The 252927-nt window shown below is 49.9% G+C and overlaps 4 protein-coding genes across 4 annotated transcripts; all 4 read left to right on the top strand.

The window, feature by feature from the left end:
• Positions 1–5052: 5052 nt before the first annotated feature.
• EPN3 (epsin 3) lies at positions 5053–11454 on the top strand. Its single transcript, XM_074160301.1, has 9 exons — positions 5053–5623; positions 6012–6130; positions 7782–7865; positions 8154–8261; positions 8379–8463; positions 9078–9386; positions 10259–10369; positions 10778–10999; positions 11126–11454. Exons 1-9 carry the CDS (start codon positions 5053–5055, stop codon positions 11452–11454), a joined length of 1938 nt encoding a protein of 645 aa, XP_074016402.1.
• Positions 11455–12309: 855 nt separating this feature from the next.
• Positions 12310–23842, top strand: SPATA20 (spermatogenesis associated 20). The gene is made up of 16 exons (XM_074160038.1): positions 12310–12344; positions 13919–14056; positions 14352–14416; positions 14829–14983; positions 15216–15359; positions 15631–15832; positions 15930–16060; positions 16141–16245; positions 16677–16751; positions 16956–17168; positions 17310–17502; positions 18286–18454; positions 18902–19110; positions 19251–19450; positions 19575–19655; positions 23566–23842. Exons 1-16 carry the CDS (start codon positions 12313–12315, stop codon positions 23734–23736), a joined length of 2283 nt encoding a protein of 760 aa, XP_074016139.1. The 5' UTR covers positions 12310–12312; the 3' UTR covers positions 23737–23842.
• Positions 23843–42556: 18714 nt separating this feature from the next.
• CACNA1G (calcium voltage-gated channel subunit alpha1 G) lies at positions 42557–190335 on the top strand. The gene is made up of 40 exons (XM_074159993.1): positions 42557–42798; positions 89510–89621; positions 90130–90263; positions 99870–99967; positions 101979–102138; positions 104292–104583; positions 105112–105204; positions 106844–107654; positions 107744–107788; positions 109182–109546; positions 124491–124642; positions 125565–125750; positions 126882–126996; positions 127717–127872; positions 132196–132264; positions 133165–133191; positions 135034–135127; positions 135721–135905; positions 136056–136502; positions 142099–142199; positions 142891–143014; positions 145936–146004; positions 146880–147064; positions 153176–153302; positions 156623–156748; positions 157362–157451; positions 158061–158274; positions 160700–160750; positions 166606–166757; positions 169184–169293; positions 170345–170478; positions 171668–171738; positions 172017–172095; positions 172173–172294; positions 173259–173603; positions 175909–176049; positions 179384–179518; positions 182576–182765; positions 185525–185694; positions 189377–190335. The coding sequence occupies exons 1-40, from the start codon at positions 42557–42559 to the stop codon at positions 190229–190231; spliced, it is 7374 nt and encodes a 2457-aa protein (XP_074016094.1). The 3' UTR covers positions 190232–190335.
• Positions 190336–201566: 11231 nt separating this feature from the next.
• On the top strand, positions 201567–252302 carry ABCC3 (ATP binding cassette subfamily C member 3). The gene is made up of 31 exons (XM_074160350.1): positions 201567–201596; positions 216338–216514; positions 217373–217498; positions 218389–218526; positions 220264–220389; positions 221192–221253; positions 223006–223137; positions 227131–227349; positions 229675–229852; positions 230388–230549; positions 231642–231734; positions 233096–233299; positions 234535–234681; positions 235086–235173; positions 236194–236260; positions 237344–237470; positions 237818–237994; positions 238858–239025; positions 239792–239975; positions 240867–240972; positions 242107–242260; positions 243675–243882; positions 244056–244366; positions 245097–245296; positions 245404–245530; positions 246295–246396; positions 247405–247551; positions 249231–249389; positions 249764–249930; positions 250890–251084; positions 252194–252302. The coding sequence occupies exons 1-31, from the start codon at positions 201567–201569 to the stop codon at positions 252300–252302; spliced, it is 4590 nt and encodes a 1529-aa protein (XP_074016451.1).
• Positions 252303–252927: the final 625 nt, after the last annotated feature.

Below are 252927 nucleotides of genomic sequence, written 5' to 3'. Positions count from 1 at the left end.
CTCACAGGAAAACTCGTTAATACAAAAACAGGTAGATGGGAGTTTCATGTTAGTCACCCACCGTGGAAGAATGTCCTACCCTGATCTCTCCTTCCCGTCCAAGGGAGGAGCCTGGTTGCCCAGGGCAGGCGGGAGGCATAAGACCTTCTGCAAAGGAGAACAAACCTGAATGCTGTGAATAGTCTAATTTTTTGTTATAAATATCACTAGTGTCTCTTACAGCCTTCGACAAGAGTGTCCTCAAGGGACAAGGTACAAGCAGGGCACAGGAAGGGAAGTGCTGGGCCAGCAAAGTGCAGTGCTCTGCTCTCTGGTCTGGCTGCTGCCGGTTTCTCTGAGCCAGCTGCCTTTTTTCCTTTTTTTTTTTTTTTTTTTTTTTGCTTTTGCATTGATTTGTGGAAGTTACACGACTGGAACTGCAGTGGAATTAGAGCTGACTTCCACCGAACACCTTTAGAAACGTGTACCCCTCGTTTACAGGACGGGTGTGAGCTGAGATGTGGGTCCTGTCACTAGAGCAGAGACCCTTGGGGCTGGTCAGCCCTGTGCTCTGAGGACACCTGGATTCACCAGTCCCTATAATCCCAACTCCCAGCAGCCAGGCAAGGAGAGTGTTCCTTCTCCTCTCCCAAATGTCGTCATTATTTGTATTAGCGTTAATAATTTGTGTTGTGTTTGCTAAATAACTGAGGTGAGCGACCTTCCTGGCCTTGGGAGTTGCATACCAAACCCATCACGTGAGTCGGGGCCTGAAGACACCACCATAACTATTAGAGAAGCTGGGAAAGGGGATTCCATGAAAAAGCTGCAAGCAGAAGGTGACAGCCCGTTTCTAGAGGCTTCTCAATGTCTGGGGGGGTCTGGGTGAGCAGCCAGCTTGTCCCAGGGCTGGGGGAAATGGACTTTAGAGCCTTGCTGGGTCCCACTTCCTACAGCAGGGTTGTGGGCCACCCAGAAAAGCAAACCCCAGGTTTGCACAGCTCCGCCGTGGCTTGTGGAGTGCTGTCCCCATGGAGAGGTTCACTTTGCTTATAAAAAAATCAGTGCCTGAAGAGGGACAGTGAGGGTGAACCAGGAGCATCAGGAACAGAGGAAGGGGAAGGCCTGGATCTTGGGCAGCCGTGATGAATGCCTCCCACCGCCTGAGCTGGGATGTTCTCCAGCTTGACCTGGAGGATGGTTCGGATGCTGGAAGTGCTCTTCTCATGGGCTGCAGCTGGGAGTGGGACGAGATGCTCATTCAGCTTACATGGCCAGAGCCTGTTGGGAAAGCCAAGCTGGTGAGATCTGCAAAGCCTCTGGAGGCACGTGGCCTCCTCGCTGCCTTCTCCCTGCCACCCAGGGCAGGACCTTCAGACCTTCTGCGCTGCGGGGGCCTAGGGCAAGATGAATCTCAGCTCTGCACTGTGTGCAGCGGGACCATCAGCAGGAAGGCACAATCCCCCTCCAGAATGTCTCAGCACCCAGGAGATGCTTTCCATTATGGAAAATGTCAGTGATATTAAAAAGATTATATATATCCATAATACTTGAAGGCCTGTCAGTGATTAAAATGGAAGGCAGGGGCCGGGAGAGAGGGGGTGGCATTGAAACGATCGAGAGACATGACTTATTTTGTCATGTCATCTGATGCCTCCCTCTCCCCCCTAGCCAGGCTCCAGGAGCTGTTCAGAGCAGGGGAAGAATCCGCTCCAAATTTAGATCCTGGAATAAAAAAAAAAAAAAAAGGAAAAAAAAAAGGAAAGAAATTAACGAACCCAAATCAAATTGCAACCGTGGCCTTGGGTACCAGGGAGGGAACTGTGTGATGGGGAGGGTCGGCATCCCTCGGAGCCGCTTCTGAGCCTGGAGAGGCTGATTTCTGTCTAAAAATAATGGAAGAGGGGGGAGAGGGGGGGAAAGGGAAAATAATATAATAAAAAAAAAAAATAAAAAAATAAAGCCCAGCAAGCAGCAGCAAGCAGCGCCTGGCTGGCTGCCAGCGAGGGGCAGTGACTGAGCATTTACAGCATCCCCGCCTCCCGCATGCGGCGGGGCAGGGGCTCGGCGTCGCATCCCCCGCGGCCGGTACCGCACCGCGCTGCACCGGGGACGGGGTGGGGGGGGGGCCACGGGTTAGGGGGGGGGGGGCTGGGGGGGCTGAGCTCCTCTACCGCTGCCCGGGCGGGGAGCCGGGCCGGGGCTCTGTCGGTCCCGAAGGGGTTAAGCCGGGACCTGCCGCCCGGGACCTGCCCAGCCAGCCCGGCAACTCGGCGGCGAGCAGCAGCGGGCGGGCTGCGGCCGCCTCCAGCCCGCTCCCACCGGCACCGGCCGGGGATCTTCCGGCCGCAGGTAAGCGGGGCTACGCGCCCCCCGGCAGCCGGGCTGCGGGGGGAGGAGGAGGAGGAGGAGGAGGAAGAGGAAGGGAGGGGAGGGGAGGAGGAAGGTTCTGGAGGCACGGCGGGCTGCGGCGGGCCGGGGGATGCCGATGCCCGGCGGGCGGCTCGGTACCGCGGCGCATCCCGGGGCCGGCGGGGCCCCCGCGGCGGGTGCGGACCCCCGGGCGGGCTGCGGGAGCCGGCGGCGAGGCCGAGGGCTCCGCCGGGAGCCGTTCCCTGCCGCTGCCTCCATGTCGGCGCTGCTTCTCCCGGCCCTGCACCTGATTAGAGATGGAGCTAGGCTTTAATCCCCCCTCCCGCCCGGCCTCCCCCTTCCTCCCGTCTGGCCCTTCTGCCCTCTCCCGCTTCCCCCATTCCCTCCTCTTTCCCCTCCATCTTATTCTTTCTCTTCAGCCTGCCGCCCCCGCTTCGCCTCCGCAGTCCCCCGCACTGGGCCGCAGGGCGATGGGGACCTGTCCCCGCACCCCGGTGTCCTTCTCCCACCTGGCAGCCTCTTGCTCAAGGTCACTGCAGTAATTCCATATGAGCTGCCGGGTGCTGCTGCCTTATCTCCCGCACAGCTTCTGTTTCACTCCCTTTATATTCCGAAGGGTGGGGGGGGGGAATATATTGTGTTCAATAAACCTCGCTGCTTCTAACGCCGCTGGCAGCGCTCCAGCCAGGGCCATGCTCCCCTCAGCTCTGCCCCAGCCCCTGCTTCCCATCGCTTCCCGGGCCGTCTCATGGAGGGCAAAGTCTAGCTGGGATCGGATCTGTAGCTGGGACGAGCGGTGCCAGAGCCCGTCACACTGGACCTGGCGGTTGTCCTGCCAGGAGACCTGTTGGAGGCAGGAGGGACCATCCTGCCCCAGAGGAGGAGCGCCGGTGTTCACCGGTGTTTGCCGGGCCGGTGGCACCTTTGGAAAATGCGACTTTATCTCCCGCCTGGCTGTTGGTGGAAAGCCAAGCGTGGAGCCAAGTCCTGGAGGACTTTGCTGTGTCGCTGCCCTTGTCCCGAAGGTGTTTCCGCGCCAGGCGGGCAACGGCGTGGCCGTCCGCACCGCGGGCTCTGCCGGCGGGATCCAAAGGCCGTGCCGATGGGCTGCATTGCGAAAGGGAATCCATACAGGGAAGTGTCTCAGGAGAAACTCCGGCCGCCCGTGAGCGTGGCAGTGCCAGGCTCCTCTCTGACTCACGGGGGACGTCGCCGGCAGAGCCGTGGGGCGCCCGGCCGCCGGCCCGCAGGAGCAGGAGGTGCTGGACCAGTCGCACGGGTTGTGCGGGAGCGTGGCGGGTGTTGTGCGTGGCTGGTGGGCACGTCAGCACGGCCACGGTCCAGCTCCAGCGGGAGGGAGCAGTGTCCGGAGCCGGAGAGGGCTGGACACAGCACGGCAACTGCAGTCCAGGGAGGTACCGGCACCCGAGGTGGGTGGTGGGGTGGACACGAGTAATCGCTGTCTGCAGGCACTGCTGCGCGGGGGAGATACTCCTCTGCCCACAAGCCTTATCTTGGACGGGGAAAAAATTGCCAGTGAGTTTTGTTCCAGCCGCAGTGGGAGCTCTGGGAGCTGCTCAGCTCCCTGGCCCTGCCAAGGGCAAAGGCACCTGCAGGCAGCCTCTGCCTCCTGGCTGTGCTGCGCCCTGTGACAAAACGAGGGTAAATGGTGTCTTCCCACCGTGCAGGGAGAAGGTGAAGATCAGGACTACACAGAGCTGGGGGCAGAATGGTGATGGGCTCACATGAAGATGGGTCCAGACTGACCCACGTGATTTTGCATCCCTGTGGGGTGCAGCACATCCCAAGGACGGGCATTGCCCGCCGGGGAGGGACCAGGGCAGCTCCCAGCGCTGGGTCTGGGCGCAGAGAAGGCTTGGGCAGCTCAGGGTTTTTTTCAGAGAGGGGAGGTTGCATTATCCATTCTGCTCGCTGACCTGGCGCTGGAGGTTAGCACCCCGAATTCACAACCCTGCAGCAGCACGTGCTTCCATACCTGCAGCCTCTCACGGAAGCAAAATTATCAAGTTTGCTGGGATAACCCACCCAAGTGGCTGCCAGTGCCGGTAAGTCATGGCAGGCTCTGACTCACAGCAGGGTTTTGGGTTTGCACGACACATCCTCAGCGGCACTGAAAGGCTCAGGGTGACAGCTGGGGCAAGCAAGGCCACATGGAACTGCATCTGAGGGTACAGGGGAGCCCCTGGCTGGTAGGAGAGCTGGGGGGCCCGAAACCAGCTTTGCCGGGACTATGGGGCTGAGGCAGCTGGGATCTGGAGGAGGGAGCTGCCATTTTCAGACGGTTACTTTTAGAAGCAGAAGTGCAGGGTAAAATCTCCTCCAAATGTTGCTGAATCTGGAGCCAAATCTCTCGGCTGCTCTGCGGTGCTGGGTATCGGCTTGCTTTGAGATGTGTTTTCTTTCCCCTTGAGCATCCTGGATCCTATGTGTCTTCAGGTTAGTGGGCAGTGACAGCCTGGCAGGGTGCACCTAACACCCTGACGATGGGTGCTTCCACCTCGAGAAGTGTCCTGGGTGCCAGCTAAGGCGTCTGGGGATGGGATTCAGTGGTTGGGGCGATGCTGAGGTCTCTGTGTCCCCGTTCCCCGCTGCAGGCACCAGTGAGGCTGTGGCTGTGAGTGCTCATCCCTTCTCCACCGTTCCTGCCTGCCGCCGGCGGGTCCCTGGCACTGCACAGCCATGACGACCTCGGCGCTGCGCCGGCAGGTGAAAAACATCGTGCACAACTACTCAGAGGCAGAGATCAAGGTGCGGGAGGCCACCTCCAATGATCCCTGGGGACCGCCCAGCTCCCTGATGTCGGAGATCGCCGACCTCACCTTCAACACGGTGGCTTTTGCCGAGGTCATGGGCATGATCTGGCGGCGGCTGAATGACAGTGGCAAGAACTGGCGTCACGTCTACAAAGCCCTCACCCTCCTGGACTACCTCATCAAAACCGGCTCTGAGAAGGTGACCCACCAATGCCGGGAAAACCTCTACACCATCCAGACGCTGAAGGACTTCCAGTACGTGGACCGGGATGGCAAGGACCAGGGCATCAACATCCGGGAGAAGGTGAAGCAGGTGATGGCGCTGCTGAAGGATGAGGAGAGGCTGAAGCAGGAGCGGGCACACGCGCTGCAGACCAAGGAGCGCATGGCCCTGGAGGGCATGGGCAGTGGCAGCCACCAGGTCACTTACGGCCGCCGCGCATCACCCTACGGCGATGACTATGGCCGGGCACGGGGCTCACCCTCCTCCTTTAACTGTGAGTGCCACTGTTAGGGACCCAGGGGCTTGCTTGGGCTCGCTGTGGGGTGGAAACAGGCATTGCATTTGGTGTGCACCCGCCTGGTGCCCACTGCTCCCCTCTACCTTTTGCGGGGGAGGGTCGAGAAGCCCGGCTCCATCCTGTGCCATAGGCAGAGGTTTGGCTGGTTCATTGGTGAACCCCAACAGTGGTGGGAGCTGGCGGTGTCCCAAGCCTTAAACCCACGGCTCGTTTGTGGTAGGGAGCTCTAATGTGGGGCTACATCCCTTGGGGAAGCCACGCTGCGGCGCATTGGGGTGGGAGCCTGGGGGAGGTTGCTGATGTGCTCCCCAAAATACCCCAGGCCTGATGCCACCCCTTCACCTTTTTCTCTGTTATCTCCCAGCATCATCCTCGTCCCCACGGTTTGCCTCTGACCTGGAGCAAGCAAGACCCCAGACGACGGGTGAGGAGGAGCTGCAGCTGCAGCTGGCGCTGGCCATGAGTCGGGAGGAGGCGGAGAAGGTAGGGGGGCTCTGCCTGCCCCGGGGTGCGTGAGGCTGGGCATCGTCCCGCACCTTGCCTTGTCTGGGCACGGTGGGTCATTTCCCCTGGAGGAGGGAAGATTTGGGGGCTGCCCGAGGCCGGTGCATGCACCTGCAACCGCACCAGGCTGCTCACGCTGTGCCCAGCATCCAAAACCGCCAGCAGGCAGATGGGGGCACGGGCTGTCCCAGCTCCCTGTCCTTGTACCAGCGGGGACAGCACCAGGCTCAGACCCATCCAGCCTCCCAGACCCCAGGGTGGGCTGGGGGGGTCTTCTGGATTCACTGTGACCTCCCCAAACCTAGCTGCCCTCTTCCTCTGAGGGCTTCTGGTCTAAGCTCCTTTCTCCTGCCTTCCTGCAGAGGTTTTAGGAGGTGATGTCTTGCTCAGTGCTGTGGTTTGTCTGGTGGGTGGGGGGCCAGCAGCGTCGCCAGGGCTGTACACTGGGCTGGGGGTTTGGTGGGGCTGGGGGCTCCCTCCCACTGGCCAATCCTTTAAAACCAGGCTAGAAGGAGCACTGGAAAACAGCACCAGGAGCAGCCAGGCGGGGATGCGGACAGCAAGGGAGCTGCTGTCCCTGACCGTGAAGCCTCTCCCAGAGCTGTTCTCTCTCCTATCTGCTGGCCGAGGCCCATTTTCCACCTGGGACAGCTTATTTGCGCACCAGCTGAGATTGCCACCGGCTGGCACGGCCCGTGTGGCACACACGGATACGGCACGCAAAGTCAGAGGGACGTGGTGACCGAGGGGCTGTGTGCCTGGGCCAGCGGGTGTCCCCCAGGGCTAGCACCGAGCATCGCGAGCTCAGTCCTGCTGGGGCAGGGGATGTGCTTCAGAGACAGCGCTTGCCTGTCTTTCCCTGCCTGATGGAGGCTCTTTTGGAGACGGAGCAGAGTGTATATCCCTATTTTTGTCCTGGAATTGGAGTATTTATAGCTTCCACATGCTGCTGTGATGAGCCCTGTGGAACATGCTTTTGCAAGCATTGCCTGTGGGAGTCCATCTGGGCTGTGCATGCGTGTGCACACTCACACACAATTGTACAGGTGTGTGCACACACACACCCTGCCCTGGGGTCCCCATTCCCAGCCCCAGCTGGTCCCACGCTACCAGATGAGCGTCATGGGATGGTGATCAGGGCTGCCACGGTGGTACAGAGACAGCCGCTCCCCAAAATCTGCCTCACGTCTGGATGCTTTTGCCCCACCAGAGTGGGGCTGGGCAAGATTCTTGAACGGAGGCTGGTTGGCATCGCGAACCCTCCTCCCCAGCTGGCTGCCAGGACGAGGAGACACCTATCCATCCCCTCTCTTCCACTGACTGCACTGGAGTCCCTACAAACCTCCTGGGGCAGATGGAGGCTGCCTAATTTAGGGGCATCCCAGCCCAGATGCAGCAGCAGGTGATGGGGCAGGGGAAGGAGCTGTGGCAGTGGCCGCAGAGCAGCCTGAGAGAGAGCATAGGGGCACCAGGCTGGGGGTCTGTAGGCAAAGCCAGCCGGGTGGGTGCAAAGATGCTGGGCAGGCAGGTGAGGGGGCCACAGGAGAGGTGGTGGCGAGGACGGGGACCTCCAAGGAGCCCCGCGTGCTGAGGGCAAGCTGAAATGTCACCCAATTTCCTCTATTGGCAGAAGCCACTTCCTCCAATTTCCAGTACAGACGAAGAAAGGCAATTGCAGCTAGCGCTCGCGCTGAGCAAAGAGGAGCATGAGAAGGTACCTGTGCCCCACAGCCCCGGGCGCTCCTCTCTCCTTGCACTTGGGCTTCTCTCTGGGGCGCTGGAGCCCGAAACGCCGCCTTGCTCCAGTGCCTGCTTTGCTTTCGCTGCTCCGGGGCTGTCTGCTGAGCGCTCTCCCGCTGGGCTCGGCCCCAGAGGAGCCCTCTGCTCGGATGCTGGGACTTTTCGGGGATGCGGTGGCAGCTCCTGCGCTGGGTCTGTCTCCTGGAGAAGGTGCTGGCCACAGGGTTGCTGAGTTCATAGGCCCCGTCCCTTGTCCCCACAGGAGGTGAGGGCTTGGCAAGGGGAGAACTCCCTGATGCAGAGAACCATGGAGGAGCCTGCCCAGGGCAGGGAGGAAGAGGAGGAGGAAGATAAGATGAAGAAAAGCCAGGTACAGCACTGGGGGACAGGATGGCCACATAACCAGCCTTGGGCTCTGGGGTGAACCCATGGCCCCGCAGGTCTGCCCTGAGCTTCCCTCACCTCTTTATTCCCTTTCTGTTCGCAGTCCTCTATCATGGAGCTGGCAGATATATTCGGGCCGGCGCCAGCCCCCTCCAGCCACACGTCTGCCGACCCATGGGATATGCCAGGTGGGGGCAACGCGCGGGCTGCCGAAGCTCGGGACAGTGTCAGAAACCTCTCCCTTGCCTCTGTCCCTCCCCGCTTCCCGGGAGCTCAGCAGTAAGGACCTCTTGCTTCTCCTCCCTCCGCTGCCCAGTCCATTGCACGCCTGGGCAGTGCAGCTGGAAGATGAGGTCCCCCAGGCACATCCCCGCTTCTCAGCATCCCTCTGTGCCCCACACTGTTCCCCTCTCCCACAGCTTCCCTTCTTGGAGAAAAGAAGCCTCAGGGGAGACCTCATCGCTCTCTACAACTACCCGAAAGGAGGCTGTAGTGAGGTGGGGGTTGGTCTCTTCTCCCAAGTCACAGGTGATAGGAGAAGAGGAGGTGGCCTCAAGTTGCACCAGGGGAAGTTTAGGATGGATATTAGGAAAAATTTCTGCACCAAAAGGATTATCAAATATTGGAACAGGCTGCCCAGGGAAGTGGTTGAGTCCCCATCCCTGGAGGTATTTAAAAGACGTGCAGATGTGGTGCTGAGGGACACGGTTTAGTGGTAACTTGGCAGTGCTAGGGTAACAGTTGGACTTGATGGTCTTAAGGGTCTCTTCTAACCAAAACAATTCTATGATTCTTCTTTCAGATATGAAACCCAAAGCAGAGCCAGCAGCCTCTGCCTGGGCCGCCACGGCTGATCCCTGGGTGCCGGTCCCGGCCACCGGTGGGGAGCCCCTCTCCCAGGCGAGTGCCTCGTCCCAGCAAACCTCCGCTGGGCCCTGGGATTTTGCTCCAGCCACCACGGCAGCCTCCGACCCCTGGGGGAAGGCACCCCTGTCTTCTGCCTTCCCTCCTGCGGACCCCTGGGTGACAGCGTCCCCCCCTGCCCAGGTCCCTGGTTCTACACCAGCTGCCGACCCTTGGGCTGCTGTGGCCGAGCAACCTCCCAACGCTGGTAAGAGGCTCCAGTAGCATTTTGGCTTTGCTGGGGACCGCGAGCAGCGTTGGCCATCACTGCCCTCCCGCGATCAGGCATCCCGGGTGCTCCCCCTCTTCCTCCCACAGCCAGCTCTGCAAACACCCCCTCCCTGCTCTCCTGCCCCACAGCCGGACCTCCACTCGCCCCACAGCATCCTGAAGACTTCAAGGAACTAGTAGGCTTTATCTCTGCACAGAATAGGCTGCTTTAATTAACATGCACAGTTATTGGAGCCCTCCCATGGGAGCGGATAGCAGCCGCTGCACCACTCCAGCAGTGGGGTGATGGCGTGTGTGTCCCCCGGGTGATACCTGTTTGTTTGCTTCCCCCAAACCAGCCCTGCCAGCACAGGGCGGTTGCTGCTCGCAGGTGCTGCATTGCAGATGGGGAAGCGGTTGTAGGAGCAGCCGATGTTTGAGAGCTTGGTACCACTCTCGGTTCCTCCTTGGTGCTTCCTCCTGCCCCATGGAGGTCCCTTGTCTTCTGCACTCAGTTTTGGTACCTGGGGAGGAGAGCAGAATCCGGCCTGGGGGCCAGTGCTGGTTGTTGAAGCAGTCCTGCAGACTTGACCCCTCCACCTGTCCCCACTGGGGCTGGGAAAGGGACCTGCCTGCTGCAGGGGGATGGATGGGTCGGCATTGCCCACTCGAGACCAGGCTGCTGATCCGGCTCATCTCAGCCCCCTGGGCTAGTGCATGTTCCCGGCTCCTAGCCCCACATCCCCTTGCCACTCGCCCTCCTCTCTGTCTCCTTGCAGGCAGCCCCCTCTGCCTCCCTCCTGCCCATACATCTCCCCCCTCTCGTCTCCCCGCTTGCTCCCCTCCTTGAGTCTCACCTCTTCCCCCCAGCCCCAGGGGGGGACGCTTTCGACCCGTTTGCAAAGCCACCCGAGCCAGCTGAGCCGCCGGAGCAGGACCCCTCGCAGCCACCCTCCTCCGCCAAGTCCAACAGCCCCGTGGGTAAGAGCCGGGGGGGGGGGGGGGGGTGGAGCGGGCAGGGGACGATTTGGGCAGCTGGGGACGGTGACGTGTCCCTGCCTGTTGTGGTGAGGCAGCTCCAGGGCTGGCCGGGCTGTGCGTGGCTGCTTGCTGGGGTGGCCAAAGCTTGTCCCCACCTGGAACTGTGCGTGCCGTGGGTTTGGGGTGCCCCCCAGCCGAGGGGGCAGCTCCGGTCCTTGCGTGCACCCACATCCCCAACCCTGCCGCCTCCTGCGGTGGCTCGGGGGGAGCTCGGGCACCACAGCATCGAGCTGTGACCTGGGGTGCAATGTGCCATTAGTTGCCCCGTGTGGTGACGGGGAAGGGGGATGCCATCCCCCTCGGTGTCCCCTGGCCGGCTCACATGGCTCATCTCCCCTCCCGCCCCAGAGCTGGACCCCTTCGGCGACCTGTTCCCCAGCGGGAGGCAGGACGGGGCGAAGAGCTTCGACCTCACCAACCTGGCTGACTCCCTGCCCGAATCCGGCAAGGAGAGGAAGGACTGTAAAACTCCCGAGGCTTTCCTCGGCCCCGCCGCCTCCTCCCTGGTCAACCTGGACTCCCTAGTGGCCCCTGCGCCGGCCTCCAAGACACGCAACCCCTTTCTCTCGGGTAGGTGCCATGCTGGGGCGCTGGGCCGGGCAGAGGGGTGTCTGGGGGAGGAAGAGGAGGGCTTGGGGTGGTGGCATGGCTGCCCTGACGCATCCCATCCTCTCTCTCTCTCTCTCTCCGCGGCAGGTCTGAGCACGCCGTCCCCCACCAACCCCTTCAGCCTCGCCGAGCAGCCCAAGCCGACGCTCAACCAGATGCGGACCAGCTCGCCGGTGCCCGGCTTGCCCGCTGGCCACCCCGCCAACTCCATGACCTACAGCGCGTCCCTACCGATGCCCCTCAGCAGCGTCCCCGCCGCCGCCGCCGCCCTCCCCGTCTCTGCCAGTGCCTTCCCGCAGGCCGGCGCCTTCCCTGAAATCCCCGGCAACTTGCCCAACTTGCCACAGCCTTTACTACCGCTCAGCGGCCCCCCAGCCCCACCGGCCGCTCCGGGGGGGCTCAACCCCTTCCTCTGAAGTTTCTGGACATAGACTCTCGCCCCTTCCCCGGCTGTTAGAGACACACACACACCCCCCCCCAGCCTTTCCTCCCACCAAGACCATGGGGGCGGCAAGAGGTTCGCTAGCTGCAAGGGAGCGTGTCCCCCCACCCCACGCCAGCCCCCTCCCCGTGCCCACCGGCTGGGGGGCAGCCAGCATGAGCCCCCCCACGCTTGATGGGGCGAGAGGGGACCCCCTTCCCCTGTGGAGGATGGAACCGTGGCGGGGGACCCTCTGAAGGGCTGCGGTTTGGGGGGGCTCCGGTGCATGGGGTCTCACTGCTGGATGGTTCCCCCCCATCCCGGGGTAGGGGGCTTTGCCCCGGCGCCTGTGGGGCAGCGCTGGGGCTGGGGGAAACTGGGGTTCACCCCCCCACACGCTCCCCATACTGGGGTCCCCGGCTGGTTCGTTGCCCCCCCGGCTGTCACTCCCCACTTCTCCCCGGTCGCCCCCCCCCCCCCACCTCGCCACTCGCCCCCTTCCCGCTCGCTGTCCCCCGAGGGGCTGCCAGCAGGACCCCCCTCTCACCCCCGCCCCCCGCGGGGGCAGCCGCTGCTGGACCCCACTCCGGGACTTGGGGGGGGGGTGTGGGTGGGTGGGATGGGGACGGCGCGGCGGGGCGGGGTGGGGGTGGGGGGGGGCTGCCTGTGAGACAATAAAATCCTCTGACGGACCCGATGCGCGGCTCCGGGACCGGGGAGGGAGGGAGGGACCGGGAGCCGGGTTGGGGGGGGGGGGGCGGGCCGGCCCGGGTGGGACCGCCCCGGTGACGGGGGAGCGGCGGCAGCTCCGCCCCCCCCCTCCCTCCCTCCCCCCGGCTCCGCCGTAGCCGCCATGTTGGCGGCGCCGCTGCGCCGGGCCCGCAGGTACCGGGTGGGGGGGTGTCCGGGACCGGGCGGGGGAGCGCCGGGAGGGGCGGGTCCGCCCCTCCCGGCGCCCCCCGCCCGGTCCCGGTCCCCGCTGCGCTTCCCGAAACCTCTCCTGCATCCCCCCGCGTCCTTCTTGCGTCTCCCTGAATCCTCCCTGCAGTGCCCTGTGCCCCTCCTGCGTCTCCCCTGACACCCCCCCTCCCCGAATCACTGCTAAATCCTTTCTGCGCCCTGACACCCCTCCTGCATTCCCCAACAGCCTCCCTGCATCCCTCTGCATCCTCCCTAAGTCCTCCCGCATCCCTTCTGCATTCCCCTAAATCCTCCCTGTACCCCTCCTGCATCCTCCTTAAATCCTCCCACATCCCTTCTGCATTCCCCTAAATCCTCCCTGTATCCCTGCAGGCCTCCTGTATCCTCCCTAAATCCTCCCTGTACCCTTCCTGTAGCCTCTCTAAATCCTCCCTGCACCCCTGTACCCCTCCTTTATCCTCCCTGAATCCTCCCTGCATCCCTGCACCCCTCCTGTATCCTCCCTAAATCCTCCCTGCACCCCTCCTGTATACTCCCTAAATACTCCCTGCATCCCTGTACCCCTCCTGTATCCTCCCTGCACCCCTCCTGTATCCTCCTTAAATCCTCTCTGCACCCCTGTACCCATCCTGTTTCCTCCCGAAATCCTCCCTGCACCCCTGTACCCCTCCTCTACCCTCCCTAAATTCTCCCTGCATCCCTGTACTCCTCCTCTGTCCTCCCTAAATCCTCCCTGTACTCCTCCTATATCCTCCCTAAATACTCCCTGCACCCCTCCTGTATACTCCCTAAATCCTCTCTGTCCCCCTGTACCCCTCCTGTATCCTCCTCAAATCCTCTCTGCATCCCTGCATCCCTCCTGCATCCTCCCTAAAGCCTCCCTGTACCCCCTGCATGACTTTGCATACTCCCTGCACCCCCTTCCTGCACCCCTCTCGCACCCCCTCCTGCATCCCTGGGTGCCCATCCCTCCCCCCGCCCCCCATCCCTGCATCCCGCCCAGCAGCAGCAGGATCTCTCTGGTCCCCCCCTGTCCCTCGCTCCCCTGGCCACAAAAAGCCTGTGTCACCCTGACTCCGCACCTACCTGTGCACCCACGGGAGGGGGCTTTCCTCTCCATGGACACACAGGTCAAACACTGCTCCCTGACCCGTTGGCTGTTGGGTGGCTGTGCCCCCAAAGGGTGCTGGTGGGGAGGGAGCCCAGGGGGTGGCATTCCCCGGGCCATGAGGAGCTGGAGGAGAACAGCCTCACCTGAGCCTCCAACAAGTGGAGAGGACTTTGTAGGGTCCTGGAGAGGGATGGAGGTGAACCAGACCCCAGTGGAGCCACCCATCCGTGGGGCTGAGAGGGGTTCCCTCTCAGCCGTGGGGTTCTGAGGGGGCATGGGGAGTGAAGAACAGGGAGCAGCACCCCATCCCCAGGGACCTAGCAGCACCCAAGGGAGCTGGGGTGAGGGTGGTGCTGGTCTGGGGTGTCATGGCTCTCTCCATGGGCTGTGGTGAACAAGGCAATGGTGAGCCCTTTTGGCGTCGCAGGTGCGTGTTTCTAACGGGGAGCATGACCATGGCTACGGGGGGGACGACCAGCCCCCCCAGCGTCCCTCGTCACACCAACCGCCTGATTAACGAGAAGTCCCCCTACCTCCTGCAGCACGCCCACAACCCCGTGGATTGGTAAGAGCGACTGGTGCCCTTCTCCTTCCTCTTTTCTCCTTGTGTCCCTGGGGCTGGGGCGGTCGCTACTGTGGACCCGATGGCAGGCGGAGCAGCCCAGCCTCCATGGGGCACAGAGGGGCCTCCTGCGCAGCTCCCCATGGGCTCGGGGTCCATGCTTCTGAGCCAGCCATGTCCCCAGCTGTCCTGACCACTCTCCACCAGGCAGCAGCTCTTCAGGCAGCTTTAGAGGAGCCCGAGTCCCAGCCCCAGCAGCAGTGAGCCTTGAAGGTCCTTTCTTGTCTTCCCTCCACAGGTACCCTTGGGGTCAGGAAGCCTTTGATAAAGCAAAGAAAGAAAACAAGCTGATATTCCTGTCAGGTAACCAGAAACAAGATGTATTTTGTGTTCCCACATAACTGTTCAGTAGATGGCCAGAGAAGCCGGGCTTTGTCCTGAGCTGGTGTGTGAAGAGCTGCATGGGAAGGGTGGACACTGGGCACTAACTCTGCCAGCAAGAGAGGGCTTTAGCAGCTCTTGCTGCAGATGGGCTGCATCCAAGGGCCTTCCTGGCTACCAGAGTTCTTGGCCAGATCATAGTATGATGAGATGGAGAGCACAGGAGGCCCTGCAAGCCTCCGTGCTTGCAGGAGGCCTTTGTTCTCCACGTCTTCTCCAGGCAGGCAGCAGATGTTCCCCATAGCAGGGTGTCCCACCTCTGAGTGACCTCCCCGTAACGCATGTCCTGCTCCCTGCAAAGGGCCTTTCCTCACTCATCTGAGTTTGTTTTCAGTTGGCTACTCCACCTGCCACTGGTGCCATGTGATGGAGGAGGAGTCCTTCAAGAACAAGGAGATCGGAGAGATTATGAACAAGAACTTCGTGTGCATCAAAGTGGATCGCGAGGAGCGGCCAGATGTGGACAAAGTGTACATGACCTTCGTGCAGGTAAGGGAGGCACAGGCAGGGTTCGGGAGGCTCTCTCAAGATGAGGTTCATGGTCATGTTCCTCAGGCAAGAAGAATCAGTGTGTGGGGTGGTCTGAATGGGGCCATGCAGGTCACAGGGGTGGAGAGAAGGACATGTTTGTCCTCAAGTGAGGCACGTCCGTGTGCCAGAGGGGTACAGAACAGAGGGTGCCTCTTGCCTGACTTTGGTGCACCTGTGGTTTGTCTTTCAGGCAACCAGCGGTGGAGGTGGTTGGCCGATGAGCGTCTGGCTGACTCCAGACCTAAAACCCTTTGCCGGGGGGACATACTTCCCTCCTGAAGATGGAGTTCATCGTGTTGGCTTTCGGACTGTGCTGCTCCGAATCGCAGAGCAGGTACAGAGCAGGAATTGCTTAGCAGGGCAGTGCTCAACCAAAGGGACAGCAGGGAAACTGGTCTGGGCTTGATGGGTGAGCAAGTTAAACGATATAGTCATGAGGAACGGTAGCCCGGAGAACATATCAGAGCTTTGGCTGGGTTGGAGATGGATTGGAACTGATCTGGGGAGGGTGGCTGAGAACTGATGGTGTGGTTTGGACTGATGCAACGCAGGAAGCAAAAAGAGACCAAACATGGAAGAACTGACTTTCTCACTCTGCATCTTAGTGGAAGGAGAACAAAGATGCCCTCTTGCAGAACAGCCAGAAGATCCTGGAAGCATTGCTACACGTGTCCGAGATCCACGTTCAGGGCCAGGAGTCAGCCCCACCATCCAAAGAGGTGATGGCCACCTGTCTCCAGCAACTCTCCAACTCCTATGATGAGGACTACGGTGGCTTTTCCAAATCCCCCAAGTTCCCCACCCCAGGTCAGTCTGACCTCTCCTGCTGAGTCCTGCTGTGGGACAGGCACCACCCGGGGGCAGAGCCCACCCCACAGCCTCCCACTTTCTCCCTGTATTTCAGTGAATTTGAACTTCCTCTTCACGTACTGGGCCCTGCACCGAACAACTCCAGAAGGTGCCCGGGCACTGCAGATGGCTCTGCATACCCTCAAGATGATGGCCCATGGGGGCATCCATGACCACATTTGTCAGGTAGGAGGAAAGCCTTGGGGGTAAACCTCTGGCATGCCTGGAAGGCGTGGGTTGGAGACGTGTCCGCTTGGTCTTTGCAGGGATTTCACCGCTACTCCACTGACCAGCACTGGCATGTCCCTCACTTTGAGAAGATGCTGTATGACCAGGGGCAGCTGGCAGCTACGTATAGCAGAGCATTTCAGGTATGGCTTTGGCATCCCTCTGCCTGCTCCCCAAGATGTTGCCCATCCCATGGGCATGGAGCAGTCCCATGCTCCCTTTCATCTACTGGTCTCCTTCATCTGGAGAGGAACGGTGCACAAATTCGTGACAGTTTACCCCAGGGTTTTGAGCATGATAGGGGAAGGAACAGCCTTTTGGATGGTCTTTACCAGAGTCAGCAAACCCATGCTGCTGCCTCTGGCCTTGGTGTAACTCCAGGGTTGCTCTCCAGTGCCCGTAGATTTCTATCAGAGATGTTACTCTGAATCCATCTGATGTTTAAAATCCCTGGATTCCACTGTGTTTCCCTGCCTTTGCCAGCTTTTTAAATTAGAATCACCTATTGTCTCGCTGTGTCTCTGCCTCCCTTCTCCCCATTGTAACACTGATGTCCACCCCATGCCTCCCACAGATCTCTGGTGATGAATTCTTTGCCAATGTTGTCCAAGACATTCTGCTCTACGTCTCACGGGACCTGAGTGACCAGGTAGGTTATTCCCTGAGCTGGGCCAAAGGGAGCTGCTTACCCTGGGAAGTGGCTTGCGGCTGCTTTTCCCGCTTTCCCTTCCCAGCTGAGCTCGGTTTGGACACCGCTGCGGCTCGCTGGCCAGACTGCCAGCCCAGCAGTGGTGGGGAGCTGGCTGAAGGTGCTGTCCTGGTAGCTGGAGGGTCTCTCTTGCTCTTTTCCCAGGCAGGAGGTTTCTACAGTGCAGAAGATGCAGATTCCTACCCAACTACCGCATCCGAAGAGAAGCGAGAGGGAGCTTTCTGTGTGTGGACAGCCGAGGAAATCCGGGCTCTCCTTCCTGACCCTGTCGAGGGAGCCACAGAGGGGACAACCCTGGGAGATGTCTTCATGTACCACTACGGAGTGAAGGAGACCGGCAACGTGAGCCCCATGCAGGTGAGGGAGAGCAAAGACCTGCCAGGTACCGGGAGCATCGCTGGGGGACCCGCACCCCTGGGCGTGGGGGGATGGCAGGGCACCCCCAAAGCATGTGGGGTCCAGCCTGGTGGTGTTTCTAGAGTGGGGCTCTCCTTTCAGGACCCCCACCAGGAGCTGAAGGGCAAGAACGTCCTTATTGTCCGGTACTCCCCGGAGCTGACAGCAGCCCAGTTTGGGCTGGAGCCTGGTCGGCTGGGTGCCCTGCTGTGGGAGGGCCGGCAGAGGCTGTCTGCAGCCCGGGCACAGCGGCCGCGGCCACACTTGGACACCAAGATGCTGGCGGCGTGGAACGGTGAGAGACGGCTCAGCTCTGGGGACACGTGCCTTGACCGGAGCCCTCCGTGGCTACCTGGGGCCAGCAGGTTTATTGGGGCTTGTAGCAATGTGTCCTGCTGGGACTGGACAGGCCCCCATGGAGGCAGTGGGTGGGCTGGGGTCCGGGGATGTTGGAGAACCTGGGGGAACCAGCCCCACACCTGTGAGCCGTGGAGCTGTAGAGCATCAAGATATTGCTCTGGCTTTATTTTCCTCCCGTGTTGCCAGCAGAGAGCAGCAGAACTCTTCTCCTGGCTCAGCCCAGCTCCCCCGGTTTGGAGGGGAGGGAAGGGGACTGAGTTGGGGACTCAGGTGGGGCACAGAGCCCCTTTCCAAGGCTGCATTAGTGGGGGAACCACAGCTCTGTGTCCATCTGTCTGGGTGTCCTGCAGCAGGTAATAACTGCAGTACCCCAGGCACTGTTCCCAGCAGTAAATGCCTGGTTAACTGGGTCTGGAGCTGGTGTGAGCTGGAGTTATACCACGTCCTGCAAACAGGAAGACTCTTAAGCCCTGTTTCTGCCCGCAAGAGAAGGCTTAGCTCTTGCTGGCCTTGCAGCGCTCAGCCCTTCTCTTTGGTGACAGTAAGTGACTTTCTTAGTGGTTTGAACCGAGTGGAAGAGCTGATGACTGAGCCCTGACCTGTCTTGAATGTCAGGGAGGATGAGGTTCAGGGTGAGCATCCTTTAAAGTTAAGACAGTGATACCCTCCCCAGTTCCTTGTGCCCCCCTGAGCCTATCCCCATGTCTGTCCTACACAGGGCTGATGATCTCGGGCTTTGCCCAGGCTGGGGTGGCCCTGGCCGAGCAGGAGTACGTGAGCCGGGCTGCACAGGCAGCTGCCTTCCTGCGGAGACACCTTTTTGATCCTGCCAGTGGGAGGTTGCTGCGGAGCTGCTACCGGGGCAAAGAGAACACAGTGGAGCAGAGGTGAGCAGTGGTACAGAGAATGTCTCCGGACCAACTGGCCACCCCACGGGTGCTACCCAGGCTCCTGGCAGTTCCCATCCTCTCCTCCTCCAGGCAGGACTGTTCTTGGAGGGAGGGAGGCAGTTTGCCTTGCGCAGAACTGCCTCTGGTGCAGTTTGGGATGGATTAGTGCCCCCAACCCAGTGAGGAGGAATTAAGATCAGGTCCTTTCCTATTCCGCATCTTCCAAGCTGGCAGGAGCCTTCCCTTGCCCTACCCCATGGTACAGAAACCCAGAGCTGAGCTGTGTGATGACTTGGCACAGCCACTGCTTATCTTGGACTGAGCTCTGAGGTGGCATCTCCTTGGGTAGCAGAGACCAGTAGGTAGAGCTTTGCTGGGCTGGAGAACGTTTCCCTCCTGGCCAGTGTAGAGACCCTGATGCTCCTTCCCCATCTGCCACTGCAGCGCCGTGCCCATCCAGGGCTTCCTGGAGGATTACGTCTTCGTCATCCAGGCTCTCTTTGACCTGTACGAAGCCTCGCTGGAGCAGGGCTGGCTGGAGTGGGCCCTGCAGCTCCAGCACATGCAAGACAAGCTCTTCTGGGACCCCAAAGGCTTTGCGTATTTCTCCAGTGAGGCTGGTGATGCCTCTTTGCTCCTGCGCCTGAAGAATGGTGAGCAGGGGACGTGGCCGTGCTCTGCATGGGTTATGGCGTGGGGCAGCTTAGGGAGGGCAGGGGTGATATCTGGCTGGAGGACCAAGCCATGGGGTGGTGAGGCATTGGGCTGATGGAGGAGGTGTTGTCCCCCACAGACCAGGACGGAGCAGAGCCTGCCGCCAACTCTGTCACTGTCACAAACCTGCTCCGAGCAGCTTGTTACTCCGGCCGTACGGAGTGGGTGGAAAAAGCCGGGCAGATCTTGGCTGCTTTCTCAGAGAGGCTGCAGAAGATCCCGATAGCCCTACCAGAGATGGCCCGGGCCACTGCTGTCTTCCATCACACCCTCAAACAGGTACGGGCTGGGGCTCGTATGTCCCCTATGGGACCTGCTGCGGGGAGGGGGCCTGGTGGTGGTAGTGGGTGCCATCACAACTCTCTGCTTTCTCCCTCCTGCCACACACGCTCTTCCTGGACAGGTCGTGATCTGTGGTGACCCCCAAGGAGAAGACACCAAAGAGATGCTACGCTGTGTCCACTCCGTCTTCAGCCCGAACAAGGTAGAGATGCCTGTCCTGCCTGCCAGATATCTTCCTGATACCTAATCTAAATCTCCCCTCTTCCAGTTTGAAGCCATTACCCCTTATCCTATTGCTACATGCCCGTGTAAAATCCCTCTCCAGCTTTCTCGTAGGCCCCTTCAGATACTGGAATGGGCTCTAAGGTCTCCCCGGAGCCTTCTCTTCTCCAGGCTGAACAACCGTAACTCTCTCAGCCTGTCTTCATAGCAGAGGTGCTCCAGACCTCAGATCGTTTTTGTGTCCTCCTCTGGACTCTCTCGCAGGTCCATGTCCTTCTTGTGCTGGCAGCCCAGCTCAGGGAGTGGCTGCAGCAGCATCTGCTGTCACTCCTGGCTGTTTATACTGCTCTCAGCCCAAGCTCAGCGTCCCCAGCACTGCTCTCCCGAGGGAAAGCCTTTCGTTCCAGTGTGGATGTGTCATGCCCAGTGCGAATGTGTCATGCTTGGTGTGGATCCAGCTGGTGTCTGGGTCACCTTCTCCCTTCCATCCTTGGGGAGCGGCAAGGTGGTACCTCGCTCTGGCCGTAGGTCTCCCCTCCCGGGAGGGGCTGTACCCCCTGGTACAAAGATTTTCCCAAAATCTTCGTCCCCAGCCGTGCTGTCATGGTGTGCTGGGGTTACCGCCCCGCTCCCCTGTGTCCCTCCTCAGAGATGCGTCACTCGGTGTATCCCATGGAGGGGCCGTGCTGCCGTGGGGACGGAGCTGTTTGCTGCCCATGGAGCTGGCAGGGAAGGGCAGTGTGGCAGCTGGTGCCTGTCACATTCAGAAGGCAGCGTGCCTGCCCCAGGGACGGATGGCTCACACCTTGGCAAGGCTGTGGAGCCGAGGGAAGCAGGGCTGGGCTGCGGGCGAGGAGGCTCAGCGTTTCAGCCTCTGGACCAGATTCATCCCCGGCTGTCGGGGTCCTGGTGCCAGGGACTGGCACATTGAGCCGCAGCATGTGGGGAGCTGGCACTGGGGCCAAAGCACCAGTTTCCCTCTGTGACCCCGGCTGGGGTGAACTGGGGAGGGCTAAGCCACCAGCACGGGATTCCTGCTGTCCTTGCATTAGCTCAGCTCACGGGGGCTTTCATCCCTGACCCTCTGCCTACGTGCCCAGCAGTGTTTAACACTGGTGTTGGAGGACAGTCACAACTGCCCGGGAGCACGGTGGGGGACGCAGCTCCTGGTCCTTCCTCCACCATCTCCCTTCCAGCAACACCCTTGGCCATGCTGATCCCCGTGGTGAGGCTGCTGTTCCCGTGCTCTTCTTCTCCCCCTTTGAAGGATTACAGTGGGTGACCCAGTTTGCAGGGATGGGAAGGGACGTGGTGGCAGTGGGGAGCCCAGCACCGCTGCTAATAACCCGCTCTCTTTCCCTGCAGCTGGTTCAGCTGTCGGTCCCCTGAGTCCATGCGAGTTCTTTGTTGGGGTGGGGGGGGGACAGCCAGCAACTTTGGGGTCTTGAGCAGAGCAAATAACACAGCTCAGTTCCCTCCTGCTAAGCTGGTAACGAGCCTGGCTGGTGGGGATGGTGGCTTCTGCAGGGGCAGATCCGTCTCCCCTGGGCTGTGTCTTTCTTGGAGCATGGAGGAAGAGGAGGGCTGGATGCTCTGGATGGATATTTCCATGGGGGTGCTCGGGAGCTGCCCCAGGACAGTGTCGCCCACCCAGGCTGCATGCAGGGGGGCTGTGCAGGGAGAGGTGCACAGGGGGCTGAAGCGGGATGCTGGCAGCAGGCAGGGCGGGGGTCTGGAGTGGCTGCCCTTGCGCGTGCCTCACGTTGTGATGGTGGGATGGGTCAGGAGCTGTCCCGGTAGCAGCCTGGGGTTGTTTCCTGGGAGAAGGAACATGGCAGGAGGATCTCTGCTGGGAAGGTTCTCTTCCCAGAGGAGTGCAGCCCCGCAGGGTCTTCCCCAGTGCCGCTCGTTCCCAGAGGACAGCCTCATCTGTGGTGGTAGCGATGGCTCCTCGCCTTCCAGAGCTGATGGAGGGAAGGGAGGAGAATCCCACCACTCAGAGGGTCACGCTGCCTTTGGGACCAGCCTGCTGTCTCCCAACAGCCATCCCTCTTCCTGTGCTGCATCGCATGGGGACATGGGTGCTTCTCTTCCCACCCACTTTCAGGCCCCTCCAGCTGCTCCCCAGCTCCCCTTACCCACCCCGAGGTGGGGCAGCCCCGAGTCACCTGCTCCGGGGACGTGGCAGCTTTGGGAATCGGCTTTGCTAAGAAGTTGGGGAAACATCCCTGCCGTGTCCCCTGCCGCCCCCGCTCCCTCGGTGCCAGCAGGGTGCTGGGGGCTAGGCTCGTCTGCAGGAACACAATTAATTAGGTCGTTCCAGTAATTAATTCCTTACAAACCTCACATTGAAATCCTTGCTGTAACGAGATGCCGATGATAAAACGGCATTGAGGTCGCAGGTTTAAATGGACCCCGTGCCCGGAGGAGCCCGTTGCCGCAGGTAGCTGCTGCAGGGATGCGAGTGCTCTGGGGGTGATGCTGGTGGCTGCTCCCCCAGGATTCCTGGTGCCGGGAGGAGAGAGGGTTGGATCTCTGCTCCAGGGCTGGATCCCAGCTCCTGGTATAGATCCCTGCCCTGTTAATGGTCTGTAGGGTAATTATGAAGGATCCCATTATCTCCTCAGCTGCAGAGCGCTAGCCTGCCGCTCGCCTTCATCCTGGCCCTGCAAGAGGACCTTAGGGAGCTTGTGAGAAAAATGAATAATGAATTTCAGATTGGACATGAATTGGTAATTAATCACTCCTGGAATTAATTCCAGACAAAGACGAGGGGGGCTGAGGTTGCGGGGGGGGGAGCAGGAGGCAGGCAGGGAGATGTGCTGAGCTGGAGCTGGGTTAAGGCAGAGGCCGAGCGGGAGATGTGGGGCGATGGGGGACAGGACTGCAGCAGCTGTTATCCAGGGCAAGGGCTAGGGACGTGGTGACCCCCTGGGGACACAGGGGGTGAGGGCAGGGCTGCATGGGCACCCCTGCTGGGTGTCAGTGCTGGGGTTCGGTCCTGGCCCCGGGGCCGGTGGCAGAGGATGCTGTGCGCCGGGCGAGCGGTGCCGTGGTGGGAGATGTGTGTGCTGTGGATGGCAGTGTTTGGTGTTGGCAATAGCGGCGGCGTGAGTGGCATGAACATGTGGCGAGTGTGTCAGTGCTCAGCGGGCACACGTGCGGGGGTGGGGCTGAGACAGGCAAGGGGCAGCCGTGTGCTCCGGCGGTGGGATGCAGGATGCTGCTGCCGTGCCTTGGGCCTGGGAAGGGTCTGCGCCTTGCTCACCCTTCGCATCCGTGTCGGCAGCAGGCTCCCTGCCAGCTCCTGGCCTTTCCCCTGATTAGCCCGCAAGCCCTGAGGCTTTAACAAACATTTTCCCTTTCTGAAAAGCTAATTATCACAGCAGCCCTTGCCCTTGGCTGGTGCTGCCCTGTCAGCCGGGAGAGTCCCTGACCCACGGCTTGCCGGTGTCCTGAGATTTTTTCGGAAGCATTTGTAGGGCAAAAGCTGGGCTGCGGGGTGGGATGGGGTGATGCTGCAGCTGGTGCCGGGGTTGGGGCTGCCCCTGGGCTGGGTGTGTGTCCCCAGGGAACCAGCTGGCTCAGACATTCCCCTCTGGGCCAGTGCGTGCTGGTCCCTGTGCTTCATCCCCGGCTGCCGGGTGTCTGGAGGGGGAAAAGGGAGGCAAAGCTGCCAGGGCAGGTGTGGACCATGGCTCCCTGTGGCACAGAGATGATGGGGACATGGCAGAGGGCTGGCACGGGTCCCCTCGGCTCCCTGTCCCCTCCCATCTTCAGGCGAGCACATGGGGGGACACTGCCAGCGCTTGGCACATCTGCGGGGAGGGAAGGACCAGCTGGCTGGCGCTGGCTGTGCTCTGCAGCTCTCACAGCTCCGTCTCTGGCAGGTGCTGATGCTGGCAGATGGAGACAGCTCTGGGTTCCTCTACCGCCAGTTGCCTTTCCTGGCGTCCCTGGAGAGGAAGGAAGGGAAAGCCACCGCCTATCTCTGCAGCAACTTCGCCTGCTCCCTGCCCGTCACCTCGCCCCAGGAGCTGCGTGGGATGCTCTGCCCGTGAGCCCCTTGCCCCCTCTGCCTGCAGGAAGGCAAGGGGTAGACAGACTGTCATGCCAGGCTGGGAACATGGGAAAGACCCGTAATAAAGCCACCCTGGCACCAACTGCCTCCCGGGTGGTTCTTGGCAGCGCCGTGGGGCTGTGCCTTTCCCTGCTTGCAGCGGATCGGGCTCTGCCTGCACCGTTCCTCTGGCAGCACCTCGGCAGAACCGGCTCTGGTCCCCGGTGCTGGTTTTGGCAGGACACCCACCGAGAACCATCTCCTCCCCCTGCACAAGCGCTCGCCCCTTGCCTCTTCTCGGCGAGGAAAAGGAAAACAAATTAAATATAAATCCCAGCGTTAATGGAGAAGTCAGATGGGAAAACTATTAGGGTTCCTATAGCAACCCGGGGTAACATTTTCAAAAGCACCTGGATGACTTGGGAGTCAAGTGCTTTTGAAAGTGCTACCAGTTACAACAGCCGTGGTATTTTTCCATTACAGAGTAGACTGTAACATACATTAAGTTAATATATAGAGCATGCAAAAAACCTGCTGAGTACCACAACAGATGAAAATGTGCCACAAAACCCAGCCTAAGCACTTCCAAACAGCTAAATATTCCATCCTGGTTCTGGCAAGGGTGCAGAGACCTGGTACAGCCTGAGAAAGGACTTTTCAGTCTTGTTTTTGTTGTAAAAGGCCAGGCAGCCAGTGACCACATCCACGCTAGGATGGGGCTTGTGAGGCTATGTGACCCACGCCTAGGTGAGGAGCTTCTGTGGGGCTGGGGCGGAGGGGGCAGGTGCTGGGGCTGGGAACCATGAGAGCTAGGGGGCTGGCGTGCCTCACAGCTGCCCAGGGCTCTTGAGTATCCCTGTGGGTGAGTGCCCCCATCCAGCCCCGGCTGGAGATCCCCAGTGGGGATGGCAAGAAGGGAGATGTCCCACCTGCCCCTCGGCCAGGGCCATCAGCCCTCCCTGCTGGTCCCTGCCTTTGCTTGCAGAGAGTTTCAATAACAGCACAGGAAATAACCCTTAAAACCACCTTTAGGCCAGCTTTTGAGGAGGTGGGTGTTTGCTCTGAACTATCCCAGCAAAGCTGAGGCTGGACTGAGGGTCTCACCAGCCTCACTGGGGGCTTGGCCGCATCCTGCTGACCCTGGCCATGGGGATGGCGCTGCTGGGTCTCGGTATCTCTGCACACCGAGCAGAGGGCGATAACCCGCCCCGGCAGAAGTGGGACACTCACCAGCCACACAAGTTCCCTTTGCTACAGCATAAACTTTATTCTCCCTTTCACTCCCTCCCACCCCCTCCTCCTCCTCCCTGTTTCCAAACGGGCGAGTACCATGTTTTCAGCATCGCTCTGACACCCCGGGGCTCCCCCGGCATGGCAGCCTGCACCCCAGCCAGCGGGATGCCGTCATCTGGCAGCAAAGCAGCCCCGAGCCGCGCTGCCCGCCGGCTTTCCAGTGGGTTGTGCCAGTATTTGGGGGTAACCAGCCGGGAAAAATGCCTTTGAAGTCAAAGAGGAATTTTGCACCTCATTTTGTGAATGCTTTCTATGCTTGTGGAAGAGGAGGGGTTTTATTTTCTCTCCTCTCTTGGTTTGAAAAGTTGAAGTGTTTCTGGAAATCCAGCTGAAAATTGCTGGTTTGGCAGATAGCTGGCTGCTTTCCTCTGTTTTTTTTTTTTTTTGCGTGTTGTTTTTTTTTTTCTTTTTAAACTTGGCATCTCTGCTGTGGGGATTGATTTGACACCCATCCTCATGAGCGCTCGGAGCGGTTCGGTGCTGTGTCTATGCCAGGAGAGCATCCTTGGAGAGCGGGGCCGGCGCTGAGCACCCGCGGGGATGCCCAGATGTCTCAGGCCCCATGGCTGGCCAGGTCCACGTGTGATAGCTGTCCCTGAGGTGACACGGGGCTGGGGGCCATGTGCTGAGCTTGTTTTGGTGCTCACCAGCCCCCTCGAGGCACAGGCACCGGGTGCCTTTCTCCTGCACCGCCTTGCTTGTCGGTGTGTCTCTGTAAGCAGCCGATGGGCAAAAATGTGCTGTGAACCTCTGTCAGGATGAATCGGGCTCATCTCTCAAAATAAAAAAATAAAAAAGGAAGAAAAGTTCTCTGCCATAAATAACTCATGTTGTGGCACCTCGGTCCTCCTGGCACCTCCACCTCACTGCTGCCCAGGAGCTGGTGGCCCTGTAAGTCACTCTCACCCCCGGAGCCACCCAGCTGCTTCTGCCCTTCAGTTTTACAGCCTTAACAAGGGGTGGTTTTGCTTGAGTTCCGCTGCAGCACCCCCCTCGTTGGTCCCCTGGCCAGGCTGGGTGCTGGGGCACCCATGGGTGCTGCTCCTCGTCGGCAGGCGGTGCCAGAGGAGGGACGTGGCCATGGTAGTTAAACCCTCCTGGCAAATGCTTCCTTCCTCGTTACTTGCCTGTCGCTGACCCACCCATTTCACTGCAAACGCCGTGATTTGCTGCAAGTGTTGGTTTCCAGCCCGTGCTCCCTGGGGCGATTAACGGGACACAGGGCTGGCAGGGTGCTGCCCAGCCGGCCTGGGGTCTCAAGGGGGTGATGGAGTGGGGTCTCGGTACTCAGGGGTCCTGTGCCAGGTCACAACATCCATTTCCCTGACCCCTTCCCACATTCCCTTCCGTGGCAGATGTGTGGGCTGCCGGGGACCCTCCTGGGGCAGCACTGGACCCCCTTTCCCCGTCAGTAGGAAGGCTCAGGGTGGCAGCAGGCAGCACCCTCTGCTCCCTCCACCCCTCTCCAGCTGCAGAGGTGTTAAAAAAAACTGACCCCAAATGCTGCAATTTCCCCTCAAACATTGGGGTTTGTCGTTAGGCTCCTCCAGGGGGTGCAGGGGGGGTTTCTCACCCTGCCCGGGGCTCTGGGCTGGCCTGGAAGCACCAGCAGCAGTGGATGGGGAGAAGCAGGTTTTCCCCTTCTTTTTTTTTTTTTTTTTTTTAAATTACCCCCCCCCCCCACACACACACCTTTCAACATTTCAATTTTGAACTCTTCCACCGGGGTAACTGCAGTGCACCCCGTAGCTCAGCCCACCAAGGCAGCCAGGAGGGCTGACGCCCGTTGTGCCCCTTCGGGGAGTCCAGGGCACACTGAGTGTTGGGGGGGGGAGGCAGCGCCGGCGGCCACCCTTGCTGCTCTAATGAGGCTTTCCCTCTAATTAATATTCCCCAGCAAAGCCGGGCGCTGGTTCTTGGTCTCTGGGCTTTTATCTCCATTGGCATTGATGTGACATCAATGGGAGACGGGGCTTTGAAAGCTGTTTGTTAATTTGCACTGTTGTATCTGTGGGAGAGGGAGGATGGAGGGGGGTGTCCCCAGACCTGGGTACCCCCCCTCCCCCCCAAGACAGGCGTGGAGGGCTGTGTGTGCACGTGGGGGTGCAATTCGGGCATCCCTGTTTTCCAGCCCCTCCAAGAAGGTGCGTTGGGCAAAATAATGAGGTTTCTGCACCCAGTTTCTTCCCGGGTGGGTGCCTGGGAATTCACACCCAATTCACACCCAAACACGCAGCTAATTCACGCGTGAGCACCCACTTAGGTCACGCCTGAGCACCTGATTGCACTTTGCTTGGGTGGCCAATTAGCTAACACCTGAGCACCCAATTAGCCAACACCTGAGCACCCAATCCGCTCATGCCTGAGTGGCTGATTAGCTCCTGCCTGAGGGTTGTTTTGGGCATAAATGGGCAGATTTTGGTAGCTGGGGGCTGTAGTGGTGCTGGTGCAGGAGGAGGTTGGGAAGTGCTGGGCACTGGTCATGGCTGCTCTGAAAGTGATGGAAATGCCACATTGCACCCCAAAATATTAGGGGACCCTATGGCAGTCAGATGCAGGCGAGGGCAGGAGATGTGGGGCTGGAGCCCTACTGGTGCAAGGAGTCCCTCCATACCCATCCTACGCTGTGGAGCCCAGTTACTCCAATATTCACCCAAAGGGAATTTGGAGCTAGGGAGCTGACATGGTGAGTCCCCCGAGTGGCAGCCTCCTCCGCGGGGCGTTTTGGGGAGCTCACTGGGGTCCCCCTGCACCGGGAGGTGGGTGGGGGATATGTGTTGGGTTGCAGTTGCCCTCCTCCTGCATCCCGCCGGAGCATCCGCAGGCAGCAGTGGGAGCTGGTGGGTAAGTCCCCCCTCCCCGCCCCAGCCTTTGCTTTGCACAGATGTTCACGCCATCCAGCTCCAGTAATTCCAATATTCCTGACAAGTGAATTTGCAGCTGAAGGCAGCCAACACTTGCTTAAAATGTGCTTTTTTGTCTTTTTAAACTGACTTCCCATGCAGATCGGTGCCAGAGACTGGGGGGGCAGCATCAGACCGTAGAGAGGGGGCTGTGCAGGGGGGGCGGGCCCTGCTCAGGTCAGCTGCTGCCTCAGTTTCCCCCCCAGTGAAACACTGTCCTGGCCGTTCCTATCCAAACCATCTGCTCCCTGCAACATGGCCCTGGAGCATCTGCCCTGCTCATCCTCTCCCAGAGCTACTGTGTGCTCTGGCTCCTCTTTTGCCAGGCTAAATTGGGGACCCCAAATGCTGTGGTTTGGTGCAGTGCCCCCCAAACTGGGGAATGTGGGAACCCCAGAGACAAGCTAATGACTCTTCCCTTGTAAATGGGTCGGTGTTGGGATGCTGCTGGGTGCAGTCAGCGCAATGGGGAGGTGGGATGGGGATGGGGATGCTGCCTTCCTCCCTCCCAGAGGGAGAAAACACAAGCAGGATACAGCTGAGCTGTTTAACACCTGTTTTTTTACTGGGCAGAGAGGGACAGACATGCTCCAGGGGATATCCCTGGGGATTCACAGTCATTCCCAGGCTGGCTACCATGGCCACGAGCACGTGCCAAGGCATTTTGGGGATCATCATCCCCATGCGACGCTCAGATGCTCCAAACAGGCTGCGGACTGATGCCTTTCAGCAATCTCATCCATTTCTCATGGGACCATCAACCTCGGCCACCACTGGGAAGGATGAGAAGGGATGGCTGGAGGCCCTGCAGAGCCTGTGGGAGGGTGGCGGGAGGCCATCAGTGCTTATTAAGGGTTATGCAATAGACACTTGGCCATTACATGGCTATTAATCCTCCTTTAATATGGTTTTGGTATTTACTGACCACGGTAACTATTGCATTAAATTGAAATTAAATGTGTATTTTGGAGGCTTTACAGAAATGCAGAGGAGGAAGTCCAGGGAGGAGGGTGCAGGTTTGTGGGTGGGTGGGAGGGGGGGTTTCGGGTGCACAGAGGGACTGGGACCCCAGTGGATCCTGAACAGCTTCGTCACCAGCATGGGGATGTCCCCCAGGTGCTATGCCAGGCTGTCAGTTCAGGTGAGGTGCTGGTGGCATCTCTGGTGCCTCCGGCGCTTTGTGAGCTTCTAAATTAGAGGCGAGAGATGCTGCGGGCTCCCGGGGAGCCTCGGCTGCTAATCAAAGGGGAACAGGCTCTGCTTTTCATCTGGGGGTTTATACACAGCTCCAGTGAGAGCTGAGGCTGCTCCTCTCCCCTTGGCCCGATGGATTTGGGCTTAACCCCTTGTGTGCTGCAGCCTGGCAGGGGCATGTAGCGATGCTTCGTGGTATCAGCTAAGGCTGAAACCCACATCAGCGACCCTGGGGCTGGGGGAAAGCAGGAGCTGGGTCGTGATGCTCAGGTTTTGGGGCCAAATCTCCTGCTGGAATAGCAGGATCTGTCCCCAGCCATAGGAGCCAGGCTTCTGACTGTCCCAAGGCCACTTCTCCTGGTGTGTTGGGCTTGATGCCCACTGGCTTGTTTGGGGGCTTTACCCACAGACATGGAACCTGAATGTCCCTGCCTGACCCAGTGCCCTCCTCCCTGTCCCCGACACCCACGAATCTGGGACAGGCAGAGCTGGGCTTGCTGCAATTATCCATGGATTGAAGGCAGCTAATTTAGTTTGAGTTAGGGAGGCTAAATTGGATCGATATGTTGGGGTGAAGCACATAAAAGAGGAATCAATAGGTTTTCAGAAATGCAGAAGATGGGCTGTATAGCTCTGTGGGGTGATGCCCGAGCGGTGCGGGGCCAGGAGAGAGAAGGTGGAGATGTGGGAGCCGGTGGCAGGCGATCCCTGGGGCGATGCACGCCAGCAAAGCAGAACTGCAACTCAGCACAAGGCTTTCATCAGGTTTTTGCAGCTCAGCAGACTGGAGGCTGCCGTGACAGGCGCGAGCTCCGGCTCTGCGGGATTTGAGGCACAGGTTTGACAGCCGGCCCCCGCCCCTGCCGGCACGCTCGCCCCCGCACTTGCCGGGGACGTCACGGCCGCGACAAAACTGGTTTGAAGTTCAACTAGTACTTGGGCAAAAGTTGGCTTGGGCCATCTGCAAAGTGTGCCCCAACCAAGCATCATCGCAATGGGATGCTTGCTGGTGTAAACAGGGGATGTCCCAGTGGCCCCAAGGGTTTCTGAGCCCCCGTGGCCACCAGCACAGGCTCGGTCTCTCTCCCCTGTTGCTGCCTTCTGGCAGGGCAGCGCGGCGGGAGGCAGGGTCCTTTTTCATAGCTGACAGCCAATGAATATTTATAGCAGCATATTAAAAATGTCCACCGCATCCCAAATTAGTCATGGGGCCCTGGATAGAGCCAGGGTGCTGGGCACGGTGGCACTGATGTCACCCCCAGCTCTGTGGTCGGATGGTGGTTGTGTGGCCCCGCAGCTGGGGTGTGATGGAGTGTGGGGTCCCTGACCCCCTGGGGCTGCATGAGCAGCTCTTGGGTCCTGCCTTTGGACCAGACCTTGCTCTCTCATATGATCCCCTCATCCCTCCCAGGAGCCTGCTCGGGATGCTTGGAAGCACCAGCTTTCTACCCCTCTCGGCATCTCTTCCTCACCATCTTGTGCTTTAAAACTCAGGTTTCTGTGGCTGAGGCAAAATTAGGAGGAAATCAGGCTGGAAATGTGCCCCAGGGAGGGAAAGATCTGTGCGTGGCTGTGGCATGGATGGGTTAGCCATGGCCGGTGTGGTGCAGGGGGCCGGTGTCCCCATCCCTGCACTGCTTTGGCAGAGCCTTGCTGTCCCTCCACACATACAGGAGTGGGATGGAGGGACAGCAGGGACTTGGGGTCCTTGGAGGCTTGCAAAGCTGAGAAGTGCAGGCAAAAACCCCTCCAGGAAGGTGCTGTTCTCTCTCCATGCCACCTCCCCATCTGTCTGTCTGTCTGCCCTTTTGCTCTGGTCTTCCTAATCACACACTAATGATAGTCCTGGTTACCGCCACTAACGAAGGGCCACGGCTTTGATCACTGGGAGAGATCTTACACTCGTCTCTGGCTGAGATCCTCGAGGCATTAATGAAGCCCTAAAATCACTTTTATCTCCTGGGGCAGCCAAGGGGAAGGGCTGTGGTGGGGCAGGGGGTCTTGCAGCCCCCCTGGAGGGATACAGCACCCGGACCCCTCCTGAGCTGCATCTCCATGGCAACGCTGAGGGATGTTCCTGTGGGATGCTCCTTCGAGGGATGTTCTTGCAAGGCCACCGAGGGGAACCCCAGCAGCCTGGGGGCTTTGGCACCATACAGAGTCGGGAAGAAAATGCCTGTTTGTGCTGGGAGCATGGCTGTCCATCTGTCTGTCCGCCCACAGCAATATCCCTGCAGATATTGCGCAGAGGCGCTGCTTGATCTCAGACCCGGCAGCATCCACTTAAAGCCCACGTCCGCGTGGCCTCCCCCGCTCCCCAGCCTCGCCGGCAATGACGAGCATCTTTCAGAGCAAACAATTACAGAATTAACCCCACAGTCCTTTCGGCCCCTAATTTTCCAGCCCTGACCATGTCCTTAGCTCATCTCCAGTGAGCCAAGGGATAGGAATCTCCAGCCATTTTCATAGCACGGTAGCAGTGCAGTGTTTGGCCTTGAATATATATATATTTCTCTGTAACATCTGTCTTTCCTCTTCACTGTGGTTTTTATTCCTAGACATATTTGTATTAAAGTAAACACAGCCCAGGAGCTGGGGCTCGGGGGTCCTCGTGATGCATCGGGATCAGCGGGAAGGCCGGGATGTCTGGGGCTGCTTCACATGAAGGCACAGGGGGGTTTGCAGGGAGCCAGGATCCGTCCCACTTCCCCGAGGGTCTCCATCGGGATGTCTCAGGGCAAAAATCAGCCCTGCAGAGGAAACACAGTGCTGTGCCGGTGCTCGCTGGCTGGTAGCTGTGGGACGGCAGTGCCTTTGGTGGGGCTACCCAAAGTTGTCAACCTCATCCCCACAGGCTCTGCACGGGGGAGCTCAGGCTGCTCCCCTTCATTTGTTTCCATTTATCTATAATTTAGAATGGTTTTTAGTTATATTCTAATTGAGTTTCATGTGTCACAGCGTGTCTCAAACAGAAAATATAAATATTTAACAACCTCCACTGGTAATAAAGATTCACATTTGCCTCGTTCTGGTTCCCAGTACATGAATATTCTGCACCACGCTCCACGGGTATTAACTTCATTCAGATTTCTCCCCTGTTATGCAATATAACGGTAATGACAGATAGAAGCCAGATCTTAAAAAAATTATAATCAAAACCAACAACAACAAACCAGTTTGATGTCATTAACTCCCCTCGGTTGGTTAGGGGAGCACTAATATAATAATTTAGAATAATTCTGTGAAGTTCCCTTTCATTGCCGGCTCCTCCGTGCGTGCAAGCGCCCTGTGCCTGCTCCGGCAGCGCTGCGGGTGGGAGCTACCCCAGTCACACCAGTACGAGCGAGAGCAGGGGCATGTGAAGGGCAAGAGCAGCTTGGGGGGTGCAGGAGACGTCTGAGGCTTGGGTCTTGCAGGGCTGGTTTGGGCTGAAATAAAGCTGGGATTGTGTCTCTGCTGTGCTGCGGCTCGGGTGGGGATGCACGTGAGGTTGGACACAAAGTAAAGTGTCACTGGTTGGGGCTGGGACTGGAGCAGGGCTGTCAAAGCCAGGAGCTCGGAAGGTGAAAAGGGGCCAGGGCCATGGTGGGAGGAAGCCTTGGGTGACTTCTGGAGCACGTCGGCTCTGGCACAGCAAAGCAGAGGCAGGGGACAGGTTTCAAGCTTGCCAGTGCCCTGTGCTTTACTGGGCTCTTGGGAGGTCCGTGTGGGGCAACTGCTGGTCCCTGGCCCCCCATCCCTGTGTGGGCTGGGGACTTGGGCCGCTCCTGGGAGAGCTCCTGCGGTTGCTGGAACAGGGGGAGCAACCCCTGTGGGAAAGGCTTGAGCTGCTCGAGGGCTGCCTTGCATCACCAAACCCCGTTGGTACCCCAAGAAAAGGGAGGACAGGGGGACACACTGGGTCAGCACCAGTGTGTGGAGCAAGAGTGCAGCACGGGGCCAGCACCGGGCTCCCCTGACACTATGGGGCTTTGCAGCACCACAGTCCCCTCTCCAGCCCCACATTTGTCCCCCGGGCTCCCTGTGCCCCACTGGCTCTGCCCTTCTCCAACCCTGGCAGCCCTGATCCAACAGATCCAGCACCTCCTGCACACATGAATCTTGTTTCGGCCACGCATGTGCTCATGAGGGCTGGGCAGCCCCAAACCTCTTCCTTTTTGGCCCATTTGAGCAGTGCTCCTCACAGCCCGCAGTGCCACCAGGCTGGTTAAACCCCCATGAGCAAGCTGCTCTTGTTCCCTAGGGATTCATTAAGGTAATTGTGATTCGCACCAGAGAAAGGCCACAGACGGGCTGTGTGATGCAGCTAAACGGTGTTGAACGGGCTAAAGCCATCTCGGGTACCGCCGGCACCTCCCCACCGGCACAGCAACGAGCAGCTGGATCCGGTACAGAGAAGGGGACCACACCGAGCAGCCAGCACGTGGCTCACACCCGGGGCTCGCCGGGGTGGCCGCGCTGCCTGGCCACCTCTCGTGCCATGTCCCTTGCTCGCATCCTGCACATCCACGTGCGCACGCCTCGCTGGGTGCTGGCTCTTGGTGGGGCTGGGCTCGGCAGCGAGCTGTTGCCTGGGTTCCCGTATATTATGAAGATGTTGCAAGCTGCTGAAAATCCAAAGTGCTGTTTTAATTATGTGCTATGAGGAAAGCAGCCTGAGACTTGGAAGGAGGCTAACGACGGGACCGCCAGGATATTTTCAGTGGCAGAAACCCAGAATCTATCCCAATGTATCTTTAAAAGGGGAAAAATGTCAGGTTTGTCTATGAAATAATAACTAATAACCTATAAACAATGACATCACTGTCCACCTCGCTGCTGGGGAAGTGATTTAGAGATGCCTTGCCTATGTGAAACGAGAACATCTGCTCTCTGCTGGAAAGAGGAGGAAGATCTCCTCATCAGCATTAAATTTAAATGAGCCAGTTCTCATTTGCACGGTTCTGCGCCGTTTCAGCTCCTGCAAGAGGGTGATTGGGGTGCTCAGGTTTTGGGGGAGGCTCAGCAAGCTATTTCTCCCTCCCTGGCTTTCTAAAAGTGTGAAAATCAGACTTTTCTATCCAAGAAGGCTCCCCCAGGTGTGGACCGACCCGTCACAGCCCCACAAGCAGCCAGGTGGGATTTGGTCTCCCCCTGCCCCAGCGCTTCATGTTCAGCATCTCCTCCTGGCGGGGCCACCCACCCCCCATCTCTCACAGCAGGGCAAGGATGAAACAGACCCCAGTGTCCCCATGGGTGCGACAGAGAAGCCTGGTGCTCTCAGTGATTTATAAATTGCTTTAGAGCTGAATGAAGCCAGCACAAGCCCATCCCAGCATCTCACAGCGCGTACACCCACACCCCGGCCCGGGCACCGCCATGCTGCAGCACCCGCAGCTGCCCAGCTGCCCTGCTCCCCATCAGCCACCCGCAATGCAAGCTGCCAGCAGGCTTCAGCGTGCTCCACATTATTTTTAATTATATTTTACTTTAAAGGGTCATTAATTACAAAGATTTCCCAGCAGAAGCCCTAGGAAAAAAAAAAAAAAAAAGAGGGAAGAGGGTGGGGGAGGTGGGGGAAAAGGTTTCTTCCACATCAAGGGTGTTGGGGGCAAGCTGGAATATGAATAATGATTGAGAGGGATTAAGTAGCAAAGGACCAAAGTTTGGGATGCAGAAAGGATGCCACTAGCTTGTGGGCAAGCTTGCCCGTGGGCACAGAGCAGCAGCTTGGTGCGATGGAGGGCACAGGCTCTTGCTCCTGACCCAGTGTCCTGCTGGCTTGGCAGCATGTCCCCTCCCTCCGCAGGCCCGAGGTTAAAGCCCTGCTCTCCCTCCCATCCTGATCCCTCTCTTCCCAGTCCCCCCAAATGCTGCTTCTCCATCCTCTTGCCCTCACTGGTATTCATTGCTCCTCGGGAGAGCAGGAGACATTTATGCCACATCAGTCAGTCCCTGCTATTAGTGCTGTGTGCTTGTTTAATATTCATTTATTTTAAAACCATTTGGGTGATTTACTCCCCAGCTGGTGGGGGAAGCTGCATTTTCAGGACAGGGGATAAGGTGTGCAGGGTGCAGTGCTCCCCTGGACCTGCCACCTGGGGCTGGGAGCCAGCGGCTAGCGTTGGCCCCTTTGGGGTGGGGTGGTGATCCCCCTCCCCACAGCAGCATAGCCCTTGCAAGGGGGTTTAATGAATTTGACCTCCACGACGAGGGGCTCATGCTGGAGCCATCACAGCTTGGCCACTGTGTGCTGGGATTGTCGGCTGGAAAAACCTTTATTAGGGCAAATTTTGGTTAACCCTTTTCACATGGACCAAGACCTGGTTTCCTCATGCCTGGTCACCAGCAACATCAGGAGCTGCTGTCCTCTCCATGCCCTCTCCTCCTTCCACATCCACCTTTTCTCAATTAGTGTTTGCAGGTGCCAATCATGGCTCCATCTCCTGCCTTCCCCCACCAGCCCCCAGGGCAGGAGGTTGCCCAAAGGTCCTGCAGCAGCTCTGGGGTGAAGGTATCCTCTGGCTGGAGCTCCTGAGCACTCAGGTAAGGTCCCAGGCAAAATTGTCGCGTTGAGACCTCTTGTTGCTGTTGTGCACCTTGGGCTAGGGCAGGGGAGGTGGAGATGCCCTTGGGTGCCTCTGGCTGTTATGGGTTTAATGGAGACAAGGGTGTTGTTTTTCTCAAGCCTAGAGCACTTGGGAGGGTGATGGGATGGCTTGTGGGTGTGCTGCTATTGTTCGGAAGGTCTATCTTTCCTTGCAAACCTGCATATGCCAAGCAAGGTCTCGGTGCACTGATCCCTGCTAAGGCCAGGGCTGAGCTCCGTAGTCCATCCTCTGCCTGGGGTGAGTGGGTGTTTGGGTGGTTCTGCCCTTCCCTGATGTCTCAGCTCCGTTGGCTTTTTGGCACCTTGTACCCCTTGTTCCTGGGGCCACCCTGAGCTGTGACAATGCCTTCCTGGGTTCATTGGGATGCTGGGAGCGCTCGTAGCAGTGCCGGGGGCCAAGGTGGGTGTGCTCAGGAGCACCACACGATGCTCACTGGCATCCTGGTGCTTGGGGATCCGGGGCTTGGCAACAAGCGTCTCATTTCCCTCTTGTCTCTTCCTGTCAGACAAGATTTGAAGATTCAATTAGAGTGGGAGCTGCTGATAGCGGTGGTGCTGGTGTGCTGCTCGTGCCTCATGCTCGCGCTGCATGGGAAGCAGATGAAAGCTGAAAGCGACACAAAGGGGGTGGGGAGAGGAGGGTATTGGAAAGGGAAGCTTTTTGGCTGGCAAAGAGCCTGGGAGAAAAAGGCAAGAAATGCAGATTTGGAGGGGTTGAGGCATGGTTGGAGGCTCAGGCTCTTCTCCAGCCCTACGAGCAGCAGAGTGGTGCCCCCTCAGGAGAGGGGCTCCCAGTGCAGCACTGGGCTGGGGTGAGGGAAACCTGGTCCAAAGGCCCCCCACGTGTGCTTGGCTGAGTGAGGCTGGGTGTCAGGGCAGGGCTGGCTTGTCTGAAACCTCATCCTGCAGAGCTGGGTCTCCAGGAGTGAGCCGGGAGCAGGGCCGGGTGTTGATGCCTGAGGGGAGAGCAAGGTGAAGCCCCCCGAGTGCATCAGGTGGGGATGCAGAAGCATCTGCACGGGGATCAGGTGCAGAAGCAGAAGGCGGATTTTAGTCAGGGCTTTCTCTTTTTCTGGCCCCCTCCCTCAAAAGCTGTTCTTCATTTTGCACTAATGCTTCAGAGATACGTAGAGATCCTCTTAGCCACTTGCCAAAATGCTGTAGCCCTCGGTTGGGTGCAGGGACAAGGATGGGTTCTGGTCAGAGCAGCAGTAAATGCAAGAGGGTATTGAATGGGGCTGAAGTCCAGTGCGGTGCTGGGTCCTTGTGTCCTGTCCGGGGAAGCTGTCTTTGTGGGACTGATGGACCTTTGTGCCTTTTGAGGGTCAGAGCCAGGATCTGCCACTAAAACACCTGATCAGCCCAACCAGGGTAGTCTTGAAAGGACTATTCCTTCTCCTCTTGATAATTTCTGGAGGTAATAGCAGTTGTTAGAGAAAACGCAATTTTTTTAAAAGATGGGGAGGGGGCATACAGATCTTTATTATAAATTATATTCCTACTATAAATTATGTTCAGCTCTCGCCGAGTCAGAAGGTTCAGCTGCACTGGTGCTACAGCCCCAAGTGGCTCAGCCCTTGCAGACGTAGCAGTTCCCAAAACTCAGGCCATGTTCAGGCACGGATGGATTGTGTACCAAAAAGTCAAGGTGCAAACATTGATCATGCAGGAAAGTGCTGGTCATCAGCAAAAAATAAGCATCCCCCAGACTGAATTATTAATTTCTTTCTGCACACCAAACGGATTGCACTGGTCGCGTGTGTCCCCTCTGCACAGTGGTTGTGCTTCATGCCATAGTATATTTTCCCTCCAACTACTTGTCTGGCTCCTCACTTAATAAAGATTGAGAGAGACAATAAAAACATTCATTAAAGAGGAAAAAAGTAGAAGATGAAGACCTTTTGTAGCCTCTAGCAGTTGGTTTCATTAAGCAATTGCTTCTCCCAAATTCTCCACGGCATCTCCCCGTGCTGGTACCCAGCCCTGGGGCTTGGGGATGCAGCACCGGTTGGGGAAGCCCTGGGATCCTGGGATGCTCGGGGTGAAGGCCACAGCTGTGGCACCGATGGGATAACTGAGGAGGGCAAGAAAACATCCGGGTGATGAAAAAGGGAATTGACAAAATAAGCTCTTGGGAAAAGCAGCTGTTTGGGCAGGGTTATGCAGGGTTAAGCTGTTACCTTGCACTGTGTTGAATGTGGGGCTGGTTTCTTGCTCCTCCCGGGTCGTTGAGTGCTGTCCTAGGAAGCAAATGTGTTAGAATCATTAGTCCAGAGCTCTTTCAGCTGTGGGTATTGAGGAATGGGAGTAGCCTGGTGGGGCTATGCCAAGGCTGGGGGGAGCAGGAGGGGACACCGGCCGGGGAGTGAGGGCTGTATGGTGCTGGGTTTGGTGGGAAGAGGCAGGAGGGGTGGGTAGGGTGGTCTCTGGTGTCTCTCTGTTGTAGCTGTGTCTGCTGAAATACAGTGAATGGTGTTTCTCGGGAGGTTAATTCGGTGATGGGGGCAGCCAGGAGCCCCCTGCATGGCAACGGCTCCAATCCCACAGCACTTGGTGTCCCTTCTGGGGTGGGAGAGCAGGGACAGAGCAGGCTTGCTGCTGTCAGAGCGCTCTTCAGCAACACTTGAGTCTGTAAATTGGTCGTGGGAGGCCTGCTCTGCCCCCAAACTGTGACATCCGAAACGAAATGTGTGTTTTCTCTCTGGTTCCAAGGCATGAGAAGAGCTTTGGATCTTGTTGCGATTTATCACTCAGCCCCAAGCCAGATGCCTATATGGGTTCAATCTATAGCTCCCAGAACTGATAGAAATATTATCCCATCTTATTAAAATCACCCACAGCTACTGCAGCTGTATGTCAACAGCAAAACAAATAGCGACTAGTTCTCATCGGATTGGAGTCTCTCTGTTGAGGCTGTCTTCAATCCGCCTCCTGCTAAAATGGTTACAGATGTAGGCTTTTCCCATTACAGCTCAGTGCAGCTCCTGTACAGCCAACTTCAAATCCCATCACCACGCCGGAGCCGTCTTTGGTGAGCATCGGCTTGGCTAAAGCTTCCCCGCTGACACGAAAGGTTGCTCATGGTGCTTTTCCTAGAAGTACTGCTAAGAAAGAGAGTGCAGGGCTGTGCTCCCCCAAAGTGGTGGGGGGCAGCTCTGTTGTGGGGAGAATGGAGAGGAAGAGAGCTGTGCTGGGATGAAAGCAGGGCTGCTGCCTCCCTCTTCCCTCCTCCTCCTCAGGCGGCACAGGTCCTGTCCCTGATGGGGGTCTGCTGAGTAATTTGGGGTGCATGGCATCTGTTGCCAGAGGTTTAGTCGTGTTTCAGAGCCCCTTTCCCTCTGTCCTCTCCAAAAACACCATAGCCCTAAAATTCCTGCCATCACCCGAGCTATCCCTGGCTCACCCCCATCCCTCTCTCCTGTGCTATCTTTGGTATAATTAGGAGGCCAGGACTGTGCGTGTGAGGTGAATGTGACCTCATTAGTTTCTTATGCTGTATCGAAATTTCTTCTCATTTACATCCCCAATCCCTAAATGTGCAGCTCTGGTCTCCAGGGTTGCTTTCTGCTGTTTTCCATCCCTCTCACCAAGACTGGAGCTGTGCTCCCTCTCCTCGACTCATTGCTTCACTTCCATCCCAAAGCTGAACAATTTCCCCCAATGTGTTTGAGGAAGACAAATTCCTGATCTGCCCTTGGTGGGTGGGAAGGGCTCGCTGGGGAAATGTCTGGGCTGGGGCAGCATTGAGGGGGCTCCTGGTTTAACTCCTCTGCCCACCCGAGGTGAGACAGCAAAGCTCTGGGTGCTCCCTCTGCTCCGCTGCCAGCTGAGACAGGGGATGGCAAATGTCCAGGCTGGGCTGTGGCAGGCTCTGCGCTCTCATTCCTCTGAGATCCACAACCAAGATCGTTCTTCCCTGGCAAAAGCGTCCTTATCTGTGTTTGCTGTAGTACACAGATGCCAAAATCCTGCTAGACTGGTGCTGGCTTGATCCTCCTGACGTTCGGATGCTTCCTTTTAAACTCGGAGGATATGTGACTCTCGAGCCTTTCTTCTTTTCCTGCCCTAGTTGGAGGGGGAGTGCTCTTTGAGATGGGAAGGTTTGCATCGTCCCTCCTGTGTGATGTTGGATCCCTTTATAGAGCAGGTATCTTCTGAAGCAAAATGTTTTCAATTCTCACGGCAAGCATAATTCCTGAAAATGTACGCAATAAACAAAACGAGCCAAATGTAATTAAAATGGAGACAGCATATAATCTGGTAACCCACTTAGAGGCTCAAAGCTTCGGCTTTTAAAAAAAAAAAAATGTTTGCTCCAAATCCATTTAAATAAACAGACCGACACACAAAGGCTCTCTGTACATTATCAGGATACAAAGAGAATCGGATCAAAAGCAGCTGTGGCCAGGCTGTACATATGTAGCGAGGAAATTGCTTGATCTAAGACTGCACCTTGCACATGCAAATGTGTTTGTGGACCTTTCTGTGAATTGCATTTGTTCAACAGCTGAGCTGGTGGGCTCCTGGGCTGTGCTCTGCCCTGGGGTGAGAGGGGGGCAAAGGCTGGTGTCTCCCCCACTGTAGGAGCCTTTTCTGGGGAAGCGAGGGAGCTCCCGGCGTGTTGGCATCTCTGTTTGCTTTGGCAGAAACAAAGAGAGGCCAAAGACCAGCTGAGCTTTGCCCTCCCCGTGGGCATCGCATGCAGAGGAGGGAATTGCTCAGAAATGTTGAAAAGACATGGAAGTCCCCATCCTTAGCACCCGTGTCACAGCGTCTCTGCTCACCTGGTGTCACACGCTCCATGTGCTTTCATGCTGGTGTCCCCCTGTGCTGCAGGAGGGTCTCCTGGCCATGTGCGGTGGGGCTGCGGGGTTTGCATCTCCTCCTCTGCCCGGACACCATCTCTCTCAGTTCTGCAGCAGAGCCCGGCTGGCCTTGAGGTTCTGCCAACAGCCATGTGATTCGTCTCGGGCTGGACAGCACAGGCTGTGAATCCAAGATCGAGTGTGCTCCCAGGCCAGCAGGATTCAGCCCAGAGAAGGCATTTTGGGTCAGACAAGACCATCTTCCTATTGCTCTTTTAGGTGGTTTTGGGCTAGTCGGAGCTCTTGGGAAGGGGATGCTTATATATACACGTATGATGTGGGGGGCTAACAGGGAAAGGTGAGAAAACATTTCTTGCCACTTCAGAAATAGCTAAGTGTTAAGAAACAGGGCCCTGGCTCAGCCTGCGGGGATGTCTGCACTCAAAATGAGTGGTGCCTGCACAAAATCTTTCACTCGGGTCCTGCTGAAAGAAGGTCTCTGGCTTGCGTCGTGGCTCGTCCCCGTGTGTCGTGTCCTTCCCCCCCCCCCCCCCCCCCCCCTCCCGCCGTGAGATGTTTGCGGCGCGGTCCCCGCCGTCGGGGCCGGTTCCCGTCGCGGCCGGGAGTCGCACCGGCAGAGGGAGCTCCGGCCGCGTCCTCCGAGCAGAGGGGACCGGGGGCACTCGCTGCTCTGGGGGTGGCGGATCCCCTCCTCCACCCGTTCCCTCTCTCGGGGCCCGGCTCCCCTGGGAGCTGCTGGCCGCCATCGTGCCCCCGCCCAGCCCGGGGGCGACCTGCGCCGGACGGGGTGGCCCCTCGCGGGGAGCCGCGGGGGGGGCACCTGGCGGTAGCCCACATGCGTCGAGCCCGGCAGCACCGTCTCCGCTCGCAAACGGTGGGGGACATGGCGGGGGGAGGCCGCCCGGGGCCCTGCAGCAGGGCGAGGATCTCGGGCAGGGCTCGCCGGCGCAGCAGCGAGGAGCGGAGCCGCGGCACTCGGGAGGGCGCTGAACCCAGGGGCTACCGGGGGCTGCTGTTGGCGTGCGCCTCGCTCCCGGTACCGGCTCCTGCTGCCATCGCCACCTTGGCCCTGGGCCGCCCCCCTTGCCTGGGGCTCCTGCCCTCCCGCAGGAGGGACCGAGCCAGGGCGGTCTCCCCCCGCCCTATTATCACCTCCCCCTGCCCACTTCCCCCCCACACCCGCCCCTTGCCGTTCACCGGCTTCCCCCTCTCCCGGTGCTGCAGTGGGTCCCACCGGGGTCTGCCTCCGTCTAACGCACCGCTCCCCTACACCCCCGCCTCCAGCGCTCGGCGCTGCAGGTTCCTCCCCGCCTCCATCACCCCCCCAGGGCGGGGGGGGTGACCGGGACCGACCCCCAGCCGGGCAGCGCCGGGCGGGTGCGCCCCGTCCAGCCCCGCCGGGGGACCGTGCCTGCCCGTCCAGCTGTGCTGCCGGGACGGACACCCGCGGCAGCCAATGGGGAGGCGCGGAGGGGCCTGGGGCGAGCCCCCATTGGCGGCGAGGGGAGGAGGAGCCGGGACTTGAAGTTGGAGTGAGGGATCCAGCTGTGCGGAGCGCTCGGCTCGGCGCGGCCGCCCGCGGGAGCATCCTCCGCCGCCCGTCCCCGGGCAGCACCTCCCCCCCACCCCCCCGCCCTGGGCAGATGTTGGGGTGCGGAGGGGGCAGGCAGAGGTGCTAGGGCGGCCCGCCCCCGCGGGTGGGGGGCCAGCACCGGCAGCGGGGGCCGCCCCGCCGCCGCCTCCTCCCTGCCCGCGGCTCGCCCGGCTCGGGCCCCCGGAGGCAACGGCGAGGAGGAGCTACGGAGCCCGCAGACGGCAGGGCAGGGCGAGGGGGGCGGCCCGGCCCCGGCCCCGGCGGGGGGCGAGGCAGCGGCTCGCCCGGCCATGCCACCCCGGCGCTGAAGCCGCCCCGCCGCAGCCCCCAGCCCCCCGGCCCCGCTATGGCCGCGCCCCTCTAGGCGCCCCCCCGGCTCGCCCCGCGTCGCCCCGGCTCCCCCCGGGGCCGCCGGCCGGAGGATGGACGAGGATGGACCGCGAGCGGCCGAGGAGGAGCCGGAACCGGGCAGAGCCAAGACTTTCATCCGCCTTAATGACCTGTCCGGGGCCGGGGGCCGCCCGGGGCCGGGGGACAGGGAGGTGGGCAGCGGCGACTCGGAGGCGGAGGCGCTGCCCTACCCGGCGCTGGCCCCCGTCGTCTTCTTCTACCTGAGCCAGGAGAGCCGGCCGCGGAGCTGGTGCCTCCGGCTGGTCTGTAACCCGTATCCTTTGCAGGTGCCGGCGGCGAGGTAAGCCCCGCGGCCCCCCCCCACCCCTCCCCAACTACCGGAGCGGCGGGCCGGGCGGGGGGCACCTCCCGGCTGGAGCCCACCGGGTGATGGGGACAGAGCCGGGGTTTGGGAGGACCCGTGACGCTCCGTCCCCGGGGTAAAGGGGGGCACCCGGGCGGTGCTCGCCCCCTCCCCGGTGCTCGGCCGGGAAGTTTTGCGGGCTGTTGGGGGGGGCTCGGCGCTCCTCGCCGGGGTGCGGGGCTGCGGCCACCCCACCGCGACTCCCGCGGGCTCCGCCGCGCTGCTCCACGGCTCTTCCTCCCCCAGGGACCGGCCGTTCTCCGGTGTCCCCGCTCCCTCTGGCACACCGAGGGACCCGAACCCCAGTCTGCACCCCTTACAGAACCGTTTTTCCTCCTTGACCCCGTTTCTTGCCCATTTTAGGCTGCTCGGTCCCTTCACAGAGAGTTTTAAGGGGGGTGCAATCTGGGGGAAGGCAGTGGTGCTGGGGGGGGGGGGGGGGTTGATTTGCTGCCCGGCTCCAGGGTCCCTAAATAATTCATGGTGTGCGATGCTGGCCGAAGGGCCCGCTCTCTGCAGTCCCCTTGGGGATGCTCCTTGCTTGGAGGGGTGCAGGCAAGGCAGGGATCGCAGTCCCTGGGGCAGGTATTGGCCAAGGGCTGCAGCTCGCCAGGTCCTGGGGTGAGCTGCGACCCCGCAAAAGCTTCTGGTCTCCTTCCAAACTCCCTGTCTGCTCCAGCACAGGCTCCGTGTCCAAGCCGCTTTAGTCAAGTTTAAGCTTTCAAAAGAAGGGGGGGGGAAGAAATAGAAAAGACAATAGAAAAATTGTTTCTTGCCACGGTTTTAGTGCCTTCAAAGCCTCCCTTGGAGCTGAGTTGCAACCAGCACACGGTTTGTAGCATCGCAAGTGTTTTACCATCCCCGAACTCCAGTTCCATTTATTATTTGCAGAAACAAAAAACCCAAAATGAAATAAAGCGAAGCGATGTGGCTTCCAGCAGGGGCTGGTGCGGGAGAGGCAGCCGCTGCCCGGCTGAATGGGAAGTTGCCGGGTCCGCGCCGCTCTGCCTGTGCAGAAGGCAGGCGAGGACATATGGGCAGCAAACCCACATCTGGAATGGGAGAGGCTGTGTGGTAGCGGGGAGGACATGTTACATGGTATAGAGGGCCAGAATATCCTGTGCGAGTCCTCCTCCGCTCCCGGTATGTGGGAATGGTTAGGAATTACATCTTGGCTGAGGTCGGTGTGCCCGGGAAGAGTGGCGAGGGTCTGCCAGAGTTGTGAATATTGTTTTACTTGAGCTTCAGCAATAATTTATCTGATAAACAGGCTGCCTTCTTTCCTAAAATGTCCCCCAGGAGGGGAAAAACAAGATTTCTCTTCCCAGTCATGAATACTCCCAGCAGTTTCCCCCCAAATCTCTTTCACACCAGCTAAGCAATTCAAAGCGGCGTTTATTTAAGCATCTTAGGAAATCTTGCAACTTTGTGAAGCCTTCTGTGTTGGGAAGAAAGATAAACGACAGGCTGCAAGTCAGTGTGTTCTTCTTTTCTACTATGACTAATATTATTTATGATTGCTGATTTAAATCTCTTTTCAAGTCTCTATTTTTTTTTTTTTCTTTCCTAATGATGTTGTTTTGAAGCAGGTGTTAACACCTGCATGGTTTTAGTTATTGTCAGGAACATCCCCCACCCCAATAATGGCTTGAAATGAATTTTCTCCTCTGTGGCTGCAAATCCAAACAGATTAACTTTTGTCCTTGGAAAATTAGTGGTATTGTGGGCACCTGCAAGCACCGCTGCCAGCAAGGGACGAGTGTTAGGTGCAGCCCTGCAAGCTGGGATTTTCCTTGTTGCTGATTTTTTCACTCCTTACAGACACAGGCTCTTGCAGGGAGCCCTGGAGTCACGGGGGACGATGCTGCAGGTCTCGGAGTCGTGTGTCTGTGTGTGGCTGTTTGTTTTCAGGGTCACTGACCCAGAATTAGGGGAGTTTATTTAAAAACAACACACAAAAAAGTGGTTCAGCCGGCAAATGAGAGGAAGGCAGTGGCCAGCTTGGCGCCCGCGCTGCGTCCCATCGCTCGCTGGGCCATTAAGCAGAGCAGCATCTTGCTTGTCCCTTTGGTTCTCTGCAGCCCAAGTGCTGGGGCTGAGCCCATTGCTTGTTTATATTTATTTATTTATTTATTTTTCCCTGTAGCGTGGTGGGCCAGAAAAGTGGCTCTTCTCAGGCTGTAACCTTCTAGGAGTCATGTCCCGGTGCTAAAAATGTATAATCGCATCGCTGGAAAGTCTGTCTTGCCACCAGCTGCCCTGGAGAGGGGTGCCAGGGCTTGGTCTCACGTGGCTGGCAAATCCTGCCCTGGCCTTGGGGGATTTGGGGCTTCTTCTGGCTTCTGCCAGTCTCTCGGGTGATTTTTACCTTTCTGTGGGTGAGGCTGGCTGCCTGTGCAGAAATGGGATGGGAGGGCTCTGGTTTGAGCTGTGCCCGTGGAGATGCACGGCTTGCCGCCTGGGCGAAGAGGGTTTGCGGTGCGCTAATCTGGCCGATAAACTTTGCTGTTGATGGAGTGTCGGGAGGAGGTGCTGGAGCCGTTCCTGCATCCGCAGCTCCCTCGCCTGCCCCAGGAAGGGCATCTCCTGCCCTCGGGGTGCAGCTGGAGCTCCTGGGATGCTGCTCTCCATCCAGCCTTCTCCGGGCAGCTTGTGTGACTGGCGTAGCTGAGACCAGGATGCGGGGTTAGGAGGAGGGTGATGGTTGATGTGCTGGGCGTCCAGCAAGGACGCAAAGTCCTGTGGAGATGGTTTGTTGGGCTTTTCTACAGTGTTTCCATTCAGAGCATCCTCTGCCTGGGCCAGGCAGATTTCTCCCTTGTTGTCTGGAGCGGGGATGGAGGGACCTCTGCCGCTCTCCTGCTCCTCCTCTCCCTTAGGGCTAGGAAGAGGTTGTGAAGTTTGTCCTGATCTAGAATACTCCAGATCCTGAAATCTGGGGGTTTAACCCTAAAACTGTATCAGCCCTGCCAAGCTGTCCTCCCCCTCCTCTCCATCGTGGCCTTTGAGCGAAAACCCCTCTGGGTGCCGTGAGGGCCGCGGGGGATGAGCCTGGTTTCCCACCCGCATGTTCCCAGCGGCTCTGGGATGAAAGGCTCTGCCCGGGGTGAGAACCGCCTGGGTCAAAAGGGGAAGGAGCAGGGACATGGGTGGGACGTGTTTAATGGTCACGGCACTGGATCCCTGGGCGAGGGGTTGGGAAGGACCGCGGGGACAGGCAGGGTGTCCTGGTGTGCGTGCTGGCAAGGCAGTGAGAGGAGAAGCAACTGTCTCTGGGGGGGGACAAAAGAGGAGGCAAGCTGGTTACTTGACTTTCACTTGTAAAATAAAAGCACCACGAAGGCTGGGAGGATGAAAGGCTGTAGCAGGGTCCGTGCCAGGCTGCTCCCTCTGATCAGAGACGAGAAACAAGGCTATTTGTTGAGAGTTGCGGCGTGATTGAAGAGCGAGGATGGAGAAAGTGGGGAGGATGCTACCGCTTGGTGTTAAGAGCTCTGAATAGGAAAATAACAGTGTAACAGAAAGGGCCTGTGATCTCTATTGTAGTACTGAAATCCGCCTCTTCCCCCGCGCCGTGTCTGCCTGCAGAGCGCTGCTGCCTGGAGAGCAGCACACCGGCAACGGGGGGGGGGGGGGCTGAAAAAAGCTGCTGAAAGGTGCCGTTCTGGGGAGATGCCCCCAAATTGGTTGAAATCCCATCTTTTCCTCCTGGTTTGGAAGGTGAAGGGCAGCTCTGCAAACGCCTTTGCTGGGGAGGGGAGATTTGGGTGGCACTGGGAGGAGTTCTTCTGTCTTGCCTGGCCGCTCTGGTGCAGGGTCCTTGGGATTTGGGTTTCAAAAATGGCTTTTGGAAAGAAACACATCTTGATCCGGTCACGGCAACCAGCCCTGCCTTCGGTCTGCAATAAAACCCAGAGGGCTCTTCCAGCAGCCGCCTCGCACGGCTCCGCTCGCTTCCCATTAGTGGGAGGTGGATGATCAAAGGCTCCGTCCCGGGGAGCTGCCGAATGCCCCCAGATCTCCCTGGAAGTCGGCAGAGCTGCAGATGGCCGTCGGCCTCCAGGAGCGGGCCCGGAGCCCTCGGGGCCTCACGCCAAGGCATAGCTGAGGTCTGCGCTGGGCTGGCTCATGGGACGGCTGGAGCTGCCGTGCCGGAGCTCGGCGCATTGTGGAAGGCAGCGCTGGCCCCGCTGAGGGGGCCGGTCAGCCCTCGCCTGCTGAGTTCACCCCGAGTCCCGTGGGTCTGTGTGTCAGCACTGCTCCGCGTTGGCTTGGCCAGATCCGGCTCTCCTGGAGGGAGATGTCCATGTGTCCACTGCACTGGACAAAGGAGCCTCCCGCGTGGTGGGGACAAGGACTGAACCTGCTGAGCTGTGCTGTGGTTTGGGCTCCCCAACCCCGGTGGCGCCTCCTGAAATGGTCCCTCCTGGGGGGGGTGGGATGAGCAGAACCCCCATCACCCCGGTGGGTGCTTGGGGTCCTCACCCCTTTCTCAGCTGTGCCAGCTCGTGGGGAGAGCTGGGCACTGTATGCATTGCTATTTGAAGTGTTCAACTGTAGCACAGGGTTAAAAATATAATTTTTTTTTTTTATCAAAAGGGTGTGTTTTGAGGGGAGAGCACATGTAGTGTCCTTTAAAATCCAGTGCATCAGTTCCAACATCACCTTCTGGGTTTAACAAAGAAAAGTGCTTCATTTTGAGAGGTTGGACCTGAAAGGAGTCTTGTTTTGATTTAAAAACCTGGCAAAGGAGTCAGAATCTGTTTGCTTCACCTGCGTCTGATCCGTCCCAAGGTACCTGAACTTTTCTCCTGTGACCCGGTTCACCGGCTGGTGCCTCCCACCCCTCCCTGGGCAGAGGGAAATGCTCCTGTTGTGGCCAAGCCTCAGCTGGCTCCGTGCCCCTTCCCCATCTCCTGGAGAGAAATGAGGAATGCGACTTGACCGGATGATGCCAGGCTGGGAGGGGACTCCTGCAGCCCCTCGGTCCCCCTGGCCAGGACGGAGCATCCTGCTGCTCCCCAGGGCAGGTGCTGGCACATCCCTGGGCTCACACCAGCTCCCATGCGAGGATCCAGGAGAGAAGCAGGACCCATTGCCTTTTAGCAAGAGCAGCAGGAGGGTGGGGTGGTTATTTCCCTTCTCCCAGCGGACAAATAACTGCGAAACCTCTTTCCCACTGTTCACAAACCCTTCGGGAGCAAGCTCGGCAGGAGCGGTGGGTGGTATTCACCTCCTGGAGCTGGTCACAGCAGCCAGCATCCCTCCCCAGCAGAGCCAGGAGCCGGTCGATCCTAATCTAGGTGACGCACCGCATCTCACCAGGGATCTCTGGACCCATCCATCGCCCGGCTGTGCCGGCAGCCGGGTGCTTCCTTTGCTCCCCGCTCATGTGTGTGTGTTTTTTAAGGAGATTCTTCTGTGAATTCCCTCTTCCAGGCTGTTGTGTCACATCTGGAAGTTTGTGTAGGAGTTTATCCAAGCGCTGGAGTACAGCGCAGCTTTTTCTCATTTAAAAATCATAGGCTGGCATTTTGAAGCGGGCTGGCGGGGGGGTGGGGAGGGAAGGGGAGAGGGAAGCTGTCTGCCAAAAAGGAGACTGGAGCAGAGGAACCGTAATGACTTCCAGAAGTTTTCTTTCTTTCTTCCTTTCCCTCCCTCTCTCCCGGCGCGCAGACAAAAGGCTCGGCCTCATGCAGTTCATGGTTATGTCATCCCGGCGCGGGGAGCCCCGGCTGGGAGGGGTGGCCCCGTCCTGCCCGGGGACCCTGCTCTCCTCGAGGACAGCTCTGCTTTGGCTCCTCGTAGGAAATCCGGAACAAGGGCTCCCAGGCGGGGTGGCGGGGGCTGCCTCCAGAGACCTGCTTTTCATTTGGGGCCAGGAGCTGAGGCTGGGAGGGGACCGCAGTCTCTTCCCAACCCCTCGTGCCCAGGACTGGGGGGCTCAGCCAGGCGGGCGGTAATTCGGGATGGGGCCAGACCACCCGAGCCGCCTCTCGTCCATGGGGCCAATGTGTCTCCCAGCCGATCCGTGCAGACTCGCTGCTCTCGCCTCCATCGGGTTTCATGCTCTCTCCCCCGTTCAGTAGCACTGGGTGTTGGAGCGGTCTGGAAATGCCCAGGATTTTATGATGCATAGAAAATTTTTTGCTTTCTTCTACCCCCACATCCCCTGCAGATGTTTTGGCGTCGTGCTGAAAAATGCTTCTTTCCCATTTTTACTTTAAACTCTTTCACTTTTTTTTTTTCCGTGCAGAAAAGACCAAGTTTTTGATTGCCCCGAGTTCCCTGCCCAGGTCTCTCTCGGCTCTCCTTTTTATTTTTTCTACTGTTTTGCTGGAAGGGAGCAAAACCTTTGGCCAAAATGAACCTCCCCGATGGCTTTTTCATTTGGATCATGAAATCATTTTCCCTTGGAAGAGCAGCACCAGGGAGCCTTTGCCCCCGGCAGCTTTGCTGGCCGCTGTGGATGGGGAGGAGGGTCCAGGGGCGCAGGGCCGTCTGCGGGGAACCGGGGAAGGAGCATCCGGAGTCAGGTTGGGAGGGCTTTGAAGCTTTGCTGTGGTTTGGAGGGGGTTGAATTTCCTAGTTAATTAGGAGGCCTGAGTGTTTCTGGGTTTGTTACGAGGCCAGATCGTGGCTTTCCCTTCCCCGGTGCCTTGGCTCTCCGCTGAGCGACCTAGATGTGAAATATTCCCTTTGGTTGGTGATGCACGCGGAGGTTTCCCCCAACCTGGGTTTGTTTGGCTTTGGCTTTCGCCAGCCTTGGCCTCTCACCCAGGAATCTGGCTAAGAAACGAGAAGAAAGGGGGGAGAAAAAAAAAAAAAAAAGGAAATTCTCATGGTTTTATATAACAGAGTGAGTAACGACGGATCGTGCTTTGGGATGCTCTCACATCTGCTTCCTACCAAAGCCCCAGCAAAGAGGCTTCGAGCAGATGGAAAAAGCACATATTTCAGCCTGAATATTTGCTGAGAGAAAACTTTCAGGCTCGGTCTCCGCGATGACTGCCATGGCGCTGGTTACTGCCTGACGGGAAAGGGGCTGTTGGGGTGCCAGGAACAGCATCTCGTGCCCGAGGTGTGGCACGGCTGGGCAGGTCCCGGCGTGAGCCCCGACCCGGGGCCGTGCACACGTGTGTGGGACCGGGACGTGCCCGTGACTCAACCCTCAGAAGTTCACCAGTTAGTCACAAGTGGATGGAAATTATCTCTTGGTTTGGCTCCAGTGCCTGAAACGTGGTTTTGGTTGGGATTTTTAACGTGTTTCCTAGGCGGAAGGGACTGGCTGTTGTTTGGGTTTGGTTTTTTTTTTTTTTGTTTTTTTTTTTGTGTCCTCTCTGCTTTCTCTCTCCTTCTGCCGGGATGCGAAACCCCAGGGTGAGGGCAGGAGGGGACAGAAAATGGGAATGAAATGCTAAAGCAGGTGATGGGCAAGAGCTGGGAGCTTGGCACAGACAAGCTTATAATGAAAAGGGGATTTATTTACTGTAATCCATACGCTAGCCCCACACTTACAGGGCTCCTGATGCAAAGCATCTTTATATTTATCTCTAATTTGGGTCTCTTCCAAGAGATTTTCCCCAGTGTATCCACCGAACCAGCCTTGAGATGCTTCCGAACCGCAGGGCTGAAGGCAAACCCGCAGCCGGTGGAGCTGGGCGAGGGGATTCACGGGGATTCACACACCTTGGCAGCCTGACCCCCCCGGAGGGGGTTTATGCCTTCAGGATTTCCTGTGATTCATAACTTAATCAGGTCAGGTTTAGCACTCATTCCTCCTACGGCGTTATTGACTGCCTCTGCGCGCTCCCGAGATGCTGGTGGCCAGAGCAGCCCAAGGCAGAGCCCTCCCCTGCCCAGATGGCAAACAGGACTTGTAAATGATTTGTTAATTCAATTAGAAAGCGCTCGTTAACCCATGGTGAGGCTGAAGCTCCCTTCTGGAGGGCAGGACTCGCCCCCATGCCTGCAACTCCCTCTGCCAAAACATTTATTTGGTGTTAAGCTGCCAGCCACGCTATGCAAATATAGATGTTAATCATGAATAAGGTTCATTTTTAGCTCTGGGTTGAGACTAGACTAGGGAAGAACCCGGCTCCGGGGGGCGGCGGGGAGCGCTGCCTTGGGGGGGGAGGGCACAGCCCCCGGGGCCGGATGGTCCGGATCCTGCAGGCGGGAGCAAATGTCGCGGCTCCCGCTCAGCCCCGGGGTCCGTAGGAATAAAATGTTCCTTCTGCTGTGGGTTGAATAAGGCTTTCAAGTGCATTTGATGGGCTGCGCTTTAACCAGCCTCCGCATCGGCATTAGCTGCTAATAGCATGAAACCCGGGTCTGGGCTGGCGGTCTCCCAGCCTGTGTCAGATGCTGAGTATCTTTAATTTGGGATCCATTGTGCCTAGATAGCCTGGCTGTAGCAATTCTGCCTTAACGGGAGAAAAGAGAAACCCCAGTAAGAATGATAAATAACGGGGCCCTGATGCTCCATTGAATTAATGCTTATTTGGGCAGACAGGGAGGAGAGGAATTAAATTAATATCTGACTTGTAACTGCTACTGTATGTGGTTATTGACTTATCTTGCTTTGGAGGATCATAAATATGTCTTGGGATATACCCCTGAGACCATAATCTGCTCGAGGTCACAGTGCAGGTCTGTCTCTGATGCTCCTTCAGAGACTCATCCTGACTTCTGAGGTCAGAAATCCAAATTCTTCTGACAAAGGACCCAGCCATGTGCGGAGCGGAATGTGTTTGCACTTTACTGTGAGCGTACGGCATAAATCTTGAAGGCCTCTGCCTCCCATAAATCGCTTTATTGTTTGTAATCCTCAGGCCGGCTTGGTGCTGGAGGGCGCGGAGCCCGATTCCACTCGGGGGAGAGGTGTGGGTGAAGCTCCTTGGCTCTGGATTTGGGATGGATCACAGCTGGAGCCTCGTGCTCTCATCAGCTCCCTTTTTCCTTGTGCCTGGGATTTTGTCCTCCTGTTTGGGGGTTGAGGATGGCTCGGTGAGATAAGCTGGGGGGATCTCAGCGTGCTCCTTGATAGCCCTGGCCAGGGGTATCCATGAGCCTGGAGAGAGGAACAAGATCTTCTCTTTTGGTCCTCGATGCTCTGGTTTGGATGACCCGCTGGATGTGATGCTGACCCCAGGCAAGCCATGGCACTCCAATGCATCTGTGGGGCTGGCATGGGATATTTCGTGGCTCAGCATGCCCGGTGCCCAAGTGGGTGGGCTTCTTGATGTCCTAGGTCTGTTGTACCCATGTTTGTGGGGGCACATCGGGCCAGCAGCTTGGGAAACTTGTGTTTTGGGGATGGGATGGGCAGGCTGACCTCTTGTGGTCCCCTCGTGAGGCTGGGACATCCCTGGGTGTCTGAGCTGTGGCAGTCTGTCCTTCCTCTAGCTAAGGCAGATGTTTCCTTCCTACCTCTTGGGCTCAGTTTTGTATAGGGGATAATTCACTGCCTACATGACTCTCCTTATGGCAGTGTGTGTTGGCCCATTCTCCAGCACAGCCCACATTAGTGGAGAAGTCCCCGGGCCAGGTGAACAGTGCTTGGAGCCCTCACCCCTGCTCCTGCCCATCTCCCATTGCTACGGGCCCTGGTGTGTCCCCTTGACCGGATGAAGCATTGCTATGGCGAGGTATTTGGTAGGATGCTCCTGTTTTACCCTGTTTCATCCCTTAGGATGGAGCATGTCCTGTCCCCTCCCACAGTCCCTTTCCCAGGCTCTGCCTCTCCCCTCTGGCCACTGACACGCAGCTCCCGTGGGAGCAATGTCCCCCGCCGTGGGTAAATTGAAGCCTCTTCTTCCTCATAAACCACTCATGCCAGCAACAGAGGGGAGTCCTGCATCTTACCAGGCTGGAAAGCAGCAGAGGAGCCCAAGGCCAGTGCAGGGTACCCGCAGTGAGGGTGGAGGTGCTTCTTCCTTCATCTCAGTCAATGGGCTCTGGCTCCTCCAGCAGCGGATGTTCACATCTCGCAGCTGGCTTTTGGGCTTGGCTTTTTGCTGGGTTTTGTTTTCTCTTTTCTCCTAGCCCCATGGAACTGGGCTGTCTGGCTCCGGGAGCGCAGAGGGTTGGGCAAGTGGCGGTCAAGCTGCAAAGCAAATCTGGTGGTGAATCGGGGGACAAAAGGATGCGCCGAAAGCCCTTTGTTGTGCCGCCTCCTCCTCCCCTCCCCCAAATCCCCTCCTTTCATCTGCTGAATACCTTGATTTTTCCACCTCTGATTTTTTTTTTTTTTTTTTTTTTTTTTACTATTGCCTGGGTTTTGCATCGGGGGCAGGATGGAGGTTGGGGGGGTGTGTGTGTGCGCGCGCGATGAAGCTATTCGAGGAGTTGTGATCTCTGCATTTCATTTTGCAGTTCAGCTGGAAAGATCTCGTTTCCAAATACACCCACACACAGGCACAGCAAGAGAGAAAGCAGGCGAGGGAGCTGCTCAAGGGGGATGGGGAGGGCTGGGGGGCCGGGCAGCGCGGGGCGCTTGGGAGCCTTTTCCCTGTATTTGGTGAATCCTATTTGGAGTGGTCCCCAGCCTTTATCTGGGGACAGCAGATGGTACCCTCTGCCTCAACCCTATATCTAAAGGCCATTCAGGTGTTTGGCTGCACCCATGGGTGCCTGGCTGCTTTAGTCTGGGGGAAAAAGGGGGGTCCCTGAGCGTGGCAGCAGCCCTGAGAGCAGCTGGGGGACTCCAGGGCAGTTGTAGGGTTGCACACTGAGGTGTGTGTGCACCTGCATGCATACCCACCAGGGGCTGAGCAGAGCCCAGGGCACGGCAGCATGGTGGTGAGATCTGCTTTTGCCATGGAAGAAGAGTAGAGGCGCAGAAAGGAGTCACAAAAATCCTTTCCCAGTGCCCTTCAAGCCAAAGTCATCTGGTTTCCAAAGATGGTGCTGGAGTGGCTCTTTGCTCTTTTAGCCTATAACTCCCCATCTGCACCCTCTTCCTCCAGCACCTTCCTTGCTAGCATGGGTCCTGACTCCGTTCTCGGTTTCCAGAGGAGCTGATGGTGGTGTGGATGCATCCCCCTGCGCAGGGAGTGATGGGGTTAGCGGAAAGCAAATAAACCTTAATTCTGGTGGGTATCTGGGAGTGCAGCAGCAGGGTAAAGGCAAGGGGCTGGCTGAGAAGCCGAGTGGATAGGGGCTTGGTGATGGTGGAAAGCTTTGGAGAGACACCTCCAGCCTGCCTGGGCTGCAAGCTGACAGCAAGCTCACCTCTATGGCAGCGTGCCATGGGCTTGTGGGGGCACCTGCCTGAGCCCCCAGGGTCTGGGTCATTCCCCTGGCTTGGGGTTGTGGGGCAGCCTGGGGAGCTGGGTTCACCATGCTGGGATGTGTGTGGGAGCACCCTGTCTTGTAGGGTCCTGCCACGGGTGCCCGTGTGCCCCCCAGCTCCCCTCTGGGCCCCTTGGATGGATGCTGGTAGCTTGTGTCTCGGCTCAGCCCCCGCACACCGAGTCCTCCTGCCGGCCCTCCGGGGTCGGCGCGTGATTTTTTCCATCGCTCCGAAGAGGCTGAGCTCATACAACAATATTCCCCAGGCCAGCACCGCTCCTTTTTGAAGTCCCTTGTTTTGGTATTCCTCAAACTTTGTATCCTCAGGCACGAAACCCAACACCGCTTGGCACCGAAGGCTTTTCTCCAAGGCTGCGGCTTTGGTTATCCCCAGCATCTCCCCGCCTGGTGAAACCACTGCCCCGTCCCTGAGCCGCTGGTGGATGCCATCCCCTCCCAAACTCACCACAAGTCTCAAATGGTGGTAAAATGGGCTTCTCCAGCCACCTCGGCACACCGCAGCGTGCCTCCTGGGCTGGCGGGGAAAAGGAGCCACTGGAGCATGCTCCCGGCAGTGTTTGTCTTAGCCGGGGGCCACGGCCGGAGCCGGGGCTCTGCCAAGCAACGAAAATGCCAGAGCAGTGAGTTTATCCCACGGTGTTTGATTTGTGGTCATGGTGGAAGTCAGGTCAGGAGTAAACGTGGAGGATGCGGCAGAAAAAAACAATTTCGAGACGGTCACAAAAACATCTCGTGGTGCTAGAAGTTGGGATTTTCTTTTTATTTTTCCTCCCCTCACTGCTGGCCGCACTGGCTGCGAGGTGAAGTTTATGGGAGAAATAGCGGTGGTTCCGGGAAATATTTTGCCTAGCTCATATTGTTGAGTTTTATTCTCTTTTTCTGGCAGCAGATGAAGGAAATGAGAACACAAACAGCTTGGCCGGTGGGTTGTTGGTCCAGAAATCAGCCTGACCAGCAAGAGGCTGCTTTGGCAGGGAGAGAAAATACTCGAAAGCGGATGGGGTTTTCATTGTTTTAGTTCTTCTCTCTTTCCGTCCCCACTCCTGGCCGGCTCTTACAATGCTATTAAAGAAGGGGCGAATGCATCTGAAGGCAGAGACTGTTAAGACAAGGATGTGCACTGAAGCTCGTGGTTTCCCGTGTGTTCTTGCTGATTAAAATCTTAAATTCTTTCATTTTTGACAAGATTTGGGGTTTCTGTGCCGAGCCCAGAGAGTCTCTATGGCAACAGCTAAAAGCAACTTTTATCCCTAACCCTTTTTCTTTTTTTCTTGCAGAGGGATGGGTGTACAGTGCTGGGGTACCAATAACTACTTGAAACCCCCCTCTAATATTTGGGGTAATGAGTGCTGGGAGACGGGTGGGACCAGCTAAAGAGAAATCTAGAGTGGCTTTGTGCCTATGAAGCCAAGGGGCTGGGACAAGCTCTGTCCTGGCTGGACCCTCTCCTCTCTGCCAAGAAAGGTATTTTTTGACTGTGAGAGAGAGTGGGGTCATGTCCCTCCCTGCATCACTTCCTGCATCCATCCCACCCCAAGGCTGGGGGTTTCCTGCTCAGGTTTTTCACGTCCGGAGGAGTTTGGAGCCATTCTCGGAGCGCGACTGCGGCGGCGTTTCAAGACGCAATTAAAACCCTAACCTTTCAGGAAAAGTCTTGCACCATGTAATAGAAAGGAAACCAGCTGGGCTAGATTGAAACATAATAGGCTTTGGGAGTAATTTTTAGAATCCTATACTGTAGGTCTTTCTAGAAAGATACTATACAATTTAATAACATGTTATATTCCTATACGTTATATTTAAATCATCCTATAGTATTGTGTAGGAGGAATCTAATTTTTCACTACGGGGTAATATACTTTTCTATAGGTTTTTAGTTGTGGGTTTTTTTGTCCAGTGGAGTTAAATGAAAAATTATATCCTTCCTAGAAAATCTAACAAAATGGTAAGAAAATAATACCTTTAATTTATTTAATAAAGCACATAAGTATTTTCCATAGGGGTTTATATAGTCGCATAAAAACCCACTTTGAGCTTGTTGGGGAAGCGGTTTGCAATTGGATAGAGATGGGTTCCACACAGTCGTGGCTGGGCAGGGTGGGGGCTCTGTAGAGGGCACCGGGGCCCGTCTAAAGGGGGGAAAAAAATAAAAATAAATAAAAGCCAGGACTTTTTTCATCTTTACTTCCCCTCCTGGAATGCAATTAGAGGGAAGATGGAGCGGCAAGTTCAGGGCTGTGGTCTGAGCTGGGGTGTGAAGCGGCACTTGGGAGCTGTTGGGAGTGGGATGAGGCTGGGGCTGGATCCTGTGCTGGGTTCCTGGGGGCTGGTAGTCCAAGTGTCCGGAGGGGCTGGAGAAGGCAGGAAGGAGCTCTCCATGCTCAGAGAAAAGGGCTTTGGAACCAGCAGGCAGGGGCTGTACTGCGTTGTGTGGCTGTTTGCAGCAGGCTGAGGAAGGCAGGAGGAGGAGGGAGGGAAGGGCTGAAAATCTGGCCGAGGAGATGTCAGATGCTGTGCTGGTCCTTAGGGAGTTACTGAGCAGCTCTGTGGTCTTGGTGGTCCTGTGGGAGCCTGCTCTGCTTGGCACCTTGTTCAGGGTCAGACTCGCTCGCATTGTCGGGATGGCTGCAGCCGCATAAAGCACGTGCAGGGGCAAACAGAAAAGCTGTCGTCTCCAGCAAAGTGGGGTGTCTAATCCCAGACCAACCCCAGCCTCGGGATCTGATATTTTTTTAGCTTCAGTTCCCCATGTGGAAGTCCAGGGTAGGGCTATCTGCAGAACCTCGGGGTGGGTGATGCTGTTACATTTATTTTGCGGCACTGCCTTGTCTGTAAGCGCTGAGTCCTTGTGTTTCTGCCTGGTAACGCATGGTTGCGGTCATAGAGTCACCTCCAAAGCAAGGCAAAGGTATATCCTCCCTGCTGTGCCCAAATTTAAGTTGTAGCAGGGTTCAGTGGGCAGATGGTGACCGGTCCATTCCACATCCTCACCTTATGTACCGAGGGTTAGGGTGTCTGTCAAGTGTAACCCCACCAATAAATCCCCATTTCTGGGGTGCTCTGCTCGGGTATGAGTAAGGCACCCCATGGGCTGGGGCACACGGTGGCCTGGGGGGTGATGCTGCTCTCTGTGGGGAAAATGTGGGGTTGGACTCCCTCTTTATCTTAGCTAAGACGTGCCCATCGCTGTGGCTTCAGGGACCTGCCTGGTCCTGGGGACCTGCCTGGCCGGGTTCCCACCAGGCCCCCAGGGAGGTGGTGGCATCCCAGAGAGAGGCGCAGGGGAAGCTGGTGGCCCTGGTCCTTGGAGGTCCCCAGAGGACAAGCGCCTTTTAATAGCCATGGCAACTAATAAGCCCTGTGTGGTGACATCCCCGCTGTCTCCATGGTAACAGGCCGAACATCACATAGCAACATGTGCCTCACGTACCCATGGAAACGGGTCGGGTAGTTTTTTAGCATTGCTGCGTTAAATCTCCACTCTGGGAGGTGGTGGTGGGGCTTATCCCGGGGTGAACCCACCACTGTGCGGTGGGGGAACCTGGGGAGACTGGGGGGGGGGGCTGCAGGACCCCAGGGGCTTCGCGGGAATTGGGCTTGGAACGTGACCCGGGGGTGCAGCCCAATGGGATGTTCCCAGGCTGATGAAGATGGGGAACGTGCATGCTGGCTGGGCTTTTGTTTATTTATTTTTCTTTTTCTCACGAGGGCACCAGGTCTTGGGGAAAAATTATTTGAATTAATCGTCTGATGGGCTGTTTGGTTGCTGAAGGGGGAGAAAAATAAAAGGTGCTCAGGGCTGGGGGGCTGGAAACTACCTCACCACAGGCAAAGTAGCTTCCCAGTAGGATATTTGCAGGCACTTGCAGGATGGTTTTTCTTGCTGTGCCTGGGTCACTTCATCCTCAGTCTCCCAGACTGGGGGTTTCCAAACTGCCAAAATGGGGTGGAGAGGCTGGGAATGTTCCTTGATGGGCAGCATCCAGCAAGGGGGAGGCAGCGGGATGTGCACTGTCTCTCCACGCAGCTCCCCGACATGGCTTGCTCAGCACCTCATTAACTAGCCCTAGCTGTTATGGGTTAATTAGGATTTGTGGCTGTCAGGTGTGAGGGGTCAGCTGGGGCAGCCCCAGCTCTTGTAAAACGTGGTGGACGTCAAGTTGCACACACGTGCTGGGTGCAGCAGTTGCACTGACTCACTTCAGCAAATGCAGCCGTTTCCTAAGTTTATCCACTAACGGGCTGAAAATTTTTAGGAATTCATTTATTTGGAGCTGTTGAAGCATTTCTTGCAAATGCATTTCAGCCCGCCTTCCCCTGTTGTTGCAGACCTACCATTAAAAACACATTGCACAGACACTTAGGAATATCTCTGGTTTCTGTAAACACTCCTGCAAATAAATGTGATTGCTTTGGGAAGGTTTACAGGTTTGGTTGTGGGGTTGTTTTTATTTTTTAAAGGCTGTGAACTGAGGTGGTTAATATTTTTTTGTGAACTTTCAGGCCAACCTTTTCTCTCTTATTTATTTTTCTCCTCCTGGGTGGTGCTGGTTCTGCGGGGGGCTGGGAGATGGGGTTAGGTAACACATTCAGCGGTGTCCAAGTCCCGCTGACTTTCTGGGGGACTTAAACTCTGACTTTGCTCACGTGCTTGTCAGGTGGGACAGGGGGATTTCAAAACGGTTGAGGCTTTTTGGAGTTTCACCTGTGGTTTTACCTGAGGGAAGATAAATGCTGGCCCAAGAGCAGGGCTGGTGCTGCGGGAGAGGTGGCTCCTGCTGGACAGTTTGGGGTCGTGGGTCCGTCCTCGTCAGGTGTGAAATAGGTGCAGTGGTGGATGTGTTTTAAAACCATGGGAAATCTCCGTGCCAAAGCTCTTCTGGCTGTTGGGGCTGGCAACAAAGAGCCACCTCTGCAGTTGTGATGTGCCTGGTTTTGCCTGCCCATCGAGGCACTGGGGCTCTCGGGGCACTGCAGCTGCCTTCCCTCCTTCCCAACTCCATCCCAATGGGAAATCCTTCCCCTCACCACAAAATCTCACTGCACATCTTGCCTGTGCCCTGTGAAAGGCAGTCGCAATGTGATCAGTCCAGAGTGCTTTACTGCCTCACCTCTGCTGCTCGTGTTGGACACTTAATGGTTTAGAGTTCAGGGGGGAAAAAAATAATTGGATACCACAATAAATGGCAAAAGGCAGGAGCGATTTGGTGTCCAGGTATTGCACCAGTATAACCCCACTGGCCTGAGCTGCTGTGGCCAGAGGGGCTGCCAGCGGCTCGAGACTGTGATTTCCAATTCACCTTTTAAGGCGGGACTGGAAATGGTTTGATGTGAGACGTGATGCTGTGTCGGCTGGTTAGCCAGAGTGCTGAGACTGGCCAGACACCGAGCCTGGGGTGTGCCAGTGCTTTGCCTCTCTCTGCTCCTCCTCTACCTATCTGGCAATTTTGGGTGCAAATTGGGGGAGTTTAGTTATCTTTGAGGTTTATTCTACTCATTTTCCAGATTCTGCTGGAACTGATCGGGATTGCTGATGAGGGAGTGGAAAATACCTGATTTAATGTCGGGATTAAAAGGATCTGACTTGTTTGTGTGTCTCTTCTTCCCACTGGCTTTGCACCCTGGAAACCTTCTGTAGACAGCTTGCTGTAGCCCAAGCAAAGAGAAAACCCTAGTGTGGGGAGGTCCTTGTCACAGCCACCTCCCCACTGTCCATCCCCAGCACCGGTTGTCCCTAGGTGGAGAATTAACCTGCAATTTTGGGTGGCTTTATTGGGTGTTCCTACCTCTGCTGGTGAGATCGTTTCTCCTGCATGGAGCTGGTGCCAGAGCCTGGGGTCCCCATGGGTGCCCGCAGCGCCCTGCTCCCCTTCTTTAGCATCAGAGACCTGGGAAAAGCTTTATTTGGGTTTATTTTAGACCCTGGGCAGAGCTGGGGAGCGCAGCTGCCTCTCCCTGTGTGACCTAATGAAGTCAGCTTTCTGTTTCCAATGTAGTTTTGGCACTTGGCTCCTTTCAACCAGCAGTGAGCTGGTAAAACATAAAATAAAATAGGGAATTGGGGTAAAATCTCCAAATATTTGGCTTCCTACCCTGACAAGAGTGTGGTGCTTCTGGGGTGGGAATTAGCCCCAAGCCATGAGCTTTAGCAGGGACCCTTGTGCCAGTACTGGGCAGGAGTTGCCCTCTCTGGCTCCCTGATGTCGACATGGGCTCGTCTGGCCCCGTGAGCACCTTGGGGACCACGTCCTGCCGTGTGCGGGAGGCTCAGTGATAACAGCATCAGCGCTGGCCTCGAAGGAGGGCTGCAGCCAGCTCAGCGAGGTTTAATTAAATCTGAAATCCCGGCCGTTTTCTCTCCTGGGCTTTGTCTTGGGATGCCACGGGTAGAAAATCAGTGGAAGGAAATAATGAGAATTAGAGCAACTTCAAGGGCTGTTGCTTTCCTGGCTAGAGGGGGGCTGGGGGCCAGGCGGGCTGTGCGGGACAGAGCAACGCTTTTCCTTTGGGATGCACCCAACATGGATGGGATAGCTCCTGGGGAAAGGCTGTGCTGTCGCTCCACCTGAGCATCATCGGCATCTGGGATTTGTCTGAACCGGGAGCTCGGAGCTGGCAGTGCCATGTCCAAATCTCCCTTAATGACTGAGCAGCTCCGAGTCTGGCAGCAAACATCCCCTGCAGTAGGTGTCTTTTCTGCCCCCCCCCCCTTTTCTTTAGAGGCACGCTCATTAAGGCTGCGAAGAGCCTGGCTATAAATTAGATACAAATGTACAGTTAACGCCGAGTCTCCCTAAGGCCAGTGTAGGTATTCTGGTATTTAAACTAGCAGAGCCAAGGGTGTAAGGATCCAGCGAAGGGAGGGAAAAAAAAAAGATGGGGGGGGGAGGAAAAGTGGCTCTAATTAAGGTCTGTATTTGAACAGTGAAGACCAATTAATGCTCCTGAATCAATAGGCCTGCATGACTGAACTAATACATCCCCACCGAGGCTTCGTGTGCACGCAGTGCCCGGGATGCTTTTGCCGAGAGCCCACCTGGGGTGAGCTGCCACCGCGGCGGAGATTTTGGCGTTGCCAGAGGTTTTGGGGTTTGCAGCCCTGAAGGATGCTGTGGGCTGAAGCCGGGGGTCAGTTGGCGAGGGCACCGGTGGGCAGCTCCTCCAGCCTCGCAGGAACCTGTGAAAATCCACTTATCCCCCCAAACTGTGATCCCTACCCACTCCGTTTCCACTGCCTAATTTTTCAGGCCAAAGTGGGTTAAACTGGGGTGGGTTTCTTTGCCTGGCAGTGCTGGGGTGGGGTGCAGCTGAGGTGCCGAGCGGCTGCGCTTCCACCCAGGTCCCCATCGGGATGTTCCGGAGCCGTGGGCATCCCTCCCCTCGCCTCTTGGTCCTGCGAGCCTTCCCGGGGCGGTGGCTTAGCAAACATCCAGCATTCCCAGACTCGCATTTTTATTCTCCTTTATTGCTCTTCCAAGAAAACGCGTGTGTGCGTGGGGAGAGGAGATTATCACGTTAGCGTTAAATACCCGGGGGGAAGGTGGGGAGGGGCGGCTACGTTATTTTTTTGCCTGGACTATCTTCCAAGGACGGGCAGCCCGAGCAGCGGCACGTGCTTGTGTAATGTGGCACCCATGGGTGCTGCCGTGCTGGGCACCGCGGTGCGCAGGCAGCCGGTGCCATCCCGGGGAGTCTGAGCTCCCCGACAGACACGAGAGAGCATGGTGGGGAGGAGGGGAAAAAACCCGATTCTTGTTGTTATTATTCCACGAATTTTATATGCTGAGCTGATGCATGTGGCAGATGAGATGATTTGCCTCCAGGCATACAGGAAAAGCGACGCAAGGCAGGATGTTTTTGGCAATCCTGTGTCTTAATCGTGAGATGAAATTTTCCTGGGGTGGGAAGCGGGTGGAGGGGACACGGTTCTTGCACCCCTGGGTCACACCGTCCCTGCACCGTGGCCAGTGCTGCCCACAGAGCCAGGTGAGACTGCAGCGTGCCCCAACACTGCTGCTTTTCATCCCCATCTTTTCAGAAAAAGGGCAGAAAGTTGCTGCTATTTCCACCGTCTCGCTGCGTTTCCAGGTTAGGAATCCAGGACGTTCCCAGGTTTGCTGGAGGAAGGTGGGGGAAAGGCTGCAAAACCTGGCTGCGCTCAGCAGATTATTTCTGGCCGGGTTTGGTGCCACGTTCGATACCTTTCGCTGCCTTGTTCCCACCTCCCACGGCCCCTAGCTGCAGCTGGGCTGGAGGAGGGGGACGGGGACAATGCCGTTGGCAGCTCCCATGGGGCCTGATCCTGCCCGGCTCGGGCAGCGGTGGGGGAGATGAGTGTGTCAGGTCTCTGCAGGGTGTTATGCTGCAGGTGTCTTTCCCATCGTATCTCACCTTGCCCGGCCGGAGCAGCACATGGGACATGAGTTGGTGCCAGTGTCCCCGTGCCAGCTCCCTGTGGGGTGACGCAGATCACGGGGACCCTCCCCTCACCTCTCGCGCTGTCGCTGCCGAGAGCGCGTGGGCAGATGGGATGAATGAGCGGTGCGTTCGGAGATGCTCGCAGCAGGTGCTAACGAGTGTGGCTTGAAATACCTCATCACCGTTAAATACGTGGATTTTATTTTGTTTATAAAAAGGTAGAAAAAAACCTATTTGCTGGCCAGGAGTGTCTGTGGGAGCTTCCTCTTCCTCCTCTCTCACCACCAGCACTGCCCTGTGACCAGCATGAAGGTGAGGATGCTGCAAGGATGTTGCGAGGCTGTTGGGTACCGGGGGAGTGGGACCAGTGCAAGATGCACCCCCCTGTACCTCTCCGAGTGCAGCAGCACAGGCAGGCTGCTGGTGCTGGAGGAATGTCAAGGCTCAAGTGATGATTTAGATCTGCTCCAACTGGCTCCTTGGGAGTCAGGTGTGGCCCTCAGAGGTGCCTGTGGTCTTGGCTTTTCAGCCCCTGTCCTTGGCTGTCTTTTCCCTATGAGCTGGTAAAGACACTCCGTGAACCCAGTGCCAACCCAGCAAGTTTAGAAACGGCACAAGCGGCGGCTTCCTCTCGCCTCCAGCCCCATCCCGAGTCGCGGATGGGGAGCGTGATTTATGTTTTCATGCTTTTCTAGTGATTTCTGGTGTGTTCCCACGACTCCAGCTGCCGGGACAGCCGGGAGAGCAGCTGGCTGGGCGAGCTGGCAGCGCCGGGCGCTCCTCACTCCTCCCGGCTGGCCCACGCCTGCCCAAATACAAGCTGGGGAGAATGCTGAGCTTTCAGGCTGGCACTGGAGGTGTGGCGGGTGGTTTAGCAAACTGACATTTTCTAAAATTACCGAGGCCGGTTCCCTGCCAGGGGAATCGCTCGCGTGGTGCTGGGCTTGAGTAGGGTGCTGCGCGCCCCGCTTTCCCCAGCATCCCTGTGCTACTGGAGAGGTTTTCGGCTTAGCATCCCCCATGGATGGAGGGGCACCGGCGCCGGGCGGGCTGGGGGGACCCGTCGCGCACATGTTTGCAGGGAGCGGAGAATAAACACTGTCACTTCGCATTACCTCCCTGCTTGCCATCCGGCAGGCGCTGGCAACCGCTGCCAGCACCCACCCTGCCTGCAACCTGAGCCCGGGTGGCCACCGCCAAGAGCGGGCACTGGCCAAACCCTGAGCGGCTGTGTCGGCTGCGCTCCATGGAGCAGCCTGGGTTGATTAAGAAATTGTTGCGTAACCTCTAACGAGGCTCCTCTCTGGCTTACAGCCCTGCTTGCCTCTCTAATTAAGCTGGTGCACGGTTCCCCCCGGGTTTGCCTTCCAAGGAGGGCTGCTGCGCAGGTAATGGGGCTGGGGGTGCTGCACACAGCCTCGCCCGCCCCAGTTTTGGGTGTCTTCTTAATATCAGGTTGGGGATGGGGACAAGGTAGGACCTTAAGCACATGCTGGTGTGGTTGGAGACACCCCAGGGCGTCCCGAGCATTGCCGCTGCCTCGGGTGGGTGCAGGATGAGGCTGCCGCTGCCCCGGCATCACCGGCTGTGGGTGCCCGAGCTGCTGCTCACCCGCTGAAAATATGTGGAGTCGCTGAGTGCTGCTGCCTGGAAGGAGGAAAAAGCTAAAGTATTTATCTTGGAGAGAGGAGGGAGCCAGGAAGGGAGGGCAGGGAGGGATCGCAGTCTGCTGGCACTCGGTGGCCGCTGGAGGGGATGGCTCCTTTCTGCAGTGCCCCCGATGGCCGGGCACGTTCCCTTTGGCCCAAGCCTTCTCTTGCTAACATGCACCATTGGCACCGGCCGGCTGAGCCGGGGATGCTGCCGGGAAACCTGAGAGGCTTTGGCTTTGCTAGAAATGGAATGAGGAGAGGGCGGGGGGGGGCAGCCCCCATTGGCAGGGGGCGGTGGATTCTGGCCCCTCTTCCCGGCTTGGGGCCGGGGGAACAAAAGAGGAACCCGTGGTGACATTTCGAGCGTTGCACAACTTGGCACAATTGGCAGCGGGTTGGCTTTCTCCTGCTGTTCCCTCCATGCACGCCCTTCTTCTTCCCTGGCCCCGGCTTTCCTCTTCCTCCCTGAGGGAGCAGCTGATGCTGGAAGCTGCTCCCAGATGCCGGCGCTGGGGAGAATGTGCCTCACGAGTCCCTTTGCCACCCGGGGAGGGGAAGATGTGCGATTGAAACCCCCGACCGGGAGGCTGATGGTCCCACTTTGCCTCTGTGTGTGTCTTGCAGGGCACAGAGGGGTAGTGCTGAGCCCCACAGGGTGCTCACTCCTGCCTGGGAGTAATGGCAGGGAGGGAGGGATATCCCTGGGGTGGTCCCTTTGGGGCTGAGCTGGCTCCGTGATCCCGTTCCTGTGGGGTGGGCATTGGGTGGCTCCATGTCCCCCATCCTGCTGCTGCAGCCCCAAAGGTCCCTGCAGCTCAGCCGGGGGAGCCCCATGAAAGCAGATTTGGGTGGGGGCTGGTTCTGCTGGCTTGTCCCTCTGTCTTGCATCCCTCGGGCAGTCCCACCAGAATGCTTCCCTGCGGGTGAGCAATATCTGGGGTGGGCATCTCAAGGGATCCATCCTTGCACTGGCAGCTCCTGGGGCTTTGGGATTGCAGGGGGCTCAGGAAATCCCAGAGGTCTGTCCTGCCTCAGTTTCCCCATCAGTAGTGTGGGTATTGCAGGGGGGAGCATCATCCCTGACCAATGATGTGAAATGAATGTTAGGAACCAGCAGCTCTCTGGCTTCTCTCCCACCACTCACGACCTTCCTCTTGCTCACGCAGACAATTTTTGTATTTTACTTCTTAAAATACCTATATACATATATAAATACTGTATCTTGGCAGCTGCTGTTCCTCAGCACCTGCTATTTCCCCAGGCGGGTGGGGATTTGGTAACGTAACAGCCTCCCCGGTCCCCGGGGCCTCGTGAACCCGGGTGTTGTTTACGGCAGCGTGTGGCACCGTGCCCGCTTGCTCCTGCCTCTCCTCTGCCAAGCTTCTCCCCAGCGGGACGGGGTCTTCTGTGATCACTTTCCCCTTGTCCCTCCTTGGGGTTTGCTGGGGGGCTGGTGGCTCTTTGGTCGTTGAGTGGTATGAAGAAGCAGGGCAGAGCTGGTCCTGGCTCTGGCCACCTTGGCTGGCCACCCCAGCGCGTCGGTCAGCATGGAGCCGCCACTTTGGACGTTAATGTCTCGCTGGCTTCTAATGATAACCGGGGAGTGGTCTCATGGTCTGCATGGGCGACCTGCTGAGGGCACCGCTCTGGGATTCAGTGACGGTGAGGTAGAGGCGTTGCGTGGGCTTTGCAGCTTGTCCCCACATTGTCCTCGTTCTGCCTTCTGCCACGGGGCCCTCCTCCTGCCAGCACCCATGGAGCTGGGGCAGCCTCTGCGATGGCCACCTTTCCTTTTGCTGCTGTGGTGGGGTCACGGGGCATCGCTGTCTCCCTCCTCTTCCTCTCCATCACCGGTGGGGTGAAAGTCTGGTGGGATGCTGGGCCCTGGCGTGGGCAGCTCCTGCCCTTCGCCCCTCGCTGCCGGGTTCCCAGCATGGCCCTGTGGAGGCAAAGCCCAGCCTGGGGGCGGCTGCAGGGTTTTATAACCCTGAGAATGAATCCCAGCGATGGCCCTGCCTCTCGGGGGAGCGGGGTCACGTCACTGCTCAGGAAACCGCTCCCTGGGAGTGACAGCTAGTTAAAAAGGGAAAGAAACCCGGGGGGGCTGGGAGCAGGGGCACGGGAAGGCACTGCTGGCAGTGGGTGCGCTCCCCGCATCTCGCAGCGGGCACTCGAGGTGCCCCTCGCACAATTCGGGTGCAGGACCACGGTGTTTCAGGAGGGATTTCATCACACGTGGAGCGCAGCAATCCCACTCCTGTGGCTGCGGACTCCTGGGCTTTGTTGTTTGCTTCCACATGGGGAGACTTAGGTTTGAGGGACCCCAAGAAGTGATGAGTTGGGGGGCGAGTGGGTGCCCTGGGCAGGGCACAGCGACCCCCATTTGCTGTTTGCATTAAACTGCCTTCGAGCTCTGCGCCATTGCGTCTCGGTTGCATCGCACCGGCCCGGCCCATGATCTCGCACCTCGTGGCTCAGCTAATTAGGAAGTCATTAGGCTGAGGTGTGATGTTGGGAGGGCAGTGGCAGTCCTGCGAGGGCACCTCTGGCTGGTTGGCACAGGGCAGGCAAGGCTGGACAGGCAGAAATCCTGGGGAGGAGGTGTGGGGGAGAAGGAGGGGTGGATAGGAGAGGACAGCCTCTATGGTGATGGGCTATGTGAGACCCCGACTCCTCCTCTCCCCCCAAATGGACAGGTAAGGCTGTGGTGTAGGGTCTGCAGGGTGCCTCGAAGGAGAAGGCACAGAAGTGCCTGTGCATCACCAGCAGGGATGTCCCCACTTTTGGAGGAGCAGAGCTAGGCAGTGGGACAGCAGCTATGGCCTCAGAGGGGGACACCGAGGTGGCAGCGTAGAGGCAAGGTGCTCTACCCATCCTGGCCAGTCCCCGCTGTGATACTGCACTGCCCATGACCCAAACGAGCCATACCCTCGGCTGTCACCCATCATGGGAACATGTGTGTGGCCCCCAGCGCTTAGCACATCTCCCAGCATGACGTCCCTAGCCTCCATTGCCAGGGTGAGAACTGCCCAAACCCATGGCTGCTGTGCTGAGCCCTTATGGAAGCATCGGCAGCAAACACCTCGCCGGGGTTTCTGGCTCCCGCTGGGGTCCCGGCCGTGCTCGGCTTCTCGCGGGGATGAAGAACCGGGTGAATTATTCATCCTGAATAATTCACCTCGCTAATTTATTAGCTGGATGGACGTCACCGCATTCCTTCCTTGGACTGCCCACCAGCAGATCCCAACCTTCCTAAACTGGAGAGCATTCCTTCCCCTGCCGTTTCCGCTGGTGAGCTCGGGCTCGCTCTGTTTATTTGCAAATACCCATTTGCGTGTGTTATTTGGATCGCTCTGATGGTGCCTGCCTTTGATTTGGACACGTAGCTCACTCCGGGGTTTGCTGACCCCCGACAGGGTGAGATGCGGCTCTGAGAACCAGGGCTTTGCCACGAGCAGCTGCAGGGTTGGTTTTTTTTGTTGTTGTTGTTTAATTCAGAATTTGTTTTCCGCAGCCGATCCCCGATTTTTTTCTCACCGCCGCCGAGAGGATCCCGTGGGAAGTGGGGGAAGAGCAGGCGGAGGGGATGGAGCGAGGATGGTGGTGCACACTGGGCTGTTCGGCTCTCCTTGCCAGCTTTAGGTAGTGGTTGCTGCTCCCCCATTCCCAGTGCCGTGGGATGGGGCAGGAGATGCCAGCATTGCCAGAACCACTCCTGTTTGGAGCGAGTGCTCTGTAAATCTGCCGGTCGGTCCGACTCTGCCGTGTTGGGGTACAAACTGCCCCAGGCTCCCCATGCTCAATGTCTTTTCCAGGGCTTGGGTTCGGGACCATGCTTTCCAGTGCTTGGGGGAATTGATTTGCTCGTGAGCCTTCCCATAGCAAGCCTGAAGTCAGCTGGGGCCCTGTTCCACTCTGTCCTGCTCAGGTAAAAGGTGTTGGCAGCACAGGGGGTCTGGACCCATCCCCTACAGTATTTCAGGCTGCATTGCAGGGCAGAGTCCCCGTTGCAGATCTGGAGGTGACAGGGGCTGCAAACTGGCTGGGGGTCCAGCAGAAGCAATAACCCAAGAGGATGCCACATCCCAAGCCTCAGGCTGTGGTCTGTCCTTAAAAATAAATTCCAAAAGTGTAGGTTTTTCATAGAGAAGAGCAGCCTCCTTTATCCTGTGGGAAGTGCAAGCTGTCCCGTCCCCTCCGAAGGCATTCCGGGCTGGGGAGCATGGAAGGGAAAGCTGCTGGAGGAGGAGAAATCCCCACTCAAGCTGGGAGCAAAGCAGCTGAGCCCTGGGGTGAGGGACTCTCACCTTACCCACAGCCTCATCCCAGTACTGGCTAATTAACTATCATGATTTGGCCTCCACTTTCTTCCAGTCAGTTCCTGCTTATCCTTTATAGCTGGTTAATCAGGCAGGGTCAGAGATGACGGGTCTGAGGGTTGTGTGGGTCCATGCCGGTGGAGGAAGGGCTGGATGGGATGTGATGGGATGGGTGGGTGGTTGTTCAATGGCACCTTTTCTGAGCCAAATCTTCCCACTGCAAGGAAGGGTCTGGAGGGACCCTCTGCCAGAATGGCTCTGGGAGATGTGTCTCTCCTGGCTTTGCGGTGGGAGCCCGTCTCCCCCAAGGCTTTCTCAGGCGGCTCTTGGCCTCGGCCATCACCTCTTGTGTGATGGAGGGGTGCAGGGCAGAGCCCCTTGTCTCTGCCCGGGTTTTAGTGCAGGTGGTTTCCCTGGCCGGGCAGCAGCAGGTTTCCCTGGTGCCGCCGCGCTGGGCTGCAGTGGGTGAGTGGCAGCAGCTCTAATTGTGCCTGGATTCCTCTGAACCACAAGTGAAATCTGCAGAAATATGCAAAGTAAACAGCTTGGGGCCAAAATTCCCAGCGCTTTGGGGAACCTTCCATTAGGAAAAGTTTCTGGGCTGCTAATGAAAAGTCCGCTTCTCCCGTGTGGGGACCCCCTGGACTGGGAGTTGTGGCCACATTGCCACGGGAACTGTGCTGGGAGCCCTGTGGAGCCAGGCTGGCTTCACGCCTTGGAGCAGCTGGAATGAAAGCTCTTCTCAGGGTTGGGTTTTTTTTTTTTATTTTTATTTTATTTCTCTACCATTCACATCCGCCAAGCAGGGAGGTTTTAATCTCTTTCTTGCAGATTGCGAGAACAATTGCCCAGGCCGCTGGAGCGACCTTTGCTGCACAGATAGGGGATGGGAAAACGACAGTGGGAGCCAGCACCCCCCTGCAGCCTGTCCCTGCCCTGGGGGGCTCCCTTTGCCCGCCGCTGTGGGTGCTGGAGGGGGACAGAGGCTGTGGCAAAGGGCTGAGCAGCCCTTGCTCACCCCTCCCTGTGTGTGCTGTCGGGGCTGGGGAAGATGCTGTCCCCTCAGTGTGTCCCCCAGTGTGGGTGTGACCCCCCCCCCGGGTGTGAGCATCTCTCATGCTTTACCCCATCATCCCTGCTCGCTGATCTGGTGCTCGGACCCTGGGTTTCTCCCCATGCCACGCTGACCCCGAGGAGCTCTGCTTGGGGCTGTGACAGTGACATGGAGCCCTGCGAGCATCTGGAGCCCTGATGTCCTGCCTGCACCCACACTGCTGTGTGTCAGCTCCATCCCGGGGGAGCTGAGCAGCTGGCCGGGCACCAGAAGCTCAAGACGTAAATTTTGGTGAGGAATTCTAAGATGTGCACACGAGCGCACCGGGACATGTTTGGGATGCTCTCCACAGGAGAAGCCTGGCTTTCCCAGGAAACATCCCCCCCCCACTGAACCCACTCTCCCACCCACGCGTGACTGATTCCCAGCAACCCCTTTTACTCCGGCTGGGGACGGTCCCGGCGCCTCCCGACCCCGCAGCCCCGTGGGGCAGCTCCGGTTCCCTCGGCCTCTCCCCGCGGGTCAGGCCTTTCTCTGGCTCCCCTCCAAGGTTTCGGATCAGCTCTTGGAAAAGTAAAGCCATAAAGTTTGCCCCAGCTGGAGCACGAGCCCGCAGCGGCTGGCTTGGGAGGCGAGCGCCGGACCCAATGGATATTTATAATGCATCAGCGAGGTTAAAAATAACAGAAATTTAAGCGCAGGAAGTTGTTTCGAGGGATCAGAAACTTCTGCTTTGGCATTTGGATGCCAGGTCTAGTGCTGGCCATCTTTGTCCCTGTGCTGTGGTGCTCTGCAAGTCCCTTTCTCCTGGTGGGCTGGGTCCTGTTTTGTGACTGCAGGGATCATCCCTGTTCCCAGAGGGAGTGGGGGCACCGTGGGCAGCCCTGAAAACCATGTGGTGCCAAGTGGGTGCTGCAGGAGGAGGCAGAATGGGGCTCTGCTCTGGGGTCCTGGTGGTTGTGGTGAGGGACGAGCACACAGTCGTGGCTCCCGTGCATCCCACTCACTTGCTTTTATTGTCGCTGCTGTGATTGTTCCCCTGCCAGGGGTCAGAGGGGTTCCCACAACCCGCTCCCAGCATCTCCGCTGCCGGCGGACACATCTGGAGCCAATGGCCACACTGTTCCTGGCACCTGGAGCCTCTTCAAGGTGTCCCGGAGGGGTTCTGCGGCACCCAGCTCCCCTTGCTCCCTGGGACAGGCAGGCTGTGGGGTGGGAGGAGGATGCTCCCCTGTGCCCAGCTCTTGGGACCCAGCCTGGGCTCTGCTCAGCGTGTTCCTGGCACAGCAGCTTTGTGTGGGGAGAGCCACAGGGGCTGGTTTGCCATCCAAAAACCCAAAGCTGTTTGGTGCCACAGCATCCCCTGTGACCTCTTCTTCCAGCCTGCTACGGCTGAGACACCAAACCTTCCCAAACCCCCGCGCAGGCACGTTTCTTGGCATCGATGTCTTATTTTGGTTCGGCTCAAACCTTTTTCCTGTTGACACAGCGGCGGCTTTGCTCGTGCTTGCTGGGCCTGAGCAGGGGTGACCTTTCCCGTGTTTGCTGTCTGGGCTGGGGATCCGTCCGTGCTTCGGGCTGCAGCTCTGCAGCCCCCAGCGAAGCCGGCGGGCGATGGCGAGCACCTTGCAGAAACGCTTCCCTGCTCCAAGCTGGCACCTGGCAAGTCTGGTGTTGCCTCCCCCTTCTCATTTCTCTCCTCCTGGCTTTTGGCCTCTCTCTTCGGACCCGATTTGTGTCTCATTTCCCCTGATGCGGGGCCGTGCTGAGTGTGTGCGGAGGGGCTGGGCTCCCCCAGCCCAAACTCCCCACAGGGGATATGCTTTTCCTAGTGGAAGGCTGGAGGGAAAGGGCTGATCTATCCCATCTCTGTGTAGCTACCAGCAATATAACCCCTTGTTCTGGGGAAGAAATCCCTTTCTGTAGGGGAGCTCTTCAAGGGTTAACCTTGCAGTCGCATCCTCTGCGGGACAGTGCCTGTCCCCAGCCCTGACCCAGGGGATCGGTCCTGCCCTCCTGGGTGCTGGTGGGGAGGGAGAGCATCCTCCTGCCTGCCTGGGGAGCAGCCTGGGACACCCCCCCGGTTCTGCTGCCGTGGTACACATTTTGGGGAGCGGAGTCAGTGGCTGCACAGCCGCTTTGGCAGCATTTCTAGCTGAGCGAAACAAGGCAGGGATGGAAACTGGAGACGAGCTGGAGGCTCCGTCTGTGACAGCGGTTCCTGCGGGATTCGTGTGGACTCGCCTGTCTGGTTCTGGGTAGCAAAAGCGACGTGTGAAACTCTTTGGGGGCTGTCCCGGAGCATCCCCAGCCCTTGTCTTCCCACTAAGCCCAAGCAGCGCGTGAACCCAAACTTTGCCATTTATTATCTGTGATGAAGTGAACTCGCTAATGTTACTTTTTGGCAAAGTCTTACTGAGAAGTCCTCGAGGGTGAAATGAAACGGGGTCACAGAAGGGTTTAATTCGGTACGTTGTCCTTCAAGGGAAGGAAAAGTCAGACAAGAAGTTTTAAACATTTTATAAAAATATCCACATGTGCTCAGTGCAAAACTCACTGTCTTTACCTAATTTAGAAAATGACTTTATATGGAGAAAGATTTAACACTGCTCCATGGAGGGGAAGAATAATGAATACGTCTGTACCAAATCGCGCTGTCATCCGAAGATCTCCAAGTGCTTTCGAAAGGGTTGGGAAGAAATAATTGTTCTTCTCTTCCCTGGTTTTAGAAACTGAGGCATGGGATGAGAAAGCCGGGAAAGTTGCACTTTTCTGGCTAATTTTAGCTATTTGAAGTCCAGATCTAAGCACCTAAATAAATGACCTGATTTTAATAGACTGCTGGTCAAGTCTCTGGGGTAAAACCTGGAACAAGTCTGGCTCTGTAGGTCTGCAAAGGTGGCCTGGGTCTGGAGAGGAGCCTCCTTCCCTTAATGTGGCATTGCCACCGCGAGCCCTGCTAAGATCTAGGAGCAGGTGATGAAGCTAATGAGAGGGAATTCATCTGAATGTCTTTGAACTTAAGAGAAAAATAAAGAGTGTCTGCTTGGGGCAGTCTCGTTTGAGCCAGGTGAGTTCAGTGCCCTCAGTAGCGCTGGGGGACGGGGGCTGGATCCCTCTGGGTGTTGGAAGCAAAAGAGGATCCAGGCTTTTCAGCCGCATTATCACACCCCAATCTCTGAAATTTATTTAGCAATAAACAGTGCAGGTGGTGAAGGGAAAGAGGAAACAGAGGTAACAGAAGCACCTGCGTTAACCCGAGCAGCCGAGCTGTGTACAGCTCCTGGGATGGGGAATTGGTGCCGGGATGCTTTCGGCAGCGCATGGACCATCTTCCACCGCAGGCGAGGCTGAGGCTGCCGTTCTCTGCTCCCCGTCCTGTGGCTGCCCCGCTCTGCTCCTGCTGCCCAAATAGAAAGCAAAATCCCTTGAAAGGAAAATGCTATCTCGCTTGCTCAGCTGAGCAGTCTGCCGGGTCTCCGGGGTCAATCTCACCAGGAATAAGCGGTGAAATGCTTGCAGAAGTCGCGCTTTGAATTAGGTGAGCTTAGCTGGGATCCCAAAGCTGAATGAGTTGGACCTGGGGACAGACAGGGTCCAGTGGATCATGCTGGGAGGCGGGAGCTGTTTCCAAATTGCCTGCCCAAGCTGGGAAGCTGCTTCCCCTAACCCCACAGCTTGCAGTACAGGGGCAGCGGGGGCCCACAGGGAGATGCTGTGACAGCCCGGCCCTGAGGAGGTGCCGGTAGGACAGTGATGCAAGGACGGGGCAAAATACCCATCTCTGTTTTGCCTGCTTGGACAGACCTGAGCTCACTTGTGCTCCTCTCTGGACAAGAACAAATTACAATTTTAATATTGTGGATATGACACCAACCCCTTCTCTGTGATCAGGGTCTGTCTGCGAAATGAGATGAGTGAGAATGGCAATAAATGTTTTCTGGGACTGAGTGCTGGTCCCAGCCCTGGCACCTGCATCTTCTTCTTTGCATGCCAGAGCTTGCCTTATTTTGGTTTTGTGCCTGGCTTGTCCTCCTACAGAATCACCTCCCTCTGAAGAGGGATGGCAGGGCTGGAAGATGCTCCCAAGACTCCTGCATCCCAAATCTGCATCGCTTTAGGATGGAGCTCACAGGGTGATGGGGCAGGAGTGAAGCATGAATCCGGTTTCTCTGGTCACTCCTGTTTGGTTTTTTTTCACTCTCTCCCCATTTCGGTCAATCAGTGGCATGATCCTTCCTGCTGCAGGACCTTGGGCATTGCCGGGAAGCAGGAGCCATCCCGGTGGAGGCAGCCTGGCCCTCCCAGTTCCCCTTATAGGTGGCTGCTCTTGTGGGAAACCCACCTGCTTTTGCTCTCTTGTCATTTAGAGATGTGACCTCCTCGGGATGTCCAAAATGCACCTCCTGGCCCACTGGCACTCAGGGTGGCAGGGATCACGGCTGCAGCACAGATGGGATGGGAAAGGCCAGATCAGGGGAAAATGAATTAGGACGTGCAGAAGTACCCTTGATCGGGACAGTAACCTCTAATCCGGCTCAGTCCTCCTTATTTACAGTTGCCGAGAGGGAAGGCAGGAGAAAAGCAGCCTGGCAAGATGCACAAAGCTGCTCTCCTTCCCCCCCAGCTGCTTTGCTCTTGCTAATGTATTTGCTGGCAGCGCTCACTGTCCCCGGAGCATTTGAGCACGGTTGGAGCAACTGTTCGCAGCCAAAGGCAGGAGTGTCGGAGCAGGCACAGGGCTGGGAACAGCTGGGGGGGTGACGGGAGTCCCCAGCCCCTCAGCACGGGATGCACGTGGGGAAGTGAAGTGCTGAGCTTTTCCCTGTCCCCTCCTCGGCTGGCAGAGCTGCAGGCAGGGAAACCTTGCAGCCCCTGTAGCAGTGTCCCAGGCTCCCTGCTCCCTCCATAGTGCTGGGCTGAGGGAAGGGGCTGGTGCTGGGGAGGCTCCCCCGAGCTGTCCTGCTTGAAAATACTCACCGAGAGGCCCCAGGGCTGTTTTTCTTTAGCTCTGCACCCAGTAAGAAGAGTGTGGACATCTGAGAGCACTGCCCTGTACGAGGACACAGGGAAGGACAGAGCTCCAAGGGATTTGGTTGCACCTTGCAGTGCTGCAGAGGAGACCAAAATCACCCCAAAGTCTCCTACACCATAAAGTGAGGCATTTTACACCCCCAGTTGCAGGCAAGCTCCTTTCTCCTGAGCATCAAGCGCTCCCGTAGCGTGCCGGACGCGGGCTGCCCGTGCTGTGCTGGGGCAGCAGCACTCCTGCCGGCTGCTGCAGAATATTCTGGCATTTTTAATAAGGGTTGGTGCGGTCACTGCACTTGTTCTGGGCAAAAGCAATGAGAATTTTATGAGGTGTAAATGGATTGTGAGTGCCTGAAAGCATCCGTGTCCCGTTCTGCTCCGTGCATGCACACGCTTCTGCTCCTCCTCTCCTCGGCCAAAGTATCTCGTCTCTTTGCAGACTCGGAGAAAAGATAAATATTAACACCATGAGATGCTCTAATCCGAGTTTTCTTTCCGTGTTGCTGCTGTTGTGGTTAAAACCCCCTTTTTCTGGCTGCAGGATTCATTAGGGTCCAGTCTCTGGGGTTCGGAGGGAAACCGGAGCAGCTGTTAATGAGGGAGCAGTAATATCTAGAGCTCGTTTTGAGGCAATAATGGAATTAAGAAGAAGACAAACACAGATCAGTCCCATGCCTTGATGGCTTTATTTTCGGCCTCTTTCTTGCTTTTCACTTTATTAGTTAGAATTAGAACATCCATTTTGCATTAGAGGGCAGATGATGAAATCACACGGGATCAGAGAGAGTTTCCAGTGATGGGCTGAGGTGGGGAAGTTCGAGCTTTTGGAGAGCTTCCTCTGCAGACAGCAGAAGTGAGAAGTGCAGGGGGAGCAGGAGGGGACGATGAGGCTGTGAGGGAGAGGGAGACAGGACAGTGAAGGGCAGGAGCTGGAGCCTGCAGCCTCTTAAGCGGGGCTTGTAATTTGTTATTAATGGAAAAGAAACTGCAATTTTTATTTTGTGGAAGTTCTTTTGTTCCACATTAATTTTTAAAGTGTGCTTTGCTCCCATTACGGCCTCCTGCCGGAGCACGGGGCTGGCTGGGAGGAGCTGCCCTTTGAAAGGCTTTGGGGGGGCCCGTGTTTGTGTCCGGGCTGGGGGAGCAGCACAGGGGTGTGGGGTGATTCCTGGGGTCTGGCACCCCAACCCCACCGCTCCATTCGCACCCACCCAGCATCACCCAGGCCCTGGGGTGGGGGACATGGAAGGTGCTGCGGTGGGCTGCGTGCCTTCGTTAGGTGCTGGGCCTTGATGAGGGCTTGCCTCCATGCGGAGCTCTTTCTTAATTAACTCCATGTGCGGAGACACGCGGATCCTGGAACGGGAACAAGGCGCCCTTATTCCCCTATAAGCTTGTCCGCACATGGAGTAAATCAATAGCAGCTCATCAGGAGCAGCGCGTTGGCTGGAGATGCCGCCTAAGGATGAGTCACATCCAGAGAGGGGGGCAAAAAAAAAAAAAAAAAAAATCCAGAGCTGGGTCTTAGGAACGGCCATCGTGTTTCTGGTGTGCCAAACCAAAGGGGCTGGCTTCGTACCATGTCCTCTCTCCTGCCTGCTAAGCCTTGCGGGTGAATTTTGCACCTTGAACCCATAATTACGTGCTGGGATGGGGGGTGGCTGAACATCAGGAGACTCTCTGACTTTTAAACGGGTTGTGGGCTGGTGCGTCCACACCGAGAGCTCTGCAGCATGTGGTGCTGGGCTTAGTGCTTCTCCCCAGCCTGCCATTGCTTGCGCTGCTGGTGGTGTTTCTGCGAGGGTTTCCCCATATCCCTATGTGTTTCCAGCGAGGAGGTGATCAAATGGGCTGGGACCAAACAACTCAGGGTATTTTGGGTTGCAAAAGGTTGTCCTTGTTGCTTTCCCCAAGCAAAAGCGAGCGAGGCTCAGGTGATGTGTGGGAGATTGGGAACCTGTTTTTTTTGGTGCATTTTTCATGAAGATTTTTGAGAGATCAGAAGCATTAAGAAATCGTTCGGTTTAAAGCTCCTGAAGTGGCCAAATACCTTGGTTGGGGTTTTCCAGAGCAGTCTGGGGCTGTGCCAGGACACAGTGGTGTGCGGGGCCGGATCTGTCTGTAGGAACAGGGCTCATCTTGCTGCTGGGTCCAGATTTGGTTTAATAAAGGTTTTGGAGAGGAAGGATTTGAGAGGTGGTTAACGGGGGCTGAGTGCCAGAGCGTTTCCCACCTCTGTCCCAGCCCGCCGATCGCTGATGGTGAGGGCCAGGTCATCAGTACTGAAAGCACCGAGTCCCTCGGCAGGGCTCACTGAAGGACACAGAGCCCCAGAGTGACAAGATCCACCCAAATGGGCTCAAACCGACCTCTTTCCCAGCCATCTCAGCAAAGATGAGATTTGGAAGGTATGGGGAAATGGAGCCTCTGTGGCTGCAGAGGTCTCTCCTACCCTGTTTCTTTCTGACACCAAGCAGCTCCCAGGGCAGCAGGGGCCCATCACCCTCTGGCGCTTATTCTGTGGGAATGAATGAATGGAATAAATCCATTTTAAATGCTAGGTTGTGACACCAGTGATGGATGCTGGAAGTTGGAAGTGGCTCAGTCCCTGCTCTCCCTTCATTGAGGTTTGGCTCGGGTGGCATCATGCTGTCGGTGCTGCCGGCACAGGAGCTGTGCAGGTCAGAGAGGACCCCGCTGCCATGCCGGAGTCTCTCCGAGGCATCACAGCTGATGCTCTCTGAGCTTCCTGGCTTTTGTCAGCTGCTCTTGAAGCCTGACGCTAATTAAATGGGGTGTTTTGCCTTTAATAGACTCGCACTTGAGTCATGCTGGGTGGAGGGTGCTGGGCAGATCCCTGCTGGTGGCACTGCGGGGTGGCAGTGCTGGGGTGGGACCCTCTGTGGGTCCTCAGCACCCACCCTTGGGTTGTCTCTGCACCCCTTAGCCCAGTGGGAGCTCTCCTGCATGCTCGCATAGCGCTGTGTCCTGCACCCTGGACAGCTTGTGTACTGATCTGAAAGCTCCCTCATGGGGTTAGCTGCACTTTGGGATCCCCAGAAGGATCTGCAAATGCTGGGGTCTGCACTGCCTCCCTCACCATCGCCTCCTCTTGTACTCACCCAGGGAGGGGAAACCAGGGGGGCTGTGCCATCCCTGCACACAGGTTCCATACAATGCACCTTAAAATTCACCAAAAAGCTGCTTTTTTTTTTTTTTTTTTTTGTGGCCTTTCCTACGCTAGAGGTATTCCATCGAAATTCCATCATGCAAACCCCGCTGTGGACCCTCTGCCTGCTTCTCAGGGTTGTGCATCTTCTCTCTGTGTCTACCTTTGTTTTTTTTGGCAAGCAGCGGGACGTGGCACGTGTAGGGCATCGTATCCCAGCTCAGCACAGGGTTTGGGCTGAAGCGTATGGAGTGTACCCTGCTTTTGAGCTGATCTCACTCCATGTTGGGCTGGGCTGCGTCTGTTTGGAAGTGGGAGGCTGAGAGGTATTTTGAGGTGGCATCTCCTACTGTGTCCATGCAAGTGCCGTAGCAGGGCTCTGCTCCACAGCAGGGCGTGCTGAGCACCCTCCCGACCCTGTCTTCCTGCCTCTTCCTCCCTCCTCCTCCTCTGCCAGCGAGATGCTAATTAATGAGTTCCCAGCTATGGATTTGCGTGCAGGGAGCAATTAGACCAGGCGCTGGGGAGCAAGCCCTGCCCGAGCCCCCCATCCTGCTCCAGCTCCCTGCGATGGCTCTGGCCTGGAGAGAACAGCTCACTGCACCCAGTCCTTCCGCAGAAACCCCGCACCCGTGACGGCTTTTAGTCCCGTTTAGTCACTGCGGTATTTTGACGTGGCGTCAAGATGTTTCGGCTCACGCAGACGAACTTTACTTGTAGACATCTCAAGAACTGAGTCAGGCGCAGCAGCACGGGCAAAGCTCGTGCCTCGAGCATCTCCCGGAGATGTTCTCCACGAGTATCGCCCGCTGCAATCAGGAACCAGCTGCTCCCTCCCTGCATGCCATGGGAAGGAGCAACCTCTGTCATATTGGGGAAAAATCAGTGGGTTTGGAGCCAAGGTGGCCTTGACCTCCATTTCCCCACCTGCAAAATGACCTTCTTAATGTTCATCCCCACTGTGAAAGCTCTGCACTGCTTACACTGAAAAACACTATTTTTCTCTTTTTTTTTTAATTGTAGGCTTTAAAATCTGAAGTGTGTAAGATGGCTCCTGTCTAATTAAGTATTTAACCTGCGACAAAATATTGTATTTTACATTGATGGCTTTTTTTAGAAAGGAAATGTTGGCTCCGTTTCTAAGTGAAACATTCAAGCAGGCCAGTTGGAAAATCGTCATCAGATTCAGACTTTGTAAACATAATTCTTTATTTTTATTTTTTTTTTCCCTCAACTTGAAGCCAGGTCAGAAAACATAAACAAAAAATTTGTGGGTAGTTTGAGTTGCCCCAAAGCTGTATTTCTTCATCAAAGCTTTGCACGGAAATTTATACCCAGCATTAGGTAATGCAAGCTGTTAAGTGGAAAGGGCTCAGTTCTCTGGTGGTTGGGCACGGCTCCCACTGGAGAAGGGTTTACCCCAAAGGAGAATAGTGTTTTGGTTATCCTTTCTATCACAGCAACTCAAACACTGCCCTGAGAAGCTCCTGGGGCGATGGAGGGGAAGGGAGAAGGTGTTGGGGACACAGGGTCTGCGGTCCCCCAACTCTTCTTAACTGGTGTTAAGCTGTTTGCATCCTTCAGAAGCAGCAGTTCCTCCAGCCCTTCTGCCCTGTCTCTGTCCACAGGGTTAAAATGATGCTGGGTTTGTCCTTGGATTTGTCCTCTGGGCTTTCTATGAGGTTTGGCCAGGTTTCCTCAGAGGTTTTGAGCTCGTACCCTTCTGCAATTAAAATACTGGGCTGGCAACAAGAAGAACCTTGCTGCAGCAGATGTGGCTGAGAGCTGGGTGCTTTCAGCTCATCCTAGAGCCAGTGCAGCCAGGAATCATGCTGCATCTGCCCCTTCTCTCCCCTTTTCCTCTGCTGAGCACCAAGCTGCGCATTTGTAGACAAAACCCAGAGTCTGAGCTTCTCTAAGGGCCTTAGAAGGTGTTTGCCTTGGTGTGGTGGACACATTTCCCTGCTTGGTGGAAAAGAGCAGATGGAAGGAGGAGCAGGCACAGGGGCATTTCGCGTTTCTGGAGGTCTTGCTAAGGATTTTGTGGGTCTGGCAGCTGTGGAGTCTGCTGGGCAAAGGCTGTGCCATGCCACAGGGTGGGGTGTTCCGCTCCTGCAGGACGGTTTGCTCCAGCACATCCCTCCTGTCCCACACCCTGATTTCTCAAATCCCACCCATAAGCATCCCTCATCCAGGTGTCTGTGGATAGACGGGAACGGGCTGTGGGAAGGACGGGGTGGGTAGAAGACCGGTCCTGAGTCTTGGATGGGGATGGAGCTGATTTGTTTAGCTCGCTTGCATCCCTGCTCCTCGCTAACAGCTCTTCCCTCCGAGGTTTCCCCTGGCCCAAAGTCAGCAGAGGGAATTCCCTCGCCTCTGCCCGAGCTCCAGCTGCAGCCGGGATTGCTGCGGCGAATGCGAGGACAGGCTGTAATTGCTTCCTCTCCTGGGTTCGCCGGGTTTTGTGGTCCTCACTTGGTTATCGCATCTCGGTGCCATCCCACTGCCCACTTGTTGGGGCGATTAGGGAAGCACTGAATTAATCAGCAGCTGCTGCTGACCCTGCAGAGCCGTCCCGTCTCCCACGCTCCCCCCTGCAGCTGCTGACATCCCCTGCCCTGGATGAATCTTTCATGCACTCGCCTCGTGTATTTTTAATAGCCTGGGATTGGGTTCGAGCTGGTGCTGGCGGCTGGCAGGGCTTGGGGGGCTGCGGGGGCTGCATCCCCCAGAGGGATGCAGCTGAGGGGGCGGAAGGTGGTCCCCATGGGGAGAGTGGTGCGGAGGGAGGCAGAGAGCCCCCATCACCTGTGCCAGGCAGGGTGCTGATGCTTGCAGGGAATGTTTCTTCTCCATGGGGATTATTTCAGCTCCACAGGGACATGCACCGCTTTTCCTGTTTAAGGGGGGTTAACCCAGTGGTGGTGGGTGCAGAGAGCTCATCGAGGCTTCCCAGAGCGTGTCGGGGTTTGTATGGGAAGTGGAGGAGCTGCCAGGACAATTAGCATGGGTTTGTTCTCGCCAGCACGTCCCTGGGATGGAGCAGGGCTATAATCAGCCTGTCGCTTCCCCAGCTTTATTAATACATTGATTTTCTGGGGGGGGGTTGGCTCCGTGCGGCGTGGTGCCTGCCAGCGAAGCCTCTGCGGGGAGAGCGGGGGTTCAAGGTGGTGTGTCTCTGGGCACGGCAATGTCTCATTTTGGAAGCTGTTTGGGCTTCTTCCTCAGGGACCGATGGAGGAGGAGGAGGAGAGACATCCCCTCCATCTGTGCACTGCCCTAGGAAGGGATTTAAATCATAGGCTTGTGAAAAAGAGGAAATGTGCCTGTTTTGCTCAGGCTTTGAAGCCTGCAGGAGCCTCCTGGAGATGCTCCTCTTCCCTGTTTGAGGAAGACTGGCTGTGGGGGCATCTCCTTCCCTGGCCATGGAGGCAGGCGCTGTTGGCCAGTGCCGGGATGGTCTTGCTGCTCCGTGGCCTCCATCCTGGCCAGCTTCTGGGGCTGGGGCAGCAGCAAGGACCCGGCTGCCCTCCTGCAGCTCCCAGGCGAGCGCAGGGAGGAGGCTTTCTGTGCCCAGGGTCAGTACCCTGGTCCCTCACCTGCCCCCTGCTCCAGCAGCAAAAGGTGAGAGATGCTCTCCAATGAAATATATGAATATATAAACATAAAAATATAGATAAAAAATTATATACATATATGTATATATATCTGTGTATGTTTAGGGCAAGTTTTATCCTGATCCACCTTCCCACGTGTCTGGAATCTCTTCCTTTCTACTCTTCTCTCTTGTTCTTTCCCGCTTCGGTGTGAGCCTGCCTGACCGGTGCAGCATCCCTGGCACGGCAGCACCGATGCCACATGTGTGGCCATGCAGAGCCATCTCTTCAATTCCTTCATTTCACCAACTGTTACATAAATCCGCTTTTATACTGAACTTGTGGACGTCACTGAAGCTCTGTCCATACCCATAACATCACTGTTTCCATGGGAACCAGCGTACTTCCAAGGGGGAAAAAGTAGAAGGAGACTAAAAAAAGGACAAAGAAGGAACAAAATAAGACAAATATGTGACATATCCCAACTATGTGTCGGTGTAGGATGTTACAAAGATTTCACTGCAACTTGTTTAGGGAGCCTTGCATAACGGTTTTTGTCTTGAGTAATGCAGCAAGCCGAATCAGGGGTGGTAGAAACTTAATAGTATCCCAAATATCCCGAGTCTCTTCAGCGAGACAGAGGAGTCTCTGGCAACTCTGCACGAGGCGCCTTTCTGTGTGAGCATGAGGGGAAGATGCATCTGTGTGTGTTGGAGGATTTACCTGGGTTTCTGGGGGTTTTCCTCCACCCTGGACCACGGCTGGGGCTGTGCATCACGAGGGGGTGGCACCGCTGGGCGCTGTGGATACGTCCCAGTGAGCAGCCAGCCCTGCTGCTCTTCTGCTCCGCTGAGCTTTAAAGGCAGGCGCTATTAAGGGACGGTTTACAGCAAGCGGGTTTAAAAATATATATATTTGGGAGTTAAGTGTCCAGCCACTATGCTCTTCATAAGGCGTGGTGGGAGAAAAGGTCTTAAATATATTATCGAGCACCAGCAATGGCTTTGGCATATTTAGTGTATTTTAGCTGGTAGCCCCGGGTCCCTCCAGCAGAGGAGGAGGCCATTAGGAAGGATTTTACTGCTCACAACATCTTCACTAATGCCAGGCGTGAGCTGCTGGAAGGGATTGCATCCCTGGGGCTCTGTCATGGGAGGCAATGGCTGGTGTGGAGGCTGGGCTGGGAGCTGGGAGGAGGACGGGGACAGGCACATGTGCGCTGGGGCACGCTCCCACCTCCACAGCCCCACTTGGGTGAGGTGGGTGGGAGGAGAGCCCATCCCTGAGCCACCCAAACGTCAGCAAAAGGTGCTAAAGCGGTGACAGGAGTGGAGGGAGAGGGAGGTTCGGGGGGAGCTGGGACCTCTGCGGGGCTCAGGCTGGGCAAGCGAGGCTTCACGGATGCTTCTCTTTTCTTCCCTTGTGGCGGCGTGGGGCAGCAAGGGTTGGGGTCCCAGCGTTTGGCATCAGCTGGTGAAATAGCTGGTGATCTCTGACCCCATGAGGCTTCCACCCCAACCTGACCTGCTCACCCAGGGGCTGGGGACCATGCACTGACCCTGGCCCTGCCCTTTGCACAAGGCCATTTTTGGGCTGTTTCTTGGGTGTCTGCTCTGTGATGCCAAGACAGGCGTGAGGAGGAAGGAAGGACTGGGATGAGAAGCCAGAATAAATTCAGCCTTAAGTGTTCTTGCTTGACATCTTATTTTATTTTTTTTAAAGCACCCATCCTCACAGATGCTGGTCCCAAGGCCGGGCTGCCAGCAGCCGAGCCCTCCCAGCTCAGGAGTTAATTGCAAGCGATATGTAGGGCTTTTCTTAAAAGCTCCAGCTCCTGAAGTTTGGAGATTATGCAAGACACTCAGCTTGCAGGATTTTTTTTTTTTATCTTCATTTTTTTTCTCTCCTTAAGCAATAAGATTTAAAACCCTTTTGGTTGCTGGGAAAAAACCTTAACGTACAAATCTAAAAGGGTATGGGGAAACAATTCCGAAACAGTAAAGCAAACAAGTACCTTGTCAGGATTTTTTCTTTTGACAAAGCATCTTTTTTTTTTTTTAATCAAGCTTCATCCCCGCTAAATACAGCATCATTCTTTGCTTCATCACCTGGGTGGCTGAGCAGGGCTCCTCCGCGCTGCTGAGCAAATCCTACATCCCCCTTGAGAGGCGGCTGCTTCCGAGGCAGAGGAGAGCATCTCCTGCCCGCAGCCGACAGTGCGGTTCTTAAATCTTTGGGAGAAAAATGAAAAGATGGTTAAGATGATTACTCCCCCAAATCCCCTTTCCCCTCTACTTTTGGGCTTTACAGTCGCCGTTGTGCGTTACGGGGCCTTTGGGGACCGTCGTGTGGCCGTGGCCCCGCGGTACTGGTGAGATGGGAGCAGAGTGCGGCCCTTTCGTGGCAGAGGGAAGCAGCCGCCGGCACATCCCCTTGAAGGGAAAATGAATTTCCAAAAACACCAGCATGAATAATCGCCCTGGTTTGGTTTCCCAGGTTTAATTGTGAAGCTGCATGAATTAAAATAACCTCCCGGGTCTGTCTGTGCTGTGAGGGAAGCGGTTTTGAAGAGCTGCAGAGCGGTGACAAGACAGGGATGCTCCCCACCTGGCTTTTTCCCGGCTCGGAGCCTGTGGATGGGGATGTCAGGGCTACGCCGGGCTGAGCGGGGACGTGCCGCCTCTTGGCAGCATCTGCCAGATGCAGTGACCCGGGCTGGGGCAGGCATGGAAATGGTTTTTGAGTAACGTTTGAATTTTTAAACTCCTTTGCTGCAGCCCCGCTGGAGAAGAGCCTCTTGGCTTTGCTTTCCAGGAATGCCCTGGTGATAGGGCTCGCCTGGCACGAATCCCTGCGGATCATGGGGCGGGAGGCGCACGCTCCATCGCATGCGTGCAATGAGTGGGCCTGGGGCTGTCGTGCCCACAGCAGGTTATCCACCCCGCCAGGAAAAAACAGTTTTGCTGTCGGTGCGGTGCTGCCATGCTGCGGGAAGGGCTGTGAAGCTGCGGCATTTTCCCTGCTTCATCCCGCTCTTGGTGTTCCCCAGAGGGAGAGGAGCTTCCACGCCTGGAAAAGCAGCCGGGGGGGGGGGCAAACCTGTGGGGTAGGGACGGTGCCAGGATCACACCGAGACAGGTCCCGAGCCAGTGCTCGGCTGCGAGCCAGACAAGTGGTTCATGGGGTAAAGATGCTCCAAGAGCACCTCTGGCACGCAGCATCCAAGGGGATGCAAATGCTTCCTGCAAACGCTAAAAGCAAAAGATGGGTGCTGGTTTTGCTTTCGAAGGAACATGGTAGGAAAAATAAACAATCCAACTTAATGTCCAGGGTTGTGATGGGAATCCTATAACCTTTCAACCGGGCATGACATGAAGAGCCTTTTCCTGTTGGCCTGGTGCAGTCGGAGGTGAAGCTGGGAAGGGGTTATTATTTCCATCCGTGAGGCAGATTAATTCTGAGGACTTTTAACTTCCCTTGCAAACAGCCTGAATTAATGTTTTAGGATTTTAGTCCCTGCCTCCTCTCGCCCCCCCAAAGGCCAGACCCTGGAAGTCCCATTATGCTCCTGTCAAAGGGGCTATTTCTGGAATTGATGATATGAATGAAGCCTAAAACTCCGCACTCATTAACGTCTGCAGCTTATCCCAGTGTCACTCCTAAGCTGGTGGGACTCGGTGACACTGCAGGGGAAAGCTGTCATTTCAACCCAATTTTCACATCACATTTGCACAAAAATTTCCAGGCCTCGCCAGCGCTTTCAGCACATTTGTCAAATACCAGCCGCCATCCCGGCGAGTGAAGGGCTTTGCCCGGTGCAAAAGAAATGACTGCGGGTGGTGATGAGGGACCTGACTGTGACCATGGCCCATGTGGCCAAACGATGTCTCCTTGCCCCAGAAAACAGGCAGCAGAGCAGAGTCGAGGTGCCATCTGGCAGGATCCAGCCGGTTTGATGCATTTCTATGGTTAGGGGTTATTGCAGGATACGAGCTTGCAGCTCCCGGTGCTGCAGGGCTGCCCGGGCATTGATCCCACCTTGTCCACAGAGCCCCGCTCCCCATCACACTGGCTGGGCTTTTGGGGGGTCCCACCCCATCTCCTGGTGATGGCAGGATGGCAGCAGGTTGTCTTGGAGCTGCTGCTTTGCTGGAGCACCGGCACTGCTTAGGGAGAGCTGGAGGAGGGGGTCAGGGAAGGAGCTGGAGAGGAGAGAGAGGGATGCAGGGGAGGGGGAATGGCAGAATCTGCTTGGGAATAGCAGAGCACCAAGGGAAGAAATAAATATTATTCCCATAGAAGAGCGTATGTCCCTGTAAAGCATCACCAAACACTGCCCTCCATACCTGGCTCAACCCTTGGCGGGGATGCCCGGCCCCCTCGTCTCTGGGGACGGGCGATGTTGTAGGACAGTGGTGCCTGCTCTCCCCATCCCTGAGCCAAGGAGCACACCGGGAGCAGTGTGTGCGCTCCGGCTTGGCTGAGAGAGCCGGGGCTGCTGATGGACCGAGCATCGTGCTCCCCGTCCTCTTGGCTGCTGCCGCCCTTGAGCAACAGCTTCCCATTTAATTCACTTGCTGGTGAATTTGATCCAAACTTCTGCAACCAAATCATAGCAAGTATAATGCAATATCTTTCTCTTTTGATTATATTAAGCTGGGTAGTGCTGGCTAATTGAATCTGGGGCTCTTGCCTCTTAATTACGAAAGGTCAGGCTCTGCTGAGCATGGGCAGGTAGCACGGGGATCGCTCGGTGTGGGAAGGGGGCTGAGGGCTCTTGCTCTGTGCAAGGGCTGCTGTTCCTAACGAGTGAGTGACTTCTGGATAATTTTCTCTTTTTCTATTTTTTTTTTTTTTTTTGGTGGAATCTGTGAGTGTTTCAGCCGTCTGTCTTGGCCAAGTTAATGGTAAAAATGTGGTCAGCAGGTGACCCTGAAAAGTAGGGACTCTGACACCCATGGGATGGAGCAAATGGGGTGATCACCTTCTGTGTGTGTGTGTGAACCCCATTATTGTTTTTAAACATCAGCCCTACGTTCCCTGCCTGCTCGGCACGAGGAGGGGGCACGATCCGCCCCCCTTGGGCCAGCTCCACTCCCTCTGAATATTTATTTCATGCAAAGCGGGCTGTGGGCTCAGCTCAGCACCGGGGCGAGAGGCCATGGCAGTGCCACTGCTGCCACTCGCCTTTGCTGTCACCTCCTTTCCTTAGCTGCTGGCCGAGGACCAGAGTGGTCCCTGGTGCTTCCCAAAGCCCTGTTGGTTGCCCCTTTGCTGCCCGCGCAACAGCAGAAAGCAGCATTCAATAAAGCACCTTCTGCTTTTGCTAATTGAAGAGTTTCCCTTTGTCAGCCTCTCGGCTCAAAGGAGGGTCGGTACAAAGCCGTAGCCATCAGCACTTTGTGTGCCTCTGAAAATCCCATTAGCAGAAGAAAGAGCTTGAAGTTTCATTCAGCTGGAAAAAAAAAAAAAAAAGGCAAAAAAATAAAATAACCCCCCCAACCTTCTGATCTCTCAGCCGCACATTAACATACTGCCCTTAGCACCGCCAGAGTCCCCATCCCGGGAATATTTAATCAGGGTGAAGCGGTATATTGGACTGAAATGTATTTGCTTGAGGGAGCGATATGCTGATAAGTGGGTCTGCGGTGAAAGCTGGGGAAAAAAAACCTGCCATCAGCAAGTAAAATCCCTTCGCGCTTTCTGGGTCCCCCCCTTCCCCAGGCTGTTTTCCTGCCTGCGGGATGTTTGCTCCCGCAAGGGGAATTAGGGTGGGAGGGCAGGGACCAGCCCTGGGCTGGGGGCATGGACAGAGCTGGGGGGGTAGAATGGGGGGGCCATGTCTATGCAGGCACCCGCGCCAAGGTGGGGAGCACTGGGGCTCTGGGCAGCTGGGTGGTGCAGGCAGGTGGGTGCTGCTGCCTGCCTGCCTGCCTGCACTGGGGGGGACCCTTTGGTGGGTGCAGCCCTGGTGCTGGTCCCCACATCTCCCTCCCAGCTGCGTCTTGTTCCCCATGTGCAGCGGGTTGTGGCATCTCGGGGGGGCTGCGCTCTCCTGGCTACCCTCCGCTTGCAATTAGTCACTGGTGCCGGTGCCAGCATGCTAATGAGCATCGAAGGGCACCCATGGTTTTGCCATCTGTAGCGTGCCGGGGGAGGACCGGGAGGGTGCCTTCGGTGCCATCCCGTGCTGTTCCTCCCATTTCAGCCACTGCTCATCTCTTTGCGTGGGGCTGCAGTGAGTGTGGATCTGCTCATCTGCCTTGGGTGGGTGTTAGGGCTGCTCTAGGTCTTGGAGAAGGAGGAGGTGAGGTCAGAGTGTCTCCAAGCAGATGCACATCGTGGTTGTGTGCCCATCTCTGCTTTCTGAGGAGCTCATGGTGCCCAGACAGCATCCAAGCAGCTACCCGCCATGGCAAAAGCATCACCCAGGTCCCGTGCCCAGCTGAGATGGAGCCCGTGGAGGAGAGCCAGGCCCAGCACGGGGTCTTCACTGCCACGAAAGGTTTTGCATGAAGTGCTGCCTATCTGGGGAAGCATCCATCCGTCTCTGCAGGTTTTGACCCAACAAAGCAGGCTGCTCCCGATCCTCCTCGCTTCCCTGCTGAGCATCTTGCACAGCCCTTGCAGGCGCACCCTCCTCTCCCCTTTGGGATCTTACAGGGATTTTTTTTTTTTAAATTCTTTATATGTTCTCAAGGGCTTTGCATTTCCTCACTGGCAGAGCCGTGGACGCGGCTGGCTCTGAGGAGGGATGCTTTCCAGGCCCCCCAAGCCAGGAAACGCTTGTGGATCCCCCGCAGCTCCTGCCCCCTCCTCCAGCCTGCCCTCCGCGCCTGCCCCCGCAGGACTATATTTGGGCTAAATATTCCAGCCCATAGCCCCAACCTGACAGTTGGAATGTCTATCCCGATATCTTGTAAACATTTCTTCCGATTAAAAGATCCAGATTGCTGGCGACCAAGCCGTGACTCAGCCCCATGTGACTTCCCAGGAATTCGCCCAGGATGGGTGGCAGGAGCTGCCAGCTCCAGCCCCGCGCACCCGGCGGGGAGGCACCTGCTGATTCATCCTCACCACCTTCTTCTCCAGCCTGATAACGCTACAGCACGGGCTCCCAAACACCACCCTCTACCGTGTTGCAGCGAAAGCTCTTGTCTGACAAGGGCCACGCTTATTTTCCTAGAGCCTGGAAGCTGCTGCCTGTGCCCAGGCAGGAGCGTGGCTCCAGCTGCCTGCGGGTCGTGGCAACCGGTGGGGTGTTTTCCATGCTAAGCTGGAAGATAACCCCGGCACCACGTTGCACCGGCTCCTGGATTTCACATCTCTGTGCCCTAGGCAGTCGGGATTTGGCTGGAAATTCCCCCTAGAAGGTTGCAAAAAAAATTGGAACCAGGTTTGAACCATCGCTATGAGGATTTGCTGCGGCAACTTCATTCTGCCCCAAAAGTAACAGCATCCCAAGTCTGTCCTGGCAGCTCAGGTCTTTAAAATTGCTCCAAGAGGCAGCAGTTGGGGCAGGGGATGGACTCTGCTGGCTCTCGCAGTCTTAAGGTTTTTAGGCAGTCAGTTAATGGTTTTGACGGTCTTAATTTGGAGTGGGAATGAAAAGTTCAGGCAGTGACTTCAGGGTAACGCCCCTGGGATAAGCTGTGACATGGTTAATAGAAAATTGTAATGTTGTTAAAGTGCTTTTCCGTAAAATGCCAGAAGAGGAAATTAACAGTGTGGGTTTTTTCTTTTCCTAAAAGTTGATATCGTTCTTTTAATTTAATTTTTTAATCCATTACATCAGCACTCAGCACTCTCACCACACAGCTTTCATTTTATGGCAGTTTTCGCATTAGCCGTAGCCACTGATGTCAGCGTGGGGAGAACACACCATGGGTTTGCTGTGCAGGTATCTAAATGGCAGGCAGGGTCTCCACGCAAAACCAGATAAACTCTAACCTGGAGAAGCTGGCATGTGCCTTGCTTTAAAGACCAGAATAACCTTTCTGATTCAGCGGTGGCTGCTCGCGGATGCTCGTTTGGATCCATTGCTTCCTTGACGGGGTGCCATGCAGGTGGTTCGAGAGGGTGAGCATGCTGGTGATCCTGCTCAACTGCGTGACGCTGGGCATGTTCCACCCCTGCGAGGACATCGCCTGTGACTCGCCGCGCTGCAGGATCCTCCAGGTATGGCTTGGCCACTGCTTTTACCTTAACAACAGCCCCAGGTTGATGGGGAGCGGGAAGGACCAAGCTGCAGCAGAGCTGGCTCCAGCCGTAGTGGAGGTACCCTGGGATGGCTGGGTCCTGCATGCACCAGAACTTAAAAAAAAATGTTGATTTTGGTGCTCAGATGTGAACAAGACGGTGTCATCAGGCAAAGCCCCTGCCAGGCTATGCCAGCTCCAGTGTAGCCAAGCCTTGCTTGGAGTGCTTGGGGAGGGTTAACCATCGAGTTTGCAGTGAAAGCAGAGTCCGAAATATACTTGTCCGAAATATACTTGTTTTATGTCATTGTTGGCCAGACTGAGTTGGGGGGAGGACACAGGCTGCTCCCAGCGCTGCCTCTGCCCAGGGCTTTTAGCTGTTGGTGGTGCAAAAGGAGACTTTGTTGGACTCGGGTCTCTAGTTCCCTTCCCTGGTGCAAGTGTGCAGCGATGCAGGAGCATCCGTCCTCCGTGCTTTTCTTTTGCAGAGCTTCGACGACTTCATCTTTGCCTTCTTTGCTGTGGAAATGATTGTCAAGATGATCGCGCTGGGGATTTTTGGGAAGAAATGCTACTTGGGAGACACATGGAACCGCCTGGACTTCTTCATCGTCATCGCAGGGTAAGTTCTGCATGATGGGTCTGCGATTTCTCCCTGCGCGTCTCTGTTGTCATTTGTGGCACTGCTTGGCAAGCGTCAGATTTGGGGGAGTGGCTGTTTTGCGGTGGTGAAGGCTGGGGACTTGCTGGGCATCGGTGCTGTCAGCGTTATCCATCCTGGCTCCATGGTGGGGATCACTGCCCGGACCGCAGTGGTCCCTCTGGTCCTCTCCATAGCTGGCGGGAGAGCTGACGCTCAGCTCATGGAGGAGGGCAGGGCAACAAAAGCTGTTTGTAGTGGATTTTGGCCAGCCCGCACCCTGGGGCTCCTCGCCGGGTGATGGGCTGGGCTCTTCTCCCTACGGCCCCGCTGGTGGTTTTGGTTTCCATCAGGCAAAGTGGTGGCGAAGCAGGCGGCTGGGACCATGGAGCAGCGTGCCAGGGAGGATAGTTCAGTGAAATGTGCATGATTGCCCTCATTATTATACTTTTTTTTTTTAGTGAGGGAAAGCGACCAAGTTTGCCTTTTTGAGTGTTTTCCTTTCAGAGGCACCTGGTTTGAATTAAAGGCTCTTCCAGCACCCGAGAGTCTCCTGGCGGAGGCTGGAAATCCACATGAAAAGTCCCTGGCCCCCGGCCAGCGAGCTGAGTTTCTTTGACACACGAATCGCTCACCGGCCCTTGCCTCCCCTCCCTGCTCCAAGAGCCCAAAAACCTTTGGGAATACAGTAGTTTTTTCCTCTTTTGATAGATCAAATTTACTGGATTTTCCTGGAAAAGAGCAGGGAACCCTCCCAGCTGGGCTGTTTCCCTGGCGTGGGTTTGGTGTGCCCCAAGAAGGAGCAACACCTTGGTGGGCTTTGCTTATGGTCCATAAGGTCCATGCTGGCCCCCTAAGGTCATGGCAGATATCTCTGCTAGGCAGCTGGGAGAACCAAAGCAGTGGCCCAGTAAAACCAGTAAGGAGGTGCCAGGTGTCCCAGCGTATCCTTGGCCTGGGAAACTCATTTCCATGGGGTGCTGCAGAGGCCAAAAGATGGGTGATGGCTCAGATAAGAGGCAGAGACGGAGGGCAGAAAGGCCAAGAGCTGTAACTGTCCCCTGTAAACCCACCTTCTACAGGAGACCACAAGCTCATGCTTTGCAGCTGCACCAACCTCTGGCTCCTTGGGTTGGGAGAGGGCTCAGAGTTTCCTCCTGAAGTGTCTGACCAGCGTTAAGGGCTTCAGCGATGGGACATTGGACAGGGTGGGACCCTGGGTCTGAGCAGCTCTGGAAGGGTTGTAAACATCAGCAGCACGGCCAAGGGCTGGAGCCTGCTAAAGCCACCCTGCGTATTCTTTATTTCTTATACTAGAATTGTGATAAACAACCAGACCCATGCAAGGCCAGGTATCCCAGCTGAGGAGGCTCGGGGAGGCATGGTGATGGGTGCTGGGCTGCTTCCAGCTCTACTGCCCTGGGGTGCTCCTGCATTCCCCTCCCAGCCCAGGCCTGTTGAGGTTGCAAAGTGTTTGGAGCCAGAGTAGAGTTGTCCTTGATGTGCTTCTATAGAGAACCCACCACAATGGGACCTCAGTCTAGAGGGACATCAGCAGAGACCGTCCTAATTCCTACTGCTAAAATATATGTGCTCTGCTTAAGCATCATCCGATCTCCTGCCCATCTACTGCACCTGGATGGACATTTGGGTGCTTGAGAGCCACCTCCTTCCTGGGCAGAGCACAGAGTGGCACCGACGCCGGCTCTGATGCAGCTGCCTTCCCGCAGCCCCCCCCTGTGCAGAGACATTTATTTGCTGTAGAGGTTTTGCAGCCTCGCAGCTTGACCGCTCCCGTGACTCCTGCCAGGTCGGCTTTGCCTCTTGCTAAATGATGGGTCTTTTCTTCGCGTGCATGAATTGTTCCCATCTGGGCCCCATCAAAACCAATTCAGCTGACAAAGGATCGAAAGGGATTTAAATACGAAGCGGAGCCTCTCCCCCCCCAACCGGTGCCTGCTTCCTCTGCTCCCTTTCTCACCCTTGCGCTCTCCTCCAGCCCTCTCCTGTCCATCTTGGAGCGCTGCATCCTGCTGGGAGCATCGGTGCCGTCCTGGAGGCTCCCTCAGCCGTCCCCGGCAGCACCGAGTGCCGGGGAAGCCAAAGGGGCTGCAGGAAAGGGCCACTTTTGTAGCAGAGGAAAAAAATAAGGGACCCAAGCCCATTACTAGACTCAAGATGTAGGTAGAAAAACACTGTAAGAATAAGAGGAAAAAAAGCATTCCAGGGTCAAATCCCAACCAGACGGAGTGAAATTCCTCCAGTAGCCCCTAAGTGCAGCCCTGTGGTTCCCACAGTGGGCAAATTACCCTGATGAGCATCCAAACCACACTGCTAACAGCAGAGCACAGGAGGAAGGGATGAGCCGAGCTCAATGTGGAGGCATCTTGCATCTGAGCCGGGTGTGTGATGTGGGGAAAGGGACCAGAGCTGAGATGTGCCCCGGGAGGAAGGTGTGCACTGGGGCAATGCTCAAATCCCCTCCGTATTTGCTAGATACTCGATAAAGGGCTTCACATTTTTATGCAGGTCTCACATAAGGGCTTCAGACAGGTTCCCCAGTGAAATAACAGGAGAAGAGACCCCCAAACTAACGTTTTGATGTGGCCCTGGTGACCACAACAAAGCAGCTCTGCTTCTGCCTTCCCAGTTTTTTCCTCCCCATTTTCATGCAAGACACAGGAGGAGGGAAGCAGCAGGACAGCAGGGGCTCCCCAGTGCCCGGCAGGTCCCTGGGATCCTGTTTTCCCTGCCGCTTCCCTGTCTGTGGGCTGTAGAAAGTGATGGGAAGGGGAGAGGAGAAGCAGCAAACCATGTCTGTGGAGCATCAGGTGGGGCAGGCACGTCGTGCTGGGGAGCATGTGGGACGTGCTGTTTGCTCCCACGGGCAGACCTCCCATAGAAACCCTTCCCAACCACCACCTGTCTAGGAGAAGCTTCCAAAAAAACCCTCCCAAACCCTGTGGCATTTCATCCTCCCCATTCCTTGAGAAATTTCAGGACCTGCCAGTGGTTGAAATCATAGTGAAACCATTTTTTTGGTGTGTTTGCCCCAAATCTGCCGCTTGCAGAGGGCTGGGAGAGTCGCTCGGGTGCTGTGCTGGCTCCCACCGCGCTGCCGGCCACTTTCGTGGCATGCCATTAAGTACTTCTCAGCTCTGTTAAACTGTCCAGACCAATCTCATGAGCTCATGGAGAGTAAATGACTTCTTTGTGACAATGTAATGCAATTAGCGCTAATTGTAGAGTGTGTAATGTCTGCAACACATCTCTGTAATTACAGTAAAACTTGCTGGGGATGAGAATAGCGCTGTATTATCAAAACTCAGCTTAGTGAAACATGGCTTTGGCTGTAGGTTATGGAGTTGCATGGGGAAAAGGGAAGGAAAAAAAAGTGATGAATGACATAATTATGTTGTGTTATTTTAAAGAAGAGGATTTGGGGAGTTAACTTTTAAGAGAACACTTGAAGGTTAACGGGCGTCGCAAGCCAGCTCTCAGCCTCTAAAGACGATTCAATACGATTTCGACCTCTCCGAGCGCGTAGACACAGATGTATCAAGGATGAGCGCTTGTTTACATCCAAAAAATATGCAGAGTCATTTACAGTTTAGTGCTGGCCGAGGCTCTGGCTGGTGAACTGGAGCTGTGGATGGAGATGTGCTGATTCGGGGCCCAGCACCTGCTCTGCCTCCCCCTCCTCTGGGCAGGGACCTCTTCTCCCATTAGTCTGCAGGAAGAGGGTGGCCACAGGTTGAGATGCACCTGCTCCTCAGCTGGAGCCATCTCCGTCCCCAGCTGCATTATTGTGGTCCCACCAGTTTGTTTTGATTTTGGCCGGGTGAGGACTTCCCCGAACTTCTGCGTCCCAGTGGATTGAGTTGTGCTTTAAACTGTCCTCATCAAAAAACCCAAAAACAACCAGCAAACCCAAACCAACAATGGTTAATTGTTTTCCCAGGGGTAATTTGGTACGACGAGAACTTAGAGGTTTCCTCTTTGCCCTCTCTAGACACAGGGTCACGCAGGGCTCCGGATCCGTGCCTGTGCTTCTGCTCCTCTCTGAGCAGGGCTGTGTATCATCCCCTGTTTGAGTTGTGCGTGTCTGCTCTTACTCCGGGCTCTGTCAGTTGTTTGGCCAAGTCTGCGGAGCCCTGTTTGTGCTTTGCTCATTGTAATGGTAACGGACCTCTTAAAAGACTTTGTAGGAAAGTTAAATACTTCTGGAATATTTTGCTTACAATTTGATATGAGCCGGGGCTGGAGGTGGTTGGCAGGCTGCTGTCTTCAGGAACACAGACACCGTTTCTTTTTCTCTTTGCTTCCTGAACACTTCTTCTAATGTTTGTTATCATTTTTTCTCCCTCTGCTGAAGGCTGTGTTAAAGAGTTAGCTCCGCTGAAGCCTTCATAAACAACACTTAAGGATGTCTTGCTCCCTCCCGGTTTTGAGTGCTGAATTTCAGGATGAAACATGCTGCAGGAAGCCTTGCTGTATTCTTAGATAACAGGAGTGAAAGAGATGCCACAGTCCCCAGTTCCATCCCTGCTCCATCTAAACCTGGGTGGTTTCTGAAACTCTCTTTAGCTCAGAAATTGGGATGAGGTGATGCTGCCAGACTGGTCTCCGCAGGGAGCCGTGATCCTGTGGCTGCAAGGTTCCTGATGGGTGCTTTGGGTGAAGTTTCCAGCATGTTGCCTTCACCTCAAAGCCCCGTTTGTTTCACAGGCAGGCAGGGCTCCTCTGAAGGGCACTTTGTCTGTATGAAGCTGATCAAGGGCTGTTTCAACTCTATGGTTCAGAGATGGGGAAGAAAGAGCTGACATGGGGCTGCCCACGGGAGTCCCTGCTGTGACTGTGGGCGAAGGCTGTTCTTCCCCCACGTATTAGTCCCTTCATCCCTTAAAAACAAAAAAAGTAGATAAAATAACAGACAGGCAGGGATGAATGTTGCTTTTTCATCCCCTCTGCCTGCCTGTATTAATCCTTCTCGCACTGAGGAGCAGCACCTTGGAGACGTGGCTGCGCGATGCCCTCTGCGCTGCCCAGGCACCCTGAGCGCCGTGGGGTAATTGCCCGTGTAAGTGGCCGATTTGCACACGCAATTACCCAATGTGCAATCACAGCTGCAGCCCCTTTGAGCTGCAGTGAGAGCAGCACCAAACTCTATCCCAGGAGCCTGCCCCTCTCCAGTGCTTTCTGGGATGGATGCAAGTGTCCTGGAAGCCAGGAGCCTCCTGGTTAATCCTGAATTCAGTGCTCTTTGCTCCAAGCAGAAGTGGCAGAACCACATCAAGATGATACTCATGATCACAAACCTCCAGGGGATTCAAAATCTGGGGTCGAGCTTTGCAATTTGGTGCTTTAAATTACTTTTGGGAGGATGAAAAGCAGCCAAGACCTGGGGCTGGTGAAGATGCTCTCTACTCCGTGCTGCCTTACCCCAGCCTTTGCAACCTTCCAAGCAGAGCATCCTGAGAAAGCCACGTCCCTGACTCACAGAAAAACCTGCTGGGTAAAAGAAACCCCTCTGCAGCCTCCCTCGCAGCTGAGCTGACTCAAATCCACCTGTGAAAAGCCTTGTTTTTTGAAGTTTTAGGACTTCTTTTAAAGAGAATTATTTCGTTTCTTTCAGTTCTTCAGCTGAACTTGCTGCTGCTTCAAGAGGCTCATTAGTCAAGTGTCCTGGCTGGGACACACGGTGTGGCTGGATCCAGCAGGCTGCAGAGTTCACGCTCCCTCCAGTACTATTCTTTTTATTCCAGTCAGCTTGATTAAAATGAGTGTTTTTTAAAATTAAGCAACACCCCCGAATGTGGTAGGACTCGCGTGGCTTAAAAATCAAAAGCGGAGCATAGCGAAGGGGAGGCGAGGGCAGGGAGGAAATTTCATTCCAGCTTTCTGAAGATACAGCGCCGCCTAAATAATTTCCCCTTGTCTTTTCCAACACCAAATGGCTTAATATCATCCACTGATTGCTGTGCTGTGGAGATAAAGGGTGCCTGGATGCCCAGTTTTGGAAACCTTTTAACACTGAATAAATCCGAGCCTATCTCTTGCCGGCAGGGAGCGGCGGCTCTGCCTCTGCGGGCAGAGGGGTGGGCAGCTCCTGGGGATGCTGCCCTGCCTGCAGGCACTTGGTCACGTCCCCTGGCTGTGCGGCACCCCCAGCACCCAGCTGTGAAAGGGGCGAGCCCAAGTTTTCCTCAGAAAGCACCTTCAGCACAAATTTGGTGGCTCCGATGGGTTTTCACACCACCTTCTGCTTCCTGAGCAGGAGTGATCCCGGGGATGGGAGCAGAGCCAGGGCTGCAGGCAGGGTGGGTTGGAGACTTGATGCTGCGTAGGTGCGGGAAGGGCTTTGCTGGCATTTCTGTTCTCTTTTAGAGGCTCACTGGGTAAGAGGAGCCCCTTCAGCCCCTCTTGTCCCCTCCAAAGCTCCTGAGCATCACTTCTGCGATCCCTCCCCCGTAGGCAGGGGTGCTGCCTGACACCGTGCTTACGAGATCCTTCCCAAGGCTTTGGGTTTTATATGAAAGAAACCCCTGCGTGCTCTGAGTCTCGCTGTCTCCAGGGAAAACAGGAATGGATTTCAGCTGCCCGGTCCATCCTCAGCCATCCCTTGTGTCTGTCTGTCTGTCTGCCGAGTCCCGGGAGTTTTCCTGCTCGGAGGAGTGGTTGCCAAAGGTTTGCATCAGCTCTCTCTCTGCATCCCACCACCAGCCCGTTGTACGTCTGGCTCTGCAGATGCTCTGCTTTTATTCTTAGAAAGTCCTAAATATTTCCGCTTTCCTTCTGAATAACTCCAGCGATCGGGGGTTGCTGATCACTCTGACGAGTCTCAGCATTTGCTGTGAATCCATCCTATTTAATGCTGAGTATTTCTCTGAGCCTGTTTCTTGGCTGGGTACCCGGGTCCGTGGCAGAGGCGCTGACAGGCATCGCACTTTCCCATTTGAACAGAAATGACATTTGAGTTGAAGCTTCATCGGGGACTTTTTACACTGCAGATTTTCAGTGCGTAAATGTTATATATGCTGGTAAACGCACCTGTCACCTCGCCAGTTGGTGACATCCTGACATTCGCTCTCCCTGAGTGTCTTCCCTTGCCAGGGACGTGGATTGATTCCTCCTGTGCATCCCCTTGCCTTGGGAAGTGACCTTAGAGCTGGGAAGTGGTGGGCTTCTCATTGGACTTGCTCTTTATTAATTGATTTTTATCCACTTTTTCCCCCCCCCCCCAACACTGTGTTCTCTCAAGGCCCTTGAGCTGTTAGTTATCAGCAATGTGTGAATCCTGTAGTCTAGGTCTGGGCTGAGCTTGTGGTGCTGTAACGCTGGTGCTGGTAGCAGTGTCTGGCAGCAGGGATAGGAGAACACCTACCTGCTCTTGGTCTTGGTGTTCCAGTGTTTGCTCAAGCTGGTGGGCTGTTGGTTGGTTGGTTTTTTAAGTTTTTAAAGTTAATTTTAATTGTTTTTTAATATGTTAAATCTAAATGCGTTTTACAACATGCCCTTTGCAGATTACAAGCACACGCAGCTCTGGAAGTGAGTCTAGAGCTGTCATTAATCAGAAAATGATTTGTCTTGGTGCAAATAACCATATGCTGCTCTGAATTTTGCTGGTAACCTCTGTTCTAACAATGGATGAAAGAAAAGCTGTATGTTTGACATGGGCTTTTTACCCGAATCCTGCAAACCGTGTGAAAATCTCATTTTCAAACAGCAAGTGAAACTTGAGAACCGTTAGATGCAGGGAAATTGTTGACCCTCTCCTTACTGCAGCCAAAGCTCACCCGATGCAGTGAGTCCCGTGCACCGAGGAAGGGGCTGGTTTTGTCACTGGGGCCAGGTGGGCTTTTGTGGACACGCTGGCTTCCTCTCTGGTCAGAGGACGAGAACAAACTCACAACATCCACATGTGTCTGTCCAACATTCGTATTCTGGGACTTTCCCATGGCTGTGGGACTCAGCTAAATACAGAGGAATACATTCAGGTTATTTTGGTCTTAGATATGGTTGATCCTCATCACCCTCATTAGAGCCTTTCAAGAGAAATGAGATGAAGTGTCACTGCAACGAGTGTGGAGTTGTGTATTTGGGGGCTAGAAAGAGAAAGTCTTCTCCATTCCAGGTGCTCCTCACCTGCTGATGGCTGGGATGGAGGAGGGTGGGCTTGACTGATCACAGCAAGAGCAGAAACCTCCAGCGTGCTGCAGCCACGGCAAAGCTAACACAGCGCTGATGAATCCTGCAGGATTTCCAGTGGGGAGGGAGGGGGCAGCACTGATGCCTTTGTGCAAGGCGCCGGCAAAGCCTCCTCCAGAAGTGTGGTGTCTAATCAGGTACAATTAATTCAGGCCAGGGCAGGTGTGGAGAAAGGCTGTGATTGGGAAGGAGAGAGCCTGTCTTTGAGATGGGGCTGGAAGAGCTTGGTTTGTTTGGCTTTGCAAAATCAAGGCTGAGAGGAGATGTGATTTGTCCTCTGTAAATACAACGGGTGAGTAAACACCAGGGACAAAGAGCTATAGAAGCTACTTAAAAGACAGTGCTGGCAGAAGAACAAATGGATATGAGCTTGTCCTGAATAAATTCAGGATGGAAGTTAGGCTTCCAACCACCCAACTAGCTTTAAGATGGAACTTGACAATTTTTGGAAGAGATTAATATCCTGTGGTTGCCTGTGGCAGCGGGAGGTGGGCTGTGTGGGAGCTTCGTGGTCCTCTTCCTTGCCTTTGCCTGACTCTCCCTCTTCAAGAATGGTTTTAGACAGAGCTCTTGTGTTTTCCCATGGCTGGAGAGCAAAGTCCTGGTGGTGATGAGACTGATGGCCCTGCTGTGCTTGAGCAAAGGTGCCATGATCAGGGTGGGGCGGTGCTGGGGGACCCCAGGGACTTGCAGCAGTCTAAGTGCAGCCTCAGACTAAGACATGTGAAGGTCGTGCCTCAGTGCCCTGAGCTATGAAATAACCCCATCAGGCACAGTGTAGGAGGTTCCTTGGTCCATGCTTGCCCCATTTGTTATCTACAAGTGTCATCAGTTTTGATTTGTGTGCTTGCCCATCCACCTGAGTCCCACCTGCCAATGATCTCTGCTGGGCAGAGATGGCAGAGCTCAGTGTCCTGTGCTGTGCACCTCCTGTGCCCGCGGAAAGGGCCTGCACCAGGGGATGCTCCTCTGCTTTTTGGGGTTTTGGGGGTGCTCAGCACAGCAAACCCAGATTTGTTAGAGTATCTGTACAATTGTTGTTAAAAACAGGGCTGTGTCTGGGAACTGACCTCCTGGAGTGTGCAGGGACTTTCAGAAGCTTCTGCCTTGGACCTGTACAAAAACAGTAACTAAAGCAGATGAGAGAGAGAGAAGATCTGTGGCTGTGTGAGCTGGTGTATCATGTTCTCACGTGTTGACATTATTCTGATACGCAAACAACCCTTAATTAATTCCTCTGGCAAACTTTCCTGATGGGAGAGATGCAGTAGCAAGTCCCCCTGTGAGTGGTTGGCATATAATGTTTGATTTATAATGTTTGATAATCTAACATTTCTCCAGAAGATCCTTGACGCTGCTCCGCATTCGTGTCTTTCGCAGGATGCTGGAGTACTCCCTGGACCTGCAGAACGTCAGCTTCTCGGCGGTCCGCACCGTCCGCGTCCTGCGGCCACTCAGGGCCATTAATAGGGTCCCCAGTAAGTTGGATTCTTATTCCTCCCAGTCGATGCAAGTTTTGTAACTGTGCCCTAAACATGGAAGAGCGAACACAGATACTTCCCATTGCAGCTGAAGCGTTCAGCCAAGCCTGATAGCATGAGGTCCTCCCACCACTCTCTGGTTTCTAGTGCCTGGCACTCTGCTACCTTTAAGTAATATTCCTTTTGACACCTGTGGGATCAGAGATGAGCCACCAATCAGATACCGAGGACTTTCTTCAGACGCCTTCTTTTCTCATCTGAAGAGGGTCTTAGGAGGCTGCTAAGGTGAAGGGATGAAGGTGATAGGCATGGACTGAGCCAACAGCCTTTGCCAGGCAGCACAGGCAGAGGGGTCTGAGCCACGCCACTCCCACCCTCCCTGTGCTACCCCATCCATTCCTGGAGAAATTGGGGTGAGGAGCCTCCTCTTGGAGCATCTCTTGCTCTACCCCTCAGAGCTGGTCTGTACAGCAAAAATCCCTACCACCTCCAAAGCAAGCCTGGGTGGGATGGAGAAGACTATTCAGTCCTGGTTTATCAGGTCATGAATGAGGATCTCAGACCCCACCTTCAACAGCAAGGGGTGGCATTGCCTGCTCCTGCATGGCAGTGGGTAATGGCAGCCCAGTCCTGAGCTCTGTCCCTCTCAGGCACTGTACAGATCAGGTGGGTTAAGTGTAAGTACAATGAAATGCATCAGAAACGTTGTTTTCCTGGTCCTACAATTCTGGGTATTGAATCCAGCATTGTTTTAGCCAAATTAAATCTGAGTCTGAACTCCCCTATCTGAACTAGCCCAATGCCTTGATGAGAACTAATCACCTTCAGTTCTGTCTGCCGATGCTGGAGGTGCCTGGGCTCTATTTATTTTTCTGGTCCTGACTCTTGAACTTTATCTGGCTTTGCTGCTGCTGTTGCTGCTGTTTCAATCGTTACAGCAGCTTCAGAATCCTGTTTGCAATGTTGTTTTTTTTTTAATCCCCACTGCTGAACTGATGGATGGCTGAATTTATCCGCCGCTGTCTAACTGGGGATGTAATTCGCTTAATGTATTTTGAAATCCCAGGTAATTTATCTTAGCTCCTCTGCAACATGGTTACAATGGGATGGAAACTTAAGGTGGGAAAAGAAAAAAGAGTTTTGCCTGATGATAAATGCAGTAACCACAGAAAGTCATTTCAGTTAATTAGGAGTTGACGCAAGGTGGTTGTTCCCCAGTAGAGAAGTGAAAGAAAAACCCTGATAGAGGAGGTGACAGCATCAGAAAGAGGGGGGGGGGGGGGGGGGGGAAGTCTTCTTGAAATATCAAAGTAAAGGGTGCAACAGTAAAGCTTTCTTTAAATGAAAATCAATATAAGCGAGTGAGAGAATGCAGAAGATGGGGAAGGAAGGAGAGCAAGAGATGAGCAGAATATTACAGAGACGTCAGATGAAATCAATTTTTTTGTGTGTAAATGTCAAGTTGAAGTCACCATCAATTTGTCTTTGTTACAGAACTGGCTGTTCCTGAACTTGTGAGAATTAACTGCCAGAGAGAGTCCTGTATTTGAAGGAAGAGAGGGGATTTAGGGTAGATGAGGGGAATTAGGAAGGGAAGGGAATTTTAATATATAGAGTGGGGAAAGAAATACATCTGAGCAAGGGAGAACACCAGAGCTTGGTCTCAGGGAAGAAAGGAGACACATAATTGCTAGAAAACTTTAGGAGAAGAGAACTTGAGATGGGGAGCAAAGGGAGGGAGAGGAGAAGGGAAGGTAGGTCGTGTGCCCAGGAGGAGGGCATGGATTAAGGGAGTATCCCAGGGGCTTTGGGGAAAAACCAGAGGGGACTTGGGAGCTGCAGGTTTACAAGCCATGTGTGGGTGACAGGGACAGCGGATGGGAAGGCAGCGTCTGTCAGTGGAAGGAGAGGTATGGACAGGAAGGAAAAGGTCAGGAGGATGATAGCTAGAATAAGAAAATTCAGCGTGGACTTTTCCTCTTTGCTGACGTCTTCCTCTTCTCCTCAGGTATGCGCATTCTGGTGACACTTCTTTTGGACACGCTGCCCATGCTGGGGAACGTCCTCCTCCTCTGCTTCTTCGTCTTCTTCATCTTCGGCATCGTGGGAGTCCAGCTGTGGGCAGGTTTGCTCAGGAACCGCTGCTTCCTCCCCGAGAACTTCAGCATGTGAGTCTGCACAGGCAGCAGAAGTGTCTCTCCAGATCAGGCCAGTCTGTCCCTCCAGGAGACAAGGATATCCTCCACTATCCTCCTGGTCTTCTGTAAATGCTCCCTGCTCATAAATGCCACCACAGCTCCTACCCAGGCACGCACGGGCAGAACAGATCGAGCTGTGACAATTTGCCATTTGAGTCCTGCAGGACTGTCCTTAACCCTCAGCTGGCACTTGGGAACCTCTCTGATTGATAAGAGCCTCCAAAAAACCCTGAGCGTTAGAGTTCAGGCTTTCTAAATTCAGCATATCATTAACGTGTGACCTTTTCTGCATTTGTTGAGACATTGAGGTCTGAATCCCTTTCAGCAGCTGATGGTGTTTCTTGGTACGGCATTTGTAGGCCCACCTAAATCCCAGGGAAAGCTGATGGATCTGTCATACTTTTCAGGATGCTAAATCCTTTTCAGTCTCAAAGCACGAGATAGTCCCTGTCCCAAAGTGTTATTTTTCACAGATTCCTGGATTTTAAGGCCAAGGGGACTATTGTGATCAAATGGGGGTTTGTAGCACCCAGTTTCCTGGCCAGCCAGCTTCCCAGGTGTAGGAGTGCTTGAACACTGGTTGAAATATCTGTCTGTTCTGGGAGCTGTCAGCGTCTTTCAGATCAGGATTTCCATATCTGTTCTCCTAATTACCTGCCTTTTTCCACCACCTCCCTCCCTTTGAATACTAGGAGAAGGGCTGGTGACTGCAAGCCCTTGATGGCTGCTCTGCCAAGCTCTGGTGCTCCAGGCTGGTGCTCGGTTATCTGGTTGTCTTCACATGTGGCAACCATACTGCAAACAGTGCCGTGAGCTCAGAACCAGAGGAAGATGCCAACCTTTCGGGCTTCTCACTTGTTATTAGGTGTTATTAGCTGCAAAATAAAAGGCTCCAAAACTCTGTCACCTTTCCACGGATTGCTTCCAAATGTTAACTCAGAGTTGACGTGGCTAGATCCACACCAGGATGGAGAAGTCCTGCAAGCCCAGAGCCTCTCACTTGCACGCAGCAGGATCATAGAATGGTTTAGGTTGGAAGGGACCTTAAAGATCATCTTGTTCCAGCCCCCCTGCCCTGGGCAGGGACTCCTTCCACTAGACCATGTTGCTCAAAGCCCCATCCAACCTGGCCTTGAACACCTCCAAGGACTGTGGCTAGGCTGGATCTCAGATCTGGAGCTGACACAACGCAACTTTTATCCTCTCCCACGCATCTCCTAATCAGCTGTCACCCCTCTTGTAGGTCGTGCCCTCAAAGGACGGTTGGGAGAGTCATTACCAGGGCACGTTCCTGTTAAGTAAACGACAGGAGAGCCAGGGGACTGCTTCACTGCTGAGTAAATCCAATAGAGCCACAGGTTTGGGTGCTGTTTAATTGAGCCAGAATTCCAGGGGTTTAGATAAGCTTTGGAGGGTATTAAAGGCAATTCTGCAGGAATTAACCAGGCTGAACTAGGCTTAAAAATATCTTTGCAAGCTTTAGCGGGAGTCCTGGCAGCATTAAGGAGATAGCTATGTGCAGAGCAAGAAGCCAGTTTCTGGCTGGCCATGGGTTGTTTCATCTCCCTGAAGAGTGTTTTTGCCTGGTTTTCTATAGTAAAGCCACCCTCGGAGGGAATTTAGAGCTTATCTATGGGCTGAACAGGCGCTGTGAAATGCAGATGAAGGCCCTGTCTCTGGTTTTTAGGAAGCTTGGGAGGTCCTTGTACATAGAGTCTCCACAAGCCATTCTCAGCATCTCCAGGAGGACAGGAGATACAGGAGCTTAAACTGACTGATTCTCTTCTTACTGTAGCAAAGACGTCTCAGAGAAGCCCTGCTGGGCTGAATCCTGCTCCTAGTCCCCTAAAGTCAAAGCCAGAGCACTTCCAGATGGAGTCACTCTTAGTAATGTCATCAGAGGGGCTGCTGAGTGGCCAAGTGCACTGCCTCAGTTTCCCAAAACCCAGTTAAGGGATATCATTTCACCCAGTGGGGCTGCAGAAAGTCCAAGGGGATCCCTTTTAAAAAAATAGCTTCAAGATCCAGACTAACAGATGTCAAGTCTTTGCTGTTATAGCTGTTACCTTGCCAGACTGCCTGCAGTCGGTGTGCAAACCCCAGCCCTCTCTGGACTCTTTCAGCCCCTACACGGTGGATTTGGAGCGATATTACCAGACGGAGAACGAGGACGAGAACCCTTTCATCTGCTCCCAGCCCCGGGAGAATGGGATGCGCTACTGCCGAAATATCCCAACGCGGAGGGAGGAGGGTCTCGAGTGCACCCTGGATTATTATTCCTACAATGACACCACCAACACCTCCTGTGTCAACTGGAACCAGTATTACACCAACTGCTCTGCCGGGGAGCACAACCCCTTCAAGGGAGCCATCAACTTCGATAACATCGGCTATGCCTGGATCGCAATATTTCAGGTGAGCCCTGTCTGCAAACTGTTAAAAGGTGGGCAAACAGCTGGTTGTTCCATCCACCGTGTTCCCAGGGGCTGCGTAATCACACTCCTGGGGGCTATTTTGGGCCAACAAGCACTTACACAGTAATGCATGGGTGCTCAAAATGCCAGTGACACAATTTGATGCCTTCTTTGAAGATGCCTTCATCTCATGTGCATGGACAAAACCCCAGTCTCCAAACTCTGTGTGTGCAGTGAGACCATCCTGATGTGGAGCAGAGCCTAGAGAGACTGCTCTTGCCTCTGAAAAGTGCTGTAGTTGTAGTAGGCCTTAGGTCCAGCTGGAAAAGAAGGGCTGGATTCAGCCTGGGCAGCTGGTAATGTGCCTATTGGTATTGGTGGGAGCAGGATTTGGCTTCTCAGTGTCTTGTACTACATCAAGACCAGGTATGAGGTGTCAGAAATGACCCAGCCAGGAGAAACGTTTCTTGTGCATTTAGTGTTGTACCTGAGCCTTGACGGGTTCGTTTTCTCTCCCTATCTCCACCAGGTCATCACACTGGAAGGCTGGGTGGACATCATGTACTTTGTCATGGATGCACACTCCTTCTACAACTTCATCTACTTCATCCTTCTGATCATTGTGAGTGGCCTTAGAGGAACATGGGGGACCTCCTGGAATTTGGAGAGGGCAGAGTAGAGAGTGACCCAGAGGAACAGGGCAGGTAACACAGTGAATATAAAAGCTGAGGTAGAAACCAGCCTGCTGGAAGACACACGGCTTCAATACAGCATTGGATTGCAGCTGCATTTTGCTGCAAGCATGAAGGAAGGAAGGAAGGAAAGATGTGCTTAAGCTATGGTAGATACACTTCTGTTGCTTCTACTGTTTCTCTCCTTGTGTTTCAAGGTCCTCTCTCTTAGTTGCCATCTTGAATTTAAGTTTAAAAGTAGGCAAATTTCCCCTTGTCAGGTTTTGAGCTCTGGAAGGGGAGGAGACTGCCCAGAAATTCCCCCATATCGAAGAACCCAGCTGGCTGGGTCCTTGGTGCAGAGGGGACATTTCAGGAAAACAGTCCCAAACTTCAGAGAGCTCATTAAGAAAGGAGAGAAGAGATTACTGCCCACAGCCCACCCACGCTTCACAGCATCATCTGAGACCACCCACAAAGGAGCCAACAAAGAGTTTCTGTGGGGTGGGCTCCATGATGGGCTTCATCTATGCAAGCAGAATTGTCTACTGTGACTGGCTGAGCTCGTTGTCTAGACTCCCTTTATAGTCAAGAGAGAAAAATAGGTGCTTTAAGGGGGTGATTCATCTCCTCCGAAGGTAGACATCCAAAATAAATTAGATGCATTGCAGACTTGATGTGCCTATTTCTCTCTTGACTCTAAAGGATCATTAGGTGCCTCACTCAGATGTAGCTGAGATAAGTGAGATAAGTCGCTTTCTTGCTGTCTAATTGGACTAAGTTCAGCAAAATAGCTGCACATTGTCCATTAGGCCATTGTGGGGATTTCTGCTCATCTTCAAACCAGGACTCAAACCCTGATGAAAAGGTAGGAGGTCGTTTAGTCCATGATGCTTTTTCTAGTTCATCTATTAGCTTCCCAAAAAAAGAAACAATCCCTTGCTCTCAGCATCCCCGAAATGATGGAGAGGAAGAGCAAGCAGTACTTTTCCAGATGCCGTGTGAGTATCGTTAGCGGCGTGTGATAGTCCGTTAGCACGTCAGTAATTCTCTGTGATCCAGGCTGGGCTCTGCAGAAGGCAGAACCTCATGAAACCCTGGTTGGAAATAAAACCTCCAAGCTGTGGGTACAGACTGCTGATGCCCTTGCGTAACAGTCACCCGCAAATCCCGTTAGCAGGGGAAAGGGATCTGCTCGCAAGCTGCCCACACACTGCCAGAAAAAACGCTCCTATCAGGAAGGCTCAGTGCATTCATCGTAATGCCACTAATTGTGATAATTACAACCGCTGTCTGTGGAGACAGAAAAACACCATCTTAAAAGAGCAAAAGCTTTTTGTCAAAATAATCTTCTCTCATCTTTGATCTCTGACGTCCTCCATGGAGCTCTGGCGTGGGAGTCCCCGGGGCTGGGGCTCAGAGGATGAGTCAGCCCCTCTGTGGTCCCAGCCGGTGGTCCCCGCTGGGTGACGCAGGGGATGGGGCTGGCTGGGGTTTTCCCCCCACTCCTTGAGCCAGGGCATGGGGTGAGGAAGGGCTGTGGGGTGGGCATGGCCACCCTGAGGTGGCTGATGGCTGTTGTCCCTTTAGGTGGGCTCCTTCTTCATGATCAACCTCTGCCTGGTGGTGATAGCAACACAGTTCTCCGAGACGAAGCAGCGCGAGAGCCAGCTGATGAAGGAGCAGCGGGTACGCTACCTGTCCAACGCCAGCACCCTCGCCAGCTTTTCGGAGCCGGGCAGCTGCTATGACGAACTCCTCAAGTACCTGGTTTACATTGCCCGTAAAGGCAGCAAACAGCTTGTGGAGGTCTACCGGGTGGCAGGCGTGAGGATGGGCTTCCTCACCAGCCCTGCGAGCAAGGCAGGGGCTGACCGACACGCCGGGAAGCGCCGGAGCAGGAAGAGGTCCTCAGTACACCACCTCATCCACCACCATCACCACCACCACCACCACTATCACCTGGGCAATGGGAACCTGCGGGCACCCCGTGCCAGCCCAGAGATCAGCGATGTGGAGACCAGCTCGCTCCACAATGGGACCAACCGGCTCATGCTCCCCCCCTCGACGCCGAACCCCCATGGGGCCCCCAGCACCGCTCCCAGCAACACCGAGTCTGTCCACAGCATCTACCACGCCGACTGCCACTTTGAGCCAGTGCGCTGCCGGTCATCCCTCCCGCAGCCGGGCCTTGGCTTGCCCAGCCCAGAGGGGATCCCCAAGAACATCGTGGGCACCAAGGTGTACCCCACAGTGCACCCCAGTACATCCCATGAGATGCTGAAAGAGAAGAACCTGGGGGAGGCGGCGGTGGGTACCGGGAGCAGCACCTTGACGAGCCTCAACATCCCGCCTGGGCCGTACAACACCATGCACAAGCTGCTGGAGACGCAGAGCACGGGTGAGCCTGGGGCTGGACGTTGGTCTTGGGGTGACCTTGCAGAGATACAAGCTATAACCTAATTTCTTTCTCTTTCTGAATCTTTGCAGGGTTCTTTTCAGTCCATGTTACAGAGAAAGGCGATGGCTTTCCAGGTGAGGCCAGCATAAATCTTCTGACCTATCTAATACATCTTACAGCCAAAACCAGGAGAGAGGTTTCAACCTCCCAGACTTCATATTTTCAAGAATCCAAGGGAAATTAATGTTTTCAGTGAAGTCATTTTCTTTCCCATCCCCATCTTCCCTCCAGACCAATTTATTCTGCAATTACAGGGAACACTCCCCAAATCCCTGCACTCCCAAAATCAGCTAGAACTGAGCTCAGTGACACTGAGCAGAGCTGGAGCCCAGCCTGGCCGCTTCCAAATGGCCACATCCCTTCCTCGGTAAAATGTGGTGGTTTGAGGTGACAGCGTTGCCCACCATTTGCTGCAGAGCTTGGGGGTGGTCACCTTCCAGATCTGAGTCCCAGCACATCCCTGAGCACTGCGTAGCTCTGCTCCCTACGGGACATGAGGATCAGGGAGATCAAGTGTCTGCTTGGCACGAGTGCTCGATGGCAATCGCAGATGCTGAGTATTAAAAATCTGTGATTTGCTCAGGAAGCCCATAACGGAGCCAGACACCAAATGCAGCTTTCCTGGATCGGGGGTTTCATACCTTCACTGTGAGATGCTCTTTTGCCCCTCCACATCCTGAGGTTTGGGAGCTTGGGCCAGTCTAGTCCAATCCCTCTCAGCCTCCGAGAAGTACTTCTGGCCAAGCTTTCCCAGACGGTCAATGCCTTTTCCACCCCTTCGCAGTGGCATTGACCTTTCCAGCCAGGAGCTGTGCAGGGAAGAGACTGAGTCCTGCCCCAGAGCTGCACAGAGACTAAATACACAGAGCTGGGCTCTGAGTTGGTTTAGTGCTGGGGTTTTTATTTGCACTGCCGCTGAGCGTGAGTCAGGAGGGTGCTTTGCAGATAGCCTCTCTCCTTGCAGCCAGCTGGTGGGGTTTTGGGGGAATATCCCACTGGTATTGTCACCTGGGAGCCACCTGGCAGCTGGGCGCTGTTGTTGAGGGCAGTGTGTGGAGGGGGAAGCTGATAGTTTCGGAGCATCGGTAAACAGTGGGAGCAGGAAAGGAGGCTGCTGGCAGCAGCACTTCCCATAATTACAGTCCAGAGCCTGCCAGGGCCAGGGGAGCTGATTGCTTTCTCCTGGCCAGAATGGCCAGAGGTATAGTAAGGTGGGCTCGAGGTCCTGGGCTGGCCGCAGTGGACCAGTGGGCAGCAAAGAGGGCTTTGTAACCAGGGAGAAGGTGCTGGGCGAGCCCAGTTATCCTGGTGCTCTTTAACCCCCCAGGAGCCCTTTTCCCCTTAGGAAATGTCTGTCGTGTCAAGGGCAACAGCTTGGTGCTAACAGGGATGGGGGGGTTGCTCCCGTGGTTGCCCACGGCCCCCCTGTCCCGGCTGACAGGCTGCCCTGCCCCGCTGGCCTTTCAGGTCCCTGCCAAAGCTCCTGCAAGATCTCCAGCCCCTGCACCAAGCTGGACGGCGGCTCCTGCAACCCCGAGAGCTGCCCTTACTGCCTCAAGGCGCTGGCGAGTGAGGCCGAGCTGACGGACAACGAGACGGCCGACTCGGACAGCGAGGGGGTCTACGAGTTCACGCAGGACGCCCACTACAGCGACCAGCGGGACCCGCAGCGGGGCAGAGCCCGGGCCAGGAGAGCGAGCCGGGTGCTGGCCTTCTGGCACGTGGTGTGTGAGACCTTCCGGAAAATCGTGGACAGTAAATATTTTGGCCGTGGGATCATGGTGGCCATCCTCATCAACACGCTCAGCATGGGGATCGAGTACCACGAGCAGGTGAGTGCTGTCTTGGCGTAGCGGAGATGCGGGAAGTGTTACAGGTCCGAATTTGGCTGCTGGTGGGATAGTTTGGGGCAAGAGGCATTGGGGTGCTGTAGGAAAGGTCTTGAGACTGATTTTTCTCCTCCAAGCCTGTTTCCAGCTTGCAGGGAGCGATCACCCTGGCTGGGATCGGGCTGCGGCTGCGTGAGCTCCTGCATCCCAGCCCCACCAGGGATGCTCAGCACCGTGCCGAGACCACTGTCACGGCACCACACGTTGTTGGTTTCTGCGGCGTGGGGGCCAAGGAGAGGGAGCAGCCGTTTGCCGCTGGGCTTGTGCCAGCCCAGCAGGGCTAGCAGCGCTGCCGGCGGCTGTGGGCTCCGAGGTCGGTGCAGCTGCAGGCAGGGAAGTCTATTGAATTTGCAGTCCCTGGAGAGGAGGTAACAAATGCCTTTTCCTCCCCGGTGAATGCTCCAGCAACAGCACACTGCGTCCAAAATAGACTCGTCACTGGCTATTCCTCCGCTCGATTATCTGCGTCCTTGCAGACAAGAGGCTGCCTCTGCTCCAGCCTCTCCCGCACTTGTCACCTAGCAGAGCGTTTCCCTATATATAGTCATTAAGAAGAGGAGTTGCCACGTTCCTCTTGAAATGTCTCCGTTAGGATGACAAGAGCTCTGCTTTTAGAGAGGCTTTTGCGAGGTCTGGTCTCGCGTAGGTGTTGTGGCTGCTGCTGGTGGCACTGCCTAGCGTGGTGCCTTTGGTCCTGCCGCAGGCATGGGATGGTTTGGTGCTGCGGTGCACGCTTCATTTGGATTTGGGGGGAAGAGTTTACTAGCAGGGATGCTGACATGCTGCAAAACCTTGTTATATACCCCTCCAATGCTTGAGGGCTCCCAGCGGCCAGCCCAGAATGGTGCTTCTGCCAGGATACCAGACTCTCCCCTTCCAGACAGACACGGCCACCCCTCTCCCAGCGCCAGCCTTTGCTGGGAACTCCCTTGGTCTCGAGTCATGGCTGTTTACTTTTCTCCCTTCCTGGCATGTTCTGTGTTTGCAGTGTCACTCGCAGTTGCATGCCGAGGTGTTTCTCCCACAGCTCCCAGTGGTAGCGGTGGTGGCTTCAGACTGGCTCCAAATTCCCGTGTCCTCCCGTGGCATTAATGCCTCAACGACGGAACGCCGGGGAGACGCGGCTGTGCTAAATGTGTCCCTTCCAGCCAGCGCCTTCTCCCTGACGTCCTAATACAGTCTGGCTGGCTAACCGTTGTTTTCAGTACACATTAAACAGCGACGCGCTCCGAACTCCTGCAGGTTTCACCTTCGTCTGCTGCCCTTGGTGGGAGCTCTGCAGGGAAGCTTGAGTGATTCCACCTTTACTTAATAATATCGGGAAGATCATCTCCTGAGAACCTGGGGGGAGGTGGCTCAGGAAACCGATAAACAGTTATATTCCTCCTTTGGCTCAGAGGTGAAAGCAGATCCACTGTGACTTTGCTGCCACTGTCCAAGAGGCAGATTGTCACAGCTTGTTGCCCGTTATCAGGAGCATCTATGGGAGACGCTGGTGTAGGCTCCCACCGTGCCTCTACCAGGGGGACTGTCCCACCAGGGATGGGTGGCCAAGCAACGTCCCATCATCAAACACCCCGAAAGACAACACAGCCCCTTAATTCTTTGGCTCAGGGAAAATAGGGCAGTGGGGTGCTGGCCTCTGCCCCGGTACCTCCAGCAGGCAGCTGGATGGGAAGAGGCAGGTTTTTGTGGTGGTTTTTGGGTAACAAGGTGAAGGGAGCTGATAAGCGTGGGGGGACTCCAGACACTGTGGGTGGTTGCTTTCTTTGATGGTATTTTGAAGCTACTACTGTTCCAGATTCCTTTCTCCCAGGCATTTGGAGTGAATAGCGGAGCTTGTTTTTATTAGTTCATCTGCTCAAAGTGGTGGCCGAGAGCAGGGAGGTGTTTTTCTGTAAACTCGGGAGGCTTATAGTCTGCAGTTTCATAATCTGACAGTTATGAGAGAGGAATTAGAGGGGAGAAATGCTGGACCAGACCTTTCTGTGGAGATTATAAACACTGAAACATGTGATTTTTTTTTTTCTTTTAGAAGAGCCTTTCCTGAAAGTGCAAGTGATCAGCCGTGCCAAATTTATCTTCATTGGCTGATGTTTGCAAAGACGTGAGGGGGCTTGAAGAGTACTTGACTCCGTGACTTTCTATATTAAGCTCTCTGCTTATTTAATGAATATTTACCTCTTGGGCTTTTCATGAGGCCACCCTGGGCACACCGGGCTATATTAGGATAAATACTTTCAGGACATGTTTTATGGTGCCATGTCAAAAGCCTTGTGTTGTTTACCAGCACCTTGATGGGGGGAGAGGACACACCAGCAGCTACTGTGTGAGAGGAAGGATAGGCTGGTGAGGAGGAAGGCTCTGGGAGGAGGAAGGCTTCTTCCCTCCCATCTGTCCCCATCAGTTCTGGGTGGGATTTAGCAGCTCTGGGACCATCAGAGTATCCTGGATTTCAGAACATGAGTTGGTCAGCTGAGGTCCTCACTGTAGCCAGGGGAGAGAAGTACGCTCCTCTGGAGGCTTTGCATCTCGCCTTGGGACAGGCATCCTAGAGAGACCTGCTTTTCTCCATGGAAGATGCCTAGAAGACTGAAACAGTCTTTCAGTTACTTGCTTAACAGACTTGTCAGCCAGAGAAGGCCAGGTTGGGATATTTAGGATGAAAGTGGTGGTTTGAAGGCACGTCAAACTGAGTGGAAATTTGGAGTGTGTTGAAAACACTGGCCCCCACCTCTTACTGTTTGTTTCCATTCTTCCATCAGTCAACCTGGCCAGACTGAGCACCCATGGCCAGATGTTCGTGTTCCCAGGAGCTCATGTCCTACCTTTGGACCTTCTATCCCAAAGCTCCTCTCCATAGGCCACCTTCCACAGTAAAGTCATTATCAACAAATATTTTACCATTGTACGGCTAGGGGTTCAGAAGCTGGGGCTCCTCCAAGCTCCTTCTGACGTGAGCTTGCTGACTTTCTCGCTCAGCATCAGGTTACTTCCACATGGTTCCTGCACGTGTGTGAGCCGTAGGTACACCTGACCAGGCTTAACTCGGCGTTTTCTGCCCGTCCTCCCCACGAGCCCAGCTCTGACTCTTGCCTTTCTCACCGCTGCCGGGTTCAGCGGCAGGAAAGCAGAGCGGCCGGAGGTGCACAGAGCACTCACCGTGTCACGGCTGCTGGGCAGCAGTGTGAAATTTTCCATCAGGGAAATGACAGCCAGATTGCCGCGGATTATTAATGTGACTGCTAAATAGCTTGTTTTTCTATGGAGATGAAGCAAAATGCAGGTAGAAACTATTAGCTTTGGGTAGAGGAATATAAAGGTGATTTAAAGGTAGACTCTGGGGGATTTTAAATACACTGTTGAACCAATTGACTGATTCGCCTTAGGGAAGCTGAGACTCTGCAGCGCTGCGGGTTCAAACGGCTAGGGCTTTGCAAAAGCTTGTTCTGCCATAGAGCAGGAGTAAAATGTGCTGCTAAACCAGAGGGTTTCTGTGCTGCTTTCCCCCCAGCCCTGGCTGTAAGCCAGACTGTGTTCCATAATGTGCTGCTTTTCTTTTTTTTTTCCTTTTTTTTTTTTTTTTTCCTCTTCTCCAAATCCTTCCTTGGAGTGAAATGCAAAAGCTTTAGTACAAGGCGTGATGTTGGACTCCTCAGCAGGGGAAAGAATTCAGCAAGGGCTTCCTTGAGGAAGGGCTTTGGGGTTTTGTTTTTGTTTTTAAAATCTGGTTCGCATTGAGCTGCCTGGCTGTTCCGATTTTCCTTGTCTGAACTCACATTGTATGAACTATACCCTACATATTCATTTGTTTAAATAGCACTTGAATTTCAGCCGCCGTCTCTGCGGTGTTTTGCCATTGTTAACATAACAAGAAAGAGACTGGAGAGTCCTGCATTGGCCTCTCAAAGCTGCAGTCAGTTCAAATCCATGGCTGGAGCTTGTGGGGACTTGGATCTAGACCGATCCAGAACTCTGGTGTCTCTGAAGGAAGGAAGAAGAAATTGGTTCAGATGTGCAGAGAACCTTTGGTTAATTTTTAACAGCAAATTTGAGAGACGAGAAGGGTGAATGACTTTCTGGGACAGCACCCAAGGAGAAAAACTCATCATCCACGGGAGGCAATTCTTCAAGGAAGGGGTGCTGCTTAACATCCCCTTAGCAGGATGATAACTGGTGGAGTACCCCCAGCTACAGCAAGGTGTTGTAGGAATCCACACAGCAGCAGTACCCCAAACCAAGGTGGGCAAACTCCATCTGAGAAGGCAGGAGCAGCCTAAGCCCATGGTAGTACCTCAAGCTCAATTCCTAGTGCCTCCTGCTGTGGGGGCCCAGAGTGTGCAGGGTACAGATGATGTAAAGTTGTCACCGGTAACATTACGATCTACTAGCTGCTGCGGTATGGAAATATCAACCATCTGTGCCAAAGCGTCAAAGGAAAGCTTGCTGGCAAAATGCATTAAAATGCCTATTTATGTAAACAGTCGAGGCTGGAGAACACAGGAGTCTTCTTAATCAGCGTCAGAGGACGTGAAATTTTCAGGTATCCAGGATGATTGAAAGGGGAGGTGAAGGGTTAGAAAACCTGCCGGCGTGGAGGAACCATTAGGCTCCAGGTTCAAGCACTAATAATAGTCACCCAAATGGTATTTATGTACTTCTGCTCCTGCCTGAATTCAGCGTGCAGGGAAGAAGGTAACGGAAAATTATTAGCTGTCGTGACACCCACTGATTGATTTCTCCACGTGGGAGGAAAATTTCATTGCTCTATGGAGAAGTGGTGTAAGGGAGCTGGGCAGTGGGGATTTGGCAGGCTGATGCTCCTGGTCTTGAGTCTGTGCTGGTGTCTGAAGTCCTGGGCAGGCTGGAGGAGAGCAGGTCTGGATCCATTTGAGCGATGCTTCAAGAAATAAGGATGTCAAAATGAGAAGTGGGCAACACTGTGTCCCCTCCAACCTCCAGAGCTTCACCTCAGGTTGATCCAGGACATCTAAATTTTGGCTTCTTTCATGTGCATGGATTTATGTCAGGCCTCGAGGTCAGGAAGGAAGGAAATTCTTTTTTTGTAAAATATTTTTGCTGTCTCTTGCACCTCCCTTGAATTGTTTCCTGCGAATGCAGGGACTCGGACCGTCCCACATCCAGGCAGCAGCTGGTGCTGCACCGGGGGCTCTCTGCATCACACACTGGTGCAAACTGGTGCTGTACCCCCTTAGTGCTGCACCCCGGCTGCTTTACTCCAACCGTGGCCTTAACAGGGTAGCCCGACTTGTCTTTGTGGCGAAGTTTCTGATTTGATGCTTCCCTGTATGAACCTGATTCATAAGGCTTTGATTGAGTAGGACACTTATGCATGTGTGCACATCCCTTAAATCAGCGAGACAGCCTTTCCCCAGGCAACCTCCGTCTGCCCCGGGCTCTTCCCAGGAGCTCGCGAGGTCCCGTCCTCCCGCACCGTCTTCTCTTCCTAGAGATATCTCCGCTGCCACTTTGGTGCGTATCCCATGTCTCTATTTAACTCCATTACACATCTCTCCAGCCCTGTGCCAGCTACTCTTAGCCAAGCGATCAAAGCTTTGGCAGCGCAGCGAGGCTTTCCCTCCCTCGGTGTCTGCTGGCTTTGCCCAACGCAGGGCTTGTATCTAGCGTCAACTTAATTTTTCAGCGCTACAGCTGCATAGGGCACTCCCACGGTAGGAAAATGAGGTGCCCTATAGATTTGCACGCGCTGTATTCAATTAGCTCCTGCTTAAGCAGAAATTACTCTTATTAACGGTTTGTTGTTGGAGACTGAAGGAGTCAACGCTAATGGAAGTCATCAGAGCTGTTAATCACTGGGATCACTGACTTCAAAACCAGCTCTCTGTTTGTTATTGGGGTAATTCTTTTTATGGACCTCGGGGGTTCTTCCGCTTGTCGGTGATTTGAAGGGTTTATGAGGTCTTGTAGGAACTCCTGTGTTTTAATTGACTCGCTCACAAAGCTCTTCCAGAGTGCCATGCAAAATACAGGGGTGCCACGGCCCTTATAGTCATTTAAAAAATGGGCTATGCCTCTAAAGCAGGCTTTATCCTGATTCTGGAGACTGAATGACTTGAAAATTAAATGAGATTTCATGCAACTGGAAAGTGTATGGGGTTTTTTGTATCAGATAATTCAGTTCTCTGCGTGCTTTAGGGATGAGCCTATGTGGATTCCTTGACATCTACTAAAGTTTTCTTCAGCTCCCTGGATGGGAAGCCATAAGTGTCAATCCTTTCCTGTTAATTTAGCTCAGAGGCTGGAAATACTCCGTCTGCCTTAGATCCTATCATTACAGTTGTTGTTTCAGCTGCCATCCGTACCCTCATGTTATCTCTGCTCAGGCAGTGTTGAGAAGAGACTCCGGCTCAGTGAAATGGGAAAATGATGTGTGCTTTCAAAACTTGCTTCATCCCGGCGCGGATGAAAAATCGCTGCTCTCTGCAGATAGCCGGGCATTTTTCTCTACTCCTTCTTTGATTATTGTGGTTGTTCCCCTTGGGTGGGAGCCAGCAAAAGCAGCTAGAGCTTCTGGAGCATCCTCAGCTCAGAAGTCTGTAAGCACTCCTGATTGCTGATTATTGGTGGTTTCCCAGGGATCAGTCCATTTTTTCCCCCGATTCTCCTGGTAGAGGTTGGTCCTGATGCTGCTTATGCCCATGACTCTGTCCTGCTGCCACCGATGTCCTTGCAGAGCCCCTTCCCAACCAGCTCAGCCCCCAACGGGAGCGGGGACAGGAGCTGAGTGCCTTTTCCCTCGTCTCTGCTGGATTTCAGCTCTTTGTTATAATTGGTTTTTTGCTGATGTTAGGAAACGACCAGCTTTTCCCCCGTGGACGTCTGTCAGCATTAGAGATAGTGTTACCAGCCTCAGAAACCCAGGTTCAGCAGAACTGTGCGGGAGCCATACAGAGACAGCCTTTTTCTTTCTCTTTTTTTATTTCCTCCCTCCCCCTGGTACCTTCTCAAGTACTAATGGGGAGATAAGTTTCAAACTTGGTTTAGATTAACTAGAAATAGAGGGCTTTAAATCTCAAGTACTTACAAGGTGTGACCAAGTGGAAATGCAGCTTTTGTTCAGCTTAAGCTCCTTCGAAACCTGGGCAGAGGGATGAGCCAGTTCATGTTTTTCTTGCATTTTCTGGGATAATATTCATCCAGAAATCTCAAGCTGAGACAGATAAGGAGTTCAGGCGAGAATATCTGCTGTGTCTCCTGAAAGCGGTAAAGAGAGCGCAGCCCCAGGGCATAGAGGAGGAGAACATGGTCTGCAGGTCCTGTTTATGGTCCTGGGCAGGGATGGTACATGGCAGATCCTTCAGGGTTGGTTGATGATGTTCTCCATGATATTTGGGGCTTCAGGGTGGACAGGAGGCAGGCCCCGTACACCAGGGGGAAGCAGGGAATTCAGTTGTTGGCCATGATTTCTCATGGCCGTGGTTGCTCAACAAGGATGTAGTAGAGAGGAAGGTCTTGCACTAGAAGGTGCCAGGTCCATGGGACACAGCTCCTCCCTCCCACAAGTGTGGGGTGGGAAGGGACATTTGTTAACTGGAATGGGGAGGAACAGGTGGAAGGTGAGGAGATTAGTGGTGGGAGGGGAGTCCCTCCTGTGCAGACAGCTCTGATTTCTCTGAAATGAAAGCTGCTTTCCTCCCTTTCTTACAGCATTACTTGCCGTGGCATGAAATATTCAGCCCGTAACAAAATCCTCCTTTCCCATGCGGTGATGGGATGAAACAGGACTTGTTCGCTTGTCTGTCAAAGTCGTTTCCTTTTAATAAATGCCTGTAAACCCTGAACTTCCCAGCAGTCCTCCTCCAGCCCACTGAGCAGCAAACCCTTTCCGTGTCTTCAGCCGCAGGAAGCAGAGCAGAGCAAAAACCGCTGCAATCCTGCTACTTTCCGAATCGTTTTCTTTAACCAATTTGGCAAAGGATGAGTAGAGAAAGCCTATCGGACTATCGGGCTCCGATTAAGCAGGGCTCAGGTTCGCGCTGCTGGACCCAGGACGATAGCTGAAGCCCGATGCCTTTTAAGGAGCCCCAAAGACAATGAATGTCATCGCTGAAAATATGCGTGGATTGAGTTTCTATTTATAAAGTAGCAAGCAGCTCTGGAGCTCAGAGGAGCTGTATTTACCGAAGGGATCCAAAGTGGTTTTTCAGATGGCCGTGGGTCAGTGGGTGCACCGAGGCAGGGGAATGATGTGGGTGCGATGAGGGCAGGGCACAGAGAAGCCTCGTTGGTTAACTGAGGACACAGCCTTGAGTTATAAATGATGGGGAATCGGGCATGGGAGAGGGCAAAAAAGGGCACCCCATTTTGTTAATTAATAGCTGCTTCCGTTCATCACAATTTCTTGCGTTTTGCCCCAGGACTCGTGGTCTGGCTCCTGTTTCGAGGCGGACCCGGTGCGAGTCTGCACCCACGCAAAGGGTGGAGAGGATCTTAGTGGAACGGTGTCAGGTTGAAAATTGTGTCTTTGTGTGACCCGTTTGATTTTTTTTCTTATGTATATATATTAAAAATCTGCAAGTGATGAGTCAGTAAAATGTTGTTGGTGTTTCCTGTGAAATAGCTGAGGTCGGTATTTTCTTTCTGTGTTATTTTTCCTTAGTTGCCATGGTAATGATTTCAGAAGGTTTTATTCTGCAGCCGTTTGAATGGGTTAGAAGTTTTCATGGTCTTCTGGATCCGCTTGCAGAAGCAGAGCCCTCGGGATCAGGAGGGATCTGTCTCCTGGTCGGTCACCCCATCCCTCCCTCTGTGCTGTGGCGAGACAGAGTGTTTTTTCTATTTTGTTTTATTGTTAGCAAGATAGAGAGGAAAGACCCTGGGGTGCTTCTGCTCTTTTGTGCTGCCATCCCCAGGGGCAGGGGCTGGGCAAGATCAGGCTGGGCCGCAGCCTGGAGCTCGCTGCCTGGGCAAGGGGGAAATGGGGATTGGAGAGATCCACACCAGACACGCCTACAGCACTGGGTGCAGGATGACGATGATGATGATGAAGAGCCTGTGCCATGCCTGTGCCTTATATGGGTCATGGCTGGAGGAAGGCAGGAGTAGAAGCCTTGTAAGCTCTCTGCACCATCTGCCAGGGCACTTGGTTGCATTTCATCACACAGCAGGGGCTTGTCTTTTAGGAATTGGGGAACACAGCCCCTGTGGCTTCTGCTTTTAATGACCCCAGCCTCTGTCGTCACCCCACTCACTGCCTGCAGCCTCGCTTGCTCAGCAGACACCTTGGAGCCCTGTGCATAGGAAGGAGTAGTTTGTGCCACCGTCTTGTGCCTAGATGGAAGCACAGCATGTCCCTTCTGCCACTGGAAACCTCACTCAAGAGCTTCTACTCAATTTTTAAAAATAAAAAAAAAACCTCAAAGGAATGCATTACAGCCTATTCCTGAGCGCTGAAAAAGGGCAAGGCGCTGGTCCAGCTCTGACATCCCCCTTGAGGCAAGACTTGGTACCTGGAGACACCTCCCCTTGTCTCCTCCTGCCCCCCATGGCAGTGCCCTGCTTGGTGCCAGGCAGTCCTGCCTGACACCTCCGGGCAGGCTGCAGGGAACGTCCCCTCCTCGCCGCCACAAAGTGTACCCTGCCAGGCAGGGCTGGCGTCGGGGCGGGCGCCCGTGGCTCGTCGCCTTCCCGTGCAGCGTGGTGTTTGTGAGAGATGCTGCGCTGTCTGCTCCTATTTCATGTGCTGCCAGAGCTTGTCAATGTGCTGTTTGGTACATCAACAAATCGACACTACACAAACAGAGAGCTAACAGGGAATGATTTATCCAGGACATCACGTCTGTGTGTCCAGCAAGGCGAAGTGTCCTGGAAACGAAATTCAGTATTTACCGAGGACTCATCAGAAGAGCTGGTGTTACGTGCCACAGCTGAATCGCGCTTGTATCTCGCTCTTTCTGGGTGTTGCTCATTTAATCATAGGATGCTTTCCTTTTAATTAGTCACTGCTGCTACTGATGAGAGAATTAGCAGACTCGTCTCTTAATGGAGAAGCTGAGGCAGATGTGCAGTAACCGGGATGGTGGGCAGGAGGCTTTGTGCTGCAAAGAAACCCCGGGGTCTGCACCTCGGGCTCTGCTTCCCTGCAAAATGCCCTTTCCGGGGGATTCCTGCAGGGATTTTATCACATATATCATTTAGTCAAAGGAAGGATGCTTCCTCCACTGGCTGCTGTGTTGCGGCCCTCAGAGGGGAAAGCTACTCGATTTTACTGGTTCTCTCCTCCATGCCCGGCAGGGACCCGTGGAGCTGGTTGTGTGCCAGGAGTCAGTGACTCTCCCAGGTACATGATGTCTAGAGCTGGTCAATATTGTTTTGATTAGCCAGTTATTGTCAGAAAATGGCAGTTTATCAAACTTGAAGCTGTTTGTGGGAGGGGAGCAGTTTCAGTGAACTGGCTTTGGAAAAAAAAAAGATTTATTGAAATACATTGTCTGAGATATTTGAAACGTCCATTTGAACAGTTGAGGAACAAAAAGTTCCATGTTCTCCTTCAAGCTGACTTTTATTTATGTTTTTTAATTTCAGTTGATTTACGGTACAGAGCAAATGGATAAGGGAATAGGGACTGAAATGGAGGGGAGAGCTTTCAAAACTGTGGGCACGAAGTGTTTCAGTTTGCCAATTCTGAAATTCTGCATTCCTGTTTGGGATGGGATGACAATTTCAATTCCCATGGGAGAGAAAAGCCACTTTCCTGCTGTATTGTAATGATGTCTAAGAAAAGATGTCTCAGACATGTTTGTGATTTCTCTAGAACAGAAGCATCTTATAAACAGCCTCATTATGTATATGCTTCCATGGCTGCATGGAAATCCCGTAGCTGGCATTCTCAGAAGTGTTTGAATCCCCACCGCCTGGCTGTGATCCCCTTGGGCAGGATCACCATCTCAGCCCACCTCTATTTTTATAAATAATTCCCGGCAGTGCTCATCATGGGGGTCCGGGTGGGTGCCCCTTTGACCGGCTGCAGCAACACATCCCTTGAAAGCGATGTGGAGCTGTTGCAGGGGGCTCATGAGCTTCCCTGGGGACCCCCCTGAGCAGGAGCGAGGGGCTCAGGGGAGAGTGCTCCACAGCTGGCTGCAAAAATCCTCTGAGTAATTTGCATTGCCCCGTCTCAATTGTTTAGGGATGTGTTGTTTCCCGAAGCAAAATAACTCCTTGATTTCAGCGGGTCTGGTTGGGGTGTGCTTCCAGCAGATGTTTGCCTTGCCCTCCCCTGGCAGAGCTCCAGGCTGCCTTGGAGACCCTCCTCTTCTCCTGGCTGGGTGAAAGGGAAGATTTCCCTTCCTCTTTCAACCCTTTTTGGCCATTAATCTTAGATTTTTGGATATTAGTTCTCCGCTCTGGTTCAGGAGATCCCACTCTTCATTTTTGTTATGGGCGCCCAATGTCTCAGATATTAAAAACCGTTTCCTGTAAGGGAAGCAGAAAAGTGTGCAGAGCAGGGGGGGGGGTGTCCAGGTGGCTTTTTGGGGGTGAAGCAGGGGGAGATGAATGGATCCAGTGCTGCTGCCGGTGCTGAGCATCACCACAGCCCTCCCACGCTGGTGCCAGGGGTATTTGGGGATCTCATGAGTTGGGTGGGTTGTGAGGGATATTTCATGGGCTGGGGGCAGATCACGGCCCTTCCAGTGGGTGCTGGGGGTCCTGGGAGACTTGCAGCGTAAATGCTGCTCCCCCCATGGCTCCCCACATCACCCAGCTGTGCCCTGCCAGCGCCTCCCATCCGGACTTATACATCCCAATTACATCCCTAACCAGAAGGTGCACGCAAAGTGCAAAGTTTCATTAATCCATGCTGTTAACACGACATCCCTGCTGGGCCTGGTTGGGTTTTCCACGTCAGCCCCCGCAGGGAAGGGATGTCACGGCTGCGGGAGGTGCTGGACGCTGCTCGCGCATCAAGGGACTTAACCAGGTTGTGCCTGCGGGGCCAGTTGGATTTGGCAGCACGGTCGGAGAGGGGAAACAGAGGGTGGAAATCAGCCTTCAGGGCCTGGGTTAGTGGTGCTGATGGACGAGAAGGAAAGCTTCCAGGAACACGGTTCCTTTCCAGCAGTATTGCTGCAATAATGATAACAGCACAGCCTGCCTCGGCACCGGGGCACTCATGAATGAGTTGGCTTTTTTTTTTTTTTTGTGACTAATGTAGACTTTTAGTTATTTGAAATTGTCCTGAGGTGCAGCTTGACATATAAGTTCTCGGCCTATTTATTACTCTGTGTCTGAGTGTTCCCATAGGTATATGATTTTAAACCAGGGCTGCGTTTAATATCGGGAGCTGGAACATTTGTATTTTAGCTCTAGATCAGTGAGGAGGCAATTTGGGCTGTGTTTGGCAAACTCTAGCCAAGGGATCTGTTCCTCAGCAAGGATGTTTGAGATGTAGGAAGTGTTCAATACCTCCTTTTTTTCCTTTTTTTATCACTTTTTCTTGTTGATGTTGCTGTTTGGCCCTTTGCTATCTTGGGAGTGTTGCTTTGTCATCACAAGCTTCCACCGGTATCAGCACAAGTCCCCAGGGATTACGCTACCACACTGAGATAACATCAGACCAGTTTGGATCCCCATCTTACCATTGCGCTGCGTTGGAGGAACTTGAGCTGAAAGAGCTTGGCCAGCCATGCCCGGAGACTTCAACCCTGGGAGAGTTGAATGTCTGCATGGAAATCTGTTTATTTGCCAGCGTACGTCTGTGAAGCCTCAAGTTGCTGTAGTTTCCTGGGGCTCTGAAACACAGTTGATCAAGTGTTGACCCTGCCCTGAGGTGTCCTGTCTCCCGGCTCCCATGAAGTCGAGGTTGGGTTACCTCATGTCAGACCCTACAGCTTGTGCTGTAACACGTTCCGTGGCATGGCAGCTCCTGGTCTGTTGTAGGAAGTTTTTGATGAGCCATGAAGGTGTTTTGTGTAAGTGGTGGGAGCAATCAACAGCACACATTGCGCGTTGGCTTCTGCTTGTGGTGTAGCTTTTGTGAACCTGCACATCTGGCCGTAACCCACCACAGTTGTCCCGGTTTGAAGTAAAACCGAACCAATTTTCTGTTCTGTAACTTTACATCCTAGCTAGGCCTCCTCTAACTCTCTGAAATTAACGGCATATTGTGGAGAAAACTGCTCATTCTCAGAGTGATAAGACCAATGTTTGTGCTCCATGCCAAGGGATGGTGAGCAGGGAGGCCCTTGCTTATACTTATTGCTATAACAACCAAGGGCAGCCAATTTCGTTATTTGCCCCTTAGAGGGTCGGAAACGGAAAAAACGTAGAGGGGTCACATCGGTGGGGAGGAGTGGACAGGACAGGTGACCCAAACCTGACCAACTGGGGTATTCCATCCCATCTGCCCCATGCTCAGTATAAAAGCTGAGGGATCAAAGGGTCAGCCCCCTTCCTGCGATGGCCGACATCCAGAGAGGACTCTGTCTGTTCATCTGCCTTTGATCCCGATCCGTGTGTTCCTGACTCCAGAGCTGGAATCCAGTTCCCATTCGTCACTGAGTCCAGTCTGGGACTTCCCCAGTGCCTGCCGGTGACGTGACTGTCATCCTGGGAACTTGATACGGTTTTGTATATATTGTATCTATTTCATTATTTTTCTTCTTTATTTTTATTTTAATATTAATTTTTCATTAAAGTAGTTTAGTTCATTCTAAACTTCTGAATCTCCTTATCTCTTTCTGCTCCTCTCTCCTCTTTTAGGGGGGGGAAGGGGGGGGAAGGGCCATCTGCCGGTCCGGTTTTGGTAAATTCATCCGAAACCACAACAACAGTGTTCAGGCATCTAAAGCCACCAGTGGTTACACGTGGGGATTTAGGAAAGTATCCGAGTTGAGTGCCAAACTATCCCTAAGATGAATCCAACACCCGGTGTGTGTAAGGTGTTTAGTGAGCTGCGCCAGCCCACTGCTCCATGGGGCATCTCCGCGTTGCTGTCACATCCCCATGGCCATCTGCCAGCAGGACATCGCCTCTTGATTTTAATGAAGCCTTTAAGTAGAAACACACAGTTGTGGCCGTGTGTTTGGGTTAAATGGGGAGAAGGGATCTAGTAGTGCAGATTCCGCTCCTGTCTTTGCCACTGACTGATCCTAAACAGACTACACCACCGGTTTTTGTCTTCTGCCATATGTTTTCCAATAATGCCCGCCCACCTGCTGGGGAAAGCGCAGCGCTGGGTGTCTGCAGGCATTGTTGGGAACCCTCTGTGAAATATGCTAGAAAAACATGAAAGGTATTAATTTAGGTCTAAGATTACTGGAAGTCTGTTTGTTGAGTTTTTTTTTCATACCTCTATTTTTAGATTGCTAGTCTGGAATTCCAGGATCGGGCCCCTCCTCAGTAGCAGTATTTGGCGCTTCCTGATAATGAGGGGTTTTTGAGCCATTCCAGTTATAGCACCTCAAATCTCTGCATTCGAAAATTTTAGCTTAAATCTTTCGATGAGATACTAAAGAAAAAGACAGGCCATAAAAGGATATTTATGTGAGAAAACGGTACGACTTTCCCTTCTGTGTAAGGAGGATTGGTTTGGAGGATGTGAAAGCATTAAGGCTGGGTACACGCCGCTAAAACCTCCTGTGGTCGTCCTAAAGCTGTGATTAATGTGAAGTCCATGTCTGGATTTACCTGCTCAATTTACAACGGGTGTATAAACCTTAAATACTCTGATAGTATTTTTCTTCTCCCTCCTGGGCTGTAAGCGGGCTCTTGCCGTTTTCTTGCTCTACCATTAGCATCGGTATTCCTATGCTCGCGATATTGGGGCTCGTTGTATTTCCAGGTGTAATTTTGGATATGGAGCACTGTTGCTTACTCTGTCCCTTTCCTCCTTTTCTTTCCCCAGCCAGAGGAGCTTACTAATGCCCTGGAGATTAGCAACATAGTCTTCACAAGCCTCTTTGCCCTGGAGATGCTGTTGAAAGTCCTCGTTTATGGTCCTTTCGGCTACATTAAGAATCCATACAACATCTTTGATGGGATCATCGTGGTGATTAGGTACAAACCTAGAGCTTTCTTTTATGCATGTTTCCCCTCATTTAGCTGTTTAATTAAACAGAAAGTAATGGAGAGTGGGCATAAATACCTTCCTATGACACTTTATACTTGTCTGCTGTAAATTAATGCGCTCAGACAGGATTGCTAATACATATCTTGGGGTTATTTTATGATCATTTTAGACAGAGGCCCAAGCAGAAAGCTATCAGTCCCAATGTCCTGGGAACGTCTAGGATCCAAATGCTACAACCAGTACCCGATTAAGTAGCTGCCTGCTTTTTTGACATGTGCAAAGGCTGTAATTGCCCCTGTAGCTGCAGCCACTGATTTGCAGGCCTGTTTTTGACACTCTAGTGGGGCTCTGCTCTTTGCAAGCCTGGATGGAGTCCAGCTCAGCAGGGGCATTGGCAGTGCATCTCTGCCCTCTTCCATCCCTCTTATCTCTGAATTTCATAGAATCACAGAATGGTTAAAGTTGGAAGGGACCTTAAAGATCATCTAGTTCCATCCCCCTGCCATGGCCAGGGACACCTCTCACCAGACCAGGTTGCTCAAAGCCCCATCCAGCCTGGACTTGAACACCTCCAGGGATGGGGCAGCCACAGCTTCGCTGAGACACTTTTCCAGTGTCTCACCACACTCAGCGTAAATAATTTCTTCCTAATATCTAATCTAAATTTACTCCCTTTCAGTTTGAAACCATTACTCCTCATCCTGTTGCTGCACTCCCTGATAAAGAGTCCCTTCCTGCCCATCTTTCCTTTAGGTTTCCTTTAGGTACTGGAAGGGGGGCTATAAGGTGTCCCCGGAGCCTTTCTTTTCCAGGCTGAACAAAATATCACTCTCCCTTTCTTCTTTTCCTCTGTGCCTTTGTGTTAGGCTTTGTCTTCTCGTCCTACAATGACCTTTTTTTCTCCCTCAGTGTGTGGGAGATAGTGGGCCAGCAAGGCGGGGGGCTCTCGGTCCTGCGGACCTTTCGGCTCATGCGAGTTTTGAAGCTGGTCCGCTTCATGCCAGCCCTCCAGCGCCAGCTCGTAGTCCTCATGAAGACTATGGACAATGTGGCCACGTTCTGCATGTTGCTGATGCTCTTCATCTTCATCTTTAGGTGAGCGCTTCCGATTCCCAGTCCTGAGGTTGCTCTGGGTTTTTTGATGGTATCCCATGGTGAGTTGAGGAGATGTATGAGTCTACACCAGCGCATGGCTGAGCTGAACAGTCCTAGAAACAGTATCGCCGGCCAGCACTGGCGATGGCTTGCTGCCCTGACTAAATTCTCTTAACTCTGGCCAAACGAGACATCTGTCTTTGCAAGATGATTTACAAGGAAAATCTTTCAGCTGGATGATTCGTTGACATCGCCCCAAGACAGCGGTCCCATTACTTACCGATTAGCAGAAAGCCTGGTGCTAAAAATACAGCCAAGGCGAGGGCGATGATCCTAAAATAAAGTCAGCCATGGTGGTGCTTGTGCTCTTGCATGGCCTCTTCTTCTGAGAAGTGGAAATGTTAGAAACAGGCTTGGTGTAGCCCAAATTTTTGGATTTTAGGCTAGATTTTGAGAAGAGTCTTTCTCCTTGTAACAGCCAGCAGTGCAGGCACTGGGAAGGCTGAAGAAATCCAGTCTCTTCCATGGAATAATGCCCCTTCTCCCAGTAAGACATTTCACTCCAAAACCACCATTTGCCACCGTGGTGCTCAGCAGAACTGTAAATAATTTGATTATTCAGGTTACTGGCCCAAAGTAGGGGAAAACAGATAATTCTTTTAGTATCAATCTAAAATGAAAGTTATTCTGTTTTCTTGTCAAAATTGAAAAAGCTGTTTTGGGTCCCCTGATATGTCTCACTCAGGCATTTCACAGAAACCCTTTTTGTCTTCCTAATTCAATTTAAGCGTATTTTGCTGAAAATGTGTCATTGCAAAACAGAAAGTCAAAACATTTTGTTTAGAAAATGTTGAAACACAATGTTTTGACTTAAGAAAAACAAAGCAGAAGGAAAAAGAAGGAGCAGGCATACTTTTTGGTTGGAACTCTTTGACAGATTTGACCCAAATTCACAACTGGTTTGCATGATCTCAAGGCGTATTTTTCAGTGAACAAATGATTCATCTTTTTAAAAAAAAAAAAAGAATAAGAATTGCTTAGGTGAAATGAGGAGACAGTCAGCCTTGTGATATGATTACTGGTTTATGCTGTGGTCATCTTGTTGAGCCCCTGCTTTCCTTCCCATTGCAGCATCCTGGGGATGCATCTCTTTGGCTGTAAGTTTGCTTCGGAGCGAGATGGCGACACGCTGCCCGACAGGAAGAACTTTGACTCCTTGCTCTGGGCCATCGTCACTGTTTTCCAGGTACAAAATGGAAAACGCCACAACCCATGTGTGTTTTGGGGCTGCAAGGGCTGGCGTTGTTTTCCGAAGCATCTGACAGAAATTAGTGAAGCTCCTTGCCATGGAAGGGACAAGACCCAAAACCACAAGTGAGGGAAGACAGGAGGTTTCAGACCATTTTCAAGAATAAAGGAGAAAGCTAACGAGGAGGGGCTGCTGAGGCAGGAGGCTCTTGCATTTGCTGGGTGGGTGAAAGTAAGTGCAGAGGGTGGAGATAGGAGGAAATTGGGACCATTTGCAGTGATATTTTGACAAAGAACAGAATCCGGTTTAAGACTATAATTGATATGTGCAGTTTTTTGTTCTTGCAGCTCTGAGCTCTGTAACCGTGGGATTTGTGAAGGACTTTTAGCTGTTCTGGCCGACAAATGGAGAGGTCCAGCCCATGCGATGCTGCGCTCCCTTTCAGCTGAACGTGTCCCTTGGTGTGGGTGGGAGCAGGACAGTTTGGGCAGGATCCTTACTGGTAGTGTGGGAGTCACTGTCACTTTGGTCCTGTCTCTTCTCTGGCTCAGGAGGTGGCTTGGGCCAGATTTATCCTCCTGTGGTTATAGCTACGGTGGATACCCAAAAATTGTGGTGCTTGTCTGGCACATCCAGAGCACAGATACCCAGCCAGGCTCCAGACAACAGCATGCCATCCTCCAGTACCTCCATTATCCTGATACCCTTTCTCTGCAGATTTTGACCCAGGAAGACTGGAACAAGGTCCTTTACAATGGCATGGCATCGACCTCCTCCTGGGCTGCTCTCTACTTCATCGCTCTCATGACGTTTGGGAATTACGTTCTCTTTAACCTGCTGGTGGCCATCCTCGTAGAGGGTTTCCAGACAGAGGTAATGTCCTCACGCTCATACCTTTGCTTTCTTCTAAAGTTACAGGGCCTCCAGATCCTGGAATTTGATTTCTGAGGTGGACAGCAATACGTTTACAAGAGTGGTACATGGAAAAAGTGGGGGAAAATATTAGATCTTTTTTCTATATTTTTTTATTTTAATTTCTTCTTTTTCTTAGCCATGGTGCAACTTAATACAGCAAGCTCTTTAAGTGAAGGGCTTAAATGAAAAGCATTGTTAGCATTAATGCAGGAGTGGGAATTCAGCGGTGAGTCAGGCACTGCGGATGGGATCGCTGCTGTGACAGTGTCTTTGAAACGGTTCTCGCCGTGTTTGTCAGCCAGATTAAAAGCCCCTCCTGAAAACTTACGCAGGCTGGTAAGAGATTAGTGACACGATTATCTTTTTTGATGGTATGCGTTCATGGAGCTCTTCCAGTTTCCAGCCCTGAAATGCTTTGCACATTTTAAAGTACATGATTTCTGGTCTCTGCCAGCTGCTTCCTCAGGCTGGGAACCTCCATGAGACATCCCAGATTGCTGGAGGCTTTCATGAAAAGATAGGGGGACACTTAGGTTTAAATTGAACCTTTTTTTCATCCCTACTGCCCTCCCAACTGTCCAACTTGGAGCGAGTGAGCGTGTCACCTAGTCCCCAGAGTGGGGGACCTGCGATACCCACCCACTCTCTGCACAAGTTGTCCGATTGTCCAAGAACATCAGTAAGGGGAGGGGACCTTTACACCCTGCCCAGGGGGTTGGAGAGGTAAATACACCCTAAAGGTGCTCACTGGGATCTGCTTGTATAGGCTGTGCTTTTACATGCTATCTCTGATTTTTATAAGGGTTCTGGGGTGACTAAATATTATTTAAGTTTTGTCGCTTGTGTATCATAATATCCTCCCACCCTATGAATAGCTATGCACAGGCCTGGTTTATTATTATTATTATTATTATTATTATTTTGGGAGCACAGTTTAGAATTAAATTAATGGAGTCATACCAGGAGATAGCAAGAAGAAATACCTTCTAGGTTTTTGTATCGTCTCTCTCCATGTTGGTGCTTTTCTTTTTTAATTGTTATTGTTGTAGCTGTTTCTGTCTGTAAATCCCCCCCACGCCATTCAGCTGAAGGGAAGGTCACTGCCAGGTTCTCCCGCATAGCACAATGCTCCCTTGCCCGAGCGAGAAGAGGTAAAAAGCTCCTTGTCTGCTTGTGACGACGGCTTCAACACCGAACCTTTGTCTGTTCAGTCTGGCACATTGATTCTCTGAAGGTTGCCGAAGTGGGAGATCACGGGCTGCACCCGCTTCTTAGAGAAAAGGATGCAGCCTCTGGATGCAGCAGCCCCTTTTCCCACCCCTGGTCCTCGAGGGAGGCTGACACCTCTGCTCCTTGGCTCAGCCTGGTTTTTCACGCTAGAGCATCCCCGTGCTCGCCCGCCAGCATGTTCCCGCTCCTGCGCTCCCAGCTGCCACCCGTCTGGTTCCCTGGGCAGCAATTTATCCCCCGCTCGCTTTGCGGCCAGCTGGTTCCATAGCATAACTCCCTGTAAATTCATGCCCTGGCTGAACGTGCTGTAATTTTATTCCAAGAACCATGTCCTTGAGGGTACGTCTTCCCTGGAGTCCAGGGGAACTGCCTGCAGCATCCCATCAAATTTGCTTTCAGCTGGGTTTTTGCAGCAGGGCTGCCCCATCGCCTGCCCCTGCTTCTGCTCTGCCGGGGCAGCACCAGGCTGGTCCGAGCCAGCTCTAGGGTTTATGTTTAAGCTGCAAATGTGCTTTAAGTGTAAATCAGGGAGTGACTCCTGATTCGGGAAAGCACTGAGACAGCCTGAATCCAGTGATGCTCATGCCGGTATCGAGAGGCGAGTGCAGGGACTGGGATCCAGCGCAGCCTCCAAAGATCAAACCCTTTCTGGCTAGCTCTGCCCACCTGCAGGAATTCCAATGAACTCACACCAGATTTCTGTAATTTGTGACCCTAATTATGGTGCTATTTTATATCTCAGGCTTTGATGATGGCAATTTAACAATAATCTTCTTTCCACGTCCTTGTTATTCTGATTTCTCCATGCTCCTCCAGTAAATTGCAATGGGATCAAGAGATCCCTCGGCTGAACCCAAGTTTTCTGCAGCAGACAGGGAGCAAATGTCTGCTGGAGGTCAGGAGCCAGGTCTGGCCCTGCTGGTTTATGTTTATTCAGCTTTGCAAACAGATCTTGTCCTGGTTTTTGCTAGCCAGCACACAAAGGATCCTCTCCTAAGCAGAATTAATAGAGAGATCATCTCTCGCTGTAACCAAACCCCCGCGTCCCCCTCCTGTGATTGCACTTGACCCTTCTTCTGAGTTGGGTTGGGTGGTTTTTTTTTTTTTTTTTCCGTTCTCCTTCAGATTTCTGGGTTGAAACACAATCCCAGGACTGCTGCCTTTATCTCCCTGGTCCTTGAGTGCCTTTCCTCAATCTGCAAGCACCTCGTTAATTTTAGTGCATGGCTTTGCAGCCCCAGTTGCTAGGCAGCAGATGTATATAAGCAGTTGAGAAACAAAAAGGACCTGTTCCAAACTTTAAATACGGAGCAATATATTTTGCAGGGTTGAGGGGTTGGATTTTTTTTTCCGCTCCTTTCTTTTTATTTGGTAACCTGCTTCTCTCTTGCAAGAGGCATATGCAGGACTTTATGCAACGTGGTTATTTTTGACTGCACGTTCTCTGATTTAACTGGAGCCTGGTGGTGGTGCGGGGAAGGTGAGCAGGGGACTCCGTTTGAACGAGCTGCTAATTTGAAATTGCTGCCTGACCTCGCGGATCCCTGCCCTGGGGACTTCTCTCTGAAGCAAGCAGTGACTCCTCTTATCAAGCATAAAGCTCCTCTCCCGAGGGAATTCCTGATAATATTATCTCCAAAGCGTATTCTTCCATTGGTAATCCTCCTGGTTTTGTGGCTCCTTGTCCCCAGCCATCCTTGCTTGTGGGTTTGTTCCACACCCTCCTTTGTGTCCCTCTCCATACCCGGTACCCCAGGACCCTCCTACGGCACCTCCATCCTTTCCTCTGCAGGAAGAGGATGAGGAGCTTTCCTCTACTCTTTGGATGTAGCATCCTCAGAGAAGTATGAACTTTGACTTCTGTGCTTCAGCCAGAGGGAACGGTCCATTCTCCCACAGTAGGGATTTTGGATGGTGTTACTCTTGCATCCCTTACCTTTTGCATTCCTATTGGTTTCAGTGGGATTTTCCTTGTGAAGGAGAAGCGTTTCCATGTTTTTCTCTTGCGATGACTTTTCCATGTCTCTCTCTGTTTACAACCAAAGACTTTAAGTGTCCATTACATCACTAGCAAGACATTGTTGACCCATCCAGATCCCAAAGCTGATCAGTCATTCTTAAACTCTTCATCCTAGCCTGGAGTGGGATGAGTTTTGCATCCCATGTAGCAACTGGAGGAAAGCTCAGTTGCCCTGTTGGCAAGAAACTAAGCTGGTGGGACAACCTGTGCCCTCCTGCCACGGGTTGTAACCTCCCACAGCCCCACAGGACAGGACAGAGCATGGCCAGGCTGCCAAAATGTGCCAAGAAGCGTTGGAAAAGCCACCCCTGAGGAAGGGGAAACACAGCAGTCAGAACTAAGAGGTCGAAAATGATGTGTGCATGCCAAATGGGTAGGGACTGGTGCTGTGAAGAGATGCTAGGGCTGCTGGTGTGGCAAAACCCCCTCAGGATGGGGCTGTGTCCCACTGCCCACAGAGCCCTCCTGCCTTTGGGCACCCCTCTGGTTTAAACTGGTGTCTCCACTGATGGGGGCAAGGAGGGATCTGAACTCATGGCAGGTTCTGGTGGCTTTCCTTAAATTCGATGTTTCACCTGGCTGTAAGAGGACTGATATTGTGTTAATCAAACATTCATTAAAAGCTTCCATTGCTGCTTAATGAAGGCGTAATAAATAAAGATCCTATTATGCAGCTGCAAAAAAAAATAAAAATCATGTTTTCAATAATTAGCTGGTGTTTCATTAGCACAATTATCACTTAGGAGATGAAGCAAGCTCTGTTTGAAACACTTAATTTAAAGGTAAGGCTGGTCCCTTCGAAGGGCTTGGCTCCATCTGAGATCTTCCACCCCCTCCCTGTGCCGAGCGGAGTCGGTGCCCCAGCCTGGCTCTCCTTGGTGGCCACACGCTCCCCTTCTCCCCTCCCCTCTCCTTCCCTGCCTTTTCTCCTGTCTTTTTTTGATTCCACATTCAGTCCTGCTGTTGAAACTGTGAAAATTGAACCCCTCCTTCCCCTTCCTCCCCCCTCCTTCCCCCCGTTTCTCCTTCAGGAGATCTCCAAGCGAGAAGACGCGAGTGGGCAGTTAAGCTGTATTCAGCTGCCTGTCGACTCGTCGGGGGTACGTACACAGCACGTCCCACCGCCCGCCGTGGTTGTCTCTCTCGTGGTGCCTGGTCACACACCGTGGTGCTGTTCTCATTGTAGTAGCTGTCATTCTTTTGGGGGTTGTTTGGATGTTTTGGGGTTTGTTTCTTTTTTTTTTCCTTTCTTTTCTGTCGTCCTCATTGTCGAGTCAGCCTTGATTTTAAGTCCCTTCCTTCTCTGGGGCAGCCCAGGTAAATTAAGGTGGGTGCTTCGGGGCGGCTGATGTGGCTCCAGCCCTGGCTCTCGCTGATGCCTGCTCTGGGGAAGGCTCCCTGTGGGGCTGTTACAGCCCTTCCACGTTGCAGTCACATCCTGGGGACCTCCCTGGGGATGCAGATGGTGATGGTGACTGCTGGGGGCACGTCTGCCACATGCTCCCTCCATCACGCAGGCGGAGGAGGGTACCTGGGAGCTAAGGGACCTGGAATCAAGCCTGTTTGTGGACACATGTTGGGGGAGCCCTGTGCTCAGCAGGACAGGATAGGATGGTGGCAGCTGTGCCATGGCGTGTCCCAGAAAGGCTGGCTGGGATGCTGGGACCGCCGGTGAGATGTCACGTTACTGCACGGGTCAGGATGTGAAATAGTCCCACTCAGGTCTGAGGATGCTGTGGATCTCTGAAGTGCAGCACGCTCCAAACCTTACTCTTCTGCCAACCTCGTCTTTCTCTTCACCATTCCTTTCCCTTTCTGTCCTTTCTGAGAAGTCTGGCTTTTCCTTCAGCACAAAAGTCCTTTCCCATTGTATCCCAGTGTGTCGGTCCCCTTCAGCACAGGCTGGTTTAGCCATTGCACAGTCTGGTCCTTCTTGACATACCCTCGTTTCCCAAAAGGATTTTAACTCCCTGTTCTCTCATAACCCCTTTTCTATCCAGAAAGGCAAACTGGGAGTGCAAGAACAGGTAATGGGCAGCCGCCCTGGCTGCGAGATGCTTGCCTGCACCGCACTGAGTCTGGCACGTGGTGTTTCAGAGGGGATGCTTCCTGCCCTCCAGATGTGGGGTTTGGTGCTGGGGAGGGGGGTGGGAAGCCCCACGTAGCTCTGCTTTTCCATCTCGGCACACATCTCATTGTGCACCCTAAAACTTTCCTTTGGGTTGTTAAACAGCACTCCAGGAATACAAATCACACAAAATTTTTCCCGTTATTTATTCCTTTTTAATAACCCATTAGGGAGAATGAGTAATTCCTGGCAGGCCCACCAACGGGCTGAGCCCGGAGCCTCCGTGGGGACCCTACCTGGAGCCAGCTGGAGTCTCTGTTGATACAGAGACATGGCATTGACTCAGTGAAGTTCAGGTCAGCCTGACTTTACTGCTGCCCCTTGCAAGGTGCATCCCTGACCTTCTCAGTTTGCATCCTACAGGATGAGCTTCCCTGAATAGCACAGAAGTCCTGGATCCTCAGGAGGGAAAGTTTTGAGCCAATGCTTCACATCACATGCTCTATTGCTTTAAAAATGTGTCTGAGAGCGTACAGTCTGCCTGGAAGAAAAGCCCTTAACTGTTTAGTGACCCTATGGGGGGAGTATTAGGTCTCATCCCTCTGGGGTTTTGCTTAACAAAGAGGCGCAGGGCACTGGGCCATGTGTCAGATGCCATCTCTTCCTCCCATCCCATGTTGGGGCCCCTCTGGGTTTTTACAAACAACAGGTACCCGAGCACCAAACCTCCGCAGTACTGGCCAGGGCTCCCGGGGATGCAGCTTAGCCTTGGTGGGGGTTTTCTGGGGCTCCTGGTCTCTCCCAGCTGAAGTGAGGATCTGCTTGGCTTCTTTCATCCCAGCATCCTCCCTCCCTTCCCACCTCTCCTCCCTCCCGATGTACATTGTGACGGGGCTTGGTGTCCTTTGCCAGAGCAGTGGTTTCAGCTGTGAATCCTCCCCTTTTGGATGGGCATCATTCTGGCAAGCACCACTGCCCGTCGGGTGTATCCCGACTATACCACACCCTAAGCGCCTTTCTGCAGTGCCAATGGACAGAATCAGTGGGGTGCACAGGGACGTCCCCAATCGGCTCCGTGCCGCAAGACCGAGCTAGAACCCGGGCACCACGCTGCGAGCAATGGTAAACCTCTTCTCTCTCCTTCTGAGGATGGGCCCATGTCAAAGCGGGCAGCTCTCGCTCAATCCCTGGTGTTCTAAATGATACAATGGAATTTAAATCCCCGAAACTACTTCTGTTGTGTGTTGCAGCTGGGAGGGGAACAGCCACCCAGGGCAGTCGCTGTCAGGTTCTGCCATCTGGATACTCTTCTGCGCTGGTGGGTCATCCATCAACATGTGCCCATTAGCTGTGTTGGAAAGTCAGGGTCCCTCTTGCCCCTTCTGAACCCAGGATTGAAGCATCATTAGAAAGAACCACACACAGAGAGTTTTAAGTTTAAGAGAGATTAGTAGGTCCAATTTTTGTCCCAAAATTGCTCATCAGATATCAGTCCTTCCTTAATATCTGCCCAGTATGCAATTCCAGCAGCAAAAATTAAGCAATGGTTTGGTTTTTTTCCTGATCCCTTTCTGGGACTGCGTTTGGAGCCAGAAGCAGTCTGTCTTCCTGGTAGGAGGTTAATTAGTCTGTGGTATAAATATGTGCATGCGTCATTTTGTGAAAGGTGATGTTGCATCGTGGTACGAAATTCAGTGGATCCGTAGGTGTGGTGTTGGAGATGGGAATCCGTTTTTTCAGAGGGGTGTCCGTGCACCATGACCCATAGCCCTTCTTGTTGAAGCCTTCTGTTTTGCTCCAGGGTGATGCTTCCAAGTCCGATTCTGAAGGGGATCTCTTCCCCCGCAGCCTGGAAGAGGAGGGAGGACTTAAGAAAAACTTGTCGAATCCAGCCTGTGAGTAACAATGCCGGGGGGACAAGCCCTTCTGCAGAAACCTCGCTTTGCTGTGAAAACAATGTGTCCCGAAGGAAAAAGCCCTCCTAGAGAGAGAATGATGTAGTCCAAGCTGTGGCATGCTTGACGTTGCAGCAAGCTTGCGGCATGGGGTGGGATCCTCGGATGCAGACAGAGATGATGGTATTTGGGCCATAATCTCCCCCCCAAGCCAGGTCTGGGATTTTGGGGTGTCTCTGCAGGGGCACAAGTGGAGGAGCCACAGGGAAGGAGGGTGGAGGGAGCCCAGTATGGACAAGGAGGTTCCCAGGGCTGGAGCTGGTTGGTGTTGGTTGGAAGGTTGAGGGCAGCTGATGACAGTCTCCATCTGCTCTCCTCTCCCATTGGCACCTGATCCCATTCCTGATTTACATCTCCCTGCTCCCCTGCCAGGCTGAAAGATGAGCTCTTAGCTCTCCAGAAGGGCTTGTTGGCCCCCATCCTCCTGATGGTTGGAGGAGAGCCGTCCCTGAGCAGCTGCTTTGCCTGCCTGGGAGCAGGTTGTAGATGTGCCCCTCGAGGTGTGACACCAAAACCTCACTTTTCCCTTCCAGTGATGGCCCTGAGCGACCACCCGGAGCTGAAGAAGAGCCTTACCCCGCCGCTCATCATACACACCGCTGCCACACCGATGCCCATGCCCAAGAGCGCCATGTTTGGAGATGCAGCACAGGGCTATGAGTCCCGCCGGGCCAGTGGCGTCTCCATGGACCCTGCTGCCTACGAGCTCAAGTCCCCGGTACTCACATCACCTCCTCCCGCGGATGCTCAGAGAGTGTCCATTGGGCTTACAGGACTGTCTGTCCATCCATCCGCCCCAGCTGGTGCAGCAGCAGCCCAGCGTGGGGCTGGTGGCACGGGGCTGATGCTCTCCCTGTCCTTCCCACAGCCCAGCACCCGCAGCTCCCCACACAGCCCCTGGAGTGCCGGCAGCAGCTGGAACAGCCGCCGATCGAGCTGGAACAGCATCGGCCGGGCCCCCAGCCTCAAGCGTCGGGGGCAGAGCAGTGAGCGCAGGTCCCTCCTCTCCGGAGAGGGGAAGGAGAGCTCGGAGGAAGGGGAGAGCTCAGATGAGGAGCACTCCAGCCGGGCCGGCAGCTTCAACGGCTCTTTGCCTCATCGCATGGAGTCGCTGGAAACAAAAGGCTCCTTTGACCTCCAGGATACTCTGCAGGTGCCTTCCCTGTACCGAACCAGCAGCATGCACAGCAGCCGGACTTCCACCTCCGAGCACCAGGACTGCAACGGGAAGACCTCTCCAGGTCTGCTTCTGCACCAGCTCCACCTGGATGACCCCCGACAGGACTGTGATGACTGCGATGATGAAGGCAACATGGTAAGGAAATGCTAAGCACTCATTTGGGGCTTTTTCCCTTGTCAAAGCGATGCTTGTGCCTGTTCCAGGAGAGCACGAGTGGGTGAGAAGCAATGGCCTATTGCAGGGACTAGTGTCACTATCACCACCAGACCAGACTGAGAATCACCCAGAAGAGCACCAGAAGGTCCCTGGGCTGTGGAAGCCACCAGAAATGGGGTTGGCATCATATTAAGTATTTCAGAGAAGTTCATGCTAGAGAGATCAGGGCAAAACTCCTCAGGTTCCATTAAAAGGTGCAGAACAAAGGCTGTATCTTGGAAATATAAGCTTTTCTGGTTTTATTTTCTTTTCTTTAAAAAAAACGACAAACAGGTAACTTTCTCTGCTCTCCAACCATTATTAAGATTTTTGCCCCTACATACAGCAGCAGACAATTTCTGTTGACGTCAACAGGCAAGGAAAGGGCAGGGTTTGGGCCCCCATTCCCATGACAGCATTAGTCCTGTAGAGCAGTGGTAATTTCAAAGGCTTTGCATTAATTTCCATATGAAGAGGCATTAGTCCAATAAGCATCTCTCTTTCACTGGCCTGAAAAGCACCACGTAGAAAATATTAGCTAAAAGGGCTGCAAGTTCAGGGAAAGGATGAGGGTCCCTGGCTCTTTTTCCACGTGGATGTTTCGTATCTTAAGGGAATAAAAGGAATTTGGTTGCTTTTCAAGATTTTTTTTCACGGCTGGCAGAAAGCTTGAGCTGGTGGCAGGACACTGTGGGGACTGTCCCATCGGGATGTTCCCAGGACAATTTGCGGGGGGGGCGGGTTGGGGTGTTTTCTGTTCAGGTTACATCTTTGTTTCACTTTACCTTGGTCTCAGGCTTAAAAATCTGATGGTCTGATGTGTCATCCCCAGGGGGTAACTCTCTTTCTGTTGGTGAAGTGGATGGGTTTTGGGTAGAGCCACGTGATGGTAACCAGATCAGCACTGGGAACACGAAAGCTGCAGCTTGTGGACGTGATTTTACTGTATTTCACTGAGTTTGTTGAGTGAAAGTGGAATTTGGAGTATGTGAAGGGATGCGAGAGGCAGCGGTGACTCCAGAGAAGGAAGAGAAGGAGAAAGAGAGTTAGTGCTGGCAGAATGGAGCCACTCAGCTGTGAATCGCCTTTAAAAAAAGCCATTATCCCATTACATCTCCAGCATGGATCCTCAGCCTGGGATTTTTACTGAATGTCTTAACCTGTTTTTTAACCTCCATAAAATAAATTGAATTTTTAAGAAAAGGAGCAGTAATTATTTTTGGGAAAAACACTATTAAAAGTGATCAAGCAACCATGCTCTTTATTGCTAGCTAGGGATTTTTTTTCTGTACTTCAACATCTGCTGCTTTTTCCAGCTCACCTGGTCCAAGCATCTCGCAGGTCCCTTCCTCTCCCCCCACAAGATCAGAAGCCAGTGGTTCCTCTTGCGCTGGACATCATGTGATGGGACGCGTCCCTCCTCTCCCATCCCACCCAGCCCTCATAGCCCCAGCCAGCTCTGACAATAGGCTGTTGAATAAGATGCATGTTTTTAATCTTTATTGCAGTGTCTGCTTTTAGCGTAAACCAAAAGTCATCTTCTGTGTGTCGAGGTCTGGCCACATAGGGTTAGACCAAAGGTGCCTCAATCCTCTCCCACGGAGTGGTCAGAAGCAAATGCCTGGGGAAAGAATAGGTTAAATAGGGCAAATAAATTGTGCCCCAGCCTGTGGCAGAGCCACAACTGGGACATCCACAGCTGGCTGGTGCCTTTCCCTGTGCTCCGAAATAAGTCTTCACTGCAAATCACTAGACCAGATGGATTGGAAAATGTTGCTTAGATTAGTGAAATGAGCTCCCAGGTTGCAGAGCTTCCCTTTGTGGTTCCCTCCTGACGTTCGGGGGGATGCTTTGCCCCTAAATTAGCCTTGACAAAGTCAGAAAAAAAGTAATTATTTTTTTTAAATGGAAAAAATAAAATTCAAAACTCCCCCGCCAACAAAAGAAGAAAAGAATTCAACTGTTACTGAGATCAAAGTATTCCTAAATATGCCCTTCTGCAACAAAGCTTCACATCTCTCCTTGCTGGCTGGTTTTGATTGCCTCTGCGCAGAAATGAAAGGAAGTGCAAAGGCTTCGTTTGGATCTCCCAGGCTCCCATTATATTAGTGCCGCTCCACTGCCTTCAATGAGTTTATTCTGAATTTACATCCCTCCGAGGGGCCAGAATCAGGCCCCTGGTAGCTCTTCTCCCCAGAAGTATAAAATCAGGGGACTGAAAACTGTTCTTCATTGCATGAATGCAGACAAGGAGGAACTTCACGGGGAGAGCGATCTGCTGCCTGGTTGGGCTCACGTGGCTGTGACCGAGATCAGGGATGTGCTGCGAGGTCTCTGTTGTTCACATCTGCTAGATTTTGGAGGCTTTTCGACCCAAATTGCTGAGTGCTCAGAGCAGAAAGTGAGGGAAATATTGAATCTGCAACCAAATGTCTCCCCTCCTCTCAAGGGACAAAACCCTCATTGCGATTGCAGCTCCTTTCTCTGTTGCCTATTGCACTTCTGTTCTGTGGTGTGCCGTCCAGCCGCTCCCCAAACCCTCTCAGCCTGCCCCCGCTGCATATTTAAATTAAATAATCAGGTCCCAAGTGTCTCTGTGCAGCTTCCAGCTTGCCTGGAGGTACGTTGCCGCTCATAGAGCGTTTTTCAGCTTTTCCCCCCATCCTTATAATAAATCTTTTATAAATCTAAGCCTCTCCCTTACTCTGAGAAGTGCATCAGTTGTCTTTTAATGCCAACTGCCTTTCATCCTACCCTCAGAACTACATTGATATCTGAAAGTCCTAAAAAAGCAGCTCTTTCTCAGCAGCTCTCCTTGCTGTGGGATTGGAGTGAAGGAAGCACCAGCATCACACCGTGTCCTGGCCCCTGCTCGTGTCCCAGTGGGGTCAGTTTGGGTGGTCGTACCCAGGCAGATTTTGTTTAAGTCACTGGTGACTGAATTAAAGTAGAGTTTTCTTCTCTCCTTCTCCCCCCGCCCCGCATCTTTATTCATCCTGCCCAGGTGTGTTTTATGAACAAATAGATATGATTTAAACCACATAATTGATATATCGCTTTGAACATAATGCAGGCTTAAGCTGCAATCAGCCTGATTGTAAGCAGTTGATGCGTGTCTGGACCTCGTGGAGAAAGCATTTTGATGGGACTTAGGCTGGAAATGCTCGGGTTTTATTTCACAAATATCTTACATTTGGCTCAAATTAACTGAACTGCGCTCTTCCACTGGTGGAAATCTGGAGTAATTCCTTTGACTTTAGGTTTCTGCGGGTGTACTTGGCCCCGTACAGAGCAGCCGGGCTGCAGCCCTGGCTGAGCCGGCCCCGGCCGAGCCCCGGTGCTCACCCTTACTCTAACAGGCTGAATAGAGAGACATGACGGAAGATCACTTTTTGCCTTTGTTATCTGATTTAGCCCATGAACTGCAAGCTGCAACAATTAGCCAAACCCCAAAATATCTTTGGCATTAAAATTGGACAAAAGGAATATAAAGAAGCATTCTGTGCTGCTGACGCATTACCATTCACTACAAATCCCCATGATAAATACCAGAACTGCTTTGAATAATAGATACTTCTGGAAACCTTCCAGCTCACAAAATGAACTGGACCGAGTCACAACTATTACTCCATGTCCAGAGGCTGGGGTAGCAGTCGCTGTTGTCACCGCAATTTTGAGCAGACGCCTGATTTTTATCCATTTATTTACCTTTGTTAAATCTATGGATAATTAAACTAACTAGGCTGCTCGAAGGGATAACACAACCCCAAGGATGCATGCTCTATTAAATCCAGTTTAGAGAGAAGGGAACAGTTCTGACTCCTTGTCTGGAGTTGGAAAAGGGATGTGAAAGCAGCCAAGACGTGGCCAAAACCTACTGGTGTGTCATGGTGTGGTCTGTGTTTGCGTAGAAGGAAAGGGGTAGAAAGATCTAGCTTTTTTTTTGTTGTTATTCAAACTTTTCTTGTTATTTTCACAAGGTGGTTTTCATTTTGTGAAGGGTTCAGGTTGTCACCAAGTGCTTTCATTAAAACGGACACTACACTAGCTATTACCCATCGCTAATGAGACCCCTGGCTGAGTGCGTATAGGAACAGAAAGCACTTCCTCCATTCCACTCAATTACCCTAACAAATCCCATTTTTACAGTCCAGAATACCTCCAATTGCTAACAGTTTGACACAAAATGAATCCCCCCCTTCCTGTTCCTAGGGTGAAATAAATACAAGTGCCTCAGCCCCAGGGTTTGGGCACTCCTGGGGTGTGAGCAGAGATTCTCTCACCTCTGCATCCTCACGGCTCTGAACACCTGCAGAAGAAAGCTTCAAAGAGCTCAGGCAGCCATGTGTGTGCCCACCCGAGCACAGGTGGTAGCAGAGAAATAAGGGTAATGGAAGAGCAAGGATTTGGTTTTATTTGTCTGTAAATGCGAAGCACTGCGGTGACATTGCACACACTGGTGTCTGTGGATTTAGCTTCGGGTGCTTCAATTTGAAAGGGCTGGGAAACCCCCAGCATGGTGGGCAAGATGTTCTTCTGGCTTCTGCTGGTTGTTGGTGCTCAAGATGCCAGCACTGCAATGCCAATTGGATTAAAGATCCTGACCTACCCTTGGAGACCTACAGGCAAGGAGGCAACAAGACTAATCCAGAGGCTGTTGCAGCCAGGATGAGGCTTCCCCTTAGTGTCCACTTTTTCATGTCTTTAGTTGACCTGTTGGCCAAGGCTTTTACAATCTGCCCTCCTGGCCTTAAACGACCTTGCAGACGGTCTGAAACATAAGTATGCCTGGCTGAGGATGCACTGGGGTTTCAAGTAGGAATTAATTTGCGGGAGTCGGATGGCCTGTGTTCATGCAGAAGGTCAGGCTGGCCACGATGTTCCCTTCTGGCTTTATAATCTCCCATCTAATCTACTCATGCTGAATGAGAGGCAGATGCTCGCCATTGTGTTCCTGGACTAAAACTCAGGTCCCTAGATGATTTCTTCAACTTTCCAATGGTGCATAGACATAGGGCTTGGCCCAGCAAGCAGCAGGAATCCCCCCCTCTGCTCCATTTATAACCTCTGACATAAGCATTGTATATTCTTTAAAAAAACCCAAGCACCTAAAAACCAACAGAAATACCCCAAAAATCTTAGAAGATTCAGGCAAGCATCTGAGGAGTATCTGGAGGGATTGAGGCTGATCAGAGACAGGTTATCAGTCCTCTGGGGAAAGGATTTTATTTGCTATGTTTGTTCTCTTGGCTAATTATGTGCCAGATGCGGTTACCGTGCGGAGGAAGAAGGAAGACCAAACCCTGGAAGCTCGCAGGGCTGGCACAGCCCTTGCCTAGCTGCCCGAGCTCCTTCCCCTGCCCAGCGCAGTTGGTTTTTTTTGGGACATTATTTTATTTCAGCTTTAGTGAGCACTTAGAGATATGTGTACAGTGAAAAATTGCCTTGAGACCTTTACTTGGAATTTTTTGGGGCCTATTGTTTTAACAGTTTTCTCTGTGTTTTCCTCCCGGTCTGCTGTACATTTTCCTCCTAGAGCAAAAGGGACCGCATGAAGGCATGGGTACGGGCACGTCTCCCCGCCTGCTGCAAAGAGAGAGACTCCTGGTCCATCTACGTCTTTGCCCCTCACTCGAGGTAAGGCACCTGCCCGTGAGCAGTGGCTGCGTGCTGGGCACGGTTGCCCTCGTTACGATGGCTCCACCATGCTCTCCTGGGTGTTCCTCTGGACACGCACCCACGCTCACTGAGGGTTTCCTGTGTTTGAGCTGGTGGGCCCTGGACAGCATTCGAGTTCATTCATACAAAGATTAGAGAGATTTTCAGAAACAGACTTTGGGAAATGTAATACGGTATTATAAATCCTGGGTCAGTGTACAGCCATCTGTCACAGTAAATAGCTTCTGTCCCTTTGTTCCATGTGCGCTCAACCCTTACGGGCTTGCTGGGAGTATTTCTTCCTTTATTTAAGCTAAACCTGAGCACTACGGACCAGGTAGGGGGTTGGATCCAAATCTGGCCGCATGTCCGAGTTGTGGAAGCAGCTGCTCCACTTCAAGTGACCCTAAGTCCCCTATGAATGTTACCGGGGCTTGAAATTCTGTAGCCCAATTCTGTAACTCGGATCCTTTTATATTCATACCCCGATCTGCCTCCAGCGTGCGACTCTGCCAGGGAGGGGATTGAGAGATTGTAGCTCATCTGCTTTGCAAACGGAGAGCTCGATTTCCCTGCCATGCGTCAAGCTGCTGCGTTTCTCCCCAAACAGTAGAGCATTAATAGCTAGTCCATGTCTCCTCTTTTATTTTTTTTTCTTCTTTCTTGGCAGATTTCGCCTGATGTGCAATAAAATCATCACACACAAGATGTTTGATCATATCGTCTTGGTGATCATTTTCCTGAACTGCATTACCATTGCCATGGAACGACCCAAAATCGAGCCTCACAGTGCTGTGAGTTTCCAAGGTTAACGTTTTCCTGTGCTCCTCTTGGAGCCAGTGCTTGGGGTTTGGACCCTGCTGCTGCACACTTGGTCTCACTTTCTTGCTCTTTTATGAATGGGAAGCTGCCAACACCCCTTGTGTATCCTTTGAATTAGGTATAGCAACTCTCCTGGTCCCTACCTAGCCTCCTTTCAAAGTACAAGAGCAGAGCTCATGGCCTGCACTATATCGAATATCCCATTTCTGCAAGTACGATCAAGGTTTTAACACATGACATAAGCATGACATCTGTCTCGGTTTCCTTCTCTGATAAACCTTCAAACACTTTTCCTCTCTCGACACAATGTTCGTTTCTTCCATCTGTTCTCCACGGGCACGTATGTGTGGTGCGAAGGGAATGGGGGAAACTGTTCATTTCATACTCTTCCCTCCCCTTTGTGTATCAGCTTTGTTGTGACACAAGAAAAACTGAATTGATACATGCACTGTAATGTCATTTCCCCAAACCATTTTGTTTTAAAAGACTACGTAAGGATTTCTCAAACCAGACCCTCACAGCCCCAACATCCATCAATTGGAGGGGCAGAATCACCCTATTGCTCTTTTATTTTATCATAGATTGTGGCTGAGAGATTTGTTGGGCTCTTGCTGATGTAGTGCAAAAGACTGCTCATATCGCAATCGTATAGAATCCTGTTTTGTTGATGTAGGCGTGTCAGGCTGTTCATTTTTGTGGATCTTCAATGTAAGACCTTAAAACTGGAGTCTTGGATGCTCTGTGCCTATTTCAAGCTTTTCCTAGTAGTCCTCCTTACCAAAATAGTTTGCCCAGCAGTCCCTCCCCTAAATCCATTCTTTTTCTTTTGGCTATCATGCAGTCGTGGTGCACCAACTTAGAGCTGCGAGAAGAGAGCAGGACTCCCTGCCAGCCAATCTAGGAGGAGGAAATCACCCTGCTGTTCCCCAAAATGGGGCACCCTGAGAACGTCCCTTGCAATCCTAAATGCTTCTTTGGAGCCCCTTGCTGTGTCCTCTGAGGGTAACCATTCACCAAGGCTGGCTCCAAAGGGAACTGTGCTTGCATAGAGATGAAGGGAATGGGGTGACACAAGTGAGTCTGAGTCCACAGCAAAAATCTATAGCAGGAAAAACCAGTACTTCACATATGAGAGGAGGAGGATGAGCTGTGGTGTCCCCAGGCATTGGAATAGTGCAGAGAGGAAAAGGGAGAGGGACTGGTGTGAGGTTCACCAGCATCAGGTTATAACCAAGGGAACCAAAATGAGCCATTCAGGGTTGGAGCTGAGCCGGACCATGGTCTGGGAACATCAGGGAGGGGAAGGGGGATGCTGAACGGTGGAGCAGGAAGCAGGGGAGCCAGGAGGAGTGCGTGGGCCCTGCCTGCGCTGATGGAGCTCTCATCTGGAAACCAAGAGAGTTAGTTTAGCTTGAGTTGTTTAAAATAATTGTACTTTGCTTCCCCAAGCTGTGGATTTTCTAGCTGCTTCAAGTGAGTTTGCTTTCCCTGTCCCAGTTTCAGCTGGCTTATCGGAACAGGGGATGCTGTTGCTAGCCAACACGCGCTCCCCATCGCAGAGTGCACGACATGGGCTGGGGAGATTATCCTGCAAAATAGCCACACGCTTGCCAGAGAGGAATGTAATATCCTCAGTCTCTCCTCCACGCTATTGCTGTTTTATCTCCAGCTCCACAAGCAGGTCCCTACTCTCTTTCTCCTGCCTACTGCCTACCCCTCCGCAGCAGTCCTTTGTGTGGCAGTCAGCTAACGGCCAGAGATGTTTCCTATCACAGCTCAGGCAATCACAGTGCAGGTCTAGGACCTAATTAATTATGGACCCAGTATGGAAACAAGCTACTCTGTGGTTCCTGAGTCACTTTCAGTAAATCATGATCTGGCAAGCGAGAGAGTTGCCAAGGTGTTTTGTCTTGTTTAAATTGCATCTCATTTTGAGGAAGAGATCTGCATCTCTTACAGGACTGCTCTGTAGGGAGAGGCAGAAATAAATCCAAAATTGTTATTAGCAGAACAGGGGCTGGTTCAACTGTATGCACACATGCATACATGCATACGCATCATCTTTCCTCCAGCCTCCCCCTTCTGCTGTCCATTTCTCAGTACAGGCAATCAGAGATTGTTCGGGGATTAGGGAAAAGTGTAATTTATTTAATGATCATCATTAAAAAGAAAGGTTTCTGCTAACTACAGATAGGGAACGAGTCCATGGTCTCATCTGTAATCACTAGCTGCTATTGCAGAGCGGTGGCAGGGAGGACTGCATGGTCTGGTGGATAGCGCAGGGGACTGAGAGATGAGACTATTGGGCTTCACGCCCAGGACTAGCCTGTGGCTTTGGGCAAGTGCATCAACCTTTTGGGGGCAGGTCTCAGCTGGCATAAACCCCTAGAGCTTTGCTGGCTTCGGTGGAGCTGTGACAACTCATGCCAGCTGCGCGTCGGCGTCCCGTGGGTCCTGCTTGCCTTGCAGCACAGCCACTCTAATATTGACTTAATTTCTAGGAGAATTGGGAGCTCAGTGATATTTGCAGTGTGCGGTGATGTCTGCAGGTGAGGGGCAGGTAGAGATTTGTTGGGCAAGTTCCAAGGGGGGGGAGATATCCCCCTGTTTCTGCTTGGGGGGGATTTGGGGGCAAATGTGGGGATTTGGGGGCAGGTGCCGGCTCTGCCGCTGTCCATGGTGCTGACCCAGCCCCGGGCACTGGCAGTGCTGAACCGTGCAGAGGGTTATTGTCTAAATATTTGGATTTTCCCCTCTCTCTGAGCAAACAGTCCGAGACTTGTTTCAGTACAGAAGCTGGAGAACAGTTAGCAACTGCCCAAATATGCACAGGGAGATGTACAGCTGTGGAGGGCAGGCTATAAAATCTTGTCTCTCATTTTCTTTTTTATAGGAACGGATTTTCCTAACACTCTCCAACTACATCTTTACAGTTATCTTCCTGACTGAGATGACAGTTAAGGTAAATGAAGCTAGAGGATAAGTGTGCCTGTATTATATTAGTGAAATTTTATTATAGTGGACTCACAAACCCCCTAGGTCTACTAGCTACGAGCGAGGTGTATATTTTCCTCTTCTGAATCATATTCAAATACCCATCACATGCCTTATTCTGAGCACGTTTTACATCAGAACAATTTCACTGAAGTTGCTCTTGATTTACACCATTATATGAGCAATGGGATGCTTCAATTCAGCAATCCTTCCCTATTCAGCAAAGCTCTTGAGCACACGCTTAACTTCAGCCATGCGTGTAAGTCCCATTGTCTTCAACAACCAATTGTCCTCAACAACCTAAGCAGCTATATGCTTTCCTGAGCAGGGAGAGACTTAAGCACATTGAAACATTTTGCTGGATTTGAGGCAGGAGGCTCAGAAACCCATTGCTGTAAATCTCTCTTGTGTAATTCTTAATCATCTCACAGAACAATTGCTCTTTCTTTGGAAAGTTTCTCTAGTTTCTTTATTTGCAAAGCTTGTAAATGACTGCTTTGGGTCAGCCACTCTGAACCTTTACTCCAGCAGTCTATAGGAATAAAATATGATCAAACTTTTAACGCCAGAGCCAAACATGTTAGGAATAGTTCTGTGCAGCTACGTTTAGCTGCATTAAAAATATATCAGCTGTAAGGAACACTCTGAGATATATCTGCAGAGGTATTTTTACAATTCTTGCAGCATAACACTTGCTAATTTGTCTAATTAGACATCTATACTGGGAAGCAAATGGACTCACAGACTTGTATCTGTAAATAATGCATTCTCAGCAGGTTGCTAACTGGAAGAAACATATTGGATGTGATAGTCATAATTTGTTGCAACTTGGTGTCCGGGCAGGTGGTGGCACTAGGCTTGTGTTTTGGGGAGAAAGCCTACTTGAAAAGCAGCTGGAACGTGCTGGATGGGGTGCTGGTTCTCATCTCCGTCATCGACATTCTGGTCTCGATGGTGTCAGACAGCGGCACGAAAATCCTGGGGATGCTACGGGTTTTGCGACTGCTGAGGACGCTACGGCCCTTAAGGTGAGCAGAGGATGAGGAGGACCTAAAAGAGCGTGAGTGTGTGTGTGCCAAAGGGGGAGCTGAGCCTCTCCTGTGAGCAGCAGCATTCGTGCATGGGAAGGGACAGCCGAGACAAGGGCACGGCGCCTGTTGCCAGCGTTGTGCCCAGCCTCCTGCTGCTGCGCAGACAATGAGCGTCCGCAGGTCCTGCAGAGCCGCAAGGAGCTCCGGGCGCTCGCTGTGTTTTGGGACCAGCCCCAAGTGCGGTAGTAAACTGATCAATGCCTCTTTTGCTCATTAAAACACACATCCCCTGCTATTTGTGTTCTCATTTGCTCTGTGTAAAGTGCAGCTTAACAGCTTCTTCTCCCCCTTTCCTTCAGGCAGTCAATGGCTTTCGTAACCAAGAAGGAAATTAGTAGCAGGTGGCAGATCATTTTTAAGGAAGCAGAGACTAAACTGTTGCTTAACCTAGAATGCAAAGAAGCTCCCCCCCCCCCCCCCCCCCCTCAGTTGCCCATTAATTTTACAGAGACATTTATTTTGAAAGTTGCCTGGTCAAGATGAAAGCAGTTGTCCTGCTAACTTGGTCCCCCGTCTCTGACAGCAGACAGTATCCCACGCTCCAGGGGCAGGCACCCCTCTGACCAGAACCTGCCCAAGGATCAGCCTCTTCCAAACAGGCATCTGTTTTGTCCCGTACCCCAAGGCATGACGGTTTCTCTCCATGCTAAATGCAGTCCCTCTTTAATACCATTGTTGCTGCTCTTGTTATGCAGCAGCTAATAAACCTTCCTGCTCAAAGCATCTTTGTGTGCCTGTCATATCTTACTGCTGCTTCCTTCATAAAAGGTTTGCTTTAAGTCAGGATTTTCTCTTTCAGGACAGAAAAATAGGACCCTGCTTCTGACAGAATATGTTGTTTTACTATCCCTGTGTGAATAATAAGTCTAAATAACAATGGCCATGCCTATACGTATATCTTTCAAATATTCTCAACAGCTAGGAAAGGTATTCTGTTAAATTGGGCTATGTGTATGTTGTGCCTGGTGAGTTTTAGGATGTGAGCTGCTTTAATCATTTTTATCTGGACAGATAGCACCATCGGTGTGGTTCAGCTCCCTGACCATATGACTAGACTGTCTTCCTATGTGACTCCAATTCAGGCTTTTTTCTCTTCATGTGTCCCCCAGCATCTCCATGTCAACTGTAGTTTCTGGGGGCAGAAACCACCAAATTGCTGGTTCGGTAGAACTGCTCTGCTCTTCTGTTTTGGCTGATTTTTGACACATGTTACGAAAACCTACAAAATAATCTGGATAGCTCTGGGTAAAAGAAGGATTGATTTCCCATCTCTGAACTGTGGAAGGCAAATTTCTCACCTGAGGTGCTGTGGTTAAATCAAATCTAGAGGAAGAGGCTTGGGTTGTGCTGACCCCTGCTACAGTCACCTGTCTAACCTAGTAAAACCCCTGCATGCTTCTTTGTATATCTATAGATTTATTTGACCAAGACCTGGGTCTTTGTTTACTAGAGCTTTTCTCTGCAGTCACCTATGTGCATGAGTAGTCTGCAGTTGTGGGGAATAATCCACTGAGTAACTGAAGGCTGGAGGAAGACCTGCCATCTGAAGCATGTGCAGGATTTAGGCTCTTCCGTTGCTATTCCATTGCTGTTGGCATTTGATATGTTTTCTCAAGAGAGTGTGTGAATGTTTTCAGCCAAGATACTGCTTTCTGCTACAAAGGAAATGTAAAAAGACAGCAACAAGCCCATTCCCTAAATATGTTCACAATCAGTTCTATTCCCCTGTAATTAGATTTGTAGGAAATGAAAAAGCAGCCATCAAACTGGGGGCTTTTCAGTAAGTCATAAATCTCCGCATGTGGAAACCCATCTGCCTCTGCGATGCACATCTGGGCTGCCCTGAGCCCGCCTCTGCCCGCAGCTGCCCGCTCTGCCTTTGCCACGGGCTGCGCCGCGTGGCTCGGGGATCTGCCCGGGATGTTCAGCTGGTTCAACATGGGATGACAGCTGGGACAGGTGACACAGGGTCTTCGCGCTGTGTCTCCAGTCCCCATGTCTGGGTGGGGTCCCCAGCAGAGACCGAGCCAGTTTTTCCTTTCCAGGAAAGCAAAGGGCACAGATCAAAGGAAATGCTCTGTCCCCGCCCCTGGCTCCGTCTGTCCTCCCTTTCCGTAGGCACTTGGGGACAGGGCTGCAGAGAGGATATTGACAGTGAGAAACCAAGCCACGGCTGTGTGTGTCACTCTTAACTCGAGGGCAGGGACAGCCCTCCTCGTCTCTGTGTTGGCTTTTCTTGGTCTGAAGGGGCTCTTCTTGCAAAAGTCCTCCCTCATTCTGTCTCTTATTTTCTCCTGTGAAAAGAGCCCCGTTGCTCTCCGCAGCACACAAAGCCACGCGAGCTTGTGCCTTTTGCACAGGCATTAAAAAAAACCCCTGGCCTGTGTGCCAATCATGGGCTTTTGATTGCATGATTGATTATCAGCCTGCAAATTGAATCCATGAGGATTCAAGCCCAGCTTTATGACCAGAATTCCAAAAATATATTCACAAAGGAGTGACATTTAAAGATGTTTCCATGACCGTCTGATGTTTCAGCCAGTAGAGGGATTGCTTATACAATAACATTCCTTCCTAATGCGTTCAACCTGCTGTTGTTGGGATCAAGTGTTGTAGCTTAAGATACAAGAGAAATCAAAATTGAAAATGTATTCAGAATTAATGTGGATGGACTTCAGCTCTGTTTTACTCTCTACAGAGCCTGGGCTTTGACTTCCAAAGCAGATGGATAAATTATTCACTTTTCATACTATTGCAGCATGAAATAGTCATTTCATAGACTCTCTTCTATCTATCATATTATCACCTTTGCTAATTTTTTTTTTTAATCTCTGGAGGAAGGTCTTCATTAATGTTGATCTGCTGCTTCATCTAAGTGGTACTTCTTCTGAGAGCTCTGATCAGAGTAGCAGGCTTAACATGAGTAAAGGTGATCCAGCTGGGGTGAGGCTGGCAGTGTGTTTGGAGTGTCTCACACCAGGGGTTTTACAGCACTGAGAATGCTGAGACCAGAAGAACCAGGAGGAACTCGAGGGATTAACATTTCTTCACACAGAAAAAAATCAAAAAAAAAAAAAGGTCTCATTTCAGTTTCCCCATTTGTAGTATGCCCAATGCAGGCTAGAATTGTCCTGAGTGCAACCTCGATGGAACTATGGCTCTGGCATGCCCGGAGGGCTCCAGATCAGCTGCATCCTTCAGCAATGAATTGCAGGAGCTGTGGGTCAGATAATACGAGTTCACAAGCCTGAGACCAGCAGGACCTTGGGCAATATTGATGACGTGCAGGGATGCTGTATCTTGATGTATTGGAGCTGACACTAATAATCTGGAAATGCTGAGGATTTCATTGGCACTTCTTAGGGAGTTATCAGACTCTCAGGAGAGTGGCAGGAGTCTATGCACAGACTTGCCTCAATGCTGGATCAGGCCTTAGTTTGAGGCAGCTCCAAGGTCTGAAGGTTTTCATTAGTAAGAACTATTATTTTTCAAAATCTTTTCAAAGTCTTCTCTCCCTGTAGGGCTGGAAACAGCACTGGCATGGAGCTAAACTGGTGGCAGCTTTTACCCTCATGCATTCTCATTTGAGGAATTCCCTGGTTGATCAAAACTCTGAAAGCAGCCAAATGCTGCAGTTTCTCAGCCCTTTTTCTCTCAACACACATGACTTTGTGAAGTCAGACAAGTAACCTCCTATTTTCTCTCTCTGCTGGATACCAAATAGTATCTCACAAGGGAAATCACTTTATTATTTCTAGAATAGGCTTTCTTAATAACTGTTGGAGAAAATTATCAACTATAGACTCTGGAGACTAAATTTCTTCCTTGTTCCCCAAAATTTAAGGTTGCTCCAGTAATTTAGACCACAGGCCTTCAATTTAGAAGACCTGACTTCAGTTCCATCCTGTGTGACAGTGGGCAGAATACCTAAGTTGATCCTTAAAGCACCGAAGTACCTAATTTCCATCAAAATCATTGGAAATGAGGTGCCTGCATAGCTCTAAGAACATAGCCTGTGGTCCTCTCATGCCCCAGTTTCCTATCTATACTTTGTCATTTGTAGTATTTCACCCAAGACTGTGAAAGGGCAATAGGTGAGGGGTGGTAAGGTCTTTAGGCCATCTGAGGATCCAGAAGAGCAATTCAGCCTTAGACTGTCCAGCCTAATGCTTGCTTTGTGCACTCGGATGGAGTGGGAAGAGCCCTTGCCCTGTGGCCGCTGCTCGTTAGGCTGGATTAACTAGCTCATTGAGCTGGGCACACTCGCCTCCTGTCCAGCCTCCTCTGGCTGGCCTCAGCTCGGCTCTCAGCATTGGTGCGAGTACAGTGTGACAGCAGCAGAGTCACTGTCCCACTGAAGACCTCAGCCTGGGCTAATTCACGTGGACAGTTTTGGCAGCCCACATAGACCAGTCTCCATGCTGCCCCAGCTACATGAGGTCCACACTGTCCCCTGGGGCATCTCAGCCTTGAGCAGCCTTCTGCTCCCTGAGCTATCTCGCCCCCCAGCTCATTCCCTAAAATAACCCAGATTTGAGCATTGGGAAAGCCGAGGTATCTGAAATCGGGAGCCACAGCAGCTACCTGGAAGAGACACCCAGTGTGAGGAATAGCAGCATCTGCCTTTTGTGTTTCACTGGTAAAGGAGCGAATAAATATATGACCATCTGTTTCTTTTTCAAAATTATAATTGATGAGTTACCCTTGACATTTCAAGTAAATATTTAACCAGAAAAAAAGGAAATAATTTTTAGCTTTTCAGGATACTGTTTAAAGCCAGCAGTTTTGGAAAGACCTGGTACCATTGCTCTGCACTTTGCTAAACCTGGTGGCTCTGAGGCAGGAGAGGGTGCCAGCTAAGGCCATGCATGTTGGGCATGTGGATGTGTCCATGGGGACCTCTGCTGGGAGCACAATGTCCGGGAGGGGGCGAGAGGAGAACTTGGATCCTCTCCAGGCAACAAAACTCCTACTGTGCTTCAGGTGGTGCAACCAGACTTGGAGCAAAACAGGAGAAGTGGTGAGAGGACTCCCATGGCAAAAGAGAGAACCAGGCAGAAACAAGAACGTGGGGAAGTCTGTGGCACTTCTGAGTGCCAAGTGTTCAAAGGAGTCACCCACCGGTACCCAGAAGCACACAGGTGCTTCCCTCCCTCCGACTTACACAGCAGACAGCTCTTTCTGCCTTGGGAAAGCACAGTTTCTATGGCATCCGTACAAATTGATTACCAGCACTAGTGAAATGCTTAATTCCAGTTGGCATCAAGAGGAGGGAGGCATGCAACCTCTTCAGATGCCTTTCTAAGTCCTCCGGCTCTCCACCTTCAGATCTGTGAGCCTGAATACAGGCTGATACCTTGCTCATCTTGCCCAGCATGGTGAAATGGCTTCTCTAAATCACACAAGCCTTGTCCTTTCATTGTAGTGTTGTCCTTGAGAGTGTAGTACAGTTTCTTCTTTCTTTTTTTTTAAATCTGCTTCGGGCATGATGTCCATGTTATTCTTCCCCAACCTTCCCATGTGATCTAATCCTCTACTCCTAAGAGGCTGGATCCCAGGGAAGGTGTGATCAAGACTGGAAACCTAGAGAGCTCTTGGGACTGAATAACAGGAAAAGCAAAATTCAAAGGCTTGAATATATTATAGTGAGTGGTAACTACAAGATGCTGATCAGAAAATGGATCAAAAATAGGTAGTGGGTTAGATTAAAATCATCCTTCCAAGTTCAAAAAAGATGGGACTAGCCTATATATCTTCCTTTCCTTGGTCCTTCTCCAGTGACTTTTCTGGCCTGGTTCCTCATATGTGGTCTCCTCCTCCTCTTCCTTTATGCAAAGCTGTATGTGTAGGCAGAGACCCCTTTCCTTCGAACACCTCCATAATCTCACAGGTCAATCTTCCAGAACTGCCTCTTCCATCATGATTTTTGAGTTATTTGTCATTCTAAAGAATTCCCTAATGCTGTTTTCTCTACATCTCCTATCTTGATAGAAGGCAGAACTGGGCAAGAATAGGACTAACAGCTTTTGTGCTTACTTGCCCCTACAGAGTCATTAGTCGAGCCCAAGGACTGAAGCTGGTGGTGGAGACTCTCATGTCATCCCTGAAGCCCATTGGGAACATCGTGGTCATCTGCTGTGCCTTTTTCATAATCTTTGGGATCCTGGGAGTTCAGGTGAGTCCTCTGTAAGCCTCAGGGTCTGAAATCATTAACGAGCCCCAGGTGGCCCCACCTCTGGGTATCTGTACCAATGGGTACACTGTATGCATTTCTGAAACTGAGCCAATGGGCTGTTTGGCCTTATTGGGGAGCGCTTCTTGCTCCTAGCAAGGAGAAAGATTTCACCATTACTGGTCAGCCATTAAAACCTCATTAGCAATTACAACCTAACAACAGTGGCCCAGCTACACCCAACTGTAGCCATAGCTGAAGGAACAATGGTTAGAGCCAGTCAGGGGGGTTGTTTTTGCCTCTCTCTGGTTCCACTGAGGTCCTCTACCCGGCTCTAAAAACGTGTGTTGTTTTGAATCACTGACTTTGCCATAGTTAACAGCCTGGAATGACTCAGATGCAAGGGCTTATGTGGCTCTCGGTCCCCACCCCAGCAGCCCAGCATGGCCTTTTTAGTGCTCTCAAGACACATTTATTCCTGACTTTCAAGTCTTGGCTATGTGTCACTTGACATGTTGAACTTTCTTGAAGCTTCCCTGTTTCATGCAGAGATACAAAAGCCAAGATAGTGACCCCCTCAAAGGCACAGAACGGGCTTTCTTCATCCTTTCCCCACGATAAGGACTCCTGCTCCGCCTACAGCAGGACATGAATCAAGATATTCCTCCACTTTCTTCCCCTGGCCACACCACAGAAGGGTCAGGCCTGAGGCGTGACATGTCCCGCCAGAAAATCTCTGCTCAGGAAAACAGTGAAACCCCATTCCTGTTCCATCTGAGAGATAACATGTAGACATCTCCCCTCCACCTTTCTTCTAGGTATAAACCAACAGGGAAATAGAAACTCTCAAAGCTGAAACTGTTGGTTTGTAAACTCCAGAGAGACCTTGACCTGGAGATTCATTCAGATTCTGACAGTTTGTATAACTGAAAGCTTGCAAAAATAGAGATTTCTGAGTCTGCTTCCTGCCAGCTCTGCTGGCAATATCCTCCATCCCAGGAGTGCAGGAACCCGGGGGAAAAGTGGCAGAGTTTCCAATGCAATTGGTTTCTTATTACCTGAGAAGAAGAGATGGTTTCATATAAATATTCTGACATAACACTTATTTCTTTCTGAAGTTTATCTGATCTGTCACAGCCAGCTTTGGAAAACAGCTCTGTTCAGCTTTGTTTTGGAAAGGTGTCTTATATAATATTTTATACTAATATACTGTATAAATAATAAATACAGCATTGAAAATAAACAGAGAGGAAAATCGTACCATCCATAACCACCTCAGCGGCTACATTGGCTTAGCATTACAGTACAACAACATCCATCCATTATACTAAACAGATTCATAAAACTAAGCATATCCCGTAAAACAGTATAAAACTCAGACATGGGAAAATTTATGCCAAACAACAAAACTTGCAGTATGCTCTTTGAATTTCCTCCCTGCTAATTGCGATTGCTTTCCCTAGTGACTTCCAGTCTTACGTTAAATTGTTATGACTATCAATGCGCTTAAGTGGTAGATACAAGCAGGATTGATCCTGTATTCAGGTTGCAAAATTCACAGTTAATATTTATGTCTAATTAGGTGTAAGATGAGGGCCATAGCAGTTTCCTATAAAAAGATGATCTCAAAGTTGCAGTTGGTTTTCCCATGTAAGTATAATCTGGGGATCAGACTAGGGTTTTTAAATGCTATTAAAATCCAGACATCCAGGTTTCTAACAGTGTTTCCTTTTAGCAAGACTGGTTTTATTGTAGAGCTTGTCCAAACCTGAATAGTCATTAATAAGACACAAGAAATAGATTGCTAAAACAAGTGCAGTAGGAATCACTGGGTCTTTCACTTTGGGAAGTGCTAAAATCTGGAGCATTGACAGGGATCGGCATTTTTGCAAATTGGGCTTTGTATTTCCAAACCCCTTTAGTAGCTGTGTTACTGCTCCCACCTGAGTGGCATTACAGTCCAGCTCCTGCAGAAGTTATATTTATAGACAATACATTAAAAACAGTTGTTTACCTTCCTGCTTAATTAAAACTTTTCTCTGTGAAGGCTATATCTCCCCAGTCTGCCTTACCCACGGATACTGTTTCTCCATGGAAAGATCAGGGAATACTTCTCTTCTTGCATCCAGAAGTTTTATGACTGCGTTGAGTGGTGGTTAATTTTGCATGCCTAGAAAACATCCTTCTGCTGTTGATTTCTGAAGGAAACCCATGGAGTAATGCGTGTGTTTATCTTGTTCGCTATTATTTCTACTGATATTCGTCTAGAACAACAGACCAAAACCCATCAGCATCTTTTCTCTGTATACTCAGGTGGTGTTTTAAGGAGCCTGGAGAACAGGTTGCCATTTCCCCCCAAAACAGTAATGTCAATAGCTTCTGTCAGCAAATAAAACCAGATTTGTTGAATGTCTCCCGGGCTCTGATACCATCCATCCTGCTAGCATCAATCACCCTGTCTGAAGCAGTAATCATCCCCTGCCACTTTCTGTTCTGTGCACAGGAAGCACCGGGTCTAGAATTAAGCGTGTGGAGGCTCATGTTCCTCATGCGGGTGTAAATCAGGAGCTGACTCCCCAGTAGTCACATCTCTCCTGGATTACACTAAAGGGAATAAGCTTGGGATCAGGTACCCAGTGCCAGTTGGGCTTGACTTCTTAAGCTCTGCAGAAGGAATAATTTCAGAGACCCCTGCATGGGCTGCGGAGCCTAATGATGGCTGAAGAATAGCATCCAGGGGGAGAGACCGGAGCTGGACTGACAGCAGTCTTGTTCCAGCGAGACCCCAACGTCACTTGCAGCAGCTCGGCTCCTCTCTGATGTGTCCCCTCGTGACCTGTAAGAGCAGAGCTTAATCCATCACTGCGCCTCCTCAGTGCCACCTTTTCTCTGCTGACAGAGGGCCCCAGTTACATTTAACTTGTCGGTGACTCTTGAAACCAGCATCGTTAACTGGGCTGGAGTCGCCGGAGTCATTTCCACGTGTGGTAAGGAGCCATTAGCTGGTCTGGGCTATTAGCCAGGGCCGCACTTGAGCTGGTGACCCAGAAGCAAAGGCCTTTAGGCCAGTCTCAGATCACTGAACCAGACAACCTAATGCACGAGGTGGGTGTCCTAAATGATGTGAAATCAGGCATTTGCTCATTAGGTGCATATTATACAGGCTGCTCGCACTTAATAACCAGCACGAATGAGGCCATTTCCCTTAACTTCTCTGGTTGGCGTGGGCTGTGCAGAACGCCCCGGGAGAAGTGCCCATCATCTGCAGAGAAATCCTGCGGACCAAACCCTTACCTTTCCTCTCTTCTTTGTGTGTTTTGCAGCTTTTCAAAGGCAAGTTTTTTGTCTGCCAGGGGGAGGACACCAGAAACATCACAAATAAATCGGATTGTACAGAAGCAAGCTACAAATGGGTCCGGCACAAGTATAATTTTGATAATCTCGGCCAGGTATTAATAGAATGGTAATCTGCTTCTTTGCTCCTTTACTTCCTTGACTTAAAACCTGTGCATTATTATCCCATGGGATTTTCTTACAGGGCATTACCAGTCGCAGTAAATATTCAGTTCACATACACAGCATTCTGTCTCTGTAAATCCCAAAGGTAGTGTTTCCAAGCAGGCATACACTTCTTTTCGGTACAGAACAAGCACACGTGGCTTTGTGGAGTACTTAATTGCTTCACTGCTACATAACAAACCAAATATATCTTGCAGAAGGGCTTGTCTAATAGAGCCGGACACTTTCAACCATCTCTGCAGCACAGCCTTATTTTAGCAGCATGGTAAGGACTAATTAGTCGGGAGCGGTAGAGACCTGGAGGGTGGAAATGAAGCTGCTTTTGTCTTCAGCTTTGTGGTTTCCGAATTAGCGCTCATTGCTGAACCAGGCACTGACATTGATAGGTTTTTGCAGCCAGGAGAAACCCTGGGCATCAAAGTGTCCCATTATCAGACAGGTAATGATAATCCCCAGACAGGAAAGGGCAAAGAGGAGTAAAATGTTACAGGGAAAAAAGCTTTAGTTGCAACTCTGTCTAACTTTTTTCCCATGTACTTCTAGGCCCTGATGTCTCTCTTTGTTCTGGCCTCCAAGGACGGGTGGGTGGATATCATGTACGATGGCTTAGATGCTGTGGGAGTCGACCAGCAGGTACGTGCTCTAGCAGAGCTGTAAGAAATGAGTTGTCAAAGGTGACACATTTGGGCTCGTTTTGCAAAGAACTGTTGGCTTCCACTGTCAAATGGGGTTATGGGGTTGGAATCAAGGCAGCCGTTTAACCCAAGTCCTGGGGTGTGACAAGGAGTCAAGTGAAAAGTCTGGATCTGGACCGAGCCTTTTCCCTACAGATTTTGCAACACGACTGGTGTAACGAGCATTAGGAGAATCGCACCTATGGAAGAATGGTTTGACTTCTTAAGCAATTTGGACATTTCGGGAGAAAAGAAGTGCTTTGTGTAGGTACAGGTTTTCAGGGAGGAACTTACAATAGCTGCAGAGGATGTGCTATCCTGCTGCTGGCAGAACAGAGGTGGTTCTTCTGTCCTCAGTGTGCTTTGTGTTTTGGGAGCATTCAGTTTAAGTGTCTCAGCAGGCACTAATTTTCAGGAAGAGCAGAGCACACAGAGCTGCCTCAAAGGGGCACCCATGGGTTTGTGGATGTGGCAGATGCATCAGTTTGCTCCCATTTTGTTGGGGGTTTTTTGTTTGGGTTTTTTTTTTTTGAGGTTCAGTTGACATTTGCCTTCCGCCGCTTTGCAGCCAGTCATGAACTACAACCCATGGATGCTCCTCTACTTCATCTCCTTCCTGCTGATTGTGGCCTTCTTTGTCCTCAACATGTTCGTGGGGGTGGTGGTGGAGAATTTCCACAAGTGTCGGCAGCACCAGGAGGAGGAAGAAGCCAAGAGGCGGGAGGAGAAGAGGCTTCGCCGGCTGGAGAAAAAGAGAAGGAGTAAGGAGAAACAGATGGCTGGTCGGTAGTCTTTCCACATCTTTCTGAGTCCTGCTTGACCTTCCACACGATCCCCTTCTCCCTCCCCTCCCTGCCTCGCGTCTGGTGATCATTCTTCTCCCAAAAGCATGTCCAGCTATAAAATTTGCATGAAGGAAATAGTGTTGTTTTAGGCTGAGCAAGGAGCCATGGAAGCCTTTTTAATGGCTGCATGATTTGCAATGACCTTTCCATTGGAGGTTATTTAAATTAAAATACAATGATAATCAGACCTGGAGCTTCTTGGATAGCAGAGCTCAGTGTTACACAAATAGTGACAACTGCAAAGATCAGCAGTGCCGAATGGCACCATAAATCTTCTGAGTCATGAGCACTGTTGCTGATAACTGGATTCACTATTTGGTTTATTACAGCCTTGTAATGCCACAGTGATGTTACCTGTCCCATTTATCAAGCAGGTTTATTTATTGGCACAGTAGCACCACTGCTATTCAAGAGTGTAATAAAATAATGGAGCCATCTCATTCTAGTGATGCTTAAAAACTCCTTAGAGAAACATATCAATGCATTTGCTTGAGAAATACAGATTAGAAAAAAAAAAAAAGCAGTTGAGGAGAGTAACTAACTAGACAAAATAGCACTGATACAAATTGAACCAAACTCCAAACTGGATGTGCAAGGTTGCAGCCCTGCCTCAAGAAGGCTTTACAGGTGAAAGGAGGCTAGACCTCCACTCTGTCAAAAGTCTCCAACCTGACATTTGTCCTTTAGTCCTTTTTTTCTGTTAATTTGGTTGAATAAGTAAGAAATAAGTCAGCCAGAGGCCACAGGTCGGAGGTACTCTTCTTGCATGCTCTCTCTTCTGACTGAACTTTCTCCGTTGCCCTTTGTGTCCATGGCCTCGCTCTTCCTCTCCCTGGTCAGTCCGCCTGCTATTCTCTCCGCGTCCCCTTTCACATCTCTTCTCTATCTTTGACAGACTTCAGTACTGTTTAAGAGGCTGTCTGATCAGGTGCTTGTTCCAAAAGCTGGTAATATTAAGTCTGTTTTATTTTTTTTAATAGCCTAAGAGGTGTTTAATAGCTGTGACAGGCTTAATCGTGCAACCACATGCCACAACGGTGTCTCAGCCTCTCTCAGTTCAGCACTTTCCTTTGGTCACGACTTTAAGTCCCATGAGCTTCACGGGTTTTGTAACCAATAGGATGTATCACACCAGCCTCTGGACATCAAACTTTGGTTTATGCCGAGAGCCTGGCTTCCTCGATGGTCAGTGGAAAGATGGAGGCTTCCCTCAAGAGCAGTGGAGGACACGTTAAACTGTTCTCAGTTAAGTGGGATACAGATGGATTTTTTGTTTTGTTTTGTTTTTCACGTCAAGGAAATGCCTGGAAAGCTCTTTCAACCAGTCCAAGTTCCCAAACACAGTTTCAGGCTGATGAATTAGAAAATGTTTTTAAAGGCTGGATAGAAAGATCCCTATTTAAAGTTGCTGTTTTGGAAAGCAGAGATTTCTGTAGAAGAGAAATAGTTGTTTAGTTATTATTAATAACCTTATTTATAATGCTAGAGGAACTAGATGAAGAAAAGATGTAAGTCTGGGCAATTTCCCAGCGGGAAGGAATCACAAACCATCCTTGGAGATGTAGTTATTCACTCAGTCCTATGAAATGCCTAATTAAAGAGGCAATAAACAGCTATTTTACTGAGCATCAAATATTGCTGAGTATTCAGTCGCCATAAAAACCTTTCGAGAGCAAAGTATGGAGCCCTCCAAATCGCTTCAGAGCAGTTTTGCCAATTCGCGTTCAGTGAAACGTTGGTTTTAATTGACCATGCCCAGCTTTGCCCTCAGAGGCAACAGATGTTGTTGCTTAGCTTTATTCTGCATGGTGGGAACTTGCAGATGATACCAAGACTAGAGCTTTGGTTATGCCAACGTCTGCATGGGGGTCCTTTCAGCTGGGCCCAGATGCCCAAACTAACCTATGAATGTCAGACGTAGACATCCAACTGGTTGCACAGTCGTTTTTGATCGTAGACTCTTCAAATGCATTCACCCAGTTGGACATCTGAAAACCAGAAAAGCATATGAGATCCCAGCTCAGTGAGATGTAGGCAGATATAAGGTGCTCTGGCACAGCAGGATATGTACAAAGTCTGTCCTTCAGAAGTGTCTTCTCTTTCATCATCTTCAAGCCAGGGGGTTCTCGGGGATCTCTTGGGCTTCCACTCATGTACATGGGAGAAGCACAAGAGCCCTTCCTTTTTCACGATGAACTTGTGTACCTGAGCCCGCCCTCCATGAGGCACAAGGAGAGGATCCCACAAGGAAACATTCCCAATAGAGGCAACGGAGAACCTGAGAGCCGCAGGGACCTCTGAAGGGGAAGGGAAGTCTTTCCGTGTGTCCTGCCGGGTGATTAATGCCGTTTCGTTCTTTTAGATCTAATGCTGGATGATGTATTAATGGAGAGCTCAGCCAGTGCAGTGCAAGGTACTGGGAAGTTGGCACGTCTCGTCCCACTTGAATGGCAGTGCTGTGTCACTAACGGCTGGCCACCGCTGCTGTGAGGCATCCCACTAAAACCGTGTGTGTGGTGCAAAGCTCGTTTGCTTACTTCATGGCACACGCATATCATTCTGACCTGCAGGTCTGCAGACCTGGCTCAGGACTGACACTTGCAAACCCTTAATTTACCCCTTGGTCATGTTATGTTTTTCAGCATTATTTTTTTTCTGGTTTTCATTAAGACACTGTCAGACTTTTCATGGCTTTTTTTTTTCCTTTTTTTTTTTTTTTTGTGTTTTTGGTTTTTCTTAGAGAATAATGACTGGACTGTGAAATGGGTCCCTTATTGTTTACCCTCGCTTTCCAACCACCAACTTAGGAGTCTCTGAATAATTTGCAGGAGTGTCTCTGGAAGGCAGGCAGTCTTGCTTAGGGAGGGTATTTCATTATTTCTCCCGCCCTTGCTCATTGCTCCACAAACACTGTGCTTCAGGGAGGCACAGTATTTTTTCAGCAGGGCAAAATTCAACGTAGCGCAGAGCCTCGGTGCTTGAATGGAAAGATCAGCCCCCACGCCAGCCCTCAGCGTGGACATGGGGTTTATCCGTTGTGCGGCCAAACTGGTGCATTCCTCATATTGATTCAGAGTTGCTCGTTCCATGAGGCATCTTGTAAATGAAAAGAAATAAAGATGCCACCTCAAAGCCTTTGCAGGTCCTGGAGGGGATGGACCAGCTGGGGGTTTGACCTGGCTACCCCAACCAGGGCTCGCTCACGTCTCCCTTTCCCGTCCCCCCCTCACCAGGACGGTGCTCAGGGCTGCAAATCTGTCCCTTGCTCTTTTTATTTTTAGAAGAAGCTTTGATCTGGCAAGCATTTTGTTTAATTCATAACTTAAGAATATTAGCCTGAATAATTAAAGAGGCCCCAACATAGAAACAAATATAGCTGTAATTTTCGACAAAAATAATATGCTAGGAAAATTGTGCCATTAAAACTCTCACCTGTGAGCAAGCTCCCACTGCTTGAGACGGGAGCAAGGCTCCATCCATCTCTCACATATTGCAGGGAGTTTTGATTAAATAAAAATTGCAAGGTGAGGGCTATCAGCTTTCACTGCAGAGGATAACTCCGGGAGACCAAAGTTCCTACCTTATATTTCTAAGGCCTTGTTGGAAGTTATCACAACATGCTTTAATAAATCCTGAATCTCCTTCCCATTGCCATTCCTGGTATTTTTACTTCTTTGCCTTCATTCTTGCTTTTCTTGGTAGGCCTCCTGTCCTCCTCTGCAAAACGGGGACAGCATGACGGTTTGGGGGTCTGTTTATTTTTTCTTCTTTTTATTTGGTTGTGATCCCTCTCCTGATCCTACAGAGCTTTATCAAGGCTGTCTTATTTTATTTTATTTTTAAGGCATTGAACTCATTCCAAACCCCTCTGTTAACCCGTGCAGGCTCAGAAAGACTCTTAGAGTTTGCCTTTAAAAGTGTGCAATTGTCAGGTCTGTGCTTTGTGTTTCCTTTTGTTGTCTTTTCTTTGGATCCAGTGGTAGTGAATGTGCCACGCTGCTCTTCAGGCACCAGCGTGAGGGAATAGAAAGATTTTATTTCTGAACCTGACTGTGGGGGATATGAGGGAATCAGTCCCGGGTGCAGTAGACAAACCTCCTGTGGTTCAGTGAGAAATCGGGAGTTGTGACCCCAAAACTTCCACACATCTCTGCACTTACAGAGGGATTCTTTTCTCTTTCTCTGAAGATAAGATGGAGTATTGTGTGTGTGTGCTGCTGCCTGGTGCTTAGTGAGATATTATAATTTTATTTTTTCCTTTTTTTTTTTTCAAGTCTACATTCTATCACAACTGGAATCTTCTCAGTGGAAATAATTCATCATTTTCCATTTTGCTTTTTTTAAATTTTTTTTAATAAATCCATTCAGTACAATAAAAGCCAAGTAAAACACTGTGTTTAAATAAAAAAAGTTCCTTCAGTGCAAACTACTTTTTAACCTAATAATATTCTTGATACAGTTTGTAAATCCAGCTGCGTCACAGGCTCATTGCTCACTGGTTTGCCGCTGTCCTCCAGATATACTCAGACCTGAAAAGTAGTTAATTCCCTTATTATAGGGGAAGGAAGAAGCTGGAGGAGACAGTAATGGAATTGTCCCACTCTCGTGAATTCCAATTTCCCATGCCCACGCACCTCCGGCTCGAAAGCCACCTCGGGGAAAGTGGCAATTTCTCTCTTGACAGGGCTATATTCGGAGGCAGCCTCTATTCGGAGATATTTTGGAGTCACGTGCCCAGCCCCATTCCCCCCAAGAAAATGCAGTTAATGGGAAGAGAGTGGCCCTGGCCCCATTTCCCCCATCTCCGACAGAGACCAGCCGAGAGCTGGGACCGGCTGGGAGCCAGCAGTGGCTCTGCCCGGCAAAACCAGGGCTGCCTCCAGCGCTGCTTTCCTGGTTGCCAGTGCCATTTCACAGGTCATGTCCTGGAGCTGTCAGGCAAACAGCAGTATGGGGTTTGATGCCCCAGACCTGGGCTGTGATCGCCGAAGCGAAAGGGCACCTGGCCTGGGAGATGTTAGAGCAGGATTGGGAATGGGAAATGTTTATCCTGCAACAGCACTGGTCACTGCCTTCCCAAATGGGCAGGAGAGGACGGAGATGAGTTTGGGTACCCCAGAACACAGGCTGGGGCTGCTGTGCTCAGCCTCCCAGCCCTGGTCAAGGGGAGCAATTATAATCCCGCAGAATGATGCCAAGAGGAGAACAAGAGTGTCTGCTTGGGAAACGAGTTGAGAGACCATAAAAATGGTACATTAAAACTGAGTGCTCCTCTTTCCGGCATGGTGCCCTTAGACCACCGTTGCCCAGGGTGAGCGGCAGCTGGGACTCTCCCAAGCCAGCTCTCAACCAGCTGCGAAATCTCTGTCCTACCTGGGGTAGGAGGAGATTGCTCAGGATTCACTGTCTGAGCTGATTTTCTCTGTTGTAATGATACCTAAATTTGAGCCACTTCTCCCTCTCCCCCGCTCCTAGCCTCCACCCACAGTGAAGCAGCTTGATTTACACCCTGTTTACCAGCCTGGTGCCTCGTGGTGGGCTTTTGCTGTATTTCCCCATCTTCTCGCATTCTCATTCTGCCAATTCTTCTTTTGTTCGTTTGCTCTCCTCCTCTTTTCTTTAACGCCATGTGTGCCGGGAAGCCAAGTTAACCTTTCCAGTAATAACCGAGACTAACCCAGAGCTCTTGTTGTTCTTGACACAGTGTATTGTAACAGTACAGTAATGTGGTGTTGTGTTAGTTGTGAAGTTCACCACCTGGAGTTTAACAGATGTCTGTATTTCCCAAGATGTTGGTATTGTTTAGATCTTTAATGCAATAATTAGAAATGATACTGTGTGATAGGGGGCAGGGGCTTTGCACCTGGATAATTGTACACGAGAAACGCTCAACTTCTCTGCAGAACTGCACAGGTCGGGTCGAACAAATGGTATTTATACAATTGCAAGAAGATGATGGTTGATCGGTTCAGAAAGTTCCCTGCCCTCCTAGACACAGTAGCTGTTTATCTCTAGTCCTCGGACAGCATGCCAGCTTGTGTGTGGGTCATCGGGCGGTAACACCTCGATTGCACTAATATGCATGGCCGGCATGCGGAGATGGGCCAAGCGAGTGGTGGCATGATTCATAAACAGGGTTGACAAATCGCCTCTTTGACAACGTTAACGGGGAAGGACGAAACGTTTACTAATGGTAATTTTCTAAGACTGCGAGCACATCTTTGAGAGCAGCATCCAGAGGCGTTTGGCTGTGGGAACCTGGGGGCATGTGCTGGGAAAGGTGGAAAAGGGGGCTTGGGGTTTGGAAGAGGGGAGATGTGAAGGGGGAGAAGCCTTTGTGGATGTACGAACAATTAGCAACCCTGCTTATAAGGCCATGCACTGGCTAATCCAGGTGCAGGAGCCCTGCACAGGAGACATTTTACAACCTCTCTCTAAATCCTCTCTCTGTTCTAACAGCATCGGTGCTATTCTGTAGGATTTGGAATTACCTGTCAATCACAGCTAAGAAAAATTTGAATTCCAGTGTAATTATTCATAAGTAAATCCACTGCAAGAAAAGGCAGAAACATTGACATTTTTCTTTCTGAATGTGAATTATACATAAATGTAGAAGAAGTAAGTGATCCAATTACGATGGTGTTTCTTTCTGAGATGATAAGTTGGTTCATAAAAATAGGTCCTATTCCTAACCTAATTGTATTCAAACATTTTAGTTAATTTGCTACTCATAATTTAGCATAATGTGATCGAGATATCTTGACTTTATGGAGATTTATGCAGATTCTGAGATATCTGACAAAGTCTTATGAGTGAGTCAGCAGCTACCAGTCTGCTTTTTTGTAAGCACTCAATAGATTCGGCATGAAAATTCATTTTATAGACCTTTTCATCGATATCGTGCTTTAGCACTCAGGTACAGATCACCTAAAGCACGCTGCAGATCAGAAAGTGAATATTAATGCTGCCTTTCATTTGATGACACTGAAGTAGAATTTTGGGCGTTCCAAACCCCTACAGAATAAAACTGCTGAGTGATTTGTCTCTCTGGTCCCTGGGCTGTAAGGGAAAGGTCTGTCTCTATGGAAAAAACAAAACTCCGATTTTTCAGGATCCTGTTGCAAAGCAGGGAGTGCAGGAAACCATTAAATCTATGGGTTTGATTGCAATGTCATTGGCTATTGACAAAGTGAATTCTATTTCCAGGCAAAATTTAATCTTCTAAAATTAGTTTTCCCTGAGGGCAACCCAAACCTGGGCTTCATGGCTTTATTCTGCCCAACTTTTTGCTTGGAGTAATGTATCAAACTGTACATTTGCTCAGCGGCACTAAATATCAAGCCATGTAATTCTTACAGCTCAATAATTTTCATAACCAGTTGATCATCTAATTATGAGAGTAATATTATACTCTGACATATTCAAGACAGTCCTTTCCACTTCAATCTGCATTATAATGCCTCCTTGAAAATTGTACTGAATTATATACTCAGCCTTGGCATTTCCTCATTAGAGATTAGGTGAGTAAATGAGTTTATCTCTAGGAACATTCGGGGTCTAAAGAGCATGTGTCACCCCTGAGGCGGCCGAACATGGGAATGAGTCGAACAGTGAAATCTGTACTTTGATAATCTTGTCCAAGTGGAGGATCATTATTTTCTAATCGCTAAGGCTGAATGATCAGTGTTGCTTGGTATTTTTATGGACCATTTTTCAGGGCTCTGACAGCCAAAGTGTTGAATTTTATTCTTTCTACAGTTTATTGCAAAGAACATAATACGTCTGAATTACTTCTCTTTCAAAGACCACCGCTAACTCAATGGCCTGTATTTTTAAGCTATTGTTAGTAAAATCTGTCCCCAGCATCTGACCGTTAATTGGGTTTTCAGATACTTTGGGGACTTTTAAGATCAGCAGAAACAAAAATTGTTGTTTTAATTTAAATTTAATTTAAATTTCCCTACAGGGAAAATATTGTTTAGCAGCACAATAGTCCCAGCTCACCTCATCCCCGATGCCATAAGGCTGAGTATAGCGCATGTCCCACTGAAGATGTTTAACGGATGTAAGATGCCGGGAGCCCTGCTGCGTATTAAAAATGGTAACATGCCAGCAAGAAAAAAAGGAAATAAAAAAGACAGCATGTTGCTGTACGCGGTCTAGAATTTATCATCTTTAGAGTTGGAAAGTGAGGGTGCATTGACTTAAGAAAGACGCAGAGAAATGCCTTGACATGCCTCTCCGCTCTCCTCCTCCTCCTCACTGCAGAAGCTCAGTGTAAGCCCTACTATTCGGATTATTCCCGCTTCCGCCTCCTGATCCACCAGATGTGCACCAGCCACTACCTGGATTTGTTCATCACCGGAGTGATCGGCCTCAACGTCATCACCATGGCCATGGAGCACTACCAGCAGCCCAAGGTACTGGGACAGAGGGGGGGAAGAGTGGGGGGGGATGTGCTCAGCCGTGGTAGGCAGAGTTAAGGCCAGTATTGTTATTGGACCTCATGGCCACCATTCGCCATGCCCCACCTGGCCCTTTGCCCTGTGGAGCATCCCCATCCTTCATCTGGCTTCCAGCTCAAACCATGGCTTTCGGTACCTGGATCCTGTTGCACCTCTCCCTTCTAGTTAAGTGCAAACAAACTGCTCTGCAAATGAGGATGAGAGCATGTTTTTTTGGTTTGCTAGGTGAGATTGCCATTGAAATCTTCCATTTGACTTAGGATTTCCACCAAAAAAAAAAAAAAAAAGGAGAAAAAATAATAGAATTTGTGAAATGTTTCTTTTTGCAAAGTTTCTCCTAAAACCCCAATGTCCCATAGGGCCCAATTTTCACAGGCACCAGATTCTATGCTGGTCCTTAAAATACATTTTAATATATTAGTACGCTAAGTTCCTGGGTCTTTGTCATATTCTGAAAATAAAAACAGCCTGTCCTGGGATGTCAAGTCTCTTGTGCGTAAGAATGAAATGGAAATAGCTGCCTTTGCCATATAACTTGTACTTATTTTTATTAGCCACTTTCCCAATGAATAAATATAACACACAATAGGAGGAAATATTCTTTAAGACTAGAGAGGACTTGCATACTTAATGTAAAAAAACCCAAACAACTAAGACAAGCAAGCAGGGGGAAAAATATCCTCCAGCCTGTCATAAAGAAGCCAGAAAGTGAAAGGGCACAAGCCCAATTTATTTTTTCTGTTCAGGTCACCTTTAAATACCCTGGAAGGCTCATTGCATGATTCAGTCATTTGGTGATGAAAAAGGTTGTTGGCTAAGGAGCCTGGATTGGAATCGCTCTAGGGTGTGCGTCTTACCGCAGTCGTTTTGCAGCTACATTTTCTCTTGTATTATAAAAACGTTGGGCAGGATCTTGTTTTTCATTTTCTTTAGGAAAATAACATTTTGTCTCTAAGCCTCTGGTATGCAGCATCTGAGTAATAACTCCGAGCTTGGGCTGGGCTGGGATGACAGCACCCTCAGAGCCGAGCACATGCTTGAGAGTCTTGCTGAATCAGGGCCCCGAAATCACTAAGCTCTGGGTGACTGATGGCTGGGATCCTGCTGATATTTAAAAGGCTAAACGTACCAGAGAGTTTTATATCCGACCAACCCATTGCTCGGCATGTTGCTGCTGAAAGGGGTCGGTGGTGGGACACCCCAGGATGCCCTATGGATGAGATCCCAGACGGAGATGCTGCGGCTGCCCACAGAGAGGAGGGGCTGCAGTGCGCATTGAGGTGGTTTGAGCAAAGAGCTACTGGGCAAAATCTGCTTTGCCAAATAAATGTGCTCGTTTGCTGGCAGAGCCCAGGTCCCCTGCAGTACGACAGGGAGGCTCGTTCAGAGCCACAGCTTCCTTTGGTGGCTGGGCTTGTACTTCTTGGGCAGGTGAGGTGGTTTTTGCCTATGGATGCTTGAGATTAAACTGTAGCACGAAGGCAGAGTGTGTGGCTTAAATCCCCTCTACTATGATTTCTCCTGCTTGAGGATCAGTAAGTCTTGGGTTTGGTCTGAGAGCGCTCTGTTGCCATCTTCCACGTTCCCTAACAGTGCCCTGGACACAGTTATTATCATCTCGTTTGCCAGCAGTGAGAAATTCAATGCACGTTACTTAAGGGGCCATGCAGGATGCTGCTAGCACAGTGCTCCTTCACGAGCAGGACTTTTGGGATGAAATCACCTCTGACGTGGCTTAATGCCAGGCTGTGCAGCAGTTGTCCCAGCCGGGAGGCACCTGTGACAATGGCAAGGCTGTGCCTTCTGCAGAGGGAAGGGTGGGCAGAGGGAAATGCACTCATTCCTGCTGGCATGCCCTCCCTCTCTCCTGCTCCTTGCCAAAAGCTCAAGGTGAGGAGTAAATGACAGGCTGTCACAAAGAAGCCATTTGGCCAGCGATTCCACGGTCCCGGCCAGCCCACAGCTCTTGTAGAAAGTGCACAAACGAGCAAGTGGGATGAAATTCAGCTTTCTGCCGAGAGCACGAGGGGTTTTGCGCCGCTGCCACCTGCAAATGCAGCAGCTCTTTCCACTCACCCAAGCAGCCCCAGCTGGGGCCGTGTCATTGCCGTGGGGCTTGAGATGTGCTGTGGGTTTGTGTCCACCCCTTCCCTGATTTATAGCAGCTGGGTTGGGGCCAGGCAGAAATGCAGCCTGTGCACTCCCTGAACTACTGGGACTTTTCCCTGGGCCATGTGTCATCGGAGAGAGCCCACAGTTGGAGCTTTTTATCTGTAGTTAGGAAATGAGTAACCAGTGAGAGAAGAGGAAGGCGGGTTTGTAGGATCAAAGCCCCCTCAGCAGAGCTAGCATCTAACCCGGGTCCTGTGTCCACATCCCAGGTTCTTGATGAAGCCCTGAAGATTTGCAATTACATCTTCACCGTTATCTTTGTCCTGGAGTCTGTTTTCAAGCTTATCGCCTTTGGGTTTCGTCGCTTCTTCCAAGACAGGTAACAAAAGCTCCATCTTGGCCGCGGGGGCAGGAGCAGGTTTCTGGAGACAGCTGCCCAAATTCAGTGTCCTGCACCCCCATACTCTTCCTGGTGATGTCAGTCTGAGACGTGTGAACGCTTTTTGGTGTGACTGAAGCCAGGGAAGGTGGACCTTTGGGATGTGAGTTGGAGAACGGATTGCACATGCCAGGGAGTGTGATTGCACCACTTTGGCCCTTAAGGGTGGACAAAAGAGGAGTGAGTCTCACACTGAGCAGCTGGTTCTCCTCTCACACCAGTTGCGTGTCCATAATCAAGAGGACCTTGTAAGGACAAAATTTATGCCAAGAGAGAGAATCTGGTCCTGAGTGGAAATGAGAGAGAAAAGGGACCTCTTTTTATGCAGATGCTGAGCAGCGGATGATGTTGCTTCTTTTTCTAGATTTTTCACTCTCTTACCTCACAAATACAGATTTTACATCCTTGATGAATCTTTCTCCACCCATTTTTGCCTCCTTCCATGTTAATACCAAGAGCGCTTGCACTGAGCAGGACGTGACACAAGCCCTTCAGCAGCCGGGGAATGGTTCCACACATCATCTCCCTGTGTTTCAGGTGTCCGTGCTGGGATTACCCCTCTGACCTGGCACAAATCCCTGGGGTCTTTCCTTCACCCAGTGTGATTTTTGTTGCAAGGACTGGACAGGGGGTCCGGTCCTTTCTAGGGCAGATCTCATGCTGAGGTCCACGACTGCTGTGTCTGGAAGTGGCCGGACAGATACCACAGCATCTCCCCTGAGGTCTACAGCCTCTGGGTAGAAAACTGCCCAGCTTTTGTTTCTGCTTCCCCTCAGTCAAGAATATCTTTGGAACTGGCTGGTTTTCTAACGAGATGCATTAGTTATAATGATTTCATAACATAACTGCTTTTGTATAATACCCTCAGAAAAATGCTGCAGATTCATTTCGGTGCTAGAACCATTGAAATGACTGGAATTCGTGTGAAACAAGCTCCCTCCCCTTGCCAGCTTCTTAGTAGATGTTAAACTTCATTTTGTGTTGTCTCCAGATGGAACCAATTAGATCTGGCAATCGTGCTGCTGTCTATCATGGGCATCACTTTGGAAGAGATCGAGGTGAACGCTTCACTACCAATTAACCCCACTATTATCCGAATCATGAGGGTTCTCAGGATTGCTCGAGGTGAGACGAATAAAGCAGAATTGGCTTGTGTTCCAGGTACAGGGTCCCCTCCAGGAGAGAGTTAAGCATTGGGAAACGGTTCTGGGGCACATCCCCATCACGATGTGCATAGTTCTGGCATCAACAGGCTGTAAACAAATAAAAGAACAATGGGGGAAAATACTTCCAAGGAGCCAAAAAGCTGAGCCAACTGACCATGTGTTTCTCTCTTAAGAGGACGAAGGCTGAGAGCTTAGAAATAAAGGAGAAATAGTTGTGGCTGTAACTCCTAGAGATGTACCTGGAAAAAAATATGCCAGTCAAATCAAAGTCATCTCTAACGGGGATTAGGGAACACAAGCCCGAGTACATTGGCTTTAAAAGACAAGCATCTAATAAATTTAATTTCCCGTGGGACTTTACATCTCACCACTTGGTGACAAAGTGTGCCTCGTCACTCTGCATCCATCTGTCCCCTCAGATGCGTAACGACACATACCCGAGTTGGGAAGCCAGCTTCTTCAGGGCCTGATTTTTCAGAACAGGGAGGTCTTGGGGCCAAATGAAGAAGACGTAAAATGTGAGTGCTCAGGCCCTTAATAAAGTATTCCCAGGCCCTTCTGAAGGGCAATGTTGTGCTCTGAGGCGTAATTGCTCTGATTGTAGCCCTCATCTAAGCAAAGCAGGAACTAGAGGAGAAATGAAATGCTGCTGTGTCTCAAAGGGGAAAAAATGTGTTTTTCCTGTGCATTGGATCCCTTTCAGAATTAAAAATACATGCGGTTTCCAATTGGAAATGCAACCTTCTGGAAGACATGTGTAAATCAGCTCCTCAGTGAATCATATATGAAAGTGGGTAGCCTATGGAAGTGGGAAAGTAGCCCCAGGGCTGGGAAAGTAACTGCTCACGATAACCAGAGAAAGGAGGAGATGGGTCCAACACAGATAAACTGGGGAAAGGAAAAGGCAGGCAGAAGGAAGATGCGTTCTCCAAGTCTCAGGATAGGTGATGCTGCTATTCACGGGATTTTAATAGTATCCAAGCAACCAGGAGCGATGTAAAAAGGCCAGAGAATATAGCAGCTAATGGAGAACACTTGACATGATTTCATATTTCTCTTCCTATAATCTGTGGCTCCTGGGAGAGGGACTGAGTTTGTGGCTCCGTGCTAATGCTGCCGTTACCATATTATGAACGTGTTTTCCGCAGTGTTGAAGTTGCTGAAGATGGCTGTAGGGATGAGAGCCCTGTTGGACACCGTGATGCAAGCACTGCCGCAGGTAACCCCCTGCCATATCAAACCAGATCTCCTCTGGCCCAGAGCTAATTTCCTATTGCAGAGGAATGCTAATCATTTTATCTTTACTGTCATTAGAGAATCACATTTCCCTTCCGAAGCACAGTCTGAGATACAGTCCTCACATTGAGGTCATTTTTCCCCTGAAGCAATTTAAGTTTTGGATTAAAGAATACAGCAAGAAACAGGTCTGGAACAAAAAAATCAATGAATGTTTTTTTTTGTGTTTTTTTTTCCCCCCATTTCTTTTTCTCTTTCCAGGTGGGGAATCTGGGTCTTCTCTTCATGTTGTTGTTTTTCATATTTGCAGCTCTTGGAGTGGAGCTGTTTGGAGACCTTGGTGAGTCTTCCTGTGCCGGTGGAAGGGGTGGGAGAGGTGTGCGAGTGGGGGTCTCACGGCTACACTTGGTCCCACAGAGTGCGACGACACGCACCCCTGCGAGGGGCTGGGACGGCACGCCACCTTCAGAAACTTTGGGATGGCCTTTCTGACTCTCTTCCGAGTATCCACGGGAGACAACTGGAATGGGATAATGAAGGTAAGAGACCCATGGCAAAAAAATTGCCTATAATTGCTTAATTAGAAGCTGTCCACTCTCCTCCATACTGGTAACGATGCTCAGCCAGGACACTCACGTCCCACACTGAGCTGGCTTCTTTGTTCATGTGTTCCGCAAAGTCCCTAACATTTCTGTTCCCTCCTCCCAGCAATGCAGTGCCTGTGGTTGCAGGCTCCTGGCATACTCCATATATTCCCTTTTTTTTACCCTGAGAGAGCAACTTAAAAAGAAGGGGAAAAAATAAAGGGACTCACCTCTCAAGTAGCACAAGTTCAGCTCAGTAACATGCATTGGATTTATTTTTTCCTTAAGACTCCAGTTACTGTTACTATTGTCATTGGTATTACTTTGTTCTGGTGGGGTTTTTTTCTGGGAAAACTCAGGTTTCTGAAAGAGAATGTCTCTTAGGGGACTGCTATACAGGCATGCTATTGTGAAGAAATCTGGTCTATGAATACACAGGGTGCTAGCTAGTCTGAAGAAATCGCTTCTCTGCCCATTTGTAGCCCATGGTGAGTGTAAGGTGGCCAAACTCTTAATGACAGGGTGTGAACTTGAGGAAAGACTGTCTGGAAGCCCAGCTGCTGTGGGATAGCTGATGGGTCGTAGCTGCACCCTGCTTTGCCCTGGATCTGTCTGCCATGCTCTTGTGTATTTGGTCTCTAACCTGGTAAAACAGCCTTTCCTTTAGGAGCAGCAGGGTGTTAATGTCTGTTGTCACACACCCCAAGGATGATTTCCTCTGAACTTGCTTGTTCTTGCTAACCCAGAAATGTAAGGTCTTACTGGAAAGTATTTTGCCATTCTAGACAGGAAATTTGTCCAATCTTCTCAGTTTTCTGCATGAAGGGAGAGCCCATCACAGCCAGATGACCAGCCAGCAAACTGAGGTCCATGCTGGAACCTTTTCACATCCCTCCATCATTTCCCCCCCTGTTTCCAGGACACACTGCGAGACTGTGACCAGGAGTCCACCTGTTACAACACCGTCATTTCACCCATCTACTTCGTCTCCTTCGTGCTGACGGCCCAGTTTGTCCTGGTGAACGTGGTGATAGCTGTGCTCATGAAACACTTGGAGGAGAGCAACAAGGAGGCTAAAGAGGAGGCAGAGCTTGAAGCAGAACTGGAGATGGAAATGAAGACGATCACCCCCGGCCAACACAGCCCCTCGGACATCTTTGCGTGGCCAGGGAGTGCCAGGGGAGAGAGACCCGAGAGCCCCCGAGGATGTACCAATCCCATGCAAATCAAGGTGGATTCTCAGCTCTCATTAGCTTACCCTATGGTGAGAATCTCAGTTGGAGGGTGAAGAGGGCTTGACCTACATATGTGCTAGGGGAAGACATGCACGAGTCGGTAATGAAGGAGTGGGTGTATCCTACGTCCAGGGCTTGTATTCCTCGCTGTCTGCTGACTGATTGTTGCGTGGTGTAGGAGCTGAAGCTCCAGGGAAGAGACCCCTGGGCAGGTCTCCAGACCACCTTTATGCATCTGTTCAGAGGTAGAGAGCTTTGCAATTTCTTCTGGAGATGTGCCCAAGCCACCCAGTTCAGAGCTAGCTCCAAATTTGCTCTAATCCAGAGTTTGGGCTAGGTCCTTTTTGATAGCAAAATCATGAGCATAATGTGTTTGCTTTTCTAATGCAGACCATGAACTGCAACATAAAAGAGGAATAAAACTTGGTTAATCTTTGCTTAAGTATTAAATTTGCTTTATGTAACTTCAATTTAAAATCCATCCCCATAATCAAGCTTGTAAGAAAAGATTATTTTAACAATAGAATAATCCAGAGGGGACTCAAACCTGAGCTCACCAGAACTGGTGGCAGAACTCCCACCAGCAGGAGCAGTGCCGGAGCAGGGCTGTGATGTGGTAGCTGCTACGAGCTGCAAATGTCTCTAAAGCACAGTTTCTGGATGAAGACTCAGTGTGAGGAATGAGAGAGGTGAGGTCAAGACCCAGACAGGTCCTTCGGGAGAGAACTGAACTGGAATTATACAGGAAAAACGGTCCAGCCTTTTTTTAGTCTTAGCTGATTGCAAATTGGGTTAAACTCTACACAGACCTCATTAGTTTTTATTACATCATGATTTCACAACAGCATATCTTGGCTTCTGCCTGGGGTGGACTAATGAGTATTCTAATGCATGAAAAACTCATTTATGATCTTTAGTCCAAGGGTGAAAAAGAGTAAATCCCTACTTAAGCTTTGTTTCAGTTCTTAAGCTACTGGAAATTTCTGGTGCCATTAGGAGTCACTGATGTCTGAGATGGAGTCCAAAGCTGCTCTTTGGCACAGGAAAAAGGAGTTCAGGGCAATATGGGGAAATCCAGACTCATTACGTCCTCTAGGAAGAAACAACATGTCCCAACTGTTGTTGCACATGTTAAGCAGAGTCCTGGCAAACTGTCCTCAGCACTGCTGTCCTGCATCAGTCCTCACACTGGCAAAAAGAGAAGCTGCAAGACAGATCAGTGGGAAGGATACCCTCAGCTCTTCAGTCTCTTAAACCTGCGCTCTCTGAAGGTGGCTTTGGAAAGGGCTTATTCTAGTCATAATCTCCAGAATGTGTTTCTTGCTCTTTGACTCAAACAGAAGCCTCAAAAACCTCCGGGAGATTTTATTCTGATTATTCGTTCTCCCAGCCAAAATTTTCAGGGAAAATCTGATGCTTTAGCATGATAGCAGAGGAATACAATTCCTGGGACATAACCCTGCAAGGACCTGTGGTCAGCATGCTCTTTTGCTTGCCCATTCCCCGGGATTTTTGCACTGTGTGCTGTTTGACTGTAACGGCGGTCCTCATTTCATTGTATGTAGTAGGCATTCCCAATCCTTAAATTGCTCCCGTGCTGCCTGCGAAAGCCAGACCCTGCTCCGTATAACCTCCCGGCAGCTGTGCTGTGGCCGGCTGGTTTGAACTTGGCCAGGACAACTGAGGCACCTCAACCCATGTCTGGCACATGAATTAGTGACCTGACGTGTGTCCATCCTGGGCATCTGCAGCTTTCGCGGACGGGATGCTCAGCTTCTCTTCAAGTCAGGTTATTTGAATTTATGTGACCCCTGGATATGGATTTAGGTGTCAAATATTAGGTCTTCTTGCTCAGAAATGTGGACAGTGGGTATAGAAACCTTTCAGCAGCAGTGTCCTGTAGAAATTCACAGCACCAAGTATCAAGATGCTGCTGTTCCGGCTCCGTGATATGGCTCAGACCCCAGGAGTAACCAGCCGTGTTTGCTGAGAGGGAGAATTGTCCCCGAGGAGGGCGCTGAACGGGAGCACCACGGTCCCGGGGCAGCCGGCGTCGGCCCCGTCTCTAGTAATGTGTGAGAACGCTGTCACTGCTCACCGTGATATTACTGCACTGTTCTCTCTCCTCTCCTGTCCCGTTGGTTCTGTTACTGCTGTTCTCCCTGAACGTTCCCGTCTTTCCCCCCTCCTCCCCTTCTATTCCTTTTTTTCCCCTTTCGTTCGTTGGGTTTTATACACTGTCCTTTTTTCTCTCTGTCTCCGTCCCTTGCTTTTTTTCCTCTCTCTTTTTTGGCTCGCTCTGTCTTTCTGCATGCTATACACCACCCCTCCTAGGAAAGGCACTTGTTTGATACCATATCACTGCTGATCCAGGAATCTCTGGAAGGAGAGCTGAAGCTGATGGACAACCTGTCAGGCTCTGTGTGCCATCATTATGCCCTCCCAGCTCCCGAATATTACAACTCTGAGAACCAGGTTAATATTCCTAATTTCCTGCAAAGTCTCCATCCAAACTCGATTTGACTGAGACCTTTAATAGAGGGTTAAAGTTCTTTACTTTATGTAATGTAGTCACAGGGATTTTGAAGCATAAGTCATGTTGGCTTTTTCTGTGGGAGTTGAGATAATATCTTGGTTTATGATGTTGTATATCACTGCGAGAGCAAAAGTACAGGCTCTGAGTTTCCCTTTTCAACACAGTAGGAAGTTTTTCATTGGGATTTACTGTTCACGAGGGTTGTAGGGAAAATCCCATCTCCATCCTGCAGTGGGGGTCTTGGATTTGGCTTCTTGCTCCCAACGGGGGCTCTGTAGCAATGTCAGGACACGGCTGCAGAGCCTGGAGTACGGGGTGAGCTTTTCCCAGAGCGGAGCCCGAGCTGGTGGGGGTCATAAAACGGTCTCTACATTCTGTGCCTACTTACACTGCATGAAAATCCAGTTTCAAATGATTTTCCTAAAGAGGCTTCTTGCAAGTGGGTCATTGTAAACTAGATCCTCATCTCTGATCTAAACTGAATTTAGAGGCGAGGCAGCCCTTAATGATGTACTTAAGTAATCGTGTGCTCCAGTGCTTTTTTGAACAAGGGCTGTAATACTTGTTTAAAATTAGTTCATTTACTCCTTAGAATAAAATACCCACTTTCTCAAGCATGTTATTCTTTAGGGCAAATATTTTCCCTAAATCACAGCAGTGACCATAATAATAATTCAGGCATACCTATTTTTTCCTGCAGTTGGAATTGAGCAAATTCCATATTTCTTGATTTTTATTTTTTTTTCCTTTCTGGCTAAAAATAGCAGAAGTTTTCTTGTTAAGTCGGCGTGCTTATTTATGAGCTCACTGACACTCTAAATTATCCAACTCGGTGGTTCATTAGAGGAAAGGAACAAGCTTAGGTAAAATGAAATCCTACTGCAGATCTTTATATAGCGGGATAACATGTCTCCCTCTGATTGCTGTGTATCACTTTCCAGATTGAGGTCTATTAAGGTATAGGAAGTGGTTGCCTCTAAGAACTGCCGGAGGAATAGAGATGGTAGCTTTGGCGGGGAAGGCAGAGGGTCAGTACGAAACTCAGCGAGAACTGGCTGGAAATTTTTTTGTCACAACATTTTTCACCAGAAAGTGCTGCTGCAGCAAAAAAAAATGGTTTTGTTTTGACACTTTTGTAATGAAAAAATATAGCATTCCCGTTTGCAATGGCTTTTTCTTTTAAAATTTAAGCTATTTTATTTTTTTCCCCCTGTAATTAAAACCCATATAAATCAATTGAATGCTTCCAACAAAATGTTTTGACGGCTTCAAACTCAATTTTGGGCAAGGGGAGGCTGAAGGGGGGGGAGTTGATGTTTTGTTTACATTTTGGCTTTTCTGTTCACACCATTCGTCATGTTCCCAAGCAAGTCAGGGATTTAGAGCAGTGCTGGGACTTGCTGAAAGAAACCTGATTAATAGCAGCTCCCAGCGGAGCAGCTCTGTCAGGCAGGAGCTATCGGTGTCCACCACGCTCTAGCACAGCCTTTCCCCACGTGCTTGGGCTCCAGTTGGTGGGATGGATGTGTCCCCATTAGGGATCACCATCCTCGTGTTGGCAGCCTCTGCAGTGATGCTTTTTTGGGGACCTCGTATGAAATCAGGAGCTCCTCCAAAGCATCTCTCTCATCCGTTGCCAGCGGATGGCTGTGGCAGAGGAGATATCAAACCCAAGGTTAGATGAGAGGAGCCCGACCCTCTTTTTTATCTCAGCTGAAGTTTGGAGCCTCTCAAGGTTCACTCGTCACTGGGTTTATTTCACCCCACTGATGCCATTTCTAAGAGTGAGGAAATCCAGCCCTCTGACAACTTAAGTGCAACAGATCTGGGTCTCTGTGGTTTCTCTTGGAAGAGATATTGCTGTTGAAAGACTTTTCAAGCATAGAGAATAGGGAAAAAAAACCACACAGTGAGAAACAAAAAGGAAGCACCTGGGACTTGTCCAGATCAGGAATCTCCTGCAAACGTGAGCCAGGTCTGCAGGTTATCTGATGAAATGCTGTCCCCAGTGCTGCTCTCCCACCACTGCAGGCACCAGCCTCAGACACGTATCTGAAGTGGGGACTTGGGGAGGGCTGAGCCTGCACTTCAGGGCAAGCATCCCCCTGTGCGGTGCCTGGCAGCAGGGATCACAGAATGGACGGGGTTGGAAGGGACCTTCGGTGATCATCCAAGCCAAAGCAGGTTCACCTAGAGCTGGACAGGAATGCATCCAGGGGGGTTTTGAGTGTCTCCAGAGAAGAAGACTCCGCAGCCTCTCTGGATGCTACTCTGGGGGAGAAGTCCCCTTTCTCCCCATTCTCTCCAAAACCTGGAGCGACATTTCACATTTCTTACAGAAAGATCTCTGTGTCTAGGGAGAGAGCTTCATCAATATTTTGATAAAGATTTTTATCAGTTCCTTGAATGTCTTCAGTGGGGATGTGTTCGTGCAAGACACATCGGTATGTCGTCGGTGCAGCACCTCTCCCCAGCTTGGGTTTGCTCGGAGCTGGAGGAGGCGGTTGGGGCCAGGGCTGGGGTGGCATCTGGGGGCTGGAAGACACAAGCAGTTCTTTTAAGTAGAACAGTTATTGGTGCTTGTCCAGGCACTGGAGACTCTTTAGCAGGCCAGAACCCACTGAAGGCAACAGGAAGGCATTCGCTGACCGAAATCAAGCTTTAAGTTTCTCCCTGTCCCTTTCTAGACATTAGGAAGTTAATTATTGTCCCACCTGCCTCTCAGGGAGGGGGATGTCCCTGTGCCCTCCCCAGAGTGCAGGGAAAGGCACACTCCATACCCCACCTGCAAAATTATTTTGGTGTTGGGGAATCTTTGCAAACTCCACCAGATTAGTTTAGAGGCCAGAAAAACAGCACAGTTATTGGGTAGGAACAGCTTCAGAGATGTTGGAAGAATTTGAAGCCTCTTGTATTTGATTGTAGCCCAGAGGATAAATATCTTTAGTATGAAAGTAATGTTAGTTTTGCTTCTTCATCTAGACAGGAGAACAACAAAATACAATGCTAGCATTAGTGTATGATTTTAAACTCCCTCCCAGCTCACTGGTAAGCATTTAAGTATGAATGTCCCACTCTTTTTTTCATTTCTTTGTTATATTTCATTTCTTTAACATTCTGGCCCTGGTAACAATGTGCATGATGTAGCTTCTCCCACTGCAGGGATATTGCTTTAGTGTCTAGAAGTATTTAGATTATGATACTTTTTTTTTTTTTTTCTTTTCCAAAAGATTTGTGTCCTGGTTTCTTATGCTTAATCATCTCTCCCTTTAGATCCCTCTAGCTGAGATGGAGGCTCTGTCTCTGACGTCAGATATTCTCTCTGAAAAGTCCTGGTCCTTAGCTCTGACGGATGACTCTTTTCCTGATGATACTAACACACTCTTACTTAATGCTCTGGAAAGCAATGTACATACACTGGTCGCTGTATAGTCTGATGTTTACAGGGTTCGAAATACTGCTTCCACCTCCCGACACCTGCCTAATGGCATTTTCAGTTCAAGCCCATTTCCAAATAGCACCAACCTCTCCCCTGAACAGGACATTGTCCTTAATGCCATTGGGTCCTGGGTTGTTATCACTCTTGTCCACAAACTTGGCTCCTTGCGAGGAACAAGTGTTTATTTCTATTTTTCCTTTGGCGTCTTATGTAAAAACAATGTGTTTTCTACAAGTTAAATAAATAGTAAAAAAAATGCTTTGGAAAGCATCGAGGTTGAAATTTCCTCCCCATCTGAAACAAATCAGTGATGCTGCGTGGAAGAGAAACCCATGAGCTCATGACTCATGTCCTCTGCGGAGGGGTCATCTACAACCCTTTGGTGTGTAATGGATTTTTGTCTTTATGAACACAGGCACCACAAGGCTTTTTGCATGATTAGTGCCAGACTGTTTATTTTACAAATATCAGATGGGGATCTCTCCGAGATGCTGCTTGTTTTGTGAATTCTTACTAGCAGTCATCCTGCTAAAAAAAAAAAAAAAAAAAAAAAAAGAAAAAAGCTTGGACTATTTTGTGCCTTTTTGAATGAAATAACCAGTATTTTGAACCCTGCCTTAACCATCTCCTCTTTGAAACATTAGACATTTTTAGCTGTGTAGCGGTCAAGTGCTTTTTTTCTGCTGTACAACAGACATAACTCCTTTTCCAACATTTTTGGGTCATTCTTGTTTTCTTTGTTGTTGTTCATGTACCTGCCTTTGGATGTTTGTGTTGTTGATAAATTTTCTGCCATTCTAGTCGACTCTCATCCTAATTAGCACTTATTTAGGAAACATCTCTTAAACCGTGACAATATTTCCCATCATGCTTCATGGCATCACGCGCAAAAGATTTCGTAAACTCTAACATTTTGTATGGGACGTTTTGCTTCAAAAATAGTTACTCTGGAGAGCTGGACTAAGGAGGGAGCCCTTCTAGTTTTGAATGAGATTAGACAAACCTGTTTGACAGCACAGCAGAGTCTCAAGGGTATGCTCAAGAGAGATATTTTTTTCTTTAAAAAAAAAAAAAAAAGGCAAAACCAGGTTGAACAAAACATTTTGTCAATTTGTGTCTATACCAACAAAGTGTTTTGGTCAAAACAGTTTCCCAAACTCCTGAAAAACTGCAAGCTTTCATTGAAATCTTTTCTAAATGCAATATTTTTATGCTTCATTTAGACACGGCTCTAGTTGAAAAATATCTCAGAATGTTTTGTTTGACTCAAAATAGATTTGGGTTGGGATTTTTTCTTTGGTTCACAAAAAACTCAGATTTGATTTTCAGTCAAGCCAAAACAACATGTTTTTCAAAACTCCCAGTGAACCAAAAAGTCATGCGCTCCCACTGCTCTGTTTGTGAGCTGGACTCGGAAGATCGTTTTGCAGCCATTTTAAATGGTTTTCATGAAGTTCACTCACAAGATTTCCCCCGAGATGATCAGAAAGTGGAAACAAGCCCGCTGTGGTATTGGATCTAGAGGTTCATTAAAGGTTGGGTTTGGATAGGATCTCCAATCCAAAATCTCGTGTTCGGATCCAAATGGTTTTGAATTTTGAAATCTCAGGTTTCAGGCCATCCTTTCTGCTTTAAGCTAAATAATATGAAAGCTAAATAGCATAAACATACCGCTCAGAAGGGGAAGGCAGGGAGGAACATAGAGGTTTCCAAAACCCAAGTCTCAGCTTTACCAGCACAGGTTTTGCCCTCCGTCCCTGAGCTATATCAGGCGACTGCAGTCTCTTATCTTCGCTGTATGCAGGCTATATCCAAATCGGCAGGTTCCCAAGGACTGAAACTAATGCTGCATGACAGTGCAGATCCGTTTCCTTCATTAAATTTACAGCAGTGGTCTTCCTTTTTTTTTTCTTTCCTTCTTTTTTCCCCTCATTTTTTTTTCTCCTTTTTGTAAATTCCTTTTAATCTCATCATGTTTCTTGTGCAAATGAAATGCCATAGTGAAGTTTTGGTTTTGTGACTGAAGGATAAAATTTGAAAAAAAAAATAAATCTTAGTGTTGATTTCAGAAAACCCATAATGCCCTGAGTGAAAGGAAGATTTGTCAGAAAATAAGATTTAAAGTTTTCCAAAAATGATCAGCAATATACTGTATCGGACTACAGTGTCACATCTTATTTCTGTATTTTTCAATGGAGACCTTTTAAAGGTGAAATCATTCTTTCATTAAAAATATCCAGGGAAGTTGACTTTGCTTCCATTTTTGCTAATGCTGTCCAACACAATAACACCCAAGAATACTTCTGGGATGGAGATATTTCCTTACGAAATCAGACCTGAATCCACCTCATTCAATATTGCTTTTGGTGCTGCCCATTCCAAGAGACTCTTTGGCTGTAAAAACTCCACAGTCAACATATATACAATAACCCTCGCTTGCATTAGATCCCTTCTAATTAGAGAATGGCTTTAACCCTGAAGCAGTAGGTGTAGATATCCCTTTCAATAAAATGGGTTTAGTTATTCATTATGCAAGAAGAAAAACCAATAAAATTGTGCTGGGAGCCAGAATAGAGAATATTTTCTGTAAACTAGTTTTTGTATTTTTTTTTTTTCTTTTATTGTTAGAAGAGGAAACTACTCACCTTTGCAAAAGTCTGACTTGCGGATGAGGGCACATAGAGAGAGCTTTACTGTTATTGCAGAGGATCAAAGTTATGCAGAGCATGTGACCTTTGCTGGCCTTGAGGCATGATGCCTTCTTTGCATATCCCTGAAATAGTCATGGTTTATTACTACAGTGTTGCTTCCTCTGTTTCTGTGGTTCATTCTGTGTGACAATTTATTGACAATACAAAATGAGGGGTATAGCTTCCTGGTAGATCCATTCGTGCAACTTGTACATACTGACGATGTGCATGCCCATCGTGCCATACTGATTGCAATGGCTGTCGCTAGCGTTTCTGGGCACTTCTCCTCTTCCCACACCATTATGTCTTCCTTCCTCACTAGTTTTTTCCCCGTAGGCTGATCTCCGCTCCAAAGACGACACTCTGACCCTGTCTCCCAGCAAGGACTTGCTGAGCGTGAGAAAGCCTTCGGTGGGGCGCACACACTCGTTGCCAAATGACAGCTACATGTTCCAGCCACCGTACTCCAGCCCCTGCCCTGCCTCCCTGGGCGAGAGGAATCCGGCACATCACAAGTCCCAATCAGGTAAACATCTGTCAGCTGAGACAAGAGCAGGATTTTCCAACAGGTTGCCCAGGGAAGCTGTGGCTGCCCCATCCCCGGAGGTGTTCAAGGCCAGGCTGGATGAGGCTTTGAGCAACCTGGTCTGGTGGGAGGTGTCCCTGCCCGTGGCATGGGGGGTTGGAACTAGGTGATCTTCAAGGTTGCTTCCAACTCTAACCATTCTGTAGATTCTATGAATATAGAAGTGGCTGAAATTTTCCAAGATATTCAGTACGAGGCAGCAAATTGCCATTGGTTTCCAATGAGGAGGTGTTATCCACATCTGTTGAATGGCTTTGCAAAGACCCTCCACAACCTGCAAAGACTCTCCACAACTTACAAAGTCCAGGCTCTTAAAGACAACTCCTTTCCTCCAAACCTTTTGGCAATGTGACAGTGAGCAATTGGCCTGGCTCAACGCTGATTGTCCCCCTGCCTGGTTCCCCAAGGGTTACGATCTGTACAGCCTGGGCTCCATCCCTCTCACCTGAGCTAGATATGGCCCCAGAGCAAAAATCCTGGGAGAAAAATATTTCCTCATGTCTGTTTTTTGCAGCAGTACCTATTCTAGCAGGTTTTAGAAGCTCTATATGGGAACATCTGTGAAAGAAGGGAAAATGGTGTCTCTAAATGCCTGTAAAATGAACATAAATGTGCTGAATGGAGAGAGATCTCAGTGTGAGATGAATGGAAAAATGAGAGAGTGTAGAATTGTTCTTCCAAGTGTGCGTGGTCGGGATATACGCCTTAGAGCTAAATTCAGAGATATTCTTAGATACAGCGTATTGCAGATGCCAAGGGCTCTCTCTCTACCTGCACCTCTCTACATGCACTTGCAGCCGCCTCCTGGTGCTTATCAATGTGCCTTCATTTACTCTGTCTGCTAGGGGTTGCCTTCTGCTGGGAAGTGAGCGTAGCTGTCTTTAATTCTTCTGTACATGCCATCATTTTAGACATTTGTCACAGATAAGTCAGAGAAGTTTTTACAAGCGTTGTCATTTGAAAGCCTCCAAGCAGAGCATAATTTCGGCACTGTTCAGAATGGTAGGGAGATTTGAACAGATTAGAAAGAAGATGTTGAAATTTGCATAGTAATAAGAACGCGGATGAGCAGCGACTGTTGAACAGCAGAAAAAAACCGCGGACACAACGGAGGAAGATGAATCTGGAGATGTGAGAAATCACTGCCATAATACAGCGTTTTCAAGGTCAAGAGCTGTCCTTTGAAGAACCTGTTTGCATGTAATGCAGAAGGTGCAGCTAAAATCCTGGTCAAGTCCCACTGAAGTCACTAGCAAAACTCCCAGAACCTTCAGTGGAGCCAGAATTTCTGGTTCTCTGTAACAGCCAAGAAATTTCTCTGTGTTATAATCCCCAACCGTACAAAAGAATCCCATTTGCTACAGAGAGAGTTTCCAGTGCTTCAATTTTGACCCTTAATCCGGATGCATTTGTCCTGTCTTGAACATAAACTACATCAACTTGATCAAAAAGTGGGTAATTTCTGAGTCCCTTCTTTCTTCAAGATTTCACTTCCCAGTTCCCAGCTTGGAGAACTGAATAGCTCCATCTGAGAGCCCTGGCTTGGGGAGGGACAGGCATTGCACCCTTCTAAACCCACGGAAAAAACTCTTCCACTGAGATGTAGGAGAAGTATTTTGGGAAGGTAAAGCTGATGTCTTATTCATAACCACATTAAGCAATTAAACCTTTTGTGTTTTTCTTCTGCTGGTGAAATTCCAATCGTCTTAAGCGGGCCAAAGTGCTCAGAGGTGGGTAAGGTGCCCAAATCTTGGCGTATGCATCATTGTCCTGTTCCACCTACAATGTCACTGCTTTTCAGGGTGGGGGAAGTCACCCCTACCTGTTTACAGTTTGTAATATTATAAAGTGCTGTGAAGATAGCAAAAGGTGCCAGGCGCCTCTAATAAATCACCACAACTAAGCCATAATATTTCAAGCTGAGAAGGGTTTTGTTGTCAGAAACACTGGCACTTGCAGGAGGTATTTGTTTGAATACTCCTTCGTAATGGGGCTGTTGTTCTGGGAAAGATTCCAGGACAAATGAGATTCTCTGGGATGCGGTCCAGGTTAAATGAATTGTTTTGAAAAATGTTGAGCCTGGGGGGGGGGGGAGGGAGCATGCAGAGTTTCAAACCTTTTAGAAGAAGTAGCCAGCAACCACAAAGGGTCGTGGAGAGGCTGGAGAGTATGTATTGCCTTCTCCTGGGATGCTTTGTAAAACTCGCCTTGAAAGCTGCCAGGTGCCATTCCCTTTTGCTTCATTTCCAGTGTGCATGCTGGTTTTGAGACCTCAGCAGTTGGTCTCCGCATACACTCAGGTACAGAGACATCCTTTTCCAGAGTCTTTCAAAGCCAGGTCCTTGTGGCGCCGAGATGTGTGGTTGCCTGCAAAGTTACTGGCCCTCAAGCAGGGATGTAGAAACTGCCCATCCAGATGAACTTCTAGTTCATAATTTTCTGTTCTTAACAGGAGCTAGTCACAGTTGTAACAGGGGGAAAAGGCCAAGAAAAATGAAATAATAGACAATTTTGGAATAATTTATTAGTAGGTGGGAGTATTTTCCCAGTCATGGAGAGCTGGTTGCGGAATTCAGTAGTTTTGCCATGTCTGTCTGGTCTGAGGTGAAAAGGAGCAGTTTTCTCTGACAGGTCATGGAGACAGGGACGCAGTCCCCAGATGAACACGTCACATTTCTGTCTCTTCTCCCCCTTGCCAGGTTCAAAGGCATCAGTGCAGTCGCAGCCGGCAGACACCAGCTCTCTCCTGCAAATTCCGAAAGACCATTTTCACCACGTAAGAGCTCACGAGCGTTGGGTGAGGGAGAGCAAACCCCAGGTCTCCCAGCAGGTGCACTCTCCTTCTGCTGAAAGGCTGCTCCGCAGGCAGGTAAGCAGACTTACGATCACAAACCTGCTGAGGTTTTATACTGCCGTGTTTCCAGGTTAACCACGCTTTAAATTCAAGGAGGGATTCACAGCAAAACCTCCAGAGAACTGTAATTCTCCTACAGAAATAACAAAAAGGTTGATGAATTTTGAACTGAAAGCCATCCAGGAGTCTCCAAAGAATGCGCGTGATGAGCATCATCTCCTTTGGCAATGTGCCTAAATGTTCTCCACATTGTTAGCACTTTATTTATTTTTTTTTTTCAGTCCTCTTCATAAATGCAGCTAATTGCTCCCCAGGGGCTTGTTGGGGGTGAGGAACTAATTCTTAACTGCTGTGATTTTCTCAGTGCTTGCAAGGACACAGGGACTGCAGACTCCACCCCAGGCCACCCTTCCTCTGGCTCCTCTGGTTTCTCGAAAGGGGAAAACTGTTTAAAGGAAGCTGGATATCTCGTATGCAAAACCATCAAGGAAAGCAGAATCTCCCGTGTGCTTTTTAAAAGTTTGAGTATATGCAAAACAGAACACATTTTATTTTGCAACTGGTTTTATCTCTGATTTTTGCCTGGCATTGATTTAAATCCTGATTCAACCAAAGATCTAAGAGACCTAATCAAAGATTCCAGCCTGCTTGATTGGAAGCATAAGTTTAAATTTATCTTTTTTCGTAAAATACTTAAACTTGTGCTTCACTCTCACATTTTTAGGTATATTTCATTGTGCAGCTGGACCAGGACCAGAGGCATGTCTGATTCCCAAACTACTTTCTTCAGTAGTTTCATGCCTGATTTTATATACACAAACTAGATCCGTTCTATTTTTTCAAAAGCAATTTCTTTCCTGCATGAAAATATTCCCATTTCTTTCATCTTTTAATCAACATTGACAAATTAGACAGTTGATTCATTAAACTCTAAAAATGAATGTGAAGTACTGAGGTTAACAATTACATTAGTCTGTAATACTAAATTGACATAAGAAATTCCTAGCATGTATTCGTTTGCACAGGGCTGGCCAGCTACCCCAGTCGCTGCTAATGGGGAAACTAATTGATGTCATGATTCCAGTTCATAACCACTCTCTCTTGCTTTCTAATGAATAACAGACCCATCCTTTTGAACTGATCTATCTAGAATAAATTACCACGTTAGCCATCTTCCTCAGCCTAATTTTGTTCATATCTTTGAAGGCTTCTTTTTCTAAAACTTCTTGTATGTTTAAGTTATTTTATTCCCTTCCCTCCTCCCTCTGCTCCTGCAGCGACATGAGTGTGCTCTTGGAGTGACATTTCAGAAAAGAAAAAGCTGGGGGACAGTGAGCAGATACGGTTCATGGGCGGACAGGTCCCTCTGAAGATCAGTGAGGTGTTGCCTTGGGCGTGCTCCCGAGGAGCAGGCAGCTCCCAATGCAGCTCAGGGGAGCAGTGAGGCTGTTCCTGGCAACAGGGCAGTATTGCTCTTACTGTTAATTGCAATCTAGATGGCCAGACACTCTGAAACTTAGTCCTTAAAGAGGCAAAATTCTCTTTACACCCCCAGCACTTTTGCTTGCTCAGGTAACTCTCTGCTTGGCTTCTTTTATAGCCACCGCTAATTTGTTACTAGCACATCACAATAGCCCAAACTAGCAAAGCATTTTGGTTTGTAGTACCCATTTTTCCTTATTGCATGTAATTCTGCATGTAATTCTGATTTGTTTTCTTTTTTTCTTTTCTTTCTTTCCTTTCCCTTCCCCCTTGTCCCCTCTCCTATCCTAAATTTGTGCATAGATAAACCTCGTCCACCACATACCTGGTCCGTGCACTTTCCTCCATCATTAAAACCTGTGTGTTTAACCTTCCTTTCCCTTCAGAGCGCTGGAGAGCGGACACACTCCCCACAGTAACGTGCAGTTTAGACTCCGGAAAGTTTGGCAATTAGCAATACACTTGCAGATGAAGATGCGTGGATCAGATGCTTTGAGAGGACATTTCCTGCTGAGGAATACGCTCCTTAGCAGCGCATTGCACAAAAGCTTTTCTCCAAGGGAATTCTACCTGAAATTGAAACTACATTGATTTTCTGGTTCCAGGACTGTGTATCCAAGGTGTAGCCCGCACCAAGCTGTGGCTACTACAGGTGTAGACCCCAACGGGATGGCAGAGGGTTCTTTTATTTTGAAAAAAATCAGTAAAACATTTGTACAAACAGTTACTACTAACAACTACCAAAGATGCCTGTATCATAGGGACAGAAAGAGCTGGTGGTGGCTAATACTGTCGCTGTGTGCAACACAGGTTGGTGTACAAGCAAAAGTAATGACAATAATTACTTTTTACTTCTGTCTTCTACTTTGGCTTTTTGTGGTCTGTGTCTCTTCTCAGGATAGGAACATGATTTCTTCTCCCAGACACTCACTAAAACTATTGACATTGAGGAGACCAGAGTTAGCTCCGCTCTTGGCTGTGGTCAGTTGCCAGTATTATGCTGTAAAATTTTAACTAGAAAGGATTCACCAGCATTGGACAAAATCATTTGCCAAATTAAATATTCCCTCAATTCTCAGAGGCGACAAAGGGAGCCCAATGTGCAGATGTAGCAATAGACTCTTGTGTTTCTGCGCGCACACATGTGCATACTGCAGCTGATGAGAGCTTTGCCTGAATAGAGATCGTTTGAGCCAAACGATCCTTGCGGGACAATTTTTATATAAATTGTAAGATCGTTTTGGGGCGGTTCATCACAAAAGCATTCCTTAGTATGAGGAATTTCATCTCCTTACGCTTCTCTAAAGGACTGTACACATTTGCTCCAAATTTCTCTGTGAAGTTTTTAATCATTAAGATCATTTAAGAGTCTTCTCAAACTGAGACTCTGCCTTTAAGGGCCAGTTGATGTGGCTGATTTATAAACCCTTTTGACAAGGGATGCAGTGCAGTGAAAAGACGAAGCCTTCAACACATGCCATGGGTTTTCCCTGCCAGCAGGCACTGATGCTGCGTACGGCTCTGGACAGCCAAGGCAAAATCTGCCTTAGGAAGCCTGAACTCAAGCATCAGAATAAGTTGAAATAATTACAGATTATTATTATTATTAGTCCAGCTTTTCCAGCTTCCCTGCTGTAAGATGGTGCAGAGTCATGACTCCAGTCTGGGGACCACATCCAGGGACATGCTGTTGCCCTGATGCTGGCACAGAGCGTGGTTGCTCTGGCATCGCTGGCTCTGGGTATCCTGCTCCATGCTGTCAGCATCACCTGAGCTAGAGAAGAGAACACACAGGCTCACTTGCACATCTTCCCTCTTCCACTTGTACCTGGGCTGCTAAAATTACAAAGGGCTTTGCTGTAGACCCTCATCCTTCGCATAACAAGAATGTGTCCAAGGTTGAGTTGGGGGCATTCTGGTTTTGCAGCCCTGCATCCTTAGAGGAGAAAGCTAAAGGTCAACCATTTATGAAGAATGAAGGGTCAAATCCTGCTGTCACTTACTCAGTGACAAACCCACAGAGCACTGACACCTGGGAATTGCTAGAACCCACAAGGCAGGTCGAGTTACAGGAGTCAGTGGGTCTGTGCTGAGGTGTCTCAGCAGAGTTGAGTGCCCTGTAAACGTTGTGCCTTGCTTGTACTAACCTTTGTTTCGTCTGTCTCTCTCATCTGGCAACTCCCCTCCTCCCCGATCCCTTTGCGCTCCGACACAGATGGCTATACGGAACGACTCTTTGGATAGCAAGGAGAATCTCCACACCGAGGTGAGTGAACTCTCTGACCCAAATGTCCCCGCTGTGCCCAAGGAGGAGTCATCAGTGGCTCTGACGCCCTCAGAAGCGCAAGAGTTGGCTGCATGGAGCCGGGCAAGCGTTCATACGCAGCAGCATTCCCACAATCAGTATAATATTTCAAAGCAGGCACCAGCATCGTGTGCTTGTGCAGACTCGTATCAGGAGACACCTGGAGATTCAATGGACCAAGAAGTATCTGAAATAAACAGCTCCTCGGAGCCTTTCACTTCAGAAACTTGTACAGCCTCGAGTGCCTGTTCAGAGGTTCAGCCTCTCACTCCTAAGAGGAACATAGGCAATACCGGCAACGTTACATTGAAGGACCTGAAGAAATACCACAGTGTAGACACCCAGGGTCTTCTAAAAAAGCCGCCCTCATGGTTAGATGATCAAAGGAGACATTCAATAGAAATTTGTTCAATGGAAAACAGCCCTCAACACCATTCCACATCTAGCTCTTCTGGCTTCATAAGTCAGGTGGTAAGTGAAATGGAAGGCTTGCAAGGAACGCGGCAGAAGAAAAAACTGAGCCCTCCGTGTATATCTATAGACCCACCCGATGGACAGAGTTTACTACCTAGGGGACCTCACAGCATCTCACCTGCCAGTGGAGACATTTGCTTGAGACGGCGTGCTCCATCTTGTGAGTCCAAGGATTCGATGGATATAGGGGATTCGTTGCTTCCAGACAGTATGTCAACGTCTCCTACCCCAAAGAAAGACTTGTTGACACTTCCTAGCTTTTCCTTTGATCAAACGGAAATGGACCCCTGAGTTACTTTTCTGTTGGTGCCAAATGTTTTCATCCTTTCATGTAATAGAAAAAAAATAAATTAAAAAACTCTGTATTCCAAAATGGCACTGGGTAAAAAATTTCCAAAGAAAGATTAAAGAACCAGCTGGTTAAAAGAGTGGTTAACCTATATCACGCTTACTTAAGCATATGTTCTGCTTAGGTAAAAGCAATACAATGTGCAGAATCTATATGTATATTATATTTTATTAAATTAATTGAATCTAGTATTGCGGGATGTAGTACATTTTGTGACTAAAGACTCGTTTAATTTTCTTCTATTTTATGTATCTCAGAATATTTCTGAGATAAAGTTGGTTTTTATGAATATTTTAACCTAAAAAAATATATATTTAATCCCTTCTCTTTTTTTGTTTTGTTTTGTTTGGGTTTCGTTTTGTTTTGCAAAGCACAAAATGTAGCCAATTAGTGCATTACAGAGGAAATGTATCCCACAGTCAGCAGTAAATAAGGATTATTTAATGTAATTTATTTTTCCCCTTGGACTTCAATGATATTCTGGGAAAAAAAGATTGTTTGGGTAGTATAAAAATGCAGTGGCAGTTTTTTAACAAAATAATATTCCAGTCTTGCATAAAATCGACATCCAGTGTAAAAGCAAGTGCACAAACCCAGGAAGGTACCATATGCTGATAAGATGCCTGGAGATGGTGAATGTAGAGCCATTTCACTGTACACAGTACTGAACTACGAAAGGCTATTCTAGATCATCCACTGGTGACTCACAAAATCATGTCAAAAATGGATAATTTTCATATGTGCCTAGGTAGGAAACTGAGGCAAGAAAAGCCTGTGGTCACTTCTGAGATGTTTCTCCAGGGCCTCTGAGGCAGACTTGTTTCTTTTGCTGAGTTTTGCCCCTTTGCAAGCCCCCTGTTTGCAGTGGGGCTCCTCCTCTCTGCGCCCCGTGGGAAGGGGAGCAAGGCCCTGGTGAGGATTTGCAGTGGGTGAATTCAGTGCAGAGCGGCCGCAGCAGTGGGCTTAAGCACACGGTTAAAGTTAAGCTCTTGCTTAAACTGCCTTGAGGTTGATTGTATTTAAGCAATTCTTTAAAATTAAAATCATATGCTTATGTGTTCGACAGAATCAAGGCCTACTGCAAGTTATTTTATGGAATACATAAAATCTGTAGGTATGGAAATGACTGTTGATTTTCAGTTTAGAAAGTCAGGTTTTTTGCTATCACTGCTAGAGTTAATTTACGTGACCCTGACTGTAGTTTTATTTCCAGTCTATCAAAAGCCTTAAACAGCAACATCATGATAAAAACAGAATTCATATCCTTACTATATAACATGCCCTTAATGTCAGTCATCTCAGAAATTAACTGTTTACTTCCACGCTAACACCCTCTGCAAAAAGCAATCTGAAACTGGACAGCACAGCCCCAAAATCCTGACAGGTTGGCCCCGTTCGACACCTCCCGCTCTTCACAAGACTGATGGAAACCAGACATTAACTTCATTCAACCTCCATGAAATCACATTAAGATGTAGGCTAAGTAAGACTCCGCAGGCACGGTTTGAAGTGTGTGAATAGTCACAGGTTTAAAACTGCGGACATGGATAAGGCTTTGCTGGATCGTGTCTTTAAACCAGCGCAAGCAGAGGAGGATCTGTGCTAATTCTGTCAGTTGGGAGTTTGTAACTTTTTGAGAGCTACTGATCTTTTCAAATCACTACAACATGTTGATGTACAGCCTTTTATCCATTCAGAGATTAGCCTGTTACGACTACATGTATCTGCATTAGCTTCAAGTATACATACAAGAAGAAGACGCTGTTTATACCTAACAGCCCACGTGAGGTCTTAAGCTCCTTTATTTTCACTTGAGGACGGTTACTCCATAAACAATCCCTATTGATTTACATGTCCTGGAGAAATGTAAGGGCTTTCAGCGGGAAGTCAGGCAATCAGTGTATTTGAAGTAGGAGGATTAACATTCTGTACTATTTACCGCAGTTAGATTAATTCTTGGCTGGGACATTTTTCCCCTCTTCAACAGGGGCCCATACGGAGACCGCTCTCTTTGATATGCCAGTCCAAATCCAGAGTTAAGCCCGTTTAAAGCAATGATTTCAAACAAACCTTTCATCAGTTCTTCCCCCAGATCATATTTAAGGAAATAATAAAATTACAGTGTATTAAGCCGGAGAAATATTCTTAATCCCTTTTTGGTTTTACACTCATAATGAGCCTTAGATTTTCCTTTCACATGTACTAAATAATTCGGGAAAATAGCTGGGCCGCTAAAATTGCCGACCTTGGTTCCTTAATGATTAGGAGTGTGTTTGTATAGCTGGAATGATACTACTCATACAGTTCCTTCCCTACCAAAAAAAAAAAAAAAAAAAAAAAAAAGGAAGTTTTTAGCTCAAAATCATGGCACAAAACATTGGTATGATGTTAATCCAAATGCTCAACTGCGAATGTAACAGAAAACCTAAAGGCTCTTCTGTTTTCAGTACTTGAGGTTTTGCCCACTGACAAGGTTTGTGGAAGTAATAAAAAGTTTACATCATATGTGACTATTCAGTAAAGACTAGCCAGTAAAAAATACTCTATGGTGATGCATTCAGGAAAAGAAATCCATGTAAGATAGTTTGTTTTCTAAACCGGATAAGATTTTTCTAGATGCCCTTTTGAAAAACAAATACAAATGTACTGCAGTGCGTGCAATAATCTTAAGATAATTTTAAATACCTTTTGGGGGGGTTTTATAGAATTTGACTTTTTTTAAACAAAATGTACAAAATCCACAGGAATTCTGTAGAATGGTTATGTTGATAGAATTTTTTATATTTTTGTAGAAATCTATAGAGAAATTGTTAAAAGTCCGCGTAGCATCTTGGGAACAGAAGCAGCTCTTATCTACGAGTTTCTTTTCATAAACCTGGAGCCAGGCCTGCTGTATTCCAACACGTAGAGCCTAGTTTCAGAGCCTGCATCCAGGTGGCGTTTAGAAGCAAGCAGCTAAGCTCAAGTTCTACGATATTGCAGTGCTATTACTGTTGGAGAACTGTACCCGTGTAAAACACCTACCCCCGAAACTCAGCCCCTGTCGATGGTGAAGTAGTCGCATGGCTATCCAGTTCATTCAAGCACACCAGCACTTTACTACTGTGGATTTACTGTATATAGGTGGGAGGAGGGTATTCTGCTATTGCCAGTCTGACACATGGGGACAGAGTGATCGCAGACACGTCTGGAAAACTGTAAATTCCATTCTTGCAGCCCCTCGCACATAGAACTGATTTTTTTCATAGCTGGGTTACAGGCCGTTTATACTGTAGATGTTTTGGAGGAGGGCAAAGAAAACACTGTTTTTGACTTCTGTGGATTGCACTCAGCACAAGGTATGTTCAAGGAGAAAAAAAAAAGGGAAAAAAAAAAAAAAAACAAACCAGAAAACAAAAGTGTTACCATTGTAAATTAGGCTATGCCCCAGTCTCCCCTTTTCTGCCCCTTTGGCTATAATAACCCATGTACACTATTACACAAGGTGACTAGAGTAGGCACAGTACCATTGCAATGTCCGTAACAACCTAGTATATATTATAGAACTTTGTATTTAATAGTTAATATATTGTTATACTGTATCAGGTATATAGGCCAAAACAAGGTCTTTTGGTCAGGGCAACAAAAGGTGGTATTCATGGGGAAAAATGGGTTAAAATGTTCCTTTTTAAAAAAAGAAAAAAGACAAAAAATGAGTGTAAATCTTTACAAATGACAAAAACAAATGTGTCCTATTAAAAGATTTTGAAAAGAAAACAACTGTGCACTTCCCTCTTTTTTTGTTGTTGCTGATGATAATCTGCATCATTCAGGGCGGTCAGATCTTTGGTCGTGCTTTAACTGCGAACAGTTGGAGTAGGTATTGTATAGCAGCGGCCGAGGGGAAGTTGAAAGAAAGATTGTGCAACGCTGGCTCTTTGTGAAGCAACCCGGGTGACACGGCGAGCCAGCCTGGCCCAGTGCGTGGCCCAGGGCGTGCTGGTTTACCGAGGAGACCATCAGCTGGGCTTCTGCGATTGCACCCCGCTGGCAGGAGACAGCTTGGCAAAGTCGCTGGACGATGCGGAGGCTGCCGGGACTGCGATGGAGAGAGCTGTAGCCAAAAGGGTAGACAGGAATTAGAAGGGGCAGATTTAATCTGTCCATGAAAACATGTCACTGGGAAGAGGAAGATGCTGGGCTTTTCCAGGCATTCACAACTTTAGGATTTCCAGCCTGGAGTACAGCAGGGTCTTCTCCATCACCTCTGTGGTCTTTTAGCTCCTTGCAAAGAGGAGTTGGTGTGGGTGGCACCTCCCTGGGAGCTGCAGACTGCGTGTGACAGGGGCTCAGGCTCCAGGTGCTGCTTAGGTACCACCAGAAACATGTGAACCTAAACTCTTTGGGGGTCTTTAGTGAATGAGTTATTTAGCTCCTAACGTGAAGTCTCCCCTCCTCTGTGGAGCAGCCGTTAGAAGGAAGAATTGGGCACTTGGGCACTCTGCAGCCCTGCTTCTCACTTTGGCTTGAATGGCTTGATGATTGCTCTGCAGGAGGGACCCTAAATGGACATCCAGAGTGGTTATGTTGTCTAGAGGGTGTTTTGATAAAGGCCCTCTTGTATTCATCTCTAAGTAGAAAACAGCAGGAAGGAAGTTAGCCCTTAAACAGAGAGAAAATGTGGATCTGTGCAAAATCCCATGCAAATCCAGGCAAAGCAGGACTCCAGAGGTGAGCTCTGTAACGTGTCTGTGCTGACCAGGCTGCAGGGCCAACCCCACTGGGCTGGAACCCCTAAAGTGTCTTCCCAGCCTTCAGAGGCTGGAGGATCCACGTGGCATTAAGGTAAGCCAGGATGAGCCAAAAAAGCAGAGCATTTCACAGGTTCAAGCACTTCACACCTGTCTGCACACAGGTGAGTTCAGCCCTGGGAATTCCTTATAGCGGATGGCAAATCCCTCCATTCCTAATGCTGGATTTTGGAGAAGATTGGGAGGGGGATTGTTTTTCTGCTCTGTTTTGTGAGTGTTCCTGCATGAAGCTCTTTTGCTGAGCTTTTTTTGTGGTTTTTGGAAGGCTCCCACCCAGGCTGGCTGCTTGCTCTCAGCTTGCCAGAGCTTGGGCATGGAGCTGTTATTTTGCTTGGTAAGTAATTTGGATGCCACGTGAAACTGGATTGTTTTCTGTGTAATGGTAGCTGCATATAGCAGAGTAGCACTTCAAATTTAATTTGTTTCTGGCTCAGTCGAGGCATTTAGGTGAACTTGGCCAAATGTCTTGCTTGCTGGGGAGCAGTGTCCCATCAGAAGATGGCCACATCCCTTGGCCAGAGCTCTGCAAACCCCTCCAAGTGGCTGCATGAGGAATAGGAAAGGCCTGTTTGTGCCTTCTGTATTTCAGGTGTTCCAGAGATAATGAACTGAAATACATCAACAAGTCTTAAATGGGACCTGTAGTAGAATACACACACACACACCCCCCAAAAAATAAGGTAGGAAAAAGCAATTTAAAGAAACGTGCCTGGCTCCCTTTACTGCCACCAGCACCGTGTAAAGGACCAGCTGTGATCAGCTATTAAGGTGTGAGGATCCCGCGGATTAGAGGGTTAAGGCCAGTAAAGTTTTGGAGGGACAGAGCCCTGAATTGAGTTGTCCGGAGATGGGCGAGGGTCACCAGTCCTGGGCAAGCCAGTGCCGGTGCCGGCCCTGCGCAGCGTTTTGCTACCATCTAGTGGGCTTGGGGTACGGAGCGGGCTGGGGCGAGCTGCTCTCCGGGTTACTGGCCACCGGGGAAATGTGTACCAAGGACCCTCCGGAGCAGTTCTGCCAGCCCGGGGAGCGCTCTGCTGCCGAGCTCAGTGTCGCAGAAGCAGCGCAGGATTGGATGTGTGGGTGGGTGTTTCTACTTCTGCAGGGATTTTTCAGCCCCTGAATGTATAAAAATCTCTTCCTAGGGTGGGAGGAGAGGATGGATTTCTCCCCAATTCAGGAGCATCGTACCAGCCAGTGGAGCCCCATAGCAGAGACATGCATCGCTCCCTGCTTTGGGAGCTGCTTGAAGCCGGGAACATCAGCTGGCATCTCCCCTCCCCAGCAGCACGGCTGGGCTCCTGCAAAGAGCTGGGAGACAACAACAGCCCCTCCAGGGACAGTCCTTGAGCTGTCTAGCATCTCTGAGGCTCTGTCAGCACCTGTGAGGCTTGTTTGTCCCTGCACATGCTTATGCCTCCTTTTAAGCATGTGTAAAACATACAGCCCAGCACACAGCCCTCCCTGCGTGTGTCAGTCCCCTAGGGGCTGGGCACTCACAGTGGCTACGATACACCCACAGTCTGTAAGCCCAGACAGGGTGTTCGACCTCCGCTTGGCCCAGCGCAGGAGGAGGACAACCGAGCAGGCCTTGTGCCATCTTAGGTGGCTTCTGCCAAGGCGCTGGGAGGTTGGGTGTTGGCTTGGGCACAGGCTGGGTGCTTGTCACTAGGTGGCAATGCCATGAAGTGGTTCAGCTGGGATCTCTGTGGGCGTTAGTTCAGGCTGCACCTGAGGTCCCCCGTAACCTGCTGTTTCTGTTTGGTTTGGCGTGGTCTTCAGCGTCATCAGCGAAAGCCGTTGCCTCACTGGCATTTTCTCATTTGAGGGTGACTGGACTTTAAGGCGTTTTTTCCATGTTGTATTCAATGCTTTGGGTATGTTTACAACACACTCTATAATCCTACAGCATCCTCTGGCGTTTTCTATTATTGCTTGAGTCACTGGATGCTATAATTGGCAAGCTTTCAAAGGTCCTGAATAGATTATCTTTCCATATCTATTTAATACTCTAAATAATGCAACCAAAGACCCCTGCAGCTCCAGCTGGGAAATGAAAAGGATGGTTAAACCACTTAATTACTTACTGTGCTAACAATTATTTTACGGAAACAGAAAGCAGAATCCAGCTGTTCAGAGGGAAAATCAGGAAGAGGTTAATATTGGAGTCGTTCTACAAAGAAAAGATAATGCACTGGACAGCATGTGCTGTGCTGACACCTGCAAAGATGGCGCAGAACTGCTCTGCTGGGTGCCACCAGCTCAGCATGGCTAAGGGCTGGTGATGACTCCCCATTCATTAAAAAAAAAAAAAAAGGCAAGACCCAGTGTTCGCAGCAAGATTCCTGCAAACACCATGAATTCTGTGAGCCCATGTTTGCAGTGAAATCCTGAACAGCTCCAGCTCATTAAAACTAGAAGGGGCTTATGGGGTGGCCGAGTTGGCAGGGAAGAGGATAAGCTGTGGCAATTGGGGACTGAAGTAGGACAGTTTGGGTCTTAGCCCCAGAAGGCCCCTGTGCCACATGCTGCTTGTCTGTGGTTGTTTGTCCATCACTCTAAGCTCCTTCTGCAGCTAAACCGCCCACAAGCTGGGGTGTGTTACACCTGCCATGGCTTCCATCAACCTCTGCGGGCACCTGAGAGCGTGTTTGTGGCATTATCTATCAGGTGAGAGAGAGGGACACCCAGTGCATTCAGAGTTTGGCTGCTCGCAGCTGGAGCAGCTCCAGGATCACTTTGGGGTGATCTGGGTGGTTCTTGCTATGTCTAGATTCTTCCTGCTCATGGGTCTCAGTATGAAATGCAGGAGCACTCACGTAACTGGGGAAGGCAGTATTACACACATCGTCCTGGAGGAGTCACACGCACACCGTTTTCTCCTCTTGCAGAGCCCTGATGCACTGGGTGGACCCACCTCACTCCACAGCGACCAGAACGACTTTACAGTGCAGCTTCAGGCCCAGCGCGGTGTGTTCCCAACCTCCCTGCGCTGGCTTTCCTGGGAACTGCTACGTCTCTTCTTCCAGCCAGGGGGATCTTGCCTCCTGCTCCCTGCCTACAAAGCTGATATATGCCCAAAAGCAGAGCTGTGAGTAAAAACTGGGGCTGCAAATTCCCAGCCCACTCCCTCATCTGTTTTACCGTGGGACTTCTACAGTGCTCATTGTACTTTCCATAAATGAGGAAATCAAAGTTAAATCCTTTCCTGCAAGAAGAGAGATGCACGCTATATGCAAGCCCATTGACCATTTGAGAAGAAGAAACCTGACATCTGCTGCTACTCATGCAGTGTTGACTTTAAGCAGAGTTTGTTACAGGTCCACATATTACATGTGTTAAAACAAGGCGTTATCCCCTTTCTTATATACTAAATGTATAGGGCCTTGCTGCAAATGCTACTTTGGCAGCCTCTTTTTCATACCATCTGTAAAATGTGACACCTCTGTGGGTCTCAAAGGAAGCTGAGCCTCTGCTGTTCCAAGCAGAGAAAGGAGGTGATATTTATAGTCAACTAACCATAAAACTGTGATTTCCAGAGCTGCACACGCTCAAGCCCTCCCCAGCCCTCAACTCTTAAATGTCCTTCTTTATACGGATTTCTTCAGGAGTCGGTCACACTTCATTTTCCTTTTAGTGCTCCGCAACTCAGCATGAGGTGCGACATGAAAAGGAGCCTGCCTCATAGCTGGCACGGTGCTTACACAAACAGCTTCCCTCTCACGTTCCCTCCTGTCCTGCCCCAGCCCATCGCCCTGGTTGATAGCTAACCTGCTGCTGCCTGGCCCAGGGTGTGCCTCGTAGGCGCTTCACGATTGCCCTGGCTTGACCTGCTCTGTGTGTTAGCAGGTGAAAAGTCCTTTACCCTGTAGCTGGCATGGAAAAGAGGATGCAAATACATTATTGAATGAACCCACATCAGATCTTGCCACTCCCCGGAATAAAAGTCCAGTGAGAACAGGTGAGTTCATGACCTCTCCGGCACTTGCATCGAAGATGCCATTTCGTTTTCCTGAATAGCCTGCCTGCGTCTGGGGGAACACCACAGGAGTAAGGACAAGTTTGTGGTACATCCATCTTCCCTCCCATCATCAAAAGGAAACAGGACCAAAGTGAGCTGCCTGAGATAGTGCTTCAGGCTCTGCTTTGCACCAGGTTCAGCAAAATCCTTTATCATGGCCCATCCTTCCCAGGAGCTTTTAAGCTTACCCCCCCCCCAACCTTGGCTGTCTGAGATTTTAATATTCTTGCCTTTGATTTTTTTCTCTCTGCTAGTATGTTTTGCCAGACAGCACCTGGAAGTGAGTAATTACACACCAAAGTCACTGCAAGTCAGCGGGGTCTGCTGTGAGGTCCAAGCTGGCTGCCTGGTGGCTCTCCTCAAGCTCGTGGTAGGGCATGCAGGGGGAGCTGGCACCCCAGTTGGCGCCCACCCACCAGTACCATCCCTCTTTAATAGCATGGAAGGCTATGGAAGGTAGAAGCTGCTCACCATGAAGTAGGAATATAAGAAAAAGGCTCAGGAGAATACCCTAATACAGGGCCTTCCTCCATGGATACGGTGGAACAATTCCACCGAAGTCAATAATTTAATGAGGGATTAATTCCCGTTGCACATGTCAATGGAAGTGTGCAGTATACTGATAAAATAAACCTCTCCCCTCCTGTACACACAGGCTACGGTAGCTGTTTGTGAGGTCCCTCTGTACCTGTGAAATCTTATAATGCCAAAGCTGGTCTTAATTTAGAGCATGGGCTCAAACTGCACCAAGTTCTGCTCCTTGGTGCAAGAAACACGGAGGTGCATGTTTGTGTGTCAAGAGAGATCAGGTTCTCACTATTTCTCTTGGACCAACTGCTCTTGCAGGTTGTTGCAGGAAACGAGGTTTAAAGAGCCATAAAGGAGTAAATCCCAGCTATTACTGACTTCTTAAAACTTGTGTTGTGATGCAATTCCACTGAACAAAAGTTTTTATGTAAGACTTGCAAAGACAACCTGCAATGACCTTAGATCTCTTCATTCACCCAGTTGGCTGGGGCTCCTCTAGTATTCCTTGAGAGGATTGTTAACGTGATTGTGCTGATTAGCCTAGAACAGATAGAGATGTCAAATATTGTAGGCAATCACCCGAGAACCTTATCTTGGGCAAGATCCTATCTTCCCACAGTACTAAGAACTGTGTCCCTTTAGCCAGATCATAGTAACAAATTCTCAGCATTGTTTTTGGGAAGGACATGGCTTTCTCTGACAGCACTCTGAGTGGGTATCACCCCTAGCATCTTCACTGGTCTTCATGAAAGATTAGCAGAATACATTTTCTTTAGGGATGAAATATTTTTGGGATGCAGCAATACCGTCCTTCTCATCTCTCTGTTCTGTTCTGGTGAGCATTTTTGACAACACTCTTCTGGCTGATGGTTCCTCACCTTCCAGCAAGGAAGGAAACCCAGACTCTTAAAATATTTAAGTAGATTTGTGGCAGAAGGGCGCTTTGCGTGAGATGGTGTTATTGAACCAGATGCTACAGCAAGTGGGTGGACAAACAGCAGGTGCTGGAAGGTCAATAATGCTGTAGGAGAAGTCCTGCCCAAGAGGAAAGCAAACAATGCTTCTGCATCATGCGGAGGTGAAATCCAGATTGTGTCCAAGGTGCTACACTACAGAATCTATTAGTTACCCATATACATGAAATTTATTGACTGAAAGCTTTTGAAAATAGATCCAGGCCATTGGTTTATCCACGTGTGTACAGCGGAAGCAATCAGCATGAAGGAAAAGGCTGCAGATGGATGGATAAGAGATGTGACGCTCATTTAACTCCTGCTGAGGCAACCACACCGCTCTGAAGGGGAGATGACAGGCACCTCCAAGATGTGAATGTTAGCCTGAGTGGTCTGGATGGACAGACACGGCCCCAAACCCCTGGGTGACCGTCCCTCAGCCTGGTGGTCCCTGACCACTAACGTTCCCCTCTGAGGGCAGAGTCCTGGGTGTCCGAGCAGGTCACGCTGCCCAGGGTAAAGCTTTTCCTGAGGGCTCGGTCCTTCCACAAGGTGGTCACCTTTGAAAAGCATGAAGCCACATCTCGGCAGCGGTGCGCAGGCGTTAGGGGCCAGAGGAGGACTGTGGCAGCTCCCCTCCTTCCCTGTGACACCAGCCGGGGGTGGTCGGGGGATCCGCCACAGTGGGGCCGGGGCTTCCCCGCCGGCTGAGGGGAGGCTTGGACCTTCTGGCGGCCGCCTCGCCGCCTGAGGAGGCCTCGCCGAGGCGACGCGGCCCCGGCCGGCGCCTCCCGGCCTGAGGGGGCGAGTGCAGCGGGGCGGCGGTACTGGCGCCTCCCGCCGCCGCTGGGGAGGGCGGGAGGGGCCTCGCCGGGCCCGCTCCTCCCCGCCCCCGGCCCGCCCAGGAGGGAAGGAGCCCGGCTTTTTCCCTCTCACGTCTGGTGCCCGGCGTGGGCCTGGGAGGTGGCTCTGCGCCCCCGCCGCGGCCATGGAGGTTTTCTGCGGGTCCCGCTTCTGGGTAAGCAGCGCGGCCGGCGGTGCCGCCTCCTTCCCTCCCCTCCTCTCTTTCCCGCCCCGCGGGCTGAGGAGAAAGTTGGATGGGGAAGTTTGGGTGGAGGAGCCGGGGGGGGGGGGGGGGGGGAGAGCGGGGACCAGCCCCCTCAGGGCCGGCTGCGGGGTTTGCCCCGGGGCGAGGAGAAGCGCCGTGCCCCGCTCTGAAGGGGCCGCGCCGGGTGCGAGGGGCCGGAGCGGGCGGGGAGGGCTCGGTCCTGCGGCGTCCGAGGGGCTGAGCTGCATCTCACCCGCTGTGGTGAGGCTGTGGTGACTCCTCCCGGCCGAGGAGCAGGACCAGGAGCAGGGTCGGTAGCACCTTGTTTGCCATTCAGCATCTCCAGACCAGAGCCAAGGCCCCCCAAGGGACCCCACAAGACCCCAGGCCGTGCCACAGCTCCTCCCGCCATCCCGCAGGAGATGCGGGGTTTCCTGCAGCTCTCTTTACAGCTCTAAGTCCACCTCTGGATCTCCCAGCGAGACTTCTTCTGAGGGGTCCCGTTTTAGCGTCGCGGCTGCTCTTCAGAACCCCTCTGATGAGCGGGAAGGTGCTCCCTCCGAAGTGCTTTGTTACTGCTGAAGAGTGGTGGGTTCATGGCAGCCACGGGCGGTTACAAGCCTCAGAGGGTTGCGGTGACTTATGTTAGTATTTGGAGTCACTTCCAAAAGTCAGCTTTTTGGAGAGGCTGATTGCGGCAGAGGCTGGGTTTGTGAGCAGAAAAGTTTGGAAATCGCTGCCGTGGTCGGCTCTGATGGTGAAGGGTGTTCGGTGCAAACTGTTGCAAGTGCTTGGTGCTGTATTTCCCCACGGTACAGCGTGCTGCCTTCCCCTGGGCTGTGTGGGCAGGCACTGCAGACCCTGTGAAGCCATGGGGATTTGAGTGTGTGCGGTGAGTCTGGAACTGCCCTCCAAAAAAAAAAAAATCACAATTTTTGCCTGTGCCTTTCTCTTACATTGATATAGCTCAAGGGAGATTTTTTTGAAAAAAAGATGAGCAGGAATGTCTGAAGATGAATGACTGCTAGAAAGATACTAGAGGACAACAAAGGCAATTGGCTATGTGGATTTAATGCGGAGCTCCATCTTCAGATAACTAATTATCTTTCAACATCTGTCTCAACATTACTTTTTAAAAGAGGGACTTAGGCTCCTAAGCCCCTTGGTTACATTTCTTTGCTCAGTCTCAGATTTCATTTCCAAGCGCTCGGCGTGCTCTCTGCTACGACAGTTGGCAGATAAGCTTGCTCAAACAAGTATTTTCACCTCTTATTTCTACTATAAACACTTATAGAACAGGAACAAGCACAAACAGATCAACACTGCTCACTAGTGTATTGACTGCCTCGACACACGTCTTAGCTTCTCAAGGAAGGCTTCTAGCGTAACTACTCTTCGTGGCCAAAGCTTTTGATAACGATTTGCTGATATGCTAATGTAAAATGTTCAGGTAGTTTTGCTGGATTTCAGTATGAAATAAATGTATCATTCTGTACTTTATGCAGTACTATTAAGCTCAAGCACAGTACCCTTTGGGATGCTGTGTCTGGTGTATGCTCTGCTCAGGTAGTGTATCCTGGTTTTAATATTGCCATGGCTTTTTAAAACTAAATTTGCCTGAAGTAATATAAAGGTAATCCAGGGAAGGATTTTAATTAATAAACATTTATTTTCAGCATAAACGATGAAGAGTTCTAAATGTGTTTAACAAAGCAGTAGTGCAAATGTGATTAACTCCAGTTGTTCTGAAACATGGTACTTTGGATTGGGAGACAAATGGATTTTCTGTCCGAGTCCATGAAGGAAGATGTCAGGCACGTCAAGGCTCTCCAGAAACTTCTTTTTTTGGTGTAATTATGGCATCTTTATATCTCAAAATAAAATATTACTGAAGAATAAAAAGAGACTGATTGAAAAGAGAAGAGCAATCGTCCTTAAGCAAATGGGCGAGCTACTTAATAAATGTAGACCTGTTCTGTTTCTTCTGAATGATCCAGAGTTGTTTAGAGTTAGAACAACCTTCCATCTGTTTTATTATTTTTAAAAATGGTACTCAATAACTGAAATGGAGTGTGTAACCCAGTCACCAGCAGATTGGACTCAGTGACCAAGAGTCTTAGACCCTATTTTCGGTAGCCGGTGGTATTTGCTCTGTTAACAGGAGCGAACTCTTTTTATGAGAGATTCTAAGAGATGACCACGTAGATGACAGTCACCTTGAGATGATTTGCTGTGTAAATCATCTTTCCAGAAGAAAACACAGGTGGAGGCTTCTTTTTTAAATATGTGCACAAAAGTTGGGGGTTCTTGTGCTGCAGTACACTTGAAGAAGGAAGAACAAGGTGAAAGGCAGTTACTGGCCTGTGCACACAAACTAATGGTGCGCAGCTTTGCAGTTCAGATCAAGAACTTGATAAAATACGAACCAGTATTAATGTTTGCTTTTTCATAGCTGATGAACTTAGCTGATGAACTTTCTTTCCCCATTTTTTTGTCAAAGAAAATCTAGGTATTTTTGGAAGCTGAGTGACATACTGGTGTCAGGTTTTAAAACTGTTTAGAGGGAAAGGAAACATGCTGTTCCAATTTAAACAGTTCTTTGTTTTGGAGTATAAACCAACTACAATACTTTTCTGTTAAAAGGAGGGCAGAATCCACACAAAATTGTTCTGAATTAGCTCATAGAAATGTTTACATTGAAATATATCAATTTTAACAGAAGATTAATTTATCTTGGATTTTTTTGGCTTATCAGGAATGTTAAGGTTTCAACTCTTCACCCTGATGCAGGGTGGGGAATTTTGCTGGAAATGTCAACAGGTTGGGTTTTTTGTGTTTGTGCAGAAGCAAAATAATTTCCTGTTCAACCCATTTTAGAAATAAGAAATTAAAGGAAACACTGTAGGTCACATTAGAAATCTATAAAAGCTCTTGGCTTCCAAGCTATTGCTTTACCTGTTGAACATGCAATCAGCAAATCACTAATACAAATACAGGATATTTTATACATACAGAGGAACAAACGGAACATTATTTTTCAAAATGCAGTATGAGCAATCTCTTCATCTGAACACTTAGAAACGTACTGTCTACTTCAATTGAGAATTTGAATCTAATTGTTAATATCTCCTAGCAGTGTTCCATGCTAAATTCCTTTCGGGAAGAGATGAGTGCAATAGCGCATACCCACACAAGGCAGTTCTTAGGTGTGTTATTTACTATTGCCCATAATTACCTCCTACTTATTGTGCCACATATTTACTGTGTGATAGAAAGTGTGCTGGATAGGCGTGCCAATTAATGTGACCCACAATCTCCGTACTTGAGAAGTAGATACTGGTGAATTATCACTTATTCATTGCTTATGCCCTCCTCTGTAGTAAACTCTGTGCGGTTCCTCTAAGAGGAGAACAAAGTAATCTTTTAGGGAGAGTTTGCTGAAGAAGTGTTTTGGCCTAGTAACTAAACAACGCGAGCTTAGAAAACCAAATTCTGTTCCAGCGTAAAGACACGTTCACTTTCTGCGGCCCAGACTCTCTGGGTAAGAAGTGGCACTTACGGCTGCTGTGAGGATAAAAGCGCTCTGCAGTACTTGGGTATTCTTGCGATGGTGGGTCATATAAACATTCTGGCATATAGACAAAGTGCCAGGGCTTAAGCAGCAGCTTGTGGTTTTGGTGTTGGGGTTTTATTTAAACAGCATAAATAGGAAATGTGAGGACAAGTGATACAGTGCTTCAAAGAAGACACCACAACTTCTGGTTAGTTATGGATGAGATCCAGGCTTGTTCCTTTTGATCCTGCTTGGCCCACAGAGCTCAGTTTCCTTGTCTATCCTGTCTCTTGGTATCCTGACAGATGTCTTAGTTGTTTTTTGTTTTTTTTTTTTCCTTTTTCCCCATCCCACGTGGAGCGCCGGCACCTTCTTCATCCAGAGGCTCTTGAGTAACTCAACAGGAAGTTGCAGCAACTCTCAAAAGTAAACAATACCTCAGTCTTTGAGATAGTCTCATACAAGCACCCCATTAACCTTTAGGTTTGCGGATATTCCTTCACCTTGAGTCATTCTGTAAAATTTGGGTAGATTTGGACTAAAAGTCATGCTGCTCTCTGGGAATGCAACTTCCTGCTCTGTCGGCTCAAAGTGCCACCAATCTCTCCTCTGCATAATTTCCCCTTTTACCTCATCATGTATCATGCTTAAATGTTTTGTGGCTCAAGATGACAGCATAGAGTAGTTAGTAAGGAAGAAATCTTTCTTTCAAGGAAGATGGCAAATGATGTACTACTTGTAACATGCATACAAGTTTATTTTTTAAAAAAACCCATAACTTATGTGATTTGGCCCTAAATTGATAATAATACATTGAATTTCAATTATTCCATTATATTTTCAACTAAATTAGTTCCCGCAGAGGAATAGTGAAGTGAAAGGTCCTAGCAGGTCATTGCTAAGAAGGGATTCTGCAGTAGGATGGTATGGTCCAGACTGGCTGTTCTTTATATATTAGCTTCCTCTTCTGCCACACTGTGATAAACACAGAATGTTCAGTGTTTATAAATGCGATACAGATCTCCATATAATGTCTGTTAACTACATCCAGCTTGAGATAACTGAGTCCCATTTCTTTAAATCTTTCCACAAATGATTGCGTCGGGTATCTGTGTTCTTTCTCGCATTAAGTCGGAGATCAAAATAGGTAACTTTAGTGGTCTCTTCAGACATCAGATCTATGAAGATCTGCTCTCAAAGGATGGCTGTGTTGGCAACATCCTGAACTTAAAAGCAATTAAGTCCTCAAGCTCAAATCCTCCAAGACTTTAAGATTCTTGAATTCAGTTGAATGGAAGCTATTGCTAAAGGATCTGAGCCTCAGATTCTAGATGTAGAGCAGTATAAATATTTATTAGATTTGGAGTATTTTCCAGGCCCTATGATCATTCATCTGTGTGTAAACAGCATAATAGACTGTATTTGAATCTGTTTAGGAAAGACAAAGTCTGGATTTGAGAGTTGTGAGCAAAACTTAATACCAGTGAAAGCTGTCAAGATCAAGGATTTATGGAGTCCTTCAGCGACCGTGTCAATTAATGAAGCTCATGAAAATGACATTCATTTCAGTAGAATGTGTGAATGTGATTATTCTTGTTTTTCAAGGGAAGCAGTCATTGCCGTTTCCTTCAAACTGACGGGTCAAACAAACAATACAGTTCTCAGGAGAATGGGGTGGCTGTTAAAACTGTCACCACCAACATCTGACCAGTGTGGTTGAGTCCCTTCTGGAATTCCCGGCTGCAATTCTGGAACAGCAGGAAAAAGGATTTGTAGAAAAAAAAATCCACCCAAGGGGAGAACAATCTTTTTTTGCCCAGGTGCACTGTGGCTTTGTGGGAGACGCTTCACAAAGGCCTTTTGGACACAAAATCCTGCTTGTCCCTCCTTTGCGTGCGTTTCCTGGGGGTGGGACAGGATGCCATGGGACAGTGCAGATGGTACGGAACTGGGAGCCTGTTGTAGGGAGGCAGAGTCCCACTTTGCTTTAATTGAGTATTAAAGTATTAAAGCCCCACAGGGAGACTTTTTATCTGTAGCAAAACTCAAGGTCATATCTGTTCTTCAGCTTCTAACACAACTGTTCCTCCCTGGTCACAACTCTGACTGTTCCAGTTTAAATGACATGCCTGGTACCTGTAGTGTCTAGGATTGAGGAATTCTATAAAGTTTCCCTACTGAAAAGAAACAGTACTTGAAACAAAATCTAAGTCGCTTGAAGAGCTCCTTAAAATGAAGCTTATTTAATTGCTATAGTTAAGAATATAAAGCATTTTGAGATGGGCCTAACCTACCTGGTAGGCAAATTACTATGCCACTGGAGATGTAATCCTTTCCTTTCTACGTGTGTAAATTTGTAATGTATTAAAATGAAGAGACTATTACTGTTTAAAATTTAATTTTAAAAAAATTCCTTTGAGAAACCTATTAAATGGGATCTTTTGATTTTTCCAATAAGCTAATGCCCCATTTGTCTCCCGATACTGCTGCAAATGTGATGGGCCATTATCCAGTCGCACGTTTTTTGGCTGAGCTGGAGGCGAGCGGCCAGAGATCTTCCCAGGAACGCAGTCGGGCTTTTGTACAAGCAGCAGCCGTGACTCTGCGCTGGGCCTGTGTGAGCTGGCACCTTGTCCCCGTGCTAATCTCATGGCAGCCTGAGAGGTGAAGTCAATGCAAGAAAACTTAGCTCATTTACAGTAATGTCATGTGCCGGTGTCCTAAAGCTTTGAATTAGAACAGAGTGAGAAATGAAGGAGGGAGAGAAGAAAAACTGTTTCACAGGAGTTGTTTCAAATGTCAAAGTCATTTAGTTTCCAAACTTGCTGAGAATACAGAAACACATTTGACACTTGTGCAATTAAAAAAGAAAAGTATATTTCTCATTTCTTCCTTTGCTTGCTCTCCTTTTCCCCACAGATGAATGACTTGTATTCTAGAATCTCCCCCACCTCTTTCTTACACATGCGATCTTTTAATTTCATTTCCCTTTTTAAATATGTATGTTTGGAAACACGGGAAAATCTCCACATTCTGGATATCATCTTTTTATTACAGTAAGGAAAGGTGACAGTGAGCAAAGTGGAACAAAAAGCAGCAAAAAAAACTTTATGCTTTTATGTTTTGTCTCCTTTGAAAAAGCAAGGTATATCTTCTGGGGGAAAAAATAGTTTCCGATTGGAAGATCTGTTGGATGGAAAATTGTGGCCAGTGGTAATCTTCTGTGCAGCCATGCTATTCTGCCTGCTGCTTTTTACCGTTTTTTCTCCTGCCCTGATACAGAGTGGCTACCTCTTGCTTATGTGTCGGTGACCTGCAATAATTCACTTTCCACGTCTACGCATCTTTGTGGTGAAATGTGAAAGTTCTGGCTCATTTGGGTATTTGAAGTATCATTACTGTAAGAATGTTGCAACTACAGAATCACAGAATCGTCATGGTTGGAAAGAACCTCTGAGATCACCGAGTCCAACCATACACACACAAAAAGACCCCTACAGTCTCGGCCACTAGAGCATGCCCTGAAGGGCCACATCTGCACGTTTCTTAAATATCTCCAGGGATGGTGACTCAACCACCTCCCCGGGCAGGCTGTTCCAGTGCCTGTGGTCTTAACAGCAATTCGTCGGGGACCGCTCTGCTCTCTCCTACCAGCACTGGCTGGGCAGATTCTGTTGTAGGGTTTCTGTGCAGATCATAGCTGGATCGTGATGATTCTTTTATGATCAATGAACATGATTCTTCTAGAAATAGGGATTTCCTGGTTGTTTAAAAAAAAATAAAAACTCAAGTTTTAAGCTTTAAGTTCACATCACGTAGTGTTGGGTAGAAGCTTTGCATGTAATCGGTTTGGGGTAGAGTGTTGTACCAGGACAGTTCTGCCTTTGCTCTGATTTCTGTGATTAACATACTCCTTTTCTGTAGTCACATCTTTTCTTTATCTCTGAATTTTTTGGCTTAACCACACCAAAGGCCAACCTTCACTTTAAGAAGAAGGGAAGAGAAGAGAGAATAGCTGAGAGGGCAGGGGGAGGCATAGGAGCAGACTTTTCCCAAAGGTGCTACCTGTAGTGGTGCTTTGCAAGCTCTTTCTCTGGTTTAGGGCCAGACTGTGATTTTCATTCTTTTTCACAGTAAAAATGACTGAGATAAATAGTTCTGCAGACTGAGAGATGAGTACAGTTTGTACAAATTAACTCCGAGAGTGTAGCTGGAGTGTAACGCTCGTCTGTGTTAGGTGAGCTTAGGTCAGTTCTGTGAGTGATAAACCAGGCTTAACCTTGGCATTAAAGCTCATTAGCACCTGGAGTCTGTCCTTGGCCTCTAGCCTGCTGCTGCAGTTGACTTCTTGGCACTCCCCTAATGAGTGTCCCTGCAGCTGAAGAGTGTGACCAACCTTGGGCACTTGAGGTAGCGTGTCACCTTTGTCCCCTCCTCACCAAACTCCCACGCTACTGTCATGTTAAGGACAGCCTTGACCAGACACTAAAATCTCATTATCGCTGCAGTCAATTTGTCGGTTCCAGCTCCCTCTAGCAGGCCGAGTGTCAGAGCAGCACTGGTGACATTTTTTTTGTGACAATCTCTTTCATTATTATTGTACATCAGTCCAACTGGATGGGCCAGCTTAAAATGGAGGAGTCAGGGTGGGAAGGGGAGAAAATAAAGCAGGAACCATCTCATTTGGAGCTGTGTCAGCTGTTCCCGCTTCTTCATAATTGAGTTACGTTCATTATGATCTTTCGATTTACCCTGTTCCTTTCAATGGAAGGGAGATGGGTTGGCTCAAATTAAAGTTATTCCTCCACACCCATCATCACTCTGGGCTGAAATACAGCAACCCACTCCTTTATTTGTACTCGCACAAGGCCATAGGAAAGGCCTTTGATGCAATTAACAGAAAGTTTTCTCTACAACAGTATATAGCTTTGATCAATTCTGAAAGATATTCGGGGACTTTCTTCTGCTGAAAGAATGATCCTTTTCCTCTCAGTCCTGCTTTTGACTCCTGAGCATTGGTGCCTCTATGGTTGCACTATGCCTTCTCCTCTGCAAGTCTCCTCTGTCCAAGCAAGAAGACTGACTGTTACTAAAATCGTTGAAGTGGATGGATTTTACTTTTACTTCAGGTGTATGTTGTCTTAGGTGCAGATATTTCCTGTGCTCAGCTTCTACTTTACTATCTCTCTTAAGCTACGGATGCTTTTCTGAAAGGCCCATTTCCCAGGATTGTATGACTGCGGCAGAATACAAACCTGCTTTTTTTTCATCCTGCCTCATTTTTGTTCACGATGGCAGAGAAGCTCTGACCTTCTACTCTTAAAAACTAAAAGGAGTAGAAAAAGAAACTTGCTGGTTTGTGTAACAATTGTCACTAAGCCTGTACATTGATTTTTGGGTCTCTGGTCCACAGTTCTCGAGTGCATTGCATGGTTGGTACCATTTGTACCTTGAAACTTCAACTCAAGTGAAAACATGTAACTAGTTACTCCACAACCGTAAAACTTGCTTGTATAGGCTATGAACTTGTGCAAGGTCTGTTTGATCGATTAAAATAAGTCACTAAAGATCCTTTTACTGCTGGAAAAGAAAGTTCAGCTTCCCGCATGATGTCCTTCACCGATGCAGATAGCCATTGCAGTGTGCTTTGTAAACAGAATAATACTATTTCTGGTTATTAACTGTGTAGTTTGTGCAGTACTGTAAATGCTTATGTCCTTTCAACCTCACCTTTTCTCCAACCAGAATTATTGGATTGTTGCAGTGGAGAATGTCATTATCAAAAGATAATGCCCTGCCTTAAGAGGGGAAAGGGGAAAGAGGTTGTTCATGTAATCTTATGAAGGAATTGAGTTGTGAGCAGTCACTGGATTAATGCAGCACGTTACTGCTTCTGTGTGTAAGGGTGAAATCGTTCCTTTGGAAACGTAAACAAATGATCTTGCTCTGAAAAGGCCATTTGAAACCGGCAGCCTTCTGGAGGCCTGGAGCAGATTGCATGTTTGCTTTTGTGCTCTAAAATGATTACTAGAGTTTGCCTCAAAGCACTTACCACAGGGTCCAAGCAGAGGAGATGGACAGCGGCTAGAAGTGGGAGGTGAGACATGGAGAGGCTGAGATGAAGCCTGTGTTGTAGTTAAGACTGAGCCCTGACAGTTTGTGGTGGTGTGGTTCAGAGCTGTAGCTGCAGAGCCATCCTTGCGCTTGGGAGGAGACTGTGTGGTACAGCCAAGAGAAAACCAGCTGCTTTTTTTCTTTTTCTTTTTTTTTTTTTCTCCTTATTCTATGAGAAATACCGTTTCCATGTTTATTTACTGCAGGAAGCGTTGTTACTTTCAGTTATTCGCTTCCCGTCTTTTACTCTTCATGTGTATCTTACCAGTCAGCTTTCAATTTGACTTTTAACCTTAAATAACATGCCAACTTAGTGATAACTGACACAGAATCAGTGATATGGCATATATTAACCTTGGGTAGAGTGTGAATGACGTCAGCGCAATGGCCTTCACTTTCCCAGCAGATAAAGAATGTGTGTTTCCTGCGCTTTTCCCGATTCTTTTTGCGCTATGGAAACTTAGAGAGAAACATGTATTAATTTATCCACTCAATGAAGATAACTGATTGACTAACAAAGATGATGTTAGTCTTCCCTAGGGTTTGGAAGCTTTTCTTTGCCGGCTGTTTGAGGAGCATTACTGCAGCATCGGCCGTGTGATGGGTAAAGCCAGTGTGAGGCACTTTTATTTTGAACTTCTGCAATGGAGAAGAAGTTTAAATTTTAGACTTAAACTCAAGACCAGACCCCAACTGGTCTTTCTCAGCAGGTTCTCTTAACATCATCCTTGGGGGTTGGAAAAGGGATAGGCAGGAATTTCCCTGTTCCTGTTTTTCAGCCAAGCTTCAAGCTTTCTGTTTGTTCCCCATTTTCTTTGAAAGCTGTAAGGGATGATGTGCAAGAAATTCAAGATACATTACATTGAACTTTTGCTTCCATTAAGTGCATTGTCAGTTTTAAGGATGGCTTTTTCAATAGCAGTCTTCTTTTCCAGAGGAGAAAGTGCTAAGTATTAGAGCAGATTTAATGTCGCTCAGAGCTTCCCCTGTTAAATACCTTCCCTTAAATGAAGATCATGTATTTAAAACTGCTCATCTAAATTTAGGTCCTGCTGCACAAATGGCCCTTGCTACAAGGGTCATGTTCATCCAAAGACTGGAGTGATGGGTATGATTGAAAGCTGCTGCAAGGGGCAATGTCAATGGTATTCTTAACAGATCAACAGAAAGCCCCACTAATTTGTAAGTTTTAGACTCTAGGGAACCCCTTGTCTGCTGTGAAGCTGTAACAAGCGTCTCTAATCTCTTTTCCCATGGATGTTAGCATTGCATTTAAGTATTATTACAGGATTAAGTAAATTGTGTGTCTGGGGGTTCGGTACAGCAGGCTGGTATTTCTGTAATGCTGCATCTCACCACCAGCGCCTCCAACCTGATCCATGACACTACATCCAAGGAAGTGCTGCTGCTTCCAGACAGTTGCCACTGAGTTCTTGGCAATCCAGAGGAGCCACAGAGCAGAGTGGGAGTCGGGATTAGGAAGAGGTCACAGATTATTGTCTTTAAGAGTTGCTTGTGGGGAAGCAAGCTGACATCGATGTTAGCTGGGATGGATATGCTGGTTGTTACAGTTTCCCTGGGATAAGTTCCTTGGAGAAAGTGGTGTTGCCCTTATGAGATGCCTGTTGACGGGTCCCCCTGGCTCGGGGTCACTGAGCTGCCTGCAGAATGTTTTCAGTGGGCTTTCACTGAAGGGGAACCTGAGACAGAGCTGTGATGCCCTTAGGAAGGTGAGCGGCTCTTGGGACAGCACGGAGCCATGAGCCAAGGAACGCCTGTGCTATCCAACGTCAGTGTATTAGACCCCTTCCAGTAGCAAGTCCAAAGAAAACCCTCAAACCTAGAAAGCCCAAGGTGAGTATTTCCATCCTCAATTGGAATGGGACACAAGAAGCATTTAAACTTGGCCTGCTTACTAGGACAGAGTTCAAGATGTGGAAAGGCAAAGCCAGATTAAAGCAGGAGCCTTAAAGGTAGGAGTTAAAGAGCTAGTGTGTCCCTCCAACCCTTGCTTCTTGTGTTTGCTCTCAGGGGTGGAGTTCCATAATTTTACTGCTGAATTGAAGGGTATTTAGCAATATTTAACAATGTTGGCTTGGTCAGGATAGATGGTACTGAGCCTTTGTGTTATATTCTGACTCGAAATGAGTTGTCTAGGGTTGGAGTGGATGTTGGAATATATGCTGTCAGTGTGGTGATTTATAAAGCCATAAAGTGAAACTGCCAGCTCCATGAAAACAGATTCAGCTTGGTAAGAAATGCGGTAAGAAATGCAACCTTCAGATTCCCAATAATAATAATTCATAGCAGAGTCCCTGCTACATGGCACATGGCATGGCAGTGTTAGTCCACTGTGATCCGATCTTAGGGTGAGCAGGTAATTTGCATGAAATTCCACTACTTAAATATTTTAGGTACTGTGTCTTCTAACAGAACACCTCTCATTGTATTCAGGGGTGGAAAGAGTCTGCTCTCAGAAAGCATTCACTGAATGGGAGGCCTTTCACAGAAACAAATCTGTTCCAGGAAAGCTTATTTTTCTGGTCCAGGATGGAATTGGACCTGGGAGAACGTTCCCAAGATAGCCAATACTCAGGTCTATCACCTTGGACATAGGTTTCTCCTTCAGCCCACATCCCCGTTTCCCACGTACCATGGAAGCAGTAGGCTCTTGTTGGTCATTGGGTGGATGCTGCTTCTTGTACTTACACATAATTTTGGAAAGGTTCCACTTTTATTCTCAGGGATAATTCAACTGAATCTCAAAATCTTATGAGGTTTTTTTTTAGGACAGAATTTTTGTTTTCTGGCCAGCTGTATTTATACATTCAGAAATGCAAGTCTTTTGCCTTGTTTAAATAAGAGTTAATGAAAACCTTTAAATGGCTTGGCAGCCATACAGTCTGTGTCTTGGATACAATAGTCAGCTTGTGTTCAGTCCGAAGTTAATGGACATCTGGGGCAGTTTCTAGGTTGCTGTCAGACAGAAAGTAATTTCTGGATATTTTGGCCTTACAGGAAAGGTTTAAATTAAGAGTGTTTTACTCCCCTCCTCCCCAATAACTTTGCCCTTAAACAGAATCTTTGTTTCATTCTGTGTCCAGTTATTGCTATTCTTTCTCAGATTTCCTTTTCCAGGATTTTTTCTAGCAAGCAAAAGGAGCACGATTGCAAACATGCTCAAGACATTGCTAAACCACATGTAATTTAAAGAGGAAATTACTATTTTGTTGAATAAATGATAGTAGATAAACTTCAGCTCCAAACTTCTAGAGGGCATCTCCTGCCCCAGGCAGGGTAGCTGCTAGGGCTGCTTATCATGTTAGAGATGCTGAAATGTTTTGATGACGAGCCAAAAAATGGGTGCTCTTTAAACGTTATCTTCCTTTCTGGTGCCAGAGACCTGCTCACTGGAGGAAAATACAGAAATAGTTTGAATGTGAGGCTGGAGTTTCGTTTGGGTTTGATGTTGTGTTTGAATCACAGTGTAATTGCCCCTTTGTTGTTGATTTGTGGCTGAAGGTTCCCCTAGGTCTGGATAAACCTGTTTAGGTAAATGGGAATGTTTTTATGCCCCTGGCCCACACTGGGGGCCTGCATGTCTCCAAAAGAGCCATTTCTCAGCTGCAGACGCACTAACTATGCAACATTAAAGGATGCAGTCGAGATGCACAGCTAATGGATTTGTGCCACCATTCACCACTGCCAGAGGTTTCATTTGTGCCAAAGCTGAAGTACTGAGTGACAAACTTGTCACAGTTCAGCCAAACTGTCCTGCAACCTGCCAAGGCTTTGTAGTTTCATTATACTTATGAGCTCTTTCATGTGCATGTGGACTGATGCAGTGATGCATGTCCCTTCTGACAGATCATCATCAAGATCGAAAGATTGTCTGGAGATTGTGGCTCTTCAGTTCTCCTAAAATCAACCACGGCTTTCAGCATTCAGTCTCTTTTGTATTGGTAAACAAAGGCAGGGCTGGTTGAAGAATTCATATTCAGACTAGTCAGTCATTCATTTATAAGAGGTGGGGAGAAATGGCCTGGCTTAACTGAAAGATACTTCTCCTGAGAGCTCATATCCAAAAATAATTAGGTACAAGTAAATGATTCTAGTGCAGAGACAAGGCATATTTGAACCACAGGTACTTTAGTTTTATCATCTCCTTGTTAATGATAGTACGACAAACTAATTTTACATTTCCTGCAAGTAAGTATTTATCTACCGCATTTAAGATGACACATCAGATGGCGAAATGCAAGTTGTGAATTTCCAGTAGGTTTGATTAAAATCAAGTTCCCCTTAACTGTACTGAAATTTCTATTTTTAGTTTGAACTTGCGTAACTGCGTTTGCATGTGGTGCATTCAAATCCTTAGGTACAAGTTGCATACATGAATTGTGGTGTCCAAGGTCACAGATGGAAAGCATGGCTTGCAACGTTTGCAAGAAAACCCATATTCCTACCTCTATGTACAATACATTCCTATTACCTTTGTTTAGAATATGTAGTTGGAGGCATATGAATAAGAAGGATAAAATTTTAGTCATAAATGGAGGGGGTTTCCCAGGTCAGCATATGGTTGCTGTAAGTCTGATCATTTTCTCCAGTGCTGGACATTCTTACTGGATGAGTTCTTGAGTTGAGGATTTTGCCTCAAGAGCTTTGCTTAGCAGTTGTGCTCCAGGCTGGGGATGCCTGAAAAATGCCGTGGTATCAGCACCCATAACTAAGCCTTAGCAAAGACAGAAACACAAGGGGTTTGTCTGCTACAAAATGTACATCCAACTCTGAGATGCAGGAGGGCAGAAGTCTTGTCTTTCTAGGTTTTACCCAGTATTAATTTAAAACTGTACTTAGCCCCTTTACTATAGCAGATTAACCACAAGTAGTTGGGATAGCTATTTTTTAAAAGCTTTTACTAAGGCCGTTTGCTAACTCCAGCAGAACTTGGATACAACTTCTTCAAGCAGATGTTCCAGTTGGCAGTGCTTCTGCTTCTCTATTAATAAATGTCTCATCTTTTTTTTTCTTTTTTTTCCAGGATTCAAATCTTTCAATACACACTGATAATCCAGACCTGACACCATGTTTCCAGAATACCATCCTAGCGTGGATCCCTAGCATTTATCTGTGGAGCGCATTACCCTTTTATCTTCTCTACCTAAAGCACAACAAAAGAGGGTACATCGTGCTTTCCGTGTTGAGCAGGTTCAAGACGGTAAGATCTCTTTGCAGTTTGGAGTTTTTAGCGTTAGTTCAGTATCCGAGTAAGCACTGCAGTGGGGTTTAAACAAAATTCCCCCTAATTTATGGGGGAACTGAAGAACTCGCTTATAGGAAACAACAGTGTATGTATAGATTTCGGAGGAAGGATACCAAAAGGTAGTTCATCTGTAAAGAAATCCATCCTGTGAGCCTGTCTTTCGGGGTAGAGGGAGCAGTTGATTGCTCTGCAGAAGAGAGTTTACCCCTTTGTTGAGCCAAAACTCTGTTCCTTCACCCTTACTTAGGCTTTAAACCACTGAAAGCTGCAAAACGAAGACCTTAAGGTATGTCTAGTGAGAATTTCACCTCATTGTGAGAGTAGGCACAAAAAGTTATTTTTTTCAAGTCCCTCTACCTACCCAATAGCTATGGGATTTATCTGCATCTTGTGCCTAAGAGATGGCTGGTGTCAGCAGCACCTCTGGTTTATGAATAGCATGGTCGGAGGAAAGAAGTCACTTTCCATAGACCGTGAGAGCTGGGATTATTCCTGGAGAATAATTCCAGGCTTCTGCTTCGGGGCACGTCTGCCGTTAATCTGTCTCCTGTGTTTGCAATCAAAACTGAATAGTATGGGGAAAAAAAAGGTAAATATATTAGTCTTTCTACTGGTTGTGTTTGTAGCAGCTGAGACAGGAGTTTGAGTGCAGTGGGACAGTTCCATTAGCGACTGCTGCTGATCGACACAGTGTTGTTCTGTTTACACAGCTTTGTCTTGCTGGCAATCTGTGAATCGTAAGGGTATTGCTAGCCCTCTGGCTGCCCCTGGAGATGAGTTTACCAAATGCTGTTTCTGTTTGGCTGCTTTCAGCTGTTCGGTGTCCTGCTGTGGTGCGTGAGCTGGGCTGATCTCTTCTACTCTTTCCACGAGCTCCTGCAAAACAGAACGCCTCCACCAGTCTATTTTGTAACTCCATTGATCGTTGGCATCACTGTGGTTTGTAGCTGTTTCTGTTTATTGTGACCAATAAGAATAATTCTTTCTTAGACAGATGAAGGAGGAAAAGGGTTCCTTTGCATTCATTGACTTATCCTGTACTCTTTGAACTGAATTATTAGTAGTTGTATTACTGAAGCAAATTTTGCTTACTGAAAAAGCCGCAGTTACAGGTACCTCACTCATGTAGATTCAGTTATGTAAGTTAAAATCTTTATAATAGAGAGATTTTTCTTCCTCCCACCTTACTCTCATCTGTTTCTTCAGGCTTGTGATCTAGGTGTGGAGAGAATTTGGATATGACTTTGCCTAAACAGGGAGATATGATAGAGCACGGCTTGTGCATTGTTCAGTATTGTATTGGACTTTGTAAAACCGTGTCTCTTATCTGGTGGTTGTTCCTCCATTAAACAGAAACCAAATTTGCTGTGGCTGGGATGACAAACAGGCTTGTGGCTGTTGTATGAAAAATGAAGCAGTAACATTTGCCCATTTAGTTTTTAATTCCCTTGGTTAGGTTTTTTTTAAATCTTGTTTTCTACACAAGTCATGATTGTCCATCTGGACTGGAGAAATGACAGCTCTTATATTTTTTAAAACGTTTTATAGCTAATATTTAATTGAGCCTAGCCCTAGGTACGAAGTCTGGTTTAAAAATTGAATTCTGGAGATGAGGCTCTGAAAACAGTAAAAACAATTTCATAAAGTTATTCGCTACTTTCCTTAGATAGAGGAGGTTTTGCTATTGACTTCTGTGAAGTTATGATGGGGCCTTATTTCACAGAGGTCCTGTTGTCGATGATGGCTGTAATAGCTGCCAACTGAGAGTGTGAAAAGGGGGAGCAGTGGGATGCGGTTGTGTTCACGTGTTCCTGTATTTACTTTTACAGCTGTTAGCGACTCTGCTTATTCAATACGAAAGGCTGAGAGGAGTTCAGTCCTCTGGAGTGCTCATTATCTTCTGGTTTTTGTCTGTGCTCTGTGCCGTGGGGCCTTTCCGGTCTAAGATCATGACTACAACAGCACAGGTAACATGGTAACATGCCATCCTTGTTAGCACTTGGAGAACAGGAAACATAGCATTAACATCTCTGTGAAGCGAATGAATCACCCAGTTTGGAGGCAGATCTGAGCCCGGATTTTGCCAGAGAGAAAGCGAAGTTTGGTTCCGTTGCCTTGACTCAGACTTGTGTAACTTGAAGGGAACTGGGATTTCTCATGCAATGTCAAAAAGCAGATTTTGCTTTGCCCAGGGCTATACTGGAAACCTGATAGACATGTGAGGGCCACACCAACATTGTATATATATTAGAACAGATTCTTTTTTTCTTTTTTTTTTTCTCCCCTTCCCTTTTTCCTTCCGCAGTCCCCTTCCCCTGCCATGCTCAAATAGGGGTGGATAGTAATCAGAGATGAGGCCTTTTAATATGTAATGTTCCTTTTTTGCTTAGGCAGCTTGGCCACATTATACAGCTCCATAGGCTTTCTTTTGTCAGTGTCTGATGTGCTGAGGACAGCATTTTGACTCCAACTGTGGCTGTAAATAGAGAACAGAAAGTTGGAGGGAGAGAAGAGAAACCTGGGCTGTCATGATTGCTGATTGAAAACATAGCAGGTTCTCCCACAGTAAGAAAACTGTTATGTTTCTCACCAAAACAAATTTCACTAAGTAGGGCAAAGCAGATCTTCAGTGATTAGATCATCAAAGGCTAGGAGTGAAAAGGAGCGTTTGAAAAACATCAAGGTGATTGCTTCTCCTCAGTGAAATCACTGTTGATTCTGTTTGGTGAATTTTTTTTTTTTTGAATACTTACTTTTTTGTAACTATTAGTGGCATTATCCTTTTAGCAAGGATTTTGCTATGCCAGGCTGTTGTAAATATTCCAGCGGAGATTGAATTAAACCTTAAATGCCAGTCTGTGCAGAACATCTTCACAAAATAGCTGCAATCCTGGTGAGACCCTTTAAAACACCACTTAAAAGTCAATTTTCAAACTGTAGTAGTGGTGGGTAAGTACAAATATTGGACTATCAATGTTTGAATCCTTAATCAACTTAAAATTATGTGTGCAGAGCCTTAGAAAGGGTATGGGTAACGTTTCTTCTGTTCTTGCAACTGCCAAAGACCGAATACTCATTCTCTTGCACCTAAGGTTTAAACATTTTTAAGTGAACAATGAGAGCATTCAGCTACATTGGGGTATGAAAGAGCTGTATAAGGGACATAGCCTCACAGCAAGAAGTTTTAAGTCAACTGCAGGCTCATATGAGTAGGAAAGGAAATATCTCTAGAGCAGATGGAACTGTTATTATGCAATACAGTGTGTTTTTGCAGCATCTTCTGAAAGTATTTTACAGTGACTGCTTGTCAGTGACAAGATACTAAAGTAAATGGATGTTCTCTGATCTGGGTTGACAATTTCTATGCTTAAGACATGATCTTGCAAGAACCCCTGGAGGTAATTTAAAAGGATGTCGTGTAGCCCCGAATCCAGAGGGTGTCTGCATGCAGTGAAGATGTATAAGCACTTTGAACTTGACATAATTTAATGAAAAGCTTGGAGATATGCATGTTGTTAGGCACTTTACAGAGTATGTGTGTACTTTTGTAAGATAATTCCTGCTAGCAACTACTTTGTATTATTCAACTGTAGAGGAAGAAAGGAATTGCCAAAAGAAGCTGTGAAGAAGTCAGTGTGTGTGTGTTGGAGGAGTTGGGAAGTACAATGAAAACAATCATTTACTGTGTTTCTTTTTCCCTCTAGGGCCATGTAAATGAAAGGTTCAGGTTTACCACATTTTACATCTACTTTGCTTTGATAATCATTGAGTTGATCCTTTCATGTTTTAAAGAAAAGCCTCCATTTTTTTCCCCTGTTAATACACATCCTGTAAGTATTTTTACTTTGTTTTGTTTGCGTTTTACTCTCACACGTTTTAAAACTATCATGTTTGAAAACTGCTTTGGATTGTCATTGAGATTGCAGTAGTTAGTGACCCCCTTACAAAACAGTGGGAAAGGAGAGTAATATTGGGGTTTGAAGCCTTTTTCCGTTATATGTGCCATCAGTAATGACTGGAAGCTACGTGATGAAAGCAGCTCTCCTACTTGCTGCTTCACAGCAGTTTAAGTTACATTATGAACACTGAAGGGTAATATTAATTATTTCAAGAGCGATTTTTATGGAGATGGTGGTCTACTTGCTTAATATTCATTTAGAGTTAGCTAAAGTCTATAAGGGTTTTCTTAATAAATGATTTCTATATGTGTTGAGAGTAGGTATGGAAAAACATTAATAACAGAAGATATTAGTAGTGTCACAGGTTAAATTTCTTCTCGAATTCATAAAATGGTCTCTCTAATTGGATTTATGTTTTAATGAAGCTGAGAGAGAAGTTGAGTTCATTTCTTAAAATGAACATTTCAGAAACTATAGAATGACATTTCACTTTATATAAGTGTGATTTAAAGGCAATATGTGAAGCAATTTTTAAAGATAAAAAGAGTTTTGCGTGACATGGGAAATGAAAGAAATCAATTTTATGTCTCATTAGGACATAGGTACATACATGTAATATACCATATAATATACCAAAATTGATCAAAATAGACTGTCTTCTTACTAAAGTAATGGTAAGTGTTTTCCTTTATTTATTCTGTTGGTTTTTTTTTTCCCCATAACTTTACTATAGAATCCATGTCCAGAGTTAACTTCAGGCTTCCTGTCAAGATTGACATTTTGGTGGTTTACAAGGTGAGCTTCTCTCTTCAAGCTGTCGGACAGCTGACAACCCCAAACTCTACTTGTGATATGTGTTGTGCGGAGTTAGCAATACCGACATTTTTCCTCTAAGTAGTTGATGTGGGATGCTCTTTCATCCACAGTGCTGTCAGCACTTCTAGCCTTTTTAGAAACAGCTTTCAGAGTGTTCGTACTGCCCAAACGTCTTCTCTGAAGAGCAGTGGCAACAACTGGGGCATGAATAATGGGGTACACAGTCTAGTTGTGTTTACTGTGTGCTGGCGTATAACCTAAACCAAGATCATAGAATCATAGAATGGTTAGAGTTGGAAGGGACCTTAAAGATCATCGAGTTCCAACCCCCCTGCCGTGGGCAGGGACACCTCCCACCAGACCAGGTTGCTCAAAGCCCCATCCAGCCTGGCCTTGAACACCTCCAGGGATGGGGCAGCCACAGCTTCCCTGGGCAGCCTGTTCCAGTGCTTCACCACCCTCACAGTAAAGAATTTCTTCCTAATATCTAATCTAAATCTCCCCTCTTCCAATTTAAAACCATTACCCCTTGTCCTGTCACTACATTTCCTGACAAAGAGTCCCTCTCCGGCTCTCCTGTAGGCTCCCTTCAGATATTGGAAGGCTGCTATGAGGTCTCCCCAGAGCCTTCTCTTCTCCAGGCTGAACAACCCTAGCTCTCTCAGCCTGTCTTCATAGGAGAGGTGCTCCATCCCTCTGATCATCTTTGTGGCCCTCTGCTGGACCTGTTCCAACAGGTCCATGTCCTTCCTGTGTTGGGGACTCCAAAGCTGGACACAGTGTTCCAGGTGGGGTCTCATGAGCAAGACTCTCGTCTTGCTCATGTAAGACTCTGCTCAATGTAAGACTCTGCTCCACAAGATTAATTGTGGCAACCTTTCACCCACCTGAGGATGTGTTTTGTTTCCCGTTGAGGTTCACGGGTGAATGCTTTTTAATAAGGGCATTTTCCGTGCAAGAGGGAAGGTAAACTGTGTTATATATACAAGTGATTACCACCAACTGATAGTGCTGTCAAAAGGCATGTGTATTAAAGATGCAAATTTGAGATTGGGTTTGCTATCCCCATGATAAAGTGGAACAGCTGTCAAAGGTCATATTAAGACCAAATTTTTCAATAGTGGTTGAGGATTTTGTGGTCTTCATTCTTCCACCTATGTAACTTCATTTTCCTGGCAACAGCCCTGTAAAGTTCTTTTCAGTGGGAGAGTGAGATCCTTTTAAACTTCCAGAGTTTTGAATGTTCAGCTTCCCCGTCGAGGTTCTTGGCAACTAGATGCTTGTATCCCTTGACAAAATTCCTCTTACTGTTGAGGAACTGTAGTTTTCAGAGAAATCTGATTTTCCTTTAACTTATGTGAGCTTCACTTTTTCATTTTGTTCACTGCTGGCAGTTATTCCAGATAGACTTAGTTATTTTCATTTCTGAAGCTTCACTCTTTTCAGTTCACACCACAGTTTCATTCAAATGCTTCTGGTAGTTGGTTTTTATTGTCCTTTTTTTCTGAAGTGATGCTTTCAATAAAATACATGTAATCAAAACTAGGTAATGTCCTTTCCTTAATTGCAAACATCAATATAAGGAACAAAGGGAGATGGAGTTATAATTATCAGCCTTTCTGTGGAGATGTGTCGTCTTGCTTTTGTTAGCTTAATAGACACAGAGTTTCTAGCAATGCTTGAAGTACTATTAGCCAAACTGAATGGGATTGTTTTTCTCTGTACGTGCAGCATGGCAATTCTTGGTTACAAAAGACCCCTCGAAGATAAAGATTTGTGGTCACTGAATGAAGATGATACTTCAAAAATTATTGTGCAACAACTAAGTAAAGAATGGGACAAAGAGAAAGCAGAGTGCAAACAGTAAGTATATGAACAAATCTGCAAACAGAGATTGATCTGAGTCATTTCAACATTAATAAGCTACTCATCCCTGAAAATGAGCCAACTAAAAATGGCACCTACCTCTTCAACCTATCTGTTCTTCATTAATATTAACAGTCAAATTTGCTTATTTTAATATGTCTAGGCAGAGGCAAGCAGGAGCCCTCTGGGGCTTGTGTACCACCTACACACTTTTCAACTACGTGCTTAAAATCTACACGGGCAGGTAGTGCCATTTACCACGTGGAGAAGGGCTGAAGATGCAGAAAGGATTGAGTTGGTTGGGTTGTAGAAAATGAACAGCTTTCATCAGTGAGCTGGTAGATGTCTAAACCCATAATTGCCTCCCTCCTAGGCATGTTAGAGCACCATAAACCAACAGGAATTCCTCATCATCCCCATCATGAGTTTTTTGGCCTGACGCTATTTTTAGCCTTAAGGCTCTTAGCAGTGAGCAGCTCTTCAGTTCCTAGCAGTAAAGATATGAAACTCAAGGCATGTGAAAGGCAGGAGGGGGAGAGATAGCCCATTTTAAGAGCTGAGACCCTACTCCTGTTGCCTAGGAAGTTAGCAGCAAAATTCCCATCGTCTCTGATGGAGATGGGATGAGGGTCAGAGCTTGCATATAGTTACATCCATGCTGGAGAGGATATCCTTTTTATTGCATGTTCTGTGCTAATCTGATCTTAAGAAATTATCTATTGTGCAACTGTATTTCCTTCTCCCACTGGTTAATGTCCAAAATGTTTCCAAAGAAATAGATGTGGTGATAGTGTGTTTCAAATGAAAAATGTCAATAAGGAGGAGGCCTGCGCTTCCATTTCCTTTCATTGTGGAACTTTCTTCTCCATGTGGAGGCTTTCCTCTGTTCTCTTCTGTGCATATCCTTGCCAAATTGGAAAGACCCTATTACGTGGTAATATTAGGAGAGAGTTGTAAGGTCCTTGGCAAGGCTGATTATGATGTGGAGAGTTCCACTTCGCAGCTAAAATTTGAAAGGTTTCCAGCACTAACACCAGCAGCTTGTCCACTAGTGCTCTGTGTGTGCTGTGGTTTTACTTTGGGGTTTTTTGTTTTCATAATGTCTCTATTTTTATGGTGTAGAATTATTGCATTGTCTGGGTTCTGGTCTTTTGCTGTACAGACATAAATCTCACTCCCTCAGGCTTTTATATAGTAGGAGCCACAGCCATTGTGCAGAGGTGCCTAGGGTCCAGGAAAACTTTTGCTAGGAAACCAGAAGCTGTGCTTGGAGTGTTGTCATGGGATTCATTGCATTTTGGAAATTATTCATACAAACTGGAGCCAGCTGGCAATGAATTTAAGCATAAATTCTGGCTTGTGTTTAGCTCAGGTAAGAATTTGTGATGACTGTATTAATGATTCTAAGGTGGGGAACAGAGCAAAAACAAAGCAAATCACTCTACTGCAGATTGCTGGGTTTCACGTAACTCTAAAAGCTTCCTGGCTCTGCTTGTTCTTCAATTACGGGTACGTATTCTCAGTTACTTCATGTCAAATAACATTAGTGGTAGTTGCTTGGCAGCTGTTTTAAATACTTTTTTTTTTTTAAACTCTTCTCATTAAATCTGCTCTGAGCAAGCTTTTATGACACTAAAAATGCTGTGTCAAGTTGTACATGTATTGAAAGTGCCATGGAAAATATTTGCCATGTACACAGTACTAATTTATTTTAAAAAAACTTAATCAGTTGCAACTCTGGTATAGATAAAGCTTTAAACTTATTTTATTGTGATGGCTATCACATTTCTAGTGTTCCAAAACCTACAAAATCTTTTTTTACATTTTGCTTCGCAGCTGTCTTATGAGTTACTGTTAAATAATTGCTAATGATTCATTTGCTACAAATGAGTTACAGGACAGATCAGTTCGGATTTAAGTTGCTATTATAGAAAACAAAGCATGCAAAGAGTATTTTTCCTTTGCTTTTGCTCTCTTTGCACGCATGGCTGAAGTCTCTGCTCGCTCACTTTACTGATAAGGGCAGTTGCTTCTGAGGAAGTTCGAGTTGAGCTGGATGGAGAAGAGAGAGCTGGAATCTGTTTTGCCTCATTTTTAGTTAGCTCCTGAGACTCTGCTTATGAAGACAAATTGAAGATGCAGGGCCTTGTCATCACTATGCAGAAAGCTATGTGTTTTCCCATGAGATAATCAGCATCTATTATCTGCCCTGCTATAAATAATGGAAACTAGGCACATGCTTTTTGCTTTGATAAAAAACTGGGTGTGAGCAGTCCCACACACTGCTGGAAACCTGACCTCACCCAGCACCTGTAGTAAACACTGGAAGTGCATTTTCTCCCTTTGGAATTTTTTACTGTGAAAGAACTATTGCGTTGCTGTTAGGTCACTGTAATAAGCATTTTTAATAGCATAAAGCCAGGGGCAGATAGTCTTGTTTCTTCAAATCCTTCAATGAGTTTAACAGCCTGGTTGCCAGAAAAATAAAGCTTTGCTCATAAACTTTCCAGGTTTGATCTGAAAGGACAAAGGCAACACTGTTTGTTCTTGTCTGGGGAAAAAAAAAAAATTGTCTGGTTTAGGTTCTCCCCCTGCACTCAAACTTTATTGCAAAGAAATTGGGATTTGCACATGCCTTTGTTTGAAAGGATGTGAACAAGTTTCTACCTGTGAACTGTTAGCCACAGTGATCATTTGGAACGCTCACAGGCTGTTGGAATTATTTGACTCTGCAGCCAGCCAGCTCCAAAAAATCTGCCTGCTCTTTATGAAGAATCATAAATCCAACCTCACTTGGTAGTACTTAAAAGTTATTTTTCAAATGCCTTCTTGTAAGTCTTCGCTGTTCCTAGGGTCTTACTTCCATCTGCCCCTTCTTATAAGGCTTATGTGTCCAGACTCTAATTTCCTTCTCCCTGCTCCACCCGGACTTAACCTTCCTGGCTGACATTCAGGAAATTGTTCTGTAGGTCCCATAGCACCCAAGAAACAACAGCAGTTTGGTATTTGATAGTAGAAAAGCTGCCAGGCTGCTCTTTGAGAGTAATTCATGGAGGAAACAATTTCCCAGAGCACCCCCTCTTTATTGATAGGCAACAGAAGTCAGGCACCCAGAAGTGCTTCTGGAAATCCCACCTAGAGCCCTGGAGAGCAGCACAGACCTGCTGGGTCCATTTTTCATCAGTCTCAAAGAGCTTTGCAGAAGAGGTCACTTTTGTTGGCTTATTCTGCAGATGGAGAAAGAGAGGCATAAAGTAAGAAAGAGATACAGTCAAACAGGGTTTAAACGCCTAAATTGTCATCTGAGTGAAATTTAGGCACCTAAAACCAAAGTTTCTGTCCTGGAAGAACCTCGGACAGCTGTGGCCCAGATCTCGGCGATGGCTCAGCTTTGGAGGTGCTATGGTTTGTACTCTTTTGAGTTTCCAGGAATGCAAAACTGTATTTTGAGAGGGCTGTGCCTGCTTCCTCTCTTAGCTTGGCGTGTGATTCAGTGCTTGTCCCCCTGGAGGGATTCAGACTACTCCTCTGAAAGCAGGTGTTTGATCAGATAAGGCTAAAGGTTTAGTACAGCTACTAATTGAATAACGAACACAGTCTAGGAAGGACTAGGTGAGGGTGCCTTCTGTGGTATGTAAATAGCAACTGTTAGAGGATTCCTTTACAAGAAATTGGAGATTCAAGGTCAATTCTGTCATCTGTCGAAGGAAGTTAAGCCTTCATCTCCTACTCCTTTGGGCTGCCTTCTCATCCCATGGTGACTGATTTTCCGGCCCATGGAGTACACCTTGTAAGTGCTGCAGAAAAAGGAAAGAAAACAAGACTCTATACACAAGAGTGGCCTACCCCTGAGAGCGTCTAGATCTTGTCGAAAGTCTTGCTGTTAATCAGTAGCAAAGAAAGGAGCAGACTTTTTGATATTAGTGCAGTGCTGTACGCATAAAGCAATGACATTCTCATTGTCGGTTGTCTCTTATTGCATTCCCTTAGGAAAGAAGATGTGACGTATATGAAGAAATCTAACCACGTGCTGAATCATGTTGGTGATGGTCCAGAGGAAGCAGAAGTTCTGATCAGGGACAAAAAGCGCAATAGAAAGCCTTCCTTTCTCAAAGCTTTGTTGAGGACCTTTGGGCCATACTTCTTAATTGGCTCCTTCTTCAAGCTGATACAAGACCTGCTTTCTTTCGTCAACCCTCAGCTGTTAAGGTTGGTTTACGGTGCGAGTAGTTTCTATGTGCAGTCCCAGTGGAGGCCTGGCTTTGGCATGGAGTATTTATTTTTGAAATGCATAACTAGTTTCCCTCACAGTGGTCCGTGTGTGTGTGCTCCCCCACCTTCCCGCTGAAATGCCATAAGAGAGGAATTCTTTCATGTGGACGAAGCTGTAAATTGGGCAAGCTTCACTGAAATGCATGATTTGTAAATCGTCCATCACCAACAGACAGCTTTGAATTATAAATTACCTGTTGCTCCGTGCAGCAGTCCAAAGCAATTTCTCCCTATTTCTAAAGGATAATTTGTGAAATCAAAGCGAAGCGCTGCTTGCTGGATGCAGTGGTCTCTGTACATTTGATACCCACATGTGTTGGTGGTGGCCGCAGCTGTAGCGTGACTTGATATACAAATGAAGCGTGATGCTCATTTAGTGGCCATGCCGCTGTCATCTGGGAAAGATTTTTGGACCATTTAGATGAGTTCATGTGTTCTTAGTTGTGCACAGCAATGAGAATGTGTGAGGCACAGTTGCAGTAAATTTCCATGTGAAATAAAATTACAGTTCTATTTAAAAAAAAAAACCAACCAAACAGGTGAGATCTTGACGAAAGTGGTATGTCCTCAAACTCTCCTTGGATGAGGAACATCTGTACCTCCCGTCTCCAGGGGGACCAGTTGCTCAGCCTGATCCATAAAGGAATTTACACAATCCCCACATTTTTTTCCTCTGTTAATATTATTCTTAAAGTGAGAATTTCACCAGATAAACATTAATTAAGAAGAAAGTAACAGTAGAAATACCAGGTTTTCTATCAAAAAATTATTTTTTATTACCAAATCAATGGAAATGCACATAGTCCTGTTAATGCACGAGAGAGGAACGGAGTTTGGATGGAGGCCGCAGGTGGATGTAGGAAAGGGGAGAAGAGAGGGCCCTGCTCCTATATCAGTGTCTCTTAAAATAACGCCGATGCGGAGCTGTGTTCTGAGATCATGTCGCTCTGTGGGTGGTTTGTGACATACCCAGAAATTTGCTAAAAAGAGGGTCCGACCCAGTATGGTGACATTTAATAGCTTACAGTCTGTCATCTTCCAGAGTCCCTAGTGAAGAGGAGGCAGCTGGTTTCCTTCTGAGAACACATTAAGTATAATCTATTCTGGGAATTTCTCAAATTTGCATAAATTCCTGGATATGTTGTCAGTGATATCTCAAGGCATATGATGGGGAATTTCTTCTCAAGTTTAAATTCCCGCAGTTCTTGGAAAATGCACTGCTAGTGGTAAGAGAAAATGAAAAAGACATAGCTGTCTGGCAAGTTGCACATAAGATAGTTTTACGTTTCTAAAAAGATTGCTGAATCCCATGCTGGGACTACGAGGAAGAGATTTTCCTGAAGCTGTCCACTGACAGCATGACTGACTGGTGCAGTGCAGAAGATCTCTCTGGACTGGAAGAAGAAAAATGCAGCAACCTCATACTTCTAACGCAAGGCTTTGGGGCCTGATTTGTAGTTTCCAGGTGTATTTTCCCCCCGCTGGTTATTTGAACCATGGAGTCTAATCTCTGGTCCTCCCATATTTTGATAATTCAATATTCTGGTCAGTAGTTTGAAGTTGCAGATGCGATTTTTGAGAAGACTGGACATTGCCATATGTTGTTGTGCTGTTTGCTTTATGACGGTGCACAGGTCTCGCAGGGAGAGCAGCTGTGTGTAATAAGAAATGGCTTATTAATAAAAGATGATACAGCCAGTTTAATGGTACTACCATTGTACCAAAAAAGTAGGCGTGCAGAACTCTTTATGCATCCATCCAGAAGGATGTCTTTTAATCTAGGTTGGGTTTTTTTTGTGGGAAAACACCCCAGGCAGAAGCACTCAGGCTGCTTGGAAAGGACTTGGGAAAGAAGCTGGTTTCTCCTGCTTTACTACACTGTCCCACTGTGTCCTATCATTCACCTCTTGCCCTGGGGGGCTGCCTAACAGAGCTCAGACAGTAAGGCCTGTGTTTAAATGCTGGATCTCGGGGGAAACCTAAGAGTTTCTCGTCTCATTTCATTTTCTACAGGCTAATTTGCAAATGGACTTTCTCACTGGCCAAGCCTAAGATTTTGCTGTCGTATCTTTGCAATGTTGTTTGACTGCAATCGTAACTCAGCTTGCATCCTGGAGAGCTGTTTACTTTTTGTGGTTAGAGGGAGGATGTGGCGGGATGCCATGGTTGAGAGAAGCTGTGTTATGTCCCATTAAACTAGCTGTTTGTTTTTTATTTTTGTTTTCTTTTTTCCTTTTCCTTCCCTAATCTTCTGAAAAACAGTGTATTAATCGGCTTCATTAAGAACAAAGATGCACCAACCTGGTGGGGATTTTTGATTGCGGCTTTGATGTTTATCTGTGCTGTGCTGCAGACACTCATACTTCACCAGCATTTCCAGTACTGCTTTGTTACTGGGATGAGGCTGAGAACTGGGATCACTGGAGTGATATATCGAAAGGTAAGACTGGAAGCACTACATGAGCTGGAAGACCAGTATATAGCCAAGCAAATGACCTCAGTTCTCAAATACTCAGAGAAGAGCAGGCATATTGGAGAAGAATAGCCTCCTGGAATATAAAAGATTGGGGGTTTTGGTGAGTTTTTAGGAGTACCTCTGTCATACTTTACAGCAACTTAATGTGGGTGTACTGGTAGGTCACCAGTCATATCATAAGCACATGTTGATTCACTTTAAATATTTGGAAAAGGGATTCAGGAGAGTAGCGTGTTTGTGTTATGAGTTGATTAGATACAACTAGGTTTTCTTTAGAATGCCACATACTGCTTGAGACAGAGGTGCTCACAAGCAAACCATTTCATGAAGTCTTGTTCTTTGGAGATTAGGAATTGATGTAGGTGTGAATTATTTTATTCTTGTCGGAGGAGCACATTCTTGGGGAGTGTAGTGTTTTGTTTATAATTGAGGATTTCTTCTCTGTGTTTCTCCATATGTATCAAGATTGTGAATCCACTGAATTTCTCTTATTTCTCAGTCCTTAGTCATCACAAACTCAGCAAAGCGCTCATCTACTGTTGGAGAAATTGTTAACTTGATGTCAGTAGATGCCCAACGTTTCATGGACCTGATGACTTTCCTGAACATGTTGTGGTCTGCACCACTCCAGATATTTCTAGCTTTGTATTTCCTCTGGCAGGTAAAGACATTGTCACATTTTTTCTCAGAATTTGTCTAAATTATGTGCAAGCTTATTATTTTTTTGTTAATTTGACCCACCACTTTTTTTTGGAAATGTATTGTTCTGCCTTGTAGTAAAGTGGCGTGTAGTAGTGTACATGATCAATTAGTATCTTAATTATTTTGTTCAGCTGGAATGCAAGATAAGGCATTTGAAGCAAAAGATAGCCTTTATGTCTCCTCTGTCCCTACCATGATTTGGTAGGATCAGTCTTGGACTCAGAGTGTTCCCAGTAGTTGATACAAATGAGAGCTTGAGGGAGATAGTTTTAAACCAAACAAAACCAGAAAACTAACCTGGACATAGGAAATGTAAGCCATGTCTAAAGATTATATCATGCTATATATAGAAGTTTTGTGCAAGTCAATGTGAAATAATTCTCATTATTCAACCATAATTTTTCCTTTGCTACAGTGAAGTTTTCTGGTTTATTCCAGGTTCAGTTTGAGCACTGGCTTTCATCATTAAAGTGTTTCTATGCAATTAATCTGCTTTACTGCATAAAACAGTAGCACCAACATAACCATATTGATTTAGAGTTGAAAGCCATTAAGTTACGGCGGCTTTATGAGTTACTGCTTTGCTGGTAAGCTGAACTCTGGTAGCCAGCAGTTTGGGTGCTTTTGTTCCCATTGAGGGTACCAGGTTCATTGAGTAATTGCAGTTCCCTAGGTCAGAGAGAAGTCAATGGAAAAATTCCTTCTCTGTGGCTTATTTGTTCCCATTCTACATTTGCTCAGTAGCTCTCCGTTTGCATTAGTGCAAACTTATTTTCCCCTCCTACTGGGAATCACTTAACAGCTAAATCACAAAGCGCTCTGCTATCACCAATACTAGCATAATAATAATTCAAGGTGGGTGCTGTCATGTTTTTCTGTCTCCTCCTCACAGTTGTTCTGTGGAATCAGAACATTTCACTGGGAGGAGTTCAACTTGTCTATGTAAAACATACATTTCTGTTACTGTAACCTACTCTTGTTTTAATGCTTACTGTAGGGAACAGCAGCACTTGGGTATAACGACAACCTACTTTTTTTTCTTTCAATCAAGACTTTAGGGCCTTCTGTGCTGGCAGGAGTTGCAGTGATGGTTTTACTTATCCCGTTTAACTCTGCAATAGCAATGAAAACCAGAGCATTCCAGGTAAGGTACCAGCAGAGAAGGTGATGTTACCTGAATTGGCAGCTGTGCTATCAGAAATGAAGGCATCAGTGGTTGTCTCGGCCATTAATGAGCTGCTATTTGCCCCTATTTACTTATGAGTAAGATTGTACTGATATATTTAATAACTGTATGCTCTCAGATAGTTGTGGGTTTTGGTTTTTTTTTTCCATAGTGAATTGAATGCTATTTAAGGGAAAGGTGTGACATTGAGTCAGTGGCTCTTCATACTACTGGAGCAGCTTTGGGGATTAGCAAGAAGTCTCCATATCCCTTCACCTGGTAGCTTCTTCTAGGAGTGTTTAGAGAAAGGGCAAATAAATGCTGTATTTTAAGCTGTGAATGACTGTTTTCAGAGATGGTAACTGAAACCTGGCAGCCTGTGTTTTATGCTAATAGCCAGTGTTGACTTTTGTCGCTACTGAGCTGGGCTAAATTTTAGTTATTATCTTAAGGTAAAAGGATCCTTTATTCCTTTCTTTGTAGTCTTAGTTGTCTCTAGTCAAGAAAGGATGGAAAAAACAATATAATAGTGCCCTCTGGCTTTGTGCTAGAGAAATCTAATAAGTGGTTTGTGCTGTGCAACCTATCAGTGACTGTTTGGAAGATTTAAAAAAAAAAAAAGATGTTGATGTAAAAAAGGTAAGAGTTGGAAAACGAATATAAATTATGACATTTAAGCACAGCCTTAGTAACAGAGTGGTATTATTACATGCCTTAAAGAGACATCCAGGCTTCCCATTAAATCTCTTGGATGATGACATGTTAGTATTAACATTCCTTTTCTCCCTTGCCCATTATAAGATGCTCAAAGCTGCATAACTTGGTGTGCATGCATGTGTGAATGCAGTTTTTCATTTTGTCTATACAGCTGAGCAGGGTTTGTTGTGTTTTTTTTAAATAACTGAATGAAGCACTGTATTCTAATGTAAAGGAAAAAAATAAACTAGGAGTAACCACAATTTTCAAGGGATGCCCTCAGAAATACAACTATGAATATCAGGAAAAAAATCTGAAGAAATCAAAGGAAGAAGTAGGGTAGTATTTTTGTGAAGTGGCTGACTCTTTCTTTAAGGTGATTTTGAAAATGTAATTCCTAACAGTGAAGATGAGTGGAAAGATTTTATACTCTGCTTTTCAGGCATTTTCTTTGGTTTCTGCTTTCTTTGGAGGTATAGATTTGCACGGTAAGCTTACTCATAACAGTCTGGCTTTCTTTAATTACCTTTTGCATCCTCTTTAGAAATACCCAAGGACCATCACAGCTGTGAGAGAACATGTTGAAAGCTCTCTTCTAGTCATTCCTGTGACACTCTTGTCTCCTGTGTTTACTGATAACCTAGGTGGAACAAATGCGATATAAAGACTCCCGCATTAAATTAATGAATGAGATTCTGGGTGGCATAAAGGTGCTGAAGCTGTACGCTTGGGAACCATCGTTTTCAGAAAAAGTGATGGAGATACGAAAGAATGAGCTCCGAGTTTTGAAAAAATCTGCCTATCTCAATTCTTTGTCCACCTTTGCATGGATCAGTGCACCATTCCTGGTAAATTGAATTTGCATGACTTTCTAAGCTGTACAAGTATGTCCTTGAAGGATAAGCGTGAGGCTTTGTGCTTGCTAAATGTACGTAGGAATAAAATGTAAATACTTTAAAAAAAAAAATATTCACATGCTTTGAAGCAAAGTTCCCTGTTCTCTAGAGCCTTTTTGTTAATCGGTATTAAAGTATTTCTTGATAAAGCCTGCCAGTGGAAGCTGGGAATAACTGTCTCGGGAGAATTTCCAACCACTTCAAAGTACTTCCCATAACAAATTGAAACTAGAATTTGAAACCTCAGAGATATTTGTGAATAGCAAAAATAGCAAAAAAGAATTTTAATTGAGTGAGTCAGGACAACGTCTGTCTTAAGCTCTCATTTCTACCTTTCGTGTTACAGTGCTCTGCTTGTTTTAGCAGGAGAACGAGTTGTTAAATTATTCTACAACCTAAAAAAAGATTTATTTAATGTAAGAAATAGAGCCCAAATGATACACTGCCAATTCTGAAATGCTTTTTCCCCAATTTTCTCTTTCCCTGTATTTTCCATTTCATTGCACTGTGATCCCTTTTGCAGAAAGGGTTTTGGTTATGGTGAATGAAAACATTCAGATAAATGCTTTGACAAAAATAGTCCTGGCCAACTGTTTTAGAGACCAAGGCCCAACCCTGCAGAAATATTAACAGCCTCAAGATCCTGCTTTTTTCATGTTTCCTTAAAGTTAATGCACTTCCTGAAATACACAGTCCCATTCCTCACCATTAGCTTACTTGCGTAGGATGGTCCCTCCACAGTGGATGGTCCCTGTTGTACGGTGAACCAGCAAATAACTTGGGTTTTAGTCCCTTTCCTATTGTTCAGAAGGTCTTGTTTGCTCAGCCTGCAGTTTACAATGGGGAAATTTGGTTGGGTGGAGCTGGAACTGCTGCCAAACCACAGCCAGATAACCGCTTCTCGTTTTTATTTATCCGTGTTCTGTAGTTCACCTCTTGAATCTCCTAGATCAACTAAATGTAGCCATTAGTAATCTGAAAGTTATTTTATTCCGCGTGCCCTTTTTTGTATCAACTTGTTCATGTGACTTGTCATTCTTAAAGCATGTTGAAAAGGTCAGAAATGGAGAATTTGCCCCATTTTGTTGTTGATACTTTTATTTCAAAGATGCCTATCAGGCTTGGCTGCTTTTTAAAATGTCAAAATATTACATACTTCTTGCAGTAAACTTGCTTCTGGCTTCCAGGTAGCATTGACGACATTTGCCGTGTACGTCTCGGTGGATGAGAAGAATATCCTGGATGCAGAAAAGGCTTTTGTCTCCCTCTCTTTGTTTAATATCTTAAAGTTTCCCCTCAGTATGCTCCCACAAGTCATTAGCCACATTGCGCAGGTAAGGAGGATCTGGTGCGGTTGTTTTGAACAACTTGGGGAAAAAAGAACCCCAGATATCCCTGATTTCTGGAATGCAGAGATCCCTTGCATCTCCCTCTTAGCAGCTTTTCCTTTTAATATCCTTTCTCTACTGCTGCCCTGTGTTGGAAAGCCTGACCTCTTCTGAGTAAGCTCGTCTGTGTGAATTTTGCTTTACTCAGATGAACTCAGCTTGGTCTGAGAAATTTCACAGTTAAAAGCATGAATTTCAGCGTAAGACCGATTGCAGGGAAAGAATGAGTCACTGTTCAGCAAGCCCATGGGGTGAAAGCTTAAGCCATTCTGCATGCTTTCTTTTTCACTAGTAAGAGCATTACGTCCCCATTAAGAGAGTGATAAAATGATGCTGCGCTCTTTTCTTAGACGAGTGTCTCCCTAAAGAGAATTCAGCAGTTCCTGAGTCATGATGAACTTGATCCAAATTGTGTGGAAACAAAAGCGATTGCACCAGGTAAAGACATCAGTATTTTTCTAAACTATGCTAATACAACAAACATCTTATATTTGTTTTGGACTGGTTGAGTTATGAAAAAAAAAAATTAAAAAAATAACAACAGTAATCTTGGTTTTTAAAAAAAAACAAAGCAGCTGTTTTGAAAAGAGTGTGTTTGCTGTTCAGACTATGTGGAAATTACAAAAGTGATTTTGTAAGCTACAAAAGTTACATTTTTGAGCTCTGAGCTGAGTTATTGGGCCTGAGTTTGTATTTGCAATGGTTTGTATGCTAACAGCACTACATAATGAAGTGCATCCACTGACTAGGGACAGCAAGACCTGCTCAAACCTTTCACGCACTGCACAAATGCTCAGCAACATTATAAACAGTTTTGATTTCTTCTGTTGGAAACAGTATCGCAAAATAAATGAGCAAACCAGGTGGTCTCAAAAAATGTGTTTTCTCATGTAATGCACTTTGATGATAGTGTGGTTTGAAACTTTCTCCTGTGTGTGATTCCATAGAGAGAGGAGGAGGAGGGATGGCTGTATGGCTGCCACATGATTGCTGTTACACCCCACCGGGAGGTAAAGAAAGCCCGCAGGTCTGTGGCAGTTAGTGTGGCAAGTAAAAACCTGTGCAGAGGCAAGTTTAATCTGATACATCAAAGTCAACAGCGTGCAGTGGTCTCCTACGAATGTGAAAGTGGTTTAAGTAAAGTTGTGCTAACAGTTGCACGGGGATTCTGAGCAGCAAATGTCAGGTCTGGCCTCACCAGGGCAGGGAGGAGGACAACTTTTCAGGTCCACAGCTCACAGTCTATAGCTTAAGCTGTGATCAGTGATTTTCACTCTGAACAAGCCCGTCTTGTGACCCCCAGTCATGAGACTGTGCTTCCCATGCCAGTAGAAAAGGGAACTGCATCGTACATGAAACACCCATAAATAAAGATTCCTCTGTCTGTCAGTCTCTCAGCTGTACTATTCTGTATAATATATTTCCTGCCTTCTCTATTGTTGTGTTCTTGTCACACAGGCAATGCCATCAGCGTTACAAATGCAACGTTCAGCTGGGGAAAGGAGCTTAAGCCATCTTTGAAAGAGTAAGATTTCTTTGTGCAATTGCTATGAAACATCTACCTGGTTTCTGGCTCCTGGGAGGTCTGTTTGAAAGATGCCTAGTAATATCTGCAGGCTCACTTCTGGAAAAGGTTGTTTCCGCACATCCCATAAGTGCATCTTTTCTGCCTTTAAAACATCGAGCTAATCCTCACGCCTGGTGGTATTTAGGCTTTACAGAAGAGTGCTGTAAAGCTTTACCTCCACAGTGACTAGCATAAAATAGCTACCCAGTAAAGGGCAGAAAGGCTGCATAAATTTCTTAAATAGACTTTTTTTTTAACTGAAGCGCTAGACAAATCAAATTGATCTGATGGATTATGAGGACAGTTGAGATGTCTGGGTTTGGACTTGGGTGTGTGAGCAGTGGTCTGTTCTTTCAAGTGTCTTCGAGACTCACCCCTGTGGTTCTATGTGGGCCATATCCAGACCGCAGGGGTGCATGTTTTGCTCATTTGCTTATTTGAATTAATACAAACAAAATTTGCCTGGAAGCGTATACTTCATTATGTTATGCTTTGTTGTCAGATCAAAATCACAGAAACCTGATAAGTAGTCTTAGAATTCTCACTCCAAGGAGCTCGTGCTGCTGTGCTGAATAACCTGCAAGCAAGAGGCTTAGAGTTCAAAGGAGCCAGTTTGGTTCAGGCAAACAAATCTGCAGCCAGGTAGACTTGAGTGTTCTGGGGTTTATTTCATAAAGAACCATGCATCTCCAGCTCAAACTGCTAGCCACCTGCTTTCAAAACGCTTATTAACCCTGTTTGACTTGCTGATGGACTGATATGTCACAGCAAAGGGTCTTAGAAGGCTTGTTACCAATCCTGCTGACTTAGCAACCAACAAGATAAGTTAGTGCTGGGTTTCCATTTACTCCTACAGTTCTGGTTACAGTTGACTGTACACAAGAAAGGGAGGAGAAGACCAGTGACCAAGCTATGCTTGCTATATCCAGTCAGGTTGAGGTCAGGCTGATTTGTCACTGTGTATTTCAGCCCTGGTTTAAAGACCCATAATGTCTTTAGTAAACTAGTGTTTAATTAATTTCCAGCCTGTTTCCTCCACAGTATAAATCTGTTGGTCCCCAGTGGAGCTTTGGTTGCCGTTGTTGGCCATGTTGGCTGTGGGAAATCTTCCCTGGTGTGTGCTCTCCTGGGTGAAATGGAAAAGCTGGAAGGAGAAGTGGCTGTGAAGGTTGGTATTGTTTCCATACCACTGTTAAATGGCATTGTAAATGTGCTGCTTATGCCTGGCCTTGCTTATAATGTACATCGTGCTGGAGAGGGAATTCTGTTTGCTCCTCTGTCAACTTGTCTGCATGTTTATTTGGGTTTTGCCCACGCCTGTTCAGTTGTGTTTTATATGAAATGATTTTCCTGATTCTATCAACTATACATCAGCAATTAGCATGCCTATATCTATAATGGGAACATATATCAAACAGGAGCTATACCTGTGTGCTGCAGATCTTAATCAGAGTTGTAAGCATGAATTGTTGCTTGTAACAAGTCAGAGGTTTCCTTTGTCCCTCCTTATTCTAGGGTTCTGTTGCTTATGTGCCTCAACAAGCCTGGATACAGAATGCCACACTGAAAGATAACATTTTGTTTGGCCAAGCTCCTAATGAACAAAAATACCAAAATGTCCTGGAGGCCTGTGCTTTAAAAACTGACCTGGAAGTGCTGCCAGGAGGAGATCAGACTGAGATAGGAGAGAAGGTAATTTTATTTTTACTTCAAGTCAGACCTGCTTGGTGATTCCTCTTCTGTCTAGCTAAAGAGAAAATGCTGTAGAGTCAGCACTTGATTTGGTTTATCATTACAATAGCATCCCTGCTACAGTCGACCCTGAAACACGTGGGGCAGTTATGCGGAAGGCAGTTGGACGTGAACTTGTTCCTGACTTTAAAGGTGTGTTTGTACTGTGGTGTGTAATTGCACATCTAGGCCTGGAAGATCAGAGCATCCCCCATTTGTTGTCCAATTGTAAAGGTGCATCTGGCCAGAATACTTAAAGTCCTTCCTTTTCCTGTAGGGATAAAAAGGGAGGGAACATATGGTGTGCGTCAAGTGAAAAAGTGGTATGATCATCCCTTAACACCTCATTTTAATGAGAAACTTTTAGTTCTATGACTACCAACAGAGATTACTTTTTCATAGGCCACTAAATTTGAGATGGATACCGTGAAGTGGGGTGGATACGTGGGTTTGTGTGTGAGACGAGAGATGTGGAAGATGTTCCAGGTGCCGTAGCCCTGCTTTGAACGTTTGCATTTTACATCCTGGTTGATGGTCTTCCTTTTTATAGTTTTGTGTTTTAGCAGCTCCCTTTAGGAGCTTATTAAGCAAGAGGCTTATTCCATCTCCAGATTGCTGGGTGAGTGGAAGTTTGGCAGGGAACAAACAGATTCAGAGGCGTTCTGTTCCTGTCTCTGGCTCTGAGTGAGTTATTCTCTTCAGCGTCTCATGTTTCACTTAGCATCCGTGTGTTTGACTGGGTGAGAGCCATAAAAAGTCATAGCTGTTGTTGGAAGCGAGTTGTGTGACATGTTTTGTTCTCTCCTCTTTCTCTCTCCCTTCAGGGCATCAACCTCTCAGGTGGCCAGAGGCAGCGGGTGAGCCTGGCTCGAGCAGTGTACAGCAACTCGGACATTTACCTGTTAGATGATCCTCTCTCTGCTGTGGACTCACATGTTGCAAAGCACATCTTTGACAAAGTTATTGGTCCAGATGGGGTACTTAAAGGAAAAGTAAGCTGGCATTTAAATCCTCTTAAAAATGCACACAAACTCAGAAACACTGATGGGTAACAGGAAAGCTATTTCACCACCGAGGCTTGAGTGTTGAATCATTCCTGAATTTCTGTGTTTTATTGGCACTGTGGACACCTTTTCCCCACAGCACAGACTCTTCAGTGAGCTGCTATTTAGGCATGCCCAGAAGTGATGTGATCTAGTCAGAACATGTAGAGGCAGAAACCTGGTCTGTCTTTTAAAATCCCTACTATAAGATCTCCAAAAACAAGGCATTTGTGATTTGCAGAAACTTGTAAAGGTTGTCAGCTTGGTATTGCTTGTTGTTACTCGGAGGCAGTGTAGTGAGGAAGTTGTAACAGCTTACTGATTTTTACAGTTACTGAGGTCTTTGGCAGTCTGCAACCAAATTGCAGTCCCCTTCCTTCCCCTTCTACTCTGTTGTGATCTTCTCAGACTATCCCGGAGATCAAAAGAGAAGGGCGGCAAAGGAAATCAGCACAAGGGAAAGTGGGAATGATTTTCAGTTGGTTTACTTCCTCCTGTGGTTGTGTCAGTATGCGGTAGGAAGCATAGTAAGTTCATGCACATATTTCTAAGCTAATTTGGCTCACAGAGACAGTGTATTTACCCTGGCATTTCACCTTGACATGGTAACTCACTCCCTGTCCCAAAAACGTGGCAGTATTTGGCTTGCTGAGTAGAGTTAGTCCCCATGGTGAGAACTGAGAGAAGTGGCTTTTTTCTCCTTTTCGCTCTCCAGACCCGAATTCTGGTGACCCATGGCATCAGCTTCCTGCCTCAGGTAGACCATATAGTTGTCCTGGTAGATGGCAAAATCTCTGAAATGGGATCTTACCAAGACCTTCTGAAACAAAACAAGGCCTTTGCAGAATTCCTGCGAAATTATGCACTTGATGAAGACGTTGAAGAGGATGAACCAACAAGTACAGTATTGCTTTTTCTTAAAACATGTTTTTTTTTTGTCAACTAGATTACAGATATTTTCTCTGTATAAAGCGTCCCTCGCTTCTTCATGACAGCCTGGCATTTGCCTTTCTGCACTACCATGAAAATTATTATCTGTGGCCAAGTCTGCATTATTGATAAATGTTTTCACAAATTTCTTTCAAAATTTCATGTGGTTTGTCATAGGAAAAAAAAGCAATTCTTGTGTTAGAAATTGTTTTAAAGTTGGGAATTTATTTTATGATTAGCAAGGTCAAACTCAGCAGGAGAATGGAGTAGCCGAGAACTGACTGGGCTTGTTATCCAAGGGGCTACCCAGGGTCTGGTATTTTTTCCTCTGTTTATATGTTGGTGGGGTTTTTTTCATATAGCAAAGTTCAAATGACATTTTAATCCTGGGTTACTTTTCAGTTTGGTTTGATTCTGATAAAATTATACAAGATTAAAGCATTTTGGTAAATGTTTCCTCTGTGTGACAGTGTTCCCACGCTCTTTGATTGCAGCGCTGCTTCTCTCCAGACAGGCACAGAGGAACGTGCACGACATCTACCAGCAGCAGAAGCTTCCAGTAGTTCCTGACGTGGCTCCCCCATCCTAGAGCATGCCCTATAAGTGAATTTAGCTAGAACTGACTATAACGCTTAACATTTCCGATGAAGGAATGTGGTATAAATGCATTTGGCAGCCAACCTGCCTCACAAGATCTTTGCAATGTAGTTAGGAAAAGTGATTCACAGAAGGGATGTAAGCAAAACTATGGTGGAGTTTATGCACTATGATTTTTCATGACTCTTGCTTTGTATAGCCACCTTTTTCTATGCTTTCTGCTTTATTCAGCAGAAAATCTGAGATGTGATTTTGTCTTGCAGTGGTGGAGGAGGAGGAAGTCCTGCTAGCTGAAGACACCCTCAGCATTCACACTGATCTGGCAGATAATGAACCGGTGACAAACGAGGTCCGCAAACAGTTTCTTAGGTAAATATGTGGTCCTCTAGTGTTTATAGTCTGTGTCTGGGGTGAAACGCATCTGAAAGAGGTTGGTCACATACCGCCTCTCAGTCTGGGCTTTAGTTTCCTTACTTTCCTCTTATACATAAATTGGTTCAGTGTCCTTTTGAAAATAAGTGTGAAGGAACCTGCAAAGAAGATCCAACATCTATTCCTGCAATCCTCTTTTTTTAATCTGAACTCAACCAATTTCTTAAAGCAGCTCTGGTTCTCAGCTGACACCACTGTATGTGTTTACCCCCACAACACTGAACTGCTGCCGGCTGCATGGTTGATGAACCCTTTGCATTGTGCCTTTCCACTGGGAATCTTGGAAATCTTTAAAAGTTTTCATAACAGTACCCATAGATGCCGTCCAGCTACTGTTAATCACAAAATCGTGGAATTGTCAGAGTTGGAAGGGACCTCCAGAGATCATCTAGTCCAACTCCCCTGGCTAAAGCAGGGTTGCCCAGAGCACATCACTCAGGACTGCATCCAGGCGGGTCTTGAAGATCTCCAGAGAAGGGGACTCCACGACCTCCCTGGGCAGCCTGTTCCAGGGCTCTGTCACCCTCACTGTAAAGAAGTTTTTCCTCATATTTGAATGAAACTTCCTATGTTCCAGCTTGTGCCTGTTGCCCCTCGTCCTATCACTGGAAACCACTGACAAGAGTCCGACTCCATCATCCTTCAACCCACCCTTTGGGTACTTGTAAACATAGATGAGGCCTCCCCTCAGCCTTCTCTTCTCCAGGCTAAAGAGCCCCAGCTCTTTGAGCCTTTCCTCGTAAGGGAGGTGCTCTAATCCCTTAATCATCTTAGTTGCCCTAAATGTGAAAACAGAGTAGCTCAGGGGTTAGTTTTGAAATGTCTGTCTTGAGACGAAGCCTTTAAAGGCCTTTGCCAAGAGCCCGGGCACTGCCACAGCCTACGTTAGGTGCTGAATTTTTGGCATCTCTGAACATTCAGAGGGGTGGCACAAGCACCCATAGCTGTGACTCAGGCTGGGAACTCATCAGAAGAGCTGGGAATAAGTCCAATCTCCCGCATCCCAGTCTTGCCTTAGCACTGCCACAATATGCCCTTTTTTCTCCTAATGACTCTTTTTGTTTTGACTAGGCAACTTAGTGTAATATCTTCTGAGGGAGGAGAATGTCCCAACAAAATGTCAACGAAACGAAGAGTCTGTGAAAAGAAGCCAGCAGAGCCTTCTCTGCCAAGAAAAAATCCTAACGAGAAACTTATTCAGGCTGAAACCACTGAAACGGGAACGGTATAGTTTGATTCCCTTCTCTCTTTTCCTACATTTTTTTTTTTAAATGTTTGAAAAAATCATGTTTATTTTTACATTTGATCCAGTTCTGTTAAATGTGTTGTATAAATTGCAACTGTAGGCTTTGGGCATTAAACTGGTGGCCCCTGATCATTCAAATTTGGGATTTTGGCAGAGGTTTCTGCACCTGGCAGAGGCTATGTACTTAGGGGGAGAAAAAAAAACAAAAGAAGAAAAATCCCTTCCAGCTTCTGCCACGGTCACCTGATACCACGTAGCGCTGCGCTCCTCCGTCAGCCCGGCCTTTGCATTGCAGAGCTTTCAGCACTGCTGGTTTTTAAACCGTTTGGCTGCTGTTGAGTCCAGCTGCAGCGCTGGGTATCTGGTGACCCGCAGGGGTGGGTTATACGAGCCAGCTGCCGGCTGTGGGCCAGCAGATCTGCTCTGCCTAAATCATAGCCGCCACCCCGTCGTCAAGAGCGTTTTATGCCTATAGGTACAAAAGGGGTTGTAGCCTTCCCGAGCAGGGCCAAGGAGTGAAATGGGAGCAGGGGAAAAAAAGGAGAAGGTGGGAATACAAAAGTAAAAGAAAGGGACAGAAAGGAGCAGTGGATGGAACGGGAGCGGGGAGATTTTGCTAAAGAAAGCCCCTTCCCTCCACTTTAGAAGGCTCAGTGATTGCTGTTTAGTCTGATGTACGTGGTCCATGGCACAGACATGTAATTAGCTGTTTCTGTGGATTATTTTAGCTTTCAAAGTGCCTAATCAACAACACTTGTTCTTTTAATTATTCCTTCTTATGTTTTTTCAGAGACTGAGTTTTGCCCTGAGTCTCTGTCTCTTTTTGCTTCTCTACCTTTTTGCACTATCTTAGAAAAAGCATCTTTACTTTTTGCCACAAGCATCATCTCTTTATGTTCCTGTTGGGGTGCACCAGCATTTGGTACCTCATTTAAGCTGCTGTAAAGACACCTGAATGGGGGCATATTCAGCACTTTTCCTTAAATAGGCCATTTAAAGTAGTCCTGAGCTCCATGTGCCTGCCAAGTTGCTTCTTTTGCCTGGAAAACTTGGCTCCTGTTCCTGTTACCCATCCTCTGCTGCTATTTGATCAGCCTTTTTTTTTTTTTTTCTTTTTTTTCCTCCCCTCTGGCATAACCTTAAAAACTAAAACCCCACAAAACGAATGAAATACAGAAAATGGAGGAAAAGAATATTTCAGAGAAATTCCTGACATGTTGTGAAAGTCATCGCCGTGATGTGGAGCTCAGGCAGATGAACTGTTCTCTGTGGTGTGTTAGGGTTTGGGCAGTTTAGAACTTAGCAGTTCCTCTGATGAAGAATTTTTTTCACTTAATCTATCTAAACTGATGGTGTAAGTTGTACAAACCAGCCTTGGTGTGTGATTTTGCAGGTAAAGCTAACAGTGTTCTGGCAATACATGAAGGCTGTCAGCCCTGCCATTTCTTTAGTGATATGTTTCCTATATTGCTGTCAAAACGCTGCTGCCATTGGGGCCAACGTGTGGCTCAGTGACTGGACCAATGAGCCGGTGATAAATGGGACCCAGCACAACACAGCCATGCGAATTGGAGTCTATGCTGCCTTGGGCCTCTTGCAAGGTGAGACCAGATAAAATCATGATGTCCCAATGCTTAGTAAAGAGGAATTAGGTGGTAACGCCATGGCACCAGTTGCTGGTGGCCCGAAATTGCCCCCCAGATCCTATCCTAAGCATGGGAAGTAACGAAACCTGGAGCTACAAAGTCTGATGCGTCTCCTCTTCACCTCTTAGGCCTCATAGTTCTCATCTCCTCCTTCACCCTGGCCATGGGAGGCATTAACGCAGCCCGGGTGCTCCACGCTGCTCTGCTGGAGAACAAATTTCACACCCCGCAGTCCTTCTACGACACCACCCCGACCGGCCGAATCATCAACCGCTTTTCCAAGGACATCTATGTGATTGATGAAGTAATCCCGCCGACCATCCTGATGTTCCTTGGAACATTCTTCACCTCTTTATCGACAATGATTGTGATTATAGCAAGCACTCCGCTCTTCGCTGTGGTTATAGTCCCACTTGCAATTCTGTATTTCTTTGTCCAGGTAACTGGAAAAATATCTGACTGCCATTGCAATGACTCTTATTCCATTGTTAGTGTTTTCTTTTTACGAGAAACAACATGAATTTGGGGGAAAATTGAAATATCTGAAGTAACTACATGTTTATGTAAACAAAACATTATTTCTCTCAGAAAAAAAAAACGTGCTGTGAGATGTGGTCATGAAATAAATAGGCATAACCTTTTTTTACTTTTAAGTAATAACAAATAAGCCTGCTGCTAGAGAGAGAGCTGCAGTGCACTTCAATATATTGAAGTGTGTATATATTTGACATATTGACAAATTTTTAAGCTGGCGAGGAGTTAAAATATTGAAAATAGAAAGCATCAATTTTATTGACTTCTGAGCAAAAATGAAGCTTATTTTATAGACTGTAAATAGAGACCTGATAATGGAGGAGCAGATTCATGTTTCATTTTCTTGGAAAATGAGGCTCCTGCGAATGGATTTTGTTAGGCTATGTCAACTAAATTTAAAGGGACATAGATAAATTCAACTTACAGTATATAGAAATTGCAGTTACCCAATACTCTGTTGTAGAATGAAGCAAAGATAACTTTCTTGAAATTATTCTTAATTATAGAGAATATTTTGGAGGGTTGAAGTGCATCAGTAGCGATCTCTTTTAAATCCTTAACCTAAAAAATTCTTCATTGTTGATTAAAAGAGAAAGTATTTCATGTACCCTTCAATTTTCTCCAAAAAATGGCAGCGGTTCTACGTAGCTACCTCCCGCCAGTTGAAGCGCCTGGAGTCTGTGAGCAGATCTCCCATTTACTCACACTTCTCAGAAACAGTGTCAGGGGCCAGTGTCATCAGAGCCTATAGAAGAGTGAAGTCCTTCGTAGACATCAGTGACCTGAAGGTGGATGAAAATCAGAAGAGTTACTATCCTGGCATAGTATCAAACAGGTAAAAAGGCATAATATAACTCCTTGTTTCCACTTAGATAATCCTGTGTTTGCATTTCTGATCTGAGCACCCATTGACCACTCTGCTTGCGTCTGCCTTTTTACCAGGTGGCTGGGCGTTCGAGTGGAGTTTGTGGGGAACTGTATTGTCCTTTTTGCTGCCCTCTTTGCTGTGATCAGTAAAAACAGCTTGAATGCTGGTTTGGTAGGACTTTCAGTGTCTTACGCGTTACAGGTATGTATTACAGCTTTCTGTTCGTTGATGGGTTTGCATTTTTGTAGATGGCATTGCATATATTGGCAATAATTTTATGTGCTTGTTAAAGCTGAAGTTAATAAGGAAATAAGAGATTTATACTGAATGCTGACAGACCATCAGCAGCTCACATGCAGTAGGATTTCAGGGCACTCTGGGAGCCTCGAGTGCTGCACCCCAGTATCCTCAGTGGTGCCGTGCAGGAAGCTCAGGAGGTGTCAGGGGCACCCACCACGAGCAGGTCATTTGAGCAGTATGGGCTTAACATGTCCTGCATCATGTTTGCTACGTAGTACATCAGCGTGTCGAGGTAATCACAGGCAGATCAGTAGGATTCAGAAATGGGCAAGATAAACTGTAGTCACTTGTGGATAGTTTAGCAGATTTAATGGCCTCACTCTTGCCAGAAGCTTTCTAGATACCATGAGCACACAGGATTGCTGTTAGCAATTTTCCAGTGAGGACAGTGACTAGGGGAATGACTTCCAACCAACTTCTTTGAGAGGAACGTCTGTTAAATCACCATGGGAGGCATATGCTTCTTCATGTGAGCACCTGATTATTTGTAGAGTTCTTCTCCCAGTAACTGCCAATGCAAAGGTAATTACTTGTAATACTGATGTGAAATTACTTGTAATATTAATGTGAAGCCATGTCTTAATAGCAGTGTCTGGTTTTGTTGTTGTTGTTATTAAATCTGTTGTTCCTCTGTGGGTGATGATTTGTTCCTTGTCTTCTCCAAGGTGACTTTGTCTCTGAATTGGATGGTCCGAATGACTTCTGAACTTGAAACTAACATTGTGGCTGTTGAAAGAATAAAGGAGTATTCAGAAACTGAAACAGAGGTCAGCTACCAAGCATCGAGTGTGCTCACCAACAAGCGTGGCAAAATATTAATGCACACATTTACATGGTCTTTCTTTAGACTCTTGAGAGAGAGATCCTGCTCTGAGAGCGTTATCATTTAACCTGAACAAATGTCATGCTCTGAACTGTAATTTATGCTATCACAGCTCCAAATTATTACTGCTGTCGTGCAGGCTGTGCTTAGCATCTCATTTTCTGCTACTGTGAGTGGCTGTAGCACAACAGAGATGAGTTTCACCATCAGAATACTGCTCCCATTGGGTTTGAAGAGTTTGATGCGTAGTCGTACCTGCGTGGATGGTGCTGTGGTCCTGCTAGGGAGCGCAGCTGTAGTGCAATTACCAGGCTGTGCACATGTTTTCAATAGTATTTCTATTTAATCAGCTTAATCAGTCCTCATCTCCCATGAGAGAAGAACATCTCCAGGAACACTGTACTGCCTAATCCAGGAAAATCATCCAATCATCTACCTTTGTTGCCAAAGACTTTTAAAGGTGGCAGATGGAGCTATGCTGGGAAATCTGCTGCTCTGTGGACACACTGGTTTTTGTAGTACATGATGGGAGACTAAGAATTAGGAAACGGAGGATCTGAGGAGAGCTGCTGTAGAGACATCAAGTATTTAATCTAGAAGCTAAAAGGAAGCTAGACAAGATGTGTGATACATGTTATAAACCGGAGCTTGAGCTGGCATGAAACAGGCAGTGTTCTGTTAAAGTTAGTGGAAAAAATGTAAATTTATATCCATTGAGGATTTGGCTCTATACCCTCAAACTTATTTTCCTGTAAACTTCACAACAGAGACCAAAATGGGTGGATCCTTAGGAGCCCATGTTTTTCCCCCATTATTATAAATTTATTTGATAATTGGGATTTGATTTATCAGATATATGTCTAGTAACCCACTAATGTTAATGTTTGTTTCTGAGTTTGAATTATTTTTTCTTAAACCTATATGAAGCATTTCTGACTTCTGTGTCCCTTAGGCTCCCTGGGTCATTGAGGGCAAGAGTCCCCCAGAAGACTGGCCATCCAAGGGGGAGCTGGAGTTTGTGAATTATTCAGTGAGGTACAGGAAGGGCCTGGATCTGGTGCTGAAGGGTCTGAACCTCCACATCCACGGTGGAGAAAAGGTGAGTTACCAGCTGCATGTCTCTGCTAGAACTTTGCTCTGGGCCACCAGTGAAAACCATGGGGTAGAGGACAGGGTCCAGAAGCACACTTAGAATCACAGAATGGTTAGAGTTGGAAGGGACCTTAAAGATCGAGTTCCAACCCCCCTGCCATGGGCAGGGACACCTCCCACCAGACCAGGTTGCTCAAAGCCCCATCCAGCCTGGCCTTGAACACCTCCAGGGATGGGGCAACCACAGCTTCTCTGGGCAACCTGTTCCAGTGTCTCACCACCCTCACAGTAAAGAATTTCTGTCTAGTATCTAATCTAAATCTCCCCTCCTTCAGTTTAAAACCAATACCCCTCATCCTGCCACTACAATCCCTGATAAAGAGTCCCTCCCCATCTCTCCTGTAGGCCTCTTTCAGGTACTGGAAGGCCATTATAAGGTCTCCCCGGAGCCTTCTCTTCTCCAGGCTGAACAACCCCAGCTCTCTCAGCCTGTCTTCATAGCAGAGGTGCTCCAGCCCTCTGAGCATTTTTGTGGCCCTCCGCTGGACCTGTTCCAACAGGTCCGTGTCCTTCCTGTGTTGGGGACTCCAAAGCTGGACACAGTACTCCAGGTGGGGTCTCAGGAGAGCAGAGTAGAGGGGTAGAATCATTTCCCACGACCTGCTGGCCACACTTCTCTTGATGCAGCCCAGGATGCAGTTGACTTTCTGGGCTGCCATCGCGCACTGCCAGCTCATGTCAAGCTTCTCATCCACGAGCACTCCCAAGTCCTCCTCCTCAGGGCTGCTCTCCAGCCATTCTTCACCCAACCTGTATTTGTGCCTGGTCCCCACCACTGGGGCAAGACTGACTCAAGCTGGCATTGCGGGAGCCGGCAGTGACAGCCATGCTGTCAGTGTGCCAGCATCCTCCAGGCTGGAAGCAGAAGGACCACTTGCATGGGACTTTCTGGACTTTCCACGTTAAGTTGGCAGCAGGCTGCCCTACGCCGCGTAGGAGGCACCATCGCAAGCGACAAAAATTCAGCGACAAGAACGCTTTTCTGAAGCAGCGCAGATGGGAGAAAGGAATTCCAGCTTTTTCTGCTCTCTGGCTTTCCCTGTGAAATTTTTGGCGTGGAAAGAAATGACGTTCTTTGCTTCCTTAATCAGGAAATTGTCTTTGTTCTGAGAGATTAGTTTCTTCATGCTTCAGTAGAAAGTTCTGGGGTTTGCATGCTGGTGACAGAACAATTAGCATGGGAAAGTCCTCCACTTAACAGGGTGTTATTAAAAGAGAAGAGAGTTATCCTTATACTAAGCTGATGGGATAACAGCTGCTTTCTGGAATGGAGATACACATTCTTACCATAAACTCCGAATTGCCCTCTGAAAAGCCTTTATTTCTTGTCCTGGAGTGATTGGTCTCCTGACATGGGGTACTTCAGCCAATCACCTAAAGTCACGTAGGATGGTGCTAGGCCCGGGCACATATTTATAGGCAATATCATTCAAATTACGGGAATGGCAGTATATACATTACAACTTATGACACGGGTTTCTAGGGAAGGACGATTACATTCTGTCCAAGATTCACATCTTCTGTCCAAACTCTTAGAGGAATCTTGGAGGTTTGGGGGGTGTTTTTGTTGGGTTTTGTTTTGATTTTAACTATATGCTTTGTTGTTTAACCTGCAATTTGTTGTAGATTGGAATTGTTGGCAGAACCGGAGCAGGGAAGTCCTCCATGACGCTCTGTCTCTTTAGGATCCTGGAAGCTGTAAAAGGGGAAATTAAAATCGATGGTGTGAAAATTTCAGAGATTGGTCTCCATGACCTTCGATCGAGGCTAACAATTATTCCTCAGGTACTGTTCCTGTGTGTCACAATAAAGGAAGGATCTCTAACAGCTTAGCAAACCGTAAATAATGGTTTATCCACAGAGGAAAATGCTTTGTTACACTCAAAGTTGTTTCAGAAAAACAAACTATTTATACTTTAAGTGGTCCTGTCCTGCCACCTTACAAACTGATGCTGGGTGATAAAACAGGATTTAGGATAAACCACCTTTACAGTGTGAGGTTGTGTTTTAAGTGTGTATAAAATAGTGTATTTTCAGAGTGGGTGGGAGTGGGAGGTGGCCTACCTGCAATGCAATGGGGACTTCAAAGCAGTAACTCGTAATGTCTGTACTTAAAACAGCTAAAACACTTGTCTAATGAAGGTTGGTTTTATATCCAGGACCCTGTTCTCTTTTCTGGAACACTGAGGATGAACCTGGATCCATTTAATAAATATTCAGATGAAGAAATATGGAAAGCTCTTGAACTGTCTCATTTGAAGAGGTTTGTCAGCAGTCAGCCGTCCATGTTGGACTATGAGTGCTCAGAAGGTGGAGAAAATTTGAGGTAAGGAACACTTGGACTAGAAACATACCCCGAGCTTTCAGTCAGCCCTAACGGCGAGTAGCACCTGAGCAGGGGTTTACACTCTTGAGTCTGAAATGATTTAGCACCTATTCCTGTTTCAAGAAAACCACTAAAGGCTCAAACATTTGCCTCTGCCACGGATGATCTGATTCTTCTTTGCTGCTGGGAGGGATTTCTCCCAAACCAAAATCCTGTCTTACCAGTAAAGAAGGAAATCTGAAGATGACAGGGATTAGGAATAGGAAGGGAAATAACACCTATAACTGCTGTGCTGAATCGGAGTCCTCTGCCTAAACTGACACTTCAGCAATGTTTATTTTCCTTTATTATCTGGAAGACCCATAAGACATAAACGTGGATGATAAAACGCCATGCTTTGATACGCTGCGTTGGCTCCTGGGACTGGTGTCACCAGATGATGTATGTGATGAATGTTCAGCTCCTTCCTCATCCCGCAGAGACGCTCAGAGGCTGTGTCTGGGGGTGTTTGTAGCAGGGCAGGGAGTGTGGGCTGCCCAGACAGCAGGGGTAGAAAGGACTTACAGCCTCAGAACATCTTTTTTTTTTCTTCTTTTTTTTTTTTTAAAGTTTGCATATGCTCAGTGTTGTTACAACTGTGTGTGTTCCCGAAAACTTGGGCAGAAGCACTGTAATCGTTAGCGTCCCTGGTTTTTGTCACAGAGATAGCAAGGTGGCATTTGGTGGCTCTGTCGGTGCTGGGTCAGGCAGTGAGTGAACACACACGCTGGAACAGCTGAGTAGCGCTGCGGTTGTGTTACCCCGGGGCTGACAGAGCAGGCTGTTTTCTAAATACTGGGGTTTTTGTTGGGTAACCGTACCTGATGAGTAACCTGCTCCAGCACGGGGGATTCTGGGCGGTGGAGAGCTGAGGGCGGTGGGGCCTCGTTTGTGAAAGCCCCGTCCGTCTCTGTTGGCAGCGTGGGCCAAAGACAGCTCATCTGTCTGGCAAGAGCGCTGCTTCGCAAGACGCGAGTCTTGATCCTGGACGAGGCGACGGCAGCGATCGATCTCGAGACGGATGATCTTATCCAGATGACCATTAGGACCCAGTTTGAAGACTGCACGGTGTTGACAATCGCGCACAGGCTGAACACAATTATGGATTACACGAGGTAAAAATCCCTTAGTGGTGCGTGGCGATGGGGGGCTTACCGTTTTATGGGGGTGTGAAGACCACTGGAAAGGGTCTGGTTTGTCTCCAGACAGCCACACCGATGCTCGTCAGGTAGAATGTAAGCATTGATGTTTAAAGCTATATAATCCTAGAATATCCAGACCTGATTTTGCTTCTGTCGGCATCAGGAGCAGGTTCTGTGCTCGCTGCCCAGAGCTGCGCCAGGGACACTGCCCAGCTGTAGTGACGCCACTGCCCATGGGCTTAGGGGTCCTCTTTTAACTAGCAGCTGCTGTAACCTTTTCATAGAATCATAGAATTGTCTGGGTTGGAAGGGACCTTTAAGATCAGCTAGTCCAACCATCAACCTAACTGATAAAAACCACCACTAAACCATGTCTCTAAGCGCTACGTCAACCCGTCTTTTATACCTCCAGGGATGGTGCCTCAACCACTTCCCTGGGCAGCCCATTCCAAGGCTTAATAACCCTTTCTGTGTAAAAACTTTTCCTAATATCCAATCTGAACCTTCCCTGGCACAACTTGAGGCCATTTCCTCTTGTGCTATCACTTGTGACTTGGGAGAAGAGACCGACCTCCCCCGGCTACACCCTCCTTTCAGGGAGTTGTAGAGAGCGAGAAGGTCTCCCCTCAGCCTCATTTTCTCCAGGCTGAACACCCCCAGCTCCCTCAGCCTCTCCTCATAAGACTTATTCTCCAGACTTACTCTCCACTAACATCATGTTATATTAATTACTTTAAAATGTATTACTATACTTCATGAGCTTTTATCTCCTGGTACTATATTTTCAATTCCAGAACTACCAGTGTGACGTGCCGGGGCGGGGGGTGGAGGGTGTTTGTTGTGTTTTATTTTCCCCTTATTACCCCTGGGAGACAGTGACTGTCCTGTACCTTTTACAATGAAACAGCAGCTTGGGGAGAATGTTTATCATCTGTTGTGTTTCAACGTGTGAAAATAATTGAGCAGAACAAAGGCAAGGTGGAGATTAGAGCAGTTTGCTTTGTGATAAAAAAGGGTTATCGCGTTTCTTGCGAGGAATTCTCTGACGTGTCTTCCCTCCCCCTCCCTTTTGCTTTGCGCAGGGTTCTCGTTCTAGACAACGGAACGGTAGCTGAATTCGATACACCCGCAAGCCTTATAGCATCGAAGGGTATTTTCTACAGTATGGCCAAAGATGCTGGACTAGCGTGAAAAGACAACCCCTTGGGGGTTTGGTTTGGGTTTGTTTGTTTTTTTTAATATTACTGACTTGCCACAACAGTGACTTGTGAATGTACTGTAATTTACAGAACAGTTTTTGTAGTAGACTAAACTTGTGATATGTGAACAAAGTATTTTGCAATTATGAAGACCAGAAAGTTAATTTTATATTTTTAAATATTTTCTATACACATAAAGTATTTTATTATATGCCTTTTTTTCCCAAAGAATGCCAAACATTCTGCCAAGAAAATTTACGTATCGCAGGGCAATATGTACTGTATTCAGGTTTATAATTAGTAAATTATATTAATGGTACAACATACACCTGTTTTGTGTGTTTTCTGCATAAGGATTCATTGGCTTTGAAGGGGAAAGACAGGCCCAGTTAAGCAGTGACTCAACTGAAAAATAGTGAAATAACATGTAATCTCTGAGTGGTTCCAACCAGCTCCTTTCAGTGCTTCCCCCGGGACAGGGCAAGGCAGTAGAACGCAACGGCTTCAGGGCTGGGAGCCATCCCGGCACCTCTGGTAGCCCTGCCCAGGGAAACTTTGGTGTTAGAGAATTCCTCTTCAGCATAAGAATTATGAGTAACATGTATTTAAGACTAAAC

Source organism: Numenius arquata, chromosome 17 (assembly GCF_964106895.1).
Source record: "Numenius arquata chromosome 17, bNumArq3.hap1.1, whole genome shotgun sequence".
Lineage (NCBI taxonomy): Eukaryota > Metazoa > Chordata > Aves > Charadriiformes > Scolopacidae > Numenius > Numenius arquata.
Note: the sequence above shows the minus strand (reverse complement) of the source record. Positions and strands in the feature narration are given on the sequence as shown.

Coding starts and splice junctions, on each gene's coding strand:
- EPN3 (XM_074160301.1), top strand. CDS start 5,053: ATGACGACCTCGGCGCTGCGCCGGCAGGTGAAAAACATCGTGCACAAC. Junction 6,131..7,781: donor GTCGGGAGGAGGCGGAGAAG/GTAGGGGGGCTC, acceptor CTCTATTGGCAG/AAGCCACTTCCTCCAATTTC. Junction 7,866..8,153: donor GCAAAGAGGAGCATGAGAAG/GTACCTGTGCCC, acceptor TTGTCCCCACAG/GAGGTGAGGGCTTGGCAAGG.
- CACNA1G (XM_074159993.1), top strand. CDS start 42,557: ATGGACGAGGATGGACCGCGAGCGGCCGAGGAGGAGCCGGAACCGGGC. Junction 142,200..142,890: donor GTCTTTGCCCCTCACTCGAG/GTAAGGCACCTG, acceptor CTTTCTTGGCAG/ATTTCGCCTGATGTGCAATA. Junction 179,519..182,575: donor TTAATGCTCTGGAAAGCAAT/GTACATACACTG, acceptor TTTTCCCCGTAG/GCTGATCTCCGCTCCAAAGA.
- ABCC3 (XM_074160350.1), top strand. CDS start 201,567: ATGGAGGTTTTCTGCGGGTCCCGCTTCTGG. Junction 201,597..216,337: donor TCTGCGGGTCCCGCTTCTGG/GTAAGCAGCGCG, acceptor TTTTTTTTCCAG/GATTCAAATCTTTCAATACA. Junction 240,973..242,106: donor GTCCGCAAACAGTTTCTTAG/GTAAATATGTGG, acceptor TGTTTTGACTAG/GCAACTTAGTGTAATATCTT.
- SPATA20 (XM_074160038.1), top strand. CDS start 12,313: ATGTTGGCGGCGCCGCTGCGCCGGGCCCGCAG. Junction 14,057..14,351: donor GCCCACAACCCCGTGGATTG/GTAAGAGCGACT, acceptor TTCCCTCCACAG/GTACCCTTGGGGTCAGGAAG. Junction 14,417..14,828: donor CAAGCTGATATTCCTGTCAG/GTAACCAGAAAC, acceptor GTTTGTTTTCAG/TTGGCTACTCCACCTGCCAC.